This window comes from Sturnus vulgaris, chromosome 2, assembly GCF_052056855.1.
Source record: "Sturnus vulgaris isolate bStuVul1 chromosome 2, bStuVul1.hap1, whole genome shotgun sequence".
Classification (NCBI taxonomy): Eukaryota; Metazoa; Chordata; class Aves; order Passeriformes; family Sturnidae; genus Sturnus; species Sturnus vulgaris.
Window position 1 is genome coordinate 14,357,672 of NC_142244.1, and position 288,358 is coordinate 14,646,029.

Sequence of the window (288,358 nt, forward strand, 5' to 3'; positions counted from 1 at the left end):
AGGAATTCAAAATTAGGAACAGCAAGGACTGAATTGTCCTATGACACTCCAGATTTACAATCTCTGAAAAGGAATTTTCATGCAGCTTTTGGGTAAATACGTACATGTCTATATATTTATACACACACATCAACCTGGTAACTGTAGAAAGACATTTAAGTAATGAAGTTGCTTTCAGCATGTCTTCTCCACCCATCATTGCTGCAGCTGGAAGCTGTATTATGAGCAGGATGGTGTCAGAAAGGTGGCATGGTTAAATCCATTTTATCCTATTTTGCAATATTGGATTATGATCCAAAGCTTCCTTCAAAATATTTGTGTAATGCTGGGCAAAGCAATTAAAATAAGACTTTTTTGTTTTTCCGTAGGTGTTCACAAATCGAGTGCTTGAATACATACTTTGGGGCAGCTTGATACAACCTAAAAAGCCAACTACAGTTGAACCCAGTGGGATGTCAGCTTTCACCATGCAAAATACAGAGGAATCTGACATCACACGGTTCTAGATGCCCCAAATAATAGACAGATCCTTAAAGAGTTTATTCAACCATTTCCTATGTATCTCAGAGTTTTTAAGTGCAGATATATGCATTATTTTCATTGTAGCACCTTTGTATTTTGTAAAAAATTGCTAGAGAAGAGACACAAGAAAAATAAGAATCTCATTTAGTTTGTGTATCCGTTTTTAAGTAGCATGAGGCTGAATAGTAAATGAAAATGGTATCTGACATAAATACCATCAGAGTGAATGTGGCCACATCCTTAATATTGGTGACAGTGAGCACACAACCAAAACAAAGATGATAGAACAAGTGTCATGCTTCTAACTTGTTAATTAGGACCACTTGACTTTTCAGGCTTGGCACTTCTTTATCTCATTCTGAAGGTATTAACTTCTCAATAAACTAAATCTGATTAAACCAGAGAAATTCTAAAATTAAAAACCTGTCTCCTTTATTTTTCTGTTACCAATTTGAAGGCTCAGAGCCTCTGAAACAAAGACTATTCTTACCTTGGTAAATGGTAACAACAACAGCCAGGAGCACAGCAACTACCAGCAGAGGGAAGAGACAAATATATTCTTATAGAAATTGAGCTATTCTTGCACAACAAAGAGAGGTGAACATTCAGTAATTTCTGTATTAATCCTAGGTTATGACTGGAATAAATTTAAAGCCACCCCCATTTTTTCCTCATGGGAAAGCTGTTGGAAATGAGGTTTCACAATAAATTCAAAAACCTCAGGCTCTTAACAGCACTCCTCCTTAATAAAGCACACAATAAATTGAAGAAAATTTGTTTGTTTGGAGGATCTTTCCTTGACGGCACTACAATTTTGCAGAAAACAAAAATATTTCACATGGGGTTTCAATGAAGACACAGTTTCAATACTTAAAACTCATATTCTTACCGAGGGACTAAGCTTTCCTGAGAGGATTATCTGTAATAAAGTAGAAAAGTTTCAAGGTAATTGTAATTTATAGTATCAGTACCATCAGTCCTATCTATAGTTGCCAAATTTTACAAAACAGCTCTACTCCCATTCAAAAGCATAATTGAAAGATCCAGGTTCCAAGAATTACCTAGAATTCATCAACATTTCATGGCTGCCACACTCAAATATTTGACAGTGAGCATCTCAGGGTGATGAAATTCTTTTGTTGGCTGTATAAAGCTAAGAAGAAAATAATTTAAATTTACACAGCTGTAACCGAGTAAAGAGAAACAAGATTACAGCCTTTCAAAGAAAGAATGAAATTAAATACAGTCTGAGTCAGGAATCTGAGGAGTGCATCAGAAAAAATGTTGTTTAGCAACACTAATGGGAAAATATTAGAAGGCTAAAAAGAGACCAGACTTGTGAAAGAACTGGCCGAGTCACAAAAGCAGTGCAGACATTCCAATGATTGCTCAGGGTCTGGCCTCACATCCTTAGGTGTTGCTAGGTGATTTTCTTTCTGTGCCATTGTGATTTGAAAAGGACAAAATATTTCAAGTACTCTCATGATTTAACAATAGTTCAGCCTTAATCAAGCTGTCCTGCATGCAAAATACTTCCCTCCAGTTCAGCCACAGAAAGAAAAAAAAAAAAAAGCTGATTAAAAAAAATCACTGCTGTAATGTACCCCTTGTCCAGAGACAAGTAGTCTTTATTAGTATTAAAGTTATTTTCGAGGCTATTTTATTAAGATGCTTGCTTTTTTTTTGACTCTTATAACTTAGGGGATCATAAAAATAACTACTTCAAGTCCTATTGTTTCATTACTTTTCTCTAATTTTCTTTTCTAAACTCATTACTAAATGCAAAATTCCACTAAATTTTAAGATAATTAAAATATAAGGGTGCTTGCAAGATATTTTATCACCAATTCATTGTTCATGGTAAAAATTATAAGCTCAGTGTAGTGATGAAAGACAAACATTTAATTATTTAACTTCTATTCTAAAATATCTATTAAAAATGTTAAATATAAAATCAAGTTTACAGCTTTTTGCTTTCTTCTAAGTTTGAACATCAAGTTTTGTTGTTTTTGTTTTTTTTTTTAATAATTGATATTACTCAACCCTAAAAAAGCCCAGTAACTTGTTTTCTAATAGGTTTATGGAATAGTGGGCAAGCATGAAAAACCTGGCAGTCTTTGTATGATTCTCAAAGAGTCATGAGCTTGACAGCAAAATTTCCAAGTGGAAACCCTTATTTATTGCCTTCATTCTGTGTGGCCTTGGCAGCTTCACAGCTCAGGAAGGTTTCATAAAGTAGAGCAATCAGAATATTTTTGGAATGCAGTTGATAGCATTATTAACAAGTAGCTAGCTCTGTTTTCTGTACCCACTGCCAAATCAATTTGTAGTAGAGTTGTGACTGTAACCAATTTCTTACAGTTAAAAACGAATCCTGAATGAATCAGAACAACACAGCCCATTAAATTCCTAATTATACATATGTACATACATTTAAACAGGCCAAGATATAGCCCATATTTTCACTGTATTGAAGTAGGGAGAAGAGTGATGTTCATGAGTGATGTTCATGAGCCCTGCTCACAGGTTTGCAGAATTAGTTTAGAAAGCTTGAAATGTTTCTTCTTTTATGGCCTCTGATTCTCTTTTTTTTTCTTTTTATTTATTTTTTTTTATTAAATATGCAGCTCTGTCAAGCCTCTGACAGGCAGCTCAGGTAGACACATTATAAAAATCACAGGGTGAAATCAGGATTCCTTGGCTACCTGACTACAACAAATATGGGAGCTGACAGTTTTTGATACGTCCCTATTGCCTTACCTTACAGAAGATTGCTGACCTGGATAAACACCAGCACTGCATGCCAGAGAGCATCAGGGTATACAACCAAAGCAGAAAAAAATGTATTTCTTATGGAAAAAAATACTCTGAGTTGTAGTATTCTGATTGTAGTCTTAGAGGTGTTTCTTATATACTACAGCTCTATTAAAAAAAACCAAAACCAAAACTGCACTCTTTCCTCACACAAGTATCCAGTCTGTTTACTTATTTTTGTATTTACATATATCCCATTCTCCTTGTTTCTGTGATAAAAAATTAATAACCAATAAATTATAAATCAGTTTTATGTATAATTTATTATTTTAAATACATATTTTATCTTCAAGCTTTTTAAAGAGGAAACTATTTCATCTTTTTTTTTCCTTTAAGGTCTCAGTAGTTTGAAACATTCATGAATAAAGCATGCTTCAAGCTGCATTTACATTTTTATAGTGTATGCTGTAATAGTATAGATTCTGTTTTTCTACATGCACACTTTTAGGTCAACAGATTGTCTTAAGAGCAAACCTTACAGGAATCTCAGGGATTTCATAAACACACTTTTTTGTTATTTCTCAGCACCTTGGACACCTCCCTAATGTGCTCACCCTTCTTTGGTCAGAAAGTTTTAATGCTTTGGAGATGCACAAACACATCTGTGCTGGTACCCTCAGATATTTCCTGTGCTTATTTCCATATCAGAGCCAGGAAGGGTTTAGCTCTTTTGAAACAGAGAAGTCTTAATTCTACTACAGAGTAATTCAGAGCTCTTCTGAGATGGATTATTTTATCAAGTAGGTTTAGTTAATTCCTACAGTTAAAAGGCCACGTTATGGTTTTAGTCATTACAAAATGAAAGGCATTTCTTTATTTTAGAACTGTGTGGACCTACACAGATGCATTTTAGATTAGAATTTGATTATTTTTATCTTGCATCTGCCACACAACTCTCAGAGCAAAATGCAGGTGGTCTGTTGAAATTAATCTGCCCCGGGAAATATACCATATAACTTTTTTTTTTCTTTTCTTTTTTTTTCTCCCAATAAAGACAAAGCCCTACAGGCACTGAGTTGATTCAAATCCCTTTCAACTTTCCCAAAAGCATAGTGCCATCCAGGTTACCCTGGAACTCAGCTATGGCTTTACATGAGGACTGAAGATTTCCCTGCATGAATTTTCATCTTATAAACATCTTACCTTTTCATGTCCTTCCCCCCATATTTCAAAGTATATGCACAGTATAAAAAGCATACTGAAGATATGCGTTTATGGAGAATTTGGCTTGTAATATAGAAAGACAGGGAAAGATGAGGTAATAGTTTGTTATTAATAACAAATAATATCCAAATTTTGTAGTGATGTTTGTGCCAGAACTCTACAAGGAGGCAAGTATTTTATCCTCGTCTAAGAAATTACCAATACACAATAAAATACAAGAAGTTTTAAGCAAAGAAAATTCATAAAGAATGAATGGATTATACTGTAAGAATAGAAAAAAAAAATAGAAAAAAGACAGTGACAAGTTGTTTTGCAACTCTCCCACAAAATTAGGTCTCTCTTTAGTGCCATAATGTCTTATACTGTCTATGCAAAAAGGAACACAAAAAGATATTTTTAAAACTTTCTTTTTCCTACAGAAATCTTAAACATGTTCGTTTAACCACTGTTAAAATAATGCATGTTTTCTCATATTTGTTAACTGAAGCATCAAATTACTAGCACAATTCATTTTTGATGAGTCACTGCACACTGTGTGAAATGGCAGACATGAAAATATTCTCAGAACGAAAATTACAATTTGCATTCTCAGGGCAAGTGTTCTGCAGCTAATTCGTATCGTGGGCACTGAAAAGAAAACCTCACACCCAACTCCCCACAGCTCAGACAAAACTATTCCCATCTTTGAAACACCTTCAGGCAGCCAAAAGTATCTGGCACACATTTGCAGTCTGTTTGCACAAGGAGGATTAAAAACAAGCTCTGACTGAAATCCCATGGCTAAATAACCGAGTTCATTTGTTGCCAGCTCTCTGGAAAAGGTGCAGTGATTAAAAGCAAAGCTTTGCTGGTATGGCTCTGGCATACAGAGCTTTCAAGATTCACACTGAGCAACGGAGATTTTGGTAATAGGATCTATTTTCTTTCCAAGCTCTGGCTCAGGAATCAACTGCATTCTTCACATTCTGCACTGCATCAGCTTTGGAATTCACCATATTGGGCTTTTTCTTGGTTATGGTGGGTTCCTGTTTTAACCTTCCCTTCCTTTTTGTGACAAGAGGGAAGAGAGCTCTCAAGAAGATCACCTGTATCCTCCAACTCATTCTTCTGTACTGACTTCTCCCTGAAGTCAGAAGTGAGATTTGTCATTTCTCCTGTTTTCTCCCCACTTTTCTTTCTTTCAGACTATTCTTCACTCTGAGTGAAAAGGAAGCAGCAGCATTCAGAAAGAATGCAACTTTGGAAAGAAAAGTAGGTTGGAGTAGGATTTTTTCATTATTAAATTATCCAGAGGACTCAAATACTCCTAATCACAAAAGATCACCCCAGCTGTAGGGCAACAAATCCAGCGTGGCACAGCCAGACTGTTGAGGTTTCCTTTTCAGCCTTGTCACCTGCAAGAGAAAATGATTTCCTTTATTTTACTGGACAGACAGGAGGCAAACAGCACATGCCATTGCTGACTGAACTGCAAAAGCAAAACTGACAAATCCTGGAGGAGGAAACTGCTATTATAAAGCCAGGCACGACTGCTAATGCTACCTTGACTTCCTCAGCTTATACCTGCTGCTGCTGCTCAACAGCCCCCGAGGCCCAAGTGACATTACTCTGGGTTCTAAGACAAGACAAGAAAGAGAATTATAATTTTATCATAAAAAAGTAAAAATAAAAAGAGACTCCTACAGAAGACTCACCACCATTGCAGGTTTTGTGCAACGATAAAGAAGCAGAGAAAGACAACTGCTTTAAAACTCAGAATGCTTCTTGTAAGTAATATATACTTAGTAAGCAATACTATTCGTGACAGCTAAGTGAAGAAAGAAAAATTTGACAGAAAGCTCAGAGATGAAAAATCAAAAATTAAATATGACAGTGCCCTCTGACATCTCCTTTTTAATTTTTCATAAAAATAATAAATATTATTGAAATAAATATTCTTACTTTCTCCGCGGGAATAAAACAAAATCTGAAAACCGAAATTATTTTACAATTTCCTTTAAAGCACTGTAAAAATGCCACTAATTCTAAAGGGACACTTTGTAGACTTAATATTAACATATATATATATACATATATAAATATACATACACACACAGCCATTCACACATAAGCAAGTGCATCAATGCACATACCCATAAAGTAAAATAATCCATTATAGCAGTCCCCTTTTCAGAATAGAAAGACTGCTTTAAGAAATCTGGACAATTTAAGAAAAATTAAAAAAAAAAAAAAAAAAGGATGTTATGTTTGTTTTTTTACGTTTATCCTTTTTTGTCACAGAGTGATTTTGTTTTGAGGAAGAGCAAACATTTCTCCAAAGTTTTAGAGTATGTTTGTACAAGCATCCTAAATTTCTAATGCTCTGCCTGGGCCTGTTTTAGATTAAAAATCCAAGCTGGCCTTGTAACTGTAACTTGCAATATATCACTGTGAAAGAGAAGCATAAAGAGCAGAGCCATGCAAGTTAAGATTGGCATGTTTAGTCTTCCTCTTGATCTCAAGGGTTCGAGGAACAGACCTGAAGCATTAATATTCTGTCTGTGGACGTGTGAAGCTCAGTTTTTGCTGAATTCACAAAATTAACTCAGTAACTTTACAGAAGAGTTTGATGTAGCTTGAAGTCCTTGTAGCTGTGTGAGTTTTCACCAGTAGAAGAGGTGCTGCTGAGTTCACAGGAGCTCAAACTGAACTGCTTTTTTATGATTTGCAAATTAAAAAAAAAAGAAAGAGAAGCAAAAGTTTCCCAAAATGCAACATTCAAACTCTACAAATATAACACTTGGAACAGAAATGTTGAAAATGCTATAAAATCAAACTGTTTCTGCAAAAAACATGCTAAAGTAAAAGCTGTCTTCTCTCAATCTGAACCTCACCAATCCAGTTGCTGTAAATTTGTACCAAATATTCTAAATTAAAAGGAACTTAACAAGCACAGAGTAATTGTAATGTTTCTCACCCTTTCTAATGATTTTCATGATGTTATGTATAGGTAGCAAAGAGGCAAAGGAGTGGCTCTTGTGTCTGTATCTTTACATATGGTTTAACTGAAATGTATTTATACATTCTCTTTCTGTACCATGCTATAACAAAATTAGATAATTATTCTATAAATAGGATGCTGCTTTTAAACTGTTTTTGTCTTAACACCTTTACTCAACAAAAATTCAACTATTGTCTACTCCGTTAAATTGAGAAATTATGAACAGTATAAAAAAAGACTCTTCTGCCTTTAAAATAATGCAAAAGCACAAGGGCCTCATTCTCACCCAGTTATTTATGGCTTGCAAAATCTGGTGAAAAAAAATTGATCTGTCACATGAAAATTGGTTGCTGTAAGCGAACTGTGAGAAGTTTATTTTATGTTCTCAGTTTTTTTCAGTCTCTAAACCCTTCTGTGTACTGGAACTTTATTTGGTAACAGAGATATTTTGACCTTTTGGTGGTTTTTTGTTTGTTTGGGGATATTTTGTTCGTTTTTGATTTTGGTCATTTTGTTTGGGCCCTTCTGAACTTTATTTTTTTTTTAATTGTACTTCAAGAAGGAGAGCCAGAGGGGCTTACACATATTTTCTGCATTTTAATTTTTAGAAGAAACTGGCTGCTCTCCTCTGGCAGTCTGTCTCACTACTACTATGATCAAATAAAAATTTTATGATTTATAGAAATTCAAAGTGTTAATAAGACAGAAGTTGGAATCTTGAAAGGTTACACAAACGTAGGGATGAAGAAACAAGTTTACTGGAGAGTTTCAACCTTCATTCTTTTCCTCAACTGAGAGTCAATTTTTTAACAGGAATAAAAAGGTTTGAAATGTGATGCATTCTCACTGAGAGGTAAGAATGCCAAAATTTTTGTAGCAAGAAAATAGAATTCTATGTATAATTTTTGTGTCATTATTTTGTGATTAGTGTAGGTGGTTATAGGTGTTATTCTGATTATCAAATTATTCACCTAGAAGTTCAGATAGAAAATGACACTACTTATCTACTCTTTGCCACAGTTTTCTGTTCGTGACATTTCTTATAAATTACATTACTTGCAGTTTTTTTAATTGCTGTAATAATGCCTTACCATATTAAAAAAAAAACAAACAAACAAACAAAAAAAAAACAGCCCAGACTCAGAAAGGCAAATAAGAAGGCTCTTGATGATTGTAATTAAACAAATTCATTTCTTCCAGGATTCATTCAGGCTCTCTTGGCAGTCCAGTAATACCTGATTCCATTTTTATTTACTGTAAAAAAAGTCCCCAGTAATTTCTGTGGAGTAAAAGTAGTCGTTTGCATTAGGAAAAGTATTGCTTAGTGATACTGTAAGGAAGTAATCTCTCCAACAGCCAGCCCCATAATCTTCAGAAACAGATTAGACCCCTCTCAAAAGTCATTACACTTATAAATAAATTCTAAACAATAAACCAGCATGCATATATAATAAAAGAAAAAATCTTCATATCTCAGCATAAGAATCCTTTCCATGCCAACGTGGATTTGCAGTACAGAATATTCGACAAATCAGTGATAGGGACCAAAATGCATTTAGTCTATGACTTCAGAAGAACCAAAAGAATTAATTCTTTTTTAAGCTATAATAAATTTTGAAATACAGAAAGCATTAAACCAGAATGAAGACAAAATTTCTCACAGCTGTATACTGTTGGGGAAACTGCCCTGTTGGAACATCCAGGAGCTACTCTGGCACCCACCAGAGATGGGGCTGAGGCCACACAGCTGCACTCACACAGTTGGACCAGATTTCCTTTCCAGCTAGACACCAAGTGTCCCATAGCAGAGTCTTAGACATCCAGATCCTTAAAATAATTTTATCTTGGTGCAATAAATAAATAAACAAAAAACCAAATAAATAAATAACAGCCTGAGTTGGTGCCTCTAAGGAGAACCAAGAATAAAGGAATCCTTGTGCTTATATATGTTTAGAGTCTAAAAGGAAAATATGGAGCCATCAGCCTCTGCTGTGTCTCTCAGTGTCCCTCACCTGGCTGTGCCACAAATCCCTGTGTCCTTTGTTGTGCAAATGGTCAGCACCAGCTCACAGCCTCCTGTCTCAACCTGCAGCTCTGTCTGCAGCTGCATCCCTGAGCTAAAACACAGCATGTGTTCCTCAACTCTGACTGCCTTCCTCAAACAGATCCACCAATTCCCAAACCAATAAGAATGCCTCTACATAAAAGGCAAGCAGGTGCCTGGAAGAGAGCTAAACTATCAAAATACTTTCCAGGACCCAGCCTTAACATGCAAACACCTCCTTATTCCCACCCCACAGGCTGCATTCCCTGGAGTATCCGAGACCTTGGCAGTGCCTTGATGGGGCCAGGCTGTGCCTGACATCCATTAATATCTCCAGCCCAGCCTGGCTGTCCTTGCTCATGGCTGAGGGAATGGTTTGGTCGGGAAGGGAGAGCACTGCACTGCCCCATGGCCCTCCAGACCTCACTGGGCCAACCCCAGACAGGACAGACCCTGTAATGTGGGTTTGGAGGGGAGTTTGGTGTCTGAGCCTTGTCACAGAGCTGAACAAAACCCAGGACATGAGCCATGTTGGAACTAAAAACTATAACTATAATTTAAACTATAACTATACTTGTGCCTCCACAAGTTCTAGTCCAAAATAAATTCCTTCAAAAACCATAAAACCTGATCAACCACAAACGCACGTGCACAACCCCAAAAACAGAACCATACTGAACGGGATTTGCCACTCTCTGTGCTGACAGTCAGCCGTGGTCAGGACCTCAGGTCACAGCACAATGTGGCTTAACCACATTCAGGCTGGAAAGAAGCCCTGGCAGAGTGAAGATGAATGTAAGAGTAGTCAATGGCATTAAACATGGAAGAGAGGGCAACCCTAAGAGGTATGGAAGTGATTGGCTGTATTATCTAAGGACAGGTGAAAGGAATTCAGCAAAACAAGTTTTGCTTCAGTATTATGCCCTAGGTTGCCAGCAGATGACAGCAGGTCCTGGTGGCTGCCTCAATAACTTCTAATCATGAAATACAATAAGTGAAGTAGGGCAGCAGCGAGGAAAAAAAAAATCCAACAAAAACCAAACCACGCAACACGCTGAAGCACTTACCTTCCCAAAGAAATGAATTGAGAATAAAGAACAGGAATAGTTAGATTCCAGTTTTCATTTTCAGTCAAGTGTTTTTGCTTACCTTAAATAAGTCTTTTCTCTCTAGATTTGAGTGCTCAGGAAAGTTAAGTCAATCTTGGAAACTGAAGTCTCTTATGTACACACCCTGGGATAAAACCTGCTGCTGGGTGGGTGAACCAGGAGGAGAAGATTAGGAATCTGAAACCAAAAGATTCTTTCATCAGTTTGTATTTGCCTGCTCTTACTTTTCCATAGTTGTTAGAACTTTAAAAAGATGAGAGTAAGTTTAGTATAATTTTTCCAGCATATGATTACTAGCATAGCAGTTATTTTTAAATTTATCATAATGTTGTGCCAACTTTGTTTCAGTGCTGACATATAACGATATATATTCTGTGTCTTTACTGGGATGCTCTAGCGTGGTGAGGCTCCCTGTCACATCTAATTCTGGGCCTGGAGGGGTCCATATGAAATGGATAAGGAGTGGAGTGATGCCAGCAAAATTCACTTTAGCTATGACATAAACAAAGTGTAAAATCAGTGCCACATGTAATCTTTAGAGAATTCTTTCTGTTGTGGTAAAAGCATGATGGTATATAACAAATTATATCAATTTGTGGTTCAAGGCAGCTCAAAGCTCTCTTTCTTTTGTGTAATACTTTTGAACTGCTCTATGTGTAGGGATTAGATAGCAGAAATTAATTTTAAAAAATTTTCAAACAACAAATCTTGAAGGTTTTCTGAATACAGTAGATGGTCCTTTTAGAAGACAGGCTTGCTGCAACAGCCACATTTGCAAGCTGTGAATAATGTTTACCATCAGTGTTTCAGAATGACTGGTGATCTGTTCATCTATAGGCAACTAATCACCAGTTTGCAAAGTAAAAATGCCCTTCTCAAGTTATGTATTTTTCTCCCCTTTCTGGCTAATTTCTTTTTTTCCTATGGTAATTCATTTCTACTCTAAAGAACCACAAAATACTGCTTTAGGTGAACAACTCAATTCACCTAGGCCCTGGCTTAGAGCAGGCCATCCGTGACAACCCTAATAAATTGTGCATGAAATTGATTTAATCTATATTTGAGACATAATTTGTCCTCCAGAATGTTGTGTGTGCAGTTCACTCATGGCTTTATTTCATTTGCTGTTTTGTGGCTTGCATTGCTGTATATTTACCAAAATAATTTCTGTTTTCCTGTCAAAAAAATCCCCCAGCCAATTACATCTGAGATTGTTTTCTGATCATTTTACTGAGGGCAGCACAAATATCTGAAGTGGGAAGTTTTTTGTAATTCTTTCCATACCAACTACTCTAGAACCTGAAGTTCTCCACTTCCAATTTTATTCCATCCATAGAGCATATCCAGAAGGGCACTCAGTTGGTCTCAAATTATATTCATTATTCCTAACAAGAATGTCTCTATTAGCTGTATTTGGTGCAAGTTCTGGACTTCTTTGCCATGGTATACTTGATATAGAACTAAAGTAATAAAAATAACTCAAGAGAGGAGAACGTTTAAAGATTTTATACACTGCTAATCCTGACATTTAAAATATTTTAAATGCAGACACACACACACACACACACATATATATATATATATATATATATATATATATATATATTTTTTTTTTTTTTTTTTTTAATCTGAGTAACTAACTTTGGCTACCATGGACAGAAGGAAATCCATATATTTGACTAAAGAAGCTGCTAACCAATATACAACAGAAATCAGAAAATAAATCAGAAATTCTATAAAACTCAAGACAAATGTTAAAAAATCCTTATATTTGACTTGACACCACACAAACAACAAGTTAATAAAGAAAAAGTAACTTCCACCATAGGAAATGATGAATAAAATTACAAAGCTTTTGTCATACAGGAAACCAGACTAGCTGGTAACAACTCCAGACCATTCTTTCAAGTACTTATTGTTTTCCAAGTACTTTTTTTAAAAGAAGAATGAAATTTCAATGAGATGTATTTCCTTTTGAAGCAAAATTCTTAAAACACTGTCTCTGAGCCTTGTATAAAATGACCTTGCACACGACACATCTATTTCAACATGTTCATGAGAAATCCTCTTCCAAGGCCTCACAGATCCTCACAGCCCTTATTTGCAGGCAATTAAAGGATAAATCATCTATTTAAGGAATATAGGAAAACTGGCACAACTGCTAACCTGTCTATTTAATATACCAGGGTACATAGACAGGTTAAATAAATTCCCAGTTCAGTTACATTCCATATCCTTTTGATCAGTTATCACTGAAACATCAATAGATATATTAAAGATTACTGTTTGGATGCTTTTGTAATCACAAGCCTTGCTCAAATCTACTTTGAGATTTAGCCAAAGAAGATATATTAATGTAAAATATGTATTTCAAATGAAGACTCATATTTGATTCCTAAATTTTTTAATTTAAGAAAGCCTTCTGTAAATGTACTATTTTATTGATAATTATTTGCTTAAATTAATCTAATAACTTCACCATTTTCTCAAGTTTGCTAAATGAAGTTATAGTAATGTAGGAAAATATAAAGAGAGCATAAGACTTTATTGTTACTGGGGCTTGGATTTCCCCCTTTTTCCTTTTAAATGCCTTTTTAATGTGTATTAAGCACGTGTATCTGCACACACATATAAGTATACATATAAGCATTAAAAATAAGAATGCTGAACCTTTGTGTTAACCAGTAGACTTTGTTTGCCCATGTTATCTGTTTCAGGTTCAGGAGGTAGGATACAGACATAGTATATTCCAAATGTTAATTTCGGTTGAAATAAAAATACCATTCTGACTTAGCAGTGAAGTTCCAATTTGATTCCAATTCAGTTGCAGATCCCCCAGTTACAGGTATTTATTCTCTACATCCCCAGCAGCTATGTCCAGCTGATGCCTCAAGTTTTAGGTTTTCCTGTTTTGCTTGGGTGTGCAACTTTTAGTTTTATATTAAGGGTTACTAGGACCTTTTCACAGGGTGGTGAAGACAAAACAGTCCTATTCCAGCTGGGGACTCAAGGACAATTCCTTCAAACTTCAGGCCCTAAGCATAAACAACGTGAAAGAAGGAGGGTGGGCAAGCAAGCAAGGAGGATGAAATTATTTGAGGTTATTAATTGGACACTTGTGTATGCAAATGGACTAAAACCTATAAAAATGTGAGATCTCGTGACCAAGCTCTCTTTTGCTTCCATCTTGGAGCCATCCAGGCAGGACTGTGACCCTGGCACTGCCAGGGTGTGGCCTTTGAAGGCCCCTCAATAAATACCCATTTTATTCCTCTTAACTCTGTTTAGCCTCTGTTCCAGCTCCTCTAGGCATCACATTTCCCAGGAATCAGGGCTTTGGAAATTGTTGTGGTTGCTCTGGAAGACAAATGCCATAATAATGAACGACACCTGTTTTGTTTTCCCTGGAGTTTGGGGTCAGCTGTCCTGGCCAGGTCCCCTCCCCAGAACCTGCCCCCCCAAAGCTCACCAGAGAGGTGGGATGGAGAGCAAGTTTGTCTCCAGCAGCACCAAGCACTGGTGTGTTACCAGCACTTTTCCAGCTGCCAAAGCAAAGCTCAACATCATGAGTGCTGCTGTGGGAAAATTAACTCCATCCCAGCTAGAACCAACACAGGTTGAAATGTACTTTCCTCTCTGAAACATATGGTTGGGTTCAGTGCTTTCAATTTGGAGCAAAAAGCTTCAGTAAGCTTTCATAAAGCTGCTAGCAGAGCTAGAGTTGAAAATGGTGCTTACTTACTTATGTTGGCACCTGTCTGCAGCTGAAACTTGGAACACGATAAATCCCTGAAGCTTGCAGGAAGAAAAAAAAAAAAAGAAAAGCCTTAAGCAGGGGAAAGTGAGGATACAAAGTGACAGGCAGAGTAAGGGAGTTCTGAAGGGACACGTTAAATATTATCTGATATATATTTGCAAATGATTCTCATGAGTTCATCCATGTGGCAAATGCTGATGTACTGCCTTTAAAGTTCCTCATGAGTGCATTTTTTAATCTAAAGTAAAATCTCACACCAGTAAAGCTCTTATTTAGAACATGAAAAAGTTTCTCTTTGTTCTAAAATAAAACTCTTAGCCTTCCTCAAGAAACATTATCTCAAGAACTATTCATTTCTAAGAGATGGTTCAGGAGCTACTACGGAGCTTTCTGGCTGTTTCAAGGTTGTGACAGTGTTCAAAGGTTGCAATGGTTCTGTATTGTATTCCAACAGCCGAATGTGTTACTTACCCTACACAAAAGGTAGAGTTGTTATTCAAGCTGCAATATCATCTACTTCTGCTGACATAAATAAATAAATCTTACAGTATATGTCTATTTTCCCAGCTTTCCTTCAGATCACTTTTATTCCAAACACAATGAGGCAGACTTCAAGCAATGCAGGTGAGAGTGTTGCTGCAGGTCACGAGAGGCACATGTATCTCTCAGACCCACTGTCATTACAGCACACACTCTTTTGGCTCCTTGTATTTGATGCTCTTTTTTTTGTTGTTAAAATATCTACCTTCTAGTAAGCTTACAATTCTGGAAGGGTGTTGTTTGCGGGGTTTTTTATTTGAATTTTTCGTCTGTCTTGACATTTATTTTTCAGCCCTTTCATGCCTCAGTATGTTGCCCCTTATATTTTTTTCCCTGAGTTTCCATGCCTCCATATTTTGAGAGCAGTAGGTTTTATTTTTTACTTGTTCTTTTTATTTTAGTGTGAATGCTTTTAACTTCCTACACACTTTCAATTTTTTATTGATTGTGCTCTTTTTGTTATTCACATTTCCACCACCCAGAAGCATTTCCCTCCCTTATTACCACTCATCAGCAAAATAAAACAGTAGCTTTCAGACCAAATTAGTAAACGCACCAAATAATACAGGTGCGAGAAACTTATGCTATATTACATTAGTTCCCTTGAAAGTAAGAAAGTTTAAGGGAAATTCTCGGTTAGGGAAAAGATTCAGGATAACACAACATGGTCCTTGACAGTTTCCTTATCAGTGGCTATGACAGACATATTTTAAAACATTTTTAAAGCCTGCTAAGTAATCAAGACTGAATTGTTTTTGCAAGCTGGGATAATTCCACTTCTGGGAGTGCTGAAACGACCAATATTTCTATCTTCCTCCTCCATAAAACAATCTGTTGCAGACTTTCCCCAGTTCATCAACATCTTCCTAGGAGGGTATTTCTAAAAAGACATATTGAAAGCTTTTCCCTGAATTTTCTCTTGAGCAGGTGGGCTGTGGGATGGTTTTTGTTTTGTAGATATATTTTGGATTGTTTGAGAAAGCTGTTTGTTACCATGCCATCTGATGGACAATTTCTCAATGTGCCATCATGACTACAGCATCTGCTCTCACCACAATGTTTCTTCTAATGTGAATAGGCCTAGGAGAAATTCATCACTGCAATGTATTATTCATGTTGATAAAAAGGGTTGCGAAGCATCTCAAAAGGTAAAATGGTGATATTGTCTGCAAAAGGAACATTTTACATCTTGCTACTCACGTTTATCACTCTCTTTCCTGATATATCTTTTTCCCTAAAGAAATCAGCATGTGTCAGTCCTCCATACCTCAGATTAAAACAGTGAATAGAAATTATGTCTGCTCCCTATGTCACTGTGTTCTGACAAAGATTCTTCAGGACTTGATCTCCTTCATTTGGTGTAGCAGGATAGCTTAAGTGTAGTAAACTTACCTTTAAATGCTCCTGTTTATGGCACACAAGTATTAGTGTACTACCAGTGATTGCTAAAAATTGAAATGCAGGTGACCAGCTGGGATGTTGAAGCCAGGCACCTAATATTTTTAATATCTGACAGCATTCTAACATTTCACCTGGGGGAGAGAGGAATAATTTACAGAATCACTTAGGTTGGAAGAGACCTCTTGAAATAATCTAGTCCAAAAATCCTTTGCTCAAGCAGGCTCAGCTAGACTGGGATGTCCAGGATAACTTGCAGCTGAGTTTTGAATACCCTCAAGGATGGACACTCCACCACTTCTCTAGGCAGCTGTTTGACCAACCTCCCAGCTGCAGTTTTCTGCACTCAGATGGAATTTCATGGGCTTTAAATTATGTCCATGCCTCTTGTTCTGTCACTGGGAACCAATGGGAAGAGACTCTCATCCTCATATTAGTTCACTCCTCTCAGATATTTACCCACATTACTAAGATCCCCCTGAATGTTTCTCCAGGCTAAAGAATCTCAGCTCTCTGTTTCTCCTTAGAATTCCAATAGACTATTGGCCTTTCTAAAACTATTATATCTGGAATTTATTAACAGCCAAATTTTTTTTCCTCTACAAACAAAAACAATCTGCAGATATAAACCAATGAGTTTAAAGTTTCCAAATCCAAATCTTACAGTATATAAACTAAAAATGATCTTCATAGCTAATAACATTTCTTTCTGTGTTACTAGATAAAGGGCAAAGTACTAAAAGAAGTCCATATTGCTGCACACTGGATGGTTGGTGCAGTTTTGGCAGTGCTTTTACAATCAGCTTTGAATGAATTTTAGATCCAAAGTTCTGGACTGACCTCCTGTAAGAAACTGTGCTCAGGTAGAGCTTCTGCAGTCTCCTGGAGCTGCTTCCAAAACCAGACCCACCATCCTTAAGAGACTGACTCTTATAAATGCTACCTCAGGCACAACTGGAGAGAGCTTTGCAGGGCATGAGGTGTCCTGTGCACCCAACAGGGCAGGTGAATGTGCCAGGAGGCTCTCCCAGACACAGCATGTGCACGCTGCCTGGGGGCTGGCACTGCAGGATGCAGGGGATGGGGTGGGCAGAGTCACTCACAGCTCCTCTTTCACAGGGAAACCACTCCTGGGGTTCTGCACAGGCACGGGGGCTGTCAGAACCACAACTCACAGCAAGTTCAGACTACACAGAACTACATTAGACATGATCCATTAGGGATCCCCTCAGATTCCACGTGACTGCAAAAAACCTCTTTGTGCTCTCACATGCAAAGAAACAAAACACAGTCTTGAAAACTATCAAGATTTTGTCATGAGTCTCAAGGTGTCTGATTTTCTTAAAGTCCTTAACTCTCTGAAACAGACATTTTATGTTTCCCTTCCCTCTATCTCTTTATATAAGTGGATATAGATATATGAGTGTATATATATATATATATATATGCACACATACACACATATATGCATATATATATATATATATATATATATATATACTTCTAATCCCCATAGTTAAGGAAGCAAGTTTGGAAATTCATGATTCAAGGTTAGTCTTGCAGCCCAAAACCAGAGGCAAAAGAAAGAAAAAAAGTACAAGTAAGCTGCTTTATTGCTATTTTTAAGTCTGCAGTTCTGGCACTTCTGAGCCTTTTGAATGTTTGGGCTTGACAATACTGAAAACACTTCATCCTTTTTCTGTCACCACAGGAGCCAATACATTTTCCAATTTGGAACCTGAACTAGGGGAAATGTTAATTAACAATGGTGCCCTCAGTTGTTAGCTCGCTCTCAGCATATTGTGACATGTTGCAGTTCACATGCCCTTGTTTAAGTAGATTTACAGATTGTATTATCTTGCTTTAACTAAACCAACTCTCACAAAATGGACACATTTCTCACCATTATAATAATGCTAATGTGATGATGAGCAAACAACAAGAATATGGCAGAGGTGACATTTCTCCTACTCTTAGTAGCTGACAAGATTTTTTTGTCATTCTAAAAGGCAACAATGATGACAATCTAATTAGATGTAATCAACAAAGTCTGAAGTCATGTGATATTTAACCCTGTACTTCCCTAAACTTAATAAATGTTCAGAGGCCTCTTCTGAGGCTTCTTCTTAAGAGCAAAAGGGAAAAATCATCCATAGCGGAAAGGCTGGAACATGCAGAAAACAATATGACAACAAACTAAAAAGCATTCATTTTTTCAGAATATACTGGTGAAATATGTTGCAAAATATTGCTGAATTTTTAAATAGGCTTGCTATACAATTGGCTGAAAGTGCACATGTTTCAAACACATCTCAGTTTATGGTATTTACTGGATTCTGTTCCAGTAAGGAAGTGCATTAAGCACCACTGCTTTGTGAGCCACTAAAGGAAAGATATACTGGAGAAATGACTTCTTTAACAAAAGCAACCACTGCAAGTGAAACCACTGATGGAATGGCTGCTTTTACTAGAATAAAAAAAAGATTCCCAGAGTAAGGTTACAGAGAGAGCACCACTCATGGAATTCATTCACTGCATCATTTATAGAGAAACTGCTGCAGCAAACAAATAGTAGCCAGAAGTGCACAAAGTTCTACACTATGCCAACAGTGTGGTGAATTTTATGAAGAGATTTAAATAGTACAATCTTTACAATATTTGTGTTTAGGTGGGGAGTGACCATGAAAATCTTTTGCACCACACAGTAGTTTCCTGGTCAACTCACGTCAAAGTGCTTAAAAGAGTTGTCAAAATTAAAGATAAATTATTCATTTTTTGTTCTAAAAAGAACAATTGCTCCATATTTGCTGAGCTTTTCTGTGATGACAAGCGGTTGTCAGCAGGTTGCTACATAGTAGATATTTAATTTAAAAAAAAAACAACAAAAAAACAGACTTAATGTGTGCCTTCAAGGTAAAGGTGATGTCTCATCAATGAGTGAAAAAGTAACTGCTTTTCCAAAGAACCTCATGCTATGGAGAGAGCATTTTGGCAAGTGAGGTTGGGAAATAATTTCATTGTTAAGGGATTTTATTGCTGAAAAGAATGTGTCAGTTATAAAAATTCTCATATCTGTATGCATAAGGAACCTGGAAATGATTTTCTAACATATTTAAAATTTCTCAAAGAGAAAAGTGTCAATGGGTTTTGAAGCCATTTGTTTAAAATATAGAAATGTAGTACCTTTCAATTAAATTGCAAGAAAAACTGAATCACATTGAGTTGATGAAAATATACTAGCTGAAATTCTATAAAAATCTTGATTAATTCATGAATGGCATTGAAAAATGAGTATCATTATATAGCAAACACGGATAAATGATGTATCCATGTATTTTTGAGCTTTTTTCAGCTGTGACAGTCATTAAAAAGTATCAAAATTTAGAAACAGATCTTCAAATTGCTCCAGCAAGATGTTCAACCAGAATTAAAAAAAAAAAATTAAGCATATTAAACCATATTGTTTACAATACTGATTATTAAATATTTTTCCAATTAAAGTTTTTTTGCACTGTTAGTAGAATTATTACTGTGTTGTTAATTTTTACCTCATCTCTTTTAAACTTCTGTTTTTGTGTTGTGCTTATACATAATTATTGCAATTAGATACATATAATATATATAAATAACTAAGAATGCATAGATATATACATGCAACACAATGTGTGTGTTTCAAAATATTTTACTGATGGGGTATATGATCAAAAATATTGGGAGACCACTGCTACAGTCCTATTGCAGTACATCTCATCCCAATATTATTTCACTGCTAACTTAGACTTTAATGTATACAGTAGCTGTTTTTCCAGTTATTTTCTTCCTGGCATATTCTTGGAGACTGAGTATTGCCAAAATCTTTACTCCTAAGAATCGGAAAGAGAATTAGTATTTTTAATATTTAAATTAATTGTGTGATGGCTTTGCATCTTCCTGACCTTATTTTTTCACTCAACTTCCCTGTCAAAAATCCCAAACCAAACCTCAAAAACTACCATCCCCTTTTTCCCAAAAAGTCCCTTAAAAACTCCTGAGGAATGACTCAGTGGTTTTCAGCTGATGTGTTTTCAGGTCTTCTCTGACATGGAAGTAAGGTTATACTTTGTCTTTATTTACAGTCTTAGTCATCATCCAGATTTTTTTTTTTTTTTTAAAAGTGTGAAACCTTTAATACAAGATAGCTTGACTGACTACTTGTGTTTATGCCGTGTCTTCCAACTGAAAAGGTACTTTTGGTTTTTTGTTGTTTTTTTAAATTAGTTTTAAATTTGCTGATATCTCAAGGGATGATCCTTCTAAAACAATGCATTAAACTGGAGAGTACAGTGAATGCAACAAACCAAAACAGAGAGGAAAGCTGTGAAATCTTTTTAGATGAATAAAAATGGTGATGAAATCATCTTGCCAAAAAGTGATGTTGCACAGAATGTTGAGATAATAAGAACCTGGTCTATAAAAGAAGAACTTGTTAAGAGAGTATTCCAAACTCCAAACGTCTGTAATATATTTTGCAAATAGACCAAGAATTATTTAGAAATTCTTTGTTGCAGAGCATTATCAGCTTGCATAATATAAGTTGCATTATATCAGAGCACTTCAGGAAAGGAAAAAAAAGAAAAAAGATCCATTTAATATACAAGATGACTTAAATAAAAAAAAAAAAAAGAGGGAACATCTAATCACTGTGTTTTCCTCAGAGTTCTCAGTTATAAAAGAAATTATTTTTTCACTTAGATAAATTAGTACAAACAAACCATGATCCTCCACCTTTTCTTTTTTTTCCCCTGCTGTATTCTTCATGTAAGAAATTAAACTGATTCCACTTTTTTTCACTGAGCTGTGGAACTTGTCCTGTACAGCATGAGTAAATTCAGGAGAGAGTAGTCGGTAAAATGTCAACTTAATCAATTTTTCATCTTGTTTATAATACGTGGTTTTACCCAGACATGCAATAGTATTTTACCACAAAGTTGAGAAATACCACTAAGTAAAAAAAAAAAACTGGGAGTTTTGTTCCTTTTGTAAGAAAAAAACCCCGAGTCAATCAACTTCTTCCATGTCCGGGAATCCACTTTGTCACTTTCAGGGTGTAAAATGCTAAAGGATCAATATAAACCAGGTTAGATGTTCTGGCAATGAGTTGAGGATGTAAATCCTGCTGGGCAATACCAAGAACAGCAAATTCTGCAATAAGGGGAACAAGCTGGAGCACAGCCCCGAGCACTGAAGCTACACCTGGCCCTTGGGGATTCAATCTGTCTCCTGTGAAGAAACACCACCACTCTTCAGAGAGAATTCTTAATAGGAAACTGAAAACCTTGCAGTTGGAAAGACCAAGTCAGGTATCTAATGACCCAGAAATTTTCTTACAGTACATAGCATTGTCTTAGGGAGAACACAATGTTTGCCCTTTATAAATATATGGAGAAGGAGAATTTTGAGGACAAAAAAACCCTCATTCCCTAAAAAAACCCCAAAACCCGACAACAAACTATTCTGCACTACAAAACCAAAATTAATAGATTTTTATATTATTTAAAATTGAAACTGTATTGTCAGCTGTAGATATATACTGTAAAAAATACATAGCAATACTGATGCAACAGGAGGTTGCACTAAAGAACTCAAATATTTTAAACTGAATGCCTTTTTGGTATTTGAAATGCCATTCTTCCTCATTCCCTAGCATTCTGACATTGAAATCATCACTTATGAAGAGAAAAAAATTCTTGAAAGCAGCTTGAACATTACCAAAACATCAAGTCGGATTTGACTTGCTTTATTGTCATCGTTTATTCCAATATTGTCCTAACGCAATAGATATTTACTTTAAAAAATAAATATAGAACTGACCTTGAAAGACGTCCTCGAGTTAAAAAAGACAAAGAATTTTACTGTTTTTATGAATGACAGAAAGAAAAGTGTGTGGGGGGAGAAAGTGGTATTGTTGTCCAAAGTAGAATTTACATCAGAACATACACCCAGGACATAGATGTTTGAGATGCACATATTATTCAGTAACCCCCTCATTTCAGCCTCAACCAAAACCACATTTTTCTTGACTTTTTAAATTCCTTTACTACTCTTGTCAAACTCTCTGCCCAAAATTCCTGGTAAAATGAAACAATTCTCCACCACACCTCCAGATGAGGTTTATGGATCCTGGCCCTTTTTATGCTGTCTCATCTCTGAATGTACTGACAAATAATTTCATATATTGTCCTTGATTTACATTCACAGAATATGTATCCTATTTTTTGTACTACTGATTTTAATCAATAGCATATTTTTGAAAATGTGTGTTCCTTTTTTTTTTTAAAGGATGTCCTCCTTACTGGGACAATAAAGTACTAAAAATCCACTGAGTAAAGGATTACTTTTGTTTTTATGCTTTATTATCTGACACAACCTGAAAACCATTTCCTGTCAAAATAAAAAGAAGTCATAGTACCATTTGCACACTGCTATCAGAAGGTGTTATCAGAGTAAGCTTTTAAAAATTCTTTTTCCATTTTCCATATATCTTGTGATTTCTATTTCATGATGTACCTAACTGTGCTATACATACACAGCATACACAAAACCTGTCTTTTTTTTTGTCAAATGCTAAAGTTAAAGCTACAGTTAAAGCAAGTTGAATTTTTTCTCTCTTAGGAAAGAAACCAGAGGCTGTTTCCCTGTTGTTAATAGCTCTGGGCATTCCAGTAGATTACCATCACATAAGAAACCTGACTTTTTTTAAAGCTATAAATTTCTTTATGCTATTTTTTTTTCTCCCTTGATGATAGTTTTAAATGCAACAAAATAATCTGTACTTTGGAAGAGATATGCAGAAAGTCACTGAAGGAAGGAAGGGAGGAAGGGAGAATTTTCAGGGCTATTCTCCCCTATTACACGTATATTTTGAATTAAGTATGAGACCACACTTCTTCCTTTTGCTTTATGCAGAATACAAAAGCCCTCAATCAACAAGCAAACAAAGCATTATATACTAATTAGCACTTCAAACCTTGCATCTAATGAAGAAAGATTTAACAAACCTTAGTTAATGCAAAGCTCCTTATAGACTACCATAAAAAACTCCATGTATCTAAAAACCACAGTAATAGTTATTGTATTTTAGGATGTTATGACAGAAGTAATATGAAATAAATTTATTATTCCATTTCTGTAGAATTTATGTTATTCCATGTCATTCCAAGTTCATTTGGAGTACTCTACAAAAAACAAAAACAAAACAAAACAAAACAAACAAAAAAAAACCTTGGTAGTTTCTTGGTTCCAGAAATTCCCAAGGCACCAAAGGATGTTATAAGATGCTTAAATTTGAAGAGAAAGCAGTAAGAATTATCTACCTCTGTGTCTTGGATGACTTGTGTCTCACTCAGATCCCAGATGATGAACAGATTCAGTTAAGTCTCAGTGGTCTTCAGCAAGGTAGTGATAAAGGATTTTGTAATTTTTGAAAGCAAAGTTAAAATCTGAGATCTTTAAAAGTACTTTTGCATATATTGTTCTTTACCCTTTTTTAATTCTGTACAATATTTTCAATATTTTCCTAGTCAATAAATACTTTGTCTTGTTTTGGGTTTTGTTTTTGTTTCTATTTCTTTGGTTTGTTTTGGTTTTTTGGTTTATTCCTTGTTTGTTTGTTGTTGGTTTTTTGTAATCTTTTTTCTTGTTGGTTGTTTAGGTGTTTTTTTTTTTTTTTTTCTTTCCCCCCTCTCCCACTCTCCCTCCCCTCAGGAGGGCTCCTGGGAAATTTGAGGCATTTAAAGTTAGTTTTAATTTTCTGGAAGACTGAAATAAAATTAATGATATAGTTACTTAAAAAAACCAACCAAAACCAAACAACTTTTTCCAGCTCTCCTGGCAGCAATCTGAATTCAGAAATGGGGAAAAAAAAATAGATCTTTCAGATTTAGAAGGATATATCAGTTCAGATAGCTAAGACAATCATGCTCTTACTTCACATGCAGCCACTCTGTTAAAGGTTGAACATGAAAAGTATTCAAAGTACTTGAAAGAAAGCAATATATATATATATATATATATATATATATATATATTATATTGTATTGTATATCTAAGTAATTCAAAGAAGTATTGGCATTTCTTATTGCAGACCTGACAGTTCAAGCATCAACTACAACAAACTGAGGAACACAACTAGAACTCTCAACCTTATTCATAATTCAGCCTGATTCCTTAATACCAAGTAAGTTTTGAAAGCTTCTGGAAAAAAGGAAACTAAAAATGATAATTTTTAAAAAAGTATAAAAATACACCAAATCCCCTTACACTAACAAAAAGAGTCCTTAAAGGTAATTCTATGTACATTGCCCTATCCTGTGCAGTAAAGACCTCTAATGGCAAAAAGAGCTACCTAACTGTGAACCACCAAGAATGAAAATATCACCCCATTTACTTAGTAATATGTGGAAAACAGTAAAGGGAATAAGAGAAATTTCAAAAGGACTTTAGGACAACTGACTAAAAGAAATAGGAACGTACACTGATCAGAGCATGATGGGTGCAAGGAGAGGAATTGACTGGACATGATGATGCTAATACCCCAAAAGTAAGATGAAGAGACAAACAAGACTGCCTGGACACTACTGCACAAAAATAACTGCAGGAAATAATCAGCAACAGGAAAAGAACGGGATAACGATTGGATTAAATAATTAAAAATAATATTTTGTTCAAATCAGGGGATTGGTGACAGAAAGACAGCTTGAAAAAGAGAATTTGCTATTCATTAGAAAGATCCTCAGAAGGTCCCAGAGGAGCAACTGCCTGTGGGTTCAGCTGATATGCAGAAAGAATTGCAGTGTCCTGGGAGGAAGCACTGGAATCTTGTCCTCATGGCTGGACCCTAGGATAAGGTACATGCTGTACATGATCTGGACTGTGATAAACCCAGTGTCCTCCTTATCAGTGACCCAAGCCTTCCCAGGGAGCTTTCAGGTGAGTGCACCATGCAACTGTGAGCAGGAACTCTCAGGTGTGGCTGTAGGTAACAAACATGCCATGTGTGAGATGCATGTGTTTTGGGAATTACTGTTTTTCTTTTTGAATGGTGATTTTCTTTTTTAATTATTACAGCTACTTTCATTATTTTTTATTAATTTTCTTGAAATGGTTAAATTAAGCAAGGTTTCAACTATTCTCTGGCATGTTAACCAAGACAACAGTGAGGTGAATCTGAAAATCTTTGTGTGTGTTTTGGTGGGGGCACATTGTAGTGCTAGCAAAGATGGAATAAGATTCCAAATGTTCTCTCTTATGAAAAGTAAAAGTACATATCAGTCCTATGAAGCTTTACACCTGAAATACCGAAGTAGATATAATTATTGAAAATGAAGGAGAACCAGACAATAGTTAAGAGAAAGCAATAAGAGAACTTGAAAGAATAAAACAGAGCGAAACGATGTATTTCTATATGGCACTGAATCACTGTTACTATTTCCTGAATCATATGTTCTTTTGATGAATATTTCTTATGACAAGGGCAAAAAAAAATTAAATTAACACTGGATTTCAATAGTGCAAGATAGTTCATTTCAAGTTGTGTAAGTTTACACTAGGTGAAATATACATTGCTTAATATGCATGTTCATTTTTCCTAGACCTAATTAACATTTAGATAATTAATAAAATCATCTTTGTCTCTTTAATAGAAGGGTTGTGCCGTTCTTCTGGTTTACTTCTAGAGTAATCAAGATCTAAATATACACATGGTTTATGGTGTTTTCTAATGTTTAAAAACTAGGAGTGCACTTCCTTTTATCCCTTGAGCAGTACTGTACAGACATGGAGCACTAATTGTAACTTCATCTGGCATGTACACAAAGTTACTGATCTTTTCTTTGAAGGTTACTTATGCAATTGGACAATTTCAAATTAGCCTTAGACCAGAAACAGGAAGCTCATCTTAAGGCTCATTTAGCTGATGATGTTTCATCAATAGCAATTAAAAAAAAAATCTTGCAAATTGATTTTCTCTATTTTTATTTGCTGTGTATCTGGTATCAAGCTCACTGAAGTCAGATTCCCACAGTTTTGCAGTTAGCAGATGAGACAGGTAGAAGGAAGACAGCTCTAATTCTCAGTAAAGCAATTTACTTTTCATGCAGTCTCACTGAAATCACAGAAACTATTCAAGAAATAAACTCCCTTCATTATTTTACACCTTGACTAAACATTGACTGTCATTCTGCTTTTCTGAAGTTAGTTATTGTGACCCATTCAATTTCCCTCCATACAGAAATATTCTGAATGTACCTACTCAGGTTAAGATTCAGAATTATATGTTGGTATTGGATATTTCTAGGGGCTAAACTCTAGGTAAAAGCAGTAGCATTCATCTTGCTTGCCTGCAAAGCAACAGGAGAGCAAAAAGAAATGTGCAAGCACTCTACCTATAATAGAACATGATTGCAGTGCAATTATATACAAGGTATTGTAAATATTAGTGGGTGTTATGTTAGTGATGCTTCCAAACCCATGCAGATTCATGAAGAGAGATTGAGAGATTTTTTTTTCCCCTCCCCTTTCATTTATTCACCTGTGGGTTACTTACATTCCGCTCAATAGCAATCACGCTACTAATAATAATTCCTGCATAAAAGTCAAAATGCATATTGTATTTTTTTTGCCAAATATCATAGCAATTGAGCAGAAATAATACAGAAACAGAAAGCTGTACTAAAATAAGCTTATATAAATGTAAAAAAATTGAAACATTAAAATGTATGCAGTTTATATGACAAAGAATATGCAGTTTTAGATGATATGCTTGAAAACTATTGTGATTTTGGCAAGCTCTGCACTCCTGGCTCTTTATTTTTGTCTGAAAAGTGAAGTTAGGCTTATAGCAAAGAAACAGAAGCCCCAGTGATCTGTTCTGCTTTTCTTATTTTTAAGGAATTAGGTCAGTCTGAAAGTCAGCTCACCAGAATATGAAATGCAACCTTAGTGCCAGGCTGAGACAATAGAAGCTGAAGTCATCAAAGGTGAAAAGAGAGACCTCACAATACAAATTATATTAATCCAGAGGCTTAGATGTGTCCCCTATACAATTTTTAAAAAATTTCTTATATTCTAAACAGACTATAATACATGAAACAATTGGCATTTATTTTTTGTCTGTTTCTATGTGGGACAAAGCTGACAGGTATTTTTTAAAAATAAAGAATTGGAAAAATAAAAGTGAGAGGTTTTTTATTTTTTTAGGTGATGTCTGGTTCTGGAAACCAGCTTTGATATCTTTTAGATCAAATTTGAGTGAGTGCTGAATGCCTTACTGACATGTCCAGTTTTGTGAGTCTTATGAAAAATCTCTCAATAACCAGAGAATTATTGATTTGGCTAATGTTTAGTTAGTGAACTTCATATAGTATTCAGTTCTCAAAAAGGTGTATAATCTGAAGGAAACTTCAGAGAATTATTGCTTAGTGCAAGTGACAAATGCCATCTCAGGAAAAAAAATTGTGTTATCTAGATAGCAATAAAAATCTCATGCAATCCATTAAGCCCCAACATAATTTTACATTTTAAACCAAATTTGCAACCCATTGGTGCCCCGTTGTGACCTATGACATATTCAAAGAAACTAATTCAGAAATGAGAAATGGAAGCTCTCTTTGACACAATAAAGGGAGATGAGTATGGGAACAAGAATCTGTAGCAATACTCAAGTTTGGTTGTAGCTGAGCTCTAAGATTATTTGAGGAACAAAATATCACTGCCAGCACGTCCAAGTGGCAGAATAAGGCCACGTGTACAATCCTACTGCCCATCAGACAATAAAATGTGGAGCAGAAGGGGAAAAAAACCTCGGGGCAAACTTCAGGTATCAGAAGAACAATGTATATTTATAAAGAAATATTTGATAGAGCAATGTAGCACCTAAACCATAGGAATATTATTTAGCCAACACAGAATGATCTGATGCATACATGCTTCAATGCTGGATTAGAGAGGATGAAGAGAAAACAGACTAGATATGGGGTAGATAAAGACAAAAGCTGGAACTAACATCTTTCACACAGATAGAAACAGCAGAGCTTTAAGCAATCTTTAGATAAAACCAGAGGACCGCAGCATCAATTATTCAGTAATTTGGAACACAAATCACATCAACCCCAGACTGATATTTTATACATGTAACTTGTACAAAAAAGAAGTGCACTTGTGTCTCATTCTTTCCATTTATATGAACCATTTTACTATCTCATGTGGTATATATTCTCGATAGTGTATTCAGAAACACTGTTTCATGGGCAACAGTGATAAATCTTTTTTCACCTAATGTACAGCAAAGATAGGCTCATTAATTTAGAATATTTAGTATTCACTGCTGTCGTGGAAAATTACAGACTACTTCTTTGGAGTACATGGGAAAACCAGTATGCTTTTGAGGAATGGACTTCACTTGAGGCAAGATCTTTTCATGTAGATATTTGTGGATAAATAGGGTTGAAACAGCTCTAATTAGGCCTATCCCTCCCTTACAATAACTCATGAATAAAAATGAACAATTTTTTTTGGTCTCCATGGCAACTTTCCCTTATGAGGCTTCTCAAAGACTTTTTGTAGTAAGAATTTGTTACTCAAATATGTACAGAATGGAAATCCTCAACATTCACACTCTAAAAACAGATCAATTTCTCAATGTCAAGCACCATGACTCTTGTAGATATGTCTGACAAATAACAAAACAAAACAAATACTTTTAACATTAAACAAACTACTCAAACTGTACTTTACATGTCAAAAAAAAAAAAAAAGAACAGCTAAAAGGTTCATCACAGAAGGGAATATTAATTGGAGATAATGGCTAAACCTTCTCAATGCCTGGAGAGGGACTTGTAGACTAGAGTGCTTTCTTAAAGAAGAGCACCTGCTCAAGCAGCCATCTAGTTTTTAACCCTCCTACTGAATGAGTTTCTAAGGTCTTAACCCTAATTCTGTGACAAGTGCTTTTGCTGATGATAATTCTTAACTCAAGAGCCGAATACATTCTGTTCTACTCACAATAATGTTTTATAGCTTCCTTTTTTTTTTTTCAGACATTTCAAAAGAATAATTAGGCTTGAAGAATTGAGAAAGGATAGGTGATGGACACAGGAAACAATGTTTATGCAGAATTCAGTTTTTCAGAACTTTGGTGAGCAAAGTAGCAGCCTTTCTCTTTGGTTCCCTTTAGCACCAGATTACTCAAGCATCCTGCCTCATGCCCTAAGTCACTCTTCTTTCATGGATTTGAGCTTTGTATCCTTTTCATTCAATGTCAAAATAATAAATCTGTTGGAAACTTGGAGTACTTCTAGACATAAGCAATTGCTCTGTTTCTTTTGCCCTCCAAAAGTTACTGGTTGGAAGAAAACAAAGATTATGGTAGAAAGGGTAGAAATTGTGGCAAAGCTGTTTAAGAGCATAAATTCAAGTGAGTATTGCAGATGTGAAGTAAAAGATAATACCTTTGTACATGCAGAACTATTTATAACAAATCATTCTTCATGTCATTTGGTGATCAAGCTATTTAATGGTTTGCCGCTGCTTATAAAACCAGCACAAGGATAAGGGTGATGAGAAGGAAGGAAAATTATCACAACATCATGAGAATATAGTCTCCCCCAACACAGCTGTAGGATGTGCACAAATAACTAACTGCTAGGAGAGGAGAGAAAGAGGTGACAAAGAAATCCTGCCTTTCAAAACTCTCCAAAAAAATCCCTCAGAGCGTGAATATGATGAAGTTTGCATCTACAAAACAAAAAGTCATGTGAAGCAAATACTGTGTAGTAGCTACAGAAGAGTTCAAAGTGAACAACTTTGGAAAAGCTACAATAGAGGAGTCATCACCTCCTTTCAACAGGGAGATTTTGAAGATGTATTCATCCATTGTTTGGTTCTGCCAAAAGGTAAAGGGATCCCAAAGGACAACAGCAACAGATTTCAAGATTTTTTTTTTTCAGACAAAATCTGCTCCAGCTCCAAGGCACTTCCACCTGTAACATGCCAGACATCATTTTTACTCATGCTTCAACATCAACACACATTGCCCAGGTAGACAGCCCAAGTTTGAACTGCTGCTGCTTTAAAAGATCAAAGTGCTTCTAAATGTCAGTGTTCATGCACATTGTCATGTGCCTGAAGTTTCTCTCTGGGGCTTCTGGCATTTGAACTCTTGCATGACAGGATGGATGTCGGGGTTTCCTCCCATTTAAATTGCTCCTCTGGCAATAAGTAATGTCACCTCTGGATACTGCACCCTAAGAGAGGTGATGTTCTTTGGTTAATGGAATGCTTAGTGGAAGGAGGATATAATTAGCCTTATTGTTATTATCTTAAAGATTTCAATGAATGAACTATATTTAAAATTATTGGCTTGATGTACTGAGGCACACAATCTGTAACTCCCACTGATCTCCAACAGATGTGGCAGTTCAACACCTCTGAAAGTAAGACTTTTATAATAATTTCCCATTGTTTCTAATGCCTCCTGAGAAGCTTGAAAGAGAAATCTGTTTGAGCTCTGGAGTGTTTTCTTTCATAGCTCACATGTTCTGCTTTGTTGTTGTCAGCAACCTCAAGAGCCTTTCTATGCTGATAATGGTTCATATAATGATCTGGGGGAAAAGGAATTATTTTTAATAAAGGATTACACTGCAGTTATAGATAGATATAAAAAAAAAATCATACAAATGGAAGTCTAGCAACTTGACAACACGTCTTTAATTTACCCAGCTTTTAGAGATAAGCCAGCTGCTGGATATATTTATGGTAAAGGCAAAGTGTGAGAGATTTAAGCTGAATTCCTTATTCTGGGATGACTTTTGGTTTGACATTGTGCAAGTCACCACAGTTCTCTGTACCCTAGTTTAATTTAGCAATTTTGTCTCTTTATGATGTAAAATACTGAAAAGTGATCTATACTGTGCATTTAAAAAGCCACCCTCTTTTTAACTGTACAGTCGGCCACAATTGTAACACAAATATTATAATCCCTTATTTGGGCAGTGAATAAGGTAGAAATTGAGAATAGTATTCAACTGGGAAACTAGTTTATTTACTGTCATTTTAATAGTGGCAGCATCATCATAGCCTCTTTCTATCCTAGCACAGCAGCTGCACTTATTAGGCAAGCAAGCTGTAATCAGCCACTTAAAGTTGCCTGTACATCACAGTTGTGCCCAATTTATCTGTTTAAGTTCATTTTTAACTGCGTTGGCCTCTTTTTATCTCCCTTAAAACATTTCATATGAGGACTACAGATACATCAGAGTGGTAATATTGCACAAAATTAATTCAGCAATGAGACAAATGTTTTCTATTTTGAGGGGGTTTTGTTGGTTTGTTGGTTAGTTTGGTATTTATCTTTGCAAAGGGAAAATTAAGTATGCTGAGAGTTCACTAATTACAGTTCTCCAAATCTTCCCCACTCAGATGGGACAGAATTGGTATAGGCATGTGGCCCACTTGAAAATATTTTGCATTTTCTTTGTTTTCAAGCATGCTAGAAACTCATATGGTCACTTTATTTTTTTTTCCTAGTTGTGACTGTTAAAAGCATTTGGGCAGTACAGAAAGCTAAACTAATATCATTGTACTGTTAATCTAGAGATGAGAGCCTTGAGTTATGGTAAGCAGGAAAAAGGAAATCTCAGTGTTAAGTGACCAGTTAGTGGGTTAGCAGGTTCTTCCTTTAGCAGTACTAATACTAATCATACAAGAAATTTAAAACAGAACAAAACCACGGGAAACCAAAAACAAAACGTCCAGAAGTTCATTCATTACAAAATACTACCTCCTAGTGAAATAACTACTGATATTAGTCCTTCCATAATAGGCTTGGATAGTGTCCTATCCTGAATATAAAGGTCTGCATAAAATAATTAAAAAAATTAAATATCATTAGTTCTCACCAAAAGGAGTTTTACTTTAGCCCTAGCTTGAAGTTTCATTCTCAGCTAAGTGTCCTGGCAATATCAGAAAGGTTTTATTTAAATCCACTAGTTTTAAGGAGGTTTTGCTAGTTTTTCTTCAATTAACCTGAGCCCTGATTACACACATGGACACAACACTACCTAATCCAGAATTCCTGTGTCAGAGGATTTTTCTGTGCTGTAAATCATAACAAAAACTTTAATAAGTATAGTAACATTAGCCAGCACACCTAACAAAGAATGTAAATGAGAAAATTTATAGTAAAAGGTTTCCTACATACAACCTGTAAACTGATTTATCTATGGAGGCACACTACATATCTGCTGAAATGTACTCACCTTTGGGATATTGCACCATTTCCATTATTTCTTAAAAATAAAATTATACAAGAAAAATAAAATAAAGCAAAAATTCCACACTGTTTAAGAGAATCAAAATATAATCCAAGAGAAGAATTCCTGAATCTGATAATGTTGATGCATTATCATTTTCTTACTTATTTTCCAAGTAATTTTTTCCCCAGCCATTTATCAAGTCATGGATTGGTTGTTTTGATTTTTTTCCCTAGTATTCTTTCAGCATTTTTTTTTTTACTTACTTCAGTGGCTTTGGAAGCTAGCAGAAAATAATAAGGAGTGTAAACGAGGATACACTCTGCAAATGAAACTCATCTGGGCAGTTATCAATTTATGGGTTTAATTTTTGTGGGTTTTGTTTTTATGTTTGTTTCAAAAATATGCAATGAGTATTCTTCCAGCCTCTAGTGCTTTAAGGCTTGGAGATACCTGAAAGCCACCTGGATGTGGTTCTGAGCAAATAATTCTTGGTGACCTCTTCTCTCTTGTGGGCCCAAATCTTAACATTTATGAAAGGCAAAGCAAGGCAGTGAGGAAATTTCACCTTAGTGATACTCACTTGGAGTAGAAGTTGCTCGAACATCTGGATGATGTCATTCCAGGAAATTGAAGATGTTAAGAAGAATATTTCCCACTGAAACTTCTTCTCAGGAAAAAACCACAACCAAAACCCACAAAAAAACTAAAACCAAAACAGGATCAAGCAAGACTGGGGAAGAAAAACATCCCCAAAAATCCTCAAAGCAGTTAAAAAATCTAGATAGAATATTAGAATACAAAAAAAAAAAAAAAAATCATATCTTTGGCTTGAGAACTGTCAACTTTCCAGCAACAAAACCAATATTTTGTCTGTAGGATAAATTCATTCTGTTTTCCATTTTGCTCAGAACAATTAATTTCCAAGTCATTCTCTTCGACCTAGATCAGTGGTCCATCACCCTCAGCATAACTCCTCTTATGTTATTCAACAACTTGCTGGGTCTAGGTATTTTCATGTTATTTACAATGGTTTTCTACAGATTAAGAATTCACCTATTATGTTCCTTCACTCGTATCTTTTAGTTATATTTAAAAACAGGAATACATTTCCCTGAGGACAATAATACCAAGAAGGAGAAAAAGAAAATGACATAAAGGAATTTTATGTTTATCTAACTTATGCTGAAGACTGAAATCAGTGAACATGCTGGACAGAAAAAAAACATCCAGTGAGAAAGCAGCCATTTCCATGCACATTCAGTTTTGAGTCAAATGTACTAAAAAAATGAAAAATAGAAATAATAAAAAAATAACCACACCAGTAAAAAAACTTCAAACCTTGTCTTTTTTTTTTTTTTTTTTTTTTTTTTTTTTTTTTTTTTTGTTTGATAGGTTCTAATGTAGTAAATATCTGTAATGCATTCAAAGAGAACACAAAAGGGAATAGAAGAATAACCCTTAGACACAAGTGAATGATGCACAGTTCAACAAACAATCTAAATTTGAGCAGCTCTATTCAAACATATCCCCTGGAGATCACTTTCAATCTAGAAGAAGAGTTTATGGAGGCTGAAAATGTGAAGAGCTTCTTGCCAATTTGACACTGTTGCATATTTGCTTTTATATACTATTCCTTTAAAAAGCAGAATGTAAGAGGTTTCGATGAGAAACTAATATTTCCAGACTGGTGAAGATGAGGAAGCAAATTAAAATAGAATAAACTGCAATGATATCAAATTAATGTTATGACACTGAAGAAAAAAGGTAAGATACTGAGAGTTTTTTTCCTCATTTGCATATGAGAGAGTTGGGGTCTACATATCTTTAGGCATGACATTAAATAATCTTCAACAAAGTGTTCAGGCTTTTTTGGTTGTTTTTTTTTGGGGGGTGATGGGGTGTTAAGTGTCACATTCCTGCCCTACTTGTACACCAGAAAATGTGTGGGAAGAGAGCAGGGAATTTATGCCAGTACAGTACTGACACACAGCAGCTCCATTTGAGCAACTGCTTCAGGATATGCCTCGAGCAACTTTCATATGTTAAATACTCATATGAGGGGAAAAGTAATTTTTACAGTCTGAAAAGGTTTATTGGATTCCCAGCTATGGTTGCTCCAAAGACTGACTCAGCAAAGCAGATATCAGGTAGATGTTTTCAGGAGCAGATTAATTTTTCATAGATTTAGGAATACCCAAAATATCCAGGATGGTTCAGAGTGTAAGTCACAGACAAAAAGTGTCTTATTCCAGGTAAACAAAATGTGTGAGTATGCAGTGAAAGAGGAACTGAGCTCTATTTGTTTCCTGCATGGAGATAATATCTCATAAGAAAATTCCAGAGGGGAATAGGCAGCAAATTTAGAATTTACATAAACTAAAATATATGTTAAATTAGGTTCAAGAACAGCATGTGAAATCTGATACTGAGTGCGATAAATGCTACTGAAGATCTCCAGAAGAAATTAAAGCAAATTGTTTTCCTAGAGGAAAAAGAAAGTTGTCCTTAAAAATAAAATCATATAAGAGTGCTAATGGGTTATCACATTAATACAGTCCAATCTTCCTAATTGGGATAAATCCATAGATAAGTTGTCTCTACTTTAGAGAAGTAGTTCTTAAATCAGGTGTGTCACCTTCCAAAAAAAAACCCAACCCCTCCCCCCTCAAAAAAAAAAAAAAGAACTTTTTTTTTATTTTTAGACTTTTACATACTATTCCTTAACGTTGATGTGCTTTATTATTTCAGCTCAGGGTGAAATATATAGATTCCCTTTTCCTTTAAGACACAGGTAATTAGATTAACACATTGAAGAACAATTATGCTACATTGTCCATGATGAAAAAACTTAAGTTGCCATTTTCTTCAATTAAACAGATTACTCTTACCTCAAACTTAATTTCATAATGTATAAAAATAACTTAGGGTCACTCAATAAAGCACCTATGTTGATTTAGATGGTTTGCTCAGCACTAAGGAAAGCTTCTCTATTACCATCACTGTTTCCAGGCTAAATCCAAAAAACAGCCCCCTACTGTCTAGTATGAAGACAATTAACTCTACCTCAGCCAGCAAAAATGCTTATTGAGTATTTTTGTTATCAAAGACCTACGCAAATTTTCCAACTCCTCTTTGCACACAAATTATTTTAGCACTCATTAAAATGCATCCCCTTTCAAGAATGAACAGCCATTAACCAGCATATGGTTATAAGGATAATTTCCGTATTTGCTATGCCGGTTACAAAATGCAAAAATAATGAATTAAAATTATTTTACGATTTCGTCTTCTGAGTGAGTATATTCAGTGTGAGACAGGTATCACATAAATGCTTTCCATAAGCCATTCAGAGTACTGCAGCCAGTAAAAGTACTGAACCCTCTTTTCTGACAGTCTTCTGGGCATACAAACCATTACAGCAAAGACTGAAAGGCTGTGATACTACAGACCCAAAAAAGGATTTAAGTAAGCAGATTTGCAAATAGAAGATAACCTAGAGTAATAACTCCAAGAAATTCCACTGGAAAATCTGTGGCTAAACACAAACTCAATTATTAGTTCGCACTGAACATCAGTACCTCTTTCTGTAACTAAGTTTTCTTTGCATGTTCCTATTTCCCTTCCACACATCAACTTATGAAATATCTGAGGAGTTTTCAAGACCTGACTTGATAATTTATTTGAGCATTACAGCTCTAGGGTGGACAGGAATATGCAGTTATGAATTGAAGTTATCAGTGAATATATTAGCCAGAAAGAATTAGTTATTAAAAGAAAAAAAAAAAGAAAAAACATAAGACAACCTAGATGACACAATATACACATGCAATCATTCATGATGCCTTTTTTCCAGCGTATGTGATGTATCTTAACATGGTCCTGTACTACAGAAGATGTCTTTAATAAAAAAAAGATATTTTAATCTCTTTAATTAAAGAGAAACAAGCATATCTTGGGCTGCATTTCCAAAACTTTAGGCAGCAGGTCTATGAGTGTGAGCCCTCCCCTCCTGAGCACTTGTTACCAGGGTGGGTTCCCCAGTAAGATGACTGGCATTGAGTGAGTCCAGTGGAGTGTCATGAAGATGGCTGGGCCTGGGTCTCCTCTTCCTTCCCAGGAGGAAGCTGAAGACAGACTCCTCTCTGAGGCACACAGGAGGAGAATGAGAGCCAATAAACCAGGTCACAACCAGGGTAAGTCCCACTAGCTGTTGGGTAAAATATTTTCACAGTGAAGGAGGTCAAAGGCTAAAATAGGTACACAGAGAGCTTGGGAAATTATGACCTTTAGAAGTATTCAAAACTTGACTAGATGAGGCCAAAGTACTGATCCTTTGACCAAGTAGTTTCTGGTGATTCTTATGTAGCAGATTAATTTCCCTTTGATCCAGTCTTCACAAAGATAAAGTCTGCAATGGCATCTGCATTTAAATTTCTCCCACCTAGAGCAACATAATGAAAGCTCTAATCTTAAGGCAGAAAAATTCTTCATTCCCCAAATGTTCTTTTACCATCATCTTTTTATCTCTTCAATGACAAAGATAAAATATGCCCGTAGAAAATGTCTGATTTAACTAGATTCTGCCTGTTAACGTGGACTTACACAGTCCTTTTTCTTTTTAAGGTGTCCTGAGTTCTATTAGGCTTTGATGTGATTTTGGGAATCCAGATTACCTAAGAAATTGAGTGCCAGCATAGGAGATAATCAGGAAATACTTGGTTCCTGTTGTAGCTTCATCACACTGAATGAATTTAGCATTCATTGCTCCTAGTTAAAATCTACTCTGTTAGGATGAAAAAATATCTTTAAGCCAACTGTCCTTTGGGTATTCTATGAATTAAATCTAGTAGATACAAAACTTGTGTATGTCTGACTGCATATCCAAGGGTGTATATCAGGAAGAAAGAAGCCATGAGCATGCAGAGGTATTGCACGTGTTTTAGAAGTTTGTTACTTCAGCATTTTGCTAATTAGAAATCTGTCTGCAAACCATCCTTAAACAAGAACCAAGAGGTACTTTAATTGTAGACACAAATTTAGAAAAAGTTTAACTATTCCAATTATTACAGAAACGGGCTATTTCTTTTGTTTAAACTAATGGAGAAGATCACACCTTTAGCTAATACCTTTTCAAGGTTAACATTCATAGGCACTATAATTCACTGTGAGGAGGAAGATCTGCATGTTTCTAAACTCCCCAAAAAAGCACTTGCCAGGCACTTCCCTTTTTATATGCACTCCTTTTTTTATGAGAATATTCAGGATGCACATTTGAGGCAAAGGCAGTAGGCACCACCACCATAAGGCTCTCTTCTCTTCTTGGAAACAAACATCATACCAGGCACAACTAACAGGAAAATTGTTGCAGAAAGGTGCAAGATGTTATAAAAAAAAAGGCCTTATAAAATCAGGGCTTGCTCTGTTAAAATTACCAGCTAGCCTGTTACTTCTTCTAAGTGCAGCTAGCTAGGTTCTCATGTGAAACAACCTTGGGAATGAAAAGCCAGTTAGCTCAACAATCTATGCTGGTAAGAAAATAAGTGTGCACCTGCATAAACAAAAGATCTGTCCCATGAGAACCAGTGAAGGAGATAAGTAAACATCTGAGTGAAAGAGAGTCTCAGCACGTACACACAAAGCCAATTTTAACCAATATATTAGGTGGCAAGAAAACTACTGGCCAATGGGAGTTAAACACGAGGTCTGTAAAAACAGTACAAAAATGAGTTATGTGAATAAAGAATGGGCTTTCCCTGCATGAAGAAACTGAGTCTTGGCTGCTTTGTGGCAACAGAAAATTATGGTACTGTGCTGGGTGTTACTTAACCTACCTCAAAAGAAAGAGCTGATAAAATTGCAGTTAATTTGCTAATAAAACAAACCAACTTTCAGCAACTTTTTTCTTTCTGCTACTGTTGTTTCCTCCAGGCAAATGATACCAGCTGTGACTGCTCAGTGGACAGCTCTTCCACATGTACTCATGACCATCTGGGCTCCTGCCCCAAATGCTTGCTACCAAAGCTGTGGCAACATTACCCCAGTAATGTTGAATAATATAAAATAAGAATCAGATATCCAACCAGCAGAAAATAAAAACTATTTTTCAGACAGCTTACTTAAAAAAACTTTTAGAACTCCAACAGAATATAGCACTTTTACTGTCATGATAATCCAAGAACATTGATCCAGATTCTACTAACACTGAATATTTCTTCTGCAGTAGCTCCTATGTATTGCACATGATCGTTATGCAATCTCAGAATTTTCTCCGGCATGATGGCACCAGTTATGTCCTATATAGATTTCAAAATTCTGCTACTCTCTACAAAAGAATAGAAAAGGATCTAATTTAATTGTATATCACATATATCCTGATTACAATGTTTTCCAGACTTGGGCCATTTCCTGGTTATTAGAGTAGTTTGTTTGATACTTTTAAATGTGAGACAACACTGTATTTATGCCACATATAGGAAAATAACCAAATACATAGCTATCAAATTGTATTGTACAAGTATCAGCGTTATATAATCGGATTAAAAACTGTGGGAGGTAAGTACTGTATGAACAACTAAAACTTTCATCTTAAAAACTCTCTAGCATTTGGAATAAGGAAAGTGGGAAGTCTCCTATTACACACACTTTTGATTTGGAAGAAAGACAATTGTACAGCAGATGAACTGCCTTGTGCTTTCTCTGGCAATCAAATTCTTTCTGAATATTCAAAAAATATTTTGAATAAAATCAGTCACAAGTTATTAAAATAATTACTTATCTCTATAGAAAGGACATTTTTACCCTCCTAAAGTGACAGTGAATTCTAAGCTAAATTATAGCATAAATGAAGTTTAAACTAAAAATAAAAAGGTTTTGAGAGACTAAATCAATGCATATTATGTAAATAAATAAATAATTTACGAACATGTTTGTGGAACATTATACACTATTTGATTTTTGGCATTGTGCATTTTCTTCAGATAGGAAAGTATCCTTAGAGCAAGATGAAAAATGTTCATATTGAATGTTAAAGCATGTGTAAATCTTTATCACTCTGAATGATGTACTGCACCTTCCATGGATCCAAAGAGCTGTAGACAAGACTATACGTAAGATTCTACCTCTGAATTTTCTTATTACCAAGAGCACTCATTTCTTTTCACACACAGCATTGTAGCTTGCAAGTCCAGTAAATAAAGTGCTATTATGACTAACAATAGGATTCCAGGACTGCATGAGCCCTGCAAAGGTCTCAGCCTTAGGACTTGTCAGGCTTCATTCGGCTCGACTTGCCTGTGGCTTTAGTTTAAACTTGTTTAGCTGTGATAGCAATTGTTTCATGACCAGGTGAATATTACCTAATTACTTTTAGTTTTATCTTAGCTTTGAGCAATTGTGTTGTATAAAGCCCACTGTTATAGTAATTTTGATACTTATCTGTAATTAACAGATAGTAATAATAAGTAGCCTTCCTGTGCAGAGTTAACTCTGACCCTGGACAGCAATGAGCAACAGGGATGTGCAGTTAGATAATTAGAAAGGCCCTAAAAGTTCCAGCAGATGATGAAACCAGAAGCCCTCAGCCAGATAAATTCTTCATTGTTCAATTATTGTTCATTGAAGGAAAGCTGCCTCGGGAGCTGAACAAAACCAGTTTTAGGGATATTAAAGAACATACATCCAACATATGTAAATAACTGCATGTTGGGCAAATTTTGCCTTTGTGGAATTGCAGGCCAAGAAAGGAAAAGCAAAGTATGCAGTTCTGAAAAAACATAAAATAAGTCTCTGTATATCCTAAAATTAAATAATTTTCATCTTCAACACCATATTCCTCCTGGTGAAGCACTCAGGGCGATTTATCATAATCCTCCTGAACTAGGAGGGAGATTATTAACAAGCATTTTAAGATACAGAAGGAACACAGGCTGGGTAAGTACTGTGGAAAGAATCAGTTCATTCTCAAAAATGCTACAGGTGTTAAAAATGTGTCATCATAATGGGCCTAAAAGTAGCCATTTTAAGAGTTAGCAAAAATTTTTATTTAGACTAACTATATCTGCATACACATACACAAACAAAAACATTTTATATTTATGATATTTCTTTTTGTTCCATGGAATTTTTTGCTACTCTCCACTCTTGTCGTTTAGTCTGAAAAGCAGTAGCTCCATCAGGAATTACTGCAAACTGTGTGGTAGCACAGACTGTTGATTTCCTCTGTGTACAACTCACCATGCCCTGAGATTCAGATCAAGGATATTGCTGACTTCGTCCCCAACACTAAATGTCCTGCAACTCATTTGAATCCAATTGTTTGAATACCACTAAATATATCACATGACTTTTTTTTTTTTTTTTTTTACTAAAAAAGCCCAGAAACCAGAAAATAAATATGCAAAAGAGCATTTTTCAAGGAACAAAAATTGAGGAAAAATTAAAGAAAAACATACTAATGAGAATGTCATACAAGAAGAACCAATGCAAATTCCAGTATTTTGTTTCACATTATTAACTATTCAAAGCAGTAACAAAAAAGGAAATTCCTCCTCTATGAAGCAAAACATCAGTAAGTTTTGTATAACTGTTTGAGAATATACATTGAGGCAATCAAAAACCCACAACAAAATTACAACAAAGAAATCTTAAGTGTTGTGACCTCATGAGCAAAACAGGGAGGGGGATAAGGCTATTTATTTTAATCTTTTTACACAAAATTATAATCAAGCTGTTTTTCTTCTAATGAACAGTATCCTTTTAAGGATCTTTGAACTTGGAGCACTCTTAAAATCATGAACTGAGAAGAGTAATACGAGAATTTATATTCAGTTGGAAATAATAGATTTCTAAAGCTGTAGGTTAACTTAGTACCTACTACACTACACATACCTTAATGAGGTAACTTTCTGAACTGTACTGCTAAACTGCAGTCAGGAAACACAAGAATTTATTTAAAAACTTCTCTATAGTTCTCAAATTTTAGGAAAAAGTAATAAAATTCTTAACTAAGAATAGCAACAAATAACATTTAAAAAAAAATAAGGCAAAAGGAACCCCAAGGATTGGTTTTAACTTTATAAAGCACGTCCTGTAATTTTATAACTACTCATAAATGCTGAAGTACCTTATATATGAATTGTTGATATAACACCTATGCTAAAATAACTCTTTGCCTTAGTTTTGTCTTTCATTATTTTTTTTAAATCACAGATCTCTAGATTTAAGCGAGTTGTAAAGCCATGGGGGTGATGTATTCTGTTGTTACCTTCAAGACTTATATGCTCTTTATAATTTACAATCCTGCTGGCAGTGTGATGGATGCCTGACAGATTTCTTGGACCAAATGGGCAAGTCCTTTCACCTGTGCATGCCATGCAGTGTATTTTCAGCTTCATGGCCTTCTTCTATGGATCATCCCTCTATCTCCTGCTTCAAAGAAGCCTATTTCTCTGACATCTTTCTGTAAGATAGGAGCATATGGTGTCAGTCCAACAGGTGCTGAGAAGTTCTCTGATATTTAAATTAATTCATCATGAGTTAGAGTAAGAGAAACCTGCATCTGATACAGTCTGGAGTTAACAAAATGACAGCAAAAGCTGTGAAAGAGAACCAGTTTGTTGCTGCTTTCTTCCAGATTGAATTTATAAAGACTGGATTTATTTACTGCCTTTTTTTATTTTTTTAATTATAAAAACATCCACTTTTTCCCTACCTGACAAAGATCACAGAAGGCCCAAAACAAAGAAAGGATAAAAAAAATCTCCTTAAATGCTGGTGGCAGCATTCCTATAAATGCTGTAGCATTTCAAGATAGAAAGACGATAAGCCTAGCTTATATTTCCAACAGATTTTGGAAACCCAAGTGAAAGAGGCCAGCAGCTGCTGAAGCAGAACCTGTGCTTGCTGAAAACAGAGAGCCCAGCAGCACCTGAACAATACACTGCCATTCTAGATGTGAATTTGAACACTCAAGAAGGAGAAAGGTACAGAAAGTTTATAAGGTCATTGCTACATGATTGCTGTAAACTACAAGAGGCTGAATACCACTGATGCAAGACACAAAGGTTACAGACAGCTGGCCCAAGGCTAAAAATGAAAAAGTAATGGCTCAAAGGCTAAGCCAGTGCAGGACAGAAGGTTACTACTGTAAATCAAAAGCAGGTCTCTCTAGAAAAGAGAAGGGGAGCGCTAATGAAACAAACGTGAAGCCTGAGGACTAACTACAAAACACAGACTGATTCAGATTTTTATGGCAAACTGATTTACTGGTGGAGTAACATGTTTTGCTGAACAGACTTCTGTTTAAAACTGATGTAAATGATTCCAGAACCAAGCCCCCAGGGCAAACAGATAACACATCTTGAAAGAGCTGGTGGGTTACAAAATATGCAAGTCTTGTCTCAAAAGAGTTGAGTAAAAATAAGCAATTTCCCCTAAGGGGGAGTTTCATAGTTTTTCCAGTAACCTTAAATATCGATAACAGTAAGCTGAATAGTACCAGAGAAATGATGAAGTTATTAATTCCTTGCAATGCATTAGCTTGATTAAAATGATGACATAGGCATGAATTCTCCATCCTGGCAGGCTGCTCTTGAAGCAGAGGTCAAAAGAGTTGGGCAGGAGATACACAAAGGGTGATGTTGCCTTACTTAGAAGCATCAGCAAGCATTGCCATGTGTGGGGGAAAAAAAAAGAAAAAAACAATTGAGGCTGTTCTGGTTTAAGCACTACTATTGTGGATTCATGGTTGTATGTCTGCTGGAACTCTCTGACTGTTTTATTCACATATGACTATATTTTCCAAGTAGAATTTATATTTTACAGTATTTAAGAATAAAAGGGACCACAAGTTTGGATGCTGTAGGGCATTGGATTAACCCAATTAGTCCTATATAAAAGGTTTAACAGTTAAGGCTATGCTAAAGAATTTACTATGTACTTAGAGAAATTAACACATGTATAAGGGTAGTACAGTATCTTGCTCTCCCTTGCATACAAATTGTTCCTTGAGTTATAGACTCTTGCATGTCCCCAAAAAATAAAATTGATTTTGATCACTTAAATTTTGAGAATAATTTGAAGTAAGATAATAGATGACTGATCTTTACTATAAGTAGATAAGAGTTTATTACATGTAACAGAGTTGAAAAGAAATATTTTACAATCTTGGCCTGAGAAAAATTATAATCCTTTCTCTCCTTAGGATCTATATACAGGAAAGTGCCACTGATGAAAACAAATGCATGATTACATTAAATGTAAGTATTCTTTTTGAACTTAATTTAAGCTCTCTTCCAAGTCATTGAGTGTTGCAATATTCTAACTGGCCATAGATTCTCACACAAGTAGGATTCTGCTTGTAAACACATGATTAGGCACAACATACCTTTATCAGTAACTCTGGAATTCATTGTTTCCTAGAGGATCTGATATATCTCATGGCATGACAGATTGTCAAGGTTCCTGCATCAGCTGAACTGTGGAAATTGCATATGATGTCTTGGACTGAGGCAAGCACAAGGTACTGCATTTCAGCTTAAACATCTTGCCATCAAAAGCTGTACCAAGTCATGCAGAAATATCCGTAGGATCATCAACAGTTGGTCATTAAATATAATAGACCATTGTGGAAAAATATCCAAAAGAACAGTTTGTGTCAAGTGTATCAGGCTACCGTGTATTGAGATTTTTAGGACAGTAAAACAAAACCAAGTTATTTTTGTGCAGTCCATGCTGCATCAGCCTGGCTGTCAAAACCAGAATAAGGGTGCTGTGACATTATGCTCACAGCGGGGAGATGCTATAGGTCTGTAGGTGTTGGTTGGTCCAACCACCATCTCTTGAACAGCTTTTTTTTCAGTTTTGCCTCCTTGTAACTTCCATTAGAGAGGCCTCAGACAAAGCTGCTCACAGCTCTCAGCATTTGGATGTTTTCTACAGCACCATAGGAGAGCTGACCTCGAACAGAGGCAGCCAAATCTATAGGAGTGGGGAGAAGAAGATGCAGATTCAGGTACTGAACTCAAGACCTTGATGCAAACTCTCCCCACAATTTATCTGGACACCTGGCATGGTGTCTTTCCTGACTGCTGGTATATCAGCATCACAGCTTTAATGCTTTTAGCTTAAACACCCCAATTCTAATGCAAATTTACATTGCTGTAGGTGATATCCTTCACCTCTACATAATCTCTATATCAGGTAGTTTGGAAAGAAGTCCAAAAGTAATTTCTTTCTGCATGGGGAAAATAATGCTCCATCTGTCAAAGATTTCTTCTACTATCCTTTATAGGTGATTCACATGGGCAACTGGGATTTCTTTCCTTATTTTGAATATGTAACTCAATATTAGGATTACAGAAAAATGGGCTTCAAAACCAAAATTCTCAGAACAGAATTACAAGTACCAGAGACATGCATAGCATGATGTGAAAACGAAATAAATTGCTGAATAAATTTTCATGTGTCAGCTGTGAGATAGTAACTGACCTTGTAAATTCTGACCCAATTTCAAAATACATAAAGCAGATCAGGATAAGCCACTAAAGACAGAACACGAGCAAAACTTCCCAGTTCCCAGAACAGTTGTGTATATTCATGCTAGGACTTGACCATTATCTGACCTACACTACATTATTCATACAAATTTCCTCAGGACACACACACTTCCACTGAGTTAGAGCATTAATACCGTGACGCCTCTCCTCTTTTTTTTCCGCCTAACATCTGTGTAATCACAGGTTCTCAGCTCACAAAGGTACCCTAGCAGTCAGCAGCTGGGAAGTACTGAAGCATCCTAGCTAGGCTATTAGTGTTGTAGCACACGGATTGAGGCACTGAGTTGCAGAACAGGACAGATCCACGAGCCCCCTCCAGTCGCTCTCCACTGTTTTGGTAATGGAAAGCAGCCGTAAACCCACTTCAGCTGAACATTTAAGCCGGGTCTATGGTTATTTTTGCACCGTCTGAGAAGCACAAAGCAGCTGGAGCCCCACTAACAAATCTGGATATCTATTTATGTATTCTGGTAGTGAGGGATTAATTTTCAGACCATATGCAATTGCTTACTGGTGAGAAAGGTTTTTATACTTTCCACATAGACATTATGCAATCTAACATTTTAAGAGGGTGTATTAGTACAAGCTGCGAGTGATTCAAATCAGACACACGCAGTGTTATAAAGTCAAACACTTTCCTTTTCTAATTTAAAATTGTTTTCTCATAGAATAAATAATATTTTATCCTTGAAGGGTTTTCTTTCTCTCATTTGTGGAAAGACCAGATGGGTCTCACAGGTCATTCACAGTTATGAGAGAAACAACAACAACAAAATCCCTTTTCAGAGGTGAGATCTTACATTCTTTACTGGAAAACAAATTATTTGCTTGGATGAAAAGCTTTTGTATTCCAGTGTAATTGCTAATATCCGTGGGGTGTCCTGGAAAATGAGATGCTTTGTATCAAAGAGTTGTAACTTATCCCTGTGCATAAAATCTAAATAAAAAAAATTGGAGCAGACCTTAAGGTATCATGCAGGGAGAAGATAAAGGAATACAGCTGTGAAATCAGTGAAAAACCTCAAGTGATAACAAGTGGACAAGCTAAAATTATTTCACAGTGGGACAAGAGTCATCTGGCTATATGGGTTTGTTAGGGGTGTGAAGGAAGAGGGAGGGAGTGCTTTTCTCTGGACATTGCATTTTGTAAAGAATCTTAAACCACCTGCTGTTGCAGTAAAAATAGCTGCTACTGGAAGAGTCAATCAAGGATGGATTATTTTTCTCAGGCTAGAGACTATTTTTCTTGATTAGTGTTCTAAAATTAAAAATCTGACAAGTTATTTTACGTACATCAGAAGAGATTATGAGTGAAAGAATGGCATTCTCATCAAGAGCATCCGAAGTGAAATATTTAATGAAGTGATAAATACCCTTCCCCCCTCCAAGTCTGAAGAAACCATGGTGAAAACATGACTAAAAAAGTTGATCTGGAAAGAGATAGGGCTGATGTGGATGTTCTTTCAGGAATATTAACAACGCTCAATAAGAGTTTTGGATGTGACAACTAGCTAATGTTTATTTTTAGCAGAATGTTTAAATCATGTGATCAGTCAAATTACCTAATTCATGAAGAATAAAGAAAAATAGGTCCTTTTTAATGGGCCTCTGCTGTCGCTGGCCTGTGCAAAAAGTCGGTTTTTTTCTGGAGAATGAAGGTACATAAGAACACTGTCAGTAGCACAAGATGTGAGAATAGCTCTTGGTGTTACAAGATTTATTTCATCAGCCCCAACACAGACCTGTGTAACACAGACTTCTGCAGATCAGAGAGACCAGGGCAGCAGAAATGTAATGCTCAGGATCACAGAGCACAAGCTCTACATCTACTTTGGAATGACATGAATGGTGCCACAGAAACATCTACTTCAGCCTTACCCACTACAAACGAAACCTCTTGGCTCACCCTACATTCCAGATAAGTACATTCATCAGAGGAATATCACACATGGTGGGATTCTCTGAGATGTGTCATAAGAAAATGTAAAAGAGAAGTGTAAGAGAGAAAATTGCTTCCTAAAAAAAGGATCAGTCAATGCAAGGAGACATGAGGAAAGACAGAGTCAGACTGAGCTTCAAGATTAGGACCTATAGCAATAATAATGAAAAGTTTAATGTGACAGATATTGGACAGATGAGCAAGAAGGAAGAAATTACCTTTTGAATGTAGAAAAAGAGAAATAAATCTCACAAGAATTTTGACAAAGCTGAGGAGGCAGGGAAGGAGATGATTTAACTTCAAGTATGTGCATAGAGCAATGCATATGATTCTTCAGAGATTCAAAAGTTAATGGTGTTCAGCAGGGACTTGGTCTTTTATCTCTACTTTCATGGAGTTTCTAGTAATTAGTGCATGGGAAGCTTAGGCTAGTGATGCTAAGCATAAATCCTGCATTTCAGGATGCTTATTTAAATTCACTATTATTCCTACCAGAGCAAGAAAACTTCAATTTTTGAGCTATGAGTACAAATTAATATTTGGTAAAAATATTCTCACAAGCTTCATATCTGCTTACAAAGTGCTCTTGACACTCAATGCCACTGTGCAAGTTTCAGAATAGTCTGGATATTCACACGATCACTACAAAATTAATCTTTTTTTTAACTAAAGTGATATTGATTTTTCCTAAAAAGTCTGTTTAAGTACATTTTATTCTTTTAAATTTACAAAAAAAAAAAAATCCTAATTTGGATATAAAAATTTCCTTGATCTTGACTGACAGATTGCACCAGTTAGGTATTCAAAATACTCAACATGACTGGATAAGCCAACATGCCATGATTAATGTAACAAAGGTTTGTATTCAAGAAACAAGCATGTATCTGTTCCTTTGCAGCATTTTGAAGAGATGAGTTCTAATATTTAAAAACAAAAACTATGTTACTTGCTAAATTTGAGAGACTACAGGATGGGGTAAAGGTGACTTTATTAATTTTCTTCCAGTGCATTTTGTCCCTCTAATTCTCTCAAAATGCCACTGCTGTAATACTTGTATAAAACTTTTCACTTAGATTTTACTCAATGTTTTCCAGAGGAAACTAGCTGTCTGTGGATTAGATCCAAACCCCATTGATGTCAGAAAGTCTTCTGTGAGTTTTGCCTAAGGACATAAGTGCATGGAAAAGCTCATGACAGTATCTGTCAAGAGTAATTTGAAAGAAAGATTAATATTTGTAGGCTGGCAGCAATGACCGAGAGCCAGGAGTTTGACCTCCTGCAATTGAACCTTACTCAGACATGTCTGTGAGAAACCTGTAACCTTGTGGTTAAAATTATACCACATCTTTTGGAAGCTTTCCAACTCTCTTGTAAAGTTTGCACAATATAAAGAGTGCACGACCTCACTTGAAAAATTACTCCAAGCATTAAATGCCCTTATTGCTAATTGTTTAAAAAAATATATATATACAAAATATACAAGTTGCACCTCTTTTCACATTTCAGTTTGTCTAGCTTCAGTAATGGAAATTAATCTGGCAGAAAAAAAAAGCATTTAGTAAAGAGTCCTTTTCTGTCAAAAACATTCCTCCTGTGTAGGCACTTGTAGAAGATGATCAAATTACCTTTTAGTTGTCTCTACAATAAGTTAAATGGATTACAGCAGAAAGAGGATGTCCTTGTTACAGAAGGCAGAATGAAAGCATTTTGCACAAATAATTTGTACCAGAACAGCTGGAAGGCTTATCAGCTTATCCTTATATCTCAAAAGAGCACACAGGCTCCTCTGAACCAAGCCAGGATCACGTGCAGTCGCACAAAAGGGAATACTAACAGCAATTGTGGTAATTTTTTAAGTTAAGTGGCTGTGTACTACAAGGAGTAAAACCACAGAAACCTTGAGTTTCCATTACTACGATCAAAAGCAAAGCAGGTAGTAAAATATCCTGTGTGTCGACATGTTAACACTAAAGAGGTTTTTCAAGAAGTTAAAGCAAGAGTCCTTTCAATATAATATTCTGTGTCATAAATATCTTCCTAGGTTCTATAGTGGAACTGATAGCCATTGAAGTAGCAATTGCAATACAAGATGTCATAGTGTTTACCATTTTATGAGCAGATTATTTTTTTTTTTTAAGAAGTACTTTTTAGAACCAGTGCAACACTTAGGACATTTTTGTCTCTTGACATTAAAACTTTCCTTAATGTAATGCATGCAATTAAATGACAAAGAACAAAAATATTTCAGAACTAAAAACATGATTATTAGCTTTGATTCTTCAGGACAAAGTGAGTTTTAATAAGAGGCAAATATTCGCTTTACCAGTTCAACAGTACTTTCAATACATTTATATTCTAAGAATAAGCATAGTAGAATAATCTAGCTATAAACATTATTTTTATTCCAATGCTATGAAAAGAAAATCTAATTGTTGTTTTAACACCAATGATGACAGCAGCTATGCTGGTAATAGTTTAACATAATTCTTATGTTTTATTTATGTTAATATAAATATACCATAATAAACACTTAAAACTCAAATACTTGCAATCCTAGCCTGTTTGTGCATTGTTAATAATAAAGTTTAAAAAAACTCTGTATTTTGAAAGAAAACCAGCCATTTAACCATGAAACAGCTAAACATGGTGTAGTGTAGTAATTTACTAATTATAAAGGTATTGCAAAGTATTATTTATTTAGCTAAAGAATGTAAGATGGATTAAAGTTTCTTGTTAAATGTTCTTTTCAGACTATTTTATAAATTGTGATAAATTGAATTAAATTTACAACTCTAACGTCTGTCTGGGGAGTTTTTTCTTTTTGTTTGTGGCGTGCATGTGCTTATTTTTTATTTTGTGTCAAATAAACATGATGTAATATTACAGAAGTTTGCTGAAGTACTGCCCAATTAGACTCTCCCCTTCCTGGTAAACAGAAAAACTCTAAACTGAACAGCACATAATATATTGAAATGGGCACTGTGCACTAAGAATCCTTCCCAACCAATTTTACGAGATGCTTTAAAAATGGACTAAAAAAAAATGTGTAAGTTTGCTGTAGCAGCAAAGTAAATACAGTTTTCTCTTTTAAGGCTTGCTGGTTTCTCCTGTTATTTGACTGTAAATTTAAATTCCCAAATTAATTGAAATGGCATTTCCATATAAGCAATATATCAAACTGTTGAATCTACAGGCATCAACAAATTTAGTCAATGGTTTCAAATAAATATTTTGGAGATAACTTTTAAATAGTCTAAATACTACTTTACTATTTTCACATTTTAGATATGAAGCAACTGACCAGCTGTTCAATGTTGTGCTTTACTAGACCATTGCAATACTTGAATATTTGAGCCGTAATAACACAAGTCATTGTAAATATAAATATAATTTCAAAGTCAATATATTGTGAAAATGCTTTTAGAACACTGTAACATCATGAACTCGCAATTCATTAATCCACAGGCAAGGAAGATACTATGAATTTAAAATCACAGTTGAAATATTTTATCTAAGAATAGATATGATACAGAATTATGTTTTATTTTAAAAAGAACAGCTTGTTTGAGAAAGGCAAGAGTTCACCTTGGTATTCAGGGCAGGGAAGATTGCTTTTATTATTTATTATTTCCCTCCTTTCCCATCACCTCTTGTTACAAATGAGAGTTTTGGGCACCTCCATTATAGAAACATGAAATCATCTAGGTTTTACAGTCTGAATATAATCCTAATATATAGGAAGATTGCTATCATCTTAGCTCGCAGTTTGCTCAGGGTGAAATACAGCTTTGGGCAGAAATCCCAGAGACAGCTATATCATCAGGTAACTTCTATCTAAAACTACTCTGTGGACATAATTACACATTTAAATCATATCAGCTTTGTGCAGATATGATGCATGGGGGCTGATCAAGAGATGCACCACACAGTTGTACCACTCTGATCAGCTTCCGTGTCCTGTGGTTTGTTTTCAGCATCACTAAGCTCGGCCCAAGGCAAGATGAGCAAATTGTGAGTTTTTGGTCTTCCTTTGTACTGATTCAAGACATGTTTCAGGAGCAAGCACTACAAATTTGGCTAACTACCTGAACGAAAGAAAGCCAGACTGTGAGAACTGGCAGATTGACTGTCAGCTGTTTGGAAAACAGTCTCCCTTCCTCCTGCTATTTGTGTTACCTTAGTCTAACAACTTAATCAACAACTCCCTCTCTCTTTACAGAGGCGTGAACATGGGAGAAAAATATCTCTGTATTAAGTTCTTCTTTACTACACTAAATTTTAATAAATAGTTTGCAGTAAGTTTGATACTAAGGACATGTGTCTGTGAGGTATCATTGATCAGAACTTTCACGCACCATCAAGATACCATTATGTGTTGTGGGGGATGTATTTTGTCCAAAAAAGCACACCCATATGTTCAAAGAAATTATTTGGAGAAAAATATACATGGACTCTAATTACTTTGTGGCTTGTATCCCTGCCAGAGCCACTTTGTCACACAGCATGAAAAGGTTATCAGGGAGAAAAGCATTAAAATCCTGAACATTTTTCTAGAGCAGCATTTTGAACTCTCGACAGATGTCACTAATGTACCTGATTTACAGTACATGCAGTTTTACATTTTGTCATTTATATTGACTTTCCATTTACACTCTCTAATGGATAATCAAGGTCAACTAAAGCATAATCAATTAGTCTGCATTAATTGGTGGCCAGAACTACATTTTTCTTGTGATTTCCGACATATCCATGTACTGTACATCTTTCTGCTTTCCCCAGAGTCCCCCTCAAGCATGTTGCTTCCAGAGTAATTATAATGAGTTAGAATGTCTTTGTTCAATGATATTCCTGCAAATTATTCTCCAGGAGAACCAAATAGACGGGAAATTTTGCCTTAAAATACTGCATGCTTCTATCAAAAATATCACTTTCTCTTTTAGTGGCACAATGACAGTAATGCTATAAGAGACCTTCACAATCAGAGTGGCAGGTAGGAAGGCAGACTGAAAAATTCCACCTCAGAAAATGCACCTAAAGAGGGCAAGGGAAAAAAAATAATAATAAAAAAACCAAAACCAAAAGTGCTTGTCCCTCCTGTGAAGAAGCGTGCAGAAAGGAAAAGCCTGTTAACATTGCACATCTTTTGCTCTTCTATGCAATCTTTTCTCTCTTCTTTTCCCTACCTACCCAGATTAATCTACTCCTAAGTACCTTGTCCCTAGCATTCCTATTAACTTTGAAAACACCCTGAATTTCTCTTTGAGCCTTATGAGAACCACAACTAAACTTATTTGATCCTGAGAAAACAAATTCCTAATTTGAAGTCTTGAATGCCTTCTACTCCTGAGTCTTCTGAAAATACAAGAGAAAACCATGCAAGCATTTGACATGCAGCTGCCTTATTTTTTCCTCAACAGACAGACTGGGATGCCTGCCCTGCTGACAGTTTAGGTTTTGCCTTTTATCTTTTACATGTTCTCTGTATTCTTCACACATAGATTTGTAGCTCTGTAGCCTATTGTATTAATAGCTAATTTTCCCAGTACTTTTCCATGGCATTTCCCTAGGCAGAAAGACAAAACAAATTCCAGCACTCCAAGCTCTGGGAGGTACAAGGCTCCATGCTACCTTGGGAACCAAGGCTGAGAACAACTCTTGGAGATACATTCTCATGGACAAAGCACAGCCAGTGCTGAAGGGGGCTCCAGAGAAGGGGCTTGACCTGGGGGGGAATTCCATCACCACTTTTCCTCCTAATTGGTGCTTTTTATCAATTATGGTAATTTCCTAAAACCTACAAAAATGTACTCACGTCTGGGGTGTGTACACCATCTCTTTTGTGGACATCTTTCCATAACTGCTCCTGAAGGCCTTCATTAAAGATCCCCTTTCATATTACCTCCTTACTAAATTATCTAGAGTTTCATTTCCAGGTTGGGAGAAAGGCAACAACAGGTTCTAAATATTCTGATCATTCTCTCATAACAGTGATGGAACTCTAATTTTTGAAAGGTGATGTTGAGGGAGAGGCTCCTTTGTTATTCGTGGCCAGTGATTGGACCTGAGGGAACAGCTTGAAGCTGAGTCAGAGGAGGTTTAAGTTGGATATAGGAAAAGGTTCTTCATCTAGAGGGTGGCTGGGCACAGGAAAAGGCTCCCTCAGGAAGTGATTGCTGCACCAAGCCTGACAGCTCAAGAAGCTGGCACACAGTGTGATTCTTGGAGGGTCAAGAGCTGGACTCCAGTGATCCTTGTTGGATCCCTCCCAGCTTAGGATATTCTACAATTTTATGATTGTTCCCAGCCATCTTGTCCTTTGTGCTCCTGGATGGGCCTCCTACACAATGACTTTTGAGGAGAAATGTGCAGTTTACCTGCTTTCCACGACAAGGAATCTTTCCCTGGATGACACCTTTCAAAAATTGCAGGGATCAGTCTTTCAATGACATCAGATAGCTTCTGAGTCCCCTTGGAGGCATCACACTGGACTGCAGGCTGGGTTCAGAAACTTAGAAAATATGGGTATTGCATTACCAGGGCAATCCATGGCAGTGACATCTCAACCGTTTTGGTACTGTCATTTTTCATATTTTCATACTGACCAGTCAGTCCAGAGATTCCTTAGTCCTTTTGCTGTCAGTTTCCAGGAATGTCTTCATTTTAATGGTGCTTCCTTTTAACCCAGAAAAGCAGGGCTGACCTGTGTAGACAGCAAGTAACAACTTGGGAATGACCAGCAGTCACTTTCCTAAAAATCTCACTCTACGAGTGCAGAAATAGCATGCTAACTTGAGACCTCTCAAAGAAAAACAGGCAAGTAATGGCCTCTGAAAGCTTGTCACTCAGAGGTAGCCTGAGACTCTAAGGGCTTCATACAACTACAATTATTTAGGTTGCTGCCATGGAAACTTATACTGCCAAGAGACTCATGACAAGTGTCATTCTGAAGCTAATGAAAATTTTCCACCAAAAGGAATTTGTTCGATCATTTCGTGACCTGGGTCAGTGCATTTTGGATTTTGCCACCCCAGGCAGAAGTTTCATGAATACCCACATCAGATCCCCCTCCAATATGGCTTCTGACACTGTGCTTGAGCATTCTGGGGGACCCAGTGCAGGGACATCTGTCACAGCAATTCTCTCTGCAGGTTCATCCCTTGGCTGCCACTCCTGTGTCTTCTGTACTGAAATGTGTTCACAGATTAAAGTGTCTAAAGCCAGCATGTTTAAACAGAGAAAACATCAGGAGAAAGGCAATATAAAAGTTAGTTTGTTTGGGGTGTGTTTTGTGTTCTGCTTGCAGTGTGTCCCATTGGCAGAGCTCTCCTAGGTCACCTGTAGGGTGGCAGAGTCTTTGCAGGTCTTGACCACTCAACCTTTGTCATTTTGGACATTTTGCTTCTTACATATTTTAAAGCAATACCTTCTAATGAAAGGGTGAGGAAGCCAATTAGCATTTACTTAGCCCCCTAAACCAGACACAAACAGCCTAAAATGCCAGGCTTTACTGAACATGCAGTCCCATCCGTCACCTTAACAGCTCAAAATTAAGAACAGGTGTCCTATTCACAGAGAGATAACATACAAATTCACAGGACACCTCCAAACCTCACCAAGAAGAAGGAGAGGTTATGGGAATGATCTTTGCATCTTGAGGAAAATAAGGATTTTAATTATTTAGCTTGATTTTGTCACTATAGCAACACTGATTGTTCCTAATTTCCTGCTACTGTTCAGCTTCTTATTCTGACATCCAATACTGCCACGGGTTGACCTTGGCTGGATATCAGTAGGCCATCAAGCTGTTCTATCACTCCCCTCCTCAGCAGGAGGCAGCAGGGGATGGGATAAGATGAAAAAAAAACCCTTGCAGGTCAAAATAGCAACAGCTTAATAAAGCAAAAGCAAGACCACACAGAGAAGCAAAGGAAAACAAAATATTTTCCCACTACTTCCTACCAGCAGGTGATGTCCAGCCACTTCCTAGGCTTCAATATACATAATGGCTGCTCCAGAAGACAAATATCTTATGATCTAATGTCCCTCCCCATCGCATTTCTCTTAGCTTTTATTGCCATATAAATAAAAAATAAAAATAAATAATAAAATAATATAAAATTTAAAAAATAAAATAAAATAAAATAAAAAAGCTGATGTCATATGGTATGGAATATCCCTTTGGTCAGTTTGGATTAGCTGTCCTGGCTAGGTGCCCTCCCAAGCCTAGTTGTGAGGGGCAAGGTAGGAGAGGGTGATGCTGCTGTGCCAGTGCTGCTCAGCAGTGCCCAAAACACTGGTGTGTCACCAACACCTTCCTAAACTCCAATAAAAATGCCAGCACTGTGAGTGCTGCTATGGAGACAGTTTATAATTGCTGGTGGGCAATGATACCAGGACTGGTCCAGCCATGAAGTCCATGGTGTAAATACAGAGAGATGGGAATGATGGAGTGGGTCTGAAACATGAAGGCTTTTAATGGAACAAAAATAAGAAATATCCACACTACTTGCAGGCACACATCCAAAGATAAACTTAACAAACTTAACTTAGTGTGGCAAACTTAACAATCCATTGGGGTCTCTGAGGGCAAAGTCCAATCACAAACACAAGCTAGGAACACATCCAGATGTGCCCCTACATTTCCTTATGTGTCCCATGGTTTTTGGTTAAAGTCTCCTGTATCTGCAGGTGAAGCCACACCCCTGTCCCTGCCCACCAGATCCAATTCCACAACAGTTAAATGAGCACTGCTGTGGAGAAGATTAAGTCCATCTCAGCCAGATCCAACACAAATGTAGATGGCCAATGCCTGTGCCCACACCCTTTATGCCAAATAAGAGAAGGCAGACAGTAGATTGGTCAGTGGTTCTTTCCAGGTAGTACTAAAACCCACAAGAAAATTCAGCTGAGGGAGAGAGACAGAAGCAGTACCAAAAGGAGAAAAATACAGAAATACATCTGTGGCTGATGGAAGACTGACGTATCTGACAAAGCATCACGTATTGTTTTAACACAACATGGAAACCAGGATGACAGCCTAGTCATGCACTCAGAGCAACTCTGCCAACAGTGGTTTTCCTCTTCTATAAGCCTTTTATGGGCCCTCTATTTCTCATATGACATTGTAGGAACAGGTTCTTCACAGTGGTGCCCCCATATACTTTGTACCACCTTGCTGCCCCACTGTAAAAAGTTGATTAAGGCTTCTTCAAATACCACTCTATACCAGAAGGGAAAATTCCTGAATGAGTCAACCAAGAAAAGCATTGAGAAAGGCAAGTTTTGTCATCACAAGGCAGAAAAGAACAAAGATGACACATCTGGCCATGAGCTGTAAATATGCACGTCATTCTGCTCTCAGTAAGGCCCAGGAGAGCCCTTTTAAATCTTTCCCTGTATAAACCACCATTCCTCCACCTCACAGTTAGGGGTGCCCATTGAGCTGCAAAGTCTCTCTCTAGCAGGAAGGGAGAAAGGAAAAGAAAAAAACTGCAGGGCTTGTTAGTTCAATCAGAACTAATGTTCAGAGCCATTAGGACAAAAAGTTGCAATACGAAGTTCCTGTTTAGAGCATTTTGCAAATATCTGCTCTGAAAAAATGCCAGACTTGCCAGGTTGCAAGTTAGGCCTATAAATATTTACATTTAACTATAGCTTTTAGGACTGTTATTTGCAAGTTAACAACAGGGTTTAAGTTTACACTGTTCTGAAGTTTAGAGCTGTGAGCACTTCCATAGAAAGAAAGGGGGCAAGTATAAAAGTAATTTCCACCTGCTTTTGCAACATTCAGTAAAACTATTGTTACTCCAGAGCTGCTATTCAAGCTGATGTATGGAATATGCTCTTAAAAACAACCAGAAATTATGAAAAGTAGGAATTCCTTAACAAATATAATTACATTTACTGACTATGCCAAGAAGGTAAGAAAACATTGTTCCTGATTTGCACAGAAGTTACTGCTGTTATGAAACACTAAAACATCAAACAGCATTACTCGTCAAATCAAAAGTCATTTAATAAATTCACTGGTGATTACCTTAGGGACAAGCAAGAACTGCTGCTTAATGGTTCATTTTTAAGAAATTGGTCAAGGAAATGAAGTTGTAATGCTTGCCATCTGTATTAAGGCTCCTGAAAACACTAAAAGGAAGAAGCTACACAGCAATGTATTCAAGACTGCATGCTGAAACATTCAGGCATCCTACCCCTGAGAAATAAAGCTACATTTAAGAAGAATAAGATTACTTGTGGCATCAGTTCACACTGTGTGGAAGGTTCAAAAGAACACATGAAAATTTGCTGCATTCCTTCATAGTGCTGGATTAGAGCATGAATATCAGATCTGAGCTTCTTATTTTAAAGGAGGATGAATGAGGAATTCTAAGGAATTACTTGCCCATATCTTGAATCAAGCCAATCATTTTGTAATCCATCTGCCAGATTTTTTATTAAAACAACATGAAAAAAAATTTCTAGAGATACACATCCTATGGTAACAAGCTAAAACCTCAGCCAAGGAAGCACAAAAAAAGTTCTTGCAATATACACATCTACATTTTTTAAAATACAGTGTTTATGTTGCATCTCCCTTCAAAATGGATAAATCATGAACCCTTTGTTGAAATGTACATAACTTCTCCAGAATTCTCTGAACTGTTTTTTGGCCTCTTCTGAGGATTGCAAGAATTTTTTTGAATATGTCAGACAAAAAAAGAATTTGATTGCTGAGAAGAGCAGAAGTGCCAGCAAAAGAGAGAAGGATTTATAACCCAGGAAAAAGGTTGGCCAGGTAGCTGACCCTCTGTGGTCTCCTCCAACATGACCTATTCTGCATGATTCTGTGATTGCTAAGGAAATCAATTTGATTAATTTCTTTATGCAAAAGTGGAAGGCTTAATTCAACAACAAGTAAAACAACACTGAACATGTAGCTGGCTTCATGTTCTTTTGCATTACTGCCTTTCCCAACATTTGTGCACTAGTGCAAGAAAGAGGGAAAGTGTGCAAGATATCATCCTTTACTCCTAAAAGGTTTTAATAGGATCTTAAATGATAGGCTTCTGGATTGTTTTCTTGTTTGGGGTTTTTTTAATTACAGTAAATATTTGTATTGAGTTTTTTCCTTAGTTTAGAGAGGTCTGTAAACTTCCAATAGCCTTTCACCATTAAGAAAGAAACACTCTAAAATATAACCATTAATTTTCAAAGCATGTTCATAAACAGGTTTTATTTTCTTTCTGTTACAAGAGACAAGTTCTATGGCAAGATTTTATTTTCAGCAATGGTTTCATGCTGAAACACCACAAGTGGGGCAGGAGAGCACACTGGTGCATCGAAGTCTGAAGAGGGAACATAGCACAAAGATTCCCAGATAAGAGCTTATGTGAGTTATCAGAGTGCCCCTTTGAGTTACAGCATTTGTTTTGAGGGATTTGGGGTTTTGGAAGGAATGTTGGAGAGATTTCTTCAGAAAGCTGGTTTTGTGGAAAAACATATCACTCCTTTGAGGTGAGGCTGCTCTGGAAGGTTTGTTTTTTGTTTTTTTTTTTTGTCCTATTAAATGTTATATCCATCTTCACTAATGCAACTGGTGAATGAGGGGACTTACCCACAGCAGCACTAGTTACAGAGATTCAGATGTGACAAGACTGTGCTCGAGCAGCTGCACAGAGGTGTCTAGCAAACTGCTAAAGCTGTTACCTACAGTGGCTGGCTAGCAGCAGCAAAAGCCTGGCTTCTCATTCTGCACTCATAACACAGATTTAACCTGAGGAGCTTTGCAGCCCCACTCCCATTAAAAAGGACAGTTTTTTGTTCTCAGAACTGTGCAGAAAACATCGTTATACCTGAGTGTGCACAAGCAGAAACCCGAGTTACTCACCTTGAGACCTTGTCAGAAATCAGAGGACAAAAGATAAAGCTCAGTACTTGCCAAATGGCGAAAGATAAAATGTTGATCTTATTCTTTAAAATGTACTGTGTTTGAAAATAGGATGGAGGAAAAGCTTTTAAAAACTTGTCTCCCAAGAAAGCATGTCTCATTTGTTCATTTCCAAAGGGATTACCTTCAAAATGTAAGACATCTTTGATAGAGCTTGTTCTCATTTACTGAAAACAAATGAAAGAGGAAGCAACGAGGGAGAGGAGCAGAGATACCCTACATTACATACAACCAATATATTCTTTGCCAGCACAAATTTAACTGAAAAATACTTTGTTTTCATATTTTCTTCCCCAAGAGAATGCTGATATGGAACGAGTAGCAACTAAAGATGTGTCAGCTACCAACCACCTGCAACTTGAAGATCTTCAGAGAATACTGGCAATGAACAGATAGTAACTCACTTCTGTTTGTGTACCTGTACTCATCTCCCCCACCTCGCTTAAAAATCAGTATCATGTTCTTGAAGTTATCAGATCTACACTGAAAATCATCCCTAAGCATGAGAAAACTGACAGAAAAATATCAGTGTGGAATTGCATAACAATCACCAAGAAAATGTCTGTTCATTTTGGTTTCCTAACTTCCTGTTTACACACTTACAGCACCATATGAAACAGAATAATTTAGTAAATTCCTCTGTTTTCATACAGAATCAGAGATTTGTTAAGGTTAGAAAAGATGTTTAAGATCAAGCCCAATTGTCAACCCAACACTCCCACCACATTCACCATTTAATGATGGCCTCAAGTGCCACATCCACACTTAATGTCTTTCTGAAAATGGCAGATTTAATATTTATGGTATAGTTTTTGTCCTATGATCTCAGTTTGTTTTCCTCTTCATAAAAGGAAAGAAAGGTCATCCTGAAGCTGACTTAGCACTAGTCACATCAGTTTCCTTTCTGTACCTAACAAGGCGATTTTCTCCTTTAAGAGAACAGCAGTCTAGGATTCAGTCAAATCCTGTTCTATCTTATTTTTCTTCACAGCTTTCAAAAACCTAATGCACACAAAAATTCAGAGAATCAAAGGTTTAGAAAAATCTCAAGGCAGAGACTTGGAACAGAACAGTACAGCTACTACGTTTGTGTGCGTTTTCCTTCTGTCTTACAGCAACAAAAATATCAGAGGACAAAAAAAAACAAACAAAAAAACCAAAACAAACAACAAACAAACAAACAACAAAAAAAACCAAAAAAAAAACAAACAAAAAAAAACAAACAAAAAAACAACCTAACCCATAAAAGGACTAGCTGGGCTGGAGGAAGAGAAGCATGTTAGGACAGGCTGTGTGAGCCAGGGAGGAAGCACAGGAGTGAGGGATCAGCCTCCTCATTTCTGAATCAGAGCAGCCTCTCCCCTCACTTTCTTTCTGAATAAAGGAAGGCTATCATATTTCAGAAGACTGAGAAAGGAGGGATATGCACACTATTATAAAAGAAAACATTTAAGAGAAGACAGAGCAAAACTCCAGCAATGGATGAGTAAATGTAGAACAAGATTTCCCAGATACCTCACTCTTTGAGCATATTCTAAGGATATATCATCGTACTGACTTAGCACCTGAATGCCACCATTCCAGAGCAAACAGCTGTCATTTTTACTTCTGTATGTGTGCTAATAACCAAAAAGGTGGGACCACCTTCACCCTCCAAGCTTTTTCTTCCAGCTTCTACTATTTCACCTTTATAATAAAGACTCTTCTCACTGATAAATATGAGAAATTACTCAATAACTATTATCTAGAAACTTAAATAGAAGGCTAGTTAGGAACAGCGTAAATAATCTTAAAGCAGAAAACGTAGGGGGTTACAAAAAAACAAGAAAAAGGAAGTGCAGAACTAGAAATCAAGTCAGAATTTAGACTTTTCAGGAGCCCATGTTTTAACAATGTCATTATAATCAAATAACTGCATAATTACAGGAGGAAATGTTTCCAAGCATGTTTCTCTCATGCTATTCCCAGATCTGTCCCAAGCATGCAAGAATAAAGGCAAGAGGCAGGAAATGTTTTACATAGGCTATTACTCGATTAACTTAACTCATCTGGGAAATACTAGCAATAACTTATTCAGCCTAAATTCTCATTCTTTAATTGCTTTACCTAATAAAGGGCTGTCCTCAGTGCCCAGGCTTTCACAGCTGGTTTACAGCCTGTTGTGGGCACACTTTCAGGTAGGTTAAGACAGCTGTCTCCTCAAAGCTCTAGCTTTAGTCCCCACTTCCTCAGAGCATCTTTAAACACTCATTCATATGTCACAAACATGACCTAACTTCCCAGCATCATACTGATGAACATCTCACCTTGCTGGGGAGGAAAGATAGGAAGAGCTGGATTAACAGCAGAAGGAGGAAGAATGGTTATCCAAGTTCACCACAAGGCAAAAGTATTTTGCCAGGTGCTTTTTCACCAAAAGATTGACAGTCAGAATGAGCAGGAAAGACCAATATGATCTGACACTCAAACACCTGGTGGTCAGAGTGGCAAGGAACCTTGAATATAGGAATAAAATATTCTTGCAAACCTGTTAATTGCTAAACATATGCCATTCATCAGTTCAAACAGTTGCAAAACTATACTTGTCTATAAAAGTGGTTTGCCTCGCCTCCTCAACAATATGCACATAGATTAATAGAAATGAATCAAGCCAAAGAAAAGCATCAACCAAGTTATGGGATGTGTGTGTCCTTAGTGACATAAACTTAGTCTGGAGAGGCTTAAAGAGCAAGCCATAAACATCTCACTACACAGGCAGGAATCATCAGTATTCTCCCAGCAGCTGCAACACGCTGCAGAGTAGAAGCTTGAATTCCCTCAAGCAGTTGACAGCACAGTAGTACATATGCAAAGTCTTCAGAGCCATAAGCCTTGCTTTAAAGTTAAGAGCACACACTGCATCTCAAGACAGTTTGCCAACTTTATTGGAAAAATATCAATGCACTACTGTTAAAACCCTATATATGTATGTGCCTGCCTCACAAAAGGCTGAATGGCATCAAGTTAATAAACCTTAACAGGCCTTTTCTTAAATCCACAATATGTTTTTAAATGCAGCACTATTAGGGCAACTTTTAAATTACAGAGTGCTGTGGCTTAATATAGAACTGCAGTGAAGTTATCTGTTGTTTTGTAATCAACTACTTGTGATCTCTAAGATCTAAGGAGAATTGCAGTGGAGGAGTTAAAGGTTTAATCCAACTGTGAGGCTTTGATCTGCTAAAAAGACATTTTAGAGCTGAATCTGAAAAGAATCAGGGTTTTGGTCTGCACTTCTTTGTTCAATCTTGTTCTATTGCCTAACGAAACCTGCACGTGCTAGATTTCTAGTGGACTTGACTGAAAAGCTTTTATTTTACCAAACATTTCTAATGGATTACCTTGCATAGAAGCCTGCTATATAAAACATTACCATATAAAAAGCTTGTCATCTTCAGCACTCTAAGATTTCTTTCTTAGTATGATTACTCATTTGAAAAACATGGAAGATCACAGATAAAAGTAGGAATTAGCAGTAATATTTCAGTTGGCTTGTTTATCCACCCCCTCTATGGCAGCACTAGATTCTGAAGTGTTTCCCTTGTGAAGTCACCAATAGACTGTCAATCAGATTTCTAAAATAAATACTCTGTGTGTTACAGTCACTTTCTTTGCTGAGCTGTCTTTTTTTTTTTCCTCTCCTCAAAATGGATCTTCTTTAAGAAAAGCTGATTTTAGAGTCTCAAATGATCTAGGAATACCTGATATGCTTATATTCAAGCTACAATTAAGCCACTATAAACCTCTTGGTTTGCATATTTGAAACACCCTTTTTATACAAGAAATCCCTCAAGAAACCAAACACAAAACAAAACCCACCAAAAACCAACCAAGCAAAATCCCCCACCAAATAGGATCATTCCATGCTCTTGTCAGTATAATTCTAAAGAAGTAGTAATTAGAAGGTTGTCTGGCCTGTTAAAATATTCTTACCCTTCAAACACTAAGTCTGTGGTTAAATAGATGTAAATAAATAGCAAGTGCCCTAGCTGCTATTCAAAGGATCCAAATCATCACTCACTATCAACATTCATTCCTAGAAAAATTGAACCAAGAATGATTTCTTGACATTTAAAATTACTTTATAGCCTAGATGGCTCTGTGGTCAGGATGTAAGGCCAATAGCTCTCCAAATAGCAAAATACAGGCTCAGAAGAATTATTTCATGGAGATAAATGTTACTCTCATGTGAACAAAGCCTATGCAGGAAAGTAGGGCAATAGAGAGGGGAGGACAGAAAACTGCATCTTCTGCACCTGGAGGAGGAGGGAGATTTTAAACAAGATTCAAGGCAGATCACTGAGGGGAAAATGAATCAGAAAACAGCAGTAGAACAGTGCAAGTCCTAACCCTTTTAACAACCCTGTTGTTAAAACTGTTGAATTTGTAAGTTTTCTATAATAACCTTTAGAAGCATGCCTTTGGTTTTGAGCAGAATTGTGGCTCCCTACAAGGGGGAATAAGTTAGCCTGATGGCATATTCCATCAGACAAATATCTACCACAACAAGCATAACTAACTTGCCCATAATACATGGTTTTCTGTTCCTCACTGGACACTAATTCTTAGATTCAAACTTCCTCTAATAACTGCAGTGCTGTCCCTGCCTCTCTTCCTTCCCAAACTGTAATCAACCTGTGGCATTAGCTATTTAGTAAAATATCCCTTTGTATTTGCTGCTCTTCCATAGCTTTCCTGTGCCTATATTCACTTCCATTTTCATCTCTCTCCTCCCCTGCCAAGTTACCAGACTAATACTGTTCTTATGTCTAAGGTATCTGACCAGATATTTAACTTTAGTTGAGATTAGGAACACATTCTCAGGTTCTATTTGTACTTCAATGTTGTCTTGTTTAGAACAGTTGCTGAGTCTCTAAATGAAAAATAATTTTTAAAAAAAGGAAAAAAATAGGAAGCTAAAGTCATAAAGAGGTAGGAAAGGATCATCATTAGCATTATACCTAAAGATAAATAGCAGGAGGAGGTGCAGGAAAAATTTGAAGTGACAGAATATCATTTCAATGAAGGAATAAGAATAATAAGCTGCTCTTAAAATAGTACAGAAGCACCTGGAAACCATTCAGCAGTCTTTTTGAGCTTCAAGGAATGACAGAGATCAGAGGATGCAGACTGAAACAATTCTACAGGAAAAGCACAAAAGCAAGACTATGAACTATGAAAAAACAGTTAAAAATCTCGTGTCTTATCATTTTACTTGCTTAATTCTGTAACCTGCTTACAAGCACAGAATCACAGAACGGGTCAGGGTGGAAGGGACCACAGTGGTTCATCTGATCCAACCTCCCTGCTCCGGCAGGGCCATCCCGGAGCATGAAGCACAGGACTGCATCCAGACAGTTCTTAAATATCTCCAGTGAGGGAGACTCTACACACTCTCTGGACAGTCTGTTCCTGTGTGTGCTCACCTGAATCAAAGTGATCAAAATGTCCTTTCTTGTGTTCAAATGGAACATTCTGTGCATCAGTTTCTGCCCATTACATCCTGCCTTATTGCTGGGCAGTTTGCACCACCACCATCCTCTTGACACCTTCCCTTCAGATATTCTAGACACTGATGAGATCATCTCTCAGTCATCTCTTCTTGAGGCTGAACAGCCACAGCTCCCTCAGCTTTTCGTCATAAGAGAGATGCTCCATCCCTTCAACATCCTTGTCACCCTCCAGTGGATCTGCTCCAGGAGCTCTGTGTCTCTCCTGTGCTGAGGAGCCCAGAACTGGACACAGCACTCCAGGTGTGCCTCACCAGGACTGAGGAGAGGGGCAGGATCATCTCCCTGACCTGCTAAAACTGCTGTTCCTGATGCACTCCATGACACCTTGGCCTTCTTGGCCACCAGGACACACTGCTGGCACATGGACCGCTTGGTGTCCACCAGGGCCACCAGGTCCTTCCCCACAGAGCTGGGTCCCAGCAGGTCACCCCCAGCCTGTGCTGGTGCCTGGGGTTATTCCTCCTCAGGTGCAGGACCCTGCCTTTACCTTTGTTAAAATTCAGATAGTTCTCTGCCCATGTCTCTATCTGCAGATAACTGCAGGAAAGAAAAGGATTAAAGATCCCTAAATTACCTCTCCATGTTCTTGTTGCCATTCTAATCTCTCTCCCCAATCAAGTATATATAAATGAATAATTACTTCAGCACCCCAGCTAGATCCTATATATTGCAGCTTAAATTACTGAAAGAGTATAAAAATGTTACTGCTTGATTAAAACAAATTTTAATTGCATTAAATGCAATTCCATGGTTCTGGGCTTTGACAGGAAAGAAGAAAAAAATAAATAGGAAAAAAATCCTCTCGATTGAAATTCTGCAGCAATGGCTCAGACCTTTCTACAGCAAGAAGTTACTGCAGCAAATTATTGCAGAAGTCATTCAGCTTTCTACATTGTGGGGCAAACCACCCAGCAAAAGCTTTCAGAGGAACAGCAGGGGACAAGTTCCAATCATCCTCAATCCCTGGGACCCTCAGAGGAGACTGAAGGGAGCTGGAGGGTTAAACTACCAAGCGTAGTTGATATTTTGCAAAGCCTTTCTTTTCACTCACCAGTTTACTAACAGAAAGATAGAGAGAAATTAAGTAATTCTGTTTTGCAGAGGTCCTGTCTTAGTGAATCTAACTTGAGATACCTCAGTGTCAAGCCTCCAGAAGCTCACAGGTTTTGTTACATCCTAGAACCTCAGCAGCTCCAGCATTGCCAAAATGGATGTGAGAAATACCAGCACTGGGTCTTGTTGTTGTGTGTCTGTGTGTGTTTGGTGATTACACACTGTCTTCACTAAGAAATACTGTCAATACTTACCAATGTGGTAAGTCTACAATTCACCCTAGTTTTGGGTATATTTATAAAAATATATCAGCTCAAGTCAAAGTTTTCTATACTTGAATGGATATGGGCACATTCATCATCACTTCATCTGGAAAAGAGAAATTCCAAGCAAATCTCATTAAAAAACTCATCTTAAATACAGGAGTTAGCCCAAGTGTTATAAAGACAAATAAAGAGACTGGCTTAAAGTGGTGTCAATCATTCTAAAACTCTCGGGTAGGAGTTTCTATTAAAAATGATGAAGCAAATGACACCTAGTGCCATCAAAAACTTCCATGTGTTCAGTCCATGTGATCTCACACAAACTACCCCAGAAGGAAATATAGTTATGTATAATGCTTATAGAGCTCATGAGGCCATATCATGATGTTGCACACTGCAGCAAAAACACTTATATTTTAAAGATTAATAAATAATCAGGAGTTTCTGTTATCATCTCCTGCGCCTTAAAATCTTTGTAAAAAATCAAATATCTACCTCAGTGTGTGGAGTACAAGAACTTGAACTTAGTCTATTCCCTCTACAATTTAGTCACAAAAGAGCTTGTTGCAGTGGGCAACAAATATTTAACATGTTGCTTTATCAGAGGCTTGTCATGGGAAATAACTTAAAGTAATTTATTTAATAAGATAGCCATGATAGCCAATAACATTTCAACAGGAAGGTTGCTCTTTGGACTAATTAAAACTAAAGCTTTTGAGACCTTTGTGCTCTTCTCCCCTACCCCTCCCCACCCAAAGTGCCTTCAAAGGCAAGAGAGATGAAGAGTCTTTCTGAGGTTGTTTACTAAAGGTAATTTGATAGAGTTTTGAGCTCTACTAATGAGCTCATGTGTCTTGCATATTAAATATAATGACAGAATAACTCTGGGAATACTGAGTCCTTGGTTGTTGGACTACATAAAGAACTGATCTTACAAAGGTCTCAATGCTCCCTCTATACTTTGTGACTTAGTATTATAATATTAATATTAATAATCCTACTCTCTTTCTCCTGCTTGCATTTTTTATCTCTCTGGACATGGCAGCAGGTTTTTATTTTTAAATATGTAAGCTGTGTTCTTTTTAATACATGTATTTTACTGTAAGTATAATACAGAAAAATTGCCTTAAAATTTAAATGTTAACTTTAGTATTTATTATGAGCAACAATAAGGTTAAACAGAAAAATATGGAAAGTATTTTAAAATTTTCTTGGTTTAAAATTGACAAGTGCACTGCTAAACTCCTCAACTGTTTTCAGGCCAAAAGACCCTGCCCAAAATTTATCTTGTGGTAGGTTTCCCTGACTGGAGTGAACAAAACCCACATTCTGATCTTATTTGAGCCTACATGCTCCAAATAACCTCACTTTCACAGAGGAAAGTTTTAAAAAAATGCACAAAAAAATCAGATGTATGGTCAGTTCAGTTGTTTCATTTCATGATGTCATTATCACACAGATATATTAGAATGTATGCGACTATGTATAATTAGGATGTATATGACTGAAAATGATGAAGATTAATACAAGATTCTTTTGGCATAAAGTTCTCATATGAACAATTTTTTCTTGATCTAGCTCTGGTAATTTTTCCTCTCAGAAGGATGGGAGGGGAGAGTAGGAGGAATACAATATAATTGTTTAGTTTTACCTGTCATAATTGGTATAACATTCCAACTGAAGCAATGAAAAGGCCTTAAACTCTTGCTTAGAAACACAGGAACAATTTCAATCACCTGTCATTTACTTATTTTATGCCAAAGAGTTAATAATAAAAAGTAATTTGAAATTCTGGCTTCTCTTTTGTGATTGCTGAAACAGAGGTGTATATCTTAATATAACATGTAAATAGCACAGTGTTTACATTCTGTATGTTTTTTCTTCTCTTTATATAGATACATTTCACAGCTAGTTAATATTTAATAGTTTGAAAGTAGAATATATCAGGATAGATATACACATATAAACATAAAAAGTATCCAATCTTAAATGTTTTATTGAACACTGTTTCATTGAAATCTTGCAGAAGTAATTCCTCTAGCAGTCTGGTCAAAGCAGAACTCCAGCATTAAAGGCACTTTACATGCAAACAATGCTTCCAACTCAAAGATTTTGTCTACTGAAACGTCAGCCAAATACCACTATTTTTTCTCATTTTAAAGTTAAATAGAGAAAAAAAAAGGACAATAAAGAAGCATCTCCCATCCAAAATCAAAGATTTCCCATTTTTTCTTTTCCCAAAATACATCTTGTGAACAGAAATTTTAAGGGTATTTTAAGAAATACTATTCCTACTATTCCTGTTTAAACTCAAATAAGATTTTTTTATCCTCTTAATATTTTAAGCACCTGAAGCTCCTAAGAAAACTTGTTTCTGGTCAAGCATTATTATCAGAGTGACAGATTTATCAAGCAAATTCCTATATCCAACTTTTCTGAGCCTTTGGGTTCACATTCCAGATCCTTTTTCAAAACCAGAATATGAACAATTGAAAAGTAAGAGTCATTGTTGGCCAAAATTAGAAGGTCCAAAACTGACAATTTTCAATAAGTTAATTTCTAACTTAAGAAGTGAAAGAACTTTTATGTGCTCTACTATTTTGACATTTTTCCTTAAAAAAAAAACAAACAAAAAACCAAAAACTAATTTCTTCCAATACATAATATTAAGTTCAAACAATTTCAAATTATATATTACAGATCCTCTTAAATATTTACTTTGAAAATTTATTACCCAGACCACTTATCTTTCTCATTTATCCAGAAATGTCTTTCCATTTTACCTGATTCATTTTCAAGTCACTAGCATGCAAGCAAAATGAAATAAGGGGAAATATTTTCTCAAGATTATTCAAGGTATTTTTGATTTCCCAGCAACGTAATTTCTGAAGATTCTACCAGATGCAACTGTTGGTTTGCTGCAATGCTAACACACTGAAAAACCTTCAGGTACCACGAGTCCTGATTCTAAACAGGGCATGATTTTTATGCAATCGTGGTTTTTTTTATTTTTATTGCTGTAGTTTCTCGAGATCACGAGGGATACATTCTGCTGCACCATCACTCAATGGTGAGGTTTTCTGCCTTTACACCTCGAGTTACTATTTTCCACACCCACCTTTAAGGTTCACCACCTACAGAAGTCACAAATCATGAAACCACACAGAGGGAACTGTTTATGGACATATTCAGCCCCTTGCAATCTCCCCATGGTAGGAATAGTCATGGTATCTTTTAGAGACAGGCTGAAGTAAGGTCAAGGAAATGGTCACAGGCTAACTAAAAAAACTTATCCCAAAGTGTTTTTTCCAGCCTAGTTTTAGTTCATGTGTCAAAGCTGCTATGTGCTTAAATAGGGGATTAGGAGAAATGTGTTTGCCTGGTCACCCACTGAAAAATGTTCTGTATGAAAGTTGCATGAAGGACAAGTACAAATGAAGAAAACAAGCAAAGAAAAAACAAAACAACAATCAACCACTCCCTCCAAAAAATCAACAAAAAAAACCCAAGTAAGCAAAAAAAAAAAAAACCAAAAAAAAACCAAAAACCCACCTAAACCAGGGTAAATTCATAAATGCTTAATATTTTGAAAAAAGGCAACGAAGGAAAAGCAACAACTTAAAAACTTGACTACAGGCTTATTATGTCAGAAGGTGCACAGCAGGCAATTTACTAATACGTATTCTCAATGAAATATATATTACATGGAAGTTTTCCAGGGGTAACAATATAACTTGTTGTGACCAGATATGATTCCTAAAGTTCAGAAGTAATTTGTATGTCATCCAGGATGTTGAATACCTCTGATTTTACACACGTTAATAATAAGAACTATTCTGGGAAACCAAATCATAAACCAAAATATGGCTCATAATTATTTACCAGAATTTCAGCAATGCACAACAGTTAAACTATTCCATCCTCCAGCAAGTCCTTGGTTGAAACAATACAGCTGTCTATAACATCTGAGCAATAAAGAGAGAAAAATAAAAGCATATTTCAATAAAAATTATTAGAAAATCATCACATTGTCTCTACCACAAATCCCACATTCCTCTTTAGACAGACAAATGCTGTTGATTTACCTACTGACCAAGAACCATCTGTTCACGCCTCCTACTCCCTCCTGCCCCTCCTTTCTTTTTCTTTAAACAAAACTGTTGTTTTTAACCTTTTGAGGCTAGTCCTCTCTAATTAGCACAATCTAAAAGCAGCAGATCTCACACAATTTATTGCACAGCAGATGAAGCAGGAGCATTAGACATTCAGAAATGACCAAACCCAGCTCTTGGCCAACATTCAACTGAGTCCATTACGGAGACAGTAAAAGTCAGAGTCTGGCTCAAGTAGACACACAGTCCAGCTGTATGTGGCAGCTAACTCTCATAATCTTGTTTCAGATCTTTTTATTGCCCCAAGCATTACAATCTGTTGAGCTTCAGCCAAAAAGTTTAGCTTCTACAATTTTTTTTCCCTTGTAGTAAGAATGAGAAACTTATGCTCCCCCTTGAATGACGCTGAAGGTCATTTATCAAAAGGAAAATAAAATCAAGGAAAGTTGTCTCCTTCTCAAGCTAAAATTCTGTCTTAATAAAGCCCTGCTTCTTTCAGCTACTCATCTAGAATACAATCTAAAGAAGCTGTGTCTTCTCATAATGTAAAGGTGAGAAAATGATGAATTGTTTTTGTAAAATCACACAGAAAGATAGTCTGATCATTCCTGCACTGAGGGTGCATCATCTATGCAATTTCCCATTTTAGTGGCCTTCAGTAAGAATGTCTATGCTAAACTGATAAATAGTTGATAAAGTTATCTAGACATTTGTTGCTGAATTTCTAAAACCTTCTGTGCCTGCTCCATAAAAATAAGGGTCTTGGTGTATTATTTATTAGTAATAGTCCTTCAAGTTACATGGGATATTAACTTGCTTGAACTGTCTTAGTTCAACGAGCAGAAGAAAACAACAGGAAAAAAAAAAGCATGAAAATGTGATCTTGATAAACCAGAAATCTATTAATGAACAAGTTTCAGGTTATTTTCTTACAGTTTTCTGTATTATCTCTTCTCAAGCCACTCTAACCATGACAAGAATGTTCATACACTAATGTGTGCATATGCATATTCATTAATATTCTAGCAAGTAAAATATGAAAATCACAGACATATTCTACAAAACAAAGTTGGTCTGAATACCGAGAAAAGGAAAATCTAGAAGGTTTGCATTTCAAATGTCAAATTAGAAGCATACTCATTAGAGTTTCCAAAGAAAACTATTCCAAAAGAAGTAGGGGGTGCATAAACAAAAGCCACACAACAAACTATTTGTCAGCTCTAGTTGGAAATTATATTTTTTGCTTTTAATGGCATAAACATGATTCCAGTTTTTATACTCTGAAGACTATTTCTGCAGCTGTGGCATTACAGAAGTGAGAAAATGCTGGATTAACATAGCAGACAAGGAATGCTTTTGCAGTCAGTGGGAACTTCACTGGATTGCCACATCTTCTCAAATAAGGTAGAAAAGGGCTTAGCCACTGCTCTGGCAGTTCCCTCAGGACCTGCAGATGCATCTGATCTGGTCCTATGGACTGGTGCACCTTGGAGAGCCTTAGATGGCCTTGACCCTGATCTCCTCCCAGGGTGGGTGACTGTTCCTTCTCCCAGCCCCTGCCTTTGCCTTCTGGGCACTGTGGCTGGAGCACTTGGCACCTGGGGAGAAGGAGGCACAAAAGTGCATCAGATAACTAAGCTTTCTCCCCAGGCAGCCAGGTCTCCTGTGTCTTTACAAAGAGGGCACAGATTTTTCCTATTCCTCCTTTCATCACTAACATGACTGTAGGAGCTTTTTTTGTTGCCCTTGACACTCCCGGCCAGGTTTAACTCTACCAGTGTTGAAAGGATAAATGCAGTATGTGATGGGGGGGATAGGTTGCTCAGGTTTATTAACTTACTTTGATTTTTGGGGTTTTTTTTAAGATATAAAGATTTGTATAAAATAACATACTATATGAGCTCAGGGCACACTTGATAAGAAAGTATCACTTTACTGGTGGGGAGAGATGGAGAAATAAAAACTCTACCCTAAGAATTTCCTAGAGTAGTTCATGGCTTTATCTTGTGTTTAGTAGTCAGTCCATATGCTTGCACTGTTGATTTATTTCACTATTAGAATTTGCTAACTAGGGATGCTGAACTGTCTAACTTTTACCGTTCACTTCAAACTATTCTTATGAGCAACTGAACCTTGTGAAGATGTCAAAAGAAGAAAAATCTTACAAGCTTCTTTTCTGTTTAGTGGACTGTAAGCAATACAAATATTAAACAGACTGTGCATCTTAAGTATGCTATGAATAAAGATTCAAAATACTGAAAGAAAACCAGACAAAACAGCAAAATGGCTTTGAATACAATATAAGGGCTTGTTTGTTTGTTTTCTCCAAATAAACTATTTTTCAAAAATCAAACTAGGGAAAACATAAGACATGATGAAAATCTTAAATAAGAAATAAAAGTAAATCTAAGACACTTTCTAAGAGATCTTTTGTTTATATTATTATACAACATTGGTAGAATACTTTTAGGTAGTTTCATAGTTCATCATTTGAGCAAACAAATCATAAGACATTGTCAGATTACAAACAGTAGAAGAAAGAATTATTGGCAGTAAAATGCCAAATCAAATTATGAAGCACATATATTTCAGGGAAGACAGAAGAGGAAATAAATACAACTTTCAATAGAAATCCTTGAAATAATACTTATAATAACTACCAGAAATTACAGGTCAGGAGGTCTTCTGTAGAGGTTTACTGTGACATTAATTTATATGAAACTGAAGAAGAAAAATATTATATATATTTTTAAGAGTAAAATTGGAATGCCAGGTGCAGCAAGTCTCAGACAGAGTCAGAGATTTTAATGTGCTATAAGTAGTCATAGCTTTAAGCTCCTCTGACCCTTTTTGATTTGAAGTTTCTTTTACTACAGCTATTATATCATTGGGGTTGGAAAACTCTCTCGTGTGGGCAGTGGGCAGAATACTGATGATGTAATTCATGATTATGTAGATGGAGATTGTAATTGCTGACTTTTAAAAATAGCAGTAGCTAATTCCCCCATGACCTCTTTAAGCCAGTGGAAGCTGCTGAAGGAGATATCTTCATAGAGTAATTAGGAAGCTTGGGGATATGACTCTCTCCAGAGGGTTCTCTTAATTTTATATTCTGCTGTTTGTACTGCAAATTTTAATGCATCTAATAATTCCTTTTTTTTACACATCATGATGCATCAGCTACAAGACTGATACTGAGGAGTCACAGAGGTGGGGAAAAAAGCAAAGGCAGTGGACTGGGAAGTACAGATCTCCAGTATCTAGTGAGATTATATCTTCCAGTATTACAATTCAGACAGAGTTTTAGTGAGTCACATCCACAATGCACAGCCTGGCATCAAACCACATCAATAAATAAACTAGTTGAGAAAATATTGTATTTGACAGTGCTCTCTACAAGCCACAAGCTAAGAGTACTCTGCAATGAGAAAAGGAAAGCAGTCACTGGTAAAAATGCAATAACATTGAATAAAGGTCTTCAGGAACAGAAAAATATAAATAATTTCACTTCTCTTTCAAGAAACGTTTTCTACTATGATTCAGCTTCAGTTTCATCCTTCAAGTGATTCATCCTCAATTTGGACTTCTTTGTGGAGTAGACAGTAATGACTGAACCAAAGAGAATTAACAGGAATGTGAACCTCTCTCAGGTGAATTTAGGCTCATATAATCCTAATTATGAATTAAATGCTGGAGGTAACCTTTAGAGGTGAAATAAATATAGATGAACTGAAATCTTATTTACCCCATACTCTTTCAAAATAAATATTTGTTTCCACAGGAAGTATTTTCTAATTGATAGTTTCATGATCTTTTAATGAAAACTGTGTATGACATAATTTTTAAGGTTCAGAGCAAAATGATTTTTTGGGACACCAGGTCCAGCCCCTTGTTATGATGAGTATCACATCACAAAACTCCTTCATTAAAAGGTACAATGGCTGGTTTTTGCTAACTATAGAGATTCAAAAGGAAGGATGCTAAGGTGTATATAAAAAATTCTTCCAACTATCTTAATTTTCTTATAACCACCTTTGTTTTTAAGTGAGGAAAAAGAGCTCTAATATGTCAACATGGGAGTCTCTGCCATTAACTATGGAAATTGATGAAGAGTGCAGTATGTCCATAACTAACAGAGATTACAGAACAGGTTGTTCAGATAGAAAGATCTGGAATTTGTCACTGACATGATCATCTCTGCATTACAGGTAAAGTACTCTAGTCCTGAGGTGTCAACCCAGGCTTTCTATTCCCACAGATTAGCACCCAAAATTATTTCTGTAAGATACCATAGGAAAAGTATGAGACAAGAAAAGTTAGTCTTTCTCTTGTATAGGTCTTAAGTAGCAAGTTGTCTTTCTTTTCCTTCTTTCCCCCCAATTGTTCTTGAAACAAACCTATTTAAAAGTTTCATCTGAAATTAAAGTGAGAACTTTGGGAGAGAAGTAAGGAGTCCACAGGATAAACACTAGACTTTTTAGTGATTTATAACACAAAATCCTTAGAAAGTAGACATCTAGGAATCATTCAAGAGCACAATGTTCCCAGAAGTTAAAAACTTCACATAATCACTTCTACTTGAAAAGTTAAGTCACTGAAAATTCCAGCTAACCTAGTACAAAACTTTAAGTCTCTGATTTTTTTTTCCTGTATCTGCCCAGATATGGACTAGCTACAATAATGGAGATAGCCAAGATGTAAATGGAAGTGCTTTTAATGTACTGGATCTCCCAGGTATCACAATTATTTTTAGATTCGGTCTCGTACATTAGATAGTGTGAATATATAAAGAAGGTATAGATGAGAATCTGTATCCATGATCACTGGCAGAAAATTTAGATTGAAAAAAAAAAAATGCGGCCATGACAATGCCTAGAGAATCAGGAGTTTCATAAAAGTTTTCAAACAATAAAATACATCCAAAGAAACAAACCCTAAGGCACACAGTAGAGTTTTGTGACGCTAGCATTTTTCTTATAGGGACCTAAATAAACACAAAAAAACTGAAGGTTGTTTATTGTCTCCAGAGAATCACATTGAAGCTTCAATGGTGACAAAAGCAAAACACACTACTCACATTTTTAATTTACCATAATGCAGCTGTTTAAAATTAAGTCAGAAATTACAGTGCTCATAAGTCTACCCATCATATTATTTGCTGCATTGTTGTCCCTGACAATACTTCAAGGTCTTCTTTCACAGTGCAGTGAGAAATATTCGAGAATATCACAGCTGTTTTTATTACAGTCTTTCTTATGCCCTCACACCAAAACTACATAACTCAAAAGAAAGAGGAAGAAAATAATCCACCCACAAAATTTTTGTTAGAACAGCTTCCCTTAGAAAAGGAAGTCATACTACTGCACATATCTGCCATCAGTCAACACTCAGGCTCATCTAACATAATCTGATTATGTTATTTCTAATTAACAGAGATAACTGCAGGAATTAAAATTAACCAATCATTTTCTGTCTCTATCATCTTGTGTACACTGTGCATAGCCACACAAAAAAACCCAATCAAACAAAAAAAACACAAACAAAAAACAACTCCCCAAAAAACCCCCACAGCAAGTGCAACAGTAACATTTGTCACAGAAAATGTCTGTAATAAAGTGCATATTTAACAAGTTGATGTCAAGGCAAACCAGCATCCACTGTTCTCTCTCTCACTGCACAGCCCAAAATCTTATCACACTATGTAAATACAATGAGCCACAATTTCCCTGGGTAAATCCATCCAGTCTCACTGTACCTAAGCATGACAAGATAGTGGCAGTGGCAAGTTCTGCCAACAGAGAGAAAAATCGTGGTAATGAGTTGTACCCAGGGACTGTCCAAGATACCAACTCAGGAAGAGCAGGAAATGCAACCAGAGTAGCCTGTAATACATCCATGAGCCATCCAGGAGACAGGACCAAGAAAACACCTGAGAAAACAATACTCACAGTGTAGGTGTGGAGTCCATGCAGTCAGTAAGTCAGGGCAGCAGTGGCACCAACAGAGGGAACAGCTCAGAGCTTGGGTTGGGCTCCCAGACCTGTGAGCAAAGCATGGGTGTGGGTGTCACAGATGGGCTCACTGATGTCTTCAAGCCCTGAGAATTGATCAGCTGCCTCATCAGCCTGGAGAAAAGGCAGCTGGGACACCCTCCAGCAGCCTCCCAGTACCTAAAGTGGACCTACAAGGAAGCCAAAAAGGGATCTTTTTACAAGGGCATGTAGTAATAGGAGAAGGGGAGATGGATTTAATCTGAAAGAGGGCAAGTTTATCTTCAATATTAGGAAAAAAATTTTTTGCTATGAAGGTACTGAGACACTGGAACAGGTTGCTCAGAGAAAGGGGCAGAAGGTCTCTGATGTCTTGAGAGGCTACTTGGATCAGAGGCTAGATAGTGTTAAAGGAATAAAGTAGGGCCTTCATAGGATACACCTTGGGCACTACAAAATCCTGGCCCTGGCTCCACCCAAGGTGGACTCCAAGTCACGAGTTTTCACACTTTTGTAAGTTTTAGTCCATTTACATATTGGGGTTAATTGTCCAATTACAGCCTCAGGTTATGCAGTCCCATCCTCACAGATTGCTCTCCTCAATTTGTTGTTGTTTGCACTTTTTGGACCTGAAGCTGCCCCAGTGTCCTTGGTTCTCAGGCTGGAAAAGGATTGCTTTGTCCAAATAAACTGTGAAGAGAACTTGCTAGCACTTTATATGAAGTTCAGAGTTATACACTCATGCAATGCAGAATCTGGAAAATATGAAAGCTGAAACTTAAGGCATCACCTCCATGGATGCAGGGAGGCCCATAGGTAGTGAAAGAGGGGACAGGCTACCCAGGAGAATTGCAGGCATAATGAATGGACAGGGTGAGGCAAACCAGAGCTCTGGTGGAGTTGGGACAGAAGGACATGAAGGGCAACAAGAGTGGTTCTGGCTAAAAAAAAAGGGGTAAGAAAATCACAGATTAATCAGAGATTCATAGACTGTTAAGAGTTGGAAGTGATGTTAAAGATCATTTAGGTCCAACCCCCCTGCCAGGAGCAGGGACTCCTTCCAGCCCCATCCAGCCTGGCCTGCTCTGTAAGTGCAGCTTTGCTGCCACAAGCCATACATTCCCATTTTCCTCATCATGGTAGTCCATCCATTCCTCTGTGCACAGCCATTGCCAGTACTTCCCCTCCATGATGGGGCTTAGGCTCTTGTTTCTGCAATCTAAAATTCCATCAACATTCCGCTCATCTAGGCCGGTAATGTGCAGCCTGGTTATCTCCTCAGAGCTCCTTTACTTGGTGACTCAGTGCCTCAAGCACAGCCCTTCTTCCCAAAGGGAGGACACCTCTCCAGGTGAGACACATCCCCAGGGACAGGCACCAGGCACTACCCACAGATTTCCCTCTGGGTCAGGGCCTCAGATGTCCCCAGACAGCTGCTGGCTTTGTGGCAAACTGGCACCATGGAGGAGCAGGCTCAAAGAGCTTTCAGAAGAGTTTCTGAAAAGAATTTGCAAAAAATTTAAAAAAAAAAAAAAATCTGTAGCAGCAGCCAGTTGGAAATAAGAAGCGTGGGCTCTTCCAGGAGCTGCCAACAAAAGCTGACTGTCAGAGCTGGTAGAAGCAAAAGCCTCCAGAAGCCACCCCTCACCTGCAGCAGCAGGCTGCCAGAAGTTCCCCCAAGAAAGATGATCCCTGCAGAAGAAACATATGGAAGAAATTCCCTGAAGAAGAAGCCTGGGAACTGCTGTGACAACTGTTATATCTCTACTATCTGATTCCCTAGTTGCACTTAAGAGCAGGCACAGTGAGAACTAGTTGTTAGCACATGGGTGTTGTGAATTAATTTAAAGATGAGGAGTTTTCTCAGAGCCAGCCCACAGTCAAGTCTTGTGTGTTGGAAAGGGAAGATTTTTCTTAAGGATTCTGTGAGTTTTTCACAACAGAGAGAGCTGTTCAGAAAATGCTGGCAACTAGAATTTAAATTGGAAACAAAAGATGTAGACAAAGTCATGGGTGATTTCTGTGCCTGTCACAACCACACCACAGAATCCCTGAGGGCTTCTTGCAAGACTTACAAGACCCTCTACCAGTCCCACTACTAAAAAGCTCTCAAAGTCCTTGGGAAAGTTTACAGCAGTGTCCACACAGGCAGTCCTGTCAGATTTTCAATTGCCTGTAGCAATTAGCTCTGGTATTTATTAAACATACAGGGAGTGAAAATACATAGAAATAAACTGCATGTGAAAACAGCCACTGGCTATGTTTATATGAGTGAGAAGTGCTGCACAAATAAAACAGTTCTGAGCAGCAAAACAACTGTGCTGACAATGAGACATCAAAATTTCTTGTGCTTCAAGAGCTTTTACTTCAGTTCCATTCTGGTTTTATGAACTGCATGCAGCTATAGCACACTAGGTATATTCCTGGAGTGCATCTGTTCCCATGAGTTCAGCTGAAAAAGATCCAGTTCATGCTTTCATACTCTGGGAGACTGTTCCATGACATGAACTGGTAGTAGAAAGGAGATTTGTTTAAAAAAATTCAAACCCAAATGCTAATATAGTTATGCTCATATTTTTCAGAAATGCAAAAGATTTTTCTGCTCTCAACCCATCTAACTCTACAACCTTTTAAATGTTCCAACTCCTTGGATGATAATAGTGGCCTGTTACAGACATTATGTAGTTTTTGGAGAAATTCCTTGTCCTTCCCAGGCTGGCTTCAGACATTGAGTGTAATGCTATTACGGTTTGTTAGCTCAACTCTGTCTGTGACTGAAGCAGTCTGGGTGACCTTGGAGCAAAAAACCCAGACATCCATGTAGGAGAGTGCTGAAAGTGGCATACATAATGTGTTCTGGCTAACACTGAGCTGGCCATCAATCATTCATTGAAATTGTCCCAAAAATTAATGCTAGGAAACATTTGTACCCTAAGCATGTTGTGCCAATGACAAACAGTATCTTTCAGGGTTCAGTGCCATCACAACTCTTAGCACATGTCAAGTCTTGAAACTAAAACATGTGGTTTGCACACAGTTCCTTATACATTTCCAGCCACTGAGCATATCAGTGACCATATCAGAGAGATGGGGTGGGATGAAAACTGGGAGATCTGCTTTGGAATTCCGAGAAAAGAAAGACAAAAAAAATGTTCATTTTTAAGTGCTGGTGAGCTTTCATATCCAGAAATTAGATTCTCTGCTCAATCTTCTCAATAAAGAACAAGCATCTAACAATTGTATTCTACCATTAAGATCTCTCTGCCTGAAAGGTCACAAGAAATTATCAAATTATGCACTGTTTATATAAAATTCTAGATACCTCTCAGGTAAAATTAACTAAACCAAGAAAATTCATAAAATAATTAAAATTGATAGGGTTTGTAATATACTACATTTTCTTATAACTATAAACAAATTTCAAACTTACTGCAGGCTATAGGTTACTCGGCTATATTAGCTGAAAACATTTTTAAATAGAACATTTCTATTTTGAAATTCTGATTTAACTCTTCAGAAGAAGCAGTGAACAAATATTTTATATCAGACTTTCGCCACTGCACAGGTTCCTGTCAAGGCTGTTTTAAGGATTTGGATTATGATGCATGAACTTCTCTTTCCTTTGTCATTCGAATTTATTGAGATGGTAAATAGGTACTCTGTGTTGTTAAAATGCTCCTGCCATGGAAATAACTTGTATTTTCAATCTTTGAACAGTACTCAGATACTGTAATGACACACAAAATATAAATATTGCATACAGAAATGACAGATGCCAGAGCCTGGCAAGTCTTTTCTATGAAAGGCCTGTTACAGCATTCCTTTCTAGTTAAAATATCACTATAGCCACTGGCTTTGTCAAATCAGTTTTTTAAAGCACTACCAGAAAGGTCTTGAATTATTGGAATAATGATATTCAAACATTGTAGAGATTCTTTCTTGTTTTTCATCTGCCCCACAGAAAACTTCAATTGTCATTAACTACCAGCTAAAAAAAATATATACTCCATTTAAGAGAATCTATTCAGGAAAATCTTTTTAGTTTCTTGTACACTCTAGCAGTTTGTAGTTTAGATAATGTGAAACACAGATCAGACAGTGAAAACACTCTTACTGTTGCTTGTGGACCAAAAAGAACAGAAGAGTCTAGAGAATAACTGGACACTCTTTTAAATATTAACACTAACGAAGGAGTTTCAACTATTTCCCAGCATTTTTCCACTTGTTTTAGGGTTTTTTTTCTGTTGTTTCAAATCTCACATTTTGTTTTTATTTTCCCCTTGACACTGCACCGTGATATTGCCTCTTTGAAAATTGCAGACAAAGTGAGACAGATGTCTCGAATGTGGAATTACCAAGGGAATAGTTTATCAAGATGCTATGGGCAGGTGTAGATCTCAGGACTTTCTGCCTCCTCTGCTGTGGGAGATCTGTTAATAATGTGCATAACAAGTAGAGAAAATCAGATACAAAGTACTACAACTATCCAAAAACATTTGAGGAAAAGCACTGGGAGAGGAAGTCAAAACAGTACTTGTGTATCAGCAGGTCTTCTGTTTACCAGGAGCTAATAGATGATTTTTTTGGAGAGAGAGCACAATATCTTTATGTGCTGCCCTAAAATGAAAAACAAAGTATTATAAATGTATTATAAACAGTGAAGAAGGACATCTGTTTCTGGGGTTTTTTTTATAAGTTATTAAGACTAGTTTCTTCTGCCCCCCTTCTTAATTTCTGTGACAGATGACTTTTCCTTTCTTTTGTTGGACAGAAAATGCTAGAACTTATGAATAAATTTGTTGTGTTGTTGTTTTACATCTTAATTACATTCAAAAGATTTTCTATTTTTTTTTTGTATGCATGATAATTTTGAGCATATTGTTTATAATGCAATCGAATGTAATCAAATATGTGGTTATTATCTGTAAGGTAATGAATGGGGAAGAACGTGTTGCTATGTTTGTAATCATTGTGAAATCCAGACGATAACATTAAAGGAGCCTAGCTCAAGGACTGTCTAACAACATCTGAACTTTACTATTAATTTATACTATCAATTTACCTTAGCTTGTTGTGACTCATACAGGTTAGAAGAAATTGGTTTCTTTTGGAGAAATTTGGAGTTTCAAAAATAAGAGTTTTTAAACCTTTTCTTTCCTGAACCATAGACCTCAAAATTTGATAGCAATAAAACTGCAAATCGCTTTTGTGCCAATATGCATTAACTTTATCTCATTAAGATGGAGAATTGTTATTTTGTACTATTGATTTTTAGGTTCTCTTTCATAATTTTTATTGGCTTGACACTGTCTTATTCTTCATATTATTAATTTTCAAAAAAAGCCTCTCTGCTGGGCTCTGGTACAAGCCAACTTGCCCTTTAATCATCAGTCTTCTTGCACTACTGATAGTGAGATGGAAAATCCAGAATTTAAAAGAAGGTTAAATCTGAGCCATGCATATAACTCAGAAAAAATGGTCATGTTTTTCAGAGCTCAGATGATGTCAGGGAAAATTTTTTTCCTGAACTAATGTTCTTGCCATGCCTTATCATTTCCTCCCATTCATGACTGCAAAATATGCCTGAGAACACCAATAGTATTATTTATAGTTGTTACCATTGTCAACATTCTCATCATCAACTGCTCAGGTTTTAAGTTTCTTTTAATTTAAATGAGGCAAACAGGTAAGATACACAGTCCTGGTATCATTCAACTGCAATCTCCATCACCTATTTGATAACTACTATGCTTCCCAATTTTATTCAACTCAGCAATCAAAATTGTGACTGACAGTGTAAAAGACTCCCTGAAAAGTAGGCAGTCAGATTTATCCCTGATGCCAAGAGAGGATCCAGAGAGACAGTGTGGATGAAACATGAGTCAAGATGTGAGCCACAGAACTACTGCACTCGTTTAAATACAGTCTTGACTTGAAAGCAGCCTGTAAAGAATTCTTGAATTAGCTATGTATGAATCAGGAATACACATGGAATAGAGCAATTTAGGATAGTCAGTCACTTTAGCTATTTTGGTTGGTGCATTAATCTTCCCAGAGAACAAGGCCTTTTACATGTGAAGTACACCAGGTGAGCAGTGGGGTGAGGAGAGTGGCCTTGTAAAAAGGAGAAAACTGGAAACAAGGGGAACATAAGAAGGGGAATGGGGGAGAATGCTAAGAAACAGCAAGGTAATGATACATGATGTGATATAGGGAAAAGGATAAAAATGTGCAATGAGGCAATAACCTCAACCTGAAAAGAAATAGTTTGACATTTGGAGTCTTGCTCCAATATTTTTGAACTCAGGTCCCCTGAGGCCAGCTTGGAATTCCTCAAAGAGGAAGAAGGCTTTCCCACTCTTTGTCCTCAAGCAATTCTTTGCCTTCTCTATGCTGCTGAGAGATTGACAGGATGGATAATGGTATTGTTCATTTTTCAAGTATGCATTAATGCCATTGACTTAACTTGTCTATTTTGAAGAGCTATTAGAGCTCCTTTGTGCTGCATCTATAGGTTGTATTGTGGGTTGTCACTACAGCACAGGCACATCCTGCACAGCACTCTGCCTCCCTCACCCTGCTGCTATCTGGCTGTCAACTTTATTGTAAAACATCAACAGAAAAGATGTGCGCCGTATTTTTGTCTTTGCAAACAGACCACATTATGTTAGGCTGCAAAATAATTACATGACATTCTCTGCTTTGCAAATTCAGGATTATCTGGCCTGTGCCTATGGCACTAATGCTACATCTGCTGGTGATATACATGACAGGAAGAGCAGGGGCTGATTTGCAGTCTCAGGAGCTATCAAAACCAGCAGCACTGAAAACGCAATAATTATATTAATTGGGCAATGTCTCTACAGCACAAGCTTTAGCTTTGCCTTAGCATTTAATAACTTCTCTCATATATTGGTTATGTCAAATGTGAAGAGAAGTCAGAAAGAACTCCTTAGTGTTTTGGCTTCAAAGTAGGTATACACTAAGAACCAATTTGAGCTGGTCAAAAGTTTTCCAATGGAGTATTTTCTTGTCAGAAGACATATTTCCAGTAATATAAAAATATTCTTCAAGAATGTACTGAATCTGTCAAATTTCATTCAGAAAAAAAATTGTGAAGCAGCAAGCTTTTTGCTTTAATATGGTTTTATTTCAAAAGCATATCCTTTACAGAAATTAAAAATTAGATTAAGAATTATAATATCAGCTCTATTGAAAAGAAATATTTGGATTCAACTAGCACTATCTCTTCAAGGAATCATAATGAAACAAGTTCAGAAGTCACAGAATTTTCCTTTCCACTGACTTTCAATTTCTGGTATTTCCCTGCAAATATGGGGTAAAAAAAAAAAAAAAAAAGTACCTCACTCTACTATTCAGAAACAGATAAACAGGCATGTTAAGGACTTTCACAACATTTTTTTCCAGAAAAGTGATGAACTTTATAAGCTGATGTTTCTACTAAACACCTCGAAGAACTCCAAGTAGATCTTAAAGTGATATAAATCAAAGAAGTCCACTGTGACCACAGCAGGCAGAGTTTGATGCAATCAATCATCACGAATGCTCAGGTTTTTCAGGTGCACTTGGTGGTGGCCACTTTCAGCATGTTTTATAAAATAAGCATTTAAAGAACTTACCGTTGCTGCTCAGTTTGCTGTTCTGCTCTGTGGTGGGGATTTCTGGGAAGTCACTTAATCACCCCTGTCCAGTATCCTTCTGTAAAACTGAAATAATATATTCCAACTCTCATTCATTCTAGAATTAAACTTCACTCTTGCAGTATACCAATACTGACAGACCACATACAGCAAACTGGAAGAAGCAAGAACATGTACTAAGTGTTTAAGAGTGGAAAATATTATCTAGACTATAAACAAGACTAGAGAAGTAATTTCTTCATTTAGAATTGGGTATTGAACTTGTTCACTGAGACTACATTTCTCAAGTTGCTAACCAATAAACTCTTCATAATTTAGAATTCTTAACTAAATATAGCTAATTAATTATCTTTTCCATTACTTGGACTTTGGACACTAAAAAACCTCATATCTCTACATCTTGTTAAATTTGCAAATTAAAACAATGATGTTTACAGATGCTGTGCTGCAAACCAAAGGCTCCTCCACACAGCCTTTCTTTTTCAAAACTGCTTTTCATGTAGGATGAGAGCTAGACCGTGAACACTTGAAGATTGCAGAGGGAAAGTTTTTGTAGAGAAGAATGAATTAGATTTTGACTACAATCTGTATGGGTAAACACCTTCACATATTCAATAACTAACATTCATCTCTGCAGAAGGATGTCTTTATACAGAGCAAGGTTGAAAAACCCTTCAATAGCACACCAGAGAAGTGTTAGAAGGATAGGTACTGATTTGCAATTACCCTGTAGACAAGGTGTCTGAACAATATTGATTATTTATGTTATTTACTAATTATTAGGTTTGTCATTACAAGACATTGTTTCAATTTCAGCTAGTCTGCCCTTGTCAGAGGGACAAAAAACCACTTACTTTATCCTAGAAATTATCAAATTAGATTCTTAACTAATTAATTAAGTCTCACTTGTTATGGGAATCTACATAGACTAGAGTTTCCTGCTCCCTGTTAGCTGTGTTTCTGATTAAATACAACTTGCGGTTCACACCTATGCAGGAGCAGAGAAAAAAAAAAGGAGAAAAGTTCTAAGTACAGGTTAGAATCTAACACTGCTTGTTGACAAGAGAGACAAATGCATGCCATTTGTTGGTATTCTCTACATGTGGTCTAAAACGCTCAGCGGCAGAGCATCCCCAGTTGTGACATTCGTTAACACAAATTACCATGTGGCACATCAGAAGGGCCTCTGTAGCAGCATGCCACAGGAAAATTGCCTGGGATACAGCGCTGTGGATGCTGCAGGGCCTCCCAAGGGCCTGCCAGCTGCAGAGCAGAGGGCCAGCAGCTGCACAGGTGGCTCCTGGAAGAGCCAGGAGCACAGCCACAGCCTGTGCTGAACCATCGCTCACACTCGGGTACCTCCCTGCCCCTCCGGGGACACAGGAGCTGCTCAGCAGCTCTGCAGTTACATCACCTAAAGTGATGCAATTGGCCTGCAAAGACACACCTGGGACGCCAACGTGTTTCTTTTGTGGCATTTCTTAAGGAAGGAAAAAAGGGATTTTTTTTTGGTAGGAAGTTTTAAAATTGTGGAGGTGGGGGGAAAAGTCAAAATAGGATTAAAAGATACTGTTTGAAAAAATATTTTCTCTATGCAATAACCTTCAATGTAAAAAGTTCCCACAGCCTAAATCTATTTCCCCATTGGCATACCTATGTGAATCAAATTCATGCTATCCTAAATCCTTAACATCTGCACAGGCCTTAATTTGCTTGAGTCTTCTTTGCTTCTGATTTTCTAGCTACCTTTCTGAGCTACAACACAACCTAATGCTACCACAAGCATGCTGAACTGGATAGATAGCACACACTGTAGTAGATTTTAATAATACATCTTCCATTCCAGGTATTAAGTAAGTAGTAACTTAATTCAGTAATAATTCAGGAGAAATTAAGAAACAAAACTAAGTGTATAAACTATACTGTATACATACAATAACTGCATTGTAGTTAGTGATGAAACCAAACAGAACTAACAGTAAGTTAAGTGGTTTTAGTAATGCTCATCACTATTTTATCAGTCAATAGATTTATAAAATACAAATAAATATAAAAATTGGTTTCATGCAAAAATAGGTCAGTATCAATATCACTGGTATTATTTTTCATTGCAAAAACTAACAATTAAAAAAAAATTGAGGGCCAGCTTCAGTCTGGACATAGAGGAGAACAAGGCTCAGGATTTCATTTTCTGCACTGCAGCCAGGGAGATTGATCCATGTTACTCCAGTACTCAACAAAATAAGGCCTGAGAAACCAGTTGACTTCACTGAAGGCTGAGTTGCCTTTCCAATTAAACTGCTCACTAAAGCTTCAGTGCCACAGAATGACAACTGTTTGTCTACATAGGCTTAAATAGTAATGCTTTTAGTCAGTGCAATTATTTCCCTTCCTTTGCTGTAATCCCTCCTAAACTGTGCTTCAAAGTTTGAGAGGTATCTTACCCCCTATAGTAAAAGGAAGCTAAGTCTGAAGTTCAATTTATTATTGTCTACCATAGATATCCTCAGCTTGCAGTAAATTAATGAAAAGGATATGTTCAGCTTGGTTAGCCCAGTGTAATGCAGTTATATTTTACTTCCTGTAGCCACTAATTCATTAAATGCCACTGCTGGCTGTGTCCCTACATCCCTCAAGATGTAGCTCTGGTACAATAAGTTCCCAGGAAAACCTTTGAACACAAGTTTTTAGTTGTGGGGTGGGTTTATATATATGTATATTTTTTGTTGTTGTTGTTGTTGTTTGTTTGTTTTTTGTTTTTTTTTTTTTTTAATTCACATGGTGAGACACTTGCAAGCAACTAATACAATCTGGAATTCATATAGTTAAAATTTTGTTTAGAAATCAATGTTGCTGGCTTTATTGAAAAGACAGAGAAATATTATTTAATTTTCTTCTTGGCTGTGTAATTACAAGTAAATAATAATTTGAGCTATTTTTTACTTGGTTCAACAAGTATTGAAAATCTTCTATAATGATGAACTCTAATGATAATATACAAGTTAGGGAGGTATTGATAGGCTCAGAAAATTGTTTAGGCAAAAGAAAGCTCTCCTAATGAGCAAAGTCAAGAATTATTGCTTGTGAAATTGAGATTCTAGCCATCTAATAAAATAATTCCAAATCTAGTAATTATAGACAAATGGGAAAAAGAAAAAAAAACAAACCACAAAAAAACCCAAGACAAAACGAAAAAAAAGCCCCTCCCTATAAACAGATTACTATTAGAGAAAGGGTCTCAATAATAATAGAGATAAAACTGCTATATAGACAATTGCTAGTACCTAGTCATTCCCTACTGTCATGGTGCACCCTTTTACTATTTTTCTTGGTCTTGAGGTTATTGGCTAAACTTTGGGGTCAGGAAGAGTCTGACAGTAAGTCCTTCAGAAGAAAAGATTTGTCACAGGCAGGGGTTTCTTCCTCCTCTTTGGTGGCAGGAGGATAACTTCATCTTCTTCACTCTGGGGCCCAATGAGGGGTATTTTTATGGGTTTTTTTATTGCATCAATTTTTACACTTTGCTTTTCTTCCTTGCTCTGCAATTCCACTTTACAGTTAAATGTAGCATGTATGGAGTGTTTTACCTATAATTAATACTTATTCTAAAGATTTGTACTGTCCAATTCACATACCTTTTTTTCTTTACTTATCAGCAAATAGTGACAAGTGAGTTGTTTCCTGAGGCCTCCAGGGTCACCACATGTCACTTTTCTTATGATGTTACATCCACATTCCTTTACGCTGGACCAGATCTCAACTTTCAAGCCTCTGTTCCTATACCATGCCCATACCCTGTATTATTACTTCATTAAATGAAGATTATTGATGTTGGAGTTTCTTTTTTTCTATGCAGAAAAATCTTCAGTTGTTACTATCATTTACCCGAAAATAAATAAATCTTTAAGTAGATCAAGACGAGTCCAGACAAAGCCCAAGGAGAATCAGTCCAGAGGGCATTGTCCTGGTTTCAGCTAGGGATGGTGACAAGGTTGCAACATCCATATCAGCATTTCAGGTTTTGGGATATGGGTGCAGTAAACTTTGGTGAGCTTTGTAAGTAAAAATAAAATAAAATAAAATAAAATAAAATAAAATAAAATAAAATAAAATAAAATAAAATAAAATAAAATAAAATAAAATAAAATAAAATGAAATAAAATAAAATAAAATAAAATAAAATAAAACAAAACAAAACAAAACAAAACAAAACAAAACAAAATAAAATACTGACAAGCTGGACAGCTGCTAAATCAGGCAATTACATTACTTAAGTTACCCTGGTAGTATTAGAAGTTTTAAAGGAGGTACCAGCCACCCTCCACTCCAGGAGAAGTAGTAATCACATACCAATATACTGCTGATGAAAACAATTTTCTTTAATTTCAACTGTGAAACAAACCCACAGACATTATTAAATAGAGGAATTGCTTGTGTGGTTTCAGATACATGTGGGTCACATGAGTATCTTCAGGAAATGATTTGATATTTGACTCACCAAGATCAATGTGTTATGCAATTACCAAGGACGTGTTTACACAGTGTAATACTTTGAACATTTTTTCCTAGAATTCACAGCAAAACCAATTTTACAATTAAATATAGTGCTTAATAAAGGCTGGAATTCTACTTTGTGAAACTTTTCTTATATAAACATTCATAATAGCTCCTAGGATGGAGATGCTACCAAAGCAGAAAGAAAAAGATAGCTCAAGCAAGCCATAGTTTTTCTTTTAAAGTAAAATGCCAATAACCTATCATGATTGTGATGGTAAGACTCACTTTAATACTGACACATATAGATCCCACAAACCACAGAAACATTTGGGCTGTTATTTTTAATGGCCTTTTAAAGACACAAACAATAAAAGCAAACAATAAAACATCTTTATTGCGTTGCTGTACTTGGCAAAGGGACTAGAAGTGTTTTGGATGATGGCTGTGCTGTGTCTGGCTGGGATGGAGTTAACTTTCCTCACAGCAGCCCATAGACTGTCATGTGCTGCATTTGGGGCTAAAATGGTGTTGATAAAGTGCCAAAGCTTCTGCTGTTGCTGGGCAGTGCTTGCACACCATCGTGTCGTTCTCTCAGGCCAGAAGGCTGAAAGGATGAGCAAAAGTTTGGGAGAGGACATAGCTGGGACAGCTGGCTCCAACTGGCCAGGGACAGTCCACACCATACAACATCGTGCTCAGCACTAAAAGACACAGGAAAGTAGCAGAGGGGAAGGATTTCATTAATAAACCAATTATCTTCCAAAGCAACTATTCATACTGAGGTACTGACTCCCATGGGCTGAACATTGCCTGCTAACGGGAATAAGAGAATAAATCTCCTCATCTTGCTTTGCTTCTGTATGTGACCTTTGCTTTATTCATTAAACTGCCCTCATCTCAACCCTCAAGCTTGCCCGTCTTATTTTTTTCTCCTGTGTTGTCAGGAAGGGGAGAGTCCATAAAGGAAATATTGTTTCTCCCAAATATTTTGACATTAATGCAAAGTCTTGAAGGAAAAGAACCCGCTTATATAGAGTGGCTTTGACTGTAGGAGTACAGATTAGCTGTCTGAGGGAAGGACAATGCTATTTTTCTTCAAGCATAAAAGAAAGTAAAAATAAATGCAGTTAATAAAAGCATAATAAAACAATCAGCCACGTAGAATACTCAATGTTTTAGAGATAGCTGTGATCATAGCAAAGTTAAAAGGAAGGAAATTAAAGAAAAGAATTTTCTTATATTTTTAAAAATGGGACACCCTGAAAGTGGTTGTGAGGTTGATGTTCTTGAAAATCGAACTAGGATTCTATATAAACTTTCCCACATATTTTAGCCTATTTAATATATTTCCCACTTTTAAACATATTTGTCTCCAGCTTAAAGATTTTCTTCGCTGCTAGGACTGTACTAGTTGAGAATAATGTTTTCCAGCGTACACTAGCCCAAATAAGAACTAGACTGAGTGAAGAATGCTGATATTGCCTTTTTTCCATAAGCACCAAGAGATAGGAATAGAAGTCATATTTGAAGAATTTTATTTAAATGTACTTAAATAATTCTGCTGAGCTTTGCTTACCAGAACACCCATATATTTTCACGATAAAGAATTTGTCCAGCATATTCTTCAGTTACATTTAAAACATGATAAATTTCATAAGCTAATAATGTTAAAACTTCAAAAGTAGGCAGAATAGAAAAAAAAAATCCCTAAAAAAGCTGAAATGCTTTAAAATACCTTGAAATATCTTCATATATCCATGTTTATTTCAGAATACCTCTATAATCCTATTAGATTGTTTGTAGAATACAGTGTCTTCATTTCTTCAAGAATGTGTTTTTATTCCCAGATCAGTCACCTCTAAATTTACTTTAATTGACATATTTTCCTTCTCTGAAATTTTATTGTCATTATTTGATGTCATGATGGATTTTAAATTCATGGAAATTCAGTAGTACTTTTATTATTGAGGCCTGAAACCCGTGAAACTCTACAGCAAGCAATAATTTCTCATTTTACACAGTTTGGGCTTACTCAGTCCATGAAGCCGTGTTTCCAAAAGAAAGGACCTGGAACCTCTCACCTGCATAGCACAAGGCATAATAGGCAAGATAAAGATGAAATCTTGCAACTTTTCCCCTTTTAGTGCTCTAGGTGTGACTCCACACAATTTGTTGTAAAGCATCACAGAGAACTGAAAATAACTAGAATAAGTTACTGGATGAAGTATTTCACCATGATGCTCATCCATCAACAGCATTCCCATTTCTCAGAGCCCCTAAATGTGTGTTAACTTTCATAAAAATACAAAAAAGCTTAGTCTTCCTACTAAATAAGGATAACTTCAGCCCAAGCCTCAATGTGTTGCTTAATTAAGCAACAGATCAATTACTAAGATCACATTTCTGTGATTAAAATTACAATGCCTGAGATAAGTTTGTTGTTCTATGAAAGAATGTTTCTGAAGAGACTGTAGAGTCTTTGGGGTAAAATGATGAGTCTTGTTAATGATTAAATTGAAGAAAATTTAAAATATATTAAAAAGAATAAATTATTAATTCATTAAAAAAATAATTCTGTCATTTCTGTGATGACCATTTGTGTCCTCACCATGATGTAACAAACAGGAGTGCTGTTCTGTACTAGGTGCACTGAGAACTTTGAATTCCTAAGAATTTATTGGGCAGACGAATCATATGTAACTATTTTATAGTCAGCAGTATCAAACTGACACAAGATCCTTCTCATTTAGCACATCTTCATTAACATATTTTTTTTTCAATCATTATTTTTTTAAAAGTTTAAGATTAAATTAATTGCATCTGGTATATACTTTCATCACACATATATAGTACCTTAGAAAACACCCTCAAATACAAATCCCAATCAACTTCCTATTTCGAGTATGAAATGTTAAAAAGGCTCTACAACTCCTGCCCTTTTTTTTACCTTTTATTTTTTTTAACTTCATAGAAGACTTGTCAGACACATCAGAGTTTTTTATATCTCTGGCACACTGAAAAAAAAAGAAGCAATTTTTAGATATTTATATATCATTTTTCTGCAAGATTATCACTATTTCTGCTTTTCATGGAGTTTTGCTAATCCGTCACATCCATTTACCCAAGCTGCTGCCTCTGACAGATCTAATGAATGGCACATTTTGTAGCATGTTGACTGGTAAAATATTTAAAAAACAAGGACAAGATTGACTGAGGTCAGTAAAAATAAATAGCTTATCTCTGTGCTACATCCTCTTTTCCTTCATATATTTTTCTTGTCAAAGACATCAGTAATGCTTCATTTTCAGTCACTGTTTAGAAAGGCTGAGGATTTAAATGTCACCCTTCATTATTGTTTGATGTGATAAAGGTTTCATGTCACAGAGTTCCTGAGTAAGGATAACTGTTTATCCAATTCTTTTAGGAAAAGTATTAATTTTGCTTCTTAAACCAGTTCCTTATCAGAAGTCTTTTGTTCTTTGTTACATACCCTATTAAAGGGATCTTACGAGACTTAAAGTTCACCTACAAAAGTATTTTATGTGTTTTCTGAAATGTCCTTTACGTGTTTCACATCTAAATTCTGCCAGGTAAGGGTTTGATAAATTTTCCCAATAGGAGAGATGGTAGTGAGGTGACACAGTAAATTAACTTCCAGACATTCAGGGCCGTATGCTCCCATGGTCTTCATGGCTAAAGAGTTGTACATCATTTCTCCACCTCTGTTGGAACCCTTGAAACTGAAGGTTTTGTTTTGGGCTTTCTGTGCTGGCAGGCACTGGCCCCCAGGAGAACACTTCTTTTGGCCTGAGGTCATGGAGAAGGCTTCCAAAATTGAATGATAGAACTGGGATCACTGGTGTGTAGTTTGAATAGAAGTGTGCAATATCACATGGTAGAAAACTTAGAATTTGGGGTTTTGGAATATAGCAATATATAGGGGGCAAGATGGAGGTTTTGGGATGGAGGTTTTGTCTTTCTTCTTCATGGGTATAGGTGGCACTTCTATAATTGGATAGAAGAATGTACATTGTGGGTCATGGGTGATTGGTTATTGGGTTGAAAGTAGAGATGATTTGGGTGGCTGTTCTTAATTGGACAGTTTGGCCTTAAAAAGCCTTGGAGAGAGAGAGAGAGATACATCTCAATTTTTAGCTTGTTATCTAGAAGTGCTGTAGAACTCACTGTCATATAGATAGGAATTAATAAACATCTGAGTCTCAACAAGAAATACCATCTCAAGCATTTAATCCCAACCCTGGAAAAAAGGAGATAAAACACGATAACTACCTACACCTCCTAGCCCAAAAAAGGAAAAAAAAAAACAAACCCCAAAACCCCAAATCAAACAAACAAAAAAAAACCAAGCATTTTTCTCCAAATTCAACATGTGAGCTAAAAGAGTCCTTCTGTACTCAGAATCCTGCTGGGCCAGGCAATAAAAAATGGCCAAACTAATCAACGGTTTCGTGTACTGAGAAGCTTGTAGGACATCCAGCCTGTATCCATCCAGCTGGGAGGAGTGATGTTCTTTTCAGCTCAGCCCACAGCTGGTGGGGACACCCCACTGTCCAGAGGGATCTGTGCAGGGCACATACCTCCATTCCAAAGGAATGCAATTAATATAAATGCCTCGTTTGAGCACCGATAATTGAGTGGAATAAATGGAGGCTTAGTCCTAGGAAAATGTTTCTTCCATAATACCAGTCCCAAAACCAGCAAGAGCCAGAAGAGTTTAAAAAGGTAAAACACACATCCTGTGCATGCTAATTATTCCTGCCAGGATTTCTAGCCGTTCTAGAAGTAAGGAATGTTGCATATAATGAAACTGTATTAACTGCATGAACAGAAGCCTTTCAAGGCACATGCCATTTTAATAGATTTATATTTTTTTAATCTAACTTTCAGTATTCTTGATAATCTCCCTCATCTACAGTATTCCTTTACTCTGAGATCTGCATTTCCACCCACTATCTAAGAGTTCAACCCCAATATATTTTGGGTTAGACAGGCAGGGGAAAACTAAAACCTTTTTAATTCTTAAGATTATGATTGCAGCTGAGGCAGGATCTTACACTGGAGTGTGGAAATAATGTAATTTTCTACCTCTTTGTTCCTTGCAAATATGAATACATCATATACAAACACTTCTTAAGTGTCTGCAATTAAAGAAAGGTAAATTGTGTTTGATTCCATTATAGGTAAAGACATTTACCTTTTACTAAAATTATGGTTGCAGAATTGTGATGGTTTGCTTTCCTTTTTCTTACAAATCTACCTTTGAATCCTATGGAAACCTAGAGAAAGATTTCACTAGGGATCCTTCCAAGCTCTTTCTCTTGTTTATGGCATTTTTTTAGCAGCATTATTGGTGTTGGAAGGCTTTCCTTGTCTGCATTTCTATTCTGTGAAGTTTTCATAATTAGGTATGTATAATTAAGATTTTCATTAGTTTTGTTTTATTTTTTAATTCCCCGTGTCCCAGTAAAAATGACAGATAAATGCCTTGAGACTGTTATGCCTTAATTGTTCCCCAGGAGTTAGATTACTGAGTTAAGACCTGATTCATACACATTTTATGCACCATTTCCTTGACGGTTTTTTTTTTTTTAAATTTAACATTTTGCTCAGAAGCTTAATATTACTGAGAAAAGTGCCAATATTCCTTATTTACACAAATCCCTTGAGAAGAGTCGCCATGTCTTCCCTCTGCACCTCATTATGCACTACATGCATTCCAAAGAGGAGGAAGAATCAGATGCAATAATCCAACTAACCAAATATTTACAGTTTTTGTTGTTATTTCAACCTTTCAGATAAATCATGTCATGGGTTTCGGCAGTATATACCTGAGAAAAGTCACTCTGAATACACATCAGTGTAAATAAAATCAGATTTTGAATACTAAGAGACAGCCATCAAAAGAATGATGAAGAAAATGGGAGCACACGTAGCAGTCTGTTTTTCAGACTTTATAAATATTTCATCATAAGACTTAGTCACTATTATGCAGGGTTGAGCTGCTAAAAGAATATTAAAATAATTTGCTTAAGAGTCAAACACAGAGTTAGTACAAGTCATATCGCTCTTCTTTTCCATGGAATTCAAACAGCAATGGGAAAAAGAGCTGCTGTCACAGCCAGTAGGGGTAATGCAGCTCCCAGCAAAAATGCTGGAGTTGGAAAAGGTCCTGGTGCAACCTTGCTCTAAGTGGAATGAATCACTTCCATACCAGCCCTGCTGTATATGACAGTATTATTAGTGCAACACAGTCAGAAAAACCAGTCATGACATACTTACTGAAAAGCATTTTTTCATTTAGCATCAAACCAGCAAATTTACTTCCTTTTCATTTTTTGATTACTTGCCTGCCACTTCAGTGTCCCAAAAACCTAGAGTCTGTCAGCCTAAAGGGCACTGAGCATGGCAGGAAACAGAATTGCTTGCTGCACTCCTCTGCTTTGGAGACCCATTCTAGTTAGACAAAGTCTCCTTTCCTGCTCTGATTAAAAAACCCCTAAAAAAACCAACAAAACAAAAAAACCCCAACAATCTTCTGGAGAATTCCTTTTTGTTGTCCTCCAAAACCCTTCATATTTTTTCTTTGTCAAAAGTATCAGGCAATGATATTGGTGATAGTTTTGTTACTCCCAAGACTGAAGCTGTGGAAGGATTCTGTGCCCTGAGAACAAGTTCTCAGTGAAATCTGTTCATTATACTTGGCTGTTGGAATACAGTTAGGTCAAACAAACCCTTTTAAAAACAAGTACTTGTTCCTTGCAATGAAAAATAGCACTGAAGTGGAATTTAATACGTTTTTCTTGGGTGGGCCATGCTTTAAAAGACATCCAATAAAGAAAAAGAAAATAATCTTTTAGTTGCCCAATATTATGTGGCCAAAATAAAGGGATAAAATGCACAGAAAATATTAACTTTTTTTTTCCTTTTCTTTAATTTTTCCATTGGAAAAGGGGAAAACTAGTTTCTTCTCCTATGTCAGTGTTTCCCAAATTCTTTTCCTTTTCTCTCCCTTCACACAAAGTAAGGAGAGCTCAAAAGAGACTGTAACCCAAAATTCTTGGGATATCAAAAACCATGTCAGGTCATTATAAGAGGTTAAAAATGTCCAGGGAAATATTTACATGCAAATAAAATAATACCAACACAAAAATAGTAATAATAATAGTTCCTTCTATATCACCTGTTTCTCATATCTGTGCTATAAAACGCTCCACATGTTTCTGTTACAGTCACATGTGGACTTTTTTTGAAGGTCACGCTGCTTCAATATTATTTCACAGTTCTTCCAGAGGCTTTAAAGAGGTTGAATTTTTATGATTCACTCACCTGAGAACCTCTTCAGAAGCTTTCAGGACTCTTGCTGAGCTAAAGCTGCAGAGGAAGAACAAATGATCTATTCCTTTTCTAAAGAAACTGAAAATTACTCTTTACTTGGCCTTCCAGATGCGACTTAAAAAGATTTTTTGTTTGTTTGCAATAACTGGCAAATGCATGTTCAAAATTAAATGCTTAGGATATATTTTTGCCTGTGAATACACATATTGGATGCTTAAAATTATCATGTATTCATTGCCTCCCACCATTGCTGTTGAAGCTTTTCATTCCTGAGCAAAAGAGGGAAAATTAATATTCCCTGAGGATACATACAAGTGTTTATAACTATGACTATAACAGTTACTAATAAATCTGTAATAATTAACCTACGTCTTTAAAGCAAGTAATTACATCCTTTTTCCCAGCCCCCCAAGCTGTACATTCATACACAGCTCTTGATGAATTTAAGCCACTCATACCAAAATAATAACTCATGGGAGTCACCAACACCCTTTATGCAGAGAAACATTGTAAAAAATGTGACAGGCTTCCTGTGCTCCTCCACAAAGAAAATTCTGAACTAATCCCTGAAGGAGAGAAAGAGCTTGTTCTTAATTTTCTCAAGACATTGTGATTCTCCTAGAACTTACGTAGTCAAGACCCTATGCCTCCTTTTTCAATTTTTTTTCCATTTTTATATTTTACTTTTTGAAGAATAAAAGGAAAAACAATTAAAAATCAAATATGGTGTACCCTAAAATCCCTTTTCTTGTTACCAGACCTTCTGGAACCTACAACTTATTTGACTGTGAACAAAAGTCAATCTTATCTGTCATTGATTTAATTTCAGGATGGACAGCTTATGTCCATATTACTTGACTGTACAAGTGTGTGTACACAATCTCTGGAATAAAAAGACTTTCTTCTTGGAATATTTCATTATTCATGTTCATCTTACATTTTTATAGAAAACTCATTATTTGTATCTTAGACAAAACCTTTAACTGAAACAGGAGGTTATTTCAAAAGTTTACAATTCATTCAGAACCACATAAAGCTAGAAAGGATGCTTTTCTAGAGGTTACCTGCTCATCTAATGGATTTTTGCAGTAAGATTTTTCAACAAAGTTGATGATACCTCAACATACCTTGCTTAGAAGAATAGTAGGAATACAGAGGCTTCAGAAGTTAAAATCATTGGTACTGTAGTATTGCTGAAGTGACCTTAAAGTGGAAGTGATGATTAAAAAAAAAATAAAATCTAGATTTCTGATAATCATCTTCTGGTAATTACATATATAATGTATTTTATATTGACAACATCTTTTTTGGTGAGAAGGTGAAAGGGGAATGATAGGCAAATTACAATGATTATAATAATATAATTAAATAATATAATTAAATGAGTTTAAAGTGAAGTAATAGATACCTTCTACTAATACATTTTAAAAATAGTTAAACCCTAGTTTAAAAAAAAAAGTTAAATTTTAAGCATTTTTTAGTAAACTCCCCATTAAGTTTTCTCATTTGATGCCCACAAAGATAATTGCAATGGGTCCATTCCTTATCTAACTGATGATGTTTAGTAAATATATATATATATATAAACAACCAACCAAAACCAAAACAAACAAACAAACAAAAAAAAGGAACATTTTTTTCTTAATACCATGTAATCTTTAGTGACTACCAAAATTTTTATTTTTTCAAATAGCCTTCCATGATTGGGAAGTCCACAAGACAAGTAAAATATTCCAATAAATCTTGATTGATGCAATGTGTTAATGCACTTTGCACTTGTCTCTGTCAGACATCAGTCAGTGCTAAAAGCAGGACAAGTAACTTTAGACTTTGGGCAAGAGCACTGTGGCTGTGTTTCACTCCAGACAACTCTGGTGCAATAGTGGCAGAATCTGTAAAAGATCCCAGACACTGGAATTTTCCTAAATGCTTAAACCATCAGTTTACAGCTAAAAAACCCAAGGATAGTTAATGAAACTCTATTTTGAGAGTGACAATCTTGATAAGGAATAAAACCTTTGGTTTGATTAGAAAACACCAGTTTATTGAAATAGCCTGTTCAGAAGGAAAAAAAAAAATAACCCTGAAAAGTCTTTCCATTCACAACCATTTGCAGGATGATTTGCAAATACTTATTATAAAAAAAAAGGAATTCTTTTTTCTTACTGCAAGATCTTAAGAGTAGCTACTCCAAGACTAAATGAAATATGCTCTAACTATTTCAAGTGATTTTTTTAGGAACTAAAATGTTTTGCTTGACAAATATTTACCAATATCGGACTGAAAGAAAAATATTGAATCAAGCTTCCACAGGGGATGGTTTTTAAAAAAAGTTCCATTGGCTCATCCTCCATTGTCCTCCTTACAATGGAGTGCTGTGACACAGTTCCTATCACACTACTCATCGAGACTCCACTTATTACAGTAAGTGCCTGGCTGATTATTTCGTGCTCCCAGCACATTGCACTCGCTGTCCTTGAACTGGCACTGGCAGTTCACTGCCAGGTTAGGAATGAAGGGAGCCCTAAATTGTCTGATATGTGTTCATACACACAGAAATTGCTTCTGCCCTCAGTCTGAATGTCTCAGTAAACTCTGGAGCCTGCTCAGCTTAAATGAGGAGAAAACTGCTAAATTATTCTTAAGAATGATGTGCAGCTGCTCAGTTTGGAAATCAGCTCCTTTCCCTGCAGGGCCTGCAAAGCTCAGCTGTGTCAGCCTGGGCACAGCTAACAGCTCCTCTGCTCCCACAAAGGAAAAACAGCACTCACCAGGGCTGGGAGGATGGGGGTACTGCTAATTACTTTGTCTGTTAAAGACATCTCCTGCTTATCCTCTCCAATGTGCTACATCTTCATTTAAAGTGGGATAAATCACACTGTGTGGCATTGCTGGAGATCACAAGGGTAACCATAACACAGGATGGATTTTTTTCATAATATCTTTGTAAAAAAAAAGAAAAAGCCAAAAGAACCACCTCCCAAAAAAGCTTCCCAAAAAACAAAACACAAACCAAATGAAACAAACAAACAAACATTCCTAACAAAGCCACACATGACAATCTCTGCTGCATGACTCTCACTACAGCTTGAATATCCTTTGCAAAATTTCCAGCGCCTTTTTCTCTGTGATAAAGAGCAACTGATCTATGGCTTGAGAGATAAATGACTCTGGATGCTAGTCAGATTGGGGTTTTTTCACATAACAATACCAGACTTCAGTTTCTGAGTCATTCTGTAGATGGTCATTCAATATTAAATGTGCTTGTAAAGAGATTTTAAATATCTCTTTTTGTAGATAAGTTTTCTACTGTTTTCTAATCCCCTAGTAAGTAAAAGAAGCCAAAATGAAAAATGTAGGATATTGTCTAAGATTGTAATGAAATGGAAGTGGGCAGAAACAGGAAACAAACTCTCAGCAAGATGGCTGAGGCTCAGATCAATTTTTTTGCCAGTGGACTTATGCAAAACAAAGTTTTTTTTCTCTGTTGGATATCACTGAAAGTACAGAAGGAGCAAGCACCAGTAACATTGCATTTTTTCTGAATATACAAAGCACTTACATGCCATTATCTATAGGTGATGGGCAAGATCATCTATTTGTCTAATATTAAATAAGAAGTATTTGGTCAACTGTTTCATTGCTGTTCATTCAAAATCATGATCTATTCTCCCTTATTCTTCACTAATTATCACTATTTAATTATGTTTTGATTATTCTTTCCCTAACTTAAAATAAGCTGTTTACTTCAAAGCCATGCTTTTTCAATATTATAGTTTTTGGCTACAGTATACATGTGTTTACATAATGAACCCATGAGCTGAGTCATAATTCCTCAAGGTGAAATTCATATATAGATATATCTTTCTCCTTCTGTAGATTTCAATAATTTTATCTTGTGTCTAAAGCAAACGATCTTTGTGCTAGACAGTGGTAGAAATATGGGAATAAATGTGGTTATTCCCTCACTGCATTGATGGTCACTGCCTCTATCATGTAGCAAATGTCTCCCATTTCAGCTTGGTTCTCATAGCTGGAAAATCCTATTTTTTCATCTCCTACTGATTCAAAACATCAGTAGAGTTCAACAGAAATTTAAATCCCTGTGTAAGTGAAGTCTGCATCAACTCTGAACTAAAAGATAAGGAATCAACAGGTTACAAGCAGTTACAGTATTATAAACATTTCTGCAGGCAAGTCACTGGCCCAGGTTCCTCAAAGATTATAATAGGCAGATACATTCATTATTAAGATATCAAAATAAAATATATCATTCTAACTTGCAAATGCTGGAAGTTACTAATAATAAGTAACGTAGTGAAAATTTTAAAATTGTCTTTTTGTGCAAATGAAACATTAGGATTCATAAGCAGAACTATTTATACATTCTGTTACTTGTTTCCTTTGGCAAACACAGACTTTGAAAAACTCTTCTGAACATACCAGGTGCCTTGGACACAACATATTTGAATGTAAAAACAGCAGAGTTTAAAACCTATGCTGGGCTATTTCCACCATTTATGTGAGATTCATTTTTTAAAACCACACTCTGACAGCACAAAAACACAGGAACTGTGACTGAAGTTACCCTATCTGTGCATCTCTTTTAACTTCTACAAAGCATGACAGGTGTAGCCACACAGGCAATGGATCTGGATGCTGGTGAAAAGCATCATGAACAAAAAGAATTTCCCTGGTGCTAGGGCTGTTTAAGAGTCTTCCACACAGATCAATATTAGACCACATCACTCATCAAGGCAGGATGAAGAATAACTCCTGAAAACACTGGTAGATGATAGAAAATAGGAGAAAGATAAGTGAGGGTAGAAAAAGTCATGCAAATTGAGATGAATCAATTTGTGAGCTAGGCCATTGAAACAAAGACTAGGAGTGGGATGTAGAAACCTTAGAAATAAGGTTTTGAGATGAGGAGATAACTTCTAACAATGAGTAATACTAGAGTAACTCTAGAAATTCAGCTTCTTTTCAGCTTTAAAAAAAAAGATAAGTGACTTGTGTACTGCATGCAATTATCCTTAGAAGACAGTACAGAAAGCAAATTAAGAGAGGAAAGGTAGAGCAAGAATAAGTACATGAAAACAGATAATTCAACTGAGAAATCTTTTTCTTTTTTTTTTTTTTTTACTGGACTTGTAATAAATGTTATCAGAATAAGTTAAAACAGCTGCTGTTTCTCGTGGTTCCAAACTTTTTCAGTTCACAACTGCACATTTTTTGGAGCACAGGCTTTATTCAGCCAAGTTGCTTTTATCAAGGGAAGTGTTCCAGTCAATGTTATGAGTGATATATGGACATCAGACTGGATGATGTATCTGTGTCTGAAGATCTGACACTCTCTATTTTGAGGGTTTATGGAAGGCATAGAAGTTGGTTGGGTTTGGGCATTTATGTTTAATTGATTTAAATTTTAGAGGGTTTTTTTTGTTTGTGGTTTTTTTTTGTCTGTGTGTGTTTTGTTTTGTTAGGAGCTTTTTTGACAGCTGCCAAATACAGCTTACAGCCTTGCAGAGTTATTAATCAATTAGATACCCTGGTATGTCAAATAAACATGGAAATGTTTTCCTACAGTAGCTGTCATGTCCTTCCATCACAACCAAAACCACATTTAGTGAATTAAGTTTTTTTCTTTTACAACTTGATTCTTCTGAACTAATAATAAAGCAGTTCATTATTAACTGAAAATCCCAGAAGAACAGAATTACCTGATTCAAGTAAGAAGCAAATGATCTGGCTTTTCACTCAGAAGAACCTGTTCAGATAGAGCTGAATTCTATACTGGAAATATTTTACAGCTAGAATTATGTCTTCATATCACACCAGCAACATGTCCTGATGTACCTCTTATCTCTGACATCACTGCACTTCTCCAAGTCAAACCATCCCATCTCTTGCAAAAATCTTAGCACAGTTTTGCTATAACAGTGCAGGCCACTCCACTTGTGCTGTCCTGTCAATGGCTGCTTCCACAAACTGCTCCATCATCCTGAGCTGAAACTTTCTCACAGTACACAACATTGTTTCACGTCAAAAGGCGTTGAGTAATTTGCTTGGACAAAATCGAGTAGGTCAGACTTGATCAGACAGTGGAACAAAATCAAAACCACACCCAAAATGTTGGTCACAAATAACAGAGCTCAGAGAGGCAGCTCAGTTCAAACACAACGAGGACAAACTCCTGGCTGATCTTTTAGGGTACTGCACTATCCCCAGGCAATATTGCCTTTCAGATTTCCTAGGACATGCAAGGATTCTTAGGAAAAAGATGGCCTTTGGAAGAGTTTGGAAATGTCCACAGGAGTTGCCTTTCAGAAACAGGATGAGAGGATAATTCCTTTTCCTGTTTAGAAGGGAATTACAAGCCTGTGTTTTATCCCAGGGACTGCTACTGGAGCTCAACACTTTATTACCCTGCTTCATCAATAAGGACTCTGCATAGAGACCTGGAACTCTAACATGCCCAATATAAAGAGCTACTTTCCCAGAAATACATGTATTTCCTGTAAAGGAGCATAATGTCCTTCTAAATTAAATAGGAGACATCCTGGAAGAAATTTCTCTCCTCTAAATATATTTGCAAAGAAAGGCCTTTGTGTTGCTTGGTTTTATTCTCTTTTGAAACTATTTCATTGTTCATCTTGAAAAAACTTCCCTGTATAGGGAAAGTAAAGATAAAATGAACTACTATAGATCACAAAGTTAGATTGATATATTTCTGTACTCATGCTTGTGAAACAACTTGCATGCTGTTAAAAAAAAATAAAAATCAAAGGATAAATTCCGTTATTTCTAGGAATTCTTTACAGTACCAACATATAAATATTTTTTTCTAGTTATGGTGCTGGCCACTTTCATATTAAGGAATATATCCAGGTTGTTGAATATGTTATTAATATAAACAACATCCAGAAATTTATGTCATATTGATCTTGTATCTCATCACAGGAATTGTCCAGGTTTACTGGATTTTTTTCATGTCTTTTACAATGTTTCATTGAACATTTTTTTCTAAAAAATTTGAAGGAAAATATCTTAGGAATACAACTGCTTGAAATGGTTGAGTATTCTTGGGGGGAGTAAGCATTTCAGAAACACAGAATAATCAAAATAATTTGAAGTTTCTTATGCTAAAATTAATAGTGTAAATGACATTTTACTTGAATTAGAATTACCTCTTTTTCATAAGGGGAATGAATTAAAGAAATAAAGCCTCTAAGTTCCTATTAGAACTGTAACTCCTGGATAAGTGCCACATCTGCCTTGTGTGGTTTAATTTACTGATGATTTTAGGTTTTTTTTCCTCATGAAAACATAGTATTTATTCTTATAATGTGACATGTCACAATATTACAATGATTATCCAGTTGCTTTATGTATGGTCATAATACCATCTGCTTTGCAGCTAGCCTTCTTTTGCATGTGTACCATCTGGAACATCTATCTATATTCTAATTATTGTACAGATGAGATTTTTGTTTTTACAGAAACACCATATTGGCTGTATCCTTCATCGATTTCTTAATTTAAAAAAATACAATGCAAAATAATGTAGAACAGAAGCAAAAACTTGGCATCTTAAATTAGTTCTAGCTGTCTGATTTTCCTCTGCGTTTCTCCTAAGGAATGAAACGAAACCAGAAACATAAATGTGTTTACAACTACTTTGCTATTTATTTTAAGAGAAACAGGATCTAGGTTTTTAGGTGAGATGAGATAGTCCTTTTAGTTTCAAGTAGCTTGGTGGCTACCAAATTTTCCCGTATTTAACTTAATTCAGTTCTCCACCATTCCATGCAAGCATAAAAGCAAAAGTTGAAAATTCTCCTAAGACCCTCCTCAGTCATTTGCATCCATTTGTCTCACACAGACCATCAGCTCTTACATTGTTTATTCATAGCAGAAATATCATTAGGTTAAGAGTCCATAACAAATTCATTATGTCTCAGAGTTCCTGCAGGAGGGAGATTTGGCAATAACTTGCAGGGAGGGGCAGACAGTGACTCAGCAACAACAAAGGTAGCACACTGTGGCAGTGACCCATCCTATGCTTTTTAAAGTAACCTTATTTTTTCTAACTTTTCTCCTTCTTTCTCTTTGCCTCACAAACTATTTAATAAAAATATATATTTTTTTGGCATCAACATTTAATCTCGTTTGGTTTTTTTATCATGTTTTTTGGGGATTGTTGTGAACCTGCAAAGCTCTTTCCATTTTATTCACAGAGACTTCATTTTCTTTGCCCTTCTGTGTTTAAACCAGCTCATAGCACCCGTAGCAACAGGTTAGTAGGGTCTGTACTATTGCCCAGAAATATTCCAGGGCATGTCTAACAAACCTAATATCCAATTAGGACCTTATTGCACCTTGACACCATTCCAGCTGGAGCACCAGGGCTGTGGAAGAAAGGGAACAAATAGAGAGAAGGAGTGGGATTCTTCTTGGATCTCAAAGAGAAAAGTATGATAAACAGCATGATAAAATACCAGCTTTAACAGGGTAGAATAAAAACAAGAGCATAGATGGCAAGTGTAATTTTACATGCTGGGAACCCCCCTTTTATAGAGTATTGGGTACAGCCCGGGTGGATTTTTTTTTAGGGCAGACTCAGTCTATGGAGGGCCTCCTTCCTCTTCCCACACTGTGCCTTTGATTGGGTGTAAAAAACAAAACTACTGCTCTATACTTCAGTTTTTCCTTCCAAAAATTATCCCCCCTGTTAAGGCAGAGAAGCAATTACTATTTATTTCATTTATTTCCAAAATGGGGATTCCTCTGGTACATCAAGTCTGTGAGATGCACTCTACACCATCCCTTAATAATTATATGATACCAGGACATCAACACAAACACGTTGAAATTCCTAATGCTTGGCATAGATATAGGAAAACTTGGAAGCTTTGCACACAAGGCCATATGAAAAAACATATAAGTATGGTCAGTTTGCATAGAATGCCTATTTTCATTCTTATTTTATTGTAGTGAGAGTACTTTGATGATACACATAAATGAAGCACTAGAGAGCTCTATCTGGCAACCAAGGGATTTTTTTGTTTCTGAAAGTTATGTCCCTGGAACAATTTCAAATATCACATAAAACACCCATTTCATAATAAGAAATAGTACAACATTACAGCAATTCTCTGTTCCAAAACCCGCTAGGCTTCAAATTAAGACATTAAATTTCAGGTGAACCCTGAAAAATTTATTTCCAACCGTATCCTGCTTTCCTTTCCTTGTTTTTTAAATCATTACAAAAAAATAATCAACATCCGGATATTAATGTTTCTTAGTCTTTCTATGCTGGAAAAAATGAAAATGAGGCTGTGTTAAATTATGAATCTTTCATTCCACTCTCAGTCCTAGCTTAAGTAACTTTGAGAAGACTCATTTGTAATAATTAATAACTTTCCCTTTAGGATGAAAGGCGGAGCTCATAATTAAGCACTGATATGAAGAGCACAAAAATGTTAAAATCACATATAATAGGTCTGGGATATACTATACATGACTTCCACATCCAATATTTATTTTACTTCCCCAAGGCTTTGATGTATTTTGTAAGACAGAGGCTTTCTAGCTGAAATTACAGCAAATGCAATAAGTGCATCACTGTTCTTTACATTTGTGTTTCTTCATGTGCCCAAATTAGTGCCTGTCAGAGGCCAGGCACTGGTGACCTGCCCACAGACCTTTCCAAGGATATTTCTAACAGCTCCATTCGAAGAACAGGGAGCCAAGCTTGCATTTGGACAAGTAAAACCCATTTTCCAAGGGTATGAATGCATAAGATAAAGATGGTTTCACTACTATTGTCCATACAGTGCCTTACCATTTGCAGCAAAAGTTTCTCTCCTGCTAGCACACAGTAATTAACAGGAAAGAGAAGAGAGCAAGAGACACTTGTCAAAGAAAAGAACAATTTAAGCCATACTTAAAATCACTTTCATTATAATCAACATTTTTATCTAAAAGGTAACTTGCAGTTTTAGATCATCTGTGACCTTTAAGAATATCATCATGGCTACGTGTTTAAAATATATATTACACTGAGTAGGGTGTCCAATTTATTTAGTCTGGTTTTCCACTTTGTACAAGATTTTTCTTGTGTTTGCAACCCAAGTTTTCTTTCTTCCACATTAAAATTTACATAGTAGTTAAACCTGAGATAAAACCATGAGAATAAAATGCATCAGGTAAAATCATATACAACTGAAATGCTGAAATACACCATCAAATATGCTAAAGGATATTGCTTCCCTCAGTGTAATATTGCTTGCTTTTAAATTGTTCTCTTCTGGCAAGAAATCAATAAAATACAGAATTCCTTTAATTAGATGGAATTTCAAATTAAATGTTTTATCCTTTTAGATTTGAAATCATCATGAAGCTAGGAAAAAGCCTATAGAAATTAATTCAGTGGAGAAATTATATACAAATTGCAAGATGTTATTTAATTTTCAGTTAATTAGGTAGAATATTCTCTATTTTTTCCCAGACTGAATTGTGTAAAGTGATTCTAAAAAATCTGCAGCTTACATAACTCTTCAGTAAAAGACCAGCTTTTGATTCAATACATATAGAGACAAGTTAAGAAAAACTAAATCTATCACTGAACTTAAAAGAGCTATAAAAAAATTAAAAGGCCAATGTAAAACTTTTTAAAAAGGCTCAGACCAATGACCCTAATTCATTTTTTAAATAAGGAGAATTTCTTGCCTATGACCTTAGCTTATAACTCATTTATAACTCAGGATTTAATTGAGCCAGTAATTCCTAAAAGTCTAAATAATTTCCTCCCTACACCCTTTTAATACTCAGTCTCTGCTTCCTCAATAATACATCCCTGTCATTCATAGTACTGAAAATAGAATTGAAATGGTTATTTATAGCCAGTACTCATCTATTTATGGAGAGATAAGTAATATTTGAATGATGGAAGTATCTAAGTAACCAGGGCTTCCTCAAGAATTTGAAGTAGTAGTAAAAGCAGTCTCCAAGTCATTAGTGATTATTTCCCATGACTTGGAGTGTAGCTGATGCAGCACAGGTCAGGAGAAGATAAAACTTAGTGTTTAAAATTTAACAGAGGGAAAAAAGCAAATAACAACAACCAAACAAAAGAGTACAAGAAAATCATAGAACTGTCAGCCTCACTTGAATATCCAGAAAGAAACTGGAGAAAATTAAACAATCCATTTACAAAGCCTTGAAAGAACAACAACGTGACAAGAAGCAAAGTCAATGGAATTTCCCTCTTTGACAGTCTAAGTGGATCAGGGGAAGAAGTCATAAACTACATTCTTAATGAAGTTGAGGAAACATGGTGATGATGAAATATTGTATGCTCCATAAAGGGAAAAAAATACCAAAAAATAATCAAAATATGCACAGGCAATGCTCTGGTGAGTCTTCGCAGTCTGACATCAAACAGGGTTCTCCAGAGATCTGCTCTGGGTTCAGGTCTCATCAATGGTTTCTGGTAACATTTAGCTTCATCTAGAGAGCACACATTTCTCAAATGTTCAGATTATGCCATTTGTGCAGCAGGAAGTTTTAAAAATAAGTGAGCAAGCCTCATTCTGTGACCTATTAAGTGTTTATCTGGTGTCAGAGGCACAAGCTTGTTATTCTGCTCTCTTTATTTCCCATGGCACTTCAGCTTGCCTGTCTTTTGAGCATCATGCTTTAAAAATGTGGGCAAATTAAGGGGAGCATTGAGAAAGGAAACAGAAACATGAGATTTAAAAGATGCTACATTAGAAAAGGTTAAAAAAAAGTAGGTTTTTCTACTCTTCTGCTATTACTGTGTTTAAGGAAGGCAAGAATGGGCTGGGAAGGAAGATGTGATTAATGATGGCACCATTTTAGTAAGTAAAATGTTTTTATTGAGACTGTGAAGAGTTTTTCGTCCAGATTCAGGAAGGTTTTGTCAAGGAGTAATGAGCTTTCTCTCCAAGAAAACAGAGACTGCTAGAAAGAGTCTTTCACACGTTTGACCATAATTAGTTACCTGGAAAAGCTGAGAAATCCCTGATAATAAACAGATCTTCAAAGGGGTTGGACTTATGTTTGAGACTGACAAAATGGGGAGAATTAAAGAACAAACAAGCAATATTAGTAATATGAAACAATGTTTGCTGTTTCGGTTTTTTTCTGGATCCTTCTTTGGAGAATGAAATTTAACTAGAAAGGCTTATTTGGAAATTATTTTACTGCTGGAAAGAAATTTAAAAAAAAAAAACCAACCCTATTTCACTTGACTGTCATCAGGGCTATATATAACTAAGAAAAGTAACCTATTAAGTTTATTGCAATTATAGAAGGAGGGAAATACTGTTTTCTTCCCAAGATATTTTATCACCTCACAAAAAGGTATAAAAATACACCTATAATTGCACAGGTACTTGCCTGAGAAATGCCTCTTTGTCACAAGAAAGATAAAAATGCCCTAAAATAGTTTAAATGTATCTAGAAGGATTAACTATGGTGGGAACTTTATCATCTTGGCTACTTCCCATCTTGAGTTATTCACTTTACAGAAATTGTTTCAGCAAATGAAGCAAAGTTAGGACTTGTGTCAAAGATCTGCATATCACATTCATTGTCCATGAAGCATATAAATTAAAGGTGGAGCACAAACACACCTTCATGAAACCTTTTCTGCAGCAATTGAGAAGTAAAACAGACTTGTATCAATGCCCTGATATTTTTACTTTTGAAGACATAGACTGCAGAATTTAAAAAAAAGAAAAAGAACAACCCCCCAAAACTACCAACCAATTAACCCCCCCAAAATAAACAAAAAAAACAAAACAAAACAAAAACCCTAAAACACAAAACAAAAAAACCCAACAAAAACAAACAAAAAGCAAACAAAAAAACCCTAAAAGTCAGACCACCAAATGAGTTTTTAAAATGCTAATGATATCAGGAGGAAATTATATCCTTAACCACATTTTGCTTCTGCTTAAATGATTTCCTCTCTTCCAGTAAAATAAAACCATGTGTTTCTCTTTGAACCAATGAAAAAAAACCACATTAATAAAGTTGTAAGGGAAGAAATATACAAATAGAAATTATGACACCTGCAAAAATCTTAAGCACAAAATAATGAATTTAATTCTCCAATAATGGAAATGTTCAAACAAAGACAGAATGGGTAGATTGGGTTCCTTATGTTTAGCAATTAATTGGATAATTTTGTCATAACAACAATAAAAAATGCTATAAAGAGATTCTACTTTCTTTATTATCTATCATAGAAAGTTTTTTATTGCCTTCCCCTCACTTCTTTCCTTGCAACTGTAAAGGTGCTACAGGCTATTTTAATTCTTTCCAATTTTCCCACTTCCATAAATATAACACCCTTATTTCTGATTTTCTATTCCCTCATGCGTTTTAAATAATTATTTCACTTCTCCCCTTAAAATCAGAATAGCCAGAATATTTAGTGACCTTTGGTCCATTCCAGTTTTGCATTTTCCTATCCATCTTAATTTGAGAAACTGCTTGCAAACACACAGATGCACGACTATAACTGAAAAAATGTTTATTTTATGTTTTAACAAAGGGATGCACACAGCAGTTGGCAGGAGCTGTGTTCTGTGCACGCTGCAATTCTCAGTAAGGATGAGAGTTATTCACCACCAGCTGTTTATGGTGCACTGATGATTGTGGGCCAATTGACCAGGGATTTTTTCTTCCTCCCTGCTCTGAGGTGAAGTGTTTACACATTCTATGAATATTGCTGATGAGGAGTCCTCTGGGAAAAGGCCAGAACTATGCTGTAATCAGATTGTTTCTGAAGTTCTTCTGAATATTTGTGATTTGGGTTTTTAGTTCTGGCCTGCATATTGTAGTTTTCTAAACCATTGAAGAAATAGACTCCACATGGTATGGCTTATATATCTGAAAGAGAAGAAACTAAAATAAAAGCAAATCTGTCTATCTATATCTCTCAAAAAAGCCCACAGGATATGGTCATCAAATTAAATCAGTCTTGAGGGCCTCCTTCTCAAAAGAGATATTGGAATACTTCTTCTGGTAACAGCAGAATTGTGCTTTCTTAGCCGTGGAGCAGCATGGTAAAATCCATCCTGTCTCTCCATGTAATAGCCACAGACCTCAGTGCAGTTATTTTTCATTTACATCATAGCCATGGAGGGAATTTATCCATTCATCCATAGAAAATTAAGTAAACCAACTCAATCCCTCCAAAAAAAGTCAAAATCCCTGGCAATAAATTTACTTATAAGAACATTTCCAGTCATTAGTAAGAAAAAGATAGTGAGGAATTAAAAGAACAAAATCAAATTTGAACACAAGGAAACTAAACGTAAACCCCAATGTTATTAAAATTTAATAAAGATACTATCAAGTCACAAAGGCTTAATATTGATTCCAGCTCTAGAACGCCATATTCTTTAGATGATACATTGTATACAGAACTAACTTCCTAGAAAATACATTTAACAGTGTAGCAAAATCAGTAAGATGTCTGGAGCACACTTAAATTAACCTTGCTTAGGAAGAGAATTTTATATTTCCTTTTGCATAACTAAGTCTGCAACTCAAAAGTGCATTTATAAAGAAAAAAAAAATCAAAACAAAACTATGGAGGGTGCAAGTAGTATGTAAACTATAGCAAATATGAAAAGCAAAAAATTAAAGAAGTGTGTCTAACTAATCTGGTATCAGTTTTCCTTTATTAATATACAAAGAAATACAATTATAACTTTCTAAAGAACCTGAGCATAAACAGACACATAATATTTGTTTATAATGAAATTTTCCATGTGTGTCTCCCTTATTCCCACTGAGGAACACCTTACTTACAAAGGCTGATGTTGTGGAGGGACAGAAGAGCCTAAAAAACCCAAAGTTATCTGTAGCTCTAAAAAAAGAATACAAGAGGCAGAAACAATAAATGAGTTCACAATCAATTTAACTAAGTAAAATTCTGTTTGGATCAGCAACAGAGCTATACAGGCTTATATGTCTTTGGATGTGATCCCTATACCTCACACAGACTTCCACTAGTAACTTGCAGATATTTATTCCAATTCTTCTATATATTTTTTCTTTTTCCTTCCTCCTCCATGCTCACATTCAAGTCTAGTGCAAAGCAGACTAATGGTTCTAGCACTTCTGAAATGCAGAAGCCAAGGGGAGATGAAACAGATATTTATTCAGCTTTATTCAGGGAGTTCCTGCTGAGTTTATACATTAGGTTTTAGGTGCACATTGCTAAGCCTGGCAGGCAAATCCACAACGGAAGGAATAAAAACAGCAGAAGCCTCAATGAAAGGGAATAAGGAAGTAGAAGGGAAAGAAAGTGTGGGAAGATAGGTCCAAAAGGACCCAGAAAAGTACATTTCCACCTTCCTCAAAAAGCCCACATAATTCTATAATGATTGAATAATCCATAGTCAGTGAGCACCACTGCACAACCAATACACACCAACTGATTATGGCCAGAAGTGTGACTTTTCTCCCTAAATTGAGTCATTCTCCTGTAAAATTAATGCTGTTCTGTTTATTAATAAAGTGACTGATTATGACATATTTTTCTTGTATCTATTACAACATCATTTTTGTCAGAAAGTCAGTTTTGGGAGTGAAGCTTTAAAAAACAAAACAAAAGAAAAAACAACAACAATAAAAAAAAAATCCCCAAACAAAAACCAGATGTACTTTCTCATTGACAAATCTACTGAAGGAAAACCCCTAAAACAACAAAACTCTGGGCTCAGATACTCAGAATAAAATCTTCCAGAACAGACATTCTTATGGAAGGCATTGGAGTTGTCCAAGGAGTCAGATGTTTCTCAGATTAGTAAAATCATATTGCAAGAGATAATCAGTGTGAAGTAGGCTAAGGCTGTTATACAAGTACTGGGTTTTAAAAAAGTTTCACTACTTACATTTGTGTTCTCTCTGGAGCTCTTTGCCGTGACTGGGAGAAACACTTGAAATATTTGCCTTCAAAGTTTTCTTATTTTTTCCCTTTAAATCCTTCCTCATTCTCTGAACATATTGCAGGTGTTGGCCATAGAACACAGCACTCATGGCTTATTGTGCTGACTACACTTTCCTATTATTTCCAGGTCTCATCTTGTGTAGTTGACAGAATTTACACATCTACAGCTCCACAAGTTTGCACATCCTTATAAAAAAATCATTAAAGTTGGAAAAAACCTCCAAAGCCATTGAGTCCAACCTTTGATTTATCACCACCTTGTCAACTAGAGCACAGCACTGGGTGCCACATCCAGTCATTTCTTGAATCCTTGTGACTTCGTCACCTCCCTGGGGCTGCCCATTCCACTGACAACCCTTTCAGGGAAAGAATTCTTCCTTCTTGTATGGCTGTAGGTGCTTGCAGGCTAGGTTATACACAGAAATGATTCCCGTGGCAGAGTCAACAACCACTTCATCAAGGGAGGGAAGAAAAAAAAAAAGAAGTGGGAAAAGGTCAAGAACTGCTTAGGAATCTTTAAGGATACCTAAACCACAGCTTATTTTGCTGCTGCAAGTAGTAAATTTCAGCATGGTTTCTATCTCGTACGTGAACCAGTGGTTGATTATGGAGCCCTGAGGTTATGAGGCCCCTAAGTCTTCTATTCTTAGAGCTAAAAAGATGAACTCAAATTCAAACCCTGTTTTTTAATGAAATCATTGGTTGCAGTCCCAGGGAAGTTATGAGATTATTATTAAAAGGTGTGCTCCATGCTAGGCAAAAGAATACCTTTTCTTGCAAATAAGGTTGTGAACCAGACATATGGGCTACATCTGAGCCTCCAAAGGAAATTTTGGCCTCCCTGAAGGTAATGGAATTTCATTGTTTTATAAAATGACATTTATTATAAAATGACATTTATAATAAAATACCATTGTCATGTTAACAATATTTTATTTCCCATCACTGAACTTCTTGAAAAAGTCACTTCACCCTTCTAAACACCCTATTCTTGAGCTATAAAACAAAGATGGTAATGAATTACTTCTCTTTGTGAGGTATTTTTAAAATTATGATAAAAATCATTGTAAGTCTGCATTCTCAGGAATACAGATTTCACTTCTGCATGTCAAATATATGGCACCCAATTGACACCACAATGTTCCTCAATAGAAAATTGATTCTATACTAACGGAAAATTAAGAAATAAATTATATTATTATATTGAAGTTTTATAGTTCTGCATTCATTTGCAGTAGTTAAAGCTTGGCCATTTATCCTGGCAATGAAATAGACATTTAAAAGTTCTATTAAGATGAGAACAAAATCTGGCTAACACAAATGACTGATCTTAAAGTTACATTCATTTCTATCAAGGAGTGATATTTTTATGGTCCATTCTCCATCGACACTTTGGCAGGTGTCAGAATAATAGCACTGAGCATCAAAGAATTCCCATAGATAAGATTCTCAGCAGATGTAAATCAGCAGAGCTAGAATGCATTAGAGTCACAAGAAATTATATCACCTCAGAATGTGCTCTCAGGTATCTGCTATGCCCACTAAAATACCTCTCAAATCAGCAGTGTGCACTGTTATCACTCCAATACCATTCTGTATTGAGTCTTAAAAGTCATGTGCTAAGCCCGTGAATCGATGCAAAATCCACCAGACTAGAATTGATTAAATTATTGTGATGAGTTTGCAAATTTTTTGTATTTTGTGTCCAGCTTTTTCATAATCTTACTTTTATGTGGCCTCTTTTGCTTTTGATTAAAAGTATATTAGTTTTATCCAGTTCTAAACAAAAAAATGGCATTTTTAAGTATACTTTGGGGGCAGAAGGCACAATCTAAAGATATTATAGGCTTCAGAAATAAAATTGGAGGAATAAACCCACAAAAGAAACCCTTCTAAATAAAAAGCAACAAAGTTTCTTCTTTATAGATGCCTTTTTTTGTGCTCTCAGGACTTAGCTGCCTGCACTCAAGTGCTGCATAAGTTCCAGGAGCTGTGGGATTGGCCTGTAAGGCTGCTTGTTTCTAGATAATGAAAGAGATCTTTACACACAGTCTCTGTGGGGCTCACAGGTGGTGTCACACAAGGGAAAAAGCATTCCCCAGGGAAAAAGCATCAGGGACAAGTGCCATGAGTACAGAGTAGGGCTCTGGCTCCTGGGGCACAAACCAATGCAGATCATTGGCTCTGAGAGCAGCATCCCACATCCCACCCCACACCACCAAGGGAAAATGGAAACCCTCATGAGCACTTGGTAGTAGCCAGCACAGTGAATAACTTTTCCCTGTTACATTTATTTACTGCAATGCCACGGTACTCCCCTCCCTAATTAGCACTGCTTTCCTGTAATTAAACTTTAGGTTTCTATAGAGAGATGCTATAGCTATGAAATTTATAATTAAAAATGTTGCCACCAAATTGCAGATTTCAGCTACATCCATGCATTCTTAATGCATCCCATAGCTTTGGCAGTGTGTAATAGAGACAGATTTTTGAGGGAAAATGCCACAGAAGGTGAGAGAATAGAAAATTGCTTTGGTGTGGTAGATATAGCTGCAAAACAAAGCCCACCACTGCACAATCCACCAGCTAAAAGCTATAAACCATGCATTACAGCTCTTCTGTTGATATTCTGAAAATAATTATGATTCTGAGCTGTCAGAAAGATTCACTGCACCAGTTATGTTCATCACCAGCTGACAACCTACCTAGGCAACCCCTTTTAAAATCTGAGCCTCCTACAACACTAATGAGCATTAAAGAACAAAATATATAGCTCCCATGAGTCAGAGGCACAGCATCATAGCTTACCACTGCTATAAACAGTAAATCTTTACATATGCCTATTGGCAATGATGCTCCACAAATGTCAGCATAGACTCTTGTTTTCTAACTTCATCAGTAATGCTCCTCTTCATTACATTTACAATGTGCAACCTAAAATCAAGCACACCAGCAGAGAGAAGCGTGTTTTACACAGATTTTCTCTCTGGGAGAGAAGGAGTAGGATGGTATGAGGAGGGTTTTGTATGACTTTCAAACATGGACAGCCCCCCCGAAGCTTTCTAGGTTTTTCTTTGAGCACTATACTACTGTTACTACTGTTCGTTTCCAGCGAAAGGGGGTTTTGTTTGCTGGGGTTTTTTTTGTTTTGTTTTGTTTTGTTTTTCGTTTTTAGCAAAATTGGCCATGGAACTCTGCCACAGTCTCTATCATATTCTATTCTGCAAAGCAGCCATTTGTCACCATGTCACATGCGCCACAGGATCTCATTGAGGTGTCATGCCCTCAAAACCCATTCCTGCTTCCAGGAACAAGACACAATAAAACAGGAGTATATGCCACTAAAGAAAGAAATTGTTTTGTTTGTCAGGACTGTTGAGAGCAGTAACTTCACTCGGAGGAGCACTCTCAGATTATTTTAGCACAGTTGTCACATACATAGATAAACCCGGTGAAAAATAGCTTTCAGAATCATTATTTGTACAGCATTTCAAAACAATTTGTCTTGACCTAGTGCTTTCATACATACATGATACTTGGAACTCCTGGGTGAATCCACAGGCCACTCAAAAACTGAAGCCTAGATAAATGTAGTAATCAACTGTGAAGTACCATATGAAGAATATAATTTCATTTAAATAAGACCACAAACAGCACATTGCTAGGTACGGTTTTCTAATAACATTTGAGACAAAGAACATGAAAAATGTTCAAATTATGAGAAACATTTCAGACTCTTTCACTAAAAAGCTGAATTTCATTATGCAGTCAAATAAAATAATATAAGTTATGCATGCAGAAGCATATTTTATTTCATTGCTCCCACCAGGGTTTTTCAGATGGTTCCATAGAAATCTGCACTGTCCAAAGGGAGTTATAGATGGATTGCAGGCAGGAAAATCTTCAAGTGCAAGATTAAAGTGGAAAACCTTCAATTAGTGGGAAAATCTTCTGGCATATAACAGAAAACCTATGCACTTTGGATCTCTCTGAATCAATAAATATATATATATACCTCACAGTGGTCTTTGGGTATGGACTGATCCACATGCACTATTCTTACTCTCATGTCATATTCCTGTGTCCTTGATTTTCTGTATATAGCATAGGGGTCATATGACATAGGGGTCAAATGATATATGTGATCAATAAGAATTGTACTGGGGAAGTTTTTCTGCCTTCAGAACCAGATATTTGGAAAGGTTCTTTGCAGGATATTCTTTACAAAGCCACAGTTTTGATTGATGGGTAAAGGAGAGAGGTAAAGAAAAATCAGCAGCCAACCAAAAAGTCAATGAAAATAACTGGGGCCTCGAAGTGAAGCATTCCATAGGAAGGAAAAGGCAAAGAAACATCCAACATGTCCACACAGCTCTAGTCTTCCTAACTATGGACACACGATTTGCCCAAAAGCTTGCCAAATAGATGAGCAGCACTGGTCTTGACAGCAGTGAGACAGGAACCTTTGGGACAAAACAAATGCCTTTTTGGCTGGCAACCCTTGGTAGCTGACAGGAAAATTCTGTTTGCCCTCCCAAAAGCCCATCTGGCAGCTTGGTTTACCCTGTCTGGCAACAAGCCACAGCTAGTGACACAGACTCTGCTAGCCCTGCTCGTCCTCCAGCAGGAGAGGAGGATGCCCAGTATGACTTGTGACCAAAAGGAATGGAGCTGGAGCAGAGTGGTGTCACAGACCTCCACAGTAAGAGCTGGAATGGACTCACCAGAGCTCCATTTCTGTGATACAAATCTGTAGGAATCTGACAAGTCTGGCAAGGTAATCTTCCAGAGAGGAGTTTGCAAGCACTTGAGCAGTTACTGTGGTTACTGGAAACCAGATGACAAATCTGTCTCTTGGTTACTTTGGTCATACACCTATGTCTGAAAAGCACTCAAGGAGCAACAAAAAGAAATTACATGGAGCCTAGAAAGAGTATTTCCTTTCACAGATTTAACATTTTCAGAGCTTTAATTTAATTAAATGCCTTCCTGCACTTCATCTGTTAAAAAAAACTCATATTCTCTGTTGTTGACTCCATTCATTCAAGTGGATCAGAAGAGAAAAGAAAGTCCAAATTCTGCCTCCAGGCAGGTTGAAGTCCAGTGCAGCTTGGTATTCATCTTGCTCAAAAAAATACATGTCATATATCTCTACCCAGTAAATAGCAGATAACATTTTTCATAAGTTTTTAGACCACAGTAATTATTCAGTCCACCTCCTGCATAACTTGCCTTTTAACAGACACATTACTACAGTGGTGCTTGTACCAAGTTTTACCTACCATTCACCCTGCTGAAATCTGTTAATTAAGACTTTCAGACACATGCAATAATCCTAACTTTTCTGCTCCTGGAGGACTATGCATATGCATGAGTGATCTCTGCAGCTGGAATGTTAACACTGCTGAGGGTAATATTCTATATATGGAACAGTAGCCATATGCCCACACAGCACACCTTGCCCCTTTTACATAAATATAATCCAAATCTACATTCTGGGATATGCAGTGCTTCAGAAAAGACAGTCTGGGAAGGGAAGGTTCACTGGGCAACAAATTTCCTTTAAGCCTTGGGAAAAAAAGGGAAAAAAAGGTAGCAATAACAGTTCTGATACTTCCCAAAAATAAAACACAGCTATCAGGACTCCCTGGCTATTTGACACCTCATTTTCTCTGCAGTAATAAATACATCTAAGGAAGCTTTTATTTTTATAGTTTTATCTGAAACACCCTCCACCTTCTTCAATACAAGATTTTCAATACCTTTGAAGTTCATTGCAGTTATTCAATCTTCTTTACTGCATAAAACACAAAAAAAATGTCTTTTCTGGCTAAAAGGAGACCCTTTAGGATGCTATCCAAGCATTGCAATATTATAGGATACAGGATTCTTATGCAGTCCATCAGGAAAAGAAGACGTCTTAGAAAGAGAGACCAAGTTTTTCTGGACATCTCCAGTGAAATATTCACCTCACTGTCTGATGCTCCAATTGCTCTCAAGATTCTGACACCTATCTTTCACCTCCCTGCAATGCCCTCTAAGCAGCTGGCTATTCCAAATTGCAGGACAATCCCAATATGCCCCAGGCATGCACGGACATGGACAAGACAAGTGTTCAATCAGGAGGAGAAAAACCCAAAATTATTTTTACTACCCTTCCATTTCCTCTCTGAGGAGCCAGACTGGGACCCAGTTGTCCCACTTTCCAAATATTTGAGGTGCTCATGAAATTCAAAACTGGACTTTAATTCTCATTCTTCCTTTCTGTAAGAAAGATACTGCCTGCAACGGCTCAACCACATTGCAGAATTCAAATAATGATCTCCAATAGGAATGACATGTGTCCTCTTAGCCTTTTCCATACTTACACAAGATCTCTTTACTAAACAGAATATTTAAGATGACTTCTGTACACAGACATATAAAGTTACTATAGCTCTAGCAAAATATGAAATTTATTATTGTCTTGCAATTTCCATTCTTAATGCACAGCAGCCTTCCTTTCGTGGTGGACTTGGCTGGCCTAAGCAGATGCAGTCAAATTGTTGTTGTTTGCAGCACTACCAAATGAGCTGCATTTCATCACATGGTTTTCCATTTTAAACAACAAAGTCTCCTATTTCAGGGGACTTGGAATTCACAGAATCTGCTCAGTACACAAGTCCAACTAAATCACCACCCATATATGAGAGGACAGTAAACAGATATTCCTAAGGCAGAAAGGAAATTTTTTGCCTCATACTTGAAGTTCAGAAGTAATTTATGTTATAAGACATAAAGGAGACAAGGTAACTATGTCAAAGCTGTCCTTATGTGTCTTTTGGCAGCTCAATCAAATGAAACAATTTTTATTAAATAAATTTAAAAAATTTTAAAAAAATCAGATATATCATTGTGCTTTTTTGATTAAGGAAAAAAACCAACAACAAACATATCCATGGAGAGTTAATATATATATTAAAAAAAAAAAAAACAAAACCAAAGCAAAGTAAAAAATCCCTTGACTTTGAAAATATTCATTTTTCTGCAGTACATTTGGACAGAATATTTTCAACTAGCCGTAATAATCTTGCAGTAAATGATGCATTCCATCCACAGATCCTATTCTTTTGATAAAGAATTTTTTCCTAATACACAGAAGCAATACAAAATTTCCTGTTAACACACACTTATGGCATAGCAAACGAAAACAACATTTTGCCACAAATTGTCCAAGACACAGAATAAGAAATGTGGTCAAATTCTAGCTTCTGTTCTACAGAGATTCTGGGAGATTTTTCCTTAAAAGAAAAAGGGGAAAGAAAAACAATTGAACTTCTTAACTAAAATCACTCAGCTGGAAAACAAAAAATGAAATAATAAAATAAATAAGACAAATACATCCTTCAGCCGTGTCACAAAAACTTTAATTGATTCTCATAGGTGAAGTGGATAACAAATTGCCTAGGACATAAACCAAGATTTTTTTGTTCTATGAAATAAATCTTACTTTACCTTCTATCTTCATTGTATTTCTCATACATGTAGGCACGTGTAAAAGCACCTTCAGGAGCAGCAGAAATGATTTAAATTAAGATGACAAAATTTTCACTGTGGTATCTCAGTGAACTCAATATGTAGAGGTACTATTTGTGGAAATAACCCAGTTTAGCATCTGAAGCCATGCATCTTTGTCAGGTATTGACAAGATACTCTTGTTAGATTATGCCACTTGTGAAAACAGAACAGTTCCCATCCTCAGGTGCCTTTAAAAGGTTGTTTAATTACTTAAACTACTTTTATTTCCAAATGATACTTTCATGGAATGGTTATGGTACCTAATTGATTGAACATTATTTTCATTTTACGTTATGTCTGATGAGTTATTGATTGCCCTTTGCTTTTAGGACACTTAGGCCTCTACTGGTGAAGCACATAAAAGAGTGAATACTCCAAACCTGCTGCATCAGGGACTTGTCCTAGCAGGGCTGTTGCAGGCTTCCACAAAAGATTCCTCCCCTTGCAGTCCATTGATCCAACAGTGTGTGATGCATTTCAGTGTTGTAAACAGCTCCTCTGGTTGTTTTTTTCCCTTCCTCTCATGGCTCCAGTCTTTGAAAGAAGAAAGCTCAAGACTCAAAGAATTGACCTTTCTCCTGTTGGGGCATTTAGAGCTAGAGAATTGCTACTATTTTAGTTATGGTTACTGATCTCAGCAAAGCATACAAATCAAGTTCTCCAAGAGCATAAGATTTTTCCATAAGGCTACATGGTAGACTCTAAATCTTCTTACTGGGAATTTGTACTTCAGCTCAATGGACAGTTTAAAGGGTGTAAAAAACACCTTTTAATTTCAGTAATTTTTTTTCCTTGCTGTCGTTTTAGTTTTGTCAAATGAAGGTCAGCACATGTTGCAGGGACCACTTAAAAAAGTAAAACTAAGTTGTTTGTATTGGTTAAGTAAGTGAAAGAAGACTCTCTGAAATGGTTCTGTTCTGAGGGTACTTAATCAAGCAGAACAGATGTTTATTATACAATTAGGGAGCGCTGTGCCATCAGTATGAACAATTCATGAAATCAAATTGCTCCATAATACTTTCCATTATTTCACAAACACTTGCTGTGAAGAATTGAGGGTATGCAAAAGCTCAGATCCTGTGTTATTCTCCATCCCCAGGCTTTATTTAATTACCCAGCAGGGGAAACAATGCTGCCTGTTAGCATAAAGCCAGAAGAGCTTCAGCCTGCTTCAGCAGCCAGGCTGGTACTGAGGGCTTGGAAAGGAGGGCTGTGTGTGAGGGGTGGCACAACTCCACTGCACTGTGCTCATCCTGCTCCAAAACACGGCAGGAAGGTAGGAGGCCATCAGAAGCAGAGAATTGCCCATTCCCAGCTTCAGCAGCTTGTACAGAAGATGCTCAGTTATTGGTGCCTTCTGGCCCAAGCCAGCCAGCACTCCCCAGGACAGAGCTCAGACCCAGCTCAGCTGTGAGCACAGAGCAGTGACTTGTCTCTCAGCAGCTCAGAGGGGCCCCTCTGTTTTGAAGAATACAAGATTTACCTTTTTTTGGACAGAGTGAGTTGTGCTACTTAGCCTGAGGGATGGAGAATCATTTCTGACCTATCTCACAGCCTAGCAAATACCAAAGCCAGTGAGTCTCTAATCGGGGAACACCCTAATTCTGGGGCTCTGCTCTCACTGTACCAGGTCTGGGGGTGCTTTGGCAGCAGCTCAGCACCTGGTGGCACTGGATGGCAGTCAGGACACCACTCGGCTAAGAGATGAGGGGAAATTCTGTCACCACAGCTCAGGAAAAGAGACAGGGAACAAAGTAGCCAAAATGATGATTGGCTGGTGCCTGAAGTAGAGGAATAATACTCAATGGAAATCAGCTCCAGGACAACCTTCTATTGCCTTTGCAATGCTGTCATCTGGAGCAACTGAGCCAAGAATAGCCAGACCTCAAAGAAGGAAGCTGTATCTGTGGCTGGAACCATTGAATGAGGTTACTTCACCAAAGCTTTTATCATCAAGACCAGGTTCAGAGACTTCCTTGACTGGATTCTTTTTTAAGGGATTCTTTCCTTCTTCTCTTGCAGAGTGAGTGCTGGGCAGCCAGCATCCACTGTTAAAACACAGGTACCCCAGCTCCCTGACAGCATCTCCCTTAGTCTGTATCTGTGCACATGGAAACCATTCCAAACTCCAGACACATCCACTGACATTCCCAAATTATTTCTGATAACAATTGTTACAAAACTGCTCCAGATCTATGCCGATAGAACTATCTGATAGATAAAATGCCAATGGATGATGCTCATGAACACACTGTTTCACTCCTGAGATTCACAAGACTGATTTCCCCTTTCATATGCACTGCAGATGGTTTTTAATGATCTGCTGTTAAAAAGGCAGCTCAGACTTAAACCCTTTTATTATTTTCACCTCACATGCAGAAATCTCTTCAACAGCAATACCAGAAACAAACTTTCACAAATTAATTATTCCCCACATGCAGATATAATGATTTTTTTTTCAGGTCTAGACTCAAGGTCTGATTTCTAGAGCTTCCCAGTACCATCAGCTTCCACGCAAGCTTCCATTGTTACTGTTTTTTCAACCTGCTCACCCATTTCTTGGTCCCACTCCAGAAAAAGAAACACAGCACATTATTTCCTGCCACCCATTTCTAATGATAGTCATTTATTCTGTTGCTGGAGTCTCTGAACTTTGCTGAGATACAGGTATATCTTAGCTTTTACATAAATATTTCTGTGTCTAAAGTTTTAAATACTTATTTCAACACAGCAAACGTTGAGTGAACAGAGGCTGCAATATGAAAAGTTAAGGCAGAGAGAAGACAGTTGATCTCTTGTAGATCTCTAGTTTGTAGCTACCCATTGTAATTTGGAGCTGGAAGAGCTTTGTAAATAACAAATCCACACTGTTTATGTAAGTGGTTAATGCTAGACTCTTGCTGAACCTCATAGATATGACACAATAATGTGACTGCTCTGTTTCTCTTCTTCCCTACTTTCATACTCAGGATTTGCCCACACAAGATGATTGTCACAATTCAAGCACCGCAATAGCGGAGTGAAAAACACAACTAAGTAGCTATGCAAATATTGTTCTAAATTTAAAAAGGCTTATTCCAGCAACTAATCTCTTGGTATTATTTAGCATTTACAATATGTACTATTCAACTAAGAGTTAACAGCGTGTTAGATTCTGCTAAAACCTCCCAATAAAAGGCTAAACCTTATGGCTATAAACTGTCAATGACAGATCAACATCTGACTAAAAGAAACTTAACATTCATTTTCAATTCATTGTAGGGTTACTTTTCTCCTGCAACCTCATATTGTTTTCCTTCAATGTGAATTGTAGTTGAAAGGTTATATCTTCACAAAAGAACTCTGCTCTAGAGAAGGAACAAACGATAAAGGATAAGCAACCTAATGTAACTCTATCTTTGGCATATTCAGACTTTGAAAATATTTATTCCTCTGCTTGGCACTTGAATTAATTTCTCTGATATCTTCTTATATTCCAAGGAAATTAACTTTTTCCCATTCAGACTTGTCTTTGTGTAACCCACTGTAGTACAGATCCTGCTTGGATGTTACTTATTTCTTTCATTTTATATTTTGTTTATACTTGATCTGGTCCATTTTATTTTTTCTATCATCTAAATGGAGAAAGATACCTCTGCTTATCACAGTATGGGCTGTCCATAAAGAAAGGGAAAGAAAAAAATTATTTTATTGCAGGTGGAAGAAAAAATATTAGGAACTGAGAAGGGAATGATCAGGCCCATTAATTTTTAAGGGGATCCAAGGAGCATATATACTGGGAAATTGGCCCTGTGAAAATGAAACGGATATTAAAACACTTGGAGAACGGCACCAAAGCTCTTTCTGCAGCTGTGCAGTCTGGTCAAAAAGAAATGCTAATAATCAAAGTGCTCCTTCCCTCTTGGAGGTTCTGGGGTCTGTAACCAAAACTTCCTATGAGACTTTACATGTGGCATTTTTTGCTCAACTTTCTTGGAGAAGCTCTAAGGAGAAAAGTGGTAAAAAATAGCAAACTAAACCCTCTGTGACAGGAACCATGAACGCCTTCCTATCTACTTTGTCTTTCATTCAGCACACCTCTCAACAAGGAAAGATCCCTCTGGTCTGTGCTCAGCCCTTGTACTGTAGATTGTCCCTGTCTTTCAGTCATCTCACTGTAAAATTCCTTTGAACACAATTAAGTCTTTACTGCATTTAGTGTTTAAATGCCAGATGGTGAGGGACGGTATCTGGCCTTATAAATAAATAATTTCTGTTGGATCTCCAAGATTATTGCTCGAGTTCCTTTCTGCAATTGCTCTCTTTTGAAACAGATGAAGAAGTTAATAAAGTAACATAATCACATAATATTTAACATTAAACTATTTTACTATAGAAAGTTAGATGTCTTTCAACATCTACTTGGAATAAGAAAAATATTCCCAAACCAAAATGTTTTGAAATAGTTCTCCCTTCTCCAATCCTATTACCATCATTAAAATTTTCAGTTTGCACTAGTTCATGATAAATGTGAACCAACTAAAAGACAGATTTAAGAAAAGGTAGTGGCAGATTTTTCATAAAAAACATCAGATCTTCTAAGACTATAAAATCACCATAAATAGTTTTACTGACACTGAAAATAACTTGGCATGGCCCAGGGAAAGAAAGAATTACTTTAAGAAAATATTGCTCAATAGTGATCATTTCTACTTCATTAGTTACTGCACAATGAGCTGTGAAAAAAAGAGGGTTTCTCACGAGGAGAGACAGACTTTAATGCCTACCAATAAAATACTGACAAAATTCTGTCACTGCAAATATTTGTGAAATTTGATGACTGTTACCATTTTGGAATGTTCATGTGTAAACCACTTATATTCAGTATTTACAAGGGTTGAGACCAGCTAGTGTGTTAATCAAGATTTTTTGGTTTTGTTTACTAACACCATCTTTATTCACAACACCTTTTTCCATTAAAGACCTTCACCTCAGATATTCATGAAATCAAAGTTGGGACATGCCATCTTCTGCAACAATAGGTCTTGGTGAAGCCAAAAGTCTGCAGCTACAGAGCAAAGAATGACAGGACTCTACATGGCACTGAATGCTCTGCTTTGGCAATAAATGTTTTAAAGTTGCTGTAAAATGGATATAAACATCCTGACCTTGGATTATACGGAGCCTTTGCCATTTTCTAAGCTAAAATAGCCACACAGTTTTGCAGAATCATTTAAAATCAGCACCTTTCTATGGATTTATTGCTTTTGAGGACTAGGACTTACCATCATTTTTTGTTGCCATGTAGTGTATAAGATCTCCAGAAAACTGTCATCTCCAATGTGATTGAAGACATACACCAAAACCAGAGAAGAGCCAGAAGAAATTTTTACAGAACAGACAAAAAGGTCACCTAAACCTCTGGTGCCATGTCTGAAGAATTGGATAAATCTTCCTGCTTTAAGCTTTTAATTTAAAGCTTTAAGCTTTTAATTACCTTACTGGTAAAGGTGCAATAGTAAACTGCATTTTAGAAAAAACAAAGAAACCTCCTGGCCTGAGGAATGGAAAAGTGAGGGAAAATCTCCACAAACAACCATGACCAAACTCCCAAAATCACACCTTATTTACTTCTGAAGAAAAAAAACATAGTGAGGATGTTTGGTTTTGTCAGAGCAGATATTGCAGTGAATACAAAAGCTCAGCAGTAATTGCACAAAGTTTTTACATTCTGTGTGCATTGTGTATGGATTTTTGAATATTATTTCATATTTAATTTATGATCTACTGCAGAGAATCTACTGAGTGGGTGCATATGTTTAACACAAATAAAAGAAGTAGTTTTAATGAAAAAGAATGCTATTTCCCCTTCAGTTGAAAAGGTGATATCCAATGAATGGCTGGCTCCTTCTTATAACAAGCTAACATTTACTTTCTTACTATAAACCCCTCCACAGGGGGGGAAACAAAGTATACAATTTTATATATATTTTGTTTTTTATTTTATTCTTTTTATGATTCAAAATTTACCCTAATGGGAATCTGAACATGTATTATAAGCAGATTTCATTTTGTTTCACTGCACCCCTAGCATCACTGGCAGCAAATAAGCACCACAAACTGAAGAAAGAGAATTAGAATTAAAGACTTATGCATAGGTCACCTTTTCCAGCATACATTAGATTTGATTGTCATTATGTTTATTTCATAGAGCTGCTCCTGCAGTGGGTGGCTGCTGCACTGATTTGCAGCAAAGTCATTAACCTGGGGAGGTCCTATTTGAAGCCATTTATGCTTCTACAGAGAAGTATTACAGGACCTTTGAGTTAATAACAAGTTTCATCCAACCAGTGCTGGATTACTGAGGTCCTACCAGGCATCAACCTCTGCCAGTATTTATAAATCAGATTTATAAATCTCCGTAGCTTGCCCATGGAGAAACTGAAGGAGATGCAGACTGGTCCCCAAAACACTGCCTTTTGCACATAAGTTGGTGACTTTTTACAGCCCAGATTGTGCAGGGAACAGACTGGTGTCTGTCAATAACCCAAGAGGTTGCAGTAGGTAAATCACCTTAAGATGTGCTTGCATCTGGGGCATATTGAAGGACTCATAAGAAGCGTGCATTCCAAGATGCAGAACATGAGAAAAAAAATGGGATTTTGTTGAAAAAGGCATAAAAATAGATCATATCTAACTGGGATTCACCTGTGCCAAGGTTTTAGCATAAACATGATAAAAAGTTTGAGGTACTATAACATTAACATAACAATAATTTTCTACCTGTGGGGCTGGTCAAATCGTTTTTCCAAGGTTTGTCAGGAAAAATGTGGCTAAGGTAAGAATGGAGTCCAAGTTCCTTGGCCATCCTAACTACAAATTCACCTTTCCTTTCTTAAGTGGCAATTGAATTACACACTTGACTTCATGGACAAGTTGCTCTGAAGCCAAAGTGGGTAAAGATATTACACTCCAACTCTTAAATATCCTCTGTAGCACATCACTCAGTCTCCCTCATCTTGCAAAATACCATCACAACAGTATTATTACAGTATTTAACATAATTCCTTTTTTCACATGCATTATTCCTCAGGGAAACCATATTTTACCAGCCCACTGATAAAAGCCAAGTCTTTAGCAAAGCTCCATTTTAATGAAATGTAAATGATAACAAAAAAATAAAGTGAGGAGAGGAGTGACCAGAGAGATTCCTTAAGGGTTATACACACATTATTGTCTTTCTTCTAGCTCCAATGCTTTTCTAGGAGAGAAAATATATGTGACATCCACCATGTATTTACTCATCTGTAGTGTCACCATTATTTTGACAGCAACACAGTATCACTATCACCTCTGAGCTACAGGATAGCACAATGCTAAACAGCTTGAGGACTTTAGAAGAAACAATAAAATCAGCATGTAAGCTCTGCTAAGAAAACAGAAAAAAGGATGACTTACTGATTCTGAAATTTCTTGGCTTGGGACAAAACTGTCATTAAATCCGTCCTTGTCCCCAAAAAATATCCAAGCAAAATAAAATTTCCTAAGCTGCATCTTTTTTGACTCCAGCAAAATATTGCTTTTTATGATCTGAAATTCCAACCAGCCTTAAATTACACAAAAAGCTAGCAGTAATCAGGAAAGGATGAGTTAGACATTGAATGCAAACATCATTGGCACTAAGGCCACAACACCAAATTTCAAAACAAAACAAAATTGCAATGTAAATTTAGCTAGCACATTGCAACCTGGATAAGGCAAGAAAATGCAAGGATGGAAAACAGAAAGGCAGTGTTTCCTGAGGAGCTGGAGGAGTGCTGAATGGACTTTCCTACTATTTTCATAAATACCTTGTTCCCAGGCTGAGGAGAAACCTTAAGAAGAATATCTGCTGCCAGGACACAGTGGGTAGAGGGAAACTGTATTTGCAAACCTATTTATTTCTGTGCCATTTCACCTTTGGTTTTCTCTTTGGAAAGTCCAGCCTTTACAGATTTATTTCTTTTCAATACCAGGATTTTGCTTACATAGATAAGCTTGCTTGCATAGATAAGTTTATAGATTGTGGTCAAATCACATTTTTTGGTATTCAAAAGCCTGTTTTTAAGTATTTGAATGCATTAATCTCACTGACCATATGCCTCCAGATGGATTTATTTTAAAGATATTTAATACATAATAGACCTACACTCAAGAGAAGAATAAAATATTTCTAGTGGGTACAACAGAGTACTTCAGAATCATCTCAATGGTGAACTATTCCAAAATGCCACTGTGTGTTCCACAGTACAGAATAGACACAATTCACAGCCTTGGTGCCCCATTTTTTGGCTAAGCAATGTAGTGACAAACCTGACAAATTCCAACTGCATTTCCACCAGAAACTTGGGCTTGCAGGAGGATTAAAATATAATGGAATAAGATCTGGATGTATGTCAGGATGTGACTAAGATTTGCAGTAGATCCAGGTGTTCACACAATCCTAAAAATCTTGATTTATCTCCATCTAATCATGCTATCAAGGGCAGCAGTGATCATTGCAAAAAGCAAAGACTGCCTGTGGAGACACAGTGTGTACAAAATGTTTTCCTAGCATTGTTAGCAAAGCATCCAAACCCTTTGTAGATCTGTAAAGAATTAAACATTTCAAGCCACCTTGGTGAAGACTTCTATTTTATTTAAGGAAACAAGCCCAGTGCTCTTCGGTTCCTCAGGAATTTATCAGCATCCATTACTATGTATCTCAAGTGGATAACCTATACCCAATGGACTACATAAATTCAACAGAAAAAAAGCCAGTCTAGTGCTTAGAAAGTGGAATGCTTTCCACAAACATATTTTCGAGGTGTAAATAAAGACATTTGAAAATATAAACAGCTGTACATGAACAAATATTCCCACAGAAAGAGACAGCTGGATAAATTTTAAGAAACGTGTTACCATTAATGAATAACATAGGGATTGGGCCCAGAGGAAACAAAGGTGTAAGAAACTGATTATGATTCTGATTCACCAGTAGTTAGTTCCATGATAGAATTCTTCCTTTCTATCAATTAATTACTTATATGGAGATGTTGTTAGGAAAGATAATCTGTTATATGAAAGTTTTGTCATATTTTTTAGTTCTCAAATATTTCAACACATTGCAAATTCTAAATTTTGGAGTCTAAGCAGTATTCTGATTTATTATTATTGTCATTACTATTAGTCTTTAAAATGTTTATAATTAAAATTAAAAGTATTGGATTTTACAAAAAGAAACAAACAAATCAAAAAATGAAACTACCTACACTGATACAGAAATTAAAGTTATCTTAAATAAAACACTGAAACAGAGAAATTGAAAATAACGTTTTCAGTTCCATTGCGTTGCTAAAACCTGAAACTCATTGAAACAATTTTCCAAAACCTTTATCTCCTGCTGGCGGTTCTTATTTGATGTTTTATTTTAAAGATTATTACTATCACACTTCTGTGTGGGTAGATGTAAAAAGCTGCTTAACTTGACACCATAAAAATATGGGGACACTGAAGTTATTCAGGGAGAATAATTAGCTGGATGTGCATTATGAAATATATAGTTATTTTCTGCCAGCACTGGTCTGGTATCAGCGTGGATGGTACTACAGTGATATACCTAGGATAAGAAAAGATTCTGGCAACTGATGAGACTGGGAAATTCCAACAGTCCTTTCCTATTCCCTCAGATATTCCAACTGATTCCATGCAGATTAAAAAAAAAAATCTCATCCAAACAAGTATTTCTCAAGCTGCTGCTTTTGTAAGGTTATGTGCCACTACCAATGTCCTTCACCCAGCTGGTTGCAAGTGAGCATCCTACACTGGAGCACATTTCTCATGGCTGAATAACTTCCCCTTGCACATCCAGAATGGTTTCCTGTGGCTCTGTTGATCCTGTTGCAGGCAAGCATCCATTTCTTAGCTACTACAGCCTCACAAAACTCAGTATCCCTGTGAATGGCAACTATTTCCAGAAGAAATGAACCTCTTTGAGTTAGCCTGCTCAACTTCAAATCCCTTCTTTCGATGGCAGTATGAGTGGAAGAAATTTGAGGGAAAAAGCGCCCACAGAAAAGAAATTTGATGGAAAATGTGCCCACATAAAAGTATTCCCATGGCTATACACCAAATAAGTGATACATAAACAGGAATGCAAGGTGCTTCAGTCTCTGGAAATGTTAGAAATGCAAACCAAAATAGAACATAAATTAGAGAAGCTCCAGAGCTCAAGAATACAGAGAATTTGCACGCTTCTGTAAGACAGCAATAACCATCAGTCTGTGTCAAAGAAATAATGAGAAATAGTGTAAACTGTAGGATTGCAAAACATAAAAGGAAAACACCCTAAAATCACCTTCTTCCTCTTTAATTCTTAATCATATGAAAACTCTCTGTCCCCTTTTCCATATTTTTTTTTTTTTATTTTATTGGCAGGAGTCGTGTTTGCCTTTTTCCCCTCCCTTCCCAGTCTGGAGAGTTTTTAAGTCAGATAAGTAAATTGAATTAGCATGTTTATGCCAAAAAACTGAAGTACAAGAACTATCACACTTTCTCAATTGGCTTAAATTGTGACATGGAATCACTGATTCTACCAAGCCTCGTGATTTTTATGATTTTTAATCTTATTACCATAAATGTAATTATAACCCTAAACTCCCAAGTTGACAAGTTTTTTATTTCTCTTTTTATGCTTTAGAAGATCTGGGAGCTATCAAGCATTGAAATCAAAGTCTTTTTAGTGAATAATTCTCAGACAAACTATATTTTTGTTTTTGATTTTCTGAGAGAACTTCTAAAACTCTCTTGAAGATTTTATTTCCCTTTCAAATCCTATTCCAAAAGCCACTCAAATCCAGTAGAAGATCTGTACCAAACAATCCTTTAAATGTCAAACAAGAGTTTTAGTGCTGTATGACTAAAACAGATTTTAATTTTCCTAATGTCGGAGTTCTTCTGTGGAAAAAAGATTTCGATACAGCTACTTGATATCTGCCTCAGATATTCAGAAAACTCTCTGTAGTAAGCAATATAGGTTGCTAATAGATGGTAATCAAGGCAGGTATCTAAAAGAAATCATACAGGTGCTTGAAAATGTGTCTCTGCCTAATAGGACAGATGGAAGATGAAGAACCACTTAAGTGAAGAACTAGGAAAGGTTGCCAAGGCCAGATTGAAAATGTTCCTTTTCAAACTCTGCGTGCTCTGTGTGGCAGCAGGTGAAAAATGCCTGGACATACTTTTTTTCCTATGAAAGTTTAGATAAACATGTAGAATTCCCTGAAGTGGGAGAAAATAAAGACCAACCACATGAACAAGTAGGACAAAGACTCTTGAAATGTAATGGATGCACTTGGTATAAAAAATATCTGATACTAGACTTGAGCAGATTAAATAACTCTTGACAAGTCTTCACAAAGAATACAAAGAATGATAAAATATATGGAAAAAAATAGCATAAGTTATATGGTTCAGAGTCTATATAAATAATGTTTAGGAAATGTCTTGTAGACCCACACTCACGAAAAAAAATTAAAGAGGAAAGAAGAAAGAAAGAAAAAAAAGAAAAATACAAAATTATAATCTAGAAATTACTGCATATTTTTACCTAGTGAGGGGCATGCTCTCTGCCACTGTAACCAACAAACCAGAATTTTATTTAAGTGCCCCAAGCCTGGCTTACTGATAGAACTGCAGCATTGTAGCTGCTACAGAGTGACCACAGCCACTCCAAAGAAGTCATCAGTGAGTTTCCTGTACATGATAAATGCTGTAAAGTAAAACTCTTTATCTTTGACCTGAAATTATGATGCTCTTTGCAAGTAAAAGAAAACATCAGGTTTTGTTTGAGCATCAAGAGTGAGATACTGTGTCTATTAATGTTGACTTTGACATTGTATGTCAGTCAGACTGTGGTGTGTTAATTTATAGGATACAAAGAAACATTTTCTGTGGTGGATATTCCTAGCGCTTGTTATGCTGCCTTACAATGCTGATATGGTTTATCAGACTGTACAAGACTGTATCTGCTTAGTACTAGGTTTTCTCCTCAAATCTTCTGTGATACAACATAAAAAAACCAAAAACAATAAAAACTTCTACTACTGGCCCAAACAGCAATCAGTTAACTAAAAACTACCAAAGTCAGTCTTATTCCTCTCTTAAAAGATCTCAAGAATAATAAGGAGATAAGACGTCAGTTACTGAAATGAACATTTCTGGAGTCCAGAAATATTTAAACCCTTCAAAGCCAGAAAGATTCTTTCCTGGGATAATGGTACAGCATGCATTCAATTAGCCTGATGGTTACTGGAAGTATTTGGCCTGCAAGTGCTGCACAGCACCAGAGGTCAGGGATAAGGGTTTTGGCCACCCCTGCCTGTTGAAAAAATTTTAGAGCAAGCCTCAGTGCAGAGCTGGATATAACCTTCTTAATTATATTAATATCTACTCTTTTTGCTATATTTACATTAAGTACAGAATTATATTGGGTACTCTCTACATGTGCAGGGAATTTTACTTAGAGAGTTGACATATATTGTAAAGATAACAAGAATATATATATGCATTTTTACTACCTTCTAGGACATAATGACTGCCTTTTAACTTTTTACAGTCTTTCCTCTGTTCTAACTCTGGAATTATTCCTATCCATGGCAGTTTAAAGAGATGATGCAAAAAGGTCTTTGAAGTGTAAGCATGATGTCTTTTATATCCTCATAATAATATATTCTTTTGTTTCTCTTATGTTCACCTTATATATCACCATATATATTTATTTATATAGGAAAATATGTTAAATGTGCTTCAAGTATAATGAAAACATGATTATTCATGAGATGAAAATTAATTTACTTTAGATCACAAGGCTACATTTCCTTTCTGCGACATGAGCAGTTGATGGACTGACAATAAATCAAGTACAAACTTCAGGCTCTGAGAGAGTTAGCAACTAGTGGAATATATAAAAGAACAGCTTGTTAAACCATCCTTCAACTCTAGAGTGGGAATGTTTGCCTTCAGCCAGTGCTGCAAATGACTTGTACTTTGATCTCAGCTGAGATGCACCAGGTTTACTGATCAGCAGTTATGCCAGTGAAGTTGTAGGAAGCTGCCTCTTCACAAACTTCCATCTCTTAGTTACTGCCTCCAAGCCAGTGTGGTTATTGGCCTTGAGAGAGGCTCCTGAGAGCCTCAGCCTGGTGTCAGACAGATTAATTTCAGCAAAGAGCAGTAAAGATTAACTTCACACTGGAGTGGAACAAGAACTCCCACCCCCTCACTGACAGTCTCCGTTGTTGGACTCACATAATCAAATATTTATGACATCAAGCAAATCTGACTGAAGTGTGTTTTGGAAAAGAAATATCTTGGGTTTTACGGGCAAGCATGCAGCTGACCTCAGACACCACAGCTCAGACAATGAGTGTCCATGTTGGATGCTCAGAGCACACTGTGTTTCTGTGGTTCACATCATTCTGTGGCAGGTCTCTGCTCAGTACAACATTATTAAATGTATTCTTTAGCTTAAATACATATAACGAAGCTCAAAGAATTAGCTAAGCGAGGACAAAATGTGTGCAAACACGCAACCAGATAATTGAAACACAGAGTTCTCTATTCTGGCTCAAAGAAGTGTTGAAGGCACAAGGAACAGCAGCAGCTACTTTCCCCAACTCTAATTCTTCATGGAAGACTGAGTAAAATGTCTTCCTTGACAGTTTATTCCATGTGTCAGCAAAACAATGTCCACTGGTCAATTCAGAATGCAAAAGAGTGAATTTTTTAGGGAACAGGATCTGCATCCATCAAGTGAGAATTTGACAGATGACCTGTTTGTAAGTGAGACTGAACCCATAAAAGGGAACTTTTTAGAAGTCCCACCATTTTCTCTGGTTGGGTCAGTTCCAGCCCTGTGCCACCAGCTTTGCACCTTGTCCACAAGGCTGACGACAATTGTGAATTGTGAGGAGGAGAAAGACAAACAAACAAAACATTTCTTTCTCCTCTCCAGGCCCCAATCTCCTCCACACGAACACTGTCAGTCATTGCAAATTATTTAATTATCTCTTTCTGAGACGCCACCTTGTTTTATTCAAATTAAGTTACCTGGTCCACAGATATTTTAATGGCAGTTGCTGGAGCCCTGTTAGGTCTGGAATTTCAGTATCTGCCTATCTCTAGCTAATAATGCTTTCTGGCAAGTTTAAATTTCATTAGAGATATCACTGTAGTACACTGAATGAACAGTACCAAAAAGTAGAACAAGAGTGCAAGAAGTCATTAAATTATTACTCCCAAAGTCTCACGATGATTATTGTTAATAGGGCAATCAAATCCTGCTGTATTGTTCCCTAACTACATGCCTGCTTAGTGGGTAGCATACATTTTCATTAAATAAAGAGTTATGGTTAGAAGAAGAATGTAATCAACATTAATGACCTGAAGAGTAATTGAAAATAGTCTCAGTCACCACCCCACCCAGCTATTAAAAAGGACAATCATTAAAAAAATTCTAAACTAATTCCATTTTGTCTCTCTGCATGTTTTCAGACTATCATTCACATTCTCCTCACACTGTTATCTCTCTTTTTCTGGTCAAATTAATTTACTGTAATTAGAATAAAATACATTGTATGTGAAAATAAAATTTTGGCATTGGCTATGTCTGATAACAAGTACTGCAAGGAAAAGCATTATACATTCACCATACATTCATTATGCATTACGTTTGTGCAAAGTAAATCACTTTGGGTGAAACCGACTTAGTCTCATTGTACAATAATTATATCCACTCCCACCACACCAGTGTTTAACAATCCCTTAAAAGAGGCCAAAAATGAGCTGTATTTTATGCTTAAACAAAACAAAAAAAACAAAAAAACAACAACAAAAAAAACCCTAAAACAAAACAAAACAAAAGAGCTGAGCCAAACAACTGTTTTTCCCCTTAAACTCGCAATATACAAGACTCCTTTCTGGGATTGCACACGTTTGTCTTTGTTTCTCTTTGTTTTTTGGGGTTTTTTTGCTTCCTTTCCTCAGAAGAACTCAGAATAAATAAATTGGCTTTGTACAGTTCCCCCCCCCCCCCCCCCAAAAAAAAAACCCCAAAAACAAACAAAAAAAACCCCAAACAAAAGCCAACCATAATATGGAGGTCATTTTCATTTCACCATGAGAGAATTTAATACAGTTCTTCAGTTTAGACTGAAGCAATCCAAAAAGAAAAAAAAAAAATCAACAATTCCAAAATATTTCAAGACTGGAGGTTGACACAGTAAGGATTTAAAGCACCTAAGTATTTCTCCAGATAATGGCATCTGAGAAATAATGGCAATCCACTAATCAACTACTACTGCTGCATTTATTTTTTACAATATAGGAAAACATTGTTTCAAGAAAGAGCTTCAACACAGATGCCTTCTTCCCCTGACTCTTATCTGTAAGCAGGCAGATGTTCCTGAATTAATATGTGAGTGATTGACCATTTATTCTTTAACAAAAAAATTAAATACATTTTGTAGCATTAAGCAAAATTATTAAGGGGAATGTATAATGCAGTTTAATGATTTTTGTGAAACGGGAGAAGAAAAAGAATTATTTCTGTAACCATGCATTTTTCACATTGAGTTTGTTTGTTTTAATACAGATGACATTATAATCTACTCTTCAAACCCATTTTCTTTCACTTAAATCTAGCAGCATTTCAAGGAAGTACTGAAGATAAGAATGAAACAATATATAATACACGGAGACTTCACTGGATTTAAGAAATAAACACATTGATGTAGCAAATAAGCTCAATTTTGACCCAGAATTACTCAAACTCAATACACCTCACGAAAAGGAGCTATTCTCATTCCAAGTAAATCAATGGGGGTTTTTTTATGTTTGTTTTCTTTTTTCGCCTTTAAGGATTAAGAATTAAAGTGAAAAGTAGTTGAGGATAAATAGAAGAAAGTAGATTAGGAAAGCACCATCATTTGCTCTACTTTTGGAAGAATGTGCTGTGCTTTTTGCTTTTAACCCTTAACCTATTTTCCTTATGGGATAATTTTCTCTGTATAATAATTTAAGTAATCATTTAGAGCTGCACAAAGTCGGCAGAGAAATTCCTGTAATAGGATGTTTAGGCAGCAGCACTTAACACCTGGTTTTGGGAAGCTGAAATGATTATGGAAAAAGGAGTTGCAGAATCAAAAATGCTCTTTTCCATTTACAAAAGTTTATACCAGAAAACAGAAGAAGTGAAATTACATAAATTTGGTATTGGCTACATAAGTGTTTCATAGAACTGTTAACAAAACCAGCCAAAATTCAATAAAAAGATGCCAATTTGAAATGGTAGTTGTGCATTAAAAATGTGAATGTTGCTCTTACTAATACTGTACCTGTATTGAATACATTGGTATTTTATTCCATTGATAATTTACAAGAGCAAATTATGGTCAAAATCAATGAGAGATACTGATGGAACAACAGAGCCTACACCCAAGATTATTTCAAAAATCTGTCTTTATTCTTTACATCTGACTTTTTTAACGTTAAATTTTTCACAGCCTGTTTTATAGGTATTACATGCTACATAAAGATTTCTTTTGCTGTGGGACAAGAATCCTGATGCTGCAAAATATTCCCATGCCCTTCAGAAATCTGGCATCACACCCAGTCCTTAATGAGCCCTTCTCCATAGCTTTTTTTTTTTTCCTGCTATTCTTTTTGGCCATGAGACTAAATATTTGCTCAATTTTAGAATCCAGGTAATTCCAAACACTAAATTCATTTTTGGATTCCTATACAGTGACATGGTCTCCACAGCAAAAGGAACACATGCAGACTGGCTGCTGTAAACCCTAAAGGGAATAGCAGAATAAGTGAAGAATATATTAATATCTCTTCTCTGTGACATATTTGAATTATGTCAATGGAATTTGCTTTCCAGCATCCTTGGATCACAAGGAACTGTTCATTGTGTGTGAGTATCTAGAGGAGAGTAACACAGGTCACATCAAAGCAAGAGGAGATGTGGATTTATAGCATTTTAGCTACTTCACAGAAACCATCTATGTGCACACTCATATGCAGACAAAAGCATCATGGTTTAACCCCTCAGTGAGTGAAATGGAAGAGAGAATCATCAGGGTAAAAATGGAAAAAAAATGAGTTGAGATAAAGACAGCTTAATAAATAAATAAAATAATAAAAAAGGAGAGACTAAACAAACCATCAAAGATAAATCCATGGAAAACAAGTGATAAAAAGCCCAAATAAACTGCTGGCCACAATTGGTGGTTGTGGTGATGCCCAACCAATCTTCAAAGAATGGCAGCCCTGGCCAATATGGTCTGTTCTGGAATATCCCAGGGGTCAGTGGGGGTCAGCTGTCCCAGCTGTGTCCCATCCAAACTTCTGGAGACTCCCACAGTCCACTCACTGGTGGAGCAGGGTGGGAGGCAGGAAAAGCCTTGGCACTGTGCAAGCAAGAATTAAAATATTCCTGTGTTGTCAACACTGCTTTCAGCACACATCCAAAACACAGCCCTGTATTAGCTACTGTGAAAAAAAATAACTCCATCCCAGCCAAAACCAGTACAAACAACAAAGTTATAAACTATGAAACTGAAAAAGAGAGGTCAGTCAAACAATTACCATCACTTGGTTAATGCTTTGTAAACTCTCATACTCACATATACCACAATAACATGGATGTGCATTTGTAGCATTAAAATATTTCCCTGTCCCTCAAATCCGTGACCAAAAGTTCTTCCTGGCTCCTGAAAGGGACATATCAAGCCTTGAGTAAAATTAGCATATTTTCCCTAGAAGTCATTGAAGCCCAATAAACATTGAATCCAACAAAGACACTTTAATAGCAAGGTTTGAAGTGTGAGTGTGCTTTATAAGCCTGTTTTATTTGATTATACACTTGCTTTTATGGTTCAGATCAAGCACATGAAGCAGGTTTAATATTTGCCATGCTGTCTCTCGGGAGTCTATCCCACATGCACATAACAACAGTTTTCAGTCTTCAATAATTACCACCAGAAGTACCAATTGCCAGAGATAGTTCAAATATATAATTCAAAATTTGGGATTTAAAAGAAAAAAAATATTTCTGAACTATTACTACTTTTCAAGAGTACACAGAGGAAATATGACAAGAACCTATGTGCTGTACATACCTATGTCCTGCTTATTTTTCTCTAAAACAATCCTTAATTATCACACTTTTGATTTTCCTCACCCTAACTTCTGACTGGTCAGCTTTGCCACAAGATGGATCCTAGCACTCCACTCTTATTAAAAGTGCTCTATTTTACTAAGCTTCCATTCAAATTGCAGAATTTAAAAACATTACTTCTATTATTAAATGTATCATATTTTGAAAATGAAAAGTGGCACATCATTTCCCCTTGTGCTTGTCAGGGAATGATGAAATGGAAGAGATACTAGCAGGAACCTAATAAAAGTTTAAATTAACACTAGTCTGTGGTTGTTACTAATACCATTTGACTCAGTGTACCAGAGACTCCTAGACATATACAGAATATAATAAATATAAAAATGTGTATACATATGTATTTAACGTATTATATATATATATCTAAGATAGACATGGGCACTCAGACACTATGCTAAAGTATTTTCTCTTCACTGATATTAAATTTTTGAATAAAGATAATATGATAGGAAGTCTTTAAGAGAATTTTCCTCACAAATAGCTGATAGGATTTCAGACATGGTAGTCATAATTATGCACTTACATTAAAAGAAGAAATGCATGCATCATCCTTAACTGCCACATTTTCTATTTTATTATATTCTCTGTCTCTATGTTCTTGACAAATATTCTTTTTTCCCCCTTCTCACTTACTTTAATAGTTCAACTTATTATTCCTCTTTCAATTCTCTTGCATGTGTCAATTCTGAGACCAGTCAAGAGTTCTGACAGTATGTAAATTAAAGCCAGGAGAATATAAGAAGAGATTTCTCCTTTCTCTGAGAGATTTAAGAGAGATAAAGAAGAGAGTGAAAAGATCCTTCTGGGTATCTGCAGTACTAATATAACTTTTATTATGGTTAAAACAGATTAGCCTCTTAATACAAGATGTGTTTTATTGTTCACACAGCTGCTCCAACAGATTGTCTTCCTAGGCAAAACAGGAAATAAGGTAAGACCTAGATATTTTCAGTGAAATTCCACTTTAATTATTTCTTAATTAAGAGAACATTGTTCAATTAAACAGAAGTACACTGTGAGAAAATGGGATCAACTGGTTAAAGAGACCAAAACAGCACTGAAAGGCATTTTAGAAGGATATGCCAATAGATATAGTGTGTTGAAAGAGGTTTATAAAGGACAAAGCAGAAGACAAGTTATATCAGTTGGAAAAGTAGTCATTTTGGTTTACTGCTGTTCTGACATTAATTATAAATGGCAGGTCAGCTGTCAGCTGAGTAATGTACTTTCCTTGCAATTTGGAGCACATTACTCTTCATCCAGGCTATCTCCTAGTCAGAATTTTACTTTGGAAGACAACACCACACACACACAAAAATAATTAATTAATAGAAGACACGTAATCCCATGTATAATTCCACCTGAGCTAAATCAGTTTGTATGAAGTTACAGAACCTTATAGAACTGGTTTTTGAGTTTTATTTTCTCCCTGAAACGACAGGTAAGTGCATCAAATTAGCACAAGGGTTTGTTGTTGCTTTTTTTTTATTCAATCCAGAAATATTTGAATTTTGGAAGGGACCGTGATTTTTTGGGTAATTTTCATACAGTGAGACATTACACTGACTTTATTAGAAATTTATAGTGAAAAGCAAAAAGACCTCTTCAAATGAAGTTTTAAATTACTATTTAAATTTAATTACTCTCAGAGATGCAAATTATTGGCCATTTCAGGAAATGATGAAATAATTTCTCCCAGCATTTGGGGAAATTACACAAGTGCCATTGTTTTCAATGAGACTTAGTGTTGGCTCAGTCCATATTTCACAGATTTATTGAGAAAAACTATTGCTGCTTCTGAGCACTTGATATCTTGTCCATATTTTTTTTCCCCATCTCAGATTAGCTCTATTTTTTCCCTGTTGACTGAGTGACACTGTGAGAGTTCAGAGAGGATTATGAACATTCTGGGAATGCATCTTCCAGTCTATTTTCACCCAACAGAAATCTAGTCCGTCTGCCTGTTGTGGTTTAACCCCAGCCAGCAACCTAAGACTGCAGCATGGGAAATTACCTTTGAGACACTCAGTGCTACAGCACATGTCTGATCTGAGCTAAAATGCCTGTGAAGACACATTCTGTGTATTGGTATTTAAGGAAGTATGTTAGCTACTCCTGTCGATCCTACTCACAAAATGTGATGGTTTACATTCCAGGCTCTGTATGCTAGCAGATACAGAGAATGGGTATGGATGGCAAGAAATCTCTAAAAGATTCTGGAGGCAAGACAGCTGAGAAGGGAGCACACTGATAGCACTGAGTCTGTTGGAATAATCAAAGTGAAGTGATGCAGTTAAATAAGAGGCCTTTGAAGGGAGCAGGAGAAGTTACTAGTTAGCTGCTAATTGTTAAAAAGGAAAACCATTTGGCAGTTGCCCTTGAAAATGTTCTTCAGCATATTTTAATATCGAGGGGCTGGTTCATTGCTAGTCACCCCCTGCAGACAGATCCACGGGATTCAATTCGTGAGGCTTCTCACAAATAGAGCCCCGCAGTGCTCCTGCAGCTACAGTCACCATACTGTGAAATCCAATGTAGGGACTGCAACCCTCCTGATGAAAAATGCAAAGAGACTGGGCCAGGGAGATAATAATTTTGCCAGTGTGTTTTTGCAACTAATTTATGGACACATATTGTTTAACATGCGGAGGCAGAGAGGGAATTAGTGCGCTATAGTGAATAAACAAATTAATTGTGAAATTATTTCTACAGTTCTACCAGCAAAGCTTTGGTCCATGCAGAGCCCCTTGCATTACAAAGCAGTATTTCAAAATCTGATCCTAATTCTCTGTTCTGTGTCCAGCACAATTCTGCTCATGGTAGAAAGTGAGAGATTTAAAGCCACAAAAATTCTCTTCTTTCTCCCCAAGTGCAAGCATCAAGGAAATTAAAAAAAAATATATTTAAGACAGGGCTTTTGAAACTTGTAGTCCTTGGGAAAAAAAAGAATCAGAAATTATGTTTTCTCCAACAGGTACAAGATCACCTCAAGAAAGTGGAGGGGTCTCATGGGTAGATTGCAGCAATGACCTGCTGGCCCTTGGAAACACTTTGAGGAGTGTGCAACTCTGCTCATCATATCCAGCAAATATTAAAGAATGGAAAATAAAGCTCTCGAAGGGCCTGCAAATGCTGCTGGTGTTACCTTGACAACGTAAGTTAAACACATTCTTCTGCCAGACAGTCCAGGGGAAAAGTTCCTGCTCTTTATTAAGTTGCCCAAACTAATACCTGTTAAACACACAGCACCGTCTGAAGAGGAGGAAAAGATTTATTCTATATTCTGCCCCTATATTCTTCCTCCTTTCTTCATATCCAGCAACAACAAAACAGAAACAAATCTCCCACATATTTCTGTTGTACTGCTCCACTGTCTGCAGGGTTTTAGATTGCTTGCACATACTCATTCTCCATAAGTATAGGGACTCAGGGGCTTAAAAACTAAATGCCACATGTGAAAATTAGCTCTAAGATCACCTCTTCAAACTCTAAGTTTCCCTAAGCCTTTGGAGAAACTTTCATTGAGGTTTTAGGAAATTTTTTAAAAAATAATTGGATACCAGAGTTGTAGGTGGTAGGCATACCTTGAAATTTGCACAAGGTCCTGAGCAAGTAACATGAAATTCATTGGAACTATACATCTATAAATTTTGCTAAGTTGGTCTAGATAGTAAAGTCAAAAGAGCTTTAGTCCTGTTTCTAACTTATTGTGTCACCCTCAGGAAGCAGGGGAGTATAAATTTGATTTCCCAGACATTTAGGTCAGAGTTTACCAGTCCAAGTTTATTATCCCACATTCATTTGGAGTATTAGCCATAAAACTAAAAATAGCTCTATCCAAAGTGTTGGTCTGGATACTGATATATGCAGTGATACCCAGAACAGATGCAGTGTGGGAGGAAAACCCAAAAAGGTGTTATCAAACAGTCCTTTCAACCAATCTTTCTAGAAATTACTTTTCTGAGTGATCACAGAGAAGACAAGAGTTCTCCTTTCCCCTTTTGTAAGTTTTATGACATTATCATGTGAGAGCAATAACCAGGCTGTTCAGTCTGATGTGCAGCAAAAAAAGCTTTATCACATAAAGAACAATTTAGAGACTACATGAAAATACAAAGTTGCATGCACATTGCAACCAACATATAAAAAGAGCTAATTCCCATACATGCCAAAAATTCTCCCCCACAATCAGTCAATGGGCGACAGAACACAGTAACATTAAATTATATCATATTACTGATGTACTATAGAGTCTAAAATTTCAAGTTAATATGGTATTTAAAAGAAGATCGTGTTTTTATTTCTCTTTTTTCCTTGTTCTTAAAAGATAGTATTCCACATGAAAGACATAAATTAACTTTAAATATAGTCAAAACATTTATGACAGCTTTAAAAAGCCAGTAGGGACTAAATAATTTTCCTGTGAGAAGAATCTGTACAGTGAACTGGAAAATCCACGAGCTTTTAACACAAGTTTTTGACATTTAGTTTGAGAAAAATTTACTTATTTATGGCACCATGTGACCCTACCTAAGAGAGCAGAGTCCAATCACTTCAGCTTTTCCCACCAACTATTATCAAAGTAACAGCAGAAAGAATTTTGTCTTTTTAAGTTTCCTTCAGTTAGAGAAAACAACACGCCTAAACATTGTGTGAGGAATAGGACATGATTATTCATGTGGACGTGCACTTTGCAGAACCTGGTGAAAAAGATAAAACCATGGAAATACCATTTCTCTGCCTTGTTTCTCTGCCAAGAGTATGGCTTCTTCATATGCCTGGGAATGTTTACCAAACCAGAGCATCATATTCTAAAGGTTTGTAATAAATCAATGAACTTTAATGGTTTACAACCTGAACATGTAATTATTTAGGCAGAGTTGATTTATTCAGTACATTTTAAAAAATGTTCTGGTGGGTAGAGAACAGATTATGTTTGTGAGTTCAGGTAAATGGTGGCAGTCTGTCATAAGCTCTTCTGTTATTACAGACAAGTAATTAAAGATTATATTCTCAGAAGTGTTTGGCACCCAAACATGCAGTTAAGCACAGAGGTAAATTGTCTACATTTAATGGAATGGTGCTAAAGCAAGTCCCATGGATTTCAACAGATGATGCAGAAAACTACTGAGAACTATTTCTGTGAATAAAAAGCTTAAATACCTTTGAAATATCTTGAACTATGAAGATGTCAAAATAGTAATCATTAATGACATTCATCAAATAGTTTGGATTGGACTAAAAATCACATAGTTCTAGGCAGCCTGCCATGGTAGGAATACTTTAATTAGATCTGATTGCTCAGAGCCCCATCCATCCTGGCCTTGATGGATGGAACATCCACAACCTCTCTGGGCAACTTGTGCCAGACTCTTACCAAAATCACAATAAAGAATTTCCTCCTAATATCCAATCTCAATCTACCATCTTTCTGTTTAAAGTCATTCACCTTGTTATATCACTATATGCCCTTGTGAAAATTCCTCTCCAGCATTTTTGTAGGACCCCTTTATGCAGAGGAAGGCCAGTTTTTCCAGGCTGAACAACCTCAAGTCTTTTCACTCTCACATTTACGACAGCAGCCACTGCATTCTTTGGTAAATCCTATTGCCTTTGGAGGCAGTGGGGAGGGAGGGGAACAAAGGTGAGGTAAAGAATTCTCATTTCTTTAATTAAAAAATTTCTTTGCTGCTTTTCTCAGCACCAATTCCATGCTGAAAAGAGCCTTGAGAAGGAGATGGCACACAGTCAATATGTCTCTGTGTCCTGTGACTCTTTCTTTGCACTGATGGAAGTTTTTCTGCTCAGTGAAGAAAATTTTGAGGTTTTCATTTTTTAAGAGAGGAAAAACTAATAACTAAGATCTGATTACTGAACTGTAATTTCTTTTTTTGACTGACAGAGAAACAGCTAAATTATGATTTCTGGAGTTTATCTCTGTTGCAGCATTATAAATTTGAAAACTTTACGGCTTTTATTTTAGCCTAGTAGGATAAAAATGTGAACTTCTTCATGTGTTAAATGCTCTCTCTTGGAGTGCATTATTGCTTAATATATCCTTGTACTCCATAAATTAAAGCAAAAAAAAAAGACTTAAAGTTAACTTCTTTTCCCTGAAACAAAGCTATCAGTGGGCTTGATTAATATACAGATGCTGCATGCTGCTGGGACTAAGCTTCCATTTTCACAGAGTAATATGTTCTGCTTATGCTCTTGCAGCCATGTAGATTTATACATTTTGCATTTTAAGGTAATATATGGATCTTAATATTGTTATGCAAAATGTGTGTTTAAAGTAAAGCATAGCACTTCTATTCCAGATTGTGAAAGCTAAAATGCACTGAATTTGCATAACATTTAGCAAAGTTAAATTTAAGAGTATCTCTTCGTAGCATAGGTGTATGTGAGGAAAACACATTCATCTCCAAGTACCATTTTAAGTATAACTAGGTCACAAACCAGGAGCTGGAATTCTCCAAGAATTATTCTACACAGAATATGTTGGCTGTCCCTGGTTGTGCAGGCTGCTGGAACAGAAATCTCGGAGCCATTTGGCAGGAAATGCACACAAAGCCTGAGGAACATTAAAAGCAGGTTAGAGTCTCCCATGCCCAGTGTTTTGCTTTACATGCCTGCAAACAAATCCCACATTTTCTGGGCTGACTACACAGCCCCCAGCACGCCATGGGCTCTCAGTAATCTTATTCATTACACAGCAAATTCATGCTTAGACTTGTCAAGGTCTATGGAGGATGTACTCAGAAAAAAAAAAAAATAAAATTAAGGAGCAAGTCCCAAAACATGCGGGCAATCTTTGTAAATTCACTATTACCTTCTTTTTTTTTTTTTTTTGTGCTCATCTTCACTTAATTGGCTCTGTATAGTTCTGGCCCTCATTAAGTAGATGCACTTTTCTCTTCATATACTGAAAATTGCCTTGCTACTTTGCCAGCAGTGCCATCCAAGTTGATGCCTGTTCATCTGTTTCTACTATTTCTTTTCCATTACTTCTGTAATTATCGCCCGTGAAAGAACAGGCCAGATATAGATATTGGTGAGATTATCATTAAAATTCTTGCAGATGCCTTTGCAAGAAGAGTGAAAAGGGAAAAGTCTGAACTACTAACTTATTTTTTATCCTGGAGCTGCTCAAAATGAATCCCTTAATATCTTTCCCTACGAAAAAAAAAATTCTCATCTTAATTTTTAATGCTTACATGTCCCTGATACATGCAGAAAGTTTTTTAAAAAAAAGGTGAAATTCAGTAATTTTTTTTTAAAAACCAATTTGGAATTATTGCCAGAATGAAGCCTGTTCATAAAGTGAGGAAATACAATGCTACAAAATTCACAGCAGCCTCCCCTGAGACTCGTGGGTTTTCTTCACAGCTAAAAACATACCACATTTTTAGAAGCACGTCTGAACAAGGGGTGCTCAGCAGGAGGGCTCCATGAGCAGAACACTTAACCCAGCACAAAATTAAAATGTGCACGACATTGTCACAGACCTGGTGAAACCCTGAAGCAATGTAGCATCTGCTTGAGAAGCTCATTCTTGGGCTTAAACAATGAAAAGGGGATAATAAACAGCTTTTTGAGCCCCTGAGTTCCTGATTCCTACAGGCTTGTCTCCTAGCTGTTTGACTACTTATCTGAACTATCCTAAGGCTTTCTATGACCTTTACATGTATTTAAGCTTCTCCCATGTAGCATTTTAGCAGCAATTTGCAGACAACCACGTTTTAAAAAGAAAGATCAGCCAAAAAGAATCCAAAGTTAATATTTAAAACTCACTTTCTTCTCTAATTATGATATTATTTTTTTTAAGTGTGTGAAAACTGAATTATCCTGCAGACTTTTAATCTCCTACCAAATCTCTTTGAGGTAGTGAAAAACATCATCTTTTTTTTTTTTTTTTTTATGGGGGGGAGGTGGGGTAGGGAGGGAGGGGGTAGAGCAAGAAGCAGTTAAAAAGGGTCAAATTAAAAATAAAAATAACTTCTACAAGCATATATTCAGCACAGTAATTAACCTCAAAGATCATTTAAAGGCATTAAACAACCTAAATTCCTCCCTGGACAGGCTTTATCAAACTTAAACCAACATGTGATTTCTATACAGATACCACATCACAGGAGAACCTGTGGTTTTATCTTTCTGAAAAACAGGCTCCTTTCCTGTAGTTAGAGCATATAAATATACATGTGTGTGTATATATATATATATATATATATATATATATATATTTCTGTATTTCTCTACCTATTCTGCAATGAATTCTTCAGGAAATCATATTATCAGACTATTCTGGTGACAGGTTTTACAGTTTTCATATTCAAGGAGGAAATATTATTCCATTTCTATTAGGGTAATCCCATGGGACAAAGGGATTTACAGCAGTAATACTACCCAGTATATACTCAAGTGGATGAATTGTGTTTTCCTACAGTGCCATTATTTCAGTCTGATGGGTCAGGTTTTGTCTGCACCCATCAGGACTGAAGAAATGTGTGAATAAAGGTATTGGTATCCCTATAACAAAGCCCACATGTGATGTTCAAATGAACATTTATGAGTATCTAAAAATGCAACTTTTATATAATTTTCTTTATGTAGCTCAGACAAATATAAATCCTGAAAGCAAAAAACCACAAAAGTAGAAGCAAAGAATTTAATAATACTCATTCCTCAACTAACTCCTACACTTGGGGATTGAGGTTCTTGTTTTCTGGAATGATTAATAAAAAATATCAGTTCACTGTTAAACAAAGTTTAAAAACTTACCACAGCATGTCCAGATAATGCTAAGAAACATTGAGAACACATGCAAAATCATGTACCAAAATAAATTAAAGAGAAATTGATAGGCTATCTTGTCTGAATTTATAAATTCTTCATCAGTATTCAGATCTATGAGTTTGAGACCTTAACTGCTGTCTTTGTTGTGCCTGATCCTACTACCTCCTTTATAATTTCTTATTCATTAATCATGGCTGAATTTAGAAAATATGTCTTTCTTGATAGCCTCTGACATAGGTGGTCAAAACCCAAACATTAGCTATGTTAATTTGTTTCTCCAGAAACTCTTAGAAGTGTTAATAGCATCTTTAAAAACACATCACAGCTGTTTACTAAGAAAGCTAAAACAATCCACTGTCACAACCTTGAACTGAGAATTTACATTGCTCCAGTTATCAGTTATATATCATACACCTATTTAATCTCTATTTCAGGATCACAGGGTTTCTTGACTGGCATAATTCCACCTGTTTTCACTGGTATAAATTATACTGGATCCTGTTACTTGAAGTTAGAGAAGCATTTTTCAGACCTGCTGAGGAGCTGAGCCACAAGATTCTCAGTGTTTGATTGATTTCATAGAAACTTGTCAAAAATTATTCTCTTTAATTTGCATCAGTTGCATAAAAGTAATTTCAAGAAAATCTTTTTGATTCTTCTGAATCTTTTTGAAGAAATGACAGAACCTAATGAAAAGTTTCGGGATCTTCTTGGAAGATGTAAAAAATCCCTAAAACCCTTAGGCTTTCTGGACCTTTCCTATTTTCCTCTAAATAAATAAAATTTCCTCTAAATAAATAAAAACTAACCCCAAGATCCCACTTAAGCATTTTCAATATCACCATTACCTCACAATAGGAATCAATGACAAGCATGTCCTACTTTTCACTACCACTCTGCTGCTTATTTCCAACTGGCAAATTCCACTTGCTCTTGCAATAAATGTAAGAATTCTTGGTTACTGATGGAGCAAATGGGGAGGACTCATTTATGCTGCTTCCCCCATCTTTTTTCCTCTACAATTTAATTCTTAGTAGCAGCTGGTGTCGAATAAAAAGCTCACACTTTGGGTATTTTGGGCTCATGACTTTGCTGCAGGAGCTTGGACTCTCAGTTCATAATCGAGTGAGCATCTCCAGCCCTTAACAGAGCATCTCCAAGTACAGCATGACTACTACAGTCACCTGACACAGAAGGATTAGCAAGAAAAAGGTCAGATAAGGCAAGATATTTTCAGAGTTACCAGTCCTAGAGGATGTTCAGGCAGGTCCAGTAACCCCAAAGTGGGAGGACATCCCACTGCCACAGGAAAAAGAGTTTGGGCTCTCAGTCAGAGTGGGGAACAATTGCCATTACATCTCAGGTGCAGCAGGACAGTCCTGTCTGCCTGCTCTGAAAGCAAACAAACCAACCCAAACAGCAACTTTAACACCTTAAAAAGTTAATTTTAGAAAACAGTATGAAAAACTCCAGACAGTTAATGTGTTGCTTGAACTGTTTCACCTCATTCTATGAAAATATGGGACATTACTGTGAGTTTAATGATAAGGAAAAGGTAAAAAAAGACCTCAATCTTTTTATATACAGAAGTTTAATATCTAGCTGCTCTTTTCCAATAAAATAACCATAAGATCTTCTATGTAGTTCATGATGCATATTCATGGTTGCAAAAATACTGAAAAATATATGAGTCCATAAGTACTCATTAGTGGATAGTAAGTAAAAATCTGCTTTCGCAAAGGCTTAAAATACAAAATTAAATTCCCTAACTTATTATTTTCAATCTATATTGCTATTAGTTATGCAATCTGGCATGTCCTCACTTAGTATTTAATGGTTTAGCACCTGCCTGTGTTTGGGTTTTTTTAAACCAGCATTAACAAGTGACATAGAGAATAAACTCCAAGGGAGCAGTCATGGTCTACAATGCAGAAGTAAAAACAGAGATTTTATTTTTTTTTGTTTTTCTTCAGTGAAGTGAATTTAGTCCATTACATAAAAAAACATCATTCTTTTAATGTTTATTAAGTTTTGTAGGGTTTTTTCTTTTCTTTTTTTTCTTTTAAATAAAGCATTGCAGGCTTAATTGTGTACTGGATTTTAGCCAATGATTCTATTTGAGGGTAATTCTTCTTGCCTCACATCTTCTGAATTATGACCATACCTCTCCTTTGTGCATGGTTGCTACTAAGGAAAATACACCTCAGTGGTGGCATAATGCAAGTGCAAACTAATGAGTCAGAGAAAAACAGATCTATATCATCACAAAATTGGAAAACAAAACAACCTGACAAAGGAGCAGGAGACAGTCTGTGTTATTAGCATTGAAAGTATTTTGAAGTGCAGTTAATCTTAGCTAAACCTAAAAAATTTACAGTAGGTGAAATTACCAACGCAATGCATATCATAAAAGCATGAATGACAGAGGATGGATTATTTGCACAATTTTGCCTATTTTTAACTACATGACTGAAGTAAAAAAGAAGGTTAATCAAATGAGGAACAAAATGGGAAAAAAATAAGTTACATAATGGGAAATAATTGGTTTTAAACCGTGGCACAGGACATTATTTGTTTTCTCCAAAGATAAACCTTTTAACTCACTTTTGATATTTTCAGTGCATCATTTTCTAAAGAAATTTTCTTTGACACACAGAAACAGAGAAAAAAAACAACCAAGCAAGCAAACTCACTTTTCTTTCCCATCTAATTTGATGTTTAAATACAACAGAAGATAGTGAAAAGAATAACTTGAATTCAGCAGAGTTAGGCTCCTGGACACTGTGCTGTAGATTTGAACTCAGTACAGTAACATAAGGTCAGTCCTGCTCTGATGTGGTCCATTGAGATGAGAGTCAAGAAGGAGAGAGAATTAGAAGCATTAAAAGCTTTTCAAATATGCAGTTTTTACTCTTCATTTCAGCAAATGCTACTGTTTGGGGGCTCTCAGTCATGTCCTGGTACCTTCCATTTTAAAACTTAATGATTATATATAAGTACAGTCCCAAGCAGAGATGATGGTATCTCAAAGGTGAGCTCCATAGTCCCACCCCCTGCAATGAGCAGGGGCATCTTGAAGAAAATCAGGTTATTCAAAGCCCAGTCCAGCCTTTGAATCTTTCCATGGATGGGGTATCCACAGCTTCTGTGTGCCAGTGTTCCACCATCCTCACAGTAAAGAATTTCTTTCTTCTAGTTTGAACTGCAATGTTATGGTAGCATATGCTAATATGGTAACTTTGTGTTGAAAACAGCATAATGGAAAAATGAACTTGCTAAATTCATGCTTGATTACTGCATGGTTTAGACTGTGATTGGGAGACACTGCAATTTTAATTCTACTACACTACAGATTAACATTAATAATATACTTATGTAATTGGATGTGTTCCCTTAATCAGAGCTGGGAAAATGGATAGTTCAGTAAACCAGTTTTGGTTTTAGATCTTTTAGAATTGAGCATTTCTACATATCATTACTGAACTACCCTGACTTATAAAGTGCTAAAATATTTTTTAAAAGTACATTCTACTTAAAATTTCACTCACTTGGAGACAGATTCTGCCAACTCCAATTCAGATTCAGTAGACTTTGAGCAATTGCCTGGTATCCCATCAGTCACAACAACCACTCTATCCATGTCCCTGGGTAAAGGCCAAGGCAATCTCTATTTCTACTCCCTATTTCCCTGTCTTCATGGATTCTGGAGAAACCATTAGACTTGGATCACACACATGAAGGGAGATCTCAGTCTCCTGGCAGATCACAAGATCTTAAAGGATGAAGTGGCAAAAATCCCGAGGTTACCCAAATTAAGCAATTTGCTTGGACACTGGAAACATGGACCAGCAAGACCTATCAGGAGAACAAAACTGCATCTCGCCACTGTTGATATCAATGTTAATATCAGGCACAAGAGGAGCCAGCATTTATGTGAAACAGTGAGAATTAAGCTCTCACAAAGAATCCTGAGTCATGCAGTAAGGTTTGTTGTACAATTAGTTGTTTGGTTTTTTGTTTTTGTTTTTTTTTTAACTGCTGAGACCCTTTCTCAAATGGAATAAAATTGGGTTATATCATTAAGGTCTCCCATCTGCTTTTTTTTGGTCAGCAGAACTGTGTTTTCCTAGTATGACATTATAGGGTTCGGGTTTTTTAGTTACTGTTATTAAACCAAGCATTATTGAAAAGATAATATCTCCTTTAGCCTAGATAACTTAGGCAAACCTCAGTATTTGTTGATAGGTATAACTGTATGCCAAATTGGGTCATTTTCAAAATATGTTTTAATTAATTTTTAATTTAAATGTGCGTGAAATTTCATCTTTATGTCAGCTATATTTCAACTGACCACTAAGAAGATAATTATTGTTAATTACCCATGGCATACAAATGGGTGCTTTTTAATAATGTGCTCACACATTTCACAATAAATATGTTTCAAAAACCCAGTTATATTTAATAAGCACAGAGTAGCTCTCTTTAGCCTGCATTTTAACGTGTTCTGCATTTAAATATGCAGAGCTATATCTCTACCCCCCTTAATGCTGCAAATGAAATAATGGCAACATGCCAGAAATGTAAGTAATATAACGTTACCTTTGTCCTTGGCAATGCCTATCCTGCTTTTCAGTCACTTGATTTTGACACCCAGGGAAAATGTTATTGTGCACTGAAGCACTTTGCAGCTGCTACACTTAAAATATGTTTTAAAGGTGAACACACTTCACCTGGGGGCTAGGCTCACTATCGATTCCCTCAGTGGCTATCTGAACAAAGATTGGGAATGAAGTAATTACCCACCATGTGTGGAGATGAACTGAAAAGCCCCACAGTTCACCATCTACCCGAATTAGTACAGCTCAGTATATCTCCAGCTGCAACACATCCATCTAGCAGTTTAATTTCAGTGCTCGTTTTAGCAAGATAAGGTTTGGTTGCTGTATTCACCCATCTCAGGTATTACTGATCGTGGATCCTACTTTCCTCCTCTAGAACTGGGGGGGTTATTGCAGGCATTGCTGAGCTTGAAAGTGAATGCTGCCTTACCCAAAGCTGCAAGAGCTCTTTGTGCCAAGTGGTAGGAAATAAAGCAACCCATCTGCTCAGCAATGCAGGTGGTGGAGAACACTCTGTCCTGGTGCTGGGCTCCCTGCAGGCACTGCCCACTGACAGCAGGGATCAGGCTCTGCAGTTGTGAGGGATGGGAGCTGAGAGGGATCACTCTGCTCCAGGGTGGGATATGCAAAGATGTGCTGAGGCCACGCTTCTAAGGGGAAAGCTTTGAGGCATTCATTGTGAACCAAAGTTTCTTGCAGCTCTTCTGTTCTTCCTCCGATTACATTACTTCCCTAGCCTGAGGTCGGGAGTGCAATGATAAAGCTGCCCAGTAAAGGCACTAATATCTACTTGCTGCTGAACTTCTGCTCAGAGTTTTAAAAATGATGATGATTAGTGGAAGCTGCCTAATGGAGAGCTCTGAATTCTCACAATGATCTACTAAACATTCTGTGTTTTTCTCTTCTTTGAAATACCAGTTTTACTGGCAGATGATTTTTCTCCATTCATTTATATCTGTTTTTTCCAATGGGAAAAAAAAGCCAGCAACTTACCATTCACACCCAAATTAGAATGAAATGAAGTCCACTAGATATAGGGCATTAAAAACACTCTTTCCACACAATCTCTTTTTGATTAGTACTGAATGAAATCTGGCTATAAAGAGGTTTTGCATTACAGCCCCATAATCTATTTGTAATGTCTGCTTTACGGAGACACCTTTCTTTTTCTCTGCACTGAAGTGCAAAGTAATTAAGTGGAACAAATCCCAGCAGAAAAAAAATGCTAGTTAGACTTTCTTATGGCCGTAGCTATGTAACAGCACAAGTGTTAAATAAGTTGACTCAGACTGATAAAACTAGCATCATATGCATGCCCAATATAAATCCTCACAAATTGTTTTCTCTTATGCAGAAAATTATAATATTAGGGAAAAAACATGATGTAGTATTAAAATATTTATGGAAGAATAACATAGTTACTAGTCTTCTAAACATTCTTAAAATTCTAAAGCTCTTGCTGTATCTGGCTCCTAATAATGTGAAATGTCTGGAATTTCTTAATTATTAACATAAATCTATGACTGGATTGGGATTTAATCTTACTAAGTTAAAACATTTCTATACTTCAAATTTTAATATTTTGAGTTAAGGAAAGAGTCTCAGCTGCTTACATATGATAATGTGGTTTGCATAAGTAAAATGTGAAAATTATGTTTAATTAGGAAAAAATCTAGCAGCTTATTTTTCTGTTAAGTTAGAATCTAGAGCAAAGTTTAATTAACTTGTAGACTGTCTGGGTCTTTTTCATGTACAGTTTCTAAAAGGCTTGTTATAAAACTGCTAGAAATCATCCTTAGATGATGATTTTTTTTTCCTGCTAGAAAACCCTTATCTGGTTAAGTTTAATTTTAGCTGTTATGATGTTCTCAAAATACTTTCAATTTTTTTTTTTTTTTTTTTTTTTTAATTTATTTTTTTTTTAACCAAAAGGCTCCTTTTAGGGGGAGCATTTGTTCCTTTTCACCTGAAATGTAGGGGACACTACTAGGTTTTGGTATCCTCTTTACCCACTGCTGTCTACAAATGAGCTATTGTCCCCAGCTTCACCTGCCAGTGAGGCCACAATGACTCTAAGCCACAGGGGCTCATTTTTTCTCTGCTGTTGTCCCAGCCTTTGCAAGAAGAATAATCAGTTACCTTTTTTTCCAAAAAGAGATTTTTTTTTTTCTTTTTCAACTCCATTCATAGAGTTGGAAATATACTTGTCTAAACAACTAAACCCCATCACCCAAAAATAGGAAGGAAAAGAATTAAACCCGCTAAAATTAAATAAAATTATGTTTTAGCTATTGTTTATATTTAATATCATTAAAGAAAACATTAAGTTGAACATGAAGTGCACAGAAAGTTCAAATGTATCTCATTTAGAAACTACAGTGTCATTTCCTCTCATACAGCTAATGGAGAAAATTATCTTGCAGAAATAATCTTGTAAAATGTAATAACCCCACCAGGAAAAGCCCACAGTTTAAAACTAGAGATTGTGCAAGGCAAGAAAAAGGAGGACAATTGTAAAGAATTTAAAGGTAAAAAAAAGGTTTTAGTAAAAAAAATATCTGGACTTCACAAAAGCCAATTCACAGGAAATACTTATGGAAAATGCATACAGTGTATTCCCAAAACAGCTCAAATAATAACTGTTTTTGTGTGATAAAGGGGCAGTGCTAAAGAAGCAAACACACACTAATCCCACTCTGTCTCTGGGTAATTCATGGTATTCCCACAAGTTTCTGCTCCATGGATGTCCTGCATAGATGTAGCTCTAAGCCTTCACCTCTTTGCAGCAAAACAAATTCATTACAATTTAGTATTGCTCAGAGCTGCTCAACCACCTATGGAGTAAATTCCTGCTGCTCCAGCTATGCAAGAACAGATTGTCTTTAATCTGCAGTTTTCACAGGAGCTGGCTAGCTGCAAACTGAATGGCTACGATGGCCATGGATGTTTGCACAGAGCTCTCTCTCAATACCTCTGAAAAGCTGGGCCACCAAACCAGCTAGAACTGGTAAATTACGAATTAAAAAACTGCATTAAGACCATTGCAAGATATTTGACAAGGAGAATCTTGAATAATTTGTATGATGAGTATCATTTGACTAGCTTCAGAGCTGTTCAAGTAACAAAGAAGGCTGCTTCAAATCCATTCCTTGAAATGTTTGCAGGTGTTATTGGCATGTAAAGTACAACTGGTTGTAGAGAGTTGCATTTTCAAGTTAGGTCAGACATCTAAATATACAGTTAGGCTTCAAGACTAACAGCCTTATATCTCCACTAGTGCCTGCTTCAACTCCAAATTGAGACTAAGCCAGCAATGTCTGCAGCCTGAGTGCAGCTTAGCTGGGGTTCTCACTTGGGCTGTCCCATATTAACTTCTAAACTCAAATCACACATTTCTATTAATGTGTTTCACAATTTTATCTTTTTATTTATTTTTTATTTTTAGCTTCTATTTAGCTGTGTCTTCTTAACCCTCCTCTTTCAAAGCAATAACCTTCATAAGATTCTCCCAAAATGCATTTTGGAATTATGACCAAATTGCCTTTCCTTCTGGGCTGCTCATGGACAAGACTCAGTTTCGGGCTTCAACTGAGTTTTCATGGAGAGTACGAGGAAGGGTTGGGGCAGTGTTACCTGAAGAACTCCCCATCAGCCATCAAGACTTAATTAAGAATCAAGTCATTACAGTGCCTGTGGCCAGGTGTGTTGTGATCCCTCTCACTGCCACCCAGAAATTTCGGGCTTCCCAGTGGTCAGCAGAGACCTCAGCCCAGGCTCTTTCCAGGATGCCTTGACACCACGAGCCACAGGCTACTGACATCTTGGAATTGGCACTGTGGACATACAGCTTAAATCATGGTTGAGCTCGCTGGTGCCTCAGGATCCAACAGGCACAGCTGGATCTGTCAGGTATTGCTCTCCTCATGAGTATCACTTGGTAAGCTCCCTTGCCCACATACACAAAATGCTTGCAGCAATGCTGTCTTCTCCAACCAAGCAGCTCTTCCTAAGCCATCATAACCCAGCTTGGAAAGCAATAAAATGGGAGGCAGCAGCAGAGAGTGTAACATGGCCCACACCTGATACTTGAGAATGAAAAGCACAGCTGAAGGAAAATGCCTTCAGCATTCCCACAGCTGAAGCAGATGTGAGAGAGGAGCAGGAGCATGTGATGGGACTGCTGGAGTGTGCTGTTGACATGAGATGTGTGGAATTTGCCACCTTTTGGCCCTTGCAGGCTCAGCAGCATCTAATTAGCTCCCAGCTGGAAGCACCTTCCCAAACACTCCTGATGCTGGTTGAAAATTACCCTCCTTCAGATCGAGTTTCTGGATCAACAGATCCTCCTGGGCTTGGCTGGTAAAGTTTTGCATCTCCTGCAGATTGCAGCATAATCCCTGTATATACAGTTCTTCCTCAGAAAAAAAAAAAAAGAAAGTATCTCACAAGTAATATACTTGCAACCCCTATAAAAATGATTCTCCACACTGCTGCCATAGGACAAAATCATTACACACTTAGATGCTGAGTGAGGAGCCCAACTCCATGTTCTCACTCTCTCAAATCTGACTAGCTTTCAGAATACAGCTTCTCATCTCATTATATTCAAATTCTGCTTGACTCATAGCATGCTTTAGATCAATATTAACTATAAGTACACAGAATAGCAAGCAACCACTATCCTGGTAAAAGTGGTAAAAGCTGGGCTACAATATATAGTTAGTGACCACAGGTTAAAATCATCTCACTAATTAAGTAAATGGATATGGCCACACAGCTGGTTGAATAAAGGTGAACATAAAATTAAATAAACACTAATTCAATCTCCAACAAATCTTGCAGGTCAGCTCATCTGTTCCTTACCAGGTGTGATTCTGTTACACAGTTAACACAGGCAATATTGGGTACTGGTAGCAGGTGCTGCTAACAGGTAATGCTCTGAGTTCACCACTCTTGGTGGCACAAAAAATTGTGGAAGCCAGGAATGCTGCCAGAATGACAAAGCAGTAAATCTTATAATTTTAATACCATATCACAAACTGATATTCATAGTTGCTATTATTTCTATTTTTACTTTTTAACCTGAAATATAATTGTATACTGCAAGTCTTTGCTAATATTTGCTGCAGTTTCACCAGGTAGATGTCTCAGCAACTCTCCACTAGGATGACAAAACAGGTTGAAAATGCCAAATTTTTAGGCTCAAAGCACTCTCCTGGTTCTTCTAGGACTCTTGACCTGGAAATTCTAGCTTCTGCAGCTTTGCTCCCTCACAGACACAGCTCCAGAAGTTTGGGTTTTTTTTTTTCCCTGCTAAGAGAGAACCAAGACATCTCCAGACTGGAATATCTATGCCTGCCAGCTGTGATGAGCAGCCCTACTTTGTCATGGACTGCATTCCTTCAGTACCTTGTAAAATGTCTTGTATGCACAGCCTGAGTTCAGTAAAAAGGTATCCAGGAAAAGGGTACAAGCTTATATTCACATTCTATTTCATGCCTACTTTGACTTACCTCAAAAATGTTTAGTATGCCGGGTAAATGACTCTGTAGTCCAAAGCTTTGTTCGTATTCTACTTATTAAAGAATAAAGAGCCTTATTTACACAATAAAGGTAAATATAGTTGTTGTTGTTGTGTATACTTTTCTTGGGGCATGTGGGGCACACGGCAAACACTCTCCCTGGGGCTACAGTGACAACATCAATGGAGAAATAAAAAAAACAAACCAAGACTTTTAAACTAAAGTGGTAAGTTCTGTTAGAAATACAAGGTATCTGTCTGCTTAATAACAGTGAATAAGAGGACCAACTAGAAAGAACGTAGACTAGCAGGAAAAGAAGTTTATTTCTCTAGCACCTATTGCAAATAATGGCCATCAGCCTGTTCAGAATTCTCATGGTGTCTCTTAAAGCCCTCAAAACCAAGAAATTGGAAATGAAACTCAGAACACAGCCTGGCAAGGAAGAGTTAACTTTACTCATTGAATGACATTAATTGAATCACATACCACTGAGAAACATCTAAAATAGATGAGATAAAGGGAAGGAAAAGGCCTGCAGCTTTTATTCAAACTATAATCTTCCTGCTTTCTACACACATTAGAAATTAGAGGCTTATAGGTAAGCAGACTTGGTATCAGCTGGGTATTCTTCCTGAATACCCTGAAGGACTTGAAAGCTTCTTCCCTCATCTCCCGAAGAATAATTATACATTTGTTAGAAATGAAGTCCACTCTTCTCAAGTCTTTTCCCCTCTCCAAGCAGTGAGGAACAAAAGCAACTTTGTAGTATTTGTCCGTTTTCCTGCAGGAGGTCAGACTCTAAAAAGAAGAAATAACTGCATTCCCTAGACCTAACTCCCATTACCCACTCTCACCCTGACACATCCTTTGAACTGGTATGAATGGCATAGAGATTCTTCACATGACATTTTTTATTTTATTTTTTTAATTTTTTTTTTTTTTTTTAGCCAGAGCAGTTACACACTCTAAGGCTTGTTTCTCTGGAAGCAGTTTGTGACCCACTAATACCAATTTATACAGTCTGGTGCAAAGCAGAACTGCTTTGGTTGTAAAACTTGGAAAGTTTGAGCAACCATATTTTATTTTTTTTAACCAGATTTTACTATTTTCTTGAACTTTAAATGAGATGCAGAGGTGATATTTCAACTTTGCCATGGTGCTGAGGGAGTTTTTCTGGGCAGCAAACAATTCCCTGAGAATTTCACCAAATGGCTACTGAGAAGACAGAGTTCCTCAGGATGTTCCTGAGGCTTCACTAAATCAGGGCTCTGGGGAAAAACTTCAGGTGGACCTCCTCTACTAGTGACAGAGTGCTCCCAGAGTCCACATTTCTCTTTTCTTTCACAGAGAATTAAAATGATATATTTTATACCAAATAAAGAAAGAATGCCAAAAGCAGAATATTGAATGCGCTGCAAAATTAAATAATCACTTTTTCTGATTTCAATTTCAGTCTCTCTCACCTTCTCACTTATTGCTATTTACACAGTAAGAAATGAAACTTTTTTTTTTTGAGAATAATCAGAATTCTTATGGTTACTTCACTGCTTTTTTAAGACTCGTTTTTATAGTTCTGTCCTCAGAGAAGGACTATTGGGAAAAGTATAAGGGATTGAAATAATGGGATGGTTTGCAGATACTTCTGTATGCAAATAAACAGACCAACAACAGCCATTTCTCCAAGTGGATTCTGCCATCAGCATTCACCTGCCTATAGACAATCCCCTGGGAGCCAGGCACTGCAATGTAGAGCATGGATGGCTGGGTTTATCCACAGCAGTCATTTCTCTCTGAAGCTTATCATCATGCAGGGCAGTGTCTTGAAAGGCAGAAACCAAGGTGAGCAGAGGAGTTCCCTACAGATATATGGTGGGGAGCTGTTGCACTGTAAATCACTGAGAGGGAGGCAAACAGAAATACAGGATTATTGGAAATTAAATCCTAGCCAGTGACACCCTATCAATTTCTTAGTCAGGCTGTTGCAACAGTCAGTAGCCACATATTCTACCTCACCTAAGTTGTAGCTTGAATCTTTTGGGGGCTATCACAAGAAGAAAAAAGAAATAGCAAGGTGCAAGCAGGGATTTCCAAGCCTTCCCCCTCCACATCCCACATTTGGAAATGCACTGAGCCCTGACCATAGCACAGGAGCAGTTGAGGGGTTCTGCAAATGCCACCAGCATTTTAACCAACAAGAGTGACCAAGAGAGAGTCAGTCAGGTGGTGTTGATTCTACCCCTTGCTTTCGCCTTGACATATTCTGTGGCTGCATAATAAACCTCTTTTTCTCCCATTAACATGGGGGTATTAACACTTCTTTTGTAAAAAAGTTGTTTTGGAATCTGCAAGCAGGAACTCCCAAGTGTGAAGACCTATTATGAATTACTTCTAGCAGGGTGCTGCCTGGAACTCCTGATAAGTCCTGCCACACTGTTTGATGAGGAAATACAGACTAAAACCAGTACAAGTCCCAAAGCTCTTATTAAACAAAATACATAAGGAGATAAGATTGCATGCAGTAATTGGGATATTGTAGCTTTCCAGGCTATTCCTAGTGAAAACTGTTGATGGACCCTGAGTACCATCCAACAATTCTCTTTTACTGCATGAAGCCAGCTCAGTGTTAGCAATGCTTGCCAGGAATCAGCCCACAGCTGGAGAAGCAGGAAACACAGATTCCTCTGAAAGTGGAATTCACAGGAATGAATTTAGAAGATGTTTTTAGCCAACCTGCAGGCAGTTTGGTCTATAATTAAGACCATCTCTGGACAGTAGCAGACCATCCCTTGTACCTATCCTTTCAAAAAGAGATTGGGGAAGGAAAGAAACAAGACACAGAACACCACACATCACCTGCAAAATACAAATGAAAACTGATGCATTTTTATCTCATCCTTACTTTACTAGAAGATTGCTCTGCTAGTAAATGACTGACAGAATTTGTTTTTCATGTTTCCATCATTTCTCTTGCAATGTAAGTAGTCACAAACTATCAGTCTTTTAATTGTCAAAAAATTCCAGTTTATTTCAACATTTCTCATCAGAAAAAAAAAAACCAACCCATGTAATCTTTGATCCATGTCAAGATACGAGTCTATAAATTTAAGGCATGTGTAGGCCTAAAGAAAATATAATAGATTATGTGTTATATATAGTATCTTCTAGAAGTTGGTTCACTGGTAACATCCCTTAAGGACAGGTCTCATTATCACCAGCATCAGTGCCTGTAGATATAAGCCTGAAGTTTATATTGTTTCATAAGTATACTTTTAGGCTGACTTCAGACCTGTATACAGCAATACTTCCATTTCACCAAGTCACTAAATCATTTGAGTTCCTTCAGCTCTGGAAGCCCTAAAATAATTCCAGAATTCCAAGCAAGATTAAACTCTGCCTCTCTCTTCACCTTCTACCTTACCCTCTTCTGAAGAGGATTTATAACAAAACCAGCCATACTGTGGCTTTGCTAAAAAATTAGTCATCACTATTATACAGATATTCTTCTGTCTGTCTTAGAAATACTGTTTGGGGATTTTCTTGGCTTGAGAGTGCATTTTTTAACAGAGCCAGCCCTTCTTTGAAGCCTATTTTAGCCAAATGTTTTCACATCAGACAAAACAGACACCTAAAATATAAATGCCAGCATCTGGTCAAATGGCAAGGAGGAGCAAGAGGCGTGCCAACAAACAAATGTAGCTTCTAGGAGAGAGAAACACTTTCATGCAAAGGTAAAAGTTTTCAACAAAGACTTGATGAGAAAAACTCATTGGTAGGTGTCTGATAGACCTTTGCTATGAATAAAGCATGCAGACTACTTAATGAGGCTGGAGTTTCACTATAACAGGTCTGGCTATGGCCTGATGGGGACCTGCACCTGCCTCGTGTCTCCTGTCATAGCATGTTTTTTAAAGAGCTATAATGTCCCAGGATTTCTAGAATAAAAATGACAGCGTATTTTTGAATTCAGCAAGTTCAAACCAAATGTACTACATATGAAATTTTCCCCCTTGCTTGGTTTCTAGACTTTAAGTTGATGACTTTCTGAGCAGAGTCACTTTGCACAGCCTTTGACATTTCTCTAATCCTCACTGCAGTCTCAAGGAGTCTCAAGTAGGTGCATCTGGCTGCACTTTGCAGCCCCTCCAAGCCACCCATTTCTGAGCAGCCACAACAGATCTCAGCAAAAGGAACAATTTCTCTGTCTTTCTGGAGGCTTCACCTTGCTCAGGCTTCTTGAAAGCACAGGAAGCAAGGGCAGGGATAACAGGATAAGAGATGCCATCTACACAACTGATTTGGGCACATTACAGTATTTTTTTTTTCTTTTTTTCTTTAAAAGAGGACTTTCAATCAGCAGAATTAAGTGATTCAGTTTCCTGCTCAGCCCACCACAGAACAGCCTTTGTGCAGCTGAGGAGATAGGTGGGAGGAAAAAACTGAACCACAAGGGCAATAAAAAATGACCAGAGAAAGAAGAGTGGAACTACTAATACTGGCATTAGCTGCAGAGCCACAATCTCTGACTGCCAGGGAGGGTGTGCAACTCTCAGAACAATAAACCTGCTTACTGGAGATCATGGAAAAACTTTATAGGGCTTCTTTGGCCCTCTTCAGATTTACAATACCCTCACCTGAAAGATCACTTGCACTAATTCCCGTGTTTAATCATGGAAGGGCAGTCTTTCATTTCTGTGACATGTCCCAAATCGACTGTAGCTGGGGTGGACATAGCAGCAGATCCAAGAAACATTAAAATCTAAATCTAAATGAAAATCTGAATTTCCAAAGAAGCAATGCAATGCTCTTTTGTGCTGTTTTGACACTGCTATGTGGTATTCACCCAAGACATATTGTAGGTCCCCCCAAAATCACCAACACAAAATGTGAATTATAAATGCCAGTTCCCCGTGCTTCAGGTTACGAGAAATTTTTACATTTTAACTCAGATGTCACTTAGTGGTTTTAGCAGCAGGCACAGCAGCAAAATTGTCTCAGTTTTCATGACCATAACAAGCAGACACTCTGGAAAGCCTCATGCAAGCAGCCTTAGAAGGTAAGGGTCATATCACATTTACAGGATAATACATAAAACATGCTTCTTGGATCTGCTTTAGAGCAAAATTCAAAGGTGCCTCAATTTCAAGTTAGAGGCTTTATAGATACTGCTAGTCTTGGGTTGTTAGATTGATATCAATGTAGGGGCTTTGGTAAGGTTAATGGTCACTATGTGGGGTCAGTGTCAGGGTTTGGACTTTTCCAAGTTATTGGATCCTTAACCTTATCCTCCCTTCATCTGAGATCATACTCTGTGAAGGTAATAGATCAGAGCCTCTGGTTTACTAAGATAACAATCACTTATTTGAGCAGCAACTTTACTGGAGTTGTTTCAGATGCAGGAATCTGCCAGGCCCGTGTGGGCTATGCTGATAAAATGGTGCAGGGCTCTTCAGCTGCTCTATCTTTCTTCCCTGCTGCCACACCAGAATCCTCATGGCCCTCTGTGACACAGCCCCTCTGCGAGGGCTCTGGGCTTTAAAAGGTCCTGGCTCAGTTCCTCTTGATCCCAGTGAGCTCGGGGTGACATTCTTGCCATAAAGCATTAGGGAAAATGAAGTCTTAGCTGAGCACAGAGAAAAGGGGACACCTCTGCTTTGATAAATGCCTTTTTGTTCAGAGGGAGATAGATTGGGTAAACAGCAGTCCTCTAACATGGCAGGGGCAATGATCTTTGAATACTGCATTTGAGGAATATAAAGCAAGACAGAGGCAGACCTCAGCACTGCTTCAAGCACTTGCAGTCCTACTGGCCAGAAGGGTCAGCAACAGAACTCACTTTTGGGCACAGATTTTGAACTCAGAGGTTGATTATATGACTAATGACAATGGAATTGAGCTAATAATAATGACCCAAACAAAATCCAGTTTTGCACTAGGTCAGGCAGGAGAAAATGAAAGGCAGAAGAAAAAAAGTTGATATTTTTGTCTGCCAATGTAAGAATTGATATATTAGAAGAAATAGTGTGTTTTAGTCTTTCTTTAGAAGCAGCAAATAGCTTCCTTTCACAGAGCATTAAGAATCAGTGGCTAAAGTGATTTCGCCAAATGGGGAATGTATCCCATTCAAAGACAGCATAATGTGCATTGTTATGGCTTTTTCATTTCTCCTGAATAGCAGCAGGTAGCTATTGTTCTTCTCACTTCATAATCTTCAGAGGTTTTCAAATTTTCCATTGCAGATAATACCATCCCAAAGGAGATTGCATTATTATTGGCTTCTCCTACATTATTTCAAATCTGTCTTTCTTTGGTCATGTTTTGAGGTGAAATAAGTACCATCATATCTGCCTGACTCTTGATATAGAATTTTATTTTCAGGAGTTGTGGAGCTGTTCTGGTGGATTTCCTTCTTTTCACTAATTATTTGCCTCCTTGTTAATGGGGTGAATAGTGAACCCAGTCTCGCCTTATTAAAAAAAAATAAATTACAAATTCAGCAGCTTATGTAATTCTTCTGTGATTTCAGTTAAGTACCCGTGGGTTCTCCCCCTCGTTCCCCTGCATTCACTTGTGGAGATCTAAAAAAAAACCCAAACCACTGTGCCAGGAGACCAGAGAAACCCTAAGCCTCTGCATTGTCTATGTTTGATAAAACCCTTTGCTATCTCTAAGGAGCAAGCATTAGTGCTGCAGCTTTTCAGTCTTCAGTCCTTTTTCAGGTTCCTTAAAGTTAGTAACAGCAGACAAGATTGTGATATATGGGGAGCAAACAAATTTGATAACAGCCTTCAGATTAAACAGCTGGATTTTTCTAATGGAAAAAAATCAACAATTTGGGTACTTTTTCCTGTTCCCAGGGATCACTAACATCCCAGATATTAATTTTCTTCACTCCTAAGCTACAAAAAAAAAAAAAAAGCATACTGACATTTATCTATATTCTCTCCTTAGTCCAGAGGAAATTCTTTTTTCAACCACTAACAAAGAAAAAAAAAAGAAAAAAAAAACTACAAAAAAAAAAACAGAACAAAACAACAACAATAAAAAACATTTCATGGTTGTATACAGTCCAGATTATTTGACTTGATTTACTTTTGGTAAAACTCACAGCAACAACCAAAAAAAAAAAAAACAAACAAACAAACAAACAAAAAACCAAAAGCCAAAAAAACCCCAACTTTAAAAATATAATCTCAAAAAGTACTTTTAATTGTAAGAAAAAAAAATCTCAATCTTTTTAATTGTAAATAAAAAATAAATAAAAAAATCAAAGCAGCCAAGCGGAAACTTTCCAAGACCTAAAATTAATTAGGATACTATTAGATTATATTTCCTTAATCCTTCCATTTAGGTTTACTTCTCTAAGGAGTAAGTTTTAGTTTTCTTTCCTAAATTCTACTTTCTACTTTTCTACTACAGCTAAATTCTGCTTTCCATGGCTCTAACTTGAATCAGAAATGGAAAAAAAAAGTATATCTAGAAGTTAGAGAGGTGACAGAAGAGAAAGATGCTGAATTACAAGAGTATCAAAACCAAAGTGAAAACCTTGATAAGATCACTTGATTGTCACTTCTAGCTAGTTCATTTGATGCCAATCCTAAACTGCTCAAATTTGCTGACCCTGCACTCTTTGCTTACCAGACTGATTTTCACATCAAAGACATTCATAAGGACAAACTCATCCTTATTTTCCAGGGCCTATATCAATCAAAATGCTTCAATCAGGTCTATGGATCGATCCAGTCTCCTTTTTGCAGGACTGAAACTGTCAACAGGTTAGCACCCTTAGCTGGATAGGGTGATGTCAAAGTAAAAAAACTATGCAAAGCAATTTGCTCAGCAGTCAGCTCATCAAGCTTGCCTGGCTAATGCCAAACCATAGGCTCCATGGCAAAACTATCTTCCTAAAGCACATCTAACTTGCTGAAGTTTAGCAAGTCTTAGTTTTGAAGGTTATTGTATTGACATTTTTAGCTTTTGGAGCCAAGTCTCACTCATCTGAAGAAAAGCCTTAATTTTTGTTTATTTTCTTGCTCTAAGAATGAAAACTGTAAGCTTTCAAAGTCCTAAAAACGCTGTATCATTCCAGTCCAAGGTGAATGAGGTACTTCTTACATCCAAGTGGCCTGACATCATTTTATTGAGTGGAAGAGGAGAACCTAAGGAGGACTGTCAGTGTTATTAAAAATTTAAAAAACAAAACAACACAACAAAAAAAAACAACAAACAAACTGAAACCAACAAAAAAAACCCCCCCCCACACACAAAAAAAAAAAAAAAAAAACAACTAAAGAAAGGAGGCTATTCTTGGTCATTAACTCTGTATAATCAGAATGCTTCATACTCCTATGCAGATGTAAAATAGGACATAATCCTGTCAAAATCCCACCAAGCAGCCATGTTCTTCCTGCACACACCAAGAATGCCTCTGTGCTCAGGCCATTCTCCTAGCATTTAAAATGTTTATAGAAAAAAGATCCAAGAATACCCCCCAGGAGCTATGAGGGCTGCACATGTGAGAGTGATGAAGTAGAAAACACAGTAGAAAAAAAAAAAAAAGGCAGAAAAAGGCAGAAGTTCATGGCAGTCCTGACAACCACACCTAAACATCTGACCCACAAATATGGGCATAATGGAAAACGTCACATATACACAAATGTCAGTGCCAATTCAATGCTAAATTACATCCATTTTGACAGGATCTCAGGTCTCATCTCCTGGCAGACCCAAGACCTGAAGTATAATATCCTCCTAGAGAGCCTGAGGCTTTTCCCCCGTGCATCCAGAAATCCCTTCTTGACTATTCACACGTCCCTCCACAGGAATCACTGTTGTGTCAGGTAATATTGTGTCAAATTCTGGTGTTTAACCTCGGAATCTCCCATGCTCCCCCACACCAGAGGATGCTGCACATTGCTTCTTCTCTGGTCTGTTACAGGGATGTGCATTTCCCTTGTGGATAGCTACAGCTTCCAGCCACTTCATGCTCCAGCAGTTCTGTAAAACTGATATTTGTCTGCAAGTTGCTACCCCTGGCAGTGGGACTATGCCCAGGGAATACTTCCCTGCTGATGAGAGAGAGACAGATCCAGAAGTCAAAATCTTGGAATAGGCGCCTTGTAGCTGCATTTCCAAACTTTTGTGCTGCTGACTTAATTGATCAGTGCTACCAAAAGTAGTTGGAGATAAAATCAACTTTATATTAATCTATATAGGAACACAGTATTTCTGGCCTTCTATCTTACCTTGATTACCTCTAAGCAACCTACATCAGAATCCTATACCTAAGTAAACAAAAAAATTATGAATTATTTTTGACCACTTTCATGAATTAAAGCAGTTATTTCAGCTACTGTAATTCATAACTTGATCTTTTTTTCTCAGTCACAAAAAACATTATATTTATCTGAATGCACCTGGCAAATCCTGCCTGGGTTGCATGTTCTGCAGAGCAGTTACTTGTTTGATAACTCACACTGGTTTCTACACTGAGGCCTCACCAAAAGGGGTTGTCCTACACTACCTGAGCCAAAGAACAAGTCCGGTGACAGCAACCAGGCTCAGTAACTGAGTACAAATGTGTATTTGGGAACTTTGGGAAGATCTGTCTTTTTCTCATCAGAAACCTGAAAGCTTTCAGATCTGTCACAACATTCTGCTTCTCCACTGGGTTCATCATATTGAGAGATATTTCCCACAGGGGAAAGAGCCACAGGTGGAGGGAGTGAACTCGGTTGAAGCACAGGGCACTGTCACCTGTAGGCAGGGTGTCTCATGGCTACAGCACAGGATGGTGTCACTCAAACAAAGTGATGAAGACTGACAGTTGCAGGGTGTCACTGAAATCACTGTAAAGATATTCAACCTCTGCATTTAGTTCCTGGGGAAGTAATGATGAAGTTTTAGTTGTAGTTGCCTTCTATTTGCAGCCTCTCTTGGAGAAGAATTTGCTGCATTTACAAAGGTTGTGGCCAGATGATAAACTCTTGATAGTTTTCTTCCATTTCTGAATTCTTTGATTCTTAAATACACACAGGATAGCAACCTGATTCAAATCCCCAAAGTATTAAGTATGTTACAATTCTTTTTCCTCAAAATGGATATAAGTGCTTGCTCAGAAAGCTGTAAGGATGGAAATTGATTTTGCATTCTCCTTTCCTTGGTCTCTTGGGGATGGAATGATAAACAAAGAGGAGACAGGGTGAATTCCAATGTTTGCAGCAGGGAAGTAATTAAAAACTATTCTGTGCATAAGGGGAGTTTCTCAAGGTTGCCTCTGATAACCACAGAATCATGGAAAGATTTGGGTTGCAAGGGATATTAAACATCATCTAAACAACATTCCAACCTCCTGCCACGGGCAGGGACACCTTCCACTGTCCCAGGTTGCTCAGAGTCCCATCCATCCTGGCCTTGGACACTGCCAGGGATGGGGAAACATTTCTCAGTGAAACCTCAGCCTCACCGAAGAATTTCCTCCTTACATTTAACTGAAATCAACAATATCAACAGAAGCTTTTAAATACTGACATTACTTTGTTTTGTGGCAATGCTGAGTATGACCTGTGGCTTTTAAAATATTTATCGTTCTTTCTCATATGTTAGAATGTTTCTGGATTTGTCTCTAGTTTTTGTATAGGAAATTACAGAAGATAAATGCAAGGGGCTTGCAACTAAAAGAGAACGTGTAATGATTAAGGAAGAAGCAAAGAAAGAGCAAAACAGAAAAATAAAAACTTCAGAAACCCACGGTGGAGCAAGAGACAAGTGAAAAAAATTAAGATTTATCAGTTAAGAACAATATTTTAATACCATAAAACTGTGTTCAAGCATCTAATAAAACAATGATTGTTTCCTCACTTTTTAATGTTTTTGGTGGATTTAAGTGGGCCCTTTCGAAAAAACTGCCTAAGTAGTGACAGGAAACAATACAATGTGACATTGTAGTGGTTAAAAGTCTGTTTTCTGCTTTAAGGGACTTTGAAGTGATGCTGCACTGAATTCAGTACACAGCACGTTAAACACAGAGAAAGAACATGTTTGTGTACAGGACCTTACAAAGCTGACAGCATCTTTACCTGATCTTGGATGTCAGGTTCAAAAAGTTGCATTCAACCTTTGTCATCCTGTCTCGTGGAGAGGAGTTGACCTAGCACACTATGGAAAACTGGACTGTTGCAAAATCCATAAGACCAAATAGACTGCTGGGAAAGAGGAGGGACAGCTGAGACACTGAAGGATAGCAGCATGTTGACATAATTGGGGAGGAAGTTGTTCTCTGGTTCCATTGTCTCTGCCTCCATATTTTTCTTCCTATTAGTTCTGCTTCCATGTCTCAAATGTCACTTTGGGGACTGCTGCCAGATGTTGTTTGGATGAAGGTGACAGAAAGTGTTATAATACTAGATGAGTCTGGCATATGTGCATCATCTATAATAAAGTTCTACCTGCAAGAGCAGTGATAATTTGCAGAAACTGATGAGCTTTTGCTGAAGAGGAGAAGCTATGGCCAGCACTCCATAAGTAGCATGAAATTCTGTATCCCACTGAGAGTTCACTGGGAGCATGTCTCTAATAACAAGTTTATGAGTAATGGTATAAATGTATGCTAAAAATATTAACAATTTTTAGCCCTGAGAAAATTCAGTTCAGTGTTTCTAGTAGCACAGAAAGTATTTGGTAGCTCTGGTCATAAACCAAAGATGGCTGTATGGATGCCTTAGAATTCTTCCAATAGAATACTTTTCTAGAGAGCAATATTTAATTTTATCTGAGGGTTTTTTTTTTTCTCTACAGTTGATCATAACAGTAGTTTTCTTTTTATTACCTGCATTTTTTCTTTTGTGCTTTTTTTTTCCTCTTTCCTTTGACCTCTCCACTCTATTTTACTCTTATATTTGCCCATGGAAAGAGGAACAGAAAATAATGTTTTGTCAGATGTTTAAAAAATATGCTAGGAATAATTAAAGAAGAAAATCATCATTATGCCCCTTGAGTTCATAATTATCTGTATGATAATATCTATTTATTAATAAAAGAAATATATATTGATATAAAGATAGTTGTACACACATGCAGGCACATTTTTAGAGAGCACACATGGCTCATCTTTGTACCCTATATCTAAGGTGTTAAGAGTCTCAGAAGACATTTAAATTACAAATACTCCTATTTTAAGTCCCTGGAGTAATTTCACTTTAAGTGAGATTAAGATCCAGCATAAGTATTATGAATGGGACTATTATTCAAGTCAGATGGCAGTTCCCATTATGAAGCCCTGATTTTGGTGGCCTATAATTTTGCTGAACTTTAATCTTTCAGGCTGACGTGTTCCTCACTGGCAGGATGGGGCTGGAGGCTATATGGCTCAGAAGGATGGTCCATCTGTCAGAAATACAGCCTGTCTCTTAAATTAAAACTTCATTTTATCTCTTCACAGCTTATTCTTACTCCCTGTCTCTAATTTCAAGAGATAGTCCAATGTCCTAGGGCTCAGTCTGTGTTTGCCACTACCAACAGCAAGATGAGGATCTGGGCAGTACATGAAAGAGGAAAAGAGAGCAAATTGGAGGAAAGTTAGTCTTGCTCCTGTTGGGAACTCTACTGCCAGCTTCTGCTTTTCTCCCTCTTCCCATTTTATTTTAGGCCCCATTTTTTATGTCCCAGTGGGAGGCCAAAGGAGTAATAATCCTGAACTGCCTTGCCATCCCTCTGTTAAAGAGAATAAATCTAAATATATATTTATTTCAGCCAAGAGTGAGAAGCTTGCAAGTGAAACTGTGATGTGACAAGAGTAACTTACTAAAACAATTTCTATTTACTCCTAAATACCTGATTTGCAGAGCTACTGAGTATTCACAGCATCATCTGTCAGCAAGAGAATCTATACAGTCAACTAACCTAAAAAATAACTAATCCCAAAACAGCCTGAAAAGACAAACTGGTTATCTCAGTGGGAAACCAAAACTGAAAGTTAATTTTGACCAGTGTTATGGAAAAAAAAATAAATTAGAACTGCAAATTATCAGTTCTTGTGTATCTCTGCCAAAGTGATAGAACTTTAGGGCATGTGAAATATATTGTAGCTTAAAAGGCAACAGGTGTCAATTTGTGGGAATTGTGCTGGCAGCATGAATCCATAGGCAAGAATTCTTGAGAAAATTTACTCTAAAATGAAACAGAGAGGAAGCTATTTCACATAATACAGAACAAGACCCATCTGCTTACACAGCACAGAGTAGAAGACTTGCAACCCCAATGTAACTCATTCAATTACAAAAAAACTAATAATATCTGAGGATTGAGGTTGGACTGTTATGCTACTGATCCACACATAGATATTTGCATTTTAGAAACTCAGGTTGGTCGGGTATAAAATTTAAAAGAAATTGTGAAAATAAAAATGAATTAGAATATCCTGCAAATTTGAGCAATGTACATAGAATTATTTCTTTTTCCCCATTCCACAGTAGCTACCAAATAAAAACCAATTCATACATAGGAAAACATGATATTAGTGGCTCCTCAGTAGTCACATAGAACTATTTCAGCAGCTGCCTAAATCTGCCTGCATTCTGGGTCTTAAAAGAACTGGGAAATTAGCAGCAGCAAATTAGCAGTGATGGCTGGAATTTTTTTACTCTAAAGCATATCTAATAAATTCAGATCAGTTGTTTGGACATGGATGTCTCATATTATATTTAGAAATCCGTTTCATCCCAAACAGGTTTCCTTGGGACTTATGTACAGAAGACTGGAGAAAATCATTGTTCAGAAGGGGGAGGCAAGCAGTTATCTCAGAGCATCTAAAATGTTATGTGAATGGTGAGGATTTACCCAGTAGTTTTCAGCATAGACTAGAGATTTCTCTGTTCACTAATATTTGGCTGTCCCAGTCTGAGATAGGCTTGGGTCCCTCAGAGGGAAAAGCACCTTTGGACCTTGGTGCTCCCAGAATAAATAGTTGATGTTAAAATATTTATGTAAAAGATACTGGATTTTTTTTTTTTTTAGTTTTATTTTTCATTTATTCTCAGGCAGCCTTGGGTGTCATTCAAAGTTTCTGGTATACTTCACAGAATCAGGGCTAAAACAAGCAGTCACCTACAGGTGACCACACTACACATATTCTAGACTAGAAAGAGACACCGACGCACAAACAAGTGTAAAAATGCATAAAAAGTCAAGAACTACAACCAATTTAAAAAAAATAATTAGTACCTCCCTATATACACACACATAAATAGTCAACCATAAGGAAGAGCTTCAGCAACTCAGAGAAGAGGGTGAACTTCTCATCTATTTCAAGCTAACCTATAAGCAAAACAGATAAATGTGTTAACTACTTTCCTAAGTGGAGTCTCAGGGGATGTTGAGAAGAAACATATGCCAATAATTGTAAAGAGGGACTGCTGCTCACTTTTAATTGCAAAACATATGAGAAGGTTTGTGGGCTTTAAATACTGTTTCAATACTTGAAAAATAAGAATATAAAAGCAAGTAACTGAGCACTGCAACAACTCTAACTATTGTAAATATGAAAAGGCCACATTTTTCAGTACTGTCAGTATTTTTCTTAGAAAGCTCAGACAGTTTGGCTAGCTGTATCATTATTATTCAATTCATCAGCTACTGTAGTTATTTGTCACTTTTAGCATTCATTGGTGATACTCTTATTCCCCCTGCCTCTTTCCTTCATATCTTCTATATTAAATTTCCTAATCATTTTTTTTTTTAGTTTTCTGTGATGGTTTGTAAGCAAATTCCTGCTGTTTGGAGTTTTAACTCTATAGGGCTGATCAAGGTTGGAACAAAAAATGAGTAAACAAGGAAAAAAAAAAAACAAACAAAACATGAATTTAACTATGAAGTCACTACAAACCTTAAAACTGTGAAAATATTTATAGCCACATACTTGAAAGAATTTAATGACTCACAAAACACAGTATTCGCTGGTCTGATTAGTGATACTGGTTAAACATATTTTTATTACATTCTAGGCAACCTTACAGAGAAAAATAAGCTGTTCTCTACCTTCCTGCTTTTCAAGGGTTCATGTATTATAGATACCAAATCACAGTCATATACTTCCAGTTGTCTCTCACCATTTATTTTACACCCTCCTTTTAGGGAGTTGCAGAGAGTGACAAGGGCACCCCTGAGCCTCCTTTTCTCCAGACTAAACAGCCCCATCTTCCTCAGCTGTTCCTCATCACACTTGTGCTCCAGAGCCTTTCCCATGTCCACTGCCCTTCTCCAGATCTGCTCCAGCACCTCAATGTCCTCCAGAAGTGAGGAGCCCAAAACTGGATGCAGGATTGGAGCTGTGACCTCACCAGAGCCCAGTGCAGAGGGATGGTCCCTGCCCTGGTCCTGTGGCCACACCATTGCTGATACAGGCCAGGATGTGCTTGGACTCCCTGCCCAGCTGGCCCGTGTTCAGCCAATGTTGACCAGCAAGCCCAGGTCCTTTCCTGCTGGGCCACTTTCCAGACACTCTTGTCCCAGGCTACAGCACTGCATTGTTGTGGCCAAGAGTAGGACCCAGCACCTGGTCTTGTTTAACCATTGGTCTTGGCCTATATGTTCCAAAATGTGAAAAATCAGTAGAACCCAATATTGTTATCCTGCATCCTATTATTTCTCTTCTTTGTTAAATTTTGAATCACTGTTTAAAAATTGCAGCCACTTTTCAAAGAAAATCAGGAATATTGAAGTCATTAAGTATTTACAACCTTCTTGGGAAATGGGAAAACCCTGAATTAGTTTCAACACTTGGAAAAAGGAAGCAGCATCAACTCAACCATTATGAGACACTCCAGTCTGTCTATAGGATAGCAACACTGTAAATACCTAAAGGATGTGGAAAGATTAAACTTAAAGACTCCAGCTAGGAGACATAATGGATAGAAAATTAGACTTCATTAATTCCACTCTCCATGGAACAAAGCTTGTTTTTTCTCATTCAGTTGCATCAGGCTTTGGATTACTGCTTTAAAATTAGCTATGTCCAAGTCAAATTCATTTAGCTGAAAACCCCTTGAGATACAACTTTTGATCTTCCATAAATCAAAAGCTCTTGTGAAGAAACTTAGCTTTAACAACATTCCTGCCATATATTAAACTAAAATCCTGCGAGATGTTCTTAGTACAATACAGGAATTATATTAGTGTAGATTAGAACAAATACATTTTTAGGGCTTTTCCTACAATTTTCAAAGCAATGGAGAAACCATTTTCTTGCTTTTCTCTCATGGCTGTCTCTAGTGGAAGAGGAGTTGGAGCAAGTATTCCTGGAATTTATATCACCAGACAGAAAACCAACATACAGCACTGACAAACTCCATTTGTCACTCTGTTTATGAGGCGAGTGCTTTGCACAGGGATTCTTGTCTTGTTCTGGACATTTAGAGCATCAAACAGCCTATGACTTTCAAGAAGTTCCAGTGTTCTTCCACAGGTCATTTCAAAATATTTTGTCTGGTCTAACAGGCTTAGTTTGATTTGGTTTTGGGATTATGAGCCCACTGGTTAAGCTTCAGTTATTTTATTCAGGTTTTGTGCATAATCGTGGGATTTTAAATAAACAGTCTAATCATACTCCAGTGTCAGCTGAAGGAAAGTGCCAATGTTAAGTTCCAACTCTCACAAGGATAGCACCTTAATAAAGGGTATAATCTGGATGGTGATGCAAACCATTGAAAGAAATATATCACATTTACAGTGTGATGTGGCTCATCAGCTGCAAGAATAACTACAAGAATGCATTACCTTTTTTCTTTTTTAGTTTCAACTTTAACAAGTGGTCTTCAGTGTTGTTTCTATACTTACATCAGGCTTGTACTCAAATATTACATAAACAGAAAAATCACCCACTTACTTCCATTCTCTAAAAGCTTTTCCAAGTCTTACTCATTACTGTGCAATAATTTGTACATTTTGATTTCCAAATACACCATTATCCTACTTAATTATTTAGAGAGCTTTGGTCATACCTTTGGTCACTTTCCTGCCTGTTCTTGCTGCTTAAGCAGTAAACTCTCTCTTCCAAGGGTGATGTTTTACTGACCCTAAGCTTTGAACTATACAGGACCAAATCTAACTGGACTATCAGAAAATAATCTCATCAAAGTGAGTTCTGGAAGAAGCAGAAGACTGGGTATCAAACTCAGTAGTGTTATTCATTCCCAGTGAGTTTACTGAGCTAAACTACATGCCTGTGCAGTTCTGGTGCAGCAACCAAGTTTTATCTAGGTTCATTCACTGCCTGGCAGTCCATCAAGCTTTTCTATATTTGTGTCTACTTGAAAATCATAAAAAGAAATCTGATTCTTGAAAAGAGCCATTTCCTAGACTGCAGTGGAGATGGCTGTTGGCAAACGCCTGTAGCCAACAGAAGCATTAAACATTCTGCTTCCATGTGCGGCTGTTTTGGTCTTTTAGTTGATTGGGAAATTCCCAAGAATCCGTTTCAAACTTAACGAGCACGTTGGAGAATTCAAGATTCAGCAGCTCAAAGATGCTTTTCAGTGGTTTCTTGTGCTGCAATGTGCATGTGGTGGTATGCATAACTTGACTAGTCCATGCACTTAATATTTTGAGACAGTACTGCCCTGAAGTTAGAGCATCATTCTTGTGCTAGCCTTTGAATATGTAATCAAAGACCTCCAATAAAAAGAAAAACAAGCAAACAAAAAAACCCCTTCAAACAACTGCAGACAGAAATGTTTACCAAGAAAAATCTCAAACCAAAGCACAATAAAACAAGTACAGATTTTCCAAGTTAGTGTAAAAGAGAGGGGAAAAGGGAAATTTGAATATGAAAAACACAGTAATAATAAGACCACCATAACATCAACAAGGACAGACAAAAATAAATAAATAACTGCAATAAAAGTGGAATTCCTTCACCTCTTTTTGAAAAATTTAAATTTTTCTTCAGCTCAAAGTGGTCTGGATTTATTTTACCTTAATTTTACATTAGTTTTCTACCATGTGAGCAATGTAGGTCAGTTTTAAAGGAAAAAAAAAAAGTGACATTTTGAATCAAAAAGTCAAAGTTTCATTTTACAAATGTCAAAATGAAATGGTTTGGCATTTCCAAAATGAAACATTTCATTTCAGAAAGGTCAAAATGATATGTTTTGACATTTTTTAAATTTCTCCCTGCTTTTGTTCTGACCAGAACTATTAGTCAAATTCAACCTTGATTAGTTTCAGGCCCCTTTAAGCTCAATTTTCTATCCTAATTACCAGTCATGAAAAAGGATTTGCCCAGTGTCACTACAACAAAGAAAACAATACAATCTTTAAAACTGTGCTGGAACTGCTTCTGTAACACACTCTCTGTCCCTCTTCAGCTTTGCCTCAGCCTCCAGCATCCAAGTACCTAACCACATATTTTCACAGCTGTGAGAGTTAGCTTTGCCCTACTGCATGCCTTAAATTAAAAACAATAACACAGCCAAAGGCACAATGTCTCAATTAAACCAGAAGCTGGACAGAGGATTAATTGTCCTAATGGACAGTTTTCAGCATTTTTATAGTGCACATATATTGTCCAGGTGTTACAATTACAGTCACTATAAAAATGCTTATAGGTGAATAAATGCACCATGTGAATGTGAGGCAGAGTGATCTGCCCATTGCCCTTAGCAATAACATGTCAGCATTTCTTTTCAGTGTCTCATGGGCAGTCCACACTAAACTCAATATTGTTAGTTTAGCACCTTATGAATAAATAAATCATATTAAGCACAGCAACCAGGATTGAGGTCAAAACACTGAATAAGAATAAATAAGAGAAGTTATAATGCTTGCTTGCTGTGTTGTTAGGAGGTGTGTGTAGCAGAGTGAGGGATCAGCTTTCCCACTATCCTGCCAGCTCTCCAGGATCAGTGCAGGGAGGGCAGGGACAAGAGCAACACCATTGTGCTGACTGCAAACACACCACACCAGATTTACAGCAATATCATACAGAAATACCTCACCACGGAGTCAGGGGTTCTTCCATGAGCATTGCTGGGACAGCAAAGTGCAAGAGGCATTTATTCCTTCTGCATGCATTAAGGGCAAATCCAAGGAAAACAGGCAAAGGGATGTAAAAAAAAAACTATGACTTTTTTCCCCCCCAAGCATATCAGATCAAGCGACCTTGATAAATGTCATGGATCATATCATTCTGTCTGTGATCTGACCCTAAACAGCCTGAGTAGAAACAACATAGCTCCAAGAATCCTTCAGTTATTTATGCTTTTAGTCGGAGTTTTGGTTTGTTTGTTTGGCTATTTGTTTTTTTTAATGAATATTTAGAAACTTATGACAAAGATATTCTGTAGAGAACCTCAGGAAAGACAAACATTTAGTAAAACTTCACTTGCTAGATCTTGCCTGCACAGAATGTAAAGAAATTTTCTCTTTCGGTGCAGTTGATGTCTGCCCAGTCTGCTCACTCCTGATGAAGTGAAGGAGTCACTATCCACCTCCTTTCCACAAAATCAAGTAAAACTGCAGTGTTTGTGTCCTCCTCATGCCCTCAAAACTGGCAGGTTGTCAATATGTGCTATCCTGCACTGCATCTCCTGGAATTCTTCTTAGACTGATGACTTTCAAGCCCTTAAACCTGGCTATGCAATACTTTGTGCATAATGTTATCTGCTGACAGAATCAAATAGCATGTTATTAAAGTTTGAAAGGCTTTATCTATTTTTCATAAGCATTTTAATAGGCACTGCATTCCCTTTTGCCTTCCATATGCTCATCAGCCAAACTGATCTCAAAATGGACATTGTATACTTAGATTTTATTACAATAGACCTCCCAGAGGCAGTAGAAAGAAGAAACAAGTGCTTTACTTTACCTAGGCTTCAAGGATTACTAAATGACTGTAGTACAAAGGGTTTAGGTTTTGTGTGGTTTGGATTTTTTTTTTCTTTTTTGCTGTTGTTGCTGATGCACTAATGCCAGATTTTGAACTGTAACTGTACTCGCCCCTCCTGGCTATTCTTGAAGCCATTTTGCCATTTCTCTCTTTTCTGCTTGGGAACACCAAGAAATGTGAATGAGCGAGTTCCAATTCCAGTGCTTTTGAGCACAGAAATTTTGTTTGGTGTCCAGACTCCACTCCCACAATTTCACCTAGTATAATTCATAATGCATCATGTTGTACTATCAACCAAAAGCAGTACTTCACCAATTTGACCACCTGAGACATTAATTAGATTTTCACTTGACAACCCCAAAACAAATTTACACCTGGCAGTTCCATTATTTTTAATTATATAAATTATTTTGTATATATACACATTTTCAAAATACAAAAAACATTTTTCCATTCAAACAAAAGTTTTCAACAAGCTTTCCTCAGTATTAGAATATGAAAGTAGTAAAACAAAGGGCATCTCACTAGGGGATCGATTGCATGTTTTTAGAAAATATTGGATTCTTTATTCTTCTAAAAGAAAAGGCTTCAGAGACAGGTCTGTAATCCAAGGATGAGCAAGCTATAGCAAGTCTACCTGGTATTCAAAAAGGACATGCATTGTATCTTTTAGGGCATTTTGGCCACATCTACACTGTGGAGCATTTGACCTTGCTTCCACATGGGTGATGTGCCAATAACAGCAATCAGTTTGGACTGGTTTCCATTCATGCAGGAAATGGGATGAGCCCTGCTGGACCCATTAAGAAAGTGTTTTTAAAACATGAAGTTTATATGAACATGATTGAGGGCCAGGACCTCTGGGTCAGCATTGGAGGACTACATGGAAGGAAGGGGAACAAACGTGGTGCAGTTCTACTCACCCTGTCCAGAGGAGCAGTCCAGTCCTCAATAAAAACTACTCCCAGGAGTACACTTGAGTTTTGTTTTAGGGAAGACTAATGGGGACACTTGGACACAGAGTCAGGGAGCTGGCTGACATGTTAGTGGTTTATTTGTCAGCATGGCACCAGCCCTGTTATGTATGTGACATGCACATTTCACATCTGTTACAACGCAGTAATGTCACACATTGCCAGGGGGAAATGATACTGAAAAAAAAAGAAAAGAAACAGAAAGGAGGAAGGAAAAAGGCAGTGATCCAAATGATGATGCAACAAAGCAGGGAGTTAAGGCATGTAAATGCTTTCACCTTACACTGAGGATTTAGGAAGAATAAAACTATTTTAGTGGTTCAGTGCAGTACACAAGTAGTAACTTGCCTGCCCTCTACCAGTATTTCTTTCTCTTCCAATGGTTCACAATTTTTGGTTTTTGCCACATCTTTATTTAAAGACCCTTATATAATGTAAATGACAGAGAGCAATGTATATGGCTTTTGCTTTGCATACTACAGGAAACCATGATTTTAAAAAAACCAAAAGACAAAAAACAAACATTTTACGCAAAGAACAAATCATTCAGAACACCAGTGCTTCCGTGTCAGATTACAAACTCAACTGTAAGCTATATGAACTGAATTCTTAAACAAATGCAAAGACCATTTCATTTAACTATAGCTTGAATCACATGGTATTTTTTTCTGATTGTCAGATGGATGTTTTTCCATTCATTATTCTAGACTGGTTGGGTTTGGTAGAGCTTTCTTTGCTTTTGCCTGAGCCATTCTGCTACTGATTAAGGAGAGGCAAGAAAACTCTGGTTTGGTTTCCCTCCATATATTTGAGGGTATATTATGATTTCATCAAAACTCATTCCTTATTACTTGCCTCTAAAATATCTCTAAAGGATATTTTTTTTTTTAAATTTATGAAAAAAAAAAAAAAATCAAAGCTGACTTGGGTGGAAACTGAGTAATATCAAACTTAGCACAGCTTCATCCTACTACCAAACAAAAGATAACAGGAAATGTGCCCAAAAGGTCACAAAGAATTCCAGAGCCCTGTACCACCTGGAATTGAAGTATGTGCATAAATTCTCTGTTGGATAAGAACATTAAATAACATCAAATTCACTTAACTTTTTTAGTTAGTCATTATGATTATCTTGAGTTCCTGAGATGCAGAGAAAAGTATTGAACCTTCATACTGAGACTAGTTTCCTCTTCTCATTAAGTGTCTAGAACGAAAAATTAATTCAGTACCTGTAGGAACTCATAGGAACATTTTTATATCGGGAACAAGGAGAACTTACCAATCCTGAGACATTCACCAGCTATATGAGTTAATCAGACTAAGATTTGGTGCCAGTTATATTCTTAGATGTAGCAACTCAGCAGAAAATATGTTCCTCAATTCCACGACTAACTTGAGCAGATCAAGATAGGCAAAAAACCTGGTACTTTCAGGTCAAAAGTTCTTAAACTGGCAATATCTTATGAAAGAAAAACATCCTAAACAAGAAAATCATAAGCTGCTTTGTCCTTATTTCAGCTTTGTAACAAGTAACCTTACACAATTTCTTATCCCATCTGGAGGCAAAAGAATAGGTAAAGATTTAAAGATATTATGGGTCAGAAAGAAAATAAAAATATTAATATTAATATTACAAAATACCAAGAAAAACTACAGAAAATGAAGTAGAAAAATAAGCACTTTCTTCTCTTAAAGATTGTGTCATCCAATAGAATCTTAAACAGGATGAAAGCCATAAGGTAATAATTGCATGATAATGTCAGTTTATAATGTGCAGCAAATGTAGGACACAAAGGAGCTTCATTAGAAGATGAGTCTTCATTTTCTTGCCCCTATTCACCTGCTGGAAATCAAAAATTCAAAAGGTAACATGAAGGAGGTCAGCATGTGGTACCTCTGGAGAGGACTGTGCCAGTAACTAGGGATGGGCTCAAATTAATCAGAAGGCACTGGTGAAATGGAGTCTGAGCCCTTATAAAACCTGTTCCTGTTGCTATGTTATGAGGAGAGAAGAAAGACTTTTTATTTTTCTTTTTTTTAAATCTAGCAGTCAGAAATCCCAGTTTGCTATCTAAGATTAAAACTAACAGCTGGAAATATTTTGGGAAAATTTCTATCTATAATAAAACAGAAAAAGAAAGGATGCATATCTGGAAATGTATCCACTGAATATAAAATTGCTTTAAAGAGATGATTTTAAATTTCTATCCCATTAATATAGCTCCTTCCTAATACAATAGAAAAGAAAGCCTGTATACCTACATGACTTTATTTACCAGATACACACCTACATCTACACAAAACATGCAATCCAATTGCACATGACATGGAATGAGAACTGATGTGTGAAGATCAGGGCTGGCTTTATTGCCTGCTGAGCACATCAGTGCAGATCTATGTAGGACAAATTCCACTGGAGAGTGTCTTTTATCACGAGCTGATCCCAGGGTCTCATGGAGATTGCACTCCATTGACTGGCAGAGTCTTTCCTGTTCCACTGAGAAGCGCAGTCTGGTGGGATTATTTTACTTTTTTTTTTTCCTTATCTTTTTCCCCTGTCTCAAGACAGACATTGACTATGTGAGTCAACCACAGGTTTTAAAGGTCTCAGAGGACATGTGTATGAAAGGTTGATCATGAAGGAACAGGAAGAAAAGAAGGAATAAGATCTGCAAAAAGCAGCTTTCTGAAGCTGTGACCAATAGGCCTGCATGCTCAGAATCTAATTTTTTTCCCACTGACATCAAATAGAATTTATTCACTTATTTAAACCCTGTTGTACCTTAAGAATTTTTATGGGGGAAAATTAGTATTAAAACCAAAAAACAAACAAACAAACAACAACAACAAAAATACTCTTATTAACAAAAAAACCACCAAACGGGTGGGAAGAAAAGAGAAGGAAAAAAGGGAAAGTCAAATGGCTAGCATCACACAAGCTGAAGAAGGGCACATTACAGGGTTAACATCACAAACTGTTTAGCAGTTCAAAAAACATGTAGATTCCTATTAAATAATTCAGTCTGAACATCAACACCTTTTCAGGCTAGAGATTTCTTTTCCATAGGAAAAAAAAAAAAGCTAGTTACTGACCAAAATGTTTGGCCTCTTGCTCATAGACTGTATTAGATTTTCACTACTTATTTATAAAAGAGAATTAAGGTTAACATCATATAGGAGAGGAATAATCTAGATTTTTCACTGTGCTATTTCAGCTTCCTTACTGCAGTTCTCCGTAAGATGTTATTTGTTTTGTTTGTTTAAGATTTGCTAAGAGCTAGTTTGCAACCTGAATTATGCAGGAGACTTATTGGAGGCAAGATGAGAATTTCTTCTCTCCCTGGATATGTTTGAAGTGCATTGGGAAAGAATGAATTTCACCCTGAATCTTTCCTCATTCCCAGACTCCACAAGGAAGAGGGTTAAGGAACAGCAGAGGATGTCTGTCTCCCTCTTGAACACTACAGTTTGCACAAGGATCTGGTTTGTGAAATGCTAGGACAATGAAACCTCTGAAACACTTTGCCAGGGAAAAATACAAACCCAAATGTGCTCCGGGGAGAATGTGTCCAATGTCATCATTCAAACACATGTCTCCTGTAAAGCTGCATTTTAAGCTCAGGCTTGGTACCATATCTGGGGCAGGACTGAGAGGCAGAAGGGTCCATTTTCTCACAGCCCTTCAGGGAAGAACGCTTTCCATTTTGTGCTAGCTCCACACATCTTGTGGATTAGGAGCAACTGAACGTGCTCCTGCCCTATCTCAGAGTGCCATGGATTAGCTTGTGTGTGAATGAGAGCTGCATTCAGCACCAGAGTTTTGCAGTGCTGGCTTTCCTGCTATACAGAAACCTCTTTAGCACAATTTTTATCTGTTTATTTTAGTATCAGATAGTAAAATTAATTAGCTCTATTAAAGAGCAAGCAATCTGATACTCAAGAAAACAAGTAGAGTAGCAGGATTCCAAAAATATGCCTGCCACCTGGCATTGCCTGATATATGTGCTTGCTTACAAAACATAGCTGCAGCTGTAAATTTTACTTGTTTCTATAGGCAAAATTATTGCAACACTTTTCTCTGTTTATCTAAAAGTATTTGTAGTCCCTGACTCATTAACACATTGACTGGAATATCCACAAATATCCTCAAATTTATTCGGAACTTTTTGATTCCAGATAGATTTCTGTAATTCTTACCTATCCAGATATCTACTGTGTTTCCATGGGAAGTTATTTTTTTCATCCACTTAAACAAAAACAAAAACCAACCCCAAAACAACCTAAAAAAACACCAAATTCCCAAACATTTTCCTGTGGGCTAAAACCAGCTTGGGATGGATAAAATCTCAGCGTTAAGTGACTGGTTACAACAAAGAGCTTCAGAGATGTGGGTTCTTTTGCCCAGACAGACAGTACAGCAATGGAACTGCTAACAAGGCTCACTTCTGCACCAATAAGCTCATATTGAATGTACTGCTGTGTCACTGATGAAAACTGTATAGCATACTCTATACAACCACTCCTTTCAAACCACTTATGAAACAGCCACAAAGAAACAGTTCCAACTGTTAACTGTGCAGTCCAGATAACTCACCTTAGTGATGTGCCTTCTGAGTATTTCAACTCATTGATAATTCCATTAGCTGGAGCATCAATACTCCACAAACAAATATCTTGAGATATTTGCATTTCCTGGTTTATACACAACATGAAAAATATTTATGTCCCATCCACATTAAAATGTGGATACCTGTTATCTACTGCTGTAGAACATGCCTCAACATGCAAGCATATCTATAATTTTCAATAACTTTTTCCCTAGGAACTACCAGAAGAAGGAGTAAGTTGAATTAAAGCCTTCACACTCATTTGGACAAATTTGCTTCTGCCCAGTCATGCTTTCTTTTTTTTTTTAATGCATTTTTTTGTCCATAATTATCCCAATGATGAGGAAAATATCACACCTAGACAGTTCACTAACTTCTGTACTGTATATCCATATTGCAAAGCTAGGCTTGAGAAAGCAGGATCCCAAGTGTTTCCTAAAATGCAAACCTTTAATTCTTTGCCAGAAAGGCAAGGAATTCTGCTAGTTCCACCAAATCATAAGCTCACCCTAATTCTGTCCTTCATCTCTTACATGATGCTTCCCTTTGATATGTCCTTTGTTCAGCAAACTAACTGCTATGTGCAATTTTTACTGCAAAAATATTTGCTGTACACTCATACAAAGCTATTTTAATGTTGACCTACACTACAAAAATATCCCTTTTCTTCAAATTATTTAGTCACAAATAAATCTTATACAAGTAAGTAACAAAATATTGGATTCTAGTAGATAAAATTGAGCATGATGTGAAACAAACTAAACCATGATCATGAAATAATAATAGTAATTTTGAGCCTCCAATTAGTCTGTATTTGACTGAAGCAAACTCTCTTGTTGGATAATAAAATTTAAATACTTTATTAAACACCTCCTAGCACTCCACCATTCTTCCACCTCTTTTCTCCAACTGTCTTAGCATTCTCTTTTTTACAATTATCTATATATTAGGGATGTATTCTATTCTGTAACCTTGGCAACAAGTTATTTCCTTTCAGAACATACTGTACATTCATATTTTTTTACATAATAATAATGCATAGCTATTATCATCTGAAAGCAGCAAGTAAAGTGATGTATTTGACCCTGAAGTTTTCAGGTCATTATCAGGACTGGGCTACAGCTCTCAAAGAGTGCTATTTCTTTTTTTTTGATTGTTATTATTTTTATTTTATTACTCTATTTAGAAAGTTCCTAAAGACATTTGAACATGAACTTGGATTCCAAACAGGAAATAAAAGCCTAGGACCAGATTTAAGTGACATTTAGGTGCTTAAATCCCAAACTGTAATCTCACCAGTGTCACCATTTGACAACATCAAAGCATTTCTCTCTATTTATAAAATGGGGATTTTAGATCAGGAAAAAAAAAAAAAAAAAAAAAAAAGAAAAAAAAAAAAGAAAAAAAAGTATTATCTGCACAGATCACAGTAATAAGGACCTTCACTTGTTAGGGACATAAAACCCTCACAAAAATTCTAAATTGCAACACACTTCAGACCCTCAGATTCTCAGGGCTTTGCTTCACTAAAGAGATTTTACTATTAGCACAGGAATGGAGTCCGTCTTCTCTTACAAAAATTACAGCTCTCTCTCAAGCCAGTCATGCTGGGTCATCTGCTCCTCGTTTTCAGATAGGACTGATCTTGAGGGGCACCTGTGAGTCCCATCTCCTGCCTGAAATCCAGAAAATGCTACTCCTAATAAGCCTGTAATGTGGATGTAAGAGTGGAAAAGAGGGAAAAAATGGCACATTACAAAAAAAAAAAGGGAAGAAAAAAGGAGAAACAGAAATAAAACTTCCCCATTCACTTTATGCTGATCCTCTCTTTCGTGCCTTTTATCAAATTGTTTTATTGAATCACAAATAAATTGTTAAATAAATAAATATTTCTAACAAAAATAAGCTCCTGTGTTTGAAACAACTAACACATACTATAAAACGCACTTAAAACAGAGTTAGCACTCTATGTAACAAGATCATTGAGATTATAAAGTTGCCTCATTTTATTCATATTACAAAACTGCCACATGTAATTTGGTAATTTTAGCTGTCTTTGATCATCAGACGATGAAGATTTATCTATCATAAAGGCTAATTACTGCTATCATCTTCCATAGACAGTGGTCTCTGTAGGCCCTGCTTGTACTTTTTGATGGAAAGAAGAGGGCCAGACTTTGAAGATTTCAGACCTGTCTCATCAAAGAGCCAGTGGGGCACTGCCCTTAATGTATTCACTTCTGAAGAGACAGTAGGAGCACTGCCATCTGCTTTGCACCACAAAAATCCTCCCAGAAAGATCTGCTCAAATGAAGATGTCTTACCCTTCACCCACAGACTTGTGAGCACTTCAGAGGGAAGAAAGTTAGAGAGGAACAAAAAAAAAGGAGGTCATGAATATTGCAGCTGCCCCACCGTATCAGAATCTGTCTCTCACCAACCTTTGTGACCTCTCTGCAAGTAATTAGCATGCTCTGTGATTCTGCTATTAGCAACATCCTCAGCTTAGCAGTCTAATACTATTAACGTGCTGCTTAAAAATAGGGTGGAATGGAGAGAGATTTGGAAAATGTGGAGCGTTTAACTGCAAAATAAAACAAGCATTTTCTCTCATTAAATATAGCCAGAATTCAGGGCATCATTGATTGGTTTTAAATCTTGCCGATGAAAAGAAACGAGTGAACAAATAGGCTGAACTAAGCTGTTATAAACAAAACATTCAAACACTCCAAAAAATAGTTCCTTAAACCTAAATTACCTCTAATTCCTAAAGAAATTAAGTAACTAATTTCATCTTGTTTGGGTTATTTAATTATCTGATAGAAATAAAAAAGCAGGGAGCAAGGCTGAATCAAAGGAAAGAAAGATTGGCTTTTTGTCTCACAGTGAGACACACAGCTTAGTTGTTAATAACAAAATGCTATAAGCCATATGTTTCTTGTGGTTTTCTTTTAAGCTTGAAATTAGAATGTGCTAATTAGAGTGTGGGCCACATACAAAAATACAGCACTCCATTGGAATTGTGCCTCTATGAGGACTACATTGTTGATGAGTAGAAGTCTGGTGCTATAATTATCTTACAATCCAAGAAGTAATTCACCTTAGTAATTTTTGAATATATCTAGAGCCTGGCTCACAAATCACTTAATTGCTTTTATACGTCCTTGTGCTGCAATTTACTGTATATGAGAAAAGTGACTTGTATACCAATATCATATAATTTGCCTCACATTTACCAACCTTCCACATCATAGTATGGCAACTAACAATATTCTGTTTCAGCTTCATTTCCCAGGATCTAAAGACCTCGGGAGATGTGAAGTTGACAGTGTTTCCAGCTGGGAGCAAATAGCATATATTTAAAAAAGGAACCATGAAAAGCTTCCCATAAAGTTAGTAGGTTTGTCAGTTTGAGCAGCATTCCCACAAACTGCATTTTACTTTTTCGTTATTGGAACATAACCCATGTTTACCCTTCAGGAAAAAATATAAAAACAAAACAAAACAAAAAAAAAAGCAAGGAAGCTGAGAGGTGAACTGGACAAGAAAAAGAAAATTCTGACAAGTACAAAACACTTTCTAATATTCCTATTTGTATGTTCCCTGAGACGACATCATCCTCATTATGGAATATGTAACAGACTATTACTTCCAGACAGACAGATGCCATTGTGTGAAACATACTGGTCAACAGATTCATCTGGGAACTTTTCACCAGAATGTAGATGAAAAACAGGCTTCTGTGAAAAGGGAAGGAGGGAGGGGGGGATGGAGGAGGAAAGAAGTCAATTTTTTTAGGCATTGATATTGCTCTAAATTGACTAGATCTCAGATATTTACTTTCCAATCCAGTGAGAAATATTTTCTAGTTCTGTTTGAATGTAGCCTGTATGATAGCAAAATGCTGTGGTCTTTTGTGGCAATTTCTCTAAAAAAGTACATAATGGTTAACAAACACCACATTAATGGCAGCAGTTTGTGTTCCATTTGGGTTGGTACAACTAAAACCTGATGGTTAACATAAAATCACACCTTTGCCTTGTGTAATTTCTCTCTTCTGCTTCATTTCTTTTCTCATGGCATTGAACACAATATGATGTCTTCACTATCAAGATTATGTTGAGCAGAACTTCCTCAAATATAATTTCACAGAATGGCAGAACAGTTCGAGTTGGGAGGGAGATCATCCAGCCCAACTCCTCTGCCAAAGGAGGGTCTCCCAGAGAGGGAGAACCCAGAGATTCCCTGGGCAGCTATTCCAGTGCTCTGCCACCCTCAAGGCAAAGAAATTCTCTCTCTTGTTGATTTGGAACCTTTTTCTTTTCATTTCAGGGTCATTACTCCTCATCCTGTCACTGGAAACCACTGAAGAGTCTGGCACCATCCTCTTGGCCCCTGCCTTTGAGATTTTTACGTGCACTGATGAGGTCCTCTCTCAGGATTCTCTTCTCCAGACTGAACAGGCCCAGCTCCCATAGGTCTCTCCTCATCAGAGAGATGTTCCTGTTCCTTTTCCATCTTTTTGACCTCTGCTGGAGCCTCTCCAGTAGCTCCTTGCTTTTTTTGTCCAAGGAACAGCAAACTGGACACAGCACTCCAGATGTAGCCTCACCAGGGCCAAGTAACGGGACAGGATCACTTCCCTTGACCCTCTGGCCACCCTGATGCCCTCCAGGGCCACACTGGTTCTCCTGTCCACAAGGGACACAATCTCAGCTCAATTTCTAATCCTATATTCAGATGTTTACTTTAGACTGCATTTGGTTTCATAATCAGACTGTTCTTTCTTCCTAGCTGTTTTCCAGATTAAAAGAAGTCCTTCCTGCACTGTCAAATTCCTTATCTGCTTTAGTGCCTTCAATTGGATCAAAGAAATGAAAAATAAAACTAAAATCTTGCCCACTACCTATTTTTTCACTGTCTAGATGCATTTCTCATAGACTAACATAATACAATAATTGTCTTCTGTTAATACTAATTTATTACTCTCAATGATAGAGTGGCTTACCAAAATGTAAATAGGACATGAAACTATATTTGATCTAAAATCTGCTGAAGATCACAAGTTTCCAATCACTTAAATTTTTGAGAAAGCCATAATTTGCAAAAACATTCCCTTTCCAGTCACGATGTACTTGGACTTAACTTGTACATATAGCAATTTCAAGAGCATTTTTCTATATTTTAGTCAAATATATTGACAGATGAAGATGATGATAATAAACTTCACATTTGCTTTAAACAGAAATTTACAGCAAATAAATGTAAAAGCTGCCTATGATACTAAGTGTCCTAAGTAATTAGCATAAGTTGTGACATGAAACTAAAAATGGAAATGCAATATTACAAATGATGATAAATAATTAATAGCTTTACACTGAAAGCTAAGGGAAATTCACATTTTTATCTCTATGTTTTATTCAAAATACTATTGTATTACAAACAACCTGACTAGAATGAGACATCTTTTTGCAAAGTTCAACCTTTAACGATTTCTGATGGCAATGAGATTAATTTGTGTCATATTTGAGGTGAATCTACTTTATATCAGTTTTGGCCTAAACGAAACCATTTTTCTGGTTATATGCTGTACCATCAAGCAGTTGTTTGTGAAAGATAAAGATATGTAGCTATCTTCAACCTGGCAAATCATCCAATGCTAACAAATATACAAAGCTTCAACACAGGCCCTGTCCTCTTGCTGCAAACCACCAGTAATCCCATCTCAGTGTGCTTTCAGCTGGTGCCATTTTAAACCTTCACTACATGTGAATGTCATCCATAGGATGAGGTTTTACAGTGCCATGAAATGGAGATTTAATATTGATAATTACACAGGCAGATCACTATTCAAATTTTGGCTGGTCAACAGCAGCCTGCCATCCCTAATTTCTGAGTCAGCTTCAAGCACACTAATTTTCTCTGTATGTAGTGGAAAATGCATCATTTTAACAGATTCTGGGATAAATTTTTGGGTTTTGTGCTCATTTCCTGGAACCCACTACCCTTGTCAGCACATCTATTTTTTTTTTCAGTATTCATCAATACATAGGCCTGAATTAGAATATACAATAAATTTGTCATCATTCAAATGCTTCTGTGTGTGAGACTCTTCTCAACTTTTAATTATTTAACTTTATTTCCCCTGTCTTGCAGATAAAGATTTAATTATTATCCAGACTTAGAGACTAAGGAGTGGTAAGGAGATTTGGGATGTTTTTTGCATTTTGGTGCCTTTCTTGTGTCTGATACAGCTGGTTTCTACTGCCAGAAAACTTCCCAAGCTGACTTAATTCTATCCCTCCCTCTATCTTACACATTCTACTTAGATATTTACAAAAAATATCAATATCATTAGCCATAGATACATCCTGCTAACATTTTTTGGGGAACACCCACATATGATTGCAATGAGATCTGATTATAGTACTCAAGACTGCATCATAAGCCAACTTGTGTACAGTCCTGTGTACTTGTGGCAGCTTTACATTTCTCCCAACACTTTTACTCTTTCCTTGTTAAATGACTTATCATATCTACACTTTATTTTTATAGTATTACTTTTCTTTTTGGGCATACTTGTATTCTTTCTAGCCCTTGTTTTTCTTAAGTAACACAGATTTGAAATAGCTCTTGTCCATCTGTGGGTATTAAAGAACTTATACATATTGTAGTAATCGTGTCCATATGTGTCAAATAAAGATAAGCAAAAAAGAGAAAAAAAACTCTTAGGAAAAATAAAACAACAGAAAATAAAGCAACTGAATATGTATTCCCTTATAGTTTAACAGGGCAAGGAGACCTCTGCTAGACAGCTGAGAACATGTTTAAAAGGACAGTAATTCTTATATTATTTAATGCTGCAGAAATAGTGGGGGGTTTTTTGCAGAATACAAGGACAACAAGCCTCAACTTCACTTTTGAGTGGCAACACTTGGCACAGCTAACAGCCATGATTACTCTCTGCATCTCTACTACAAGCCCATGAGGTTTTCTGATAGTACTGAAATACTTCCTTTTCTCCCTTTATAGCCTCTAGGCAGCATCCTTATAGTGGCATTGCCTTCATATACACTTTTCATCCACACAGAAGAATGAGAATTCATTCTTTATTAGTGTTATCTACAAGCTTCCTTGACTATCAGGTTAGAAGAGATGCATGTTTTGTAGTTGCTAAAATTCATAATAGATACCAGTTATCATATACCCTTCTTGAGTGGAACAGTGAAATAACACAACTTGCATCCTCAGAAGGAAATAGTGGATAGAATTAGAGTTTTCTTTAATTTAGTGTTGCTCATGTACAAAATATATATGTATACCTGTTTAAAGGCCTGCTTCTGGTGATGTAGATGACAAAGTGTAAGAAATATTTTATCCACTCACAGCTCTAAATGTCTCTTCCCTCATTTTCTTTGGGATTTTTCAGGCCTGCACTCCTGCAATCTGATCTCCTTTAGCTGTTGGGTTGGTTTTCTGTTTTTGCTTGATCAAAAGTAGGAAAAAAGCATTAAGAAAGTGCTCCCTCTGTTCTGCATCCACACAGATGCTGTTCTCAATCAAATAAAATCCAACTGATGCACTGGTTGCTGAAACCTGATCCTGTAAAACAAGTTGGGCTGTATCCCTCAGACAGGGCTCAGGCTGCCATGTCACCTATTCTGGGAAGCTGCTACAACTTAGCCTTAACAGAGCAGCCACCAGCTCTTGGCATTTCCCTCACTCTGAATCAGAGGCTGGACACGAAACAGAACAGCTCCAGTGAGACGACACACAGCTGCCCCCTTCTCTCTGACTAACGTGCCGTGAGGAAGAGTTTGGTGCCTCAGCACTTGAGCAGGGCACAGGAAGCAGGGCAGTGCAGTATTAACCATCACTCTGCCATCTTGTCACCAGACACAGACCAAAACAGCTTTACCTAGACTGCAGTGTGTAGTGCAGCCCTTTTGTACACACAGAGAGTTATTTTCATTCCTTGCCTGTTTTTTTGTGAGAAGTCAATGAAAGGTGAATTCTGTCACTGTGAATTATCATCTTTATGTTTGTTTCAACATAATTCCACTATTTATTTTATGCTGGTTAGCACATAAACTTATTCTTTGAAATGCTAATTGTTAAGAAAAAGTTTACTGAGGCTGCTGAATAAAGATGTATGCTTCATTATCTTCATGTCTTTCTCTGAATGAGTCAAAACTGCTCAGACATTTACAAATATAACGCTGTGATAGGGTTTCTGACACTATCCTTGACGTGTGTAGATGAATTAGATGAGATTGCCTGCCTTTGTAAGATGCCTTTTCCTCTCCCTGACTAAGAGTTGCCTCGTGTAACCTCACTAGAGGGTCACAGCAATGAATATGGCTTGACCCTGCTTTACAGCATTTGAAGTGCTGGAAGGGAAAGGTAGGCACAGCCTATTCTATCTGCCCATGGCAGAGTTGATGGATGATGTTGGCCTTCTTATTTGAACTTTTATACATCCTCGAGAACTTCCAAGGACCACAAAGGCCAGGTACAACAAAGAATTTTGTCAGAATGATAAAGTTAACATAAGCATCTCTATTTTGCTTCCTAGATATTTTCTGCTATTCTCAAAGAGTAAAGATCATGTCAATAGCTCTATGCCACGATCAAAATTCTGCTGTGTTTCCAGGCATGTGGTGTCTATTAAGTTGTACATTAGACAGCTGAGAAGAGCTCCAGCTGATATTTTGCAGACAACTGTCATCTGAGAAAAAAACTTTATAATTACAACACTTTTTTTTTTTTTTTTTAGAGCCATTTTGTCTGCAAAAGGGGACCAACTTGGAATTTTCTAACTTGTAATTTGAAGACAGGCAGTCCAAGGTATTAAGGCCACATTGCTCCATCAACATTTCACCTCTGTCTGTGAAGGTATTTAAAGCATTCTGATGTAAGGGTATTATTCATGTCTTTCTTCACTCCTCCCTCCCCTCTACTTGCAAATAAAAGCTATAAAGAGGTTATTTCTAATTGGCTTCAATTCCACAAGGGTCAGAACATCTTGCATTGCACGATTTATGACTGAAGGTAGCTAATGCTCAAACTATCAGTAAGGGATAATTCTGTCCTAAGCAATTTATTTCCTTTTGCTGTATCTAACATCTTTTGTCTGTATAAAAGACAGTCCCCAATACTTTATAGAAAATTTGCATTTAAAGCCTAAACCTAGTTTTAATTCAACAAGTCATGCCTACAAGAATTATATGAGTATTATAGAGTTTTAGCCATAAATTCTCAAATTCATATGATTTCTTAATCTAATCTGTCCTTATTGGAAACCTGGGTATCACTGCTTCATCCAAGGGTAGGCATAAACCTGGATCCACTGAGCTTAAGCTACTTCCAGCTGGATAAACCACTGCCACTGTGTATACTGCCAGCCCAATACTCCCATTACCATTCACACCTAGGAAAAAAAAAACTGGCACAGAACACCCAACTGCAGCCAAGAACTTATAAGTAGAATGTTATTAATAGCAGACATGACTGGAAGAGCTTAGGTTACTTTTAAAACTAATTAAAAATAATGGTATAGACACAGAGAAAAAGGTGTACTGGCTCAATATTGACTGGTTATGTCGAAGATAAAGTGGACTTTAAATGGTCTTTGTGTCAACAAATTTGTCTTTACCTACATCCAAAGCAAAGCATTTTATAGAGATTATAGAGATTTGATTTTCTTCTTGTTAATGTGCTTTGATGTATAGAGAGGTCTGAAGCAAAGCAAAATTAACAGGGATCAACAAATAATTCTGCTTTACATGTTATTTTTTCCAGTAATTATTCCCCTAATACTTGTATGAAACAAAAGGCACAGCAAACAAAACCAAAGTAGACTCTGAAAATATAACTAGTACCACAGAAAATAATACTTTATGATTATCCTACATTTACTCTCTCATGGACCAAATATCTCTAAAAAAACTCTACAACTTTCTGTATATGCTAAACCACAATAGCTCTAGATTTTCAGAATAAAAACCTAACTATGATTAAATACAGGGAGCTTGTTTTTTAAATGCCTCACAAAACAGATGGTAAATAGTACCTGTTGTATTCCATGGCTACTTGAAAACAGCCAAAATCTTAAAACACAGTAGAGAATCAGAATGCACTACAACAGCTTATAAACCACATAAGTGTAGGGGAGACACAGGATAAAAGAAGCACACCATATATGTTATTTTATTTCATTTCCACTTTACTGTTTCCTCAAAAACTTTCAATTTACTATTGCCAGCTCACCTAACAAAGAAATCAACAATAAACACAGTAAACCCCAAAAACAACTAATAAGCCTTAACAAAGTATAATAAATCAAATAACAGGGGACTTTGGTTAAAATATTAGTTTTCTGTGTGAAGATATACACACAAAGAAGGGAATGGCCAACCAGGCCCTAAGTTAAATTACTGTCTCATATACAAAATGCTGCATAGATAAAATTCTCTTCAGTGACTCACATCAAATGTATCTTACTATTCTGCCAGGAATTTATTATTACCGTATTTTTGAAATAGATTGTGTAGACAAATAAAAAGTTTCCATGAACTGCCATATTACTTTTCAACAGAAAAAGCATAAGCTGCCAATCATCAGCATCCAAATGGTTGAGAACAACATTACTGTGTGCTGGAAATAAAAATAACAAAGAAGTACACAAGGTAAGAAGAAAAGCAGTGGACAATGGCAGACAAAGAAGGTCAGAGATCTGAATGCTGTGTGGGATGACACAAGTACCAAGTGACATTTTCGTTTCTCTCTGAGCCACAAAGAAAGAAAAAGAAGTGATCAGACTTTGTCGTGTCCAAGGTGATCTTTACCAAAGCCTGGATCTCACAGTCAGTTGAAAGATTATTCTCTCTTAAAGGAATGTGTGGGTTTCTATTTTAACATACCTACAAGGTAAGAAGGCTAATCCTGTTTCAGACAGCAAGTAAATATTATAAAATTCTAGTTAATTTCTATTTTAAAAGTAATTAATTTTACAATTCCCTGCAAAAACACATTTTCTGTACTCCACTGTCATCAAGACAACTCTAATGTTGATTTCCTTGCCAGCTATGTACACATTGATCCCAGAAAACTGAGGACAGCATGCCTGAAAGCTGGAATTCCCGAGGCTGCCTGCTTCCTGTCAGTTCTTTGGGATGCCAGCTGGCAGCAATGCAGTGCTTATGCAGAATGCCCAGCTTCCTTGTGGAAATTTACCCAAAGCAGTGTGTTCCTGTAGAACCTGGGGGCTGACAATTCCTGACTGTTCAAGCAGACAGGTTTGGGGACTGCTTGTCAAGCAAAGGATAAATCCAAGTAGCTTCTATGATATGACTGTCAGTTTATTTAAAAAGAAAAAAAAAAAAAAAAAAGTCCTTGATGTGTCTGCATGTGATAGTAGAGGATTAGCTGCATCTAGGTACATCTCCTGGCCCTACTGTGCAGTTTGGGCATCACAGCTCATCCTTTACAGCAGCTGCAACCTGCTTGAACCTCGCTACTGACACGGCACACGAGAAGTCACATACTTGTGACACATTCAGAGACACCCACCATGTGGAAAATGGAAACGACCCCGTGAGAAACTTAAACTGCAATTTGGATGGGACAGTTCAGAGCCAAAACACAAAGAGGGCAACATTTGGCTACTCAAACAATTTCATCTGGGTGAGGGCAAAATAACTGATGAAAATTCCAGCTCCATTTCAGGCCATTTCTGTCTGGAATGTGAAAGAAACTTTCCCTCACATTTTAAGGACCATGCCTCTCAAAGTTTAGTAATCTGAAGTAAAGGAAGTAGCCACATCTAGACTACTCCCTTTATCATCCATTTCTATGGATTAAGGTAGAGAATACCTTACTAATCAGCAAAAATATCTATATTTCTATTCCTGGCAAAGGTAAACATACAATAAAAATGGGCCTTGTTTGGATTGGGGTACCAGTGAATTCCTTTCAATCACCTGGAGTTTTAACATCAGATTAAACAGTCAGAACTTCGCTCTGCATTTACTGAACCATGTTTCTTTCTGTACCAGCATACTTCTTTCAGTATTGCTTGTGCTAAAGCATGTTCTAAAAAAAAAAAACCCAAAAAACAAAAAACCAAAGCAAAAACTTAAAACACAAAAAAACCTCAATGTTCCTCCACCCCCCCCCCCAACTCCAGTAAATTTACCTGGTGATAGGTATTTGGAAAATAATGCAGCAGATTGGGTGTATAAGAGAATTCCACAAAGTCCTGATTCAAGTCCCACATCACATATGTGGTAGCTGAATACAACTTATTTGAGTATGCAGTGATCCAAGCATGAAATAAATATACTTATGCACAAAATGTATTTGAATCTCACACTGAATCTTAAGCATATTTAATTTGAATACACAATTAATTATGAATTATTGATCTAATCCTGATTTTGCTGTCTCTACTTCATAAATACCAATAGCAAGCCATCCCAACAATAGTTTTCTATTTGAGAATATCAAATTCAAAGGTATTGACTGCCACAACAATATTTCTATGATGGTATAAACACAGAGAAGTATACAGAAGCATGAAACTAAACTGTAAGTATAATTCTGTAATAAAATAGTACATATGTGAAGGGGATTGACTTGGCTTCTATGTGAAACATTTCTCAACTTTAAAAACTCTTATACATATTAATGTAGAGTGTGTTTTTTTCTTCCTTTTTGCATTGAATTGTAAAGTAGTTTATAATGAGAAAATGACTCAGTTATCCCCACTTGTGCTACATTATCTGCTGTGGGATGGAGAAGGAGTTGATAATGAATATATATATATATATATATAAAACTTGGAGGATTTGATGTGGGATTTAGACAGAACACAGGCCTAGTGCTGATCACCTGCCTAAGGCAGACTTTCACCCATAGCACAGAAGGCAGAATTAAGTATGTGAAAGCAGCAATTCCTTTGAATTATTGATGGATTCTTTGAGTTTCTGTTATTGAATCTCTCTATTGGCGGGTAGAAAGATCCTAAATTTTTCTTCCCTCACTATAGATGACTTGAGACAGGTGCTTTGAAAAGATGCATTAATTTATCTGCAGATAAAAACTACAAAGATAGGCAGCTGAAACAGGCAAAGGGTTCCTCAGAAACTTTTTTTACATTTTCATCTCCTCTACACTGAGACCTTCCAAGAAGATAACTCAAACACAAAGGAAACCACTTAATTATTTTAGTCACACCAAGGTACTTAAAAAAAGAAGAAAAAAAGGATAAAATTATAAAATACTTCATCTGAACACTATGAAATACATGTGAAACAATTAAGTGTTTCACAAATGGCATTTTGGTTCAAGTTATGCTTAAATATCACATTCTTAGAGCTCAAAATTACTTGAAAAAATTGTGGGGTTTTTTGTTTTTTCAAGAAAAAAACATTTAGATTTTGAAAAAACAAAAATTACCTTTCATAAAAAACGGGAAGATAAAATTACTTCCCAATTGATCCAAAGTAATTCTCCTGATTCTCTGCTATTGTTCAACTATTACAGAAACAAGCACATTACCAGAGCACACAAAGGAGCTCCTTGTGTAAGGAGCAGATATAAGTATTTAAAAACCTAAAGAAAAGAAATCTTATTAAAAACACAGGACCTGTAAAGGAACCCTACTTTAACTGCAGGGCACATAGATCTTATGTCAAATACTTTGTGCATAATGTACTCCAGAACTTAAAAAGGAAGAGGTGTTGTGCTCCAAGGCTCAAAAGGAAGAGCAGAACCATGATGATCAATATTTCTCTGCAGGAGCTCCAACAGTGCTAAGGTTATCTCTAGAAATGCTGGTAATATCTCTGAGTCCTTAAACAGAATGGCTCAAGCACTGGTATTTTGGGAAGCCTTGTGCAAACTCACAGAAGATTTTCTACAAGGTTCTCTGTTCCCTTGTCGATGCACATAATTTCTTTATATGTTGTAATGCAGGTGAGAATAATTTAGGAGCTCTGTTTTCTTTATTCTGGCTCTAGTGTTCAAAATGGTGGGCAGGACACTTCACCAAAGCCCCATTAAAGGCACAAACATTCACAGAGAATAAATCATAAGCAAGCAGCTCTAGCACCTCTGATTAAAGGCTAAGGGTTTGCCAGCTGTAGCTATTCTGACTTTGTGAAAATGATCCGACCTTTTTATCACCATTTCTCAGTGCATTGGTAAATGTTGCTGCATAGAAAGGTTTGAGCAAGAAGTGTGTGGACAAGCTCCTGCACAGTGCTGAGCAAAAGTCCCATTGCTACTGTGCTATCATGAATTAGGGTGGTGTTCATAAACTTTACTAGCCCATCAAATTTGACTAAAGAATGCAGACTACTCAGCAGCTGACATTACATAAGGCTCTGGTTAGTTCTCTATTCTCTTAAAAAGGCATCCCTTTGCTACAAGAAGATTCCTGCATTTTAGTTTTCCATGTCTTCCAATGGCAATTAACAAGTTTGTTGAGTTTCTGTAACTCACCCACAGCAGAGCTGGAACAATTAATCTGGAAAAAAGAGGTGCTGTGTCTTACAAATCACAATACTTGGGTGCATACTAAAGCCTTTTGCATTCTTCATGCATTATTTACAGCTGGCCATGGGTGACTGATGGCAGGGAAATACAGCAGGCAGTTTCAAAACTTTTATCCTGTATTTTCTCTGAGGTGTGAATAGTGGTTCTTTGGATCCTGATTCGAAGTTGATTACACGTAATAAGAACCTCAAAGAGTTTATACTTCTGTTAGTTTCTACTCTTGCAGCCCCAGTTCTTTCAGGAGCTCATACATACGATTCAATGAACAGCTTACAAATAACTGAATGTGCAAAGTCCCTCCATCCAGATTTGTTGAGAACTTCCATACACTCGAAAGCTCTCTTTAGCTCTCAGATTTTTTTTTTTAATTTTAAAACAGCATAACATAGAATAAGTGCCAAAGCACATGGAGTGCTGCTTCTGAAATTACAGATGGGGTGGAAGCTACCAGAAGGGTGTTGAACTCAGTCTCAATGCAATACTACTATTATTAATGCTATTATTGCACTCCAGATGAACTGACCTTTACTTTCTTTTTAGAAATACATGTTGCAATCAATTCCTTTTCAAAAGGCTTTCCCAAGGTATGTCTATGCTTCATTATAGTTTAATGACATATGAAAACTACAGGAGGTACTCAAGCACAACATCCAAAGTTGATAATGTAGTCTTACAAAGTAAATATATATTTGCTTTTGGTTTAGAATTATTCATTCAGCCTTCAACTCCACACATCTCTTTAATTTTTAAACTAAAACCTAAATTTTAAAATAACTGTCTACCTCTTTAAGTGTTTTCTGCTATCTTTTCTCATTTCAGAAAGGCATAAATTACCATTTTGAAAACTTGAATTCCAGCTGAGTTCTCAGTTATCCCAATAGAACTTTCTTAGTCTTCTCATTATGATGACAAATCCTTTTCTTGCTTGAGGTGATTGGAACACCCCATGGTAAATGCCCAACAGCATCCCTGAGTGATAAGATTCACAGAGATACTAATGCTGCAAAATTTCACCTCAATACACCGAACAAATTACCACTTGAGCTGGGCTAAAGAGATATAATAGTGTTTAAATATATATTATTACCAGAGGAAAAGGAACTTTGATAAAAAAATGGACTGGAGGGGGAAAGCTACTAGGGCTGGAGACATGCTTTACAGTTATAAGAGTAATTATAAGAGTAATAAGATATTGAGGGCCCACATCTTCACTGCCCTCAAGAAAACAAGACAAGTACTATTCTCTACTCCTCAGCTTAAGTGTTCCCATAGTGTCAACCCACTGGGTCTCATGAGGAATACACCAAGAAAATTTTTCTATTTTAGGGAAGCAACTTTAAATATCTTTTCATTGTACTTTTCAGAAGGAGTCCTGTAAAGAGGGGTTCTAGAGTCAAAATGCTAATTATTTTGGAATTGGAATACATTATCTATCTGATTTGGAACAGATGCTGAGCCTAGATCTTCTGCAATGGTGTAAGTGGGTACTCCTGAATCAATAGATGCTCTAGGTTATCCTTTTTTTTTTACTATTCCTCCTTTCCATACACTCCTAATGATACTTCCTTTCTCCAAAGCAGAAGAAAAAATTTTGAAAAATAAATACTTTCTAGCCAGTACTCATCTCCATCCAACATCTCATGCCACTGTGTTGGTGAAATATTCTCCTTAGAAATTCTGACTATGGTAGTCTAAGCACAGTGAATTGAAATTTGGAGCAGTGCTTTCCTGGGTTTTTTTCCAGCAAATATAAAGAAACAATTCTACAGCGGTCAAGAAAAAGAAATTTTACACAATTTTATTCCCACCTCCCATTAACCCTGGCACAAGCACCCTCTCAACTTTGTTATTTAATTCCTGCAATCACATCCAAGACGTTGCTTACCACAGTATATATATATCAACACAGATTTGATGATTTCTCTAATATTGAGAGACAATGTTCACAGGATAGTTTTGAATGAAGCCAATTAAAAAGCATTACCAGAAAATCCTAAGCTGAACTAAACCATCATTATCACCAAATATTTAGGCCAGAGCAAACTAATACAACAAAAGCAACAGCAACAAAATACAACCCTAAAATCCAAGGCCAAGAGTAAGCAGAATTTTTAGGGGTCTAGTAGCTTTGGAGTAGAAATATACATAACAGTTGCAAATTATGGAAGTTTCTATCAGTCATCATGCAGCATCAGCTGTTCAGATGAGAAATGAAGTTTCTTAATAAGACACCCCATCTAATGTTTTTACACATGGAGACCACAAACCTTTCTGCTTACACATAAGCTTTTCCAGAAATACCTAATAATAAACCCATAAAAACAGGACATCCTTGCTCTGACTTTAGATCATCAAAACTCCAACATCTGACTCCGAAGTTCATATAACACTAATTTTTAAACGGTTAAACAATAACACACATTATTTACAATACTTGAAGCAACAGAGTAATCTTCTTGATGTGCTCAGAGGCATTCACCACTTGACTGGGCTGAGCAGCTCAGTGGATTTCTCACATCTAAGCCCCACTAATGTGGATTAATGAAACACACCTTTTAACTCCTTTTCCTGTCTGCCACACAGCCTGTGCTTCAGCCCTCTTTCAAGTATTTCAGTATTTTATGTAGTGATTGCTTAATGCAGAACAAGGTGTGCTCCAAGCACAGCTGAAACACAGCATTTCCATCTTCAAGTTGGGTGATCCAAACACTTCTCTACAGACTCAGTCTGCAACTTTTTTTTTGTATGTCTCTGGCTCATTGAATTGCATGGAAAATAAACATCTTCCAGCATACCTGCAGATGACTAAAATTGAAAAATTGTACATTTCCCCAGGGGGCACTGAACTCAAACCTTTAAGATTGCTCTCACCACTGTTGCATCAGCAAAAGTGGGAAAATGGGAAGGCCATCCTCTCTAAGCTCCTCCTTTTGAAGTGAGATTTAATTAATTAATGAAGGAGCAGCTGTTTTCTTTCAGAAAAACCCACTTGAAAATGGAAGAGCTCCTACCTAGTAGTAGTAATATGGCACTGACATCCCTGAAAGATCAGGGTCTGATTTAAATATGACAATGTTGTCAGTGAATTCTTTTGCTTATCTCAGAAAACTCCCCATTCTGAGATGCCTAACAGCTTCTGAATATCCCCTGAAGGGAGCACAGCTCTCATATTCAGCTCAAATGCCAATGCCATTTTGGTTTTAAAATTCCATTTTGTAAGTTAAGAATAAAGCCTAACTTACTTCAAAATACAAATTGATTCTAATGCAGACCGTGCTCCTAAATCAAAGAAACAAAATACCCACAAAAGATATATAGAAATGTGTCTCACATTCCAGACCGCCTGCATGAGACATTTAAAAATCCATTTCTAATTCAAAGATCTTAATAGGTGATATATTTCTCAGAAGTACTGACTGCCAGTCACTTAATGCAAAAAATCTTTACTGCCTAGAAGAATCATTTTAGAATTATTTTTAAGGGAACTTTGAGCCTTAAGCAACTATTTTCTATGAATGCACAGATTTTATGTAAATTTTGTGTGGGATTAGGCTCAAAAGAAGCAGTGTCTTGTGAAAGAGAGAGACAGGAAGTGGCTAATTACAGTTCAAATAAGAGGTACTTTCTTGTGGAAAATAGAGAATATCCACTTAGCCCACACACAGATAGTTTACATGAGTGTTTGTAAAGCTTATGAAAACTAGATTGACTAGTGGTGATTATTTTAATATAATACAAAGGGTCTTTTTTTATCTCGCTGCCACTCTTTTAGAATGATACAAATTTAAGAGTTTACAGTATATTTTCCATTTTCTCTGAAGTAACTCAATTTTGTTATATGATCTGTATCAAAGGAATTAATCTAAATCAAATATAAAGTCAGCATTTAGTTTGACAAGTGTCAGTTTTATTTTCTTATCCCTATCCCAGTTTCAATGCATCTTTAAACATATAAGTAAATCCTTTCTTCTTCACACACAGTAGCTTGAATTTCTGCTAATACTCTGTGTTACCATCAACATTCTTCAAAAAATTCCCACTTTTGGAACTTTTGGACTTTAAAAAAAAACATTTTAGCATTTAATAGATAATACATATATATTTTAAAATTCACATTATATAATAAATTATATGAAAATATTTATATATTTACATAATAATGTAAAATATTAACATAATAATGTTTTAAAGTAGCTACTTTTCCTTCACCTAAAACATAGTAAAACTAAATAAAACTTATTTACACTATATTGCTTTCACTCTACATGCACAATGCACAATATTGGTTACAGTACACTATACTCATTTTTACACTAATAAAAGATTTACACTAAAATGAAACAGATAAAATAAATCTGAAAAATGGGACATTTTACTGAAGGGAAATGTAACACTGTATCAGGAATCAGATTATAAATGGAGCTGCCTTTAAAGTGAATTTTTTTAAGTTGTCATTGGATTGACAGATACCTCATAAACCCAAACTTTGCACTTTTGCCCTAATTGTGGTTGTGAACTGAGATTAACAGTTTTGGGCTGAGAAGTGACTGCAGGTTTGTTGCATTTGGCCTGTTGATAGACATTTTAGTTTGTGGTTAAGACTATCACAGCATTAATGAAAAGAATCACAAATATATCACAGTCTGCCCTTGAGTTTTGTTCCAAATTTTCCCCCTTATTTGACTGAGTGTGCCATCTGTGCATTCTATAGAAAGATTTCCCTGTTATTTAAGAAAAAAAGGTAAGTAAATTCTGTGGGAACGTTTTCTTAGTGGTCAAGAGAATAAATAAATCGCTGTGATTCTACCCCGGAGACAGATGAGTCCTATTACACTCATAATAACATGTTGAATTTATTTGCTAATTCTTGATTTTCAATGGTGTTCTTTGTCTTGAAAGTACTATTTGCTACAAAGTGTTTCTGTCAGCTTCTCTTTTTCTTGTTTCTTTCCACATGGATGATTAAAAATACATTATGAATTTAGTCTTCTGCTCAGTGAGGACTTTTAAGGTCATTATTATGAGACCATAGAAGATAAGGCACCCAGTCATATTATGTATACAGTTATTTCCACCAGTATTTTGTCCACAGATCAAGTACCATTGACAGGGTTTTTGTGGTTTCACATTCCAAAATAAAATAGGTTAGCTTTGCTAAGTAAAGAGATCTGTCCCAATGAAATTCTCCCTTGTGATAAATTCATTAGTTCAAAGAAAAGGAAAAATTTATTTTCTGTGGGGTTTTTCCAAAAAACCAAGGTTTAACTGAAAAGCAAAGCAAACACTGGGTTAGTTTGGTATTTGCTTAAATGGAATCTCCAATGTTGAAAAAAAGCTGAGTAAGTTAAGAACTCAAATCATCTTTCATTGGGATTTAAGCTGCTAGGTGAGCAAGATGCTTTGGAGATCGTTATGATCTGCAGAGGAAAAAAATGTCAATTTCCAAAATGAACAAATGATTGGCAAAATTGTTCCTGGTTTTATAAAAGATTGTTCTGTGGGCAAAAGCTTAATGACTTTATCTCTTCTATCTCTCAGCTAGCAAAGAAAGAAGGCTTTTCTCCTTCCTGAGAGCACACATTTCTGTTCTGGGGGAAGATTGCTGAGTGAAAGGTCTATTATCTAACCTTTTCACACCTGCTTGAAGAGTGGGACCAACAAAGGAAGGGAAGACAAGTACTTGCCACAAAAAGGGCTGTCTGTGGGCAGAACGTTGTGTAGCAGCCTAGGAGATTTGGGGCTAATGTTAATGTCTCAAACACCAATGGCTGAATAGCCAAGGAGCCAACCAAGCACTGCTGGAAATAACATGCTCTGAGAAAGAGCAGGATGCGGCTGGAGAAGGGAGATGTAGAGGCAAGGCAGCGTTTTTCTGTGACAAACATCCTCGTTCTGGCTCCTGGAGAAAAGCACAGCAGAGCAGAGCAGAAGCAATGAGGAAGAAAGAATGAGGTTGGGAAGTGGGCATGGACTGCTAACCAAAGGATTACCCAAGAGGGGGGAACAAGACCACCCCTTAAGGCCTCTGACCCATTTCCAGAAAGGTCTAGAAGAATGGACTGAACATAATAACTAATTTGCATAGAAAACAAAAATAATTTGCTCCAGGGTGAGAGACTAACATACCAGTATTCATGCTGCATATAATTTACAAATCAAGCTTTTTATGGAGTCTCTAGCTTTTGTTGTTCCCTTTTAAAAACAGCAACATCAATCTAGGGTGCTCCCTTCCCCTTAAGGATGGGGTGCCACACCTGTAGCTATGTGGAAAAAGTATTTTCTATTGGTGTATCTTCCACTGCTAGGCAATGCAGGTCTGCATCTTCTGTCATAGTTTACTCTGGTGAAATGAAATAATTGATTCCAGAATAAATCAATAGGGTTGGTTTTGTTGCTTTTTTTTTCTTGTTGTGCACTTTTTTAGTTCTTGTTTTTGTTGTCTTAGTTTATTTTGATTTTTTTGTGATGTCAAGTAAAGTGAAATTAAAGTGAAATGACTTTGCCCTTCGATACATAAGGACGCAGGAAACAACATGAAATCTAGATAGTAGAATGCCCATGCACACGTGCTGATTTCTTCTAATCTGGATACAAAAATCCCTTATAAAAGCCCCTTATCAGTGTTAGGCTGTGATCTTAGAAACAGAAGTAATTGTCTCAATGTTGACAAGTTGCCTTTCTTGTTTACCTTTCCTGTGCTTTCAAGGGGAAAGGGTGATAAGCAGATTCTATCTTGTTATTTTCAGACTACCCCAGAAAGAGTCTGAGATTAAGACCCTTCGAGAGAAATTCTATTAGAAATTCAGTGTACAGTCTACTTGAGACAATGCAGGAGTTTGGACTGTACCTCTCATTTCCTCCTGAATCCTTCATAACCTGGAGATAACATAACACCATCTAAATCACAGGTTTTAAAATATATAACATAATGAAAAGTATGAATATGGACACAAGTGCTGCTCATCAGAAATATATATTTGTTTCAGATTCAAATCTGTTTCAGAAGATGTTTAAATAGATTAATTATTTAGAAAGAAAGGTATAGCAATCATACTTCTTCAAACTCTAATTTATATTTATTATCTGCTTGAAGACAATATACTCAAACGATAAGTTATTATTTAGGATCCAACTGTCTGTCAAAGTCTGACTTGTGTAAAAGTTTTTTTTGCCCCTATTTCCATACTGATATTTGCATTTCGTTGTTGCAGAATTACAGAATCACAGACTAGACAAGATTGGAAGGTACCACAGCAGTCTCCTTGCTCACGCAGCGTCATCCCAGACTCGGGATTGTGTGCAGACTGATCCTGAATATCTTTGGGGAGGGAGGCTCCACCACATCTCTGGACAATCTGTTCCAGAGCTCGGTCACTGCACAGTGAAGAAGTTCTTCCTCATATTCAGGTGGAACTTCTCGAACACAGGAGCTAGGGCTTTTTCAGAAGAACTAGGCATGCCAGTACAATCCATCAATGTTCCCTGGGATGAGAGCTGCTGTCGTGGCCAGGACCCTTCCAGGAGTTTCTTGGCCATGTGACAGACCAGCACAAATCTGCACTGTTTGAGGGCAACCAGCCCACTTGGCTTCTAGCTGCACATGATTGTCAACCAGAACATCCACGGAACTTTCACCTTAGCCCCTGCCTGCTGAGCCTCCATCCTGTCCAGCAGCTCTTCAGAGCCCCAGGGCAGGCGGGCATGGACCATCCTCTGCCAGAGCAGCAGGGGCAGCAGTGCAGGGCTGGTCCATCAGGACAGAGGGCTGCAGCTCCCCTGCACCATGCCTGGCCAGCCCTGGCTCCAGGGATTACAGATGGGTCTGTGGTCAGGAGAGCCATGCTTCAAGCACCACAACAAAGAATCTTCTGCCTCTTCCTGTCACTGACACTGTGCATCTCTCATGGCCCCATCACACTTTGGGGAGAACAGGCCAGAGGCTCTTCTTGTATAGGCAGAAAGTCCCCGTGCAGACATTTCTGAAATACATTTCCTCTGTTCTTGGCTGGTTTTGGCTTCCTTCCCCCCCTTTCCCTCCCATCTGGCACTGCCGAGGAGTGATGGGTACAGTTTGTCCTCCCCCAGCCAGAGACAAGCTGTGCTCCACAGAATGCTTCCCTCGTTAGTCACAGCCAGGGCTCACGGCAGAGCTGGGATGGGAGTGATGGAATGGGAGTAATGAAATGGGAATGATGGAATTGAGATGCTGAAATGAGAGTGATGGAATGGGAATGCTGGAATCAGAATGCTGGAATGGGAGTGATGGAATGGGAATGCTGGAATGGGAGTGATGGAATGGGAATGCCCCCTCAGCATTGCCAGCACTGCCCTCCATGGGGTTTGTCCCTTGACTCTCAGGGTGACATCCTTAGTGTTGGCAGTTCTGCCATCACAGCCCATCCCTGGGCTCTGTCTCTCTCTGTCCCCAGAGGAAAGCTGTGACAATCCATGGGGGTTGTGCACAGCCTGTGCAGGTGCTGGATGGGGCTCACCTGTCCTCGGAGGCAGCGCTGCACCTGTGGGGCTCAGGGAGGGCTGGTCCCACAGTGGACTGAAAAGAGATCTCATAGTAATGATTCAGCCAGAAATCAAAAGTTTGTCTGCCTTCTTTCATCTATTCACCATACAGTCTGCATACAAATTCCTATTCAAATATCATTAAAGCTCAAATATTGAATTATTCAGTGTAAGCAGCTTTGTGAAACACAAACTTCATGGCTGATTACACTTTGACTACCCCTGACTCATAGAAATAATTTAACTCCAAGTTAAATGAGTTCATGTACCAAACCACACATGACACTGAGTTTCCTACACCACATCACAAAAACAGTGTTAAAATTAAAGATTTTTCCTTCACTTTCACACACAGTAAGGTGAGAAAATAAATGAAAGTTTATTGCTATATAACAAAGTTTTAAAAAATACTGGGAAGAAAAAAACATTTAGAAGCAGTTACAAGACAGCACTGAAAAATCATGTAGAGACTATTTGGTGGTCAAAAACAACTAAGAAATATAAATAGTGCTCTTAGGGAGGAAAAATATGGTTTTTTTAGGGAGGAAAAGCACTCAAGCTATCTAAATTTCCAAACAGTAGTCGTTAACACACAGAGAATAAAGTATTTTCCTAATAAATATCTGATACAGTGTAAGAAAAAAAGAGTAAAACACATTTCTCTTGCAGAAGTGTACGTTTAAAAATATTCAAATTAAATCAACTGTAGTGACTCACATTAATATGGTATGCAAAACTAAAGCTTGTGTTCATGTTATCACTGTGTCCTTAACTTGATTACAGTGGATTAAATATTTATGTGGGGCAGCCAACTTGGTTTTAAGTCTTTTACATTGAGCTCAGAGCACATCTAGATGAACCAGAACTTTGTGTATTCACAGAGTTATAAATCAAAGATAAGTGTGCACAGCATCTTTCCTTAAGACTATGCAGACAGCCTTCCATGAACATAACAGCAAATCACTGTTTCATTCTACTCGGATTTCTACTACCAACCAAAAAATTTTGAGGCAGTACTGTTAGATCCCAGATACTATATATGAAGGGAGAAAATACTCCATTTTATCATGCTCATATCCATGAGTTGCTTTTCTTTTTTTTTTTTTTTTTCAACAGTTTTTTACTGATAAGTTTCCATCCTAGAGATGTAATTGATTCTTGCAGCAGCACCAGAGCATATTCAAATGCAGGACCTAGATTTGTTAATTTATAAGTAGATCTCCTTTCTCATAACTGATAACAAAATATGGATACGTGTTTTCTCATATTGTACATCAGTTCACTGTGTCAGACTGCAGACTCTGTGACCAGCAGCCAGCAAGTTATCTCCTGTTTCATAAAGACATGTGTTTTCTTTAAATTAATATTTAATATCCCATCTAGTCAGTGCTGCTTGCAAGTATATTCTAGTTAGGAATTATTTTATTAACAAATAACTTGCCTGCTGAATAAGAGAAAGAATTGCCAGTATTTGTTTCCTGCAGTTGTTACTGGTCTAGCAAAACCCATTTTTTTTTTAGAATCAGGCAGAATGAAGGTAATTCCATCGGCAGAAGCTGACAGCTGTAATGCAGTCAGCATGCCATGGGTCTGCACTCCAGCTCCCTCATTCTGGTGCAGAAGTGATCCCATTCTAGCACATCTCAGGAGAGACACTAAATAGGTTAACTTTTAGCTTTTGTTGTTTACCCAAATGCCAAATAAGCACAACGATAGTTACCTCTTGGGCAGTTGCCTTGCCTTGAAGCATAAACTTTTGACCTTTTAGGTTTCAGGTTCAGTGGATACATAATAAAAAAGAGGATCCCCCAAGGAAAACAGATAAAAGGGACAGAGACTGAAATAAAACATGCTTTCTGATGTCTTTTTTTGTTTGGGTTTGGTTTTTTGTTTTTTGGGGTTTTTTTACCTTGTGGAATTTCTCCTTTTCTATCTACAGGGATATGGCAGCCATAGCTTAATTATGAATGCAATTAGTCCTGAAACATCTAGAACCTTGATGGCTGGTGAGTATGAGAATAGCAAACAATAATGTTGATCAAAATCAGGATAACTTCCTGAGCCTGGGACAATTTCATTAGAATCAACAGAAAAGTCCACAGTGAAAAAAATTAAACAATACAAAAATTAAACATACATTTTAATGGATTACAGTAAGTGTTGAGAGGTATAGGAATGAATTTACAATATCCTGAGAAGTAATTATTTACAAGGGAGAAATATCACCAGAGTATTTTGCTAAGAATTAACCAAGAGATTGGCAGATCCACCTGCTCACTTTGCCAAAGTTTCACCTTTTCAAAAGTCTAAGTGGTAAGGGATAAAACAGATTATAGTTCCTTATCCTCAATAAAGACATAGAACTACTTTTGGGGTGAAAAACTTGTATCAGATATATGGATGTGGAAGAACAAGCAATACCTCAGGGGAAAAAGAAAGTTATCCATCTAATGCAATCAAATCGTGGCAATTTTGGGCTTGAGGGAAGTAAAGGGAAGCTTTGCTATCGATTATAATGGAACAATAAATTTTTGACCTGTTACTTACAATAATTATGATTTAGAAGCAAATTCTATTTGGAAAGCTCTCTACTTTAGCAAGACATAATGCTGCCTGCAAACTGGACTTCAGAAAATCAAACAAAACGTTTCTAGGAGATATCTCAGACAGTTAAACACTGCTCCTTTATGCAGACGATGCTCCTTTTTAATGTGGGACTTTTTCAAGGTTGGAGGCATGAACATATGGAAATTAATATGGGGACTTTTTTTCAGATCCATTAACCTGTGCATTTTATAATTACTGTTTATTTTCTGTATTATTGTTTGAAACAAATAAAGAAGTCTAAATGTAGTGCCACTGGTGGAGCTTGAGAAAGCAACACATTTTCCAGAACAGGTTCTGAAAAAGTCCAAGCACTTTAAAGTCAGCAAGGATAAAGAATTTTTACTGGTATACTGGACTCACTCACCACCTGGTTGCTGAGAGAATTAATTTTAGCTCTTTCAATGCCTTTGGCCATTTTGAGGATATTTTATATAGTATTTTGATTAGGTTTTTTATTGACTAGTCCTCCAGCTTAGCTGGCTGGTGCAAGAAGCTGTTACCAAGACACAGTACCACCATAAAAAAAGTTCAAACAAGTATATTGACAAGACTGCTAAGCAGGTCTAGAATAACAGAGGTGTACAACCCCCAAGGGTTTTGATCTAGGTGTGATGCAGTGAAATAAAATTGACAGTAAACATTGATTGATTTTCCCAGTTATCCAATAGGTCAGTGTATGCAACTCGAAGTATGCATTGTCATCTTCTGAGCCAAAAAGAAATTATGATGCTGCATTAGTAATGCAATACACATTCAAGAATGAAGAATCTTCCATGTACAAAATTTTTGCTTGTGAACATTTCATGTTTGGATATATATTTTTACAGAGTATTTTCTGTATGCCTTACAGAGGATGTAAAACCTGAAGTTCAAATTTCAGCCTCATTTTTCTCATGCCAGTAGCTTACCTGACTCCCCATGGGCTGCTTATGTAAATACACTATGGGAAGTCAGCCTTGAGCACAAAATACCCAGAACTGCTTTTATCCACCATATAAGATCAGGTTCACTGACAGTGGAGTACATGGGGGTACTTAAGGGGTAAAAACAGCAGATGTTTTGTCTTACAGAGCTCTTTTATTGTTCCTTGCCAGGTAAGAACTTGATCTGGGTTTACTCATGGTGGCAGGATTCCATTTGATCAATTTACTTTATTATAAACCAAGCAGTCAAGGATACAGTCTTGCCATTGCTTTAACTAAAAGCCACCCACCCCACTCAAATCATCTATTGAATTAGGAGAAAAGAAAAAGCTAAGAAGTTGAGGGAGTCATATTTTCAAGTAAGGCTGCATGAGCCAGACCATTTGACTGCCCTGTCTGGAGGAAATCTATATTTATCTGAATTGCTAGTACAAGGAGAAGCAAAAAAAAAAAGGGATATGGGAAGAAAGAGAATGGGGTACCAAAACTGGTAACCAGATGCATAATGGTTGCCTGAATGAGGAAAAAAATATTCTCATGTGTTTCTGTTTGTTCATTTCATCTGCATTCATCTGGGAAGACAGCAAAGGGTAGGCAATAAAAAAAACCCAAAAAATAAATCTATTTCCCATACATCTTTCTAAATGTGTGCCTGTATCTCCACACTGATAGAAATTCAAAGCTTTCTGAAACTCATTATCTCAATGAGAAATTACAAATTATTCAAGAGCAGCTTCATTTTAATTTATATTCAAATAATTTCCTACTGATTTGAAAATTCAAGTAAAGCCATACTATGGGAAAATATAGAAGGTATCCTATTACCAGAGAAAAAGCTTTGTTTCAGAGCCAATACATTTATATGTATTTGACATTTATTTATAATGTCAAATTATATGTGACTTGATAATTTTGAGTTTGAATAACTTAAATTTTCACCTATATTTTTTTTTTCAATAGCAGAATTATAATGAATAAATTATCTTAGAAATTATAGAAAATATTCCTGGCAAATATTGTGGCTTCCACTTGTTTTTTGATTAATTTTATTGCTTTTATCAGTCCAGGATTTTTAACTGAATAAAAAGACAAACAAGTTCAATTATGTCGTCAAAATATGTTACAGTTTAGACTTCAGGAGAACTATTTAGTAGCAAGCATATTTAAGCAACCAGGATGTAGATTATTAATTCAGGGGGTCAATTATCTTAATAAGGACTGGAGGTGACATAGCATTTTGAGATTTTAATCTGCAATAGGTTATTGTGAAATTGCCTGAGGGTGAACATAATCAATTTGGAGCATCTAAGCAACGTTTACTTTGTACTAAGCTTGACAAACAACCTGAGGAAATTCAGCCATGCAGTCAAACAGAACAGGAACACAGAGAAGAATAAAGATATTATTCTTCAGAGGTGGGTAAAAAAATGACACTTTGTGTAAAATATTTACAGAAATTTTTGCAAGTGTTAACATCTGCTATCGTAAAATACATTTAGTTTCATAATAGAAGAACTTAAATTTACCACCACTTAATCCACAAAGTATCTAAAATTTTATGAAACGAAGGAAGAATAATACTCACAAAATGTATACCTCAATATAAAATATCACCCTATCCATTAAGAGCAGATATTACCATGTACTATGAAAGTATTCAAGTGTATTATTTATTAAACCTATGTTGAGTGACTACAACTCCATATTTTTACAGCTAAATTATGTATTACTCAGCACCACTTAAAGAAGCTGCTGAGAGATCACTTTTCAAAATTTCTTATGCCTGACAGATAAAAGTTCATACCATTAAATTGCAAGAAAGCGTTCACAGTACAAAGCTGCCTCTTTGGTCATTTGGTGTAAATGGATAATTGACAAAAGTATCTTGATTGCATTTGGAAGCTCAAACTTTTCAAACAGAGGAAAATATATTTTAATATATTGGACCTAGCTAGAAAGAATTAATATTTTAATTTGACCTTTATGTCTACATTGTGCAAATAGATTCTAAATTGTTCTGAATATTGACTCAGAGAAACCAAGATCTCAGATTGTGTAATTAGCTTGGCTTATAGCTGCCAAATCACATTGGAGTTTCTCATCATTAAAAGTGCCAGTGAAGAAAGGCATGTCACGGATCTAGTAAGAAAAAAGAGGTAAGGTGGTTTTTTTTTTTCATGTTTTTCTTTGATTTTCATCATGAAAAGCAGATAGATTGGCCTTTCTCCCCCCTTCAGCACAGAATCAATAAATTGAGCACAGTTGTGAACATTGGCTGAATGACTAATGTCAGTGTATCTCCTGTGGTGACCCAAGCCAGCCTCGTTCCCAAAAATGCATCTCTGTGGTTATTTTATAGCTATTAGTGCCACATGTCTTTAAAAGAAATATTTTATCAATTCTGTCTGTGTTCACAGAGGGATGGTTCATTGTTTATCCCAATATTGAAACAATTAGAACACTTAGCAGGTATAAGAAAGATATGCTCTATGTATCTTCCAAATCTATTACCTTCTGTTGGATTCCTGCAGATTTTCCAACCTGCAGTAAAGAATTTAAAAAAAAAATAAAGAAAAAGAAATCCTTTGGTTTATTTTCTCTAAATTCAAATGCTTATTTACTTAATCACAGAATGGCAGAATGGTTTGAGTTGGAAGAAATATTCAAGGTCATCCAATCCCCTTACCATGGGCAGGTGCACTTTCTACCAGACCAGGCTGCTCAGATCCCCATCCAATCTGGCCTTCAACACCTCCAGGGATGGGGCATCCCCAGCTTCTCTGTGCCAGGGCCTCACTACCTTCATGGTAAAGAATATTTTCCTAATTTAATCTAAAGATACCCTCCTTCAGCCTAAAGTCCCTCCTAGGTGATATTGATTATAATTCCATTATACAGCACTCGTTGGAGCAATGAGATAAAATGTCACACTGTTCATCAGCCAGCTGGAGAATAGCAACAAAAAGGGTTCTAAGGTTTGAGGAAGTCTACGTCTATAATGAATAGAAACTAATTTCAAGAAAAATCTTCTTTCCCCCTGGCCCTTACTCACCCATGTCTTCAACCTCAGACACTTCAAGTCTTAATGCAAACATTCAGTAGCAAACTGTACCCACATTAACACAACCCTGCTGTTTGTGAACTGACACATTCGAGTTGGGTGCTTTTTGTGGAAAGTCTCTACAACTATTGCCTGTCCATCAAAGAGGACACATAAGCCCTACAGCACTTGTGCAGTTAGAAAAAATTAGGGATTTGGATGAACTTGTCTACAAATTAGTGTCTTCTAAAAGACCCTATTTGAGTTATTTAATTCCTTTTTCCTTCCCCATTTGCACAAGCAAATGTTTAGAATCCAAACACAGGAAAAAACCCCAAACTGCTGTGTATGCAAAATAAATGGATGTGTCAAAAATCATATATTGGATTGCAGAGGTAGATTACAGCAGGCAGTCCTTGAGAAGGGCTGTAAGAAGAAATCATTAGAAGATAAATCAGTACATAAATGCCATAAAGCACTAAGGAGAAAGAGAAATTAAGGGGGGAAATACCTGAAAAATCTAAGAATAAAACTTTTTAGTTAGGACACCAAGCTGTAGAATGAAAGAGAAACATCATGTGAATGCCCAGTACATGAAAACAGTACTTGTACTCTGAGAATAAGTAAACAGAAAGACTGCTTTATGCAAAGCATTCTATAAGGATTTTGAGACAGACAAGTTCACTAAGAATCAAGTTGAACATACTCTTTAAAAATCATCCTAACATCTGTAAAAACAGATGTGAATTTTGGCACGTAGCAAAAACCTGACTTGTTGACACTAAACCGTCTTGCGGGATATGTAGAATTTAAAATCTGATGTCTCAAATGTACCAAAACAGCTAAAGCTGATTAAAAAAATCAATGGGATTGTGTCAAGGTAGTCAAAATTAGCAGTCACAGTAATTAAGCTTCAAAGTGAAAGAAGAGAAGGAAATGAAGATCCTGTTCTGAGTAAACAAAGAAAAAAAGAACTATTTCTATTAAACAAGAACTTAAAATAAACCTGCAAGTCAGACTTTATTTAATGTCAAAATACAGTCAGATAAAGGCTTTTCAGATTCCTTTCCTCTTTTTTAAGTATTGGCAACTTATCTTTCACTTTATGACCTTTCACTGTCTCCTTCCCCTTTTGTTTCTGAATGGGTTTCCATATAGTCTCCCATCCAAGAAATGTCTTCATTACTCAAAATAGGCAGGGTTCTGCTTTTATGAAAATACAGTGGACTAGATTCTTATTTGTATGCAATAGTGTTATTTTTATGCAATAGTGCAATAGTTGCTAACTAAGCCAAACACCATACCATAAATATTTAAGCAGTTTATATTCATGTCATTCAATTGTTCTTTAACAACACAATGAAAGTATCATAGCAACAGCAACCTGAATATGAAGAAAATACCAGGACTAAAGAAAGTTAGTAAATTTAGTCTTCAGTGAATTCACTTTGGCAGTTTGAAGCTAATTGTTTAATTTTCATTGGGTTAAAATCTACATAATATTGAAGAAAATTTGCCAATTGAAATAATTTCTGCTGAAAACAGGTTGCTTGCAACTGCCTCAAGGAATAACTGAAACTATACTATCTACAAGAGATAAAACAATAATTCTTGACTATTTTTTCCCATTTGTTTGACATTTTTACATTTGGCAGTATACTGTGTATTGACAAAGTAACTGTTTCCAATATACACTCAGTTTGTTAGTCAATTCATGTGTTGCTGGCACAGACTTCCCACACAGCAACAGAGGAGCAAAATATGAAAATGCCCAGGAATATGTAACTAGAAGCCCATAAAAATTGGCAGAATTATAAAAGCCTAGTATATAAAATAAGTTTGATTTTGTAGGCAAATATATTTCACTTTTGGTTTATCATTTGTTTTGTTGGTCTTTTTTGTTTCAGATTTGCTTTTCCTTACAAACTTATTTTAGAAGATTTGTACCCAAAGATTAAAGCATTAAATACAAACCTGCTTGTGCGTTTTCCAAGTAAAAGCAGATTTTGTCTGAAAAATATGAAATTGGGAAAATTATGAAAACAGGCTTAACAAACCTCGTGACGAGAGGCAAGCAAGGCATGTTCCAGCAGCCCACTCTCACCACATCAGATCAGTGAAGAATGTGGCTCAGACAATGCCAAGTTGCAGCTCCAATTCCAGCTGCAGTGGGGGCTCTCTAGAGGAGGTAAGGCACCAATTTTCAAGCTTCTGCATTTCCTGATGAAGAGCTGTCTCCCATGCTTCAGGAATGCTGGATAACTCTTGTGTTTCTCTCAGGTTTTTGTTTCTCAGCTCCCTGGTGACTAGAGAATTAACAGGAAACTGGAACACAGAAAGCCTGAGAAACCTCAAAGCTCTCTATGTTTAATTTAAAAATTTTCAAGACAGACTATGTAATGATTGTTAATGTATTTGTCTACACTTGCCTTCTGCTGGATATTCCTTTTATGTAAAAATGAAGCTTTAGACCACAAAAGGAATTTTCCAAGGAATAGGTAGTGTGACCTTTTCCCATGCCCCATAAGAAGCATTTATCTCTTCATAGTATAAAATATATTGTTGAGCAACTTATGCTAGAGAACAGATGGTAAACAATCCAAAAAAGCAGAAAACAGAGTGCTACCAAAATATATGCTTTTTCTTCTTTTTGCTTCTGTCAGACTGTAAATATTTGGACCACGGAGAGTCTTTCACAAGAGGTTAGCATTTCTGAGATGTCCCACTGGCAGCTGTGAAACTACTCATGACACATCCACACCTACGGGATAGAAATGTGGAAAAGTGAGTCTGTAAAGTACCTGGAGAAGCTTCATTTGGCACCTTGCCTCACACAAGGTCAATTTTATCTCTGTCACTCCTGGCTGATGTTTATCGAACCTATTAATAAAGGTGTCCCATGATGGCAGCTACAGTTTTCCCCAGCAATCTATTCTGTTCCTTTCTATACCTTTATCATCAAAATCTTCATAGTATCTGATCCATGTTCTTTGTGCTGGAGTCTAATCTAATTACTTTCTTATTTTATTCATCATGGACACGATGAGCAATTTTTTTCCCTTCCTTTTCTCATACCACAAGGTTTGTAAATATGTGTTAAAGACTGGAGACAAATTTCTTTTTTTTTTCTTCTTTTTTTTTAAGCTGTAATCAGCCAGAGATGATTTTAAAAAACCTAGGTCTGGACATAAAATTTAAAGCTTAGTAAAACCGTAGATGTAAGAAAATGACAGGAAAAATGTTGACAGATGCCAAACGTTCATCAAGTAAGAGTTTATAGTCTCTGCATGTTACTAAGCAAAATAGAGGGAGTGAGAGGAGAGAAATTGTCTTCTGGAGATTTTGTTCAAGGTTTTTCGGTTTGGATTTCTTTAATGCTAATGCTTTGATTGAAAGACAGCAAAACAGCAATTTAGTAAAAAGTTATTTTCTGTTGGAAATTGCTTTCAACAGTATATTTTTGACCAGACATGTTACAAAGATTCAAAAGATAATGTCCCTCTCAATCTTCATCAGCCCCTGAATTTTTTTTTACATTCTCTTCCAGCAATACAACAATAAACTTTAATTTTAGATTCACCATGTATTATACGTTCCTGCATGAAACACTTACTAAAACTTTAGCAATTAGAACAATTCTTTGAGAGAGTCTTGGAAATTTCAGGTTGTGACACTGTTTATAGCTGTCTACTTAGTAAGTTTTTCACGCAGGGGAAGCAATGGCACATCTGCTGCATGGTCTGCAGTGATTTATATCTCATCCAGGGACATGGTTAAAGCAATTGTGTTCAAACACAGAAAATTTGAACTTACTTCAGAAATTCCAGCTGGGGCAACCAAACTGAACACCCAGGAAGAAAACTCTCAGGTAAATATTTTGTCCTAGCTTCCGTATATCCTTGTCGTAGCTTTCTAAATTTGATCACTTTGAAAAAGCTGTCATAAATCTCTTAAAACTCCCAATCTATCATAAATCTCAACATTTGTAACAATTAATGACATAGCTTAGTTTTGCTAAGCTATTCTACAAAGAGAGCTTGTTCTACACATAGACTTAAAATCATAATAAATTTAAAAATATCAGTGAAGTTAAAATACTTCATTTATGTGCATTATAAAATAAAATTTATGATGCTTTAACAACCATATATATTTTAAGCACTTGTCTTTATATGTCTAAACAAAATGTTGGACTCTCCTGACTCTAGAGCAGAATAATTTTACCTAGAGAGTATTCAGAATATCTAAGTTAGCATGGCATGAATTTACTCTTTAGTCATTATTTTTCCTGCTCTGATGAGCTAGTGAATCTTACCTCTTACTGTGCTTGCTGAGCTCTGGAAATTCTTTGTAGCTTCTAAATATATTATCATAACAAACATAGAAAATATGCCCAACATCAGTGTTCAGAAGATCACACACATATCTTATGTACAATATTTTTATAAACAGGGTAAATCTCAAACTAGAGAAACTCGAGGACTGATTTATTGTAAATTAACTTTAATTAGCTATAAAGTCCTGGAAACACTGACAGAACTCCTACCAGACATTGTGCTTTTTTTTTTACAGAAAGAAGCAGAGAACCCATCTTGTCTTTACATAACTAAAATACTCAGCAAAGCAGAATCCATGCAGTTTATCACTGAAATAATCAAACTAAACATCTTAAGGGCAGCTGGAAGAGGGGCTATGTCATGAGTGACTTTTCTAGCTAGAGGGATTTGGAGAAAGAAGTCCAGGGGAAGCAAAGACAGACATTACCTTTACAGTCAGTGTTTCAACATTTTAAGCCACAAATATTTATCCTACAGAAGATCTGTATTTTTAAAGACTTCTATTATTGATAGGTCACTCTTATAAGCACTGAATAAGCCTCTTTTACAAGCCTGTGTTCTTATTGCTCTTTATAGACATTATAGAAAAGTTTTAAATGTCATATTTGATTTGTGTTTTATTTGAAATGGAAATAAGCAGCCCACATAGGTTTAATAATTTATCTACTGTATGGTTCGAAACACTAGGGCACACGGCTTGGATATCAAAATATACTGTTTGGAACGGAATTGTTTAGTAAGTCTTAAAGGCAGTTATTCCAACAGTCATTCTAAAGCAAACTCTTTTTTCTCCTAGCCATTGCATCTATGGGACAAGTCCAAATTTGGTCTTGTGGTTGGACTCTTTTTGGTGCAATCTTTGCACAAATCTAAAATAAAGAATGAGGAAAAGTTGGTTTTCCCATCCAGTCACTGAATAAATTCCTAATGAATTATTTCAATGTTGTTTTGTTGCTCAGTATTGCTTTGAAGACTTGGACATACCCACCAGGCACCCAACTCACCTTCCTGAAGCACACATATGCTTTGCTAGACAGAAAACCGCAGCAGAATTTGATCCCAATCCAAATCCACTGCAGAATCTGCAGAAAGCTGTAGAATTATTCTAATTGCACCTGGTAATTAGGGGAGAACACGAGTAGCTGGGAGAAAATTGCTAGGGAGGGAAACAATTTAACACAGAATAGAAGGTGTATTAAAAGCAGGCTGAGAAAAGAGAAAAACCAAAACAGCACGACAGCATGGGGGTGTGCTGCCTTCCCAAACACCAGGGTCAGGAGTTTGAGCTGGGGGCATTTCTTCCATGGAAGAGTGTGATGGAAAAGTTGCAGACAACACAAAGGTGGCTTTGTTCCCTCTGGTGGAGCATTGGCAGCAGAGCTTGTTGGAAGCTTCACCAGAGATCAGCAGAAGGCTTGGTCTGAAGGAGCCTTTTTGCCCTGGTATCCATCCTGAGAACAAGGAGTTGATGCTAAACACTACAAACAACAGAGACAGATCCTGATGCCAGGGGAATTTAAAAGACCCTGGGTAGAGCTGATAACAGTGCTTTATAAATCATGGTGCAAAGGTCATAAAAAATACTTCATATTATTCTTTCTTCAGTCTCAAACCTAGTCAGCAAGTAATGAAGTACAGCATCCATTTCCTAAAAAACTTCTTTTTTTTTTCTTTTTTTTTCTGACACAATCACATACTTAGTGGATAAAGGGAATGCAATATACATGTCTGGAATCTAGTGAAGTGCTTGATATGATAACTTGCAGAATTGTACTGAAAATTATTTCCCAATGACTTGCAGAGAGCATTGTCACAAGGGCTGAGAGCTGGCTGTGAAAAAAGGGCTCAAAGTATTAGATTTGGAGTGTAGGGGAGAATATTTAATAGCATTCTGTAGAGTATTCAGTTTAACGTCTTTATTAATAATGTGCATGTGGGAGTAAAAATACATTAATGAAATATGCAGGTGAGAATAAATTAGAACTTGAGGTGAACACCAGAGAGCAGAAAGGCATAATACAAATGGGACCAAGTGAGATTAAGGAATCAGGCAGAAAATTACAAAATGAGCTTCAAATGGGAAAAATACAAACTAATATGTTTGAGGAAAATAATGTAAAATACAGATATTCACAGGGTCTGAAGAGTTGGGATGACGTGCAACACTGAAAGGTCTCAAAGCAGTAGTTTATTGAAAATCGAGTGAAAATTTTCAGTGTATCATGGTCAGACTTTTTAGTTCTGTTCAAGGCTTCCCTCTTCAGACAACAAATATACAGTAGCATTTCTGACATCAGTGCTGCAGACTCAAGAACACTGGACTGCTTTAAAAGTAAAACGAAGCAAAACAAAACAAAGATCAGTTTTCAATTCCCACAGCTGAAAAGATAGTGACAAACGTGTTTACAATTTCATTCTATTTCTGCAACAAACAACCACAGAGTACCACACAACAAGATGATCTAAGGACCCTGACCTGGGAAATGGAAGGCAGATCCATCACAAGCAAACCATGGTTTGATTCATTTGTGTAACCAGACTGCTGCTCTTCTCTGGTTGTTTGGATGAAGAAGTGATTGATTTTAGGCTGGATGCTGATTATATCACTGTGACCACATCTTGTGATTTTAGGATACACTGAATACTATAGAGTGTATTTGATTCAGAGATCATCTAAGTTTTTCCCCTGACGTTACAGAGTTCTGGGACTCTGCACATGTGTTTTCCAAGACCTGAAGGAAAAACTCGTTTGAGGAAATATTGGAATGTATCAATGAATCAACCATGCACAGGCCAGCACAAAAGGCATCTTGAAAAATAGAAGACAAAGTAAGTCATGTCTTGAAGAACTAGCAAATATTTGGGCCTGTAAAATTTTTTAATAATAATTGCTTTATTCAGTTTTGAGCTTTTTAAGTTTTTTTATTCCCTCCATTAAAATTGTTAGGAATTCTTATCCTCCCTCCTAAATTAATAATTCTGAGTCAGAACCAGATATTTTCTCAGGTATAATCATTACCACTTGTTAAAGGCCTTCAGATGCTCTAGGCTGTATCTTGTTAAGATTATTAAATGAATCTTTCACTTACCTCCTGGTTATTTTCCAATTTGTTTGAAGATGGCTGCAATTAAATCTCCTTCATAAAAGACAAATTCCCCGAACAAGGGGCAGTTTGCAGCTCAGAGCTCCAGGTATGCTCTCCATGATCCCAGAGCAGCTTGTATCACATGAGTTCTAGCAAGAAAAAACTTTCTATTCTGCTTTCTTTTTTTTTTTTTTTCTGCAGTGCTCAACAGTTTTCAAGGCTTCTGCTTCCATGAACTCTGCTGTTTCATTTGAAATTCCTACAGATCTTTCTGGTGGTGTATGACCAGTTGTTCGCATCTAAACATATTTATTTTGGTTGCTCACTGTAAACAAGGCTGTAAAATAAGGGGGGCAAGAGGCCTTTAGGTAGGCTGTGTCCATTCTTTTGTTCTCTGTACTCAAAGGGCAAAGTAAGAACTGCTTAGAAGCTAACCAGTTCAGATTTAATGGCACACAGAAAAAAAAAAAACAAAACAGGGTGGCATGCTGGTTGAGAAGGTATTGATCTGATGGGGATGCAAAACAGAACAGTGACAAGGAAAAACAGACAAGAAAATTACAGCATGGGTTAGGGTTTTTGGCAGGGCGAGGTGAGGGGGGAGAAGAGGAGGTGCTGGTGCTTTGTATTTTGCTTTTAAGCTTACAAGTGTCTTACATTATCTCCGTTAGCAGGTTTTCTTCTGTTTGACACACACACACACAAAAATCAATCATAAGATTATATTGTGTTTTTGGGTAATGCAGGAAATGTTGACATCTCCTGAGATAATGGCGTTCTGTGAAGCAAATATCCTTGTTTTTTTTGACTTTCAGTGCATAGCATGAAGGAGTTTAGATGCAGATGATATACTGGGTCTCTTTGGAAGCTTGAAAACAGATTGTTACTTTGCATAATCAACTTACTGATGCCCAGTGATGAGTAACTCTGTGTGAACCACAGACAAACATTTCTAAAATAAAACTGCAAACATGCTGACTTGTTTATTGGCACAAACTACTTTGGGTTCCTCTTAAACATCATTTCTTCATCTCCTAAAAATGGCAAATAAATAGTTTAATCAGTAACAGCTGTCTTGATACCACCACAGAAAGCTGGGCTGGTAGTCAAAGCTGTGAGGACAAACTCACCCTACACTGGTGCTGTGGCCATCAACAAGTTGATTTGAAACTGCAAAGCACAATTTAAGAGCTAACTGCTTACTTTGTCTTGAGCTGCCTAAGAAATGTGCTGCATTTTCTGAGTACTAGTATTTGTCTTGTTGCTCAGATATTATCTGTCTTTATTAATAAAATTCTGAGAGAGTGCACAGGCTGTAAGTAGTATTTAAAATTTGCATAGACTCATCCATTCTGGAAATAGCATTGAACTTTGTTCATTAGCTCTCCCAAGATTATCAGTTCTATTACCATGGTGAATATTCTGAGTGTTATGAAGTAATTGTACACTACCATGGATTTTCTAAAACAGAAAATTGAAAAACCCTCAGGAATGAGGTACCAGTATTCACAAAGAACAAAAACATTTTAAAAATTCCACAAACTCTACCTTAAATTGTCAAGCACAAAAGAAGAGTTAATTTTTCTGTATCATGGACATAAGACACAGTTGAAGCATGTAGGGGAAAAAAAAATCTGTGACTGTGACAGTTATCCAAATATAAAATATATGCCTAGGCCCAGAATTAAGTAATATGATATTAAAAGTGTTGGACATGGGAGAAAATATTGACATATTAAGATGATTGACCTAATTTCTATTAGTTTTTTTTATCTTATTTCATGCTTTTTAAATTTTATTTTATTTTATTTATGTCATACCTTTTTCTGCTACATAGCTGCACTGTTCTAAAGATATTAAAAATATCTCTTCCAGATTCATCTTAAACATTTTCCACAAGCTGGTCTCATAAGCTATTTGGGGAAGATGGTGCTAACTTGTTATTCTGTTGCTACATTATCTAAATCTCTCTCAAATAACAGTGGCAATATTTTTACTCACAAAATTAAATTTGACTCACAAAATGTTTGCAAACACAAATAACTCTTTCTTCTCCTTTGATGGATGTACCTTTTTGGCACTCCAATCAAAACTAGCAATTCCTTCTTGATTGGTGTAGCACACACTTATTTCTATGGAATCAGGATCATTATTTTTCAATTAGCATTTTAGAAACTGATTCTACTTTCCCATATCATCTGTATGGTAATATATAGCACATTCTTTAATTCACAAATAATACATATTGTTTAAAATAGTTGTTGATTGATTAAAATTGCCCAAATTCTTCTCCAGCTGCTTTCCACATTTTGTTGAATTTTAAAAATGTGCTGGAGGTTTTTAGATAGGTCTTGCTACAGACTTTTTTTTATTTTTATAACGTGAACTGCCACCTAGACGTTTGGAGTTCCTTATGTTGTTCATTTCTTTTGAGAGGGGCACCACTACCACACAATGATAAAACAGTCTAAGGATAAAACATGTTTGGAAGGCACTTGGCATATATTATTAAATGAATGGGAAATGATCATTGAAAGCAGCAGATGATTGGAAAGGAAGGCATATTTTACTTGCAAATAGGGCACAAGTTGGCAAGTAAATTTGAACAGGTTTTAATACTATTGAAATGTCATGTTAGTACTTTGTGAACATTTGCAGGAGGAGCCTTTGCACCAAAACACTCCTGCTAAAAGGAATCCTGGGAGAATATTTCTGTAAGGAAGAAATGGTTCTAATGAGGGAGATACTATGAACTTGTCAGAAATGCTGTTAAATTAGTGGACATATGCTGTCTCGTTGCAACATATCTTGTGGTAAATAAATTTAAATTTATTTAAATGTCAGAGCACGGTGTAAGGAAGTCTTGGAGGAAATTCATGTTAAAAGCAAAGTTCAAGCTCCTTTGTTAAATATGTATCCATTGAAGTATACAGTAATCATCTTTTCCTCCCATTTTATTGTTTCTGACTACTTTTCAGATAACATGAAAATAAGAATCCCACAGTTTTAAGATCTGAAGATTAGTTAATGGCTTAGCTTTTTCCCCTGAAGTAAAAGACCTCTGTGTCTGAGGATGGGAAAGCAACTTGGAGTTGGGAAAAGCATCTGACAAGGTTTAATGCTGTTGCCATTCTATCCGTGTAAGTCTTGGAAAAAAAAATCCTGTGAAATTTGAAGTAAGGAGAAATAGATCCGAGACAGAGGTAGAAGCAAAATCCCAAATTGTTACTGATCCTCTTCAGCATATCCCTTCAGGTAAAAATGAGACTTTAGGGAAAAGGACAATGTAGGGAAAAGATAAAGAATGGTGAGAAAAGATGAAAAGAGGGATCTGAAAAACGCAGTCAAAGGGATCCTTGACATAAGCAAGGAATTTGATGGAAATCCATGCTATATGTTGCCTGACTTAAAATCAATGCAATAAATAGAAGGAAAAGTATGGCAGCAGTAAGCAGGAAAATTAACACATTTCATAGCCCATGGCACATAGACAATTACAGGTTTTTTTTAAGTTGGCTGACACATGTGTTGATTGAGACTGTAAAAATAGTTTGTTATTATTAAAATAAAAGTGTTTATATAATTTGAGATTACAAAGGAAAAAAAAGAAATCTAAAAGACATACCTAAACTGATGTGATACTACCTTTCCAAATTCCTCAGGCAGCACAGAAAGGTAGATTAAGAAGTGAATTCCCCCATTACTCCAATGAGATTATGGATTTAGGCTTGAAGTTAACAGTAATCTTTTGTGATTCTCTCACATCCTCAAAATTACAGGAGGATTTAATTGAAGGACAAGAAGAATCACTGTAAGACTGACATTTCCACGTGCATGGGCATGACAGTACCAAGTTATAAGTATTATATTATTATTGTTATACAAATATTATATTCTTATAAAATACTTTTAAGTATTATTCATTGACACAAGAGGATTTTCTTTCCTTCAGTCCTGTGTTAGCACATCTAGGACACTCCCTGCTAGCAATCAAACAATCTGCCATCTAAAGTTTAGATGCCTGCCTTTGACTACACTAGAACTCTGTTAATCACAACTCTTTTCGTTTTTGCTGTGATATTTTTAATGGTATCTTTGCATCAAATCAATTTGTCAGAAAAACTAATTTGTGATGAATATCAAGACACATAATGGGTTGTGTAATATGTTTTTTATAGGATAAGTCACCCTCTGGAAGAGAACATTCTAAGTGAGAGGGACTGTTAAACCCTTCTGTCTGAACTGTGTTATTCTCCCTATTTATAAAATATATTATACCAGTATCAGGCAAATGCTATTTTATTGTCTCAGCCTACTTCTCATAAAACCTCTCCCTTTCCAATGCTCCACACACTTTAACTGCCACATAAAAGCATTAATGGTATAGGTATTTTTATTTATATGTTTACCTATGATTGATATTCTTCTTTCAAAGGCAGTAGTTTTGTAATATAGAAACAGTATCACTTTTCAATCAGTTGCTCTACTTTTCCATCAGTAATTTACCCAAGTTCCTGTGGCATACAAATCTAAGAAAGGTAATCAACTGAGATGGAAATATTACATATAGAAAAAAGTTTGTTTTGTTATCTGACAATATGGAGAAATTTGAATTGTGTTTAGAAGTTTGGTAATAATTTCATTGAAAGAATCCTAGTGCCCTCACTCTTTTGACCAGGCAAGCATTTCCTACTTGCAAATATTCTCCAAGTCCTAAATTAGTGAAAATGTTTGTTTCTTATACTTTATGCTCAAAATCAGGAATGTAATTTAGGCTGGTGCAATGTAATGTACATATGATATTCCCAAAGTATTTGCTTTTTTCCATGTACCATGGTGCAAGGCTTTCTTGAGTGATGAAAAAAATTTATACAGAAAATAAATTAATGAGAGGAGAAAATTACAGAACCAGATTTTAATGGTGCTATTAAAACAGTGAACCTGAATGATATTTACTACGTAGTTTTTTATCCTACAGTAGCAATATTTTTACTGCATATTTTACAATTTTTTATTGTTCCAAAGAGGGGGTTGAGGGAACAGTGCAAATATTACCTACAGTTCCTAAATTTCAAATAGTGAACCTCAGGTGACACTGAATTATTGATCAGTGCACATTCTCAACACAAAGGCTGGAGGGAGAATATTCTCGCTTTTCAAACAAACCCCATCTTGATACAGAACACTTAGTGTTAGGTAGTCTCATATCTTCAATATTCTCCTAAGAATTCTTTTTGGAGGCTCGTGGTTATTTCTTAATCAACATTATTTTATCCATGGTTTCTAAAAAATTGGCACAGCTTTTCAAAAGGCAGACTGTTCACCTAGTTTCTAAGCTTGGGACCAATGTTTATTTTTGCTATCTCAATTTGATTTGATGGTACGAGGAAGCTGTCACCATCTGCTTCTATCTTATGAGATTTGCCTAGCCATGTGAAAAATAATGAATGTGACCAGAATGTGCAGGTTGGTGAAAAAAATCACCTGGATATGCTACTTTGATTTTAATGAAAAAGGAACAAATAATATAATGAGCATTGTTGAATCCCCACACGCATTTTCCCCATTTAGAAATGAAGCTACTGAAAGTAATTTTCAAAGAAGAAAGATATTTGTGACAAAAACACTTTCAGAACCTGGAGCAGAAATTTGATATTGCTATAAATGTTTAAGTTATATAATTGTAAGTCATATTGTATTTGGATGGAAGGCACAAAAGGCTTAGGTATCACCTGTACAAGCATCAGCAGAAATATTAAAATTTTAATTAAGGTACCAGTCAGAAATCTACACTATATGTCTATAAGAAAGAAAAAAATCCCTCAATATACATATATGCATAGGTGCAAAATCAGAAATACATGTAAATGCAGAAAAAGAGGATTTTCCTATTAGTAGCTAGTTCATATCCAGGGTTGCTCAAATGGCTGGATGCCCTGACTTTTACTATCTGTAACGTGTTCCATTTGCAAATGGAAAGCAAAAACAGATTGTAATTTTTTTTCTGTTAACACTAGCACCTGAAATATTAGTTAAGACAGGGATGCAGCAGTGGCCTCTATCTTCTTCATATTTCCTCCTATCAGCTTCTTTTCTGTCCAGTAAGTTAGTCACAGAGGAAAGAAGGTAAGGAAAAAATCACTTTTACTTTGTGATGAGTCTGTTGAAGTCATTTAAATTGACTTGGAATAGCACTGCTCCAGGACAGAGGGAGAAAGCAGCTGTTACAAATTCAGGAAAGAATCAGTTGTTCACTTGCCACCACCTTTTCTTATCTCCCTGCTCAAAGATTTGCCATTTCCTTAGATATACAAGAAAATAGACTGGATAAAGGGCTTCTGGTTTAATTTGGCTGAGATTCATTACTTTAGATCCTCAGATCCACTCGGGAAACTTGTGATTTCTTTTGAAATCTTTTTTACCTGTTGGAAGGCGGCTAGCAGTACCTGGTCCAACTTCTTCTGTAGCTGCTATTCTTTTCCTAGTTAAAAAAAATTTCAATATTAAGAGAAACAAAAATGTCTCTGCTCACTGTATAAATAATCAGAAGCTTAATTCTCATGCCAAACTTATTGTGTAGGGTTTGCTAAATCTTTACTGTCAGTAAAAGGAAGGAAAATCTCCTTGTTCCTGTTGAATGTGTTGGGAGGAGGGAAGGGGAAGCCAAAACTTGTATATTTTTGTTCTTTTCTTCAGGTAAATGTTGTTCATGAATACAAAACTCCACATGTAAATCTTCCAATATCCTTTTGTCCAAACTACCCCTTCAAGCTCCACTATCTTCATCTGCATCCACAATCTCGCTCTGCCAAAGCCAATATTAAATTCTGTTTTGGTTTTAAAAATTATAGATGTATTATTTTAAACAGAAAGCCTTCTAAGCATAATGGTATTCACAAGTCTAATGTTTTCCATTATCCATCATAAATTTTTCTTTCTTGAATGTTTTCCTGGCAGAGCTCTATTTCTAATTTGCTGCCATCTTTTCTTTACTAACACAAATACTCTGTTTACAACAATTACCATAATTCATTCCAGCTAAAGGTTGAGGCCTGAAAAAAATACTGCCCATCTCCAATTTTTTAAAAGTACAAATCACAGTGAATAATGTTAACTTCAATTCCAATGTGGAAGTATTATTTCCAAGAGAATGACAATAATGATCTTTTAATTACATGACCCAATTCTCCTCTGACTTTTATGTTTTCCTGTAAATCAGGGGTACATTTTTGAAGGCTATAAAGTTGCACTGACCTTTAATTATAAAGGTAACTGCAGAATCAGATTGTGTTTTTAATACCTTCAGGCAGAAATAAGACACGGATCTCCATGCTTAGAGACTCTATTTAGTTCACCTTGATGAAAAGAGAAGGCAAGACCAGGGGCTGCAGATGGGTCTTGTGACATTTCAGAAGGCTGAAAATAATATCCAAACTTCCTCAAACCCTTGGGCAGCAAACACTTGGTATCCCCTCACCACACAAAACAGGGTCCCACACTCTGCCTTACTCTATGAAAGTGGGAACCTCCACTAGAAGGCTGGGACCTTTCAGTCATTGTGGGAAACTCTGGAAGAAACTTTTCTCTTTTTTTGGAGAAGCTTTCAGAGTAGAAGGGAGCATGCTCTGTCATAGAGTATGTGTAGAATTGCTGTTGTATTACAAATACAATAATAATTGCAATTAAAATCTCCCACAATCCTTTTCCCCAACACAATAAACAAACACAGTGTTTGTAAAATCAAGTATTGAAGTTGGAAATCTTCCTTGTAGCCCTCAACAAGTTTATGCCTTCAGTTTTCAGCCTCTGCCTTTTATTTTTAGGGTTTTTTTGCCTCTTCTTTGCTATCTCTCTTCTTGGTTGCCTTTCCTCATGTAAATTTTAATTTCTTAGGTGCTAATCATGCCATACCAGCAGAAACAAGAATTGGTTGTTCAATGGAGGTGGAATCTTCTGAGATTTTAGTAATGAACATCTCCACAGATTAAATGTGAATAGTTTTCTTTTAAAAGCTGTGGCCAGCATTGAAACCTTGGGTATGATTTTGTGCATGGAAAGGAAGTGGACAAAAGAGTGTACAGAATGTAAGGGCATGGTAGCTTCCCATTCCAAGGGCAGGCTATTGGTAATACTATGGGTGGTCACCAGACTCCATGCATGTACACATTACTACTGTGTGATGAAACTGGAATATTGTTGCCTGCACAGCCAGGTGAAAGTGTAGTTTCTAGTTCAGAGAAAATTCCATTAATTTCTTCCTTCAAAAGAAGGAAGACTGTAATGAGAATGCAGTAACACCAATGCTCCTCTTAAATCTGAACTTCTTTCACACAAATTACCCAAATCAACCAAGGGTATTTGAGCCTTTTATTTCCTCATCAGCTGCTTTGGTTTTATTTGGTTTGGATTTTTATCAGTGCTCCATCCTTACACACCAAAAACTTCCCGTGCCATCAACTTATATTTTACCATGGCTGGACATTGCCCAGCTAAAAGGAAAAGTGACCAAAATCTCCCAGCTTGATCTTTCCCTAACATCAATATATTGACATCAGTAGAGTCTAAAGGATTATGACAGTTGTGCTGTCTGTGCCTGAGAAACTACAAGGCAGAAGACAAGCTGCAATAAGCATTTGGGTCAGGACTTGTGTCAATGGAAGCAGGGTGAACTTTCAAAAGAAACAGCAGGCAGTCTAGCTTAGCCTCAAAAGAGGCAGGGAACATAAAGAAGGCTAGCTGTCTTGGCCTTTTGGCCCAGGGACAAAAAACCTCCAGTGAAGTGTTAGGAAATTCCTATGGGGATATATCTTAACTTAAAAGGAGGGCATTTCAAATGCAATGGTTTTTAAAAGAATTTAAAAGGCATTTATAACCACAAACTTGAAGCCAGACTTCTTTCTGAGATTGCATGTCAACAGATATTTACAGTATATTGTGGTCAGACTCATGGATGGCAGTAAAAATTCTGATTGTCGTAGTAGGTAGCATGAAAGTATCACTTTAACTATAGACTTAGTCTTTTTTTTTTTTTTTTTCCTCCTAAAGCATTTTGTAATGTTAAAATTGTATTTAATCAGAGAGGACATTTTCTGTGAAATTGAAGGCAATGGTAAGTTAAAAGAACCTCAGCTTGAGTTGGCAGAAAGCAATTTAGTTATTTTTGTAATTCTGATGTATTTCCAAGGTCACAAACAAGACTGATTTATACAGGAAATATGAGTTAGAAAGGCAGTTTAAGCGAGCTGTAAATACTTTGCTTAGATGTGCCTAGATGGATTTATTTCTTCCATCAGCTGCACTGAAAAATTATGATTTACCAGTAATCTTATTTCACAATTCAGTGATAGTGATAACTTTTCTTGAAAAGAAATTATTCCCCCCTTATTCTGCAAAATAAACTAATATTCAGAGTAGATCATTCCAAATTTAAAAGGATACCCTGGAACTCTGCTTATCCAAGGGATACATCTGCTAGGGAATATTCAGCATAACAGAAACATGAACTGGAAGGGTCAAAGCAGACTTTTACACAGCTGGCTGTTAATGAGAATGTTCCCTAAGTATTGGATAAAAGGGGAGACACACAGATTAAATGAAAAATAAATTACCACACCCAATATGCTGCTTTACCAACAACACCCTTCCATAAATCTTTTCTCATGATTGCCTCTTCACTTTTGAGAAAAATGTCGCTACTGAACCCAGCCCAATGCTACCTATAATATGGAGCATCAGTTTTTACTTATTTTCCAGGGATTCAGTCAAAATATTCTAAGTGCTGTGTTTGAGGCAGAAAATAATAAGCATTTGTCTCAAAAACTTTGTTATGAGAAAATATTCAGAGTGTAATCACCTCTTTCAGAATTTCCTGAAGATGGGACTCAGGTCCCATGCTGTGCAAAGCCAACAAGGCACACATTCATAGCATCTCACAGCTTAAGTTGTTGTCTCTGCCTCAAGCACAATATTTTCATTTTTCAAAGCTTCTCCAAGTCAAGGGCAGGAGATGAGTTGGTGCAAAGGAAAGGAGACTGTCAAGTGTCCTGCTGAAAGGAACTCCCTCAAGAAAAAAACATGATCTCCTGGAAAGAGACACCTCCTCCCCTCTCCAGGCTTTCCAAAATGCCCTAAAGGTAGTAAGGAAAACTTTAAGAGAAAATGCTGCAAAGGTGACAAGAAAGAGAAAGGCACAACTATTTATTTGTTTAAAAGATGTTCATTCCTATCGACCTCAGAAATAAAGAAAGTAGTGATGAATTACAGGCACATTCAAGGAGGGCAGGAAAGAAGTCAGACAAATGAACATGGTGGGAACTGTGTTCTCTCCCTAGCAAGCAACCTTAAAATGAATAATTCAAAAATAAGTGTTCTGAGATGGAGCAAGGTTAGTAAAAAACTTCATTTCTATAAGTTTACTGAAAAAGAAGCTTATGTCAAAGAAAAAGAAGTACTCTAAAGCATTAATCTGCACAGGATTCATAGGTTCATTTTCAGGTTAGCATTTGGACTTGGGCTTTTTACCTTTAAAGCAAAAACCTTGCTTTAGCATTTTTTTTAACAAAATTGCTCCATACTTAGCTTTGACCCCAGTAATTCAACATCTGCTTTTCATAACTGCAGCAGTATCTGGAACTTTGCTTAAAATTACTATACTAGCATCAAAGGAAACATAGTAGGAAAGAATCTATAGCTACTCTGAAATGCAAACAAGGTAAATGGTAGAGAGCAAACATAAAAGTCTACAGGCTGATAAAGTTTATTGGTTTTTCATTACTTACACTCATTATTGATACAAGAACTTGTCACTGTAAATTTATTCTAAGATGCCTATTAACCAGTAGACAAGAAAAAGATTTAAATTCTTACTCCTACTTTGTGGGTAGGAAAAAAGCATCATTCTAAACAAGCCCCTAAAAAGAGCTGATCAGTGACTAACTGCCACCCATAATCACTATTCTTCCCCATTATCTCTTACGTTTTGTGACACCTGGCCATTTAAAACTCTCTATGATTGCAAGGTTAAAAAAAAGATTTAAAAAAACCCAAAAAGGTTTGTCATTGGCTTTCAAAAGGCTAAATTTTCCAAAGCTGTTCCTCAGCCTTTGTGTGTTCAGAAGCACAAATCAAGCACAACGAAGCTTATGAAGTGCAAAGAATTTTAAAGTGCTCAGACTGCAATGAAAACTCACTCTTCATGTTGTTTGTATGAGTTTTCCTCTCCAGCTAAGAGCATCATATCCACTAACGTAGCTTTCAGCTAAATTCAAGCACCAGCCAAGAGATCACAAAGGATTGAAAAACCTCTACATGAAGAACAAAAATCAGTTATTAGTCTTTTGCATCAAAAAAAAACAAACAAACAAAAAAAAAAAACCACAAAACTTCCTGCCAAAATGTCTGTGACATATTCCTGCATTAGAGAGTGTTTTATGTTAGAAGGAAACATATTTTGGTAGAATGGGGAAAAAGACATGAGCACTGACAATAAAGAACTAGGATTAATTTTATACTTATTTCCTTTCCCATAGCTCCTCTTTGAATGACATTTCTATTTCTTCAGTACCCATGTTCCTACATTTATATTTTCTTTTACTGTCACTGTTCTTTCTTTCCTCACATGCCTTACTCTCCAATCAATAGATGCTGTTTTCCTCCCTGAAAGCCACTAACACATAACTGAGAAATTCCTGCCCTGCATTTGAACCCTTGGGGTGGACAACACTGGGTAGCCAGTGGGTAGCACTGGTCTCAAAGCTGACCATGCCCCAGTAGGAAATGAGAAAAGACATCCAACAATTTCCTACCACGAGAGAAAAAATTGAGGTCGCTACTCTACTGGAGAATTGTGATCTCTTAGCAAAAAAATCCCCCACATGATTATAATTCATCTACTATAAATATGAAGGCAATTTCCTTTCTATAAAATTGCTTTTCTGTTTCCTCAGAATTCACAGATTTATTCCAAGGCTGATGTTCTGGGGAGGTGGCAGGTCACAGGTAATTTTAATCCCAATGTAAGTAAATATAAAAAGGTGAAAACAAACAAACCCTTTGTTTTCTTGAAAGAAAGTAAAATTACTAGGAGACCAGTTGAACTGGAAAAAGAAAGTCAGCAGCAGTCATTTGAGAGCCAATAAATAAGTTTTAAAATTCAAGAGTCTCATTGCAGTAGCTGATCCATTACGGATACTGAGACTATAGGTCCTCTTGCTGTTGTTCTTGATTAATGTGAATGTGTTTTCTGTTCTCAGTTATGGCCCTTTCTGGGCCCATCCTCTTTAATTTTAGCCCTTATGAATATTTCTCAGGGTTCGGCATGTTCAGTCCTGAAGGAGCATGGTACAGGACACCAGAGGAAAATTCCTTTCCCGGGACCAATATAAAAATTCCCTTAAGCAGATTAAAAAAACAAAAATTAAAAAAAAAACAAATAATTTACTGGAACTCTAGGTATCTTTAGTGTCAGAATCAAATCACTGAGAAGGTTTTCATAGTGTGGACTTGAACAAATTGGAAAGCAAGATATAGTAGTAGCACAGTTCTGATATAACAAATTGCTCTTTATTTAAAGTTACTTTTTAAATACGAATAAGATTTTAAAGCCTGTCAAAGATGGCACGCAAAGATAAAAATAAAGAAGTGTCAGGAACAAAAATGTTCTTTTCCTCTTCCTCTGAATTAATTTGCATGTCAGTCAAGAAATCTGTCAATGCATATGCAATATAAGCACCATGACTTACACTACTCAAAGCGTAGGAAAAAAAAGAACAAGAAGAACTGAAGAAGAGGAAAGCGACAGCTGTGATGAGCAAGGATTCTTCCCATCTATAGCATGTATTCAGCTATAACAATACACCCAAAGATGGTGCAGAAATGATGACAGAACTGTCAATTATAGCTGAGCAGAGTGTAAACAGAGATACAAAATCTGCTGAGCAGAACCGACACCAGGTGGTGAGGCTGCTCTGCCGACCCACCCCAGCAGGCAGAGCACAAACCCTGCTGGGATCCCACTCCCAGCCTAAGGACACAGGGCTGGGAGCAGCTCTCAGCAGGGAAAAGGCTAAAATAAATAAGGTCCTAGTGGGAAACAGTAGGCACAAAAGGTGTTGGTTGAGATGTAAATCAGATTATTGATTGCTGTATTTCAGATTCGTCTGAACTCCAGGAAAGGGAATGATTTGGGACCCTCACCTAAAGTCTTGTTTGCCCAGATGAAGAAGAAATAGGTATTCAGCTTGTTTAGAGGTGTCTTTCCAGTAAATCTTTGATTTTTCAATGAAGCAAAGATTCAAATTCTGTTTTCCAGCATTCAACGTGATGAGGACTGTGAGGAAAATGAATACTGTTTACTGTACCATTAATCAAGCTAAATCCAAATTTATGAAATCTACCCAAATTCAATAAAAATCCACAAACTCCTTCATCTGGAATCAGGTTTTGTGATTATGAAGGACCTAAGGAAAGAGTAATAACTTGTCCTTAGTTCCCACTGGGTTAGTCTTGAACATGGCCAGTAACTCTGCTCAAGACATAAGGTAGGACACAATTCAGTTTCAGCATTGTCCCAGGAGAATGGTGCAGCAAGGAAGAGCAGGAAAAATCCCAACCCACAAACCCACATAAAAAAAGCTTAATATCACTTTAGTCTCTAGAACAAGCAGCTGCAACCAATTGTATGAAGAAACAGCTGTTGAATAATGAATTCCTGTTTTTTACATGTATTCACACATAAATTCTGCTCAAACTATGGATCTGAAGGTACCAATCCAGGCAGCAGGCATTGCTGGACTGGAATTTTAAGTTATAGGTAATGCTATGAAAAGTGAGACTTGTTAAACATCCTTTAAGCCATTAGGGGTCCTTCATTCTGAGCTTGTTGCTCAGAGAAAGCAGCCAAGCCTTTCTTCCAGAAATGAACAAGAGATTGTGTTACCAATCAAATTCTGTCTCAAGAAATAATAAAATGTGATAATGTTTTTAATTCACTTCTCCATAACGCTCAGCCTTTATATGGGAGTTATGGCTAAATTCTCTTAAGTGAGCAGTTTCAAACTCCTGTTTCCAGCCTGAGAATGAAGTGCCTTACTCTGATATTCCCGACTTCATAGAAAACACTCAGATTCTTTTGATGATATGTTTTTGCAAAATCAATAGACTGTATCTTTGGGGTAGAAAAGGTGTTGGTAAGAATATCAAGGAATTCACCAGGAAATTGAAGGTACCCAATTTTCATTCTCTGCTCCACTGCCTTTTGAAGATTTTTGTATTAAGTAACCTATGAATAAAATACAAATACTATTACAGGACCCCATGGGAACTAGAGATCTCCACCATACCATATCAGTTCATGCATATTTTCTTTTTAATTCTTTCTCTTGGTTGCTAATTTTGTCAACAAGAGCAAAAAATCAAACTTAAAACATGGCTGATAAGGCAGACTAGTGAACAGCAAGACATCAAATTTTGTTCCCTTGACACTAAAATTACTGCTCCAAAAGCTCAGTTATTATATTTAAAAGATAAATGCAAGGAAAAGAAATTTCAACTCTCAACTCTTTTATTTTTTTTGCAGTTCTGCTCTACGATCAAAGACATGCCTAAAGTGTCTATTCTCATAGGATTTAGGCATTAGGAGCTCAGCATGAAGCTACTCAGCCTCAAGTGGACTCAGACTTCTGTGCCAGGCAGATGGAGACCTTGCAGTCTCTAACAGAGACATCTGAGTGTTACTCATTTTCCAGGGTCGTAAGGAATGTGATGCTGAGAACCCAACCTTTGGCTTCGACATTTTGAGAGCAAATAAGATTGTGGACTTGTGGCAACAGAGCAGCAAAGCACCATATGCATCTCTCTGGTAGCAAGGGTGATTTTATTTTGGAATAAAGTTGTTTTCCCCCACAGACTTTGACACCAGTGGGCATGTGTTCAAGTGGTCCTGATAGCTAGGTTTCCTTGGGGTGATGGCTGAGGGGGAAGGTAGGTGCCAAGGTTTAGTTAGTAAGAGGAGGGATGGTGACTATCAAGATTTTATTATGTCTTCTGAAGAGTTTTGAACTTAGTGATCATGTGCTGGTTTTAGATGTGCCTTTTTCACTCTTTCTGAGCAGCTGGTGATCAGGACATTTTGCCTCTCTGGAGTATCTCACCTCCATGAGTCACTATAATCTGTTTCCTGTTTCATCTCTTATCTGGGTGTAATAAAACATGTCTTACCTTCTTACTGCTGCTTTCTGATGTCTTCTGTCTTTAGAGCAATCTGCCCTCTTCCTAATCCTGGAGCTGCACAGAAATGCCCCCATATCTTCATAACCTCCCAACCATGCCAGTCCTGAGTGGCTTCTTCTGGTCTTTCCACAGTCATTCCTATAGTCCCACTCAAGCCTGTTTTCGTGTTTAAATTGCAGAACTCTCCAGTGTGAGGCCAAAAAAGATGACTCAGATTATCAGATCCCCTCTGTGAACCTTAATTTTACTGCAAAATGAAGAGATATGGTTTTTTAGGAAATCAGAAAATATGATGAATTAGAAAGAAAATTGCATTGCTTTTATATATTTGTTAGATTCTTGATCTTAGAAACTACAGAGTTTTGGAGGCTACTTCAGTCATCAGTAATAAACTCAAAAAAGGTTGGAGTTAAAAGATGAAGCAAGGGGAGTTTCCTGCAAGTAAGATTTATAAATAGAATCAAATCAATGAGACTTCTCTTATTGTCATGTTAGTGTTTCATGACATAGGGGTGTCCTAATGTCTCCAATTTCCCTATTTCCCCATCAGCCCTGGCAAAGAAGCATAAGTGCATATTAAAATGCTGCTACAATCGACAATGCAAGCATAGCCTAAGAGATTGATCCCCTGGTCTGGATGCCAAGAGGTGCAGTAGCCCAAACAGAACTGTTGAAAATTTAAAAAAACCCAAAAACAAAAAAGCCACCACAAAAAATTCTAAGCAACAAAAATCTCCAAAACTGTTCCTATGCTCTGTGAAAATCCAAATAATCTGATGTGATTTATTGCAGAGATAAATATTGTAAATGCACAAAGCACTAAAATTATATCTTGAATATTTCTCTTTCTGCCTCTTAATGCTCAGCAGGCTGTTACACCTGGGGTTTTTTTCCAAGCTCCCTTGTATCCCACATAAAAACTCACTATAAATTTATTTCCAATCCTGTCAGGTCTCACTTTCATTATTTTCTGGAACATATTTCTCCCCTATGAAGCGCTGTTTAGCTGAATGGAAAAGTTCAGATAAATGTACAGATTTTAAAAATAGAAGCATTTCATCATGCTGAAATCAGGGTGTTGTCATTTTTAGAAATGCTCATTTAGTACTAAAAGCTTTTTTAAGCATGCAAAACAAAATCTAAAATTTAAAGCTTCAATGTACTTTAAAATAAGATAGATTTTGATTTTTTTTTTTCCTTGAGTGTTAAGAAATTATCACATTTTTATTTTCAAGAAATTTGTCATGAAAATGGCAAATCTGTAATCCTTTTTAGGGCTACTTATTCTCTGTTTTTTTTACAAATTTTGATCTATATTAATAAGTAGTTAGATTTGGGTTGACTTTATGAACTTACATTTGAAGTTAGGGCAACTAATTGGTCTTCTGGGAGCTTGTCTTCAAAATCTGGATTCCTAAAAGACCAATAATGTAACAGGCACACAGGTAAGTAACTGTGTTACAATAATTTTTTTTCAAAAAGATTAAGCAGTTACTTATGAGAATAAGTTCAGGCACGTCAATGCCATGTTATCAGCTTTCCTATGAATTTGAATGTAAAGAATTAGAAAGACAATAATTATTATTACTACTATAGCTGTAAGTTAAATAACTGTCATATAAACATATATATTTTAATGCTGTGTGAACTCTGCAAGAAGTTCAAGGTAACCTCATAATGAAAAATAAATTCACCAAAGTTATCTTGTCTCTTCCTTACCTGCTTTGTGGGCCAAATCTTTAAAACTATGGAAATTTCAGCAATTTCAAGCACATCAGATTTCACTCACTGTAAACTCATACATAGGTGATTTTTACCAACACAGCCTGCTGTGCATGCAACAGAACCAGAATATTCCTCATCCTCCCTCTATGTCCCTTGTAAAAGCACAGTAAATATGATTTCTAGGCATTCATTCCATCTAAGGGCTATTTTATTGAATTATATACAGTAATTTTTGGGAAGTTTGAGCTACCACAGAAGGACCTGAGCTTTGAGATTCATCATCTCTTCAGGCAGAAACCACACAAGTGTGTTGAATTTATCAATGTTAATTACATTAATGCTTACCTTGGCAAGGAAACAGAATATAGACATGAATATTGGTGAAAAATTCATTAAGCCTGCTCTCCTGTAAAGTAGGTCACATGTTAATGAGCTAAACCTAGTCCCAAATACACACAAATATATGTAGCTTTAAGCAAGACTTTGTTGAAGTCAGCAGGACTACCCAGCATGAAGTCAGGTATTTAAGTATGATGGCCTCGCTGTGCTGGGATTACTGTTTCAACTCTAGGATAGAAAAAAAAAAATGAACTGCCTCTTTTTTTATTCCAAGGATTTAAAAAAAAAAAAAAAGAAAAAGTGAATTTGAAAGCCATGATATTTTCATCAGGAATAAGCAGCACAAATCAAATATGTTTTATTTACATTCATGCACTCTGCTGTCCGAAGATGAACCTGGTTACATCAGCTTGCAGTGAGCACACACTGTGACAAGGTAGTGTGATTTCAGTACTGATATTAAAAGGAAGTATTATTGAGGCTGTGGCAAAAGTTTGTCAGTCAATCCAATATTTCTAAGCTTATGCTTTTTCCTGAACAGATGTTTGCCACCTACACAGAGCACCTTGTAATCTATAATTTTACTTCCCTTTACTAAATACATTTCTTAAGAAGACTATATTGGAACAACTGAGAAGTTACAATAGTACCTCAGTTTTCTGGCAGATGTAAACATCCCTCACAAAGGACAACTATTTTCAAGGAAATAGATAACACTTCTAAAATACTACCAGGTGCTGTAAATAGAGGAGTGAGTGAAATAAAACAGAAGTACACACAGATACACTCTCCAGCTCAGAGCATCATGTGTTACCACAGATTATTTAATCCCACAAAACAGAAGTGCATCCATACTCAGGGAATAGGGCAGCTGGTTCTCTGAACAAACAGGGGTTGAGAGAAAACAAAAGTGAAAGGCAGGATCATGCATATAATATGCATAGGAACTTTAGCATTCACGCAGAGAGGAAAAAAAGAGTTAACTCAAAATGTCTCTGATTTATCCACATTTATCCATTTTGTTTTCTTTGGGCTACAGAAGTTTTTGCTCATTGCTGGGAAGCCACTTCATGCTCCAGAAGACCTAAAGTACATTCCAAACCCCTATTTTAAACTAGAAAAAAGAGAGTCCTTCTGGAATCAAGTGCTAATGCTGTCTTTGATCAACTGACTTTTTTTCTTACACACAGGTAAATGATAAAAATGGGAGGGAGTGGGGGGAATCAAATATAGAGCAATTCTTTGTTTTCCTGCTGGCGTTCCAGGAATTTAACATAAATATCTGGATAAAGAAATTAAGTTACAAAGCCAAACATGAATCAAATTAAAGGCCTAAAGAAATATCAATAATCATACTTAAGATACAACACTTTTAATCTGGGATGCCTCTTTTAGAAAGTCATCTAAATACCTTTTTTTTTCCCCTTTTTAAGAGGATGGAACTTTTCAGAAGTTAGTCCATCAGACACAATTAAAAAAAAAATTCCTGAATTTCAGAGGTGTTGGTTTTAAATTATGTTTTCCTAGAATTTTCAGAAACTGTATCTATCTTGTCTTCATGTAAGATGGAAGTCAAGATATGTTTTCCTCTCAGAGTCATAACCAGCATAAGAAAACTGGAATCCTTATTACAATAGGAACATGCAAAATGCCTTGGAGCACAGGGAACCTACCCTGTGAAGAAGATGACCCTATGCAAGGTCAGGATCGCAGAGAAAGAAGTTATGGGATTGTGTAAGCAAACAATATTTCCTCAGGTTATATAAAAGAAAAAAAAAGCAATTTGTGTTGTACGCCGCATGATGCATTAAATGTGTCTTGAGAATACCTTTGAAAGGAAGGAGATAAGGGAAAATTTTGTTTTGATCATCGGGGAATCTCAACATTAAAAATGCATCGTGGAGTACACTCAGGAGTGTACTCAGCAGTGTGAAAGCCTCAGCTGCAGCCCAGCTTTAGACACAAGCACAGGAAACCTGACAACACCGAGAACTGGGTGAGAAAATCTCTTGCTGGATATAACCCAAAAACTGTGTGTAGTCAGGTAACAAAAGAAAATCCAGAAAAATTAAAATAAATTGGTTTTGAGAAGAATTTCACCTGTGGAAAGCTATGGCCATAAAGCAGACTGGCAGAGCAGTTCCAACTTCATTTATTTGTCAAAGCAAGGCATCCCTTTATCCTCTGTGATCCTCTGATTTATGTACTGGCTGTAGCAACATGCAGAAGTGATGAGTTTTACAATAGAATTTGAATCCAAAGAAACCTGATTTCCACATAAATTACGAGTATAGCTGTTGATTTGGAAGCTGGAATTTCTACTCTCCGATGATTTTATTGCAGTTTTGTTACAAGCTTTACCACTGCTATTCTTATCTTTCTGAATTCAGAGTGTTTTCCTGACCCCCAAATTCACAGACAATGCTTTAAAGAACACAAGCCACCTTTTGAAGGTACATAAGAAGAAACTAATTTCTCTGCACTGACTACTATCATTCTGTATTGAAAGACATCATTATCTTGCAGTTTTATGTGCAGAAAGCTTTAAAAAATAATCATGATGTTAGGCAAGAGCAGTCTGGTATGTCTTGAAGATACAGTTTAAGTCATGCAAGCAGAGGAATAACCACAAGCAGCTGAAGACCCATCTTCACTGTCACAGACAGTGAGATGCAACTCATGCAGGATGGAATTCAGCAGTTTGAGAAGAACCATTGTAGCACCTAATGTCAACAGAATAAAGAAAAAGGGAAAAAAATCTAAGAAATAATGTCAAACTAATAATATTTTCAGATTCTAATATTAGTGTTGCCAAATCTGGCCTTGTTAAAATAAATCAACTGCTATCTATGACCCTACCCTCCATCCTCACAAAGATATAAATATTCACATTTTTCAGATTCTCATTAAAAAAGGAATTGCCAAATAACATCAGTAAAAAAGCTGATAAATGATTGATCATCTGCAGGGATAAAAAAAAAAATAAAAAGCCACACATGATGGTACAAAAAGGAACAAAGGGAACATTAACTTAACAGGAAGTGGATAACTGTTCTAAATCAAACAGGTTAGAAATCCAAATAGAAGATCCACTGTAGCACTGGTATCACTTTTATATCAGTTTCTCTCTCATATCTCACTCTTTAATTATTTTAATAGTAGATAATTTCTATGTGGATCTGTATTGATCCTTTTCCTTTCCTTATCTTTCTTTGGGTCTTGGATCTCTTTTGTCGGCCTAATCTACTTCACATTAAGATGAATGAATCTCCTCTGCCCCATTTGAAAGTAATTTTAGTGCCATATGCTGTGGAGTGTAAAACTTTGCCTTAATCCTGCTCCATTGTGAACAGGTTGTTGACTCTGTTTCCTTGAAGAGCAGGAGATTTGTTCTCCAGAACAATCTTAAGAGCAAGGACCCACGTGTGACAAGAATCTGTATTTCTTTCCTCACCTGTGTTGCACCTTTGGTAATCTGCAGGAGCACTGTAAGAGGAATATCACCCACCTCATCTAAGAAATTTTATTTTATGGACTTGAAAGCTAGGATAGCTGGCACAAAATATAGCTCCCACATTTTGAAACTCTATAATTAAAATTTATGTAGCAGGAAAACAGTGGCGCCTGTACTATTCCTCATTTTTACAGCTGTACAAAGTCGGTAAGAATTCCAGTTAAAGGTTTGGTCAGCAAAAGGTGGGGAGCAATCAGCAGGGAGATATGAGGAGACTTTCTTATTGCAAAGAAAACAATATAGAGGTAAATAAAAAATAAGAAAAGAGAAATTTGCTATGAGCTTCCATCTGGCCATTCAGAAAGACTAAGTAGACTCCAAAACTGGAAACTCTTCTAAGCACCAAGTATACTGATTAGGGTGAAGGAAATGTTACAGTATGCTGATTTGTGGACTTAAATTTAAAACAAACAAGCAAACAAACAAACAAAAAAACCCCAACCAACCAACCACCAAAAAAACCCCAAAAAACCCCAAAAAAAAACAAAACCAAAAAAACCCTAAAACCCAAACCTCCAAATCCTCCAGTTGCTAAAAAAAACATGTAAGAGTTCCTTCATTTAACTTTTCCTGAAAATACAAGGCATACATTACTAATTGAGACAGTGTATGAATTACACAATATTAGATTAAATCAAACTTTTTAAAAGGACTTCTCCACACAAGTCAATTAGAAATTATAATTGAAACTTGTAGGCAACCTTTACTATAGCATTCAGAAAGGGGAAAAAAATTCAATATACCACGGCACCTTTAGCTTGGCAATATCGCAGTAATTCAGAACTACATATTTTGTTTTTCTAGCACAAGCTGTTTCTCTGTAACTAGTCAAAGAGCAAACAAGTATCTGCACACTGTATGTCACTCATTTAATTTGTTATGATTGTGGAATATTTCATCAGGAAAGTGAATACATAAGCCATGAAAACACTGGCTGTCTTTGAGGGATATGAAACACACATTGTAAAAATGTTCTATCTGAGTCTGTAGAAGCAAATGTGAGCAAGCAAGGTAAAGACACTGCCGATATCATGAAGAAACTAAACTACAGAGAGTGGCATAAGCAAAATAGGAATGTTTTACAAGACAGGTAAATGGATGTAAAAAGGGCAATTATAGTTTCATTTGTCTAGGTGTTTAGAGTTATGTCAAAGCATTCTTCTATGGCAGAATGAAGAATTGAGGTTGGTAAGACCACTCATGGGCAGTGAACAGCAATAATTCCATGAGTAAAGGAAATTTGTCATTGGTAGGCACATTAAATATTATTGTGTGTAGTCCTTTTAACATTGCCTTTAAAAAACAACAAAGGGGGAACTGTGACAGCTGTCAGGCTAAAAAAATAAAATAAACCCAAACCAAAATAACCCTCAAACAAATCAAAACAAATTTTCAGTTGGCCTACTAGACTGTGAATGCAACACCTCTTTCATTTAATACTGTAATTAAAAAAAAAAAAAAATCACTCTGCTGCCCAATTAAGGCAGTGTTCATGATCACTTTACACAACTACCAATAAGAATTAAAGATAAACAAATGAAATTTCCGATTAAAAATGGTAATTTGTCCCCAGCTGGGAAGAATTTGGGAAGCAAAATAGTAGACAAGTTGCAGAACACTTTGTATATCCCAAACATATAAACAGTTCAAAAGAGGGTCAGGCTATTACAGCAGAGTATTGTTTCTACACAGGAAAATAAATATGAACAGCACTTCATAGAAGAGAAAAGATGAAGTCCTCACTCTAAAGTACTCAGGTTTCAGATTCTGTAGTTCTTATTTATAGGAATAATCCCTCTGGATTCAATCATTAAGTCCTCATTCGTGCAAAACTCCTGGGCTGGTGGTAGCCCTTTGACTTGGCTCCAGAAGAAGGTTTCCCTGGAGCTCAGCCTCCTAACTGCACATAGAATTGAGAATTACTCTATTTGCATGAGAAAAGGTGTGAAGTTTCAATGGGTCTAAGGAAGAACACAAGAGAAAGCTGTCTGTACCCTCAGAGATACCTCTCACAAGACTAAGCATTTAAGTTCGAGGTCTACACATAGCAGACTTGCATAAGTACAGCAAAATAATATATCTTAGGGTCATATTCAACAAGAGAAACAAGATCCCATTTCACAGCAGTAATCACTTCAACCTGTCACTAACTTAGCTTCGGAAAAGTAGCTAGTGAACCAAAGGGGGAAGTCTTGCACAGGTGAAACATATGAAAGGATATTTCAGGATCAGGTTCTTCTGTCACATTAAGAAACATTTTTGTTTTTTCTTCTAATCTACAATTTAAATACTAAAGCAGAATATACTGCTAAGTCAAATAAAACTCCAGTTTGCTCATATCATTTATTCAATTGCCTTACTCTGACTAGGACACCTCTGTCAATTAGGATGTCTACCAATCTTTAACTTCCGAGAATTAAGGCAAAGGGCCTTTTCAGAAGAAATTAAAAACTCATAGTAATTTCTTATCCTAATACCCATTTCTCAAGTAAGGTGCCAGGCACAAGATAACAGCGTTGTCTTTCTCCTAAATCCCACTTGAAATCTTGCCCTTCGAAAGTCAAGGGTTCACTGAAAGGTTAAGTGCCCCACAAAAAGTGAAACAGCTACAGCAGAAAGAAACAAGGTGGTTTTAGTCACTCTGGGAGGGGCAGATTGAGATCTACTCATGAAAATAGAAGTAACTGGCATTGTCCCTTTAAAATCAGAGCTTGGATAAGCAAGAAACATCCACCAAGTCCAGATTTAGGAAAGTGGGAAAGAAGAATAAGAGATGCTTTGCTACCTTTCCAGCAGAATCCATCTGTGCCATATGGCATGATTATACAATGTTTCCTCTTGGATCACAGTTACTGGGACTTTTCTCTGAAATCAAAAGACATGGTCCCTTACTTCATTTTTGACTGAGCTGCCTTAGAGACTCTTGTGGTGCAAAGTTTAGGTAGGAGAGTATTTCCTCTCTCATCACTGCATCAGAGGTCTGTGATAACCTTGACAATTGTATGATATTTTCTTTAAAAAAAGAAAAAAAATAAATCACGTTTTTAGGGGAAATTTTAGGCATTTTTGGGGACTGTTAATCCTGGAGCTGTAGATTTGGAGGAGAAGCAGATGTTCAGGTGGTTGGATACCAGGGTTTCTAAATTCCCTTGTGGTCTTGTGCCCAACAGAGAAACCCTCAGTGGACAAGAAAGATGAGCAAAAAGCTTGGTTGATGAAAGAAGTAATTCACATTTACATGAGCCATTATTAACTATTCCTTCATCATGTGCACTGTTAACAGAATATCATGGGAAAGGTTTCTTTATCAACTTTTCCCCTAGGCATCATGTTCCAGAAGCTAGAGGACACATCAATTCATTTTTTTTATTACATTGTCCAAGTTTTCTTCCTTGATGATGCAAATTAGACATACAGAGAAAAATCATATAATTTCAAGAAAAAAAAAGGAGCATTTCTGAAGAACACTCCCTGGGGATTAGCATACAGAATTCAACGAGGTATGACATTTGTATTTCACCTTAGGAACAGATGTTTAATAGTTTAAGACCTATGATAACCCAAAATCTGTGCTGACCCAGTCAGAACTGGTGATACAGCCTCAACAGATTAATTAGAAAAATTTGGTTGTAACTTTGATATTGGGATAGATCAATTACCCTATTTAACTAAGATCACACAAAAATCTCTAGTATTGTATTGCAATCGTAAAATCTTTTTATTTTTCTCCCATTTTCTGTTACTGCCTTTTGAATCATTTCTTTCTTTGGCTCTGTGGGTCTATTCCTTTTGAATTATTACACTACTTTCTTAAAGTATCCCTGAAATTTGACTGGGACTGCAGAACATAACAGTAAGTCCTTTATTATAATTTAAAATCATACCAGTATTTAGATGGAGTTCTCTTTAATGTTCTACTTGAGCTTTCCATTTAATCTCATTCTACCTCCTAAATTTAATTTTGAATCAAAATGATCTTTCATAATGATAAGCTGGGGGAATCCATCCCTTTCTACATGTTGTAGCTTTTATCATCATTTAGAGCTAAGCAGTAAAAGGTTTTCCTTAGACGAAGCTGAAAACACTTTAAAAACATAAAACCTGAACCAAAAATAACAATAAAGGCAATGACTTTTGAGGATAAAATACAGCCTTACATGGAAAAAAAAAATAATAAAAAGCTAAAACACTTCAACTCACAGAGGAGACAGAAAAAGAGCAAGTCAACATCAGGAATAAAAGTTGCATTTACTTGGAGAAACTCTTCTTAAACAAAGAATGTATTTGCCTAATTAAAAATATATGCAAATTTTAAGCCATTCACCAAATGGTAGAAACCTTTCTGTTTAAGGTATCTTGTTTATATCATTATATATTAAATGGTTCACAAAATTTGGTCTGGTGGATCATCACAGCTCTTCAGTGCAAAATAGAAATCTAACACATGTACACCTGAAATATCTTCTGCCCCCTTCTTCTCCTGCCATAACTCATGGAATTCAATTCTTGTACTTAGCAAACATTGAAAAATTACATAAAAAGAACATAAATTATAACTCCCCTCACATTAGAGAAATCTGAAGATCAATTTCAATGGATCAGATCCTAATGAATGTCTGTTTTTTTAATGACTGGAACATTGAAGGACAACAATATTTCACAGCAAACATAAAAAAAATAAACACTTTGTTTTCCTGTTTTCCCTCCTAAAATAATAATATTTCTTAAGTTATTTATCTTAAAGGAAGAGCTTTGATGGAATTTTACTTAGTTGAATGCTGATTAATCAGCAACAAGTTGGAACCAAACAAACACAGTCAATCTGGCACTGCTGCACTAAAGAGATCTCAGAAAAAAACTTCATCTAGTCCACAAAAAAAACTTACCAAATACCCATTCACCGGGGTGGCCAACATTTCAGAGCCCAACATTAACCCCCAGATGGAAGAATTTGTGCATGGACCTTGTTCTGATGAGTGGGACTCACTGGGAGTGGGTAATTTACTTGTTTGCAGAAGTCCTTTGTCATATCAAGTTGTTTGAGCCCAGTGCTTCTCTCAGTCTAGCCTCTACCAAACTCTTACCTTTTATTTTCATTCACTGTCCTCAAGCTGATAACACAATGACACTGTTGAGGGGTGTGTCACAGCTGCCAGGTGGCAGATGAGGAGTTATAGAGTAGTTTGGATACAAGAAGGTCACTAGAATTAATTGATAGATGAAATTGGATCCGTGCATTTGATGTTTAACTTTGATGTACATGTGCTCCCTGATTAATCATCATCTCGAGTGATTACTACTGAAGGAAAAATTAAAATATTCAAAAATTTGACACTTGCTTCAATTGTAAATATTCATTCTGGCAACCCTGTTTGCTGGGATGCTTGGAGGGGAAAATGACATTTGGGGTGCAAAAATAATTGCATTGACTTCAGTTAAAAGTATAGTGAGTGATTGTAGAGCACCTCTATTAGCATTTGTTCAACTAGAAAGGGAAATCTAATTTCCATACAAAAGTCTCTCAGATGAAATAAAAAATCATGAAAGTTAATACTAAAGAGATAGTATTACTAAAAAGAGGATGCATAGTTTTTGTATTAATTAAAAGAGCATTGTGTAATCAAAGCTGAATTCCTTCTTTTGATCAAAGGAAAGTTTTGATTGTTTAATATCAGCATAATTCTACATTTGTGTGATGATTGTTTCAAAACTACTATTTTCTGTGTGAGGAAAAATAACAAGATATTATTGCCAGTAACACTTCCATAAACAGTGTTTTAGAAAAATGAAAAATTGAGATAAAACATACCACATACTTACGCTTAGACATATGTGTTAAAAATTAATTTAAGGTCCCCCATTTTAAAGGACTACTGTACTACAAAATATTTTCAGAAAAGCAGAATATCTACATCATTTCCTTAACCATGCAAAAGGACCGGACAATTTTATGAATCTATCACTTTCCAATTTTTTGCAAAAGTCTGGGGTTTTTTTTGCAGACCTACAGGTTGAATTTTACCTTTTATTGCCTCCTGTCTGATGTATGCTACATTCCCAGCAGCAAACACTCACAACTAAATGATGAACAATATGTAGTGCAAAAACCAAAGTGAAATGTTGTCAGAGCCATAAATAAAACCAAATTATGTTCAAAATATCAAAGGAAAGTTAAATACAAAATTTATAGAGAAGAATATCACTTAGCCCTTAGAAATCTCTATTTTATTGAAGTAAAGACAATTCTAAACATATTCTTTGTCTTCTTATGCCTGTGTGTGTATGCAATGTCTGCTTACCTCATTGCTTTTCTATAAATGTCATAGAAAAGTTGAATTTTCTTTGAGAGTGAAGGGACTGAAAAGAAAAAAAATTTAAAGAGCTTGTAACAAATTATTGCCAGCAAGTAGTTAATAAGAAACAAATAAGTAAACTAAGTAAATAAGTAAATCCTGAGAGTAGTCACAGGATATATTTATTTGCTGTTTTTTGCAGGGAAAAGGATCCCACAAAAGCTGTTGCAAAAAGCTGAACCAAGAGATGGTCAATGTCAGCAGAAAAAAAGAACATTATGCAACATCCTAGACATTTGCAATTTGCACAGCTTACATCAATCATATCATAACTGCTCTAGGACCCTAACACATTAATTTTTATACTTTAACTCTCTAAGCCAGCTCGCCATTTAGAGGCTGCCGATTTAAACTTCTGAAGTTAAACTTCCAGCCGTGGATTTTGACCAAAATGTTTCTGTGCCTCTTCAGCCCTTCCTGCAGGATGGTGGGGATTTTCTTACAGGCTTTCAGCACAGAAATCCACTATTTACAATCCCAAGTCACCATGCTTTTATGCAGATCTTTGGTACCTTGCCTTACGTCTTGTACTCTTTATAAATAGAGCCAAAACTGAAAAGGCAAAAACCAGTTATCAAAGGTGCAGTTCTGGGAAAGGTCCTGCTTTGCAAACAAGAACCTCCCTCCCCAGTAACATGACTGTCAATGCCTGACGAGGAAATCCTAAGATTGTGGCTCATGGTTAACTTAAGGCTGGCCTCAGGCTGATCCTAGTGTTAGCATAGATTTCCTCTTTGAATATGATGTAGAAAAAAATAAGAAGAGCAATTGCTCAAGGAATTATATTTGAATGTCCTGTTTCAACCCTCTCACAAATATTGACATCAATTTCTTGATCCATAAAACCAGGGAAATTATTTCAAAATATACTTCAAGAACTGAACATTCTATTATGACTATAACAAAGAGTTATTTTATTTTTTTTTTTCCCTGAACAGTCCTTGACAAGTCATCTTTCTTTCTCACCAGCTAAAAATCTTCTGGCAGCTCACTGTGTTACAGACTACTGGTTTTCAGAGTTCTTCCTCATGTCCTTGTAAGGGTTATCAGAAGGAGATTGTGACCCCTGATATCATATTAAAGCTAATTAGTCAAATTCTGAGCAGCAGCAGCTATAGGTTGTCAGTTTTTCAACCCCATTCATACCTGGCATTGTATGAGATTCAGCCATAGCATTCAGAATGCCATTTTCTGTCATTATACTTTACTCACACTAATACTCTCTCAGAAATAGTAGGAAATAAAATTCTCAGAAAATGTGATTAAAAGCAAAGTTTCTCTGGAAGTTTTGGGAAAAACAAAAACCAAAACAACCCTAAAACCAAAAATCACACCACTCTAAACCACAAAGCTTTCTCTTCCTCCTAAAAAAATTTGAAGGCTATGCTCGAGTTTGAATTCTGGTAACACAGACTGATTTTATCCCATTGCAATTTCATGTGAAGTGCACAAGTAGAACTAGAAACCTAAGAACTCCCTCCTATCTCAGGTGATTCTGAAACTGGACTGTTGTCCCTCGTGAACACTTTTATGGGCAAACTGAAGCTGAAGTACTGGTAGGAAGAGGGATGGCACAAAGCCTGGTATTGAAGGACACCTTCCTTCCAGCAGGGCATTAACCTGATTTGGAAACTCCCTCTACATGAGGGAGATTAAGCTTGAATTCCCTCAAGAAGAGGAAAAGTTTGTCCTCTGATATCCAGCTCTAATTTCCAGGCAGGTAAATAAACAGAGTAAAGGTAAACAGCATGCCTGTTAATGCTGACACCATGTTAGCTGCATAAACTGATTTTTCAGAATCTATTTGACAGCATCTTTTGAGCTTTAAGCATATTTGTGAAGTCTGAGAAATATGCAGATCTGGCACTGGACTGCTTAAACTCAATCAAGTTCCTTAAAAAAGCAGTTCAAGAACTTGAGGAATTTTCATGGTGCTACACTTAAAAAAAACCTTGCAGGTTACATATGGATATATACATTTATATGCAAAATAAGAAAACCACAAGTATTTACTTAATATGAGTTTCAGTCCTTCTACAGCCTCTCTTCCTGAGTTATTTCAGATTTTGTAAGAATCACACGAGGCACTGAACAAAAGCTTTTACCTTAAAAGAAAAGAAAAAAAATATTTAACCAGACTGTTTTATTTCATTCCATGGTATTTGTGCTCCCAAATTATTAGCACACTGAACAAATCCAGAAAAATTAGCAGACACAAAGTAATGATGATATGGGTCCTGGATTTTGTGGCTGAGAAATTTCTGTAACTATAAACAGAAATGCACCAAAGCATGATGAAAATATGCAAGCATAAATATTTCAAGATTGCTTGCTGGTCTCCTCTGTCCATCATCCCTTCTTATCCATCAAATATCAGCAGAATTCATCTACTTTTTAGGGATTGTACCACTCTCTAGGAGATACTACTTAACTCCAAGATGTCAGTCACTGGAATTGTATCTGATAAATAAAAACTCCATGGCCTTCAGAAAGCTCTCTGAATAAAAATAGGTCCTTCCCTACAGAAAAAGAAAAAAAGAAAAGATTATTTCTCTGAACTATTTTGAAGATGAGGCTAGAAACTGATTAAGTCCTCCTGAAACAATTTTTTATATAGTGTACAAAACCATTTGATCAGTTTGTAAAAAAACAGAGATTCTAAAGGCAAGATTTTTTTCCCATCACTCAGTTATTTTTCTTCTTTTGTTTCAACAGATAAATTGTTAAGGTTTTTTCAGCTTGATCTGAAAAAATCCAGAATGAGATATTTTCCACAATTGAATAAAAGGCAAATGAGATTTCACATTGAACGTTTTGCCGAAATCAATGAAAACCATGCCAACGATTTTGTCTTTCAGGATCACTTAGTTTATGTCATTAGCAATCCTTAAAAAAATGGATTTTGTGTAGCACATTGGCTGTGATCCATATAGTGGAAGAATAGGAATTGAAAATAGCTCTCTATTTAAGAATGCATTAAATTGATTGCAGCCAAGTTACTTGATCTTTTAGGCACAGGACTGCAATTATAAAAAATTAAATTAGCTAATTAATACATTGGTAGTTTAAATTATGCCCTTCCATAAGGCAGTTGAGACCTCATGGAGGGTAGATGAGTGTTCCCTGTACTCATGGTTTTGAAGCTAAATATGTCAATTTCTGGAACAAAGAAAGAGAGTAAAAGCTTGTATCTACAAGCTTGATTACATCAACACTCTGAGAAAGGCTGAGAAGGAATCTCCTGCATCAGTGTACTGAGCTTCTAAAAGCCCCCAAAGTACACAGTAGTACACAGAGTACCTTAAGATAGAAGGGGGAGCTGGACCTAGAGGAAGGATGCAAATACACAGAAATATCCAATAACTGAAATGTTCTGGAAGAAGATGACATGTTATTCAGCCATGCAATGCTTGCAATCCTAGGCAGAGATACCAAAGCAGCTCTCTCTCTTGGAATAGTTATGAATAAACATTAAACCAGGAAAATACAGGTGCTGTTTAACCTTAGGACCCAATGGGACATTGGAAAGATGGACACACCAAAGTAAAGGGTGACTCCTGGTTTTCTTGTACAGCAATTTTAAATTCTTATTAAGATCATCAATGCTTTTCTGTATTAATTTGGGCTATTGCATTAAACAATGTATCATTGTTATTGGACTAATGGTTGGACTATTACACTGTTAAAATATGAATTCCCTCAGATAAATTTGATTTCTTCAGTGAGGTGAGTTTTGTCACCAAACTCCTTTGTGCTGTAATTCAGCGTTCACCAGAAGTCGAAGTAATCAGAATAACATTGCCCTCATTTCTGCTACTATTACAACAGTATGACAGTGACCAGGATGACAAAGGAAACGGATGTATTTCTTGCCGATTCCAAATCTTCATAAGTCAAGTTCTGTTTTTTGGAAGGAGGCTTGTTTGGTTTTATTCTTAGAACTCTTAAAGAAAGGAACAAAGAGGGGAAATGGTTACCTGAATTCTACTGAAAGAAACTTGGTTTGCTCCATCTAAGTAGGTCTTTCATTCATCTTCTATCTGAAACAAATGCATCCATTTGGCTTGCTGCTCACCAGGGCTATTATACAGCATGAACAAGAACTGCAGGATAAGATTTGATTGCTTGCTTCTACTTGTGGACTGACAGCAGACCAAAGCTACACATACATAAAATACTTTACAACAGAGTGGCTTTAAAATTTAATAAGACACAGTGAATAGACTGAATACATTATTGAACACATATAGCCACCCAGGATGCAGTGCACATTGTTAGGAAGGTGACAGAGAGAGGTAGGGAAAAGAGAAAGGTGTTTGATACAAATAAAAGTATGGCAGGAATGCCAGTTAGGACAGGCAGAGCTATGACCATATCTTCATCTCTGACTTAAGAAATTTAAGCTTATAATGAAGACAAAGTATTAAGCTCAGTTTGGAAGCTCTTCAGTCAGCATAAAATAAACTTTCCCAGGCAAAAAACTGAAGAAGACATTGACTGAATGAACTGAATTGAACTGAAGAGGATATGCTGTCTATACACACACACATTTAGTTTCAGTCTACAGGAAACTGGTATCATTCTCCAAAGTGCAAAGTTAGAAGTCACTTCCAGAATTAAAAATGTCCTTCTGTCTACGGAGTACAGGGCCAATGATGTGGAGAACACCAGCAAAGAATTAGTCTTTGATCTTGTACTGTCTTTATTTGGACAGGCTAGTTAGTGATATTGCTTCTGTATCATCGAGATTTACTAGCAAATGTAATGATGATAAGCTTTTATTTAAATTTCTATAAAAAGCACTCTTTAGAAACAGTTTATTTAAATTCCACACAACAGGGCTGTGGAGCACTACAGGAGGTATTACACAGAAAGCACTGCATCCGTACTTGGCAATTCAGAGTACTGACAAAGTGGCAACAGCAGGAATACCTCATTTATGTCATTTTCCTTAACCAAATTGTCTCCTTCAACACTACTCTCTGTCAAGTACTTCACATCTTTAAAGAAAGGGTCGATAAAAGAAAAATATTTCAAGTACATTTCTTCTTTGAGGCAGTGTTCCAAAGCAGCATTAAAAGAGCCCAGAAAAACAAGGTCCCTTCAAGATCTGTTTTTTGTTTTGTTTTTTTAAAATGATCTTGAACTGAAGAACATTGGCAGGTGAGAATATCACATTTCATTAAACAAGATACCCACCAATTCCAATATATCCAGGTTGCTACTCTTGTATGTGGTGTAGTAATGGCACTTTAGTTGGGAAGCTGGGAACACCTGGAGTAGTTCTCTAGAAATATTTTAATGCAAGATTTCTAATGCTATAAGAGACCAACAGATGGCTTAGTCTGTTTCACTGAAATATTCATTTATTCGCTATTGGTGCCCCCCCCGCCCCTCTCAACAAGTTAGCCAGTAAAAATACTTCAAGGTAAGTAAATATTGGAGAATGTGAGCTTAAAGTTAATTTTGATCTTACAACATTCAACGGTTTCACTTAAGGCCCAATAAACTGTTTTGAATTGAAAAAAAAATGGTGAAAAGTGGAAATTTTGTTTGCAATGAAATCTAACATTCAAAAAAATTTATAGATATAACTAATAGTCTTAGTAAACTACCTGTGTTCTTAATAAATCAACTGGAAGGCAAGAATTTATCAGCAAAATGCCTTATTAAATGATTTTGCAAAATGTTCAAAATCAAGACAGTTTTCTGCTGTTCATAGATAACTCATTAAGGGCAAAATAAAATAAATTGGTTGCATAAATTATTCATTCCAACTGTTTACACAGTTCTTGTCAAACAAATAATTCTGCTCTAGTATTTTTTTCATTCACAAGCAGTTCACAGAACAATCTGTGCTCTCATAAACCAGTAAATTTTAATCTATGCAATTTCTGATTAACGAAATGTTTATGGCCATTGAAATACATGCACAAACACAGCACTTGCAGGACATGCTAGTAAGAAATTACCATGATTAAAACAATGTCCAAATTTAGCTTCCAAACTTCTTGTTTCTTTAATTGTACACATTTGGTTTAGGAGTAAGTAATTTTACTGATCTGCACAGGACTTTCAAAGCTGTGTGGTTATGTGTGCACTACAAACACACGTGTTATGAGATGTGCAAAGCCAACAGCTGTGCTAACATCTGACTCCCTCCCTCATCCTCACTAAAAACCTCTCTCCTGGTAACTGCATTAATCCTTCAACTCTAAAAATGCTTATTTGCTTTACAGTATTTCAGAAATTTCTGAAAAGGCAATGCATCTTATTAGAAAATTAATTATCTCACTCCATGCTGTGCAAACCAACTTTCTTATATCTAGGCATTCAAGTAACAGGAAAAGATATTAACATTGAAAACTTTCCCACAAACTGAAACGTTTGGTTTGGATCCAAGATTGTTGTGTAGAACAGATCTTCCCCATCCCACACTTACCTGAATAACAATCTAAGTTTCAAACAGCTCTGTTTGTTTAGTACTCAAATCAGCACAGATTTGTACTTATTATTTTTAAATATTAGACTAAGGTTTAAAAAAAAAGTGTATGTAACCAAGTATTATACCTTTATAAAGGCAGCTAATTATATCATAGTTCCTTATATTTATTAAAAATACCCACAGATCATGAAATTTGTTGGAAACATTTTACACAGACACATTATTTGGATTAATTGAAGCTGTTATTTTCCTACCATAAGTCATCAGCAAATTGATTAGCTTTACACAACGAGGTCCATTCCAGGCCTGAGGCATTAGTGTTTTATGGAAAAGCAACTGGGCAGAATTGGACATAATATTTCAGGCAGATTTTAGAACATTGACTGCATATAAAATTGTTTAGAGGAGTTTGTTTCAAAGTCCTAAAGAACATGAATTTCCTAGTGGCAGGTAAAAGCAGCTGAAAGGCAGAGATTAACAATAAAACTTCTCATCAGACAATTTATAACTTCTTAAGTACAATGCTTGAGAATGTTTTTTAGGGCCATTATGTCTGTCTTTTAATATATAGCCCCTCACACACTCCCTGACAAACAAGGCTCACTACCACAGCATTTTACAGAGGATGGCAAAGGTCACATACTCACTTTCTCAGGTATTTGCTTGCTAATAGATTGATTGCAAGCAATGAAGGGGCTATTATTGACTTGTTTGTAAGTTACAGCTAAGGAAATGCAAAATTCTGACTATTTCTCTTGAAGAGAGCCACGGTAAGAAGGGGATTGTGCTACAAACACCTTGTTGAGAGCATCAATAAGTGGGAGCAAATATACCAGAATCCTACTACAAATTCCTTGGCAGCCTGCCATGTAAGCAGCCAGCCCTGATGGCTGCAAGGAATGAAGTTGAGAAGCAAGCAAACAAAAAAAGTCTGAATGGGAGCCAAACGAGGCATAAGGGGTACAAAACAGAAAGCCACTTCACAGCTGGAAATTGCAAAGGCAAAGTGTCTGTAGTGGGGGGAAAGGCAGGGTCCAGGCACAGCATTATCTTCCTTGGTATTTTACCATGCCCCAGAAAGTCAGCAGATAGGATTTTCAGATGTGGCCAAGCTGACAATGCAGCTGTAAGACATGACCAGCACACATAACCTTATCTTGCAGCAAATGATAGCCTGAGTGATACCTGAGAGTTTTTCTGCCAGCTCAGGGCTTGCTTCTGCCCATTTGGACACAAAACCACTTCTGAAGTTCACATGTGCCCCTCCCAATTGGTGCACACTGTGCCAGGGCTCTGAAGGAGGGGAATATGATAGTGGATGCTGAAGTGCAAAATCGCATCAGCCCAGAACTCCTGGGAAAACCTTCCAGAAGTCACTGTTATAATTTAGAGTGATTTTTCTGCCAGGTTGGATTAAAATGCTTAGGCACTATTTCTCTAGGTGAGAATGTCCTTAAGTGGGAATGAAGTTGCTTCAGCTTAAGAAAATACACTCAGAAACTACGACTATGAGAGCTTCAACAGTCACTTAAACATTTAATGCAGAAAACCGTGTATGTGCAAGAACAGTATCAGGATGTTTATGTCACAACAAAGGCCAGCAAGTGGGAAAAATCCCCCACAAAATCTAAGAAGTCCAGCATCAATCCCAGCTTCTCTCTGCTTATCAGATATTTTCTACTACATGTTTTAGAATTCTGAACATGCTTTGTAGAGAAAAAAGAGAAAATATTTATGATTTTGGAAAAATGATTGCTGAATCACTTTTCTGCCTCACTACTCGGGGTTCATGATTTTGCCTCAGTATGAGCAATGTGCTGTTACTGTAGTTTTTCCCTTTTTCCCTGGGGAAAGAAAAAAGGAAGAAAAAAGGAAAACACTTATTATTAACAATATTAACATTTAAGTAATGCCAATTAACTTTGAGGTTTTGCATATAAAAAGATGTAATTAGGGCCTTTTTCTCATTCAGCAGATGCTGGTTGGAGGCTTATTTTTGAAGCCAGGGTCAGTAGGGTAACAACACTTCCTGCACAAAAATAGTTGAATCTCCAGAATGGGGTAGGGAAGACTAATAACTTGATTTCTCAAGTCTTTTCCCTCTAGATAGGATGCATTTGGCTTCAAAGAAGTCACACTAATGTAAAATTAGCACAAGTGAGAGCAAAAATAGTGGGACTTCTATCTGAAAGATGACAGGTTATTACATTACTCAAGAAATCCCAGAGACATTATAATAATGGGATCCACCATGAATTACCCAGCAATTCCTTTTTTCTTCTATTAAGGCAATTAGAGAGAGAGAGGGAGAGAGGGAGATCTGTTCCTGTCTTAGAACTCCACAAGGCTGCAAGTCCCTGCATGAAGCTGAAGCAGTCTTGAAGGAGCAATGATTTCATTCCTCCAATGACCAAGCCAGTGTAAGCAAACCACATACAGAAATAAATTACTTGGTCTGAAAAAGCATTAATGTGCATTGATTCCTCTTTTCTCATTAAAGGAGACAGAGGGGGAGGAGATGTAATTGAAATTTGAGATGAAAAAGTTTGCCTGTGTGTTTGCTCAGGAAGACAACCCAAAGTACACCTGACCCCTTCTGGGCTGAGTCACAGCCACAGTAAAATGCAAACATTTCCTGACTTATTTCTTTGAACAGAACAAAGCACAAACATTAATATCTTAAATGATCATCACGTATTCAGAGCATGATTCAACTGCAGCAGGTATGTTGCACAGAAAAGTAGTAAGTTTTAGAAAGGTGAATCCATTCATGCTGACTCCCTTCAAGAATAGCACCGTGCATTTTTGGTATTTATTTCACTACTACTGCCTGAGAATGTCTGAAGTAATTCTGATTAGATCAGGTTCAAAATCTTTGACTTGTGCATGATGTATCATATGCTCCTATAAACAATTCCATTTTGTGTTTCTTGCTTTTAAATTTCGTTATTCTTACATCCACAAGCAAGCAGGAATTGTGAAATCTTCAATCAAATCTTTAATCCTTTAAAATTTAAAACTCTTTAAAAAAATCAACAAAATTAATTTGCTTTTTTTTTTTTTTAAACCGGTGCTGCACGTTGCCTCCATATTCATTGCTATCTGATTCACCTACACACTTACTCCTAAACTTCATGAACAATAACGTCAAGGATGGGAGATTAGGGTTCTGAGAATGGTTTTGGACCGTTCAAATTTCCCTTCCTTTAGATTATGAAAAGAATAATGCTGTACCTCTGGGAAACATTTTTTGCCTCTTTGTGCTGTACAAATGAATAAATATCTCATGAGGAAAGGGAAGGGAAGCAGTTCTTCACACAAGGCAGATGAGTCTGTATGTCAGTTAAAGCCTTTTTTTCCTTCTACCTTGGTTCTTGTTGCTTGGGTGACATCACTAAATGGAACATGCATTTGCTTGGTCCTACTACAGTCCTGAGCCACTGTTCTCATCAGCTCTGATAAACAGTATGGGAACCAAAGAAATAAATGGTTTCAGCATTGCAGATTATTGTTTTAGGTTTAAGTTACAAACTTTGTACTTCCCCATATGACCTTAAAAACTCATATAATACCTTCCAGGCAAAAACCTAGGGACAAGAGAAAAATGCCTGTAATGAACACAAGGTTTAAAAACTCTCAACAGTTTTGGGAACGATTCTCATCTCTGCAGCTCTAGTAAGTGGTGCAAAGTTTAGTAGGTTGAGGGACATCCCTTAATATACAACAGGTCCTGTTTTATTCTGCAGAGTCTGTCAGAGCTTGAGGCGGACATCATCTGGTTTGTCTTCTGTAAAGTAGTAAGAAAGATTCTACAAGCAGTGTTAATTAACTGGAGGCTGAAACAACATAAAATGCATGTCTAAATAGACAAGACAATTCCTTTGGATTGTGTACTCCAGTTCACATTTTGAGACTGAATGCCTGATATTTTTCCTTCCAAATTGTTAATCGCACCACTGGAATGCAATTAGCCACAATTCTACTGTGGACATGAAGGGGTTTCCACACAATGGGCTACCATAATTTGATCCTGAGGTTTCTGAGGAAAAGGAGGAATCAAAATCTTCTTTAGAAACTAGTTGTTTTTTGGGGTTCTTTTTTTGAAAGGGAATATTTCTGAAGTTTCGTAAGGGTCATAGATCTTCTACTTAAAAATATTGTTTAAAACAGAATTAATGTTCTAAGCAAGGAAATTTACCTTCACCACTGAGCTGGTTTCTGCTGGGGGTTAAACCACAACACCCACATCACAGGTCCTGCAAAGTAGAATTCAGAAGGTCAGACTTTCATCCTGCAATAGATCTTTCCTTTCATAAGTTCATGAAAGATTTTTTTTTTCCTCCCTGAAACTAGATTTAAGGTTTCTATACAATGTATTGTAGTGTCCCCATTCTTCAGACATTTTTAAAGAACTCAATGGGTTTTGGCCAAAACTCCATTTGTCAGAGGCAGCAGGCTCTATTACTTACTAGATATGAGACATTTAATTAGTGTCTTAAAAGAATTATGAGCAACTCAACCCAAGCTGAATAGAGCACTTCCATTTCTATATATAATAGGCCTCAAACTGATATAGAGTATGGATTAATCTCTCTCATCATATAAAGAATTGTATTTTTTCTTTGTGTTTTTATACAGTCTTAATAACTTGGCCATCATGCACATGCACACAAAATACTTAAATAGATGTTTAATGGCTAATTCCATTCCTAACCAAAGTATTAAAGTTATGATGAATACACCGATTTGAACTTGTTCCATTCCCTAATTTGCTCATCTGAAAGAGCTTGAATCATATTCAAAATTCAGTGCTGAAATCTTTATTATTTATTTCAAAGACATAATTTAGTTTGGAGTGGCCCACTTCTACAAAGACAGTGTGACATGAACTTCTCCTGACTCTATGAAAGTCATAGTTGGAAACTCAGAAAAAATTTCTATAACAGAACTAGATTATTTCAGGGATTTAGAAATAAAGGAACTAGGAGTGCCTGAAAAGTTTGCTGAAGACTTTAGGAGATATTTTGCAAAATCCATCTACCCACAGCTACAGACATTCTCCATTAACCACTTACAGTGAATACCTCACCTATTCTCCTGGTGATCCAGCAGGATCACACTCCACCACTTGCAGCAAGTCCCTGCTACTTCTGTTCCCAGTCTGCATCCTCAAGCTATGAAAATGAAATGTGAACCTTTCCAGCCCGTTTTTCTTGATCCAGCCTGTTTCTTGTTAAATTCTTGATCTTAGCAACTCTATGGATTACTACTAGTGTTTGCCAGAGCCTAGTCATGGTGATCTCCTGTTTGTAGTTTTCTGGTTTGCCATCAGTCTCCCAATCATCTCCTATATTTAAAAGATCAGTGACATCTTTACCTTCTGGTATCTTGTCACAGAAGACACCTGTGTTTGTTAAAGACACACATCCAAAACATCACCTTGGAATAGGCTACCTAAAGTTATGAGACATTATATTAAATATGGTTTAGGTATATCAAGCTCATGGTTTGGAAAAGTTTATCTCAAAATACTCAAAGTCCAACAGAAGACTAAGGATTACAGAATGGTTCTATTTACAGAATAACAGATTAAGCTGCAGGAATCAGAAAAAAACCAGTCAGAATTTACATATCTACCATAGCTAGATTAATCCTAAAACCCTGTTCTTTGTTTCACTTAAATACTCATCATTATTTGTTTTAATGTTCTGCTACTTGGAAGTTTTATATATTGCATCCTATCAGATAGTTTAGTTACATTCCTTTTTTTTTTTTTTAAGAGCTGTGTAAATTGCAAGACATGCAATGTATCATAAAAATAATTTGGAAGAGGGTTTATTCAAATATTTACTTAGTAATCTTGATAAATATGTGATAATTAAAGTATTCTGAAGGAGTAAAAGCCAATAGAGGAATACCTACTTAATAAAAATGGAAAATGCAGTCTCGTATTTATCAATAACTGAATTACTATAGAATCATACAGTTTCTCCCCAATATCTTTGAGGAGTATAAGAACAATGACATATGACTGTTATTAAGACCTAAATCAAGAAGGTAAGGCAGCGAATGGAGAAGATACTTTACCTATAATTCTTCTGTAAACAGCAGCTCTCCAAAGTGCAAAGAGTTCATTTTATATGCCAGTTTCTTTATGTTAAGAGATATGAGGGTCACTTGTATTAATGAGCCAAACATGGATAAACTTCAGTATCTGTTCCTTCATAAATTGTTCACTGGGGGTCAGCTATACTGATTTAAGAAAATGAGCAGAGGTAACATATGGATTGCTTTTTCCTCTTTTTTTTTTCCTATTCTAACACTGCTGTATGCATTACCTATAGAAATACATCAGACTCACGCTGACTTTTTCAAATGAAAGACAGGTTTTGCAGCTGACACATTAAAAAAAAAAGCAAAGAAAGCAAGCAGAACTTTCTCTGTGGAGTTCTATTTGATTTGGGATATAGTTCTTCTCTTTCAACTAATACAATCCAAACATGTTGATCTTTAAAAGTAGACTATAAAAGCCTGTCTTTTATGGTCACAGGGCAAAATCTATGACAGCACTTAAAATCTTGCTCACTGAAGAAAAAAGGATCATTTCCCACTGTTGTGTTTATCCTATTTTGTTTCACCAGTATTGGCAATAATTTTACAGTAAGATATATATCTGAAATGCAATCCTGTACAAAATGCAGTATATCCAGAGTACCCATATTTGCTTTTCCTACACACACATTTTTCTTCTTACATAAAATAACCCCCCAGACCCCACATATTTATTTCCAACAATGCTCTCTTAAAAGCTGCAGGTTTTTGTTGTTGCATTTCCCAAAAAAAGCCCTAACTGTGGCTTTTAGCTGGATTTTAGGAATAATAATTTGATGATACCTGATTTTCTAGAGGTTGTGCAGATTATTGTACAGATTGTGAAATCAGTATATTTTCAGTTATTAAACTGAATCCTTTTCTAGTAAGGCACAAGTGGATGCATTGTAAGGTGTAATAGAACTTTGATGACATAGATGGATGGTGGCAATAAACTGAATTTTGACTTTGGTATTATAGAACTCTGCAATTCTACAATATTCCACCTAGGCATCTCAAGGCACTTCTCATAATATCAAGTTAGCTTCATAATGTTTCTGTTTGGAATCAAAGAATCCTCATCATGAATAACATTTTAGAGGCAAAGAAACTGACACATTAAAAGAATCCAATCCCCAAAAAACTCAGAGCTTTTGATTTGGTCACTATGGCTTAGACATAGCACTTCCCTACCTGCATCACACCCTGGTTTAGAACCTTAATTTTTACATACCAACATAATGAATGTTAACCATCATGAATTCAAGAGTGTTTAGCTGCAATAGAGGACATTTCCCCAAAGATATAAAACCACATCGATTTCCATTTTTAATATTTCAGAAATAGAAAAGTTTCCCTTGTTAGTCAGGTTAAGAAATGATCAGTATTTGACTTGAGCTGTTAGTGAATTTTATATAGGCATTCAAACTTGCACAGACAGCAAGGACCATTAGCTAGAAAACACAATGAACCCAGCAAGTTTGAATTAAAATCATTTATTGCCATCGTACAGAGGCAAGGTCGAAGAGAATTGCTATTTTAGGCAGCCTCCAGGTTTCTTGGAGACAAAGGTGTATATCTGCATAACCTTGTCCTTGTCATCTGCATAACCTTCAGACCTGAGGTGTTTAAGTTTAAATGAATTGCAAAAGATAAATGAAACATATGTTTAGCATTCTTTAACCCTTACCGTGCCACAGGACCAGTTGCAGTACTATAATTCAGTTGACCAGAAGCATTTTCATCTAATTTATCTTCATATACTTACATTCATATAAAAAATTAGCAATAAGGGCTTTCAGACAAGTAAACATACATTCTTAAAACTCTAGACCTTAACTTTGCCATTGCTACCACAACTCTGGGACTCCTTTTAAAGCCCACTTTCTCCCTTTCAGAAAATAACTAGGCCTCTTTTCTAAGTATACAAAAGAGAGGCATATTGATTTTGCATACTTTTTTCCCCCCTCTTCACAATAACATCAGGCTGGATGAAAACTGGTTCTGTTTTAATTAGCTGGTAATCTACTAAGCAAATTGATTTTCAAAATAATTTATACAATGGTTCACATATTTTGAGCTGTCTCCAAATTGCAGTTTGGGTAGAAACCAACTCTATAACTCATGACTGCATTAAATGAACTTTCCATCTTTTTGGTGTTTTTTGTTGTTTTTTTCCTTCTTGAACGAAGCAATGGGATATTCCCAAAAATACTTCTTACTGAGTTTGTAACTGTATCCCTTTCTAATGCTTTAAAAATCAGTTTAATATATTAGAATGCAGTTGCTGGAAAGACTGAATTGGACAGAGGGTAAAGAAGACCCGAGACACATCAGTTCAAAGAGTGTAATGATGGGTTAATCAGTGAATGGATCCAGTCTTCCTCCTCTGTGACATGGTAAAAGTTAATATTCCCATGCAGCAGGCTGAGGAATGAATTCTGCCTGCTGCAATCTACTGCTGAGTATCATCCAGGTGTTTGCTCAACACATCAGACAGGCAGTTTCAAAAATAATACACTTTCACAATATATATTACACCAGCCTCTTTGCTGTGATGACATGTGCTGTGCTAAGCCCTTATCTACAGCCTAGGAGATGCCTTCTCCTGCCAAAACCCAGCAACTTTCAAACAGAGATGAAAGGAAGATATTATTGTGTTTTGTTCCTTAAGCTGCTACAATGCAAAGAAAAATTAGAGTATTTGTTTCCTTCCTGTAAAATTATATATATATGTGTGTATCTGTCACTGTTGCAGAAAGTGATAGATGGCTCCTAAAAATAGGTCATAAATTGAACACTGAGCTTCAGCCTGTATAGCTTAAATTCAGCTAAGCTTCTCTTTCCTGAAAATCAAGCCCATTGTTTTTCTCCTTCACAAATGCCAATCCACACTCCAACCTTTTTTGTGGAGCAACATCTGCTGCACAAAATTGATATTAGATCAGCAGATCCAAATACGTTCAGCCCCACATCACAGGGATATTTGTTCAAATGGCAACCCTAATTTAAAAAGTTAAGAAAGCAAACTGCTTTTACAACTAGAAAAGTCTTTATCTCTCTCCTTATCAAGTATTTTTTTTATTTTTAAAGAACACTGTTTTTTCTTAAATCCAATACAGTTTTGTAGGTAGTATTAGGTAATTTTTTTTCAATAATTTTCAATATTTAATGATTAACTGTACTTTCAAATCATCTAAGTTTTAGGAAACAGGTGATATATATTATACTAAGAAAAAATGGATGTTACTATAGTGAAAATATTTTTGGCGCTTAATCAAAATCTCCATTTAAAATTTTTCTGAGGTAAAGAAGTTATAGACAATCAATGCTTTTCAAGTGTTATTGTGTAAAATTTCAAAGTTCTGCTGAGTAATATTCTTTCCTTCTCCTTTCTTGTTTTCCATCATCTTTCACTTCTCAGCGTAAAATTATAAAGTATCTAAAAGATGAAATAATGTAAATATTAAAAAATAAATAAGCACAGTTTGCAAATTATTCTGTATTCTGTAACCTGCAATTCACCTAAGAAAAATATTAACGGTAGGGATTGTGTATTGCTTGCTTTTCCTTTTGTGATTAGAATTGAGGGTATCACACTGTTCTGTTGGAATCTGTATAAATCAAATTACTAAATTAAATAATCATGTTCCTTATAGAGCCTTTGTTTCTCCAGTAGTCCCCCTTGGAGGAAACACATAACTCATGTTGAAAACAATAAAAATGAACCTGATCCTAATTTAATGAGCAATCTATTTTCAATTTTTTTTTTTAAACGCATCCTACTCTATATGTATTTATATTCCTGACTGATATAATTCCGAAATCTCTTATAATAATTAACCATATCCACCTATGCAGCATCTCTACTAAATAGAAAAACATTATCCCCTTGATACGTTTACAACAGCATCAGTGATTTTATGCTGCAGATAGAAATATTATGGATTCAAAAGTAACTCCTGTTTTTATAACGAGGAGATGGTGTGAAGGGAGAAGTAATTTAGGCTTCCAACCAATAATGCAATGGTGAGCTGCTATGGAGATCATTTCAGCTGCCCAAAGAATGTGTTTCCTATTCTGAAGATTGTGAGGGAGAATGAGAGACTTTTGTGTCAGATCTGTTAATGTTCACAGTGCCAAGGAAACCTACTTTCAACTCCTAGTAGCAGACAGAGCTCAAAAGATAAGCTGGCATGAACAAGTTCACAAGCTCAGATGTTCCTCATAGCCCTGCCTGCTTTGTTAGGACTGACATCTGCTCGTGGACCTATCTGACTTTCTAAATGATCACTCTACATCTTCGTAAGTGCAGCTTGTTATAAGAGCAGAACTGGAAATGGAATGGAGCTTTCATGCAGTCCTTGGTTAAATCAATTTCTGTCTGTGTTCTCAAATGTTTGTTTATTGCCAGTGATTCCATCCATCTGTGGAATGCTGCTGTTTGGTCCTGTCCTTTCTGACTTTTCCATTACTGCTCCAGTTTAGGTGATCTGAAATTTTGATCTTGGTATTTAATTTATACCATAGTATCAAAAGGACTGCCACAGTTTAACTCCAGCCTGCAAACAAGTACCAGGCAGACACTTGCTCACTCCCCATCAGCAGGATCAGGGAGAGAATCAGAAGGTAAAAGCTGGAAAACCCAAGTGTTGCAATAGAGCTTCATAGGGAAAGCAAAAGCTGCGCTCACAAGCAGAGCAACAAAAGGAATTCACTCACCACTTCCCACGGCTGGGCAGGTGTTCAGCCATCTCCGGGTGATGAAGGCCCCATCACACACAATTATGGCTTGGAGAGACAAATGGCATCACTCCAAATGACCCCCACTTCTTCCTCCTTCTTCCCCCCACTCTATACAGTGAGCAGGATGTCATGTGGGCTGGGATATCCCTTTGGGCAATTTGGGTCACCTGTTCTTGCTGTGACTCCTCCCAAAATCCCACATACCCCCAGCCTCCCTGCCAGCATGGCAGTATGAGAAACAGAAAAAGCCTTGGGTCTGTGCAAGCCCAGCTCAGCAATAACAGAAACATCTCGATATTATCAGCCCTGTGTTCAGGACAAATCCAAAACGCAGCCCCATGGCAGACACTGTGAGGAAATCTCACTCTACCCCACCAAAACCAGCACACATAAAAAGAAGTAAGAGACGGGAAACACAAACAGTGAATGAAAAACTAATCCACCAGCACTGAAATACTTTCTGGATACTAACAGCATTTTTCTTCTCTGAGATTACTAAATGTGTCTCTACGGACTCTGTGAGTGAACTGGACTGTGTTATAGTCTGGCAAGAAGAACTACTGTCCAAAGACCAACACATCCTTCATCAGTGATAGAAGCAGCTCACAGACTTCTAAATGCACTCAGTGAAGCAAAGCTGGAAAACAAGTGCCCAAGAACTCTCTGAAAAAACTCCAGAGGAAGTAAATGAAAGCTCCACAGCCCTCTTTAAGTTCACCAGCATATCTGTAATTTAGTCTTGATGGAAAAGAAGCTGTTTTGTAACTGTGTCCCCATCCTTTGCTTATCCACCACTTCACTGGTCAAACTTAGCAAACACCACACTACACAAAGGAGTATGGCCAAAAGGGCTTTATTTTGCATGCAAAGATATCTCCAATCTCTCTAACAGTATTAACTGAGATACATACCTGGCATCTTGTTTTCTGAGCCATGTGGTGTCTGCCACTTCTCTTGTTAGCTTTTTGAATATTTGGAAATTTCTTTTGAGCATGACTGCATCCTATTCTCTTCATTAAAGATGTATCTGTATCACGTTCCCTCCCCCAGCTGCAATTATTTAGCTATTTTCTGCCACCTCATTTTTGACATAGGGGGCCCTGCTGTCCAAATGAAATTTTAATGAAGGCTTGGACGTGCTTGTGCATTGTAGAGTTCCACTGCAGTCCCACAAAGAACATGAGCTGAATACTCACAGTTAGTGGGTAAGTGTTGTGTTATCACATTTTAAAAGGAACAAATGTTGGCATATGGTGAATGCTCTGCCAGCTCCATTTTGCCCAGTATTTTTGTCACTGCCCCACGTGCATTTCTGTGCAATTTCTTCCTGCTGTCTCATCTGCCTAAGATGACCAGAATCCCACATGTCAAGAGAAAACGATACAACTTGAATTTTTAACCCAGCCTGCTTACTTCTACTAACCCTGTCACTGCGCACTTTGGTTTTTTTTGAAAAGATACAATTTCAGTATATATTATACAAATAACCCTGTTATCTTCTATTATGCAAATGTTGCTCACCTTGTCACTCACCCAGTTGTCATTCAGGGTTTTCTTTTGTTGTCAATGCAATCCTAACTTCAAGAAATCAAATTGACCCATGATCTCGTTGAATTAAAACTTACAGAAGAAATAAAATCTTCAATTTTTTGCCTGTGAGGTCCTCTGCTCCATGTGTATGCACTAACACTGTGTAATAGTAAGCATTGCCTTCATGGGCCTCTTCTTTGTCTGGTCTCAACTTTTCAGTCCCTTCTAGCAAACCCTATTTTATTCTGTGTGACCCTCCAAATTCATCAAATGAGCCATTACACATACTGACAACCACCACCCTGTCACACTGACCAAATTAATCTCCAGGACATGAAGTGCAGAAGAGGTTCTCTGGGAAAACCCCATCACCTGTAACCATGTCGCTGAAAATTACACCCCAAGTGTTTTTTTCAGGAGTACTCAACTGAAGCCATATGGCAATTTTAATTCTAGCTTTTTTGAATTTTTGAGAAGTTGATTAAGCTTGTATCAAAATCTTTCAACATCCTCAAAAATTTTATCATGTCAAAAATAATGCCCTCATAGTAAAGTATAGCTGAGCCATTTTTGATGAAAAAGTTCCATAAAATGGAATAAAGCAGAAATATGATATGCATCAGCCCCAAAGGGTTGAAGATTGGCAAAGATAGTATTTTAAATAGGAAATCCTTCATGGTCTTATATGTGACACATCAAAATCACTTCTAATTACCTTTGGTTCAGAAATCTGATTTGATGCTGACAATATATAATTTTTGACTTTTTTATTTAATGCTACCTTTGCTAAGGAAAATATTTGACAAAATTAGAGAAGTTCCAAGAATAAATGTAAAAGGCAGCTCTCCTTGCAAGAAAAGAGTCCAGCTAAATATATTCTGGGCAAGGCACAGACTACCAGCAGCAATGAACTGCCTGTAGCTTTTAGGAGGAAAAATATCTCCTTTTGAAGTTATCTTTTCTATCATTACACTATTTCAGCTTGTCGATATTCACTATGACAGCAGTTCCAGCAATTTTATGTGATACCTTCAGTACAGATAAATAACAAGAGATTAACCTACATTCAGTCTGAAAAGAGGAGGAAAAAATATTTGTTAACCAGAACTGACTTGTGACAGACCTTTTATGCTGTTTTCCAAGAGGATAAGGAAACCTATGAATTTCTATTTCTTGTGGATTATGTGTGCATGAGATCTTTTTTTTCACTTTCGGAACTAGAGGCATTATGCAATAATCACATACTTGATACCCTGCAATGAAATAAGGAAACTGAGAGTAAAGTTAAACAAAATGTTCTACGATTACTTCTTTTGTACATATTGAGACAGTCACGTGTCTCAATTAGCTTCCTCTAATTTTGACAACCTTATTTTTCAATAAATAGGGAAGAAAGAAACATGAAAGAATATATAGTTGTTGCCAGTCCGTCTTTCACATTTCATCTTCAGCTTTCACAAAAAATGCAATTTTACCTTAGGCATAAAGAATCTTTTTTATGCTTTGGGGACATTTTTGTGATCCTAGACATGGATGCTTGTTTATTTCCATATATTACAAGTTATTAAATAAAATATCTTCTCTAACTAATTATTTTTTTTTGGCAAAGCTTTAAGATGAATAAAAAAGTGATCTTCTTAAGTTTTCAAGGTCTCACTTCAGCTGTGTACAACTCACTTTGTTCAATTTTGTAATATAACAGTGGACAAGTCATAGCAAAGAAATACTCTTTTTCATTCAACATTTATTTTTATTATTGGTAGTTTCTGGTGTAAATATCAATGTTTTCTGTCCTACCTGACAATGCATCATTAAAATTCAAGCCTCTATAACAAACAAACAAACAAACAAACAAACAAACAAACAAACAAACAAAAATTCCTAAATTTCTAATTCCTCCATAAACATTAACTATAATTGATCTGGGCAAATTCAAATCTTGAGGATGCAAGACAAGCTTCAACAAAAAAATAACTCAGATTCAGTATCTCTTATTTATAGGAATCAGTAACATCAGTTTCTCTCTGTTACACTCAATTCTTTGCTGTGATTTGACCAAGTTCTTCAGTCTTAGAACCTGAGCATCTTCAGGCATTTTCATTCCAGTTCTCCTCAAAACTTTAATCCTTACCTTAACTTATATGGAAACAATTCCTTCTGCAGTTTTCATCACACGTTTCTATAAACACACCCAGTTATTCTTACAGAAAACAACTTCAAGTCTGGCAAGCCCTTTTCTAGGGAAATTCCTACCAAAAGGAGCAGTCATTCCTTCTACATAAATTCTACATGTGCACCATTGCTTTCATTACAAACAAGTTTCTTCAGACAGAATTCTACACTAAAAATAATGCTCATCTATGGCTGTAGATTCAGCAAAGTTTGCAATGGCTTCAGAGAATGTCTGACACTGGAAGGAGCCCCTGGAGGTCATCTACCAAGTCTGTCACTTCATTTAGAAGTTTATCAAGTCAAGCGAAAACTACTCTTGAGAAAGAATTCCCAAATGACAATTGTCAGCAAAGACTAAGACAAAGAAGGCACTCAGTACTTCTGCCTTCTTCATATCCTGTGTAACCAGATCCCTGGTCTTGTTAATGTACCCACGTTTTTCCTGGTCTTCTTTTCATCACCTGTACACTTGTAGAAGCCTTTCTTGTCATATTTGATGTCCCCAACTTGTTTTATTTCTATTTGGGCTTTAGCTTTCCTAATTTCTTCCATAGATGTTCCGGCAAGGTTTCTGTATTCCTCCCACATTATTTATCCTTACTTCCACCCTCTCCATTCTCCCTTTTTGTCTTTCAGTATGGCCAGAAGCAGCTTGTTTATCCACAGATGCCTCCTGGCATTCTTTGCATGGCTTCTCATTCTTTGCAAGAGAATTCTCCCGAGCTGGGAGGGGGTGATCCTTGAATACTAGCAAGATTTCTTCTATCCCTCCTCCCTCCTGGGCCTTATCTCCAGATGACTCTCCTAGGAATATCATTTAAGAGAACAAGCTCTGCTCTCCTGAAGTGCAAAGCTATAAACTTGCTTTTTTCTCCCTCATCCGTGCCCTTAGGCTTGATCTCTTGGCTCAACCATTTGTCACTTCACACCAGAAGAGAAAGGCATAAAGCAAGAGCTGAGTGCTCTGTGCAAGTCCAGCTTAAAGAGCCACAGTGATGAGCAACCAGTATTAAGCAACCCATCATTCAGAAAAAAAAACAAAACCAAAGTGGATGTGTTATAATGTAGCAGGAAATGTGACTAATTACATGTAGGTGTAATTCAGCTAGATTAAGTTTTAAAGGAATTTAAAAGATTTTCCAGTAGCCAATGCACTCCAGGCTCTATTTTTCATCTCCTTTTGAAAACTATACTTTAATCCTCCTCTTTGCATTTTAGCTTTGTGGCTCTGAGAAAGTGCCCGAGTCAGCCAGGACTGCTGATAGAAGTAAAGATTGTGCTTCTCCCTTCAGCTCTGCATCCCTGAGCTAAAAGCTCCTCTTAGCTTGGAGTGAATTTCTCTTAGGCTTCATGAGAAGGGCTGTGCTTGAGCTTCTCCTTAGGATAACACATTGCACCTTAAATCCTCTGTGCACACCTTGAGCACCAGAAAGAACAGAAGAGGTAAATTACAGGCCTGCAGTGACACTTTCATTATTTCATAGGAACAAATCCTACCTAAGCTAGGTTTGTCTCCACTTGCTGCTATCTCATCTCCGACTGTTTTTTATTCAGTTCAAAGTGTATGACTTTTGAGATAGAGTAATCATCTAAAGAAAGAGCTAGTAAAATGTCACACAGTAGATAAAAAGTTTAAGGAAATTAAAAAGCCAGTAAGTCACTCACTAAGTATTTATCATCACCACCGCTGATGAATAATCTTTCTACACATCTATGTGGACAAATAAACAGTCCAGTGCTTGAATTATTACCCTTAAACTGCCAGAAAGGAAACCTCAAAAAAACACATGGAGTCTGATCTGGATAATAATAAACACAAAATAGGGAATGAAATAAATAGGTGATGGATCCTAAAGATCCAGTGAACATATCATTTATGCAAAAGATAGCCTGTAAGCATGAAATAAATTTGCAAATCATGTTAGGTTGAAAGTTGACACAAGCAACACTGCAACACAAAACCATATGAAAACGTCTAATAATTGTAACTACTGTGATAGTTGTGATGATATAAGATTATAAATTAATTTACAAGTTTACAAGTATAAGCCTTGGGGATTTTGAGTATACAAGTGGGATGGAGAGGGGCAAGAGTGCACCAATAAGACATTCCCTTGGATAAAATCTCAATAAGCTGAAGTTTTGACCACAATAGGAAAATCAACTGAACATGTCTTTCCTTGCAGATTTCTTCCTCATCAGTATGAACTATTCTTTTCCATTTTAGTAGTAATGATAACTTAAAAAAAAGTCTTTTATTCTAATTAAACTCTTTTATGAAAGATTAAAGATGAAAGATTAAAATCTTCCTTATCCTCTTCCCCTCTATTTTAGACATTCTAAAATATTTTTTTGTTTTGTTTTGTTATATTTGGTCTCAGAAATGGGTTTCTACATGTTATTTCTCACATACAGTTCTGTGAGTTGCACTGAAGATACTGCATCTAATACAACTCTTCTTAAATCAGTGGAAGATATTCCTAGCTGAAGATATTCAATTAAGACCTGAACTAAAACTCAGGGAAACACAACCTTGCCAAATCTAAATTATAGTACCTTGCACAGCACTTTGTCTGAGGGTATCACTGAATAGAGAAGACTTTAAAGTAATTCATTTGGAGTTTATAAGAGGTTAAGGAAATGGTAACCCTTTAATAAATAGGGTGAACTTTAAATCCTAGTTATGCAGTTCAGTAGATCAAATAGCATCTTATTAAAAAAGAACATAAAGCTCTCCATAAAATAGTTCATTTCCATAACACACTTATAACAACAGTTAATTCACACTTTTCCTACATTCTTGATAAAAATTTTAGTATCAGCAGTGTCAAAGGCAGTGTTTTTATTTAGTTTTCCTGGTAACAATAGCATATTTAATTGTAAACCAAGAACATTAATGACTTTTTCTGAAATAATACATTGAATTAATTTTGGCAATACAAATTTTTCATAGGGAGCTTTAGTCATCCAGTTTTAACCTTTTTATGTAAGCTGGCAAGGAAGTTGCAGGAATTTCTAAAGACATATTGACCAGGTTATCTTAAATATTTCATTTTCCATTTCTAAACAGCTACAGGTTTAAAATACTTTCATTTCAAATTTCGTGATTGAAATTTTCGAAGCCTATTCTGTTTAGAAGTGCTTTTTACAATGAAAACACAACTTCAGTAATTTATTTAAAGTATAGCAATATTATCTACTATAACTTTAATGATATTACATTGCTTTTTCACAGTAGAGGTTTTTGTTGTTCAAAGTGTACTTTCTTCTGAAATGCAGCCCAGAGAAATTACTCTCATAGGGGTTTTATTTCTGCATCTTGAGAAATATAAATTTAGATTCTATTACTAATTGCTTCCTTGTAATCAAGGAGTTGACATCTGGGAATTTTTTAATCCTCAGGCTACATTAAACAGAAGGATAGTTCAAAGGCAGAAGAGTTCTAAGAGTTGTTGTAAGAGTAAGTTAATATAAACCATTGCACAACTCTGCCTTGAGAGGAAATTCTCGGTTGTTTTTAGCCTTTTGTCAGTTTCCTTAGTATTAAATAGGATGTCATTTAGTACCTTTTTTTTTTTTTAACTGAGAGAGTCCAAATCAATTCCAGAAGTGTTAGCAAATTTTACTGAGTTGAATTTAGAATTATAAAAATATTAAGAGTTCCTCTCTTGAGCAAATTATATTGCATTTTAGGAATATACTATGCCTACACAAAGCTTTCTCTTAGAAAAGTTCAGGTGTTGGAGGCAATCGTGGGACTCAGAGTGAAGAGAAACAACAGAAGCAAGATAAAAGAATGCAATTACACTAACTCTGATTAAGATGAGCAGTAAGAACAACAAACATGACCAGAATTAGAAAGGGCAAAAGAGACTTCCAAGTTATTTCTATAACCCAAATCTACCAGGTGTGGATGCAGATTAATTTGAAACCTTCTCTGGAAAGTTCTTGCATGTTTGAAGTCTTAAAAGCCTTGTAAAGCTTCTCTTGTTGGCGTCTATTAAGGGTACTAAATACTCAAATTAGCTCAAAGCAAACCAATGTCAGAGCCTGAAAGTCAGCTGTGTTAGTTCAAAGGGCCACGGACTGGCATGTTACCCAAATCAGCATGATAATTCAATTTTTTTAATTGCTTAATGAAATTCTTGTTCTCAAATTTCAATGAGGTATTCATACACTGTCTTCAAAATGTTCAAAATGAAAATGACCCACCTGACACAAACCATTTAGCTGAAGAAAGGACATATCATAAAACCTACTGTTGGCTCCTGCAGTTGCTAAATTAGATTATTTTGATCTCCAGATCCCTTAGAGTGTCTTCTTCTTTTTAATAAAAGCATAACCACTTGGAAAGGAATAAAACCATAACCTCTATGAATTTCCAACATGAATATGAATGAAGCAGTCTCCTGCTCTCTCCTCCATCTCCCAAAGCAGGGTTGCAGTAGCAAGAATACTAGGCAAGAGACAATCACAGTCTCTTGATATAAAATATTAACCATAACCACTGTACTCATTATTACATGTATGGAACTGCATCCACAAGTATGCTGTATATTAGTCTCGACCAAGCTTGGATTTTTATCAGATTTGGCATCTAAAACAACTGTGGTAACAAATCAAAATAACTTTGTTACAGAGGTGTTCATTTATTTTTAATTCCCATCTGTTTTAAAACACAAAATATAGCAAATTGCAGTCAGTAAGCAGCTAGACAATCTCATGAGATGGGATTTACAAGTAATCTCCTTCTACATCTATTACAAAGATGAACAGAATAGGTCAATGAAAGTATCTTACAAACTTCCAAATATTGATAAAAGCTTTTTACAAACAGCACTGTGCAAAAGGCTAATATGTATATAAGAATTCAAAGATTGCATTAAATTTCCCTATCAGATATGTAGAATTTTCACGAAAGATGCTTTACTTCCTTAACATTCCTAAAGAAATCTTCTCTAAAGAGCAATAGATATCTTAAAGGCTTTACATCTTTAGAATTGAGGCTAAGAAAAGGAAAAATTATTTTCTAAAAATTACAGTCCTGAAAATGTGCTAGAAGGAAAATCCTCAGTCACCAGAGCTGTATCTTTGCATGAGTATGGCATTCATACATTCATTAGAGTAATAAAATAAAAGATAAATTCAGTTAAGATTTCTTGCTTGCATATTCTTTAAGAGAAATGCTGATGTATATAATGAGTTTTGGATTTGAAAGCTAATTCCTTTTTTAATTCCCTACCTAGCTGCAGATATTTATCTTTAGCTCAAGAACCTTTTCCCTGCCTCAATGTACATCTCAGCTATAGACTCTATTCCTTTCACTTTGTTAGGACAGGCCTGTTAGAAACTTAAAAAATGCTTAAGACCCTGAATATCCTGGTAGTAAAAGTTTTTTAAAGCTGTTCAGATTTGCCCATTTTCCCAGATGAAGGCTGATACCACGGTTCTTGACATTAACATGTTTAATCTAACAAAATACAGAAAATGTTAATCCACAGATTAAATGAAGACAAAAATTCTCCCTGTTCTGGAATTATCCCCTTTTTTTTTTTTTACCTTAAGTAAAAGGTGAAGAAGTAACCCCCAAACAGGTAAAGAGCTAAACTAGAAGAAAAAAAAAAAAAAAAAACCAAAAAAAAAACCAAAAAAAAACCAAAAAAACAAAAAAAAAAAACAAAACAAAACAAAAAAAAACAAACAAAAAACCAAACAAAACAAACAAACAAAAAAAAAAACCCCACACACAAAAAAAAAAATAAACCACAAAAAAAAAAAAAAAAAAAGAGGGGAAAGGACTGGCACTTAGTTTGATAACCTGTGATCCCATTAAAAGTAAGAGTGCACCTGTGGGCATAACGTGTAAATAAAAATATTTCAATAACAACCTCCATGTATTTCAAAAGGTGTGAAGTTTAAAGAACTCTTTGATAAAGGCTGAGGTAAATATGTAGAGCTATGTAGGCAGAAATATGAGCATATATCTTCACTGTTCAATTAATAAGAAATCATGTATCATCTGACATATATTGGAAATCTGGAGTTACTTTCTATATTCTGAGCAAGATATATTGCATAGACTTAAGAAATTAAGACACATTCAGGGAAGGAGTTTCCCTTGAAGTTCAGTAAATACTTTAAACATGAGAGATTTTTGTCCCTACTGATATTTCTCTACACTGAAAGAATTACTCCAACACTCCTATAATCCAAGAATTCTCAGATGATATCCATGGAGTGCTGTGCAGCAAGACAGGGTGCAGTCACTACCATGTGGCCCCTTTTTTTGTGCCCTGAGGATCCCAAAAATACACACACACCCCCTACTCTCTGATCCCCAGGCAGAGATCTCTCCTCTGCCTCCTGCCCTGCCCTGCTGCTGCACTACCTCAGTGCTGCAATCCAGGGCTGAGAATGAAATTCCATCCTGCACAGGCTTCCCCTGGAGCAAATCCCCGTCCATCAGTTCAGCAAATTCTTGTTCTCCTGCATGACTTTAAATTAAAGGGCAGAGGCACCACTATAGAGAGATCTGCTGCTCCCTTCTAGAGCTGCTGGAGGGGAAAACGAAATTAAAATTCCCCCTCCATCTTAATCCTATAAAAGAATGCATAATTTTCATATGAAAGAGAGAAGTCCAAGTAATTTTTACTTCAACAATGTAAATGGAAGATCAAATTGTGTGTGTCTTCATGCACCAGAGCAGAAAGTGATTCCCAGTCATGAAGACTACACTGAAGTAATTGAGAAAATAAGAGGTTAAAAAAAGTTTAGGTTAGTATGTTTAACTCATAAATTTAAAAAACAGCTTAAATAAGCAAACCTGCAATTGTTAAGAGTGAAGAAACACTGATTTTCCTTTTCTGTAGTTATGTAAAGTTTAAATGACTCAATTTCTGATACATACCATGACAGCTTTCCTTTAAGGATCAATTTAGTCAGGAGTGTTGGGTAGTTTTCACTCCAAGTATTCCATCATATTAAAATCACATGGGTAATGAGGAAACTGCTTGCCATATAACATGCTCTCTGAAAATAAAATTGTCTTCAGTGAGTTGAAATTAAAACCGGGATAGAGCATAGCAGTAGTTGAACTCCAGTTTGTTTTATTAGCCAACTCCTGCTATTTTGAGCACTCTAGATGTCTCTGTGGCAAAAATTATTCCAATTTGGTTTATCTTTTTCTTGGAACTGATAAATGGTACAGAGTAGATTCTCATCTAAAAGAAAAATAAATCACATGCTTCTGTTAGGTGGATGAGGTTACATAGATTTCATACAATAAGGTCTTTCTAAAATTAAAGCTCATTTTACATTTTGAATAAATGACATGATGGGGACGAGTGGTGTGTGTGTGTATATAAGTATCTAGCATTAATGAGCAGACATATGAAATTGACCTGTGGTTAAATGGCAAACATGCATTGTGATCCAAATAATGCTGAGAGCATAATGAGGAAAGAACTTTCAGCTCATTTGCCAGACTATGATTGTATTTATTTCTATTTTTACAAAGTGTTTTCTGGCAGGGGATGGAAAAGTAAGTGATATTTAATTGCTTCAGTAGTTTCAAACCAATAATGGAAAGTAATGCCAGTTTGCTGTTCATGTCATGTCTACTGTTAAGCCAATTTATTCCTCTTCATAAATCAATTTGTTTTTCAGTATAGGTGGAATCATTACAAAAGGGTCATCTCCCTAGCATTTGAATTTGCTGACCGTCTGGTTCACAGTCATACATTGTTTATTCACACTAGAGCCATTTATCTATAAGCGGAAGCTTACATGAGAAGGTTGAATTTTTATAAAAGCTGAGTGAATAATCTGAAATTTATTCCTGAATGCACATTGTGGGGGTTTAGTCCTCATTGATTAACCCAGTACTGCTATAATTGGGGAAGAGGATGAAGGAGGACAAGAAATGGACACATTATGGACAGGACAACATGTGCTCAAGGATTTCTGCTAGGAAAGATGTCTTAAAATTCTACTGTCTTCAACATGTGAAAATTACCTGCAGGTTTCTTCACTGAAGAATTCTCAGTCTGGAAAATATTCACACACAAATTCATAGGAAAAAGTACTGATTTTGCTATATTAAGAAAGACTTGACTCTGTTATGACTACTCTTCATTTTGTAGTTGCTTATGTTGCTGGTAACACTGGTAAATAGAATTTTTTTTTTCCTTTAAAACTTTTTCATGACTAATTTTAACAGTAACTGAACCACTGATTTCTCTCCTTCCCACAATGAAGAACTTAGATGCACATTAGAACTGCTGCATATTGCAACAGAATTCATAGTTATTCTGTGTTCTTTGCTGCTCCCCCTCCCTTATTATCCATGGGTTAATTATGCTGGCTACCATGCTGCTTTGGGACCCACCAGCACCTGGATGCAAAGCAAATACTGAGTTTCTGATCCCAATCCAGTGGAAAATGAGCTGTCTTCTCCCTGGTACCCACTGTCCCTTTCTGAACATCTCTGTGATCTTTGTCTCTGAGGTTTTGTCCCTTGACATCCATCTTCTGTGAACGAAATCTCCTAAATAATAGCAGCTGAATACAGATCAGCAGCACTGCAAACTATGCAGTCCATATTGGTGCAACACCAAGCACAAAATTATTTACAGCACTTCTGGGAAGGACTTCAGTATTTAATTAAATGGAAGTTGCTGAATTGCACTGCTTCCTACAGTGAATGGTGCACACGTGCATAAATATTAATCACTAATATTAATCACTAATACGGGGTGTGGGCCTTTTAAACAAACAGTCTGACTTCCCAGATAGCAAGAAAATTAAAACAGAGGTATTTCTCTAAGACGATTTCACTCATTAAAAGACAGGACAATAAAATTTCTCCTTTGTTAGTTTTCTGGAATGAAACATTTATTTTTACTGACTGGCCTTATATAGCTCCTCACCAATCAATGTACTCCTTAGCTTATCTCTCAAATTAAATCCATCTAACTCATCAATGGGTACTTCAGTTAACACCAAAACTAGCAGCTGTTTTACAAGGGCTGCCAGGTTTTTGTGATGCAGATACCATATGAATTCCAGCCCAGTCCATTACAGATATTGCATTTGAGCAGCATTCCTTAGGTAACTGTAAGATTGTATAAAAATTTATAAAGCCTATGACAGAATTGTCGGAGAAGGGAGACGCGGACACAGAATCTAAGTCTAACAACTAACAAATCTGTCCTCTGATTTGGGCATCTGTCAAAGAAAACCACACTGCCAATCCATATGCCTGTTCTTAGGGACAGAAATTGCAGGTTGACCTGCGCTTGAGCCAGTTCTAATAAAGTTGTGTGTTTCCCTCTCTTAATTAGCTCAAATGGTTGCTGTAAGTTCAGGTGTCCTAACATGAGGTTCATTTAAGCACTGTGAAATCTATGAGAACATCTAATGCTGTTTTGAAACCAGCCATTCTACCTGGTCCAAAATACTCCAGCTTTTGGCATTTACTAAGACCAGTGTACTTTATTACAAAGTCTGAGAATCAGAAGAAAAGACAGACTTCTCTAACCTACGGGTTAAAGGACTGGCTTGACCTGCAAGAGATTCAGACCCAGTTTCTATGAATAATTCAGGGGAATCTGTATCCACCCCACTATTTTGGATAAGTCCAGCATGACTCAGATCTTTACTTCCTACATTGCAGACCAGCGTCCTGTTTGGTGTGTCTAATATTCAGTGGACACACAGAAACCTAGGTTTTGATTCAAAGGATCATAAATCAAGTCTATGTCTACCAACTGTTCTTGCTTTTTATTGAAAACAAAAGCATTAACTCAAAGTAAGATTATCATAAAATGGAATTTGCCTCTGTTAAATTTGTATTCCAATGTTTATTGATTTCTTTCAAGTGAAAGATCATCATAACATCTACAGTAGGAAAGGATTATAACTTCAATATAGGAAATAAAACTCACTTTGTATTCTTTTTTCATTTTGCTCATGAATGCAGCCAAATTTCACACTAATCAGCCCAAGCAGTTAACATGCTATATGAAAATTTGAAGTGTCTGCTGACTGTAGCAAAAAGAGGAGAGGAAAAAAGAAAAAAGCCAACAAAAAAGTAGCTATCCGTAGTAATTACTTGAGATACAAATATTGCACTAGAATGTGAAGTTCATACAAGTTTTCATAATGACAAAAGAGATTACTAACACTAAAAAAATATTTCCAAGTAAATATTTTGTAGCACTCACTAGAGACCCACAGCAATATTTTCCTCTTTGGCTCCCTAGCTTTAGTCACTAGACATTTTAAATGTGATACAGATACACAAAATGTTAAAGAAAAAATAATTTAAAAGTGTTAAGGTAAACAAATGAAAACATGCAAAGGTCACAAAAACATACAAAAGCCCAGGTGCCAACAGAATTAATCAGAGGCTGTCTGAAAAATTCCATACGCAAAAATAATTTGCAAAATCCTCCTGCTAGAAACATTTTCATTCTGTGTTTAAAAAGAATCAAATTATTAAGATGTATGCAGACAATTTTTTTCCTTAACCTCACTAAAAATACTCGTGTTTCTGTGTGTATGTTCTCTCCACCCCAGTAAAACAGTGTTACAGCACAATTTTCTTCTATTGTTTCTTAGTCAGAAAAATAAAGGGTCATGTTTCTCACTTTGCAGCATTTTCCTTTTTAGAATTATCTATTACAGTCAAGTCTGATTAGGGGACTCCTGTTATCAAGTTCTGAGAACTTTGAATTAGTAGCAACAGTGTCTGGATTGTGGTAAAAACTCCAGGCTAGGATATTGCTGTGATTGGAGTCAGAAGGGATGAGAATGGAGCCCAACAAAACTTAGCAGCCACTCTCAATTTACAGGTATAATTAAACAATATTAGCTATATTCCTATAATTCTCCAGTGCCACCTTCTTAAGAGTCCTATCACCTGACATTTGTGATAAGAAAAGTCTTTCAAATAAGTCACTATCACTCCTTTTCCTAAGTTAGTGTCACCAGAGCGATGAAGGCTGATTTATTTGTACTATTAAGGCTGTTTTAAAGTTCAAGCAGGAAGGTGAACAGCTGCAGCAATAGCAAGAATGCTACAGAAAAATAGAGCAATATTTGTGTATGGTCTACACTATAACCTTTCCCTTTATTAGGGAAAAACAGCTACTGCAAAAAGAACCTTGGCAACACACACTTTTAGAAGGCACAGATCAGCAAACGTATTATCAATCCATCAATTGATCAGAACTAGTCTTGGGAGTAGTTTGCTCTTGGAAATGAAGGCCTATGCAGATGGCAAGAGTGTTCATGACTTGCAGAGCATCTGCACAGAATAGATAATTACAAAGTAAAAGACAAGAGCATGAGAACAAACTTAAAGAAAACTAAAATAGATAAATGAATACTGAAATTAAATTATTTACTGTATTAATGCTAGATGAACTGAAATATTAAGTGATGCATATATAGGCTGCATTTGGTTTACATTTACACTGTAAGAATATTGTGAGGGTAGAAACAGTTGCCTGCCTCCATTCATCAGGCAGACTCAACACTGAAAACAATTCTGAATTAGAACAGTAAATGAAGCACTGTGTATTTTGATGCTGCTTTAAATAACCATCAGTTTAGTTTGGCTCTGAATAGAAGACATCTCTTAAATTTACTACAGAACAATGGCTCGATTGTTCTACCCTTTTTCATGGGAGAAGGTCTTAAGGAATTCAAAACTAAATGGAAACTAAAGGAAAATTCAGGTTAAGGTATAAAAATAGATAAAAAAGCAGAGCTGCCTGTCTCAAACATTGTCAAGGCCACAGAAGGAGCTTGCCATAAGACAAGCCACCACAGTGGAACTTGAGATAAGTACAAAAGGGAGGCATTTGTGGCAGGAAGGCACCAATTCCAGTCCTGGCAGAGCAGAGGTTTGGTTAGTGCATCCTACTTAACACATCTGGACAAACATTCCCACTATGGCAAGCAGTGGGAAATGAAAAAAAAAATGCTCACACACATCCTGTAGATACCTGGAACCTCTCCCTCTCTCCCTCTCTCTCCCCCTCTCTGACCCACCTTTTTCTCTATAGTTATTGCATGCTAGACACAAATAAACACAGCCTAGTGGTTTGAATGTTTTTCAGCCTGTACTACATGAATTTATATTTAAAATACTTTCTCCTTTAATTCTAGTTGCTATAATATCCTCTCTTCTACATATAACTGAAGTTGAATTTCTTCTAAAAATTACTTTACAGCTCAGATTAGTTCTAATGATTGTCTGTGGCATAGCTGATATGTGGCATCGTGGTATTTAAGTGCTGAAAAATATTCCAATTTAGGAAGTTAGGGTTTGGCCACTTAATTAGCAGAGTAGAAGTTAAAAACATCTATGAACAGGGCTCTCCCAGAAGGTGGCATTTCCAGACAGATGGTTCATTCTTAAGCAGGCTCAGGATGCTGCCCTGCCAGAGTGCAAAGGAGATAACCCCATCCTTTGGCTTTGTCCCTGCTCAACTGGGAAGTGTTCATCTGCTAACAGCTACCCACAAGTCAAACCAGGACCTGGACTATTTACATCTGCCCCTTAATTTGCAACGGGCTTGCAGCATAACAAGACTGGGTTGCTATTTTTGAGTTGTTTTGAGCAGAGAGAGAAATCCAAGATGAGAAAACCTTCAGGAAGACACTTGAAGGTCTTTCCCACTTGCTTCAGCATTCAGCAGGGCCACAACAGAAAGGTTTTTTCCATGCCCTTTGCCAAGAACATTTGCATGCATCCATGGATGAGGAAAGGGTAGGCTGTGCAGTTCCCTGCCCAGGCACACAGTTACACACTGGCTGCCCACAGGCTCACTGCCACCACAGCTGGGGCATGGAAATCCTGTGTATAAACACAAACATGGCAGAGGAGGCCACAATAGAGCCACTTTTAAAGCAAAAAAGGTGTTGCTCTCACCCTTTCCATAGCTTATATAAATCTTCCACGATTAAGTATAATTGCGAATAAATCACCTTGACTAGAAATTTATGCTTTCCATTGCAGTCTATTCACAAGATTTTAACTTCGTCCACGTAGGAAGTGCAAAGGGTCTATTAATCCATTAGGAAAATCATACAGGACAAAGGATAAACTGATACACATGCTAAAGTTTTGTAAACATGACAGAATAATTAACAGATTTACTTACAAATCACCATAAAATTCATCATGCCTCGAATACAAGTTTTCCAAGTAGTTTGTAACATTTTTTGTTACACAAGTGTCCTTTGCAGAAATGCCTAAAATTTATGGAACGTGTCCCTCCTTGATTTAAAACTCTAAAAAACACTCTAAAAGAGCACATTCTCTAGCTAATTTCATCCTATATTCATATTTTCTTTTGTAATATGACATTGAAATTGTTTTCTGATATATATACACTTTAAAAACCAGCTAATTAAGTCTGCAGCCATTCCCTAATCATGGCTGTAATTTGTTTTCTGCTAAATTTACCCTTTCTGTTATAGCCATTTGCAAAGATATTTAACTCTCTTGGACACGACTGCCTTTTTTATGACTTCCTCACGCCCAGTTCCTAACAAAGATTATTACGCCTGCTTGCTTATTTTTGAGCACTTCATTAGGCAATTAAAGGGCCATTGGGACCCTCATGTTGCTAAAATTAAGCATAGTCATAGGTCTTTTCAGGATCAGAGCCTGACTATTGAGATGACAATGTGATCTTTTTCTTTTTAACACACAAGTCGTAGATCATACACACTGCTAAGTCAGAGACAAGGTTAGGCAGATTAATTTATTCAGGGCTCCATTTTGCCAATTCAATTTTAACACGAAATCTGCTGAATTGTGGGAGCTTTTATATGAATCTGGCAGACTTGATGATATAGTAGGCATTTTGTCTTTAATAAAGGATTGAAATGCTATTTGATTTTGCACTCTAAGTAAGCTATTTGTACTGTGGAACACTAGATTATCAGATAAAGATTGCACACAAATTTATACATTTATCAATATTTCAGTGCAAAGATTTGTTTGCAGTTTTGTTTCTTATGTTCGATAGCTTATTTTGGAAGCATTTCTCTTAGGTCCTTTAAATGAGTAGTAAATACTTGAAAATTAATCTTCAGTGTGTTAATATTCAGAAAATAGAGCAAATCACTGACAACATTCCTATAGCATTCATTATTTACACATATCTTCCACCCCAGATGTAATCATAAATGACATAATTTTTCTCATGGCTTAATTGATTATACAAAACATTTCATGTCTATGTGCAATACATAATTAATGTAATTTCAATATATACACCTTCTACTCACAGCTCTGAAAAGAGAAATAAACACTGTTTGCCCTAATTAAAACCATCCAATCATTAATATTTACTTATTAATGGGAGAAAATGTCACTGGTGGATTGGAGGCACTACAGCACACACCAAGCATGACAATGAAAATGTGTCACATATAAAAAGACACCCTAATAAATATATGCTTTCCTTCTTGGGGAAAGGATTAAATGAGTTCACCACTCATCAGACATGCTTAATCTGAAAAGCCCAAGGTCAAGATGATTAAAAAAGGGAACTGAGTGTCAGGAGAGAAATCTTCTCATGATAGTTCTGGTTGCAAAGTGCTTCAGAGTTCAAGAATTTTTTGAGGTTTATCAGTAGAATTCACTCATGCACAAGGCTCAGGTCACCACTCCTGAACTCACATGAACTTCTAGGAAAACAAAACAGTTTGTAAACACAAGTACTTACAGGTGTAGAGTAGAATATTACACTGATTCAGAAAAAGGGAAAAGAGATTGGGTGACACTGTAATCTACAGATTATTATTCTGTATACACAGCCATCAGCAAAATAAATTATACTTGTTCAAGTAATTTCAATGTTTGAGACCTCACAGAAAGTGAGCAAAATAACTTTCACCAGGTTAACTCAGAAAAGACCAAAATATCTGAAAAGTGACTCCATAATAAATTTATATATATGTTATGCTAAAAACACTGTTTGGTTCAAAATTAGTTTTCTCAGCTTGTTCACATTATTAAGATTTACTACCATAATAGCTGTTTAAACTGTATAAGATCTTGAGTATTAACAGTAGACAAAACATTTCTGGAAACCCCATGAAGACAATACCCTTCCTATCCCTCGGTATTTTTTTCCCCTTCCTGCTTCTCTCACACTTTCCCACGTTTCAGCCTGGAAGACACATTTTTGTAGGCAAGAGCAACCCATCAATTCCATTTGTGATCCTACAGGAGAAACTGCCATAACTGTGAATATATATTGGCAAAGCATACAACTCTAATTTAGTGAGAGAAAATATGAGTGCACTTAGTGAACATTACTGCCTCAAACACTTTTTTAACTTTGCCCTCTGTGTTGGCTCCTACTAATTTTCTAACTGTGCAGAGGATCCAATAAATAAAACTATTCTAAAACCTGGCCATCCAAAGCTTTTTTGCTCATCCCTTGCCCTCTAGACTCTTAATTATCACTTTCCCTCAAGCCAGATTTAGACCTTTTTTCTTTTAAAACAAGTCTGGTCCTCCTGTCTCTGTGAAAATTTTCAGTCTTATAAGTAATAAATGCATTTTCTGTTTAATCCCATTAAGGTGTCTCGAAGATCAATAGTGTGTGTATATTAGATCAATTTATAAGCCATTTCCCAATAAAATTGTCAGATATATTTCTTTTGCAACACTAGCAAAGTAGTCCTGTGGCAATTCAATGCCTTTTCCAGGAAATGGGATATACATATTACTAATATATATATTTGTTAGCTAAGCATTTAAAAGTGGATTTACAAATTACCAAGATATTTCTTTGACACCAGAGCTAAATTAGCAGTACCAAAAGGGCCAAAAAACATTACTTTTTCCTTCCAAGTGCTTGCTTCAGCTGAGTTACAGATCGATCATGTTTGGTTTTGTATGACTGAATTTTTACTGGCTTTTTTCTGGGTTTGTCAGGATATTTGAACACTGCAGCAGCACTACAGTTTGATCAGGAGATTACAATCAGTATTGCCTGTATGTTTGTCTAATCTGAGAAGAGAAATAGCATGATATATTACAATACATCCAACCTCATATCAGGTGGATACTTCTACAACTGCATACCTAGAAAGCAAGTATCCATCAATGAGATTTTATAAATTTTATGAAAATCAGAAGAAACAACCTCAATAACTACAAAGATCACAAGAGTCACTGGGAATATACTATACCCGAGGTCAGAGGTCCACCTGTTAAATTAGTAGTTCCTGGATTAAAATAATTAAAATATCTAGACTAAAAATCAGAGGCTTTTCAGTCATTTTCCTCCTCCTGCCACAACCCCAGGACTACCTAGGACTAAGGTGAAGCATTTTGGATTCGTGAAGTTTCTTCCTCAACAGCAAGGATGTAAGTTATTGTACACGAGGCTTGCTGCTGGAACCCAACAATGGCAGTGATTTCAGACAAGAGCAGACAGCCATCCCACAGTATCATAATTTCTCATTACAGTTTTATGCATACAAGCTAACTACTTTAATTAGGTAAGTACATGGAAATAATGGTGTGCAATTAAATACAATGCCTAATTACAGCTATATAACTAATAACTGTGATTCTGGATAAATATGATGTTTGGCATAAATACTTAGACAACATGAGAGAAACAAAGTTCAGTCACTCATCTTGCATATGGATTGAGCCTGTAGTCATGTATTTAGTTTTCTGAAGATCTAACTATTAATCTTGTGTATTTTACATGCTTTTGCATGTATAGCTGCATATATATAAAGGGGTTTTACTGTTGAAATTAGTATTTTAAAGGCAGTGAGCTTGATCTGACCAAGAATATACTGAAACAGAATACTATTACCTCTGCCCTCTTTCTCAGAAAACATACAAAGGTGAACTAGTTTGTTCCCCTGTGCAACAATTAGCAAAAGACCATTTCATTTAAAAGTAAGGTATAATCATGGTCCTATTATAAATCATGGTCCTGAAATACATTTTAGCTCAGTCCTTTGTGGCCAACTACTTCCTTGACCATTTTCAGTTTTCGTGTACTGACTATTCAGTCCTAGAAAATAATTCTTAATTATTGCTATTATAAAAACAGATTTATAAAGGAATGGTGATTGCACACCATCTGGAAATGTACTCAATCTGTCAAAAGAATCTGTGGATAGCTCCAGTACACAGTATTCAAATTTCAGCAGGAAATCATACTTGGTCAAGCGGGAAGAGTTCATTCAGATTCATGCATTTATAAAAATGTATTTGGCATATCAAATAAAGTTCAAAGATACAGTTAAAGAATTTCATTTTAAGGGATTTTAATAGGATGCATGTTAAATTTATACACTGCATACATTAATAGACAAAAGAAATAAATTAATCAGTCCTGAAAGAGCATTCATAAAATGCCAGAACTATGACAAGTGCAGTATGGATATAAAAGAATAAGAGGGAAAAGAAAAAAAAGTAACTTCTAAAAAACCCAAAGAACAAAAGAAAAAAAAAAAAAAAGAAAAATGAAAAGCCACCTTTCTCCTTACTTCCTAAGGCACCGATGATAAAGAAACTCAGAGTATCACCAACTTCTCTGAGCAATTACAGCTCTTGAGAGCTCCCCTGCAAGCATTCAGCCCCTGCTGGTGCCTGCTGAGGTACCCTGGCCTCGGTGTATCCAGGCAACAGGGTCTGCAGAGACCCTTGGTGGGGACAAAGTTGGCTTTAAGCAGTCTTCCATGGCTAACAACCTGGCACAGCTTTATTAGCTCAGATAAAAACACAATTAAGCACATTTACTTGCTCACTAGTGTACAGCGAGGAACGAGAAAATGAGGTTTGTCCTTGCTGCTGGTATTTGGTGCATGCAAGCTGTAAATAACAGGCAATCACACAACCACCATCCTGGGAAGGGGAGAAATGAAAAAGGAAAAGAAATTTCTACTTAAGAGCATCATTAGAAAAGCACATTGTGTACAGAATCCTTTTAGTAACAACAGATGAAAGTATACTAGAAGCTATGAAATCAAGCTATAAGAGGGAGGACAATGATTTGTGCAGAAGGCACTGAGGGGCTACAGGGCAGGGAAGCCAAAATGAGGTGAATGAGATCTGGCTGGGCTCCTGAAACTTGAGCATCAGTAGCATTACATCACTGTGAGACAAAACAACCAGCAACAATTATGCTGGTCTGTCATTCTGGATGTAGGATGTAACAGTGGCTAGAGAAGCAGATTTCTGTCATTGCCCATTAAGACTCCTTATTTCAATAAAATTGAGCTTTTAAGGAAAGAACACAGTGATGAAAGATCGCAAAATATCACAATATTTACTCACAACAGTTATATCTCTGTCTCTTCTTATGCTGTGACACCTAAGTGTTCATCTGAGTTTATTCAGCCAGCCTAAAGAAACCCAGATATGCATTTGTTTGGTTTAGCAGCACATTCATAAAGTTGGATGAAAGTTGAAACCATTTACAGCAAAATATATTTTACATCTTCATTTTTAGGAAACAAGTGTCAATCAATGAGATTTTATAAATGTTATGAGAAAAAGAAGAAACAACATCAATAACCACAAAGATTACAAGGGTCACTGGGAATATGCTATACTTTTTATTCCCCCAATAATTTATTGATATAACTAAAATAAACATTAAATGCTAGAACAGAACTCTGTCAGTTCTCAGCAGTGCAAGATTTACTAGTAATAATTTAAATACCTTCTAATTTACTTATTAATTTTTTTTCAAAATAAAAAGGCTGCTCAGAATGGAAATAATAAAAATGTTGATTATATATAACGTGTAGCAAACTCAATTTCAGATAAATACAATAGAAACTTTATAATGGCCTGCTCTGAATAAAATACATGTCATAAAATAATGTAAGCCTATTAGCTTTGTAAGCATTGCTTCTCAGGTGAAACAAGCTGGCTTTTTTCATGGCAGTGCTTTCTAAATCAAAGTATTTGTAACAGAATTTGTACTGAGATTTTAAAACTAAGTGTTATGGGTTGGGGATAAATATACACTGTTTAAATAAACTCATGAAAATACTTTGCCAAAAGCTGCCACAAGCATAACCATATTTCTAAATTCACGTCATCATCTCTACAGAATTTCTGCAATCAGGGAGGGTATGCTGGGAACTCTCCCTCTCTGCCTTTCTTGTACTTTTCACTAGGCAGCTGTTAAAAAAGCATCAGGAAAAGGATGAAGCATCCCCAGCAGGTCAAGGGAGATGATCCTGCCCTTCTGCTCAACCCTAGTGAGCCTCGAGTGCTGTGTCCTGTTCTGAACTTCTCAGTACAAGAGACACACAGAGCTCCGGGAGCAGATGCAGCAGTGGGCTCCAAAGGTGATGAAGGGATGGAGCATCTCTCTTGGGAGGAAAGGCTGAGGCAGCTGGGGCTGTTTAGCCTTGAGAAGAGATGACTGAGAGAAGATCTCATCAGTGTCTGTCAGTATCTGAAGGGAGGTGTCAGGAGGATGGACCAAGGCTCTGCTCAGTGGCGCTGAGCAATAAGACAAGACCAGGAAGAGGTGCCCAAGAAGTTCCACCTGAACATGAGGAAGAGCTTCTCCCTTACTGGAAATGTTCAAGAACTGTCTGGACACAATCCAGTGCCATATGCTCTGGGATGATCCTGCCTGATGAGGGAGGTTGGACCAGGTGACCTACTGTGGTCCTTTCCAACCTTGCCCTTCCAGTGATTCTGTAACAGTATGTGCCTGTGTTGTGCCTCTATAGTGACAGTCATTAGGAATTTAATTTCTCCTTAGATCATTATTATTTCATAAGGAGGGAGCAAATTTTCCCCAGGAGTATGTTTTTGTGTAGTAGGTACTTCAGAAACCAGCACAAAGATTTTTCCTGCATCAGTAACACACTCATTGCAGACACTCAGACTCTGTTAAAGGAGTTCAAATTCACTCTAAGTCACAGAGGCACTACACAGCCCTTTACAGCTGGGCAGTGATGTTCCAACAGCCTTTTCCTTTAGACGTCCCACAAGTGTCCACATAAGCCAGAATTAGTTTCACAGCCATATATAACAGAAGCAAAACATCTTACAGGGTCAGAGGGAGGAAGTCAGTCTCACCAGTTCTCCTTGCTATTGATGTGCAAGAGGAAACTGTGAGTTTCTAGAACAATAGGATAAATGTGGAAGGAAATAAAAAGAGAGGCAGAGTCCACTGTGGAAAAAAAGGACCTTGGAGGCTAAAGTGGCACATGAAAAGAAAAGAGAAGAGCTGTATAATGAGGAGCTAGAAGTCTTTGTAGAGAACCCTCCCCTGATGACCAGCAAACACCTCTGAAGCCACATAGCAAATAATTTCTGACAGCTGATGCCCACAGTCATAAATTCTTCTGTACTATATCAGGCAATGCATATTGTTCTGTTTATCTGAAGAAACTCGTCTTACTGGTTATCTGAATAGGGAAGTGGTGCAATGACATCTTGAAAGGAAATATTGGGCACCTCAAATTATGATGTAAAATAAAAGCTGGCTTACTTGAGACATAAGCTCTCTGTGCTTAAATTCACTTTTGAAAGACAAAAGGCAAAGCAGTTGCTTAACCTGACATGCCATTGTTTAGCTAATTTCATAAACCACTGTGAATCCCTCAGATCGTGATGATAAACACCAAAGAATCTCCATGAAGGAAATTAATAATTCTGTATAAAGTGCAGCATTTTGATGTTGTGTAAAAAAAAATTACAGCACCACTACTTAATGAGGAGCATAATGAAGAATCATTTAGTAGTTCCTCATTTAGTTAATGCTCTTTCCCCTGTGCAGTGATGAGTGCTAAGGTTTCATAGAGAGGTTTACAGTAAATTATTATGTAATTAATGGCCACAGCAATGAATAACAAAAATGGCACCACAAGAGAAATGAATGGTGACTTTAATTATGGCTTTCTTCTAACTTTAGTGTTTGACTCCAAAACCTGAAGGTTCTTGTTCTGGAACTTTTCATGTAAATGCTAAATCAATTATTTAAAGTATTTGGCCTAGCACTAAGAACAAGCCCAGAGAGCATATACATATTTTGGATTAATGTACAAATCTGAAGCATACTTGTACCGTATTCAGTTTTACATAGCAGAGAGAGAAAATTACCTAGAACTCAACTGAGCTTAAGAGGAAAAAAATTCATGCTTTAAGGATTATAGTTACCATCACACATGCTTCAGTCAGTAAACGACCTTTAAGTGTTTGGGGTTTTTTGTTTTTTTTTTTTCTTTAGAGAAAACTTTAAGATGGCATAACCATGTCTTGAATAAAAATATTTAATAGCTATATTTTTTTCTTAGCTATCCCTGCTGGGCCCAGAAATAAAATTTATGTAAAAGACACACACCAGCCCTTCTGTAATTCATGGACTCTCAATGTGTTTCAGTGGGGTG

The 288,358-nt window shown here is 36.4% G+C and overlaps 2 long non-coding RNA genes across 3 annotated transcripts; one reads left to right on the plus strand and one right to left on the minus strand.

The window, feature by feature from the left end:
- Positions 1–43,815: 43,815 nt before the first annotated feature.
- LOC148224627 (uncharacterized) lies at positions 43,816–46,130 on the plus strand. The gene is made up of 2 exons (XR_015801927.1): positions 43,816–43,872; positions 44,036–46,130. It is a non-coding gene; the product is annotated as an uncharacterized LOC148224627 (long non-coding RNA).
- A 41,983-nt stretch (positions 46,131–88,113) lies between these two features.
- LOC148224628 (uncharacterized) lies at positions 88,114–213,645 on the minus strand. 2 transcript variants are annotated; one of them, XR_015800386.1, is made up of 4 exons: positions 213,478–213,645; positions 213,348–213,383; positions 91,127–91,193; positions 88,114–88,880 (listed from the first exon to the last, which is right to left on the minus strand). It is a non-coding gene; the product is annotated as an uncharacterized LOC148224628 (long non-coding RNA). The 2 variants fall into 2 exon arrangements; XR_015800385.1 differs by lacking the exon at positions 213,348–213,383 and adding an exon at positions 136,777–136,863 and having other exon boundaries at positions 213,431–213,645.
- Between the last annotated feature and the right edge of the window lie 74,713 nt (positions 213,646–288,358).